The 214,956-nt window shown below is 37.2% G+C and overlaps 2 protein-coding genes across 5 annotated transcripts; both read left to right on the top strand.

Annotated features, from left to right (window-relative positions):
* The first annotated feature begins 12,430 nt into the window (after window positions 1–12,430).
* Window positions 12,431–35,445, top strand: PPP1R2 (protein phosphatase 1 regulatory inhibitor subunit 2). Its single transcript, XM_014860139.3, has 6 exons — window positions 12,431–13,040; window positions 23,131–23,238; window positions 25,422–25,499; window positions 26,013–26,107; window positions 30,864–31,031; window positions 33,017–35,445. The coding sequence occupies exons 1-6, from the start codon at window positions 12,919–12,921 to the stop codon at window positions 33,061–33,063; spliced, it is 618 nt and encodes a 205-aa protein (XP_014715625.1). The 5' UTR covers window positions 12,431–12,918; the 3' UTR covers window positions 33,064–35,445.
* A 32,919-nt stretch (window positions 35,446–68,364) lies between these two features.
* On the top strand, window positions 68,365–212,590 carry ACAP2 (ArfGAP with coiled-coil, ankyrin repeat and PH domains 2). 4 transcript variants are annotated; one of them, XM_070509147.1, is made up of 25 exons: window positions 68,365–68,746; window positions 119,944–120,001; window positions 140,026–140,145; window positions 140,939–140,992; window positions 158,259–158,317; window positions 159,995–160,178; window positions 162,379–162,423; window positions 166,332–166,427; window positions 172,286–172,360; window positions 177,183–177,295; window positions 182,256–182,276; window positions 185,346–185,397; window positions 186,309–186,409; window positions 186,980–187,085; window positions 191,551–191,759; window positions 192,105–192,174; window positions 194,181–194,272; window positions 195,642–195,826; window positions 196,429–196,533; window positions 196,918–197,010; window positions 198,062–198,249; window positions 198,669–198,778; window positions 200,097–200,207; window positions 202,404–202,465; window positions 208,101–212,590. In XM_070509147.1, exons 1-25 carry the CDS (start codon window positions 68,694–68,696, stop codon window positions 208,199–208,201), a joined length of 2,463 nt encoding a protein of 820 aa, XP_070365248.1. In that variant the 5' UTR covers window positions 68,365–68,693; the 3' UTR covers window positions 208,202–212,590. The 4 variants fall into 4 exon arrangements, with proteins under 4 accessions (XP_070365248.1, XP_070365250.1, XP_070365249.1 ...); XM_070509149.1 differs by lacking the exon at window positions 196,429–196,533; XM_070509148.1 differs by lacking the exon at window positions 182,256–182,276.
* The last annotated feature ends 2,366 nt before the right edge of the window (window positions 212,591–214,956 follow it).

Here is a 214,956-nt window from a genome sequence, read left to right on the forward strand (position 1 = left end):
AGAAATTCAGAGAATAATAAACACCAAATTCAAGGTCCTGGTTACCTCCAGAGGGTGGAGGGCGAGGGTTGGAAGTGGGTAGGAGAAAACAAGTGCCTTCCATTGATTGAGTAATTGCATTAGTTTCCTGTGGCTGCTGTAACAAATTACCACAAATTTGGTGGCTTAAAACAACAGAAATTGATTCTCTCACAGGTCTGGAGGCCAGAAGTCCACAATCAGTATCACTGGGTCAGAATGAAAGGGTGCGCAGGGCCACACTCCCTCTTCAGGCTCTAGGGGAGATTCTGTTCCTTACCTCTTCCAGCTTCTAGCGGCTGCCAGCATTCCTTGGTTTGTGGCCACATCATTCCAATCTTCAAATGTCTTTCTGCTCTGTCTTCACAGGACCTTTTCCTGTGTGTGTGTGTGTGTGTGTGTGTGTGTGTGTGTGTGTGTGTGTTTGAAATCTCCCTCTGCCTCCCTCATATAAGAATACTTGTGATGGCATTTAGGGCCCATCCAGATGATCAAGGATAATCTCCCTATTTCAAGTGCCTTAATTTAATACATCTGCAAAGACTCTTCTTCCAAATTTAGCCTTTACAAGTTTCAGAGATTAGGACCTGATATCTTTGGGAGAGGGCATTTTTCAGCCTGCCGCAGTAACGTGTTATTTCTTAAGCTGAATGGTGGGACGTAGCAGACAGAGACTCATGGCCATCCACCTTGAGTTACAGTTATGTCTTACATCAGACACAGAGCGTGAACTTCCCACAGAAAAGAGAAGGCTCCGGAGGCTGCAGAGCAGTGTGATGGGAGTAACTCAGTGAGAAGGTTGGAAGACTGGGAGTCATGCTCTAAGAGTGGGGTGTATGAATTTGTCATTTCAGAGGTGGGGCAATTCTGGTTAAGATGAGAACTCTTGTCCATTTTTAGAATTTTTTGTGAATACTTTTTAAGATGTTAAATTATAATATTTAAAGAGTGGCCCCTCCTCCAAAAATTAATGAGAGACCTGAAGACTAAAAGACAAACAAACAAAAAAATCTTTCAAAACTGAGTGGATTGGATGCTAATGTCTAGCAGTAGATTTTCAAGCATTGAGGACAGGTCAGGGAAGAAAAATTCCAGTTATATTACATAGGCAGCCACTAGTTCCACCTGCTTTTAATCTAAGCCTTCTGTTTCAACCTCTCCAAGGTCAAAAGAGCTGCCAGTGCTCTGTGAGTCATCTCAGTCCCCAGGAGGTGACAAATGGGCTCAGGAGCTCCCTGGCTCACATGGGCAGGGCTGGAGGAAGCAGGTGGCCACTCCTTTGTCAGCACAGTTCAGCTGTGACTAAGCACATGTTCATTCTTTGCCTGCAGCCTGGTCCAAGCAGGACTGGTATGGCCAAGACATGCACCACAGTGTCAGAGGACTCCCTGCATCCTCCCTTGCCAAATGAGGGTGTGGTTGGTAATAGCCAGGACCAACCCTACTGGAGGATGCTATGGAAATCTATAAAGTTCAGGCTGACATCTGTGGCATTCTGCCTAAGGGCATTTTGTCAACAAAGTGTCCTGTGCATGGGAAACAGTCTAGATGGGTCATTTTTGCACCTTTGGATCACTGATATGAATAACCTCTCTACCTTGGCAGACTTAGAAGCTAAGGTGGTTGGCATTTCATTGGTCAAGTCTCAGCTCAGATGGCATCTCTACAGGCATCTACCTAGAAGTGATTGCCCCAGTTACCTTCCATCCCATCCCCCTTTTGATTTCTTTCTTACCACTTTTCACAATCTGCAATTATCTTGCTTTCTTATTTGCTCATGTATTTATTGTCCATCTCTCCCACTAGAATGTAAGCTCTCTGAAGACAGGAAGCCTATTTTTTTTTGTATACTCATATCCTCAGAGCTTCGGATAGTACCTGACACATACCAGGTACTCAATAAGTTTTTACTGAATGAATGAATGAATGAGTGAATGAACGAACAAATGAATGAATGCAGAGGCTGAGTAAATGTCCCAGGACCAAGAAAGAATCAGTCATAGAAGTGAAGACAGAACCCAAATATCCTATATTCATGTGCTTCAACATATTCAGCTAAGACGGCTTCCCAATTTGCTATTTTCACAACGTTCCCACATTTACCACTAAAACATCATCCCCTTCATATGCACATTCATTTTCCAACTGGAGAAACTGGAGCCCAGCAAAGTGAAATGACTTGAACAAACCTACGTGGCTAGTTATAGTTATGACTTGAACTTGGACCCTAATTTCTATCAGAGAAATAATTTACTCATAAGATGATTTGGAGGTTTTACTTTATTTTGTTCCTTTCCCCCACAAAGAAAACAACAAAACACTTCCTATGAGAAAAGTGTTTTTGTCTCCATTAGACAAAAAACTATGGTACAAAGTCAGTGTTACATTTGGCAAGTCAATAACCACTACATAGGGGGTTATATTTGAGGAGTAATTATTAAGGACACGACTTTAGCTAGACTTGATGATATTCTGTGTTATCAGAGATGAGTGAGAGGAGAATATGCTGCTCCCCATGGCTTATCAGGTACACGAGATGATCAACATTGAAGCGTTGGACTTAGACTCTGGTTATTTTTAGCATTAGAGATATTGTTTCATATGGTTAAGGGCCAAGTCTACGAGGAAGCAGAGGACTGACTGACTTCCTGAGGCCTGCCCAGCATCTAGGACCATCTGGACAAGGACAGCGCAGGAAGCCTGAAGAACAGGAGCTTCTAATACTCCCTTCTCCTCCTCCCATGAGACTATGCTGCCTCCTTGTGATTTGAGGGGCAAATGCTGATGGCGTGTACTTAATACATTGATAGAGAAACTTTACTAGTTTCTTAATAAGTCTGAATGTTTTATCTGCGTCCAGTTCTCATTTTCCCTTTGTGTGTTGTTGAAACGATACCCCGGCTCATTCATTCGCCCTATCTTACTTCTTTCTCCTTGAAAATGTCACCTGTTCTGAAGCCTGTTTTGAATTATAATAGAAAAGTATCACCATCTGTCATGGGAAGGAGAAAGAATTTTTTTCAGCTCAAACAAATAAAAGCCCTGAGGTGCTATAGCTTTTCATAAGTAAGTTCACTGCCAACCAACAGCAAAAGAATTACCTACAGTAAGAGGAAATCATGAAGATAAGTGATTTACCAAAGAATAGCCAATCTTAGAGAACCTTAGCTCTCAAACAAACCTTGTGGCTTACTGATATTCTTCATTAATTATGTTTAGTATTGTAGTAGCCACTCCCACCACCATCCTAAAGAAAGGCATCACCTTTTAAAGTCACAATGAGCAACCCAGGAGCAGCTTCCTAAGAGACAATTTTCAGTACAGAATGATGGTACCCTAAATGTTAAACACAAAACTGGGGGAAAAAAATAACACAGCAAAGCAACTTAAAATGAAAAATATTATTTCAGACTAATAAAAGAAAAGGAAAAAGAAACTATTCAGGTAGTAGAGCAACTTTCTTAAAACAAAATCCACAGAACATCCCAGAAAACATTGCATTAAACCACCAAATTCAATACAGTCAAGAAACAGTATGGTAGTTTTCTGCCTAAGGAACAAAGATTGATAAGCTATGCCATGTTTTCAGTTATCTTCTCTGAGGACTGGTTTGACTCATTATTTGAATTATGCCTAAGAACGCTGACAGCTCGCGTATTAGCTATGGCAGGAAGGCAGCATTCCTGTTCTTAGAATTACTGCCTCTGAAAACAAATCCAATGTGTCAACTCTAAATTATCTCCTTGACTCTTAGCTATTGATTGGCTAGCCTGTCTCTCCTACTACGTGGTGAGGGCCTCACAGGCAGGAACCCTGACTTTTCATTTTTATAACCCTTTCTTCTAGTACAGAGAAGCGAAGTTATCACACGGTCAGGCGTGGAACCTGGCTCAAAAGTCAGTCTCCTTTTGAGCACTGTTTTTTTTCATCTGTTCTATTCTTTGTTCCTATCTTTTTGGCATTTTAAAGACTTTTAAAAATATTTTGACCAAAAGTACCTCGGATTTTTTATTTCAAATTAGCTCTTAACATATTTACAACATTTTGTGAATGATGGTATTGTTAGTTTCCATATGGCTGTTATTTTTCTTTTATTCACTATGGACCCAAATCTCAAAATCACTAAATAATATACTGGATTCTGAGGTGCTAATTATATATACTATAAATTGTAAATACTAATTTGTACCAAATACTATGGGTGACTAAAAGCAAGTTATTTCAAGCATTTACAGTTGGGATCCACCCACAACAACAGTCTTCGGAGTCTCATATAATCTCCACAACAATGCTTCCAGTTGCCTGCCAGGAGCTCCCTCCCCACCTCACCCAGGCTTTACTGCTCAGCCCCCATCACGGCTAACTGCAAACACCACCTCTTTGAAGGGAGGTACCTTAGAGTCCGCATCTAATGTCTGCGGAAATCCAGCAAGTCCATCAAGAAAAAACAAAATAAAAATGCCAAAAATTAGGCATAAAAAAAAAAGCACAGGCTATTCTCACGGATGCCAAAAGGGCCGTATTTTAGGTACATTGCTTTAGGAGAATTGACCTGGAGCCTGCTTGAGTTGCTCACGATCTAGAGGGAAAGGTAAGCTAGAAAATCAACCATTACAATATAGGACCCAGAGACCACATAGGATTGGGCTGCTGCTATCGAGGTTAGAATGGGGCATTATGGGAGCACAGAGGAGGGTCAGGGAAGATTTCACTCAGGTGCAAATTCTGAGCTGAGTTTGGAAGAACGAGCTAGTATTAGCCAGAAATAGAAGGGTAAGGAGGTGTCATCCTAGGCAGAAGAAAGACTGTCATCCAAGAGAACTCAAAGAATTCGTAGCATCTGGGGTCCAGGGTCTGTGGAGGAGCAGTGGACTATGAAGCTAGATAGGTGGCCAAGGGTCAGACCACCCATAGCCTTGTAAACCATGACCAGGAGTTCAGATTTCAATCTGAAGGTGAAGGGGAGTGATGGAAGGATCTAAAGCTAGCAAAGAACTTAACTTGCATTGTGAAAATAAAATCAGGAGCCAGCCCTGATGGCCTAGTGGTTAAAGTTCAGCGCTCTCACAGCTTGAGCAGCCCGGCTTCACATCCGGGTCATGGAACCATCTCACCTGTCTGTCAGTAGCCATGCTGTGGTAGCAGCTCACATAGAAGAACTAGAAGGACTTACAACTGGGATATACAACCATGCACTGAGGCTTTGGGGAGGAAAAAAAAGAAAGAGGAAGATTGGCAACAAATGTTAGCTCAGGGTGAATCTTTCTCAAAAAATAAATAAATAAAATAAAATCAGAATACCAACTTATTAATTCATGGTAAAAAGAACATCCCTAAAGAGCAGATCAGAAGCCAGAGTCCTCTGGGAAGCAAATCTTCTGCCTTCAGGTCGGTTCCAAGGGATAACACAGTCTGATGAGGAAGGAGTTGGTGAAGCTCAGGCAACAGGCTAAGGCAGCCTCATTCACTACCCAGGGGGATCCCCCTACCACCAGCCCAAACACCTTCCCCCTGGGGAGGGCGCTGTCCTGAGCAGATAATATGGAGCGAAGGCTCTGGCAGCAGAGGCAGATGGAGAGAGGCTGGGTGAGCTTGATACAGCAGAAGCCTCCATGAATTAATATGAACCCACCCTTGCATGATGGCCATTTTCCTATCTGCTTGGTTGGAGCCAGCCCACACCATTTTCTACCAAATATTCTGATTATCACCCAGAGGATAAGCAGTTTGCGAGGCACGGAGGCTGGAGTGCCCAGCAGACAGCGCTGAGGAGAAGAAGAAACACTGAGGTGTCTGGAGATGACAGTGAGGAAACAGGCTGCACAGCCAGGGAGGCGGAGGGTGACAGGGTAAGAGGCCTAGGGAGAGGAACTGGCCTTAGATGTAAAAAGACTTGTCCACCTGGCCGTTGGAACTCTCCCAAAGCTGGTTGAGCTGGGAGAGAAGTGCCGCCAGCCCAGTTGGCTCCTAAAAGCAGCCGTCCCAGGAGGGAAGAGCTTGCCGGGGCCCCAGAGCCTGGAAAGACTGAAAGTGGAGTTCAGTGCCTGGGGCCGGGGGAGGAGAGAGCAAAAGACATTTGTGTTAAATTCTGCTTGGAGTTCTTTTAACATTGACTTAATTTTATTATATTCTAATCAAGAAGTATAATCTCACATTTAAGAGGTATGCTAACTTGATCCACCAGAAGATTTTATTCCTGCCCACTCAGTATAAATTTTCTTTATTTCTATGTCCCTCTGTAGAAGGAGAGAAAGCATGAAACTAAAGCAGTTAATGTTTTTATGTGTTCTCTTTGACCCTGAAAAATCTGAGGGAGTTTCTCCTGCTGCCTTAATGCAGTGTTTCCTATTTGGAGGCATCTAGCAAGATCAAAGTGCGTTTCAGCCATGGTCATCCAGAAAGCACCACAGCCGTGCACCACCGTGTCCGTAGCACAGAATCACACACGCTTCTGGACTCTGTTCTAATGTGGCAAATGCAACTGCCTTTGACGGCACAGCTGAGCAGCGTGTTTAAGACTGTCGGAATATTAAGGGTATGGTAGGCCTTTATAAAATTAAGATAAAAATTAGTGTCGACTAAGGGCCTATCTTGGACAGAGTTGGGTTTCCAGATAGGTAAACCATTAACAACAGGCAATTAGAAAGAGCAATCTGGTTAGTTACCTACAATACAACAGTATTGGTGCCACAGTTGGAAAAAAAAAATGTCTAGGGAAAAAGCTCCTTTTCACTTTGGCTTCATTTTTAATTCAATTCAGTTCAAGATGCTGGCTAGAAAACCCTATAGATGAGAAAGAGTGAGAAGCAAATTCTTTTGTGCCCTAGAATGTTCTTAACAGGAGATATAAAAGAAAAGATTATTGGAAACCAGCATTTCCTTGCTTTATGTTTCACAGATGAGAATGTTTGCACAGAAACCACCAATCCATGTGGCCCCTGCCGCTGGCTTCCCAAGCGTGAGCTTTTCTCCACAGTCTCCCTGACCTCGCTCTCTCCTGACTTCCAGTCCCAGGGGGGAAACGACCCAGACCAGTTCTTGTGAGAGCTCTGTGGTTCCTACCACGGATTCCTACCCCGCCCTGCCTCATCCACAGATCACAGATGGTCTGGAACCTTATCCAGAGCACAGGCCCGCTTAATAACATCTGACTGACACAAAGAGGAATATACCTTCACGAAAACAGCAACATTGCCCTCACAGGGCACAGAACCAACGCTCAGAGAGACCTAATTAAAACCATATGTGTGTGTGTGTGTGTGTGTGTGTCTAAAAATGAAGATTTTTTTGTTTAAGAAAGGGTTCCGAACCTAAAATGGAAAGAAAGAAAATACCGGCTGTAGTTCAGTTTATGAAACCAAGCAATAGGTGATGCCTAGAAAAGGGCCTGGCGCATAACAAGCCTTTAGTAAAGATTTCTGACTGATTGTTGACAGCACAACTCTCCTTGAATGCCTTCTCTACCATATTCAGCAGACTTTCTTGTTTCTATTATTCCCTTTACCGCATTGTAGCTGTTAATACCTCACTCTGCCATGTAGAACAAGACATGTAATCAGGTCATTTCCCAAGAAACTGATATTTTTAAGGGTAGCATTATTTGAGGAGGAAATTTCAGAAGAGTTTATTCATTTATTTACTGATTCGACCAACATTTATCAAGAGCTTCCCATGGACAGGCACTGATTCCTTCAGTCATGCTGCCGGGGAGCTAAGAGGAGAAATGCACTTGCTCCCGAAGAGGCTGAAGAGGCTGCAGGAGAGACAGACGCTTAGAGAATTATGATACCGTCAGACAGAGGAATGCAAACAGTTCCTCAGGCTCTCGGCCGAGGCAAAGACTACCTCTGCCTGAGTGGATGGGGACAGAAGAGACCTTTGAACTGGGGTGATTACAGAGCAAGAACAGGGGACAGCGTTTCACACAGATGAGTAAAACACGGAAAAGTGAAGGAACATGGGGTGCTCTGGCACCTTGAGAAGCGTAGTGTGACTGGTGTGAAGAACACAGGGAGATGGGAAGTGAATGTGAAAAGATAGGGAGCCTAGAAAAACAGATGGGGCCAGATTGCGAAGGCCCAAGGAGGTCAGACTTCATCCTAGGCAATGAGCAGTCACTGAGGACTGAGCTCCCTGAGTGAGAGACGAAAGGGCAGAAGGGTCTACTTGTTTGCCCTGTGCCTAACACCGAGGCTGGGAAAGCAGAGTTGAATTTATAAATTGAAGTTCATCACATAACCCAACTTTTTTTTTAGTATGAGAGCAGTATAAAGAAGAATGGACAATAAGGAAAATGGAGATTGGTCCCTAAACCAATCTGGAGACTGTTACAACAGTCAAATAAAAATAATAAGATTATATATTTGAGAAACTTCAAAGTAGAAGAAATACAAGTAAGCACAAATATGGTTATTCAAGTAAAACTCTTCCTACTCTACACAATGACTATGTGGGCTTCAGTGTATACATAGAGTTTCCCAGGAGGTGTTGATACTAACATCACGTATATTCTGAATCAAAGTCTATACTCCGTATTCCATTATGAGCTCATAGAATAATAAAATGCAGTCGAATCTGGCAATATTAGCACAATGAGATTACAATAGATGGAATTGCTTGCTTACTCCTTGCAATAATTTACAAACTAGACCAGTGGACTCTTACGGAAAATTTACAGTTCCAAAACACTGAGTGATTTCTGGCAAGCACAGATTAATCTGTAGCTTAGCCAGGAAAGTAATTTACGTTTCCTACTCACCATTCCAAGGTTCTTCACACCGCTTATCCTGCCTTCTTTTTTCTTTCCATTTTTTTGTCTAATGGGTTTTTTAAAAAGTAAGTACTTCTCCAGATTCCCTCAATTTAACTAGTTTTTAAAGGGTTAGGAAACACCTAGGAACTAAGGAAACCTTTGTATACCCAACAGGTGTGCGTATGCTTTGTGAGTCTCCTCAGAAAAGAATTCTGGCAAGTTGTTGGCTTTTGTGGTGAGGCGAAGGAATCTTTCTGGTAGATATCTTCAGAGAAGAGAAATGGTGGGGAGTTCCACAGTAGCAAATCAAAGCCATTTTTTTAGCAGAAAATGATTAATCTTTGTCCTTGGCTTTCTTTCTCTCTTTTTAATACTTTCTGTATTTTGGCCTTAGTAGCCGATTCCAATAAGCAGAGAGCCAACTGGCTCGGCCGCATAAGGGGATGCATTAAACACGTCTCCTCGCCTCCTCCCTATACGTAGCACTGACTCAGGCAATCGTGATGAAGTCTTCAGAAAGAGAGCAGAAATAATTGTCAGATAGTTTTTAAACAGGTATATATATTTAAATATATGATTTGCCTTGAGCTCAAGAGCTACCTCTAGAAACTGAAACCAGAATGGAAGCTTCCATCACTCGGCAGCCAAAGCCTCGACACGCAGGAAATGTAACACAAATACAGCCAAATTAAGTGCCTGGGCTGTTTGGTCCAGATGACCTCCTGCAAGAGTGGATCTCAGCAGAGGCAAGAAGGAGAGCTCTGTGTAGAAGCACTTGGAAATCTTCTTTGGGCCACAGTGAGAAATAGTGGTTCAATTAATCTAAAACATAAGGAAAAGCTGCACTGGGCTTCACAATCTTGCAGTCAAACTCATATCTCATTAATTGTTAAACATTAAGAAAGTCCTCTCCCTCTGCGTTCACTTTTTGTGCATTTGGGAGTGGAAGAAACAAGGGGCAAAGTTTGACTTTTGATGAGGGACACATTTTTTTGGGTTCTTCAGAGAACTCATCATCATTTCCTGTTCCAGTGCTTTTTATTTTATTAACTGTAATAAAACACATTATGTCATACTGTGGTAACTCTTTTCATTAGAAGGTCTCAAAGCAAGGCCGTGCTTAATTAAGGGCCCAGTTACAGTCAGGTCTAGGGAGGTGACTGCCGGGCCCAAGCAGGAACAAAGCAAATCTGCCTAATAATTTAGAGCATGAAGGGAAGTTTTGTGTTTTCCCTTGAAAACACGATGACCATCGCTGACCTGGACTCCTGCAGACAGGGCAGGAGAGGCAATGCAGGTGTTGGAAGCTGCAGTAGAAAAGACTCAGGAAGGGAGGTAGCCATTCTGCTTCCTCCTCAATGACAGCCCTCTCTCTGCCCCAGAGGCTGGGCTGGGCAGGGCTGTCAGGGTGTGATCTCAGATCCACTGGGTAGTAGGAGACATGTGGCCAGGAACAGAGGCGGGGCCAGGAGAGGGAGGTGCCAAGGGTGGCTGAGGAGGCCTCTGCTGGGGTGGTGGGTGGTGGGAGGGGAATCCCTGGGGAACACGCACAGGCTCTGACTAGAAAAGTTGGTGCCCTCTGCCCTTCCTGCTCACTTCCCCCTCCGTTATCTCAGGCGGCATTGACACCTTTACTGAGGCCCTGTTTCATGCCAGAAACTCACCTACAGGCTGGGGGCCAGGCAATAAAAACAGAATAGTTTTCAGGAACCCTGAAGTTGTTCCTGAGGAACAGAAGTCCAAGAACAATAAACTGAGTGTTGCTCCTCAAGGAACAGAGCCTGTGCTAAGGGAGATGAGATTTAGATCACAGAGATAGGAGACTTGAGTCACATTGCTGCCATGGGGGAAGACAGAGTACAGCCCTTCCCCCATCCACATTCTCTCCTCCGACCCCCTACACCAGTGGCTGGACGTTGCTGGGAATCAGGTGTCAGCTCAATCTAAGGAAGAACTTTCTGAGTCAGAGTTGTCCAAAGATAAAATGAGCTGCACTGGCAGATGGCGAGCTCCTGGCCCCTGGGGTTGTTGGAGAAGAGGCTGTACAGCTACCTGGTGGGCATGACAAAGTCCCTTCCAGACCTAGTAGTCTGTGAATCCACAGGGGCTGGTCTGCTGGAGGCGGCAGTTCTGGGTAGACTAGTCTGCTCTGCTTTGGCCTGGCATGAGGATGATGAGGATAATCAGGGAAGAGTGGTGGGAAGGAGCCTGGTGATGAGGGAGTTGGGACTGGGGGTACGAGTGGGAGGGAAAGGGATCTCTAGGGCTGCCATAACAAAGTGCCAGGAACTAGGCGGCTTTAAACCACAGAAATTTAATGTCTCACAGTTCCGGAGGCTAGAAGTCCAAAATCAAGGTGTTAGCAGGATTGGGAGCTCTAAAGAAGAATCTGTTGTATGCCTCTCCCAGGTTTGGGTAACCCCAGGCATTCCTTGGCTTGTAAATGCATCGCTCTAATCCTCTGTCATCACACGGCGCCCTCCTCGTCTGTCTTCACATGGTCATCTTCTTATAGGGGCATCAGTCATATTGGAGTAGGGTGGGCCCTACTCCAATATGATCTCTTATTTAACTAATTAGATCTGCAATTACCCTATTTCCAAATAAGATTACTTCTGAGGTACTGGGGGTTAGGACTTCAACATATATTATTTTTAGGGGAACACAATTCAACCCATAACAGAAGGCAACTTGCTTAATCTCTGAGACCTCCTCTCTTTCCATCTGTATAACTCTGATGCTGGCACCGCATGGAGATGGGCTGGGGGGCTGGAGTGGATACCAATCCCTCTCCCGGCCCTATTTTGACTTCAGATACAGCATAGTTCTGAGCTTGTTCCTAGGGCTTTGAACTTCTGCCCTTTCCTTTACTCCACAGAATCCACTTCTCACAATATCCACAGCACCCCCAATCAGGGCATCCACATATCCCGATACTCTAGAGCCTCAAACTCTTGCTCTCACCAAAGTCCTCCCTGAGATCCTTCATTCACGCTCAGAGAGGATAACTGGGGGAGGGTGTGTGGCGGAGGGCTTTTGTTTTTCTCCTTTGGGACTCATCAAAGAAAGACCAAACAGTCCCCAAGGCTTCTGGACTATTTCACCCAGTGTAGGACAGCTGGTTACCTTCAGGGAATTCCCTAGATTTTTTGGAGGAACACATTATAAACCACAATTCTAGGAACTTCTGCCAGTAGTACCTTCCATAGGGTTACCAACAGAGAGGAGAATGTGGTAAAAATGGGAAACACTAGACTTGGACATAGTCCATCCACTTCGGGCTATGTGACGGTAGTGGTCAGGTCACTTCCCCTCTCTGTCTTTCAGCTTCCCCAACGGTAAAAATAAGTTAGACTATTTCGACACTGATATTCTATGATGTCATAAAAGTCAATATTCTATGATTTCATAATAGGTCTCCAAGGGCCATTACAATGCTGATATTCCATGATTTTATAGAGAATTAAACTTTTTATGCAGGTTAACTGAAAGGAAAGAGAAGATAGACATCATTTCTCTGAAAGTCAGCTAATGTCTTTGGGGAATGATGGCACCTTCGAGCCTCAGTTTTCCGATCTATAAAATACAGAAATAACAATATGGACCTCATAAAGCGGTGGGAGTGAGCGTGCTTGGAGAGATGTACAACTCTACACAGGCAAGCCAGGAACGTCCCCAAGTTCCTCCGCAGCGGCTCCTGGGCTCCCTGGAGCCGAGCCGGGATAGGCGCGAGTCCACCGAGAGGGCCGGGAGGGGGCGGGGCGAGGAGGTTGGCTTTGTTCTCGCCCCGCCCCCGCCCCTCCCTAGATATCGCGAGAGGGCGGGTCTGCTTGGCTTTGGCGTCGGCGTCGCTCCCGCGCTGGGGCGCTAGGCCGGCTTCTCTCGGGTGGCCGCGGATAAAGTGCCGGTGGCCAAGGGCGGGCGCAGGGCCGCCAGCCGCGCGGCGTCGGCCGGGCGCCAGAGCGTCGGGGTGATTGTGTCGTGACAGCGACGCCGGTAGCCGTCTCCGCGACAGCAGGTGCGGCTGCTTTAGCCCCTAGCGGGCTCGGCGGCTGCTTGGCGAGTGTCTGCTCGCGCCCAGCCCTTTCCTTCCTGGACCCGGCGGGCGCCAAACAGCGACGCTGAGCCGACCGCCGGAGCGGCGGGCAATGGCGGCCTCGACGGCCTCGCACCGGCCCATCAAGGGGATCCTGAAGAACAAGAGCTCCACGACTTCCTCGGTGGTGGCCTCGGCCGAGCAGCCCGGCAGGAGCGTCGACGAAGAGCTGAGGTGAGAGCGGAGGGGCGGCCCCTGGTCCCCGGGGCGGTCTGGGAAGCCGCTCCTTCGCGGCCCGCGGCCTCGCCCTCCCCTCGCCGCCGTTACCGCCCCGACCCCGAGCCGGCGCGGGCCCCGGGCGGGCGGGGCGGCTGTGGGTGCGGCTCCGGCGCCGCGGGTCTCCTCCTCCGGCCGGGCCCGGGGCTGGAGCGATCGTCAAGAAGGCAGGAGCTGTGACGTTGATCGTGTTTTCCTTTTTTTTTTTTTTTTAATATATACACATATATAGTATTTTTTAAACATTTAAACATGACCTTTGAACTTTCGGAAATTGGGAACGTTAAAGAATCAGATTGAAGTTTCAAAGCTTCACCTGTTAAGCTTTTCTTATTTCTTAACCTCGTATCTGAGCTATTTAAAAATTCTTCAGTAATTAAAGTGTATTTTCTTGGCTTGGGAATCCTTTAAGATCTAGTCTCACGTTAGGGCGACCCCTCCAAAGAAGAGAGACTTTCTCCGTTTTTCTAATTGCCCTTCTTTCGCAGTCATTCCTTTTTATGTGAACATTATCAAAAGCATCATGCCACGCTCTTCTTAGGTCCTCGATTGTCGTTCTCTCTGCACTGAGAGAAACCAAAATTCTCCGAGTCCTTGATCTATATTTAATGGAAAGCTGCTTATTGCTAATTATTTTTGCATCTGCAGCGACAGTTTGAGTGCTTTCTCGTCTTTGTTCCTCTTGAAAGACATATGAAAGCTCGGAACAAATCAGAGTAGCAACTTACAATGATCCAGTGATAATTTAGCTGCTCTTGCATGCTCACAGATACACATGTAAAAAGATGTTGACCCCTAGAATTGTGTGTAATAGTAAATAGTTGGAAACAACCCACGGTCCATTAATAAGGGCTGGTGAAATACTAATTATGGTACATTTGTGTAATAGAACAACATACCAGCCCTTGAAAAAGAATGAGATAGGTGTTTATGCACAAAGATATCCAAGGTGCAATGCCCAGTGAAAAAAAGTTGCAATACAGTATACGTATATAGTGTAAAATATACCATTGGGTTAGAAGTTCTAGGGAGCTTGGGTGTTATACTGAAAATATAAGGACCCTACATTCTGGAAATAAGGCTTAAGAAAAGTTATCATTGAATCTATAAAGTCATAAAGCTAAAAATGAGGATGTTTATGAAAACTTAGAATGTTGGAACTAGGGCACACCTGTTTAAAGGATCATTTTAGAACTATAAAAGGAACTACTACTTGGTGGTGGCAAATTTATGGGGATTTGTGTTACCCTGAAGAAAACGAGTTGGATCACAGCTTAGAGTCATGGCTTGTTGGAGTTGGAAAGGACCTTAGTTTGTCTAGCAGCTCCCCCACGCCCACTCTCTTTTGGATGCTTGACTCTTACCTTCTCTAAGATGCTGTTTTCCAACTTCTCTTTGGGGTCAGATGCTTCATATGGGGTTGAGAGGGTGGTGGGCAGTGGTTGTAGTTCATGGAACTAAGAAAACAGAATCTCACCAGAATATAGCTATAACAGGAAGACCAAGATAGTTCAAAAAGAAAACAAACCATAGAAGGCTCTTAGTCAACTTCAGGGTATTCAGCAGCAGGAGTATGGTTCTCACTGGCATTCATATTATTTAGCTATTCTCCAGTGTGTGCTTCTTTTCGTTTAGCTACCAAGTTCTTATTATTTTCTTATGTCTTTCTCCGCTTCCTTAACTTGTACTTATTCTCAACTTTGATCTGCTGCAATTTCCCAGGGCCCCACACTATGGGTTGGCCTCTCTCTATAATTGACAGGGGTTTCCCTACGGGTCTTTCTGCCTCGAAAGCCACCATACTAGACTGACTCACCTACAAAGGGCTCCACCTGTAGGAGCTGCTGGCAGGGAAGATTCACTTAAAAGGGGCCTTTTGCAAGGTGGGTGACTTTGATTGACTGGTCTATTAAAGGATTATAGTCCTGTCTTCAAAGAGAGCTACCAAGCCCTAATTCATTGAGGTTCATGGTGTTTGCTTCCCAGTAGTAAAAGAGGATGGGCTTTTTCATGATCAGTGTTAGATGATTGTACAGCAAAGAAACTAACTCTGTTGGTAATATAGTATAGATTATTATTTATGTAACAGCTCATGCAAACAACATTAGTGACTTTATGAGAGCCTCTTTGAACAGAAACTATAAAAGTATAGTTGAACACATTTAAAACAAACTTTTTGTAATGTTTAATTTAATTACAACTAATATTCCCCCTTTTGTATAAAAGGCTGAAAATAGCTCTTTCAATTACAATGCATTTAAAATTCAGAAACTAATAAGTGTAATGGTTTAACTTTAAATGTTGGAACAGAGCGTAAGGCAAAAGAACGTCATATTAATGTGAAAATGACCAGGGATCTAAGTCAGTTGTCACTGTTCTCTATGGTTATGTTCTGTAGTCACCACAAACACTGAATTAGTGAATACTGAACCATTGCTCCTAGGGGAAGTGCAGAGTTAGGTTCCTGCAAGCCTTTGGTAAAAACACTTTGATCAACCAATCAGTACATAGCCTTTTTAAATTTGTTTCTGTTTAAAGACACCTTATTTAATTTGTATTGTTGATTCATTAACATGGAACATGTGGCCAACAGCACTGTGACTCACGCCTGAATGAAACTGATCTAACACCTATTTTCTCCATAAGGCACATCACAGCCTGCTTTTGCTTAGGATCACTAGACAGCACTTCAGCACTGCCCTCAGTTAAACAGCGAATTCACCAACAAAAAGCACACAAACGCAAAAACCATGGTACTAAATAGATTGCAAAAAGGACACTTGTTTATGGTATGATTGCTGAAACAAGAAGGTAGAGTCTCCCCTTGTTTAACCTCGGCTGGGAATGTGTGCATCCAGCAACTCAAATTTTTTCCTGTTCTACACATGCCTGGGGAGACCGAGAGAGCTCAAGTGTTGATTTTGGATTTACAGGTAAATTTTAGCAGGAGGCAAATTTGCAAATACAGAATCCACAAATAACTATACCTTTTATTGGTGCCTTTTTTGTGTAAAATGCAGTGGTAGTTTCCTTTTTCTGCAAACCCCCCCCCATCAGTTGTGAGAGGATGTTATTTAACATAACATTTTATTTAACATAAAGAGATATTACCAAGGGATTTCTTTTTAAGGCCAGAAGTTGAGTTGTCATATTCCAGTGGTCTCTAAATTTTTTTTTTTTTTTTAAGATTGGCCCTGAGCTAACATCTGTTGCCAATCTTTTTTTTTTTTCTTTTCTCCCCAAAGCCCCCCAATACATAGTTGTATATTCTAGTTGTAGATCCTTCTAGTTCTGGTATGTGGGACACCGCCTCAGCATGGCTTGAGAAGTGGTGGTAGGTCCATGCCCAGGATCTGAACCGGTGAAACCCTGGGCCACCAAAGCAGAGCGGGCAAACCTGACCACTCAGCCATGGGGCTGGCACTAAGCTTTTTATAGGAAAAAATTCAAATATGTTTGTTTATAATTTATACATATACTACTATCATTAGATAACATCTCAAGGCTCAATATACACTTAAAATGAGGTTTATATAGGGCTGGCCCCGTGGCCGAGTGGTTAAGTTCGCGCACTCTGCTGCAGGTGGCCCAGTGTTTCATTGGTTCGAATCCTGGGCGCAGACATGGCACTGCTCATCAAACCACGCTGAGGCAGCGTCCCACATGCCACAACTAGAAGGACCCACAATGAAGAATATATACAACTATGTACTGGGGGGCTTGGGGAGAAAAAGGAAAAAAAAAAAAATCTTTAAAAAAAAAAAAATGAGGTTTATATAATGCCATATTTCAAATAGGCCTTAGAATTTTTTTCATACTGTTGTTAAAACTTTTTTGATGGGGAGGATGTCTCAGTGTTGTTATTTTCTTATTGTTCCCATTGTACTTTGCGTTGGTACTATTATCTTCAGTGAGTGGTTTCTTCTGGTCCATTTGTCAGGTACTCTTTTTTTGAGGGTTAGTTCAATTGAAACTGGATGGAATCTGTAAATCCACATAATTAGGCATAGAATAAATCTCAGTACATTGCAACACACAGTTCAACTAGTTAAAACGCTGTTATCTCCTATGATTGTGGAAGTCTCATTCTTTCAGGATATCTTGAATATAGTGCAAAGCTCGTGAACGTCTAACCTAACAGACCCAGTAAGTGTGTGCATTTCATCAAAAACAAGACATCATTGATTCTAAGAAGTACCATGATTTTATGTACCACCAAGAAAGAAAAAAATACTGTCAATTGTAAGATGCCATCCGTTTTAAGATATAGTCTGTCTTCAGAGATATTAAAATGAGAAAAATATGCATTTGGAGTCATTGAAAATAGGATATTAAGTGTCACTAAAGCTTACCTTATGAGAAGTGTTATAGGTTAGTGATTAATTGGGGGCCAAATTGCCTGGGTTCACATCTCTTCTGCTACTTATTAGCTTTGTGACTTCCAGTGAGTTATTCATTTATACCCGTGCCTTTAGTTAATAAATGTAAAGTGTTTCACCCAGTACCTCACCCTCAAATGTTAGTCTTATTCTCGTAGAAATAAATACAGAAATCTCATTTTTCCCACATTTCAGTGGGTGGTTTTACACAATGTGCTTTAGGGTCACTATGTTCAATTCAGATTCTATAGTAGTCTTATGTAATGTGGGCAAATTCTGCTTGAAAAAAATGTGCTTGAATTAATTTCCTTTAATATAATTTTTTATAAGCATGCTTCAACTTTGTCTTTTTCTACCTATAAAAGGATATGGAATATAGTCAAAGGCTCACTGAGTAAAGTTTTCAAAAATGACTTTTTATTTACTAATTGCTTTTATTGTTAAGTCTTACTAATCCTTCAGTAATGGTGTCAAGCTTCAAAGTCTTGTACTTTGTCACCCAATAAACTGAATCTTCATTTGAAGAAAGAACCATTTCTTGAAATGTGTAATTAAAGTTTAACACCTTGAAGCGAAATCCTGCTTCCCACTCCAAGCTCAGCTAAAACTATCAAAGAGCAAGTCACAAGCAACGAGAAGTACGAGTAGGTCTTCGACATGGTATCATATGAGCTATCCAAGTGAAAGTGAGAAGTGGTGACTTTTCTGGACTAGATTTAGGCTGCAGGAAAACCAGTCACCCAAGGGGGAGGGGAAACTGGAAACAGCAGGTGCTTTCACCCTCACAGCAGATCTGCAGGGTAAGTGGTGGTGCCCCTATTTTTTGTAAGTGGGGATAATGACCCAAAGAAGGTCGCAGGAACAGTTGGTGATCATGTTGGGATTAAAGTGAAGTTCACTCCTTGGGTTTTGTTACTCCACAACTAGTGTTCATTCTACCAAAACTTTAGAGATGCTAATTTCCATATTCACCGTCCTCTGCCACCTGTTTCTTCTACTTCACTACTTTCCACCTAAGAATTCCTACCATTCTTTGAAACCTGTTGTTTTATGCCCTTATTTAAATTCATGTCTTTGCAAGATATTGTTATCTTCTTTGGATCTGAATAATTATAAGGCATTCTTTTTTCTCTTAGTATTGTGTTGAAGTGGAGTGAAGCTTTGAATATGTAAAACTTTAATTCTGTTTAAAGTGGAAAGTAAACTAAATGGCAAACTAGGAAAAATTAGGGCTATAGGTAATGTGGTTTACATCTTATATATACCTTTGGATTATATATAATGTGGTTTAAACCTTCTCTTATAAATTTGTGTGAGTTCTTGACATTTATATAGATGTAAAGAATTCAAATTTATATGAAAAAAACTCAGATTTATAAGAAGCTTTCAATAGATAGGCAAAGATGTAAACATAATTCATACAAGGAAAGTAAAATAACAAGCACTTTTTTATATTACTCATTAGATTATGAACAAAGGAATAACACCAGACATCGTTTAAATACCGATTTGTACCTGCTCGGTGGAAAAAACACGCACGAATACCCAATCCTGGCAAAGTTTGTTAATTACCAGGGACATTACAAATAGTCGTCTCTTTTAAAAAAGGTATATGGCATCATGGAGTGAACTCTAAAGCTCTTGACAAATTTTAACCCGGATATGCCTGTCTAAAAACTCATTGACTGGAATATGCACAAATGTGTTCATTTCTGCCTTATTTTAAGTAGGAAAACCTCGGATTCAATCTAAATATCTAATATTAGGTGACTAGTTCATTATTAAATATGCTGTTGTTAAAAAGGTAAAGAGTAGAAAACACGAGTGGCTTATTATGATAAAATATATATACTGATAGCTTCCATATCAGTATGTGTTTTTTATATACTGTATATACTGTTTTTTTATATATACACAGTATATGTAGTTTCATATATACTAATAGCTTATGTATTTTTTCACATATATTATACAGAGTGGAAAGAATATGAAGAAATCAAAATTGTTAATGGGTTAGGGTGCTGGAATTATAATTATTCAGCTTTATCCTGGATTTTAAGAAAATATTTCTGCTTGAATCGTACAGTTCTTTTTCTTCTGTCATTATCTCACAAAACAGATTTAAAGGGTGTTTGGGTTCCACCATTAGAGATACCTCTTAAAGTCCAAAGGTCCGTCTTCAGTCTTGTATCCTAAGCAATAATGATGATAAATTGTCATTTTGATTCAATATTGTTGACATCATTTAGGAAATAACTTGTTTTATTTTGAGATTAGGAACCACCCAACAGGTCATTAATATGTGCTTTAAAATAAATATTTTAAATTAAATAATTAAATATTTTATTGTAATACACATACAGAAAAGTATATTAAATGTAATTTTAAAGCTTAAGAAATTATTATAAAGGAAACAGTCTTGTAACTACCATACTGGTGAAGAAAAAGAATGTATTCCATCACCTCAGAAATGTGTCCTGCCCTTCCAGTCTCCTCTTCCCCCAATGTAACCACTATCCTGACTTTCCTGGTAATCTCCTCAATATACATCCCTACACACTTTAGTTTTGCCTGCTTTTGAACTTTATATAAATAGAAATGTGCTGGTTTTATTTTACAGTATCTTTAATAGGAAATATTAATAGGACTGTGTATTAACATAGGTTTTATGAAACTTTTGCCTTTGCTTTTCTGTTTCTGACCTGGTCTTAACTCTGGCTGTCATGTCAGAGGCATGTCTCTCAAGAGGGAACACTTAGTTACTGTATTATGGATCTCCCTTCGTTTATTAATTGAATTGCTTTCTTCATAAAATTAATCTATGTCTCTTAAAACTTGTATATGTTTCTTTCATTAACCTTCTAATCGAAAGCTTCTTTATCATTTCTGCTATCTAACATCTTTAGAGGTGTATCTCTTTTTCACTGAGTTTCCTTATATAGAATATGATCGTGAACAGACTTAATCGCTTATCTACGAATTTCTGCAAATTTAGAAGGCAGACTATTTATAGCAAAATAAAATGTCTGAAACTTAGTTAAATAGACAACTGATTGCTTTTTAGAAAACTCATTCTATGGGAGATCCTAAATATTTCAAAATCATTTAAATTTTGAGTCTTGCAGGACAAAAGTAAAAGGCATTCAGTAGAAAAGCAATTTAAATATCTTTTCAGAATACCTTATCTCAAGCTGTTTTCTACAGTGCTGAGTGAGATCTGATTTCAGGGTTTTTAACCCCAAACTTTATATTTTAAAATCGTAAAAACTCCTTATATTTGTATGGTGCTTTTATGATTTGGTTTCATGGACATTATTTCAGTTGATTCTTTCAACAACCCAGTATCGTTAGAAAGACACTTATTAAAACTCCATTTTGGGCCAGCCCTGGCGGCCTAGTGGTTAAGTTCAGGGCACTCCACTTTGGTGGCCCAGGTACAGTTCCTGGGCGCAGACCTACACCACTAGTCTGTAAGTGACCCTGCTGTGGCAGCAGCTCACATAGAAAATGAGGAAGATTAGCAACAGATGTTAGCTCAGGGCGAATCTTCCTCAGCAAAAACCAAAAAAACACATAAAACTCCATTTTATTATAATTTCCACGTAGACTAAATATAACCTAAGAGAGGATGTTTGTTTGACTTGCCTGTAGTCACAGGACTAGTGGAGGATGCCTGGAACTTAAACCTTAAACATCTATCCCAGTTTTGTTGTGGTTTTTTCCCCCTGCCACAAGACCAAATATTGCTATGATAGACTGTCAGAAACTAAGCATCTAAAGAAATCAGTATTGTAAAGCAAGGTCTGTTTACCCGGTCTAGTTGATCATGTTGTTTTTTTTCATACTGGCAACATTTGAATTTGATTAGTTGAAAATTCAGGTGAGTTCCATGCCAAATGAATAAAAAAGCAGTTTAACAAGAAATCTTGTTTCTGTGCCTAAAATTAATGACCCATATGTCTTAATTTTTAGCTGCTTATAAGCTTTTAAGATTTTGACTATTTCATGGTGAAGAAACATTAGGCAGCTTCTGACTGTTTTGGGGGAAAAGTGGGAGTTGTAGTCTCAGTCACCTGTGGAGTATGTCTAGGCCAGTCTTTGCCTCTTGATAAAACAAAGGGTAAGTAGGCTTGAAAGGAAGTTGTAGTTAAAAGTACTTAGTCTGCCACGGAATATTGCTCAGCCTTAAAAAAGAAGGAAATTTTGACATATGCCATAACATAGATGAACCTTGATGACAGTAAGTGAAATAAGCCAGTCACAAAATGACAAATACTATATGGGTCCATTTACATGAGTACCTAGAGTGGTCAGATTCCTAAAGACAGAAAATGGCTTGATGGTTGCCAGGGCCTGGGATGAGGGGAGAATGGGAAGTTTAGTGTTCAAGGGGTACAGAGTTTCACTTGGGAACAATGAAAAAGTTCTAAAGATGGATGATAGTGATGGTTGCACAACAATGTGAATGTACTTAATGCCACAGAACTATACACTTAAAAAATGGTTAAAATGGTGAGTTTTATGTTACTTATATTTTACCACAATAAACATATGAAGAAAAATTGCTTAGTCTGAAATAGGAACACTGTGGGCCCTTTAGGGTAGAAAGCAAAAGAACGTAAGGTCAGTCTCACCTGCCAGAGTGGGCACATGCAATTTTTTAAGGTGACTCAGAGCGTGGAGAAGGGAATATGATGGTAAAATTTAAGTATGTCATTCTTCAGGAACATTTCAGGATCTGGGTAGATTTAGGAAAATTTAAAAATCTGTAGTAAAACCTCACCAATGTGGACCACATGGAGAAAGGATGATTTGAATCTGTAAAATCTGCATTCTTTCTAAAGTAGTTTTATTTTTGAGTATATAACCAACCCAAAAACTGTGTATATATATTGTTGGCTGGCAGAGAGGTCTTTGATGTCCTTTTTAATGCTAGATAAGGATTTGTAATTAAGGCATTTAATTATTGAGCACCTTAGTAGTTGTGGGAATATTTTTTGAATGGATATTAACAGATGTTCACAAAGCATTTCTATTTCTCTTAGTAGATTTATCCCAAATGATTTGTATTGATACATCATTTCTTAGCAAATTCTTATTTTTATAATTTAAAAAAACTGAACTATAATTTTATTTACAACCTGCATCTTTATTTAGTAGTATCTGAATTTAATGGAGTTTTTTCTGTAGTTTTATGTTCTGATTCTTTTAATTGTTATGGATATCTCCGAAAAAATTAGGTCAGAGAAATATTCCTCTTATGTTTTTTATCAAACTGTCACTAATATATAATAAATCAAAAATCCTTAACTACTGAGATCAGACAATGTGTAAATTTCAGTTTTTGCTGTTTTTAGTTCTATAGGTCAAATGAAAACTAAGCATGTCATAATGTAGTGTTTTTGAATGCCTGGTAAAGATTCTGAATAATGTGTTTTTAATATGTAGGCACTAAGTAATCTATAAAATATTTACTGACATTTTATTGTAATTATTTATGGCTTTTTCCCTAGTCAATTTCTATTTTAAGAAAGCAGATGTAAAAATAGAAGTTAGCAGTCAAATAGAAATTGATACGTGGGATTTGGCTATTTGTGATTTTTGTATGTGCACATTTTTTATCTTTTACTGCTCTGATGGAGGAAAATTCTTTTTCATTTTAATTTTAGTAAAAAATCCCAGAAGTGGGATGAGATGAACATCCTGGCAACATATCATCCAGCAGACAAAGACTATGGTTTAATGAAAATAGATGAACCCAGCACTCCTTACCATAGGTAATGTGTAGACATCATTCCTTTTCTGACTTGTTCCCTTTTGCCTTTAATATGCGTTTCTGGATAACAGCCAATTTGAATTTGTTTGTTTTTACATTTGTTACTGGAACACTAATTACTAACCCAACTGCATATTTTTATGTAATAGTATAAGTATTATGTAACTTTAAAATTATAGAATCCACTTCGTACATTATAATTGTAGTAGTAAATGTTTATTTGTTGTACCTCAGTGGTCCCTAACTGCTAATGATGCACACAGGTTAGTGACTTTTGCCTTCCTTAAAATAATCTATTTATAAAAAGGAAGATGAAGATGGGCTTGTTTGCTTCCTAAGTAGGAACCAGAAGCTTACTCGGTGTTTTGCAGAAAAGGATAACTTCACAAATGGTAACTCTTTTTTAACCCATTCAATGACAAGTGATCATTACTACTGTGTCTTTATTTTTTAACTTACACAATGTTGTAGTTCAGATAGTTGCATTGTGATTGGCAGTTTTGAGTCTTCTAGAATGTTTTTACTGAACTGTAAAGTGACAGCATGTGGCAGTAATTAGTATTACCCTATACCCTAACTTGTATGGAAAAAAATAAAGATTTCCAGGACTGAAATATTTTGTCATTGAAGTAAGACAACATAAATGCAGAAGTTACTATTAAAATAGAGTTATGAAATTCTTTGTTTTAAGTCAGTGGATGAAAACTTTGGAATATAAGTTGAGATAACTTGGTAGTAGTAAAAACAAGAATAAACACAAAGATTCTGACAAGGGTAGAAAGAAATAGTGAAATAGATACAGATACTGAAACTGAATATTAATAAAGCTTGAGAGAAGGAATAAACCTATCATTTATGAAAACTTTAAATCCTTATTTTTCTCCTAGTTATAAGCATATAGTTTAAAACATATCTTAAAACTTTTATTGTACCAGAAGCCAAAGTCAGGGCTTTCTTCTTTTTCTGTAAAGGTAGTAGACATCCCTTACTGATCTCTGTTGGTTGGAGATAACTATCCTAGAAGAATTAAAATCAGTCATGGTTTAAAGAAATAGCTGTAGCCGTTATTTTTAGATTGTTTAAAGTATTATAAATCTGAATGATAGATATTTGATACTGCTTTTTTTCTCTTTTTCACATTACCCATATCCTTCCTCTGAGAGTCGCTAAAGTTATTTGATCCCTAAGCAATCGAGGCTGTATGTATGTACAGATATAAATGTTCAGCTTTTATCAATTTAGTGCTCAGTTTTATCAATTCCTTTCATGGGATTTTCTGTTCTTTTTTTCTTCTTTGAAGACTTTTATTTAACAGAAGATGATACTTTTTATAGAAATACGTTATCCTACGTAAGAATCTCACTCTAATATAGACACACAAACCCATAAAAATAATTCATCTGTTAATTTTATAACATAACCTAGAATTTTCTATGGAACAATTCTACAAATTGACAGATTATTTTATCCTCCTCTGCTTAATCATATCCAGTAACGTACGTGAGTTTATTTCAACCCTTGGAAAAAAAGAGCATCATTTAAACTATAGCACTTATTTAACTTGTCTCCTTAACTAACTAGTAAAGGTATAAAAAAGCAATTTTTTTATATATAACTCAGTTCTGCTTTATACACCTTTCAGTGGCTTGAGAATTAAAGATGCCCAACTTTGCAATTAAGTGGGGAGCAAATTTTCATTAGGGGGTAGATTGGGTAAGCTAAATAGCTTTTAAACTTCTTAAATTAGGTTTTTAGGATCAAATTTATTGTTTTACCTAACCTTATGTCTGCGTAGATCATTTGTCTCTGTCTTCAGGTTGATGTACAAATACGTTATCTAAAACCAGACCGTGGCGGGGGGGGGATTTGCGTTGTTTTTCCCTCCCACTGGATGGAATAATTGAAGTATTTCAATTTTTTTCAGATGATTCAAGTTTTCAATATTTATTTTCATGGTTGCAGTAGTGGTTTTTTAAATCATTTGAAGCCTTTTCTTGATTTGTGCTATGCTTTTAAATATTTGCCTTAAGTAGAAACTATTTAAAATTAAACTTCAAAGATGACAACAGAGCTATAAATATGTTGATATTTTAACTAAGTCAGTAGAATTATGTTTCTCTACTTTGTTTTTCTGCTTGAAAAATTGTAGTTCAGGTATTAATTATAATGTGCATGTCATCTCAGTATGGTCGGTGATGATGAAGATGCATTGAGTGATTCAGAAACCACTGAAGCCCTGACCCCAGATATCTTAGCTAAGAAGTAAGTACTGATGACAATAAAGCATTTTCACTTATGCTGTTTTTAATTGTGCAAACTTAAAGATGTTTTACTTCACTCATACAAGTGTAAATAAAAAATACATGCTAAGTTTATCTGGATTTTTTATAGTCTTGTTTCTAGATGCAAGTGACAGAAAGGTTAGAGTGCCAGAGCCTGGTGCACCGGATTCCCTGTGTCAATTCCCTGTGTTTTCTCTTTTTTTTAAAAAAAATATCCTGCCACCTGGGTTTTAAAGATGAAATGAGAAAGGCAAAAATAAGTGAATTTGTAAAACTCTATTCCTTTACTCTTCATTGATTTGTCACCCTCCACTCTTCTTATTGTTTATTGGTTTCTACACCCATTCTCATTCTTTTGCTTTTTATTTTCCTCATCAGATTATAGCTAGCATATTTTGATCTTTAGATGTTTTTATGAGACTCAAAACTTGAAAAAGACACTCAACTAATATGACAGTATCACCATGTTGATTTGTAAATGATTCTTGTACAGATTAGCTGCTGCTGAAGGCTCGGAGCCAAAGTGTCGGCTTCATGAACAAGAAAGCAGTGGAGATGAGGATAGTGACCTCTCACCTGAAGAACAAGGTAGTTTCTTTCTTTTACTGCTTTCAGCATTATGCTAGTAATTTTTGCTAAAGTAAATCCAGTATTTGGGAGATTGTCAAATGATTTTCCTTTTTGGGAAGTGGATGGTGGGAGATTAGGGAGCTTGATATTTATAATTCAGATTCTACTTGTGTGGATTTGTTGTATAACAGCTTTTTTCCCCTTGATTTCAAGAATTTGGGAAAATATTACCTTTTTAAAGTAATTATAAGTGTTCCTTTCTTTGTACTTTTTCAGTGCCTGATAAAGCGTAAATGCTCAGGAAATACTTATTAAATTAATGGTTTTAGAGTCATTGAGTGTGTGGATGGTCTTCAAGTGGATAGCAGTAAGAACTAATTTCCCAATTGCTTGTGTCTTAAAACAGTGATGAAACTTACCACATGAACCAAGATGGTCACATGTAGAGTGAAAATTTTTATTAGGTCCCATCAAACAAAAAGAACAATAGTGTCCTAGAAAGGGGAGATAAAGACAACCCTCTCCACGGGGCTGGAAGAGGCTCCTGTAGCCCATACACAGTACAGGATTACTACCTGCCCATGGCTTCTGCTTGCACAAGTAACAGTGGCTATCTGTTGAGGGAAGGAGAGAAGGAAGATATTCTACCATGTTGCTATTTATACTTTTTGAACCATGTGAATGTGTAGTCTTCTCAAGAATTAAAAATTGTTTATATGGTTTATTTTCAACTATTTTTAAAAGGAAAAACCAAGCCAATATATAGAGAACAAGGCAAAACAAAAACAAACCATACCTTCATAAAAAAGAAGAGAGTAGCAGTATAGTTGAAACCTTGAAATGCATGACTACCTGTACTGTAAAGAAGTTGAGAAACTTTAGAGCTAAGATTCCAAACATTTGCTAGTTAACTGTCAGGATCTTTGTCATGTGTAGCTGCTGAGGTATAATTTGCTGTTCCTTCCTGTGATCTTCAGAATATAGCTTATTCAACAACTATGATAGTCTGAGCTTAATTGATGTAGAACAGAGCAGTTTTACATATAGCATAATCTCAAGTTGTATTATTATCTCTTCTACCCTCAGTGACTTCCTGACTTATTTCCCAAAAACATATCCCAAAAGGCCCTTGAAAAGACTTTCAAATAGAAATTGTTTCTGGAGCTAGTTTTCATTATTCTTTAAAAACAAGATCTATTGAGAACAAGGAATTTATTATTAACTTGTATTGTCAGTTTTTATTAGGGGGTTTTTCCTAAAGTTGTAGTTCCATGAATTAGCCAGCAGGGGGAACTATTTGACCAGTTACAATTGTACAAATTGGGTTCCCACTAGTAGAGGTATTGATGCATCTAGGTGTTTATTGCTTTTAAATAAATTGCATGTTTGAAAATCTTTGTTTATTGACAGAAATTCTTAGAAAAAATTATCTTGTAACTGATAGCATGATAATTAAGAATTTGGCTATGGAGTTGGTCAGATCTAAGTTTGTCTTAGGTGTCACTTGTCTTATTTGCTTAATTTCTCTGAGCCTCAGTTTCCTCATTTCTATAAATTGGTAGCTATAAAAATTGGTGAGTGTTAAATGAGATAAAGAATTTAAAGCAGTTAACACTGCTTCTGGCATATTGTAAGTGCTCAGTAAGAATTAACTTTTAGTAGCTTAAAATAATTGGTATGGGGGCCGGCCCCATGGCCGAGTGGTTAGGTTCGTGCATTCCACTTCGGTGGCCCAGGGTTTCAGCGATTCAGATCCTGGGCGAGGACATGGCACCACTCATCAGGTCATGCTGAGGCGGCATCCCACATGCCACAACTAGAAGGACCCACAAGTGAAAATATACAACTCTGTACCAGGGGGCTTTGGGGAGAAAAAGGAAAAATTAAAAAGAAAAATCTTTAAAAAAATATACTTGTAACTATTTAAAAGCTATAAAAGTCTGCTATGTACATCGCAGAATTTTACTATATTTTCATATACTTTATTGTCTAAACTTAAAGAGTCACTATTATAAATAGTCCCATCAGACAATAGGCATAAATTGAGACTTCCCTGGGCAAACTGGGACATGTGGTCATCCTAACTATATAGTAATTGAAAAAACAGCATATACAACAATATATGGTTCATTTTTAGAAAAAATCTAAAGTTATAAAATGTTAATGGTAATGTCTTGAGTGAGAAAATTGAGTCACTTTTTTTTTTTTAATTTCTGCCATGAATGTGTGTTACTTTGTAATGAAAAAAAGGCATTAGCCTTTTTAGTAAATTTATCTGGTATTAGAGCCAGTTAGAACCATTTTTTTGTTTGTTTTTTAGTATTGGCTTTTACATCATCTGAATACTTGAAAGGCATCACTAAAAATTTAGTCAAGAGGATTTGGTCTTTTTATTGGTCTCTTTTTTGATTTTACTTCCTCTACAATATGGTGCTCACAAATTGTGAAACAAAGCACCAAAGTAATTTATAGGTAGAGAAGCAGAAAGATGCCTGGCAAGATCTTGGTAGTTTGAAACAAATGTTTATGGGACGATGATATGGATGTTGGTCTCAGAACTTCCCTTCTCTCAACCCAAATAGAGGCTGAAAAGTGATCAGTAGTGACATGAACTGTAAATGCGTGTTTTTAAAACAAATAAGTATAGATGATGATAAAAACTTGGAATTAGAGGACGTTGAGAAAGTACTTTGATACCCTTATTTTGAGAGATTTCTTTATGCCTTTTTGGCATTAAAATATTTTTATGGGGGCCTGCCCAGTGGCGCAGTGGTGAAGTTTGCATGTTCTGCTTCGGCGGCCTGGGGTTCGCCTGTTTGGATCCCAGGTGTGGACATGGCACTGCTTGGCAAGACATGCTGTGGTAGGCGTCCCACGTATAGAGTAGAGGAAGATGGGCACGGATGTTAGCTCAGGACCAGTCTTGCTTAGCAAAAAAGAGGAGGATTGGCAGCAGATGTTAGCTCAGGGCTGATCTTCCTCAAAAAAAAAAAGAAAAGAAAGCTGGGGTAGCTATAATAATTTCAGACAATAGATTTCAGAGCAAATATGATACCATGGAAAAAGATCATTTCATAATGATAAGTCAATTCATCAAGAGGATATAATAATCCTAAACATTTATGCACCTAATAACAAAGCTTCAAAATATGTGAGGCAAAAACTAATAAACTTGTGGGACAGCTCTGGTGGCCAGGTAGTTAAGTTCAGTGTGCTCCACTTCGGTTACCAGGTGTAAACCTACACTGCTCTGTTAGTGGCCATGCTGTGGGGCAGCCCACATACTAAAAATAGAGGATGATTGGCATGGATGTTAGTTCAGGGCCAATTTTCCTCAGCAAAAAAGAGGAGGATTGGCAGCAGATGTTAGCTTAGGGCTAATCTTCCTCAAAAAATATATATATTTTTATGAGTATCATAATAAAACTATGGTGACTGAGTTTAAATGCTCTTGTTTGGCAAACAGTTGGCAATTTTACATCAGCCTGCTTTTTTGTTTTTTAATTTACTGGTCTAAGAAATTTTAAATGGTTGATCGTTAAAGAGCTATTAATAAAATATCAGTTATATTGATTTGCTACTCGTTTTATGTTTCTATGGTGAAGACTATAAATGAAAGAGTAGTCTAGAATCACTTCACTATTCCTTATAACAGGTTTTTCTTAAAATTATTCTGGGAATGAGGTTATGTTTTTAGCCAGCAATGTTTTAAATTGTGGCAATTTCTTAATGGATAATAAGAATTTTTAGTGGAATTTTTCTTTATTAGTAAAAATAGAAAACTTGAAACTATTAAAATTACCCCGTCCTTCCTTGACCCAGAATTCACCACTGTTAATTGTTGAGTCTTATTTTCTCTGTGTGTGTATATGCATGCAGGCTTTGTACATTATGTATGTTTGTACATTTTATATGTATATATATATATAATTTTCCTGTATCTTTAAATTTTCTTCCCAAGTATAACTACTAATGGCTTTTATTTCTAGTCTCCCTTTAAGATATACTTGAGGGGGGCCAGCCCAGTGGTGCAGTAGTGAAGTTCACACATTCTGCTTTGGCGGGCCAGGATTCACTGGTTCAGATCCCGGGTACAGACATACGCACCGCTTGTCAAGCCACGCTGTGGCAGGCGTCCCACATATAAAGTAGAGGAAGATGGGCACGGATGTTAGCTCAGGGCCATTCTCCCTCAGCAAAAAAAAATAATAATAATAAAAAAAAGAAGGATTGGCAGTGGATGTTAGCTCAGGGCTAATCTTCCTCAAAAAATAAAAAAATTTAAAAAATGGCTGGCCTCATGGCTGAGTGGTTAAGTTCACACGCGCTGCCTTGTGGCCCAGGGTTTCACCAGTTCGAATCCTGGGCGCAGACATAGCACCGCTCATCAAGCCATGCTGAGGCGACATCCCACATGCCACAACTAGAAGGACCCACAACTAAAAATACACAACTATGTACCGGGGGCTTTGGGGAGAAAAAGGAAAAATGAAATCTTAAAAATAAAAAAACGTAAAAAAATAAAAAAGATGAACTAGCAGAGGTTGGCAAACTTTCTGTAAAGGACCAGATAGTAAATATTTTAGGTTTTCTGGGCCTAGTGATCTCTATTGCTGCTACTCAGCTCTGCCATTGAGCACAAAAGTAGGCTTAAGCATTACAAACATGAATGAGCATGACTGTGTTCCAGTAATACTTTACTTACCAAACGTGGGCTGTAGTTTGCCAGTCCTTAAGCTAAAGATTTCCTAAGCCTATTTTTTGTATCTTGTAGAAAAAAAGCGACAGTTTGAAATGAAAAGGAAGCTTCACTACAATGAAGGACTGAATATTAAATTAGCCAGACAATTAATTTCAAAAGACCTCCATGAGGATGAGGAAGATGAAGAAATGTCAGAGACTGCAACTGGAGAAAGTGTGAATATGGAAGCATCAAATGAAGGTTAGATGTTTTGAAAATATCACTGAGACTCTTGTGATCCTTTGTGCCTACATAATATACTTTATTTTAAACTTATGAAGAACCTCAGAAAATTTTGCTGAGATTCACTTATTATGTCAAAGTTTCTAAAATTTCAACCCTTGTGGCCAGTTTCAAAATAATAAGGTTTTCACGCCCAGAGTGATTTAAAGACCATCTGTTATGTTATACAGCTGGTGTTTTTTTTTTTTGGTTTACTTGCCTCTAAGCAATGCTGTTTGTCTTCGTGTTGAGCTATATTTTGTTTTTAATGTTTCAGATCATATTTTATCTGTCATAATCTAAATTAAGGTTTAAACTGTTTTAAAGAAACACTTTTGTCATGGAAGATTTGTTTTAATATCCCTTCAGCTACAAAATATGTCTTATCTTTCCAATGTTGATTCTTTTGACTATTGGATTAAGTTATTGGCTGATTTTTGGTTTTGTTTTCTGTCTTGAACAACCAGCCCCTGCAGCCTACTAACTCTTCTTGATCAGTCCTAGGACACAGCTTTTATTTGTTTATTTTTAATAAACTGTTATTCTGGTATTCAGAAGGTGAATATTCTACACCATTAATGGAGATTTCATGCCTGTTTACCTACTCTTTGTATTTGCAAACTTAGGCTTTTCAGTTGAGATGTAACTTATTTGTTGTGCCTTGGATGGTTAAGTCTTAGGAAAGTAAATAATTATTATATTATTGTTTTGATGAGCATATATGAAATATGAGTAATTCTATGATAGAACCTGATGACTGTGTCTCAGGATTACAGCTTTTTTTGTTATTCCATATTTTGCTTTCAGCCTTTCAGTTTGTTCCTTACATCATTTCATTTCTGTTTAATACACCATAGTCATTTAGCTTATATTTAACTTGAACAAACTTGATTTTGAGTAATTGTTATATGTCTCTCTCTTCTTCTTCTTCAATTTATTATCTGTTTTTAGATGACCTGTCTCCTAATTGGTCTTTGGTTTCCCATTGACCTAGGTCTTGGTGATTTCTTTTGATGTATTCAAAGTGAATGTTTCTTTGGTTATAACTTTTCATCAATTTCTGCTCAGACTTTCAGTGTCATTTCTTAGTGACTCTGGCAAAGCACTGAGAATACCCCTCATTTGCCACTGAAATCTGCACCAGCACCACTGTGCCAGAGATTAAAGGGCGTTCTTTTATAAGCCACAGCTTTTGAAAAATAACTCTGGCCTTTTTTCTCTCTCTGCTTGTAAGACATTAGATTTCATACACTTAGTACATAAATATATTTTTTCATTTAAATGTAATAGCAAATGATTAAAATTTGTGTTAGCTTAGTGCCTGATTTTTCTTCAGTGGAAATGAAGTACTCCTTACATAGGAGTATATCCTACTTAGCTTCATAAAGTCCACAAAGATAGGAAAGACTACATAGTAACACATAAGGAAGAAAGTTTCTTATTTATCCTCTACCCTTTTTGGGCCCTTAAAAAATTCTTTACCAGCTTTTAAAATCTCCAGGTTCTATGGAACCCATTACTCTTTGAGCATTTTCATTCTCCCTCTCCCCCCGCAGCCTTGCCCGTCCCCACCAGTTTTATTTCAGTTTTTAAAAAAGTGTCATGTTTAGACTCTGAGAAAATATTTTACTGTTTTGAGATCATAAATGCAGATCTTTTTATAGCTCTGGATGTTTGAGTTGTAATAAACTCTTAGCTATTCACCTGTGATTTATTCACAGAAATGTTAAATCTGATTTGTCCTGTCACCAAGTAGACACTCCTGTTCCGCTCTTCAGAGTATTTAGGGAGTATACAGATTTTCTTTCTCTCAGACTCATTAGCCTGCATGTAATATACCTTATTTGTTCTCTATATTTGTTTATCATCCATGCTCCTGAAAGGGAACTTCAGCGCAGGTAGTCCCAAGGTTGGCAATACACAACAAACAAATTATGTTGACTTTTTTTGTTTTATCTTTGCAGGATCTACTATAAGTGACCAACTGCAAGACACATCACAGAGTTCATAGAAGAGATTTGTCCAACACTGTAACTGTCAAATACAAAACCCTGTTACTATACTATACTGCTTGTTCTCTACAATTCGACTCAAGTACCAAATGCATACCAGTTATTATATATTGCCAAGAATTAAATAACTTTAGAGACTAATTAGACTGAAAATTCCTAATTGATACATATATTCTCGTGCCTAGTACTTCACCACAGATACAGCATAATGCCATCAGTCCAAAACTGCATTACTTTTGTAAGAACACTGGTTAATTTGTATATTATATAGCTTTTTATGCTTTAGAGGTTAAACAGTACCTTTGGGGCGGGAGGGGTATCTAATTTATTTTCTTCACTTCTAGATATGATAGCTCTTATAAAAAGTTTTTTTTTAATCAAAATCCAATTGGAACAACATAATATAGACTGATAAATATTCAGTCTGAAAAGTATTTTAACACACGTCTTCAACTTGATTTGTCTGTTTAGTTGAAAAGGATTATAAGAGTTACTGTTGCATTTTGTGACCTCCTACCTTTAAAATTCCTGTTGAGTTTCTTTATGTTTACAAGGAAAGGATTGAACTTTTTCTCATCAAAACTAGCTTTTTTCACAAATTATCAGGTTAAACTTACACCAACGTCTGCTCTGACTTTTCTTTGTACACTCAATGGGCAGACTTCAGATCAGTTTTTAAAATATAATTCTAATATAGTTTCACCATTCCCTTTATTTACCTTTTTTAACCTCCTGCCTTTGTTTCTTACTCCTTTCCACACATACGCACACAATCCTTTTTAAGGATCATAAAGATCGTCCTGACATTGGGCACTCTTCCTTCTCTCACATATTCTGTCATTTGCTGCAACAATGAAAATCTTGTTTTGACTATCAATGCCTGTTAGCTCTTCTAATACAGGGAGAAAATGGATTGAATAGTAGCAGTACTATAGACAGGAAATATAATTCAACTGCAGAATTTCTACACCTCTCTGATTTACAGCTTGCTTATTAAATTGCTGTTATTAGTTTATTGTTTGACTTAATTAGACCCTAGAAAACAACTAACAGGTTTTTTTGCATGATGAGAGAACTGTGTGTAACCAGTGATATGATGATAGCTCCTGAATGTATAGACAGAAGTTAACCTGAACACTTTTTAATTTAAAAACTTTAAATAGTCCCTACTTTAAGGAATATGATAATGTATACTATGACAAATGTACTTTATTCTTCTAGTACAGTAAGATTTGAATTTTTTTTCTGAATTGAAGTGCAGGTCCTGTGTATCTTGGTTTAGTGATGGTTTCATTTCTAGTCAGTTATTTGAATCTTAATTTTTTGTTAGTATCAGAAGAATCCATTATTTGAACAGACTTTCTAAATAATTTCTGTATGTTGTATATATGAAATGGCTTTTAGTGAACAGCTTACCTTCCACTTGCAAGTTTCTGGAAATATCAGTATGTCAAAATAAAAAGTGGGAGAATTCTTTGGTGTTAGACAAATGTTTTTATTATTTTGAATGTCTTTTTTTTTTTTTAATGGGATCCAATCAAAGTACTTCTGAACTGCAGGTATGCTATTCCAACTAAAACATATTAGCTAGTAATACTGCTGATTTATAAATAAAACAGTGTTTATCTCTGCTTTCTGAATTTAGAATGTTGAGATATTCTTATCTGTTTAAACCTGTTTTGGGGGATTTAAGCTTATGCATATGCTGTGTACATATGTTCGTGCACACAGAACTCTTGGTTTTCTCATTTTGAGTTCTTAGAAAGTATCCACGTACTCTCTATTTGTAGCAATAGCTGCTGCACAGTGAAGAAAAGGTGAGACCTTTAACAACTGATTATTTTGGTGTTTTCATGAAACTTAAGTCACAGGCAAACTCATTTCTGGTTTCAGGAAGTTCTAGATAGTTATCTCAGAGGAGTAGGACAGGACAATAGCATGTTCAGCAGGATTTTAGGTGGTCAAATGTAACTGAGTATAACTGTTTTCATCAAGTCATGAGTTCCTAGTTGACATGGTATTGGATTATGCAAAAAATGAACTTTTAGGATTCAAGTTAGGTTTTCCTTTGGAGAAAGTTATCTGTCAATGTTCAGTTCTAGCCAAGGTAGATTTTACATTCAACTTTTTAATCAATATCACTTCCTCTGCTTAACAATTTTGGTGTCATCTTTTCTGTTTATTTATTTTTCAGTCTGAAATTCAGCAGTGATGCTCTTTAAAATCCAAGACATATAATGGTATAAATGGATTGTTAAGAATAACTTTAAATTGAAGATTAAAGCAAAGTGCCATTTTCCCTAGACTTTCATTTTGTTTACATTTTTTCCCTTTAAATTAGTACACTAAACATGTCATAATAAAATACAGTAATCTGACAATTGCCTGTGTGTGGATTTTATTTCCTTACTACCCAGCTGTGGCAGGGCTGTGTTCCATTGGCCAAGTGTTCTGGATGCCAGGAGAGGCTCTTAGTCTACGTTGTCGCAGAGTAGTTTGTTTCATTGTGATAGAAATGATAACAAGAGCTACAATTTATTGAGAACCTATTATTTGCTCTTGCCCAGCCTGATGCTAGGTCTCTAATGTATAATCTTCAAAACAACTGTGCAAGCAGGTGTTCTCAGCACTTCGTAAGTGGGGAAAATGCTCTTGGACAACTTATTCAGTCTCGATTTCTCATACAAGCTAAATGACAGGATTCAAATCCAGATCTAACTAGATTTCATGCTCTTTATCCATGCTTTTTTAGATGTAGAAAATTCTCTCATTTTAGAAGTTACACCTTACCAGTAAATTTTATTTGAATTATTGATAGACATCGTGTGCTTTAGGAATAACATCTTTCACATGTTTAGTGTTTTTGTTTTTTATTTTAGTCTGAAAAATTGGAAATTATTTTGTTTGAGGTTTATATGCCATTTAGGAAAAATCTCAAAAGCACAAATACTCAGTAGTTGGAGATGTCTAAATGCATGTGATTTGGTTGTATTCTGCAAGTTTGTTTCTAAGCAAGATGTTTCAAACTCAGACCATGATTTTTTCATAGAATCAGTGTTATAAAGTAAGTACCAACCTAGCCTATAAAAATTAGCATATACTGGGTGCCAGCCCCATGACCAAGTGGTTAAGTTCGTGCCCTCACCCTCCGCTTTGGCAGCCCAGGGTTTCTCTGGTTCACATCCTAGGCGCGGACATGGCATTGCTCGTCAGGCCACTCTGAGGTGGCATCCCACATACCACAACTAGAAGGACCCACAACTAAAAATATACAACTATGTACGGGGGGGGATTTGGGAAGAAAAAGAAAGAAAAAATTAGTATGTACTTAAACTAGCATTTCCCAGTGTGTACTGTGGAAAGGATTCCATGAGCAAATAAGTTTTGTGCATGCTATACACTTGTTCCCCTATCCCCTTGGAGATTTATTCTAATGCACATCATCATATTAAAGGGTCTGAGACATCCTGTGTAAAGAACCTGTTTAAAACTTGGTTTAACCTAGGATTTTTCAAACATTTCACCATAACCACCCTTACCCCCCTTTTGCCTCAAGTAGCATCCCAGATAGAGGTAGGAGAATAGGCTAGGGTCTGTAACATCATGAAAGTTGAACTTCCTCCTAAAAGAGGAAAAGATGGAAAGAGAGAAGACATGGTGGCAATAACTATAGTATTAATGGGTTGTATATAATTTGCCAAACATAAAGCCTTAATTTTGGGTAAGTTATGCAAGAAACTGTAAAATACGTATTCAGGACAGATAAATTAAAGGTGGTTGATTATAAGCTACCGTGGTTCAGTATTGATATGACTGTTGCTTAAAGACTTGCTGCTCGAAGCAGTTTTCCACAACGCCTTGTCTTCCCCAATAGCTCTTGCATAGCTGGTTGACAGGAGCACATCTGTTGCTCATTTGGAAAATAAAAGAGCAGACAGCAAGTGACTCTGGTTTGTGGCTCACACCCCCAAGGCTTGCTTAGCTGCCCCAACAGAGTGTTTGGGGAGAGCGGTGTTTGGCTCCTACACTTTAAATTTGGGTTTGACTCATCTAGTTTTTTATTTGAGGAATTATTTGGGGGAGGTAATGCTGAGAGTAGGTAAGTGAGGGTGGTTTTGGCAAGTATTTAGTCATGATTTTATCTCAACTGCCCAACCTGAAATTTTTTCCAGTAAGTCTGACGAGTGTGCAGCATTTCAGTTCTATTACCAATAGGAATTGGAAGAGAACGCCTATAAATTTTTGTTCTCTGTTTAATTCTTTTTGGATTGATGACAGAGTGTTAACTAGAAATAGAAGAGGGGGGCCAACCCAGTGGTGCAGTGGTTAAGTGCGCACGTTCCGCTTTAGCGGCCGGGGGTTTGCCTGTTCGGATCCCGGGTGTGGACATGGTACCGCTTGGCAAGCCATGCTGTGGCAGGCGTCCCACATATAAAGTAGAGGAAGATGGGCACGGATGTTAGCTCAGGCCCAGTCTTCCTCAGCAAAAAGAGGAGGACTGGCAGCAGATGTTAGCTCAGGGCTGATCTTCCTCAAAAAAAAAAAAGAAATAGAAGAGGACTGTGCAGGCTGATCTTTCGTATCTTGATATCATTTGATCTCACTTTTTAGGCAAAGGGGATTATTTATAAGCAGCTTTGCAGTATGCCTTGGTCTAATAAAATAGTTCAACCTGAAAAAGTGTTACCAGTAATAGATGTAACAAATATAGAAAAAGAAAGTTTAGTGCTACTCTTGTTTAGTTACATTCCCTGGTATCCAAAGTATCTCTTACATAAGCAATTACTTAAAAGACAGAATATGGTTCCTCTCCCGATGTAAAAGAGTTGCCCAAGTGATAAATAAGCACTTTGTTGTATGGCACCATGCCAACTCATTGAGTCATGTGGACACAAGACTTTCCCTGCCTTCAAAGACGTTCAAATTTACATGGGGCCGGCCCAGTGGCGCAGCGGTTAAGTTCGCATGTTCTGCTTCTCGGCTGCCTAGGGTTCGCAGGTTCGGATCCCGAGTGCGGACATGGCACCGATTGGCACACCATGCTGTGGTAGGCGTCCCACGTATAAAGTAGAGGAAGATGGGCACGATGTTAGCTCAGGGCCAGGCTTCCTCAGCAAAAAGAGGAGGATTGGCAGCAGATGTTAGCTCAGGGCTAATCTTCAAAAAAAAAAAAAACCAACAAATTTACATGTACATACAGAGCAGAGAGGCTGCTTTGGGGGAACAAGGAAGGAGTAAATACAGAGCAGAGAGACTGCTTTGGGGGAACAAGGAAGGAGTAAGCAATACATTTACCCTCTCTAGCCTTTCTGAGGAGGCCTTTCTGATGGGGAAGGCTGGGCTAATAATAATTAGCAAGACTTTGTTACTTAGCAGATTTTTATGCAGTTTCCCTGAAAATCAAAGTAAGATCTCTATAGTCACCTACCACAAAACTGTTACTTAGCAAGATAGAAAGATCCTACAAGAATCAGAAATGTCGAATGATTTTTCTCCTTAACAGAACTAAATCCAAAATGTTGGATAGAAGTTGAACTTGAAGCAGATTTGCGGATTGTTGCCACTTAAGCATCTGCTGCCATTTCAGTAATCCCTAAGTCAGTTTATTGGGAGAAGGGGAGTGGGGTGGGAAGGGTCTGGGTCAAGACCACAATTATGGGAGTCCCACTGTAGTTTGAAACTATCAGGAAGTATGTTCCAGTCCAGTGCTAACTTTGAAAAACAAATTGGTCTATGCTTCCCCCAAGTGGGACTGTCTTGAGTTTTTCATGTTAAATCACAAAGTATAGAATCCTATCTCTCATTCTAAGCTTCAAGCATTGTTCTGTAGACCTAGAGTCATCTGGAATTTTATGGTTTTGACGAGGACACAGTGATAAATGTAAAGTTGAAAGGAAAAGATGTTTATTTTTGAGAACTTTACTGAACATTTATTAAGCACCAACTATAGGCCCAGGATTTGCTGGGCAATGTGCATAAAAAGGTAAATAAAACATAGTTCTGAGAAAAAAGCTATGGAATTAGTGTGACCAAAATCAAAACATGACAAAAGAGAGGTAGAATTCTAGAGAGGGTTCAGAATGTCCGTTGCTTCCATAAGATGCCTTACAGGTACCAAACACCATGTCCAAAACTGAGCTGTTTATTTTTCCTCCAACTATTCTTAATTGCTCTATCCCCAAATGAATAACTTAGCACCGTGTTCTCTCTCAATGTTGGTTCGCTTCATGCTCTCAAACATGCAAGAACAGTCCATTGGTAAAGCTTTCTGACTCTGCCTCCATGATGTCTCTTAGATCTCTCTCCTCTCCAGTCCTTACTGCAGTATTCTAATCAAGCTGCCATCGTGCTTTACCTGAACTGTCAACCCTCCTAAGTAATTTCCCACTTCCATTATATCCATTCCCAATCCACTTTCTGTAACAGCCAGCATTGCTGCCCTACTTAAAGCCTTTCTGTGATTTCTCTACCAGCCTTAAGAGTGAGTCCAGGGGCCGCCCGTGGCCGAGTGGTTAAGTTCACGCGCTCCGCTTCAGCGGCCCAGGGTTCAGATCCTGGGAGTGGACACGGCACCGCTCGTCAGTCCATGTTGAGGCAGCGTCCCATGTGCCACCACTAGAAGGACCACAGCTAAAAAATATATACAACTAAATGCTGGGGGGATTGGGGAGGAGAAAGCAGAAAAAAAAAAAAAAGAAGAAGATTGGCAACAGTTGTTAGCTCAGGTGCCAATCTTTGAAAAAGAAAAAAAAAAAATGAGTCCAGATTTCTTAGAATGGCTTACAAAACCGTGTGCACTGGCCCCACCCGGCTCTTCAAGTCTTCTTGTGCTACTCTCCTGCTTACTTATTATAGTCATACTTTTTTTTATTCCAATTTCTCCAATTCACTTTTTTCCCTTTTTTAGGGCCTAGACACTAGCAAGTCCTTCTGCCTCAAATGCTCTTCATTAATTCTTCATATGGCTTTTCTTCTCATTATTGAGCTTCAGACATAACTTCTCCAGAGGTGCTATTCCCTGCCCACCCTATCTAAAAAAGATATCTTTCCTGTTCTTCTCAGACTCTTGTTTCCTTATCTGGTGGTTTTGCTTGGTATGTTGCCTGACTTCCTCACTAAATAGACAGCTCCATGAAGGCAGGAGCTCTTTTACTTACTCCAGTATTCTCAGAGCTTTGTATGGACCAGCTCAATAGAAGCCTGGATAAATGTTTGTTGAATGAATAAAAGGAAGACAATTATTTATAGTGTGATTTACCTTTTCCTTTCTTTTTTACCTTTTCCTTACTATTACCCTTTTGCCTCTTCATATACTTAATGTTTGAATATTAGAACTAGAAACGATTTTAGAAATCAACTAGTCTAATGTCCTTGTTTTTCCAGAAAAGTCAACTCAAGCAAAGAGAAGTGAGGATTACCCAACTGGTTTTTGGCAGAGAAGAGCTTAGAATCTAGTTTCTCAGCTCAAATAAACAAAATCAGAAATGAGCAAGGAGAAATAACAACAGACTCTGCAGAAATGCAACGGATCATAAGAGAATACTACAAAAAACTATATGCCAACAGAATGGATAACCTAGAGGAAATGGATAAATTCTTGGACTCCTACAATCTCCCAAAGCTCACTCAAGAAGAGGCAGACAATTTGAACAGACCAATCACAAGGAAAGAGATTGAAACAGCAATCAAAATCATCCCAAAGAATAAAACCCCAGGACCAGATGGCTTTCCTGGGGAATTCTACCAAACTTTCACAGAGGATTTAATACCTATCCTTTTCAAGCTATTCCAAAAAATTAGGGAAGATGGAACACTTCCTAACACATTCTATGAGGCCAACATCACGCTGATACCAAAACCTGACAAGGACACCACGAAAAAAGAGAACTACAGGCCAATATCACTGATGAACATAGATGCAAAAATTCTAAACAAAATTTTGGCAACCAGAATTCAGCAATTCATCAAAAGGATCATACATCATGATCAGGTGGGATTCACACCAGGGACACAGGGATGGTTCAACATCCGCAAATCAATCAACGTGATACACCACATCAACAAACTGAGGAATAAAAACCACATGATCATCTCAATAGATGCAGAGAAGGCATTTGACAAGATCCAACAGCCATTTATGATAAAAACTCTGAACAAAATGGGCATAGAAGGAAACTACCTCAACATAATAAAGGCCATATACGACAAACCCATAGCCAACGTCATACTCAATGGGCAAAAACTGAATGCCATCCCCCTGAAAACAGGAACGAGACAAGGATGCCCTCTATCACCACTCTTATTTAACATAGTACTGGAGGTCCTGGCCAGAGCAATCAGGCAAGAAAAAGGAATAAAAGGAATCCAAATAGGGAGGGAAGAAGTGAAACTCTCGCTGTTTGCAGACGACATGATCTTATATATAGAAAACCCCAAAGAATCCATTGGAAAACTCTTAGAAGTAATCAACTACAGCAAAGTTGCAGGGTACAAAATCAATTTGCATAAATCAGTAGCATTTCTATACTCTAATGGCGAACTAACAGAAAAAGAACTCAAAAACACAATACCATTCACAATGGCAACAAAAAGAATAAAATACCTTGGGGTAAATTTAACTAAGGAAGTGAAGGACCTATATAATGAAAATTACAAGGCCTTTCTGAGAGAATTGGACGACGACATAAGGAGATGGAAAGACATTCCATGTACATGGATTGGAAGAATAAACATAGTTAAAATGTCCATTCTACCTAAAGCAATCTACAGATTCAACGCCATCCCAATCAGAATCCCAATGACATTCTTTACAGAATTAGAACAAAGAATCCTAAAATTCATATGGGGCAACAAAAGACCCTGAATTGCTAGAGCAATCCTGAGAAAAAAGAACACAGCTGGGGGCATCACAATCCCTGACTTCAAAACATACTACAAAGCTACAGTAATCAAAACAGCATGGTACTGGTACAAAAACAGGTGCACAGATCAATGGAACAGAATTGAAAGCCCAGAAATAAAACCACACATCTATGGGCAGCTAATCTTTGACAAAGGAGTTGAGGGCATACAATGGAGAAAAGAAAGTCTTTTCAACAAATGGTGCTGGGAAAACTGGAAAGCCACATGTAAAAGAATGAAAATTGATCATTCTTTTTCACCATTCACCAAAATAAACTCAAAATGGATCAAAGACCTAAAGGTGAGACCTGAAACCACAAGGCTTCTGGAAGAAAACGTAGGCAGTACACTCTTTGACATCAGTATTGAAAGGATCTTTTCAGACACCATGCCTTCTCAGAGAAAGGAAACAATAGAAAGAATAAACAAATGGGACTTCATCAGACTAAAGAGCTTCTTCAAGGCAAATGAAAACAGGATTGAAACAAAAAAACAACCCACTAACTGGGAAAAAATATTTACCAGTCATATATCTGACAAAGTCTTAATATCCATAATATATAAAGAACTCTCACAACTCAACAACAAAAGATCAAACAACCCAATCAAAAAATGGGCTGGAGACATGAACAGACATTTCTCCAAAGAAGATATATGGATGGCCAATAGGCACATGAAAAGATGCTCATCATCGCTGATCATCAGGGAAATGCAAATCAAAACTACACTAAGATATCACCTTACACCTGTTAGAATGACAAAAATATCTAAAACTAATAGCAACAAATGTTGGAGAGGTTGTGGAGAAAAAGGAACCCTCATACACTGCTGGTGGGAATGCAAACTGGTGCCGCCACTATGGAAAACAGTATGGAGATTCCTCAAAAAATTAAAAATAGAACTACCATACGATCCAGCCATCCCACTACTGGGTATTTATCCAAAGAGCTTGAAGTCAGCAATCCCAAAAGTCCTATGCACCCCAATGTTCACTGCAGCATTATTTACAATAGCCAAGACATGGAAGCAACCTAAGTGCCCATCAACAGACGAATGGATAAAGAAGATGTGGTACATATATACAATGGAATACTACTCAGCTGCAAAACAGAACAAAATCATTCCACTTGCAATAACATGGATGGACCTTGAGGGAATTATGTTAAGTGAAATAAGCCAGCTAGAGAAGGATAATCTGTGTATGACTCCACTCATATGAGGAATTTAAAATTATGGACTAAGAACAGTTTAGTGGATACAAGGGGAAAGGTGGGGTGGGGGGTGGGCACAAAGGGTGAAGTGGTGCACCTACAACACGAATGACAAACATTAATGTACAACTGAAATTTCACAAGATTGTAACCTATCATTAACTAAATAAAAAAAATAATTAATTTTAAAGAAAAGAATCTAGTTTCTCTGACTCCTTATTTTCACAATAAATCTCTCCTTGGCTTGAACATCTGTGGCTCTGTCTTGGCTTGGTGGTTGTATTTTTTCAGAGTGGAGCGAGTTCAGAATTAACTCATTGTTCACGATCATCTGAAAATGAGTACTTCCACTCAAGTAAAATTTCTCAAAACTGAGCCGTAGTACCAAAACTGACATTAGGCATTTTGGAAGTAAATCTTGCTTAAAGAATGGTGCCTTTTCCAATATTCACAAACCAAGGATCCCAGACATAATCTTTACTTGTTGACTCCAGTTTGTTCTTATGAACATTGATTATTGTCGTGTCTGAAATACAGTCTTGCCCTCAAGAGCTATTGAAGCAATTTTTCCCAAACCTTAACATGCTCGTCTTTTTCGAAATTAAGACATCTGAGAGTAGTTACCAGCTTCTGGATGTGGGCTTTGTGACTGTTTTCCTTGATACCAAGAGGCTTGTTTTCATTTCCAGCTTCTTGTCTTTGTTTCTGGCTGTAATTGCCAAAAAGCTCACACCAGGATGAATGGGCCATTACTGTAACGTAGTCCTCCTTGAACTGCGCCCAGCCCTTCCTGTTGTAGGAAGCTTTTTAACACTTTCGAAAAGATATCAGCTGTCAGACTCTGTGGTCCAACTAGAACACGGGTCAAAAAAGTTCTATGAATTTTAAGAACCAGACTTTGAATACCTTGAGATTTCTCTTCTGCCCAAATTTCAGAAAATTATTCCATATGTTGATGAGATTCTCCTGAAGAATTCAAATGGAAGGCCATACTTTACCTTATTATTCTTTTAGATATTTTTCTGGATTAGTTATGTAAATGCAAGTGAGTAAAAATATGGTGACTTTTCAATTATTTTAAATGATGAAAAGATCCATTCGCTGGATTTACGTATAGTCAGAGGGTGTTGATAGACCAATAAAAGATATGTTTGGAACCTATCTTGAATATCTCAAACAGTCTACGCAGTATATTACATGAATTATTTAATCCCCAAAATGAGGGCTAATGTGACAAAGTCTTCATTAGATTTAGGGTCACTCGGTCATGGTGACCTTGATGAGAATTGACTTCGTTGGCCTTATGAAGCTGGAAGCCATATTGGAGGGGCTGAGGAATGAGTGGAAGATGTGGAAACAGATACTGCCTGTGTAGGAAGCTTGTTCAAGAAGTTTAGCTGTAAAAGGGAAGATGGAGATAGAACAACAGACCACATGGGGCAGAGATTTCTATGTTTATAATTATATTTAAAAAATTTTTTAGTATAGACTTAGAAGATAGGAAGGAAAGTTTCACCTTTTGTATATTGGTATGAATGCACACATTACTAGAAAAGTTTAAAAATTAATCACCAGCAATAACAGTTTGAAAAGAGATTTATGAATGCACCTAATCAATAATCATCCCTTACGGGCCAGCCCAGTAGCACAGTGGTTAAGTTCCCATGTTCCACTTCTGTGGCCTGGGGTTCACTGGTTCGGATCCTGGGTATGGACTTATGCACCTCTTGTCAAGCCATGCTTTGGCAGGTGTCCAGTGTATAAAGTAGAGGAAGATGGGCACGGATGTTAGCTCAGGGCCAATCTGTCTCAGCAAAAAAGAGGAGGATTGGCAACAGATGTTAGCTCAGAGCCAATCTTCCTCAAAAAAAAAAAAAAAAACCTGTGCCTTACTGTTCTGTGAAGTAGCTACCAGCTCATCTGTGCACTTTATAATGTACACATAATGTTTATAAAGCATCACATTGTGGCATCTTCTCAGCCTGTTTTTTTAATGCAATGCCCAAAGCACATCATTGTTTTCTGTAGTGTAGGTTTATGAGATCTATATTAATTTTTTCCATTTATTTTCATGTCATTTGCCTTCAAAAGATCATCTATTTTTAAACCATTAATTAGTCTCTAAACAGATGGCGCAACAAATAAGAAATCTTTTCTAAAGTCAGAGGCTTTGGTATATATTAAGTTAGGATCCCAAACTTTATGCTTCTTTGTTCACACATCTTATTAACAAAAGTCGTTGCATCCAAAATTTAGTTAAAAGAAAAATTAAAATGTCTACTGATGGCAAAAAAAAAACAGTCTACTGAGAAAAATATTCAAAATTACCACCCCCTATTTTCTGTTAAGTGAAATTTTGGACAGTAAAAGTGGCAAGTCTTAGAGAAAGAAGATATTCTAACGCCCCAAAACAAAACACTCGCGCACAGAGCTGACAGCTCGGAGCTAATTTTGGAACTCAGCAGTCAAAGCAAAATTTTCCAAAAAGATATCCGAGAAAAAGCAGACTTTTTAAGTTTACATTCTTTTGTTTAAACTCTATGTGTACAAAACTAAACTCATAAAATTTCCCTACCAAACAATGCCATAATTGTGGAGCAGCGTCTTCCTGTCACCCGTGTTATGCACAGGCGTCTTTAATGCCCTCCTTCCCTCATCCTTACATCTTATAAATTACCCAGCTCTGTCAATACTACCCTCAGAATAACGCTGGACTCTGTCCTTTTCTAGCTTCTCGGTAACTGTTCTCACTCTAACCCTTCCTATTCCCGGATGTTAATTTCCTTTTAAAACAAATGTAACCGTACAGTAAAATACTCCACGTTTAGAAGCCCCTGGCTCCCTACAGCCGGCAAGATAAAATCGAAACTCAGGCCCTCAGGTCCTTTATGCTCTGGCCCTGATCCAGCCGTATTCCTACCCTGTAAATGTCTCCTGAGTTTGGTTGAAGTTGGACTGCTCTTTTTTCACTAACATAGCTCTCACTTCCTTCCTTCTTTTCTCTATCAACCCTCTATCATTCTGATCTTCTCTGTCTTTTACGTCAAGTTCCACCTCCTTCATTAAGTGCTTTCATATGTGATGTTTTTTCCTTTGAATCCCTATTACGTTATGCTTGTTTCTCCCTTACTACGTTCTGCTCTGTGTTATAATTATTTGTGTACCTGTCTTCTCTTTCCTGGATTAACCACGTCTTTCTTATGTTTTTCTAACACATAGGAAGGTGCATGACAAATGTTTAATTATTCTTGAGTTTGGAGGTGTGTGGACTAGTGAAGTGTTAGGATGTGATCCAGTCTGTAATGACGGAGCCCTTGTATCAATTTATAGCTGGGTGTGGGTGGAGGGACCAAGAAGAAAGTTTGTGTAGATTCCAGCGCCTTGGACCTGTTTCTCTATTGGATGTAAGAAAACATTACAGCTGCATTGCTCTTCCTTCCTCTTTTCTCTAGATCTGGGCACCAAGCAAACTTGCTGGATTGCCAAAGTATTATCCATGTGTGGATTCCAAAGACGGGATTTGGGCTACCACAGACACCTCTATTCAGTTCAGTTAGAGTTGAGTTTATCCACCCTGAGCAAGGCCTTACACTAGTCAAAGGAGATAGATATTAGTGATAACAGGGTACCTCAGAGGACTGGAGTAGGTTTGGCTTGAACAGCTTCTGCTTCCAAATGCTGGTTAGCAGAAAAACACAATGATATTTTATATTTTTCAGTGACATGTGGGTCCATGAGGATAAAAATGTTAATTTCAGCAGATGTGTCGATTTTACTCAGGGAAAAGGTGTCAGAACACTGTACCATCACCAAAAATAGCTCCTTGAAGGCACTGGGTGCCTGCTTTAGAAAGGTTAAAAATAAAAAAAAAATTTTACATACTTTTCAAATGGTGGTAAAATATGCTATGCTTTACACAAGGACTTTTTCAGTGTGCTTATTTATTATTAGGATAGTTTCTTGCATAACCCAAGGGATAAACATCTCTGCCAAGTTTTCATAAATTCCCAGGGATTTTTCATCTGCCTCTTCCCTTCCAAGCTATTTATTGACATAGGAAGACTTGCTTAACAGCATTTTGTTATCCACATGCGTCGTAATCCAGTTTTGAAAAGATCCAGTTTTGGCTGCTATTCAATTCCAAGAGAACAAATTAAGTAAGGTAGGTGACGGAATAGCTGGTTGGCAGCTGGATTTCAGAATAGCTTTCTTCTTAATCTGGTTTACTTCAAAAATACATTACTCCAATTTCCTCCTTAGTTTCAAACAGCAAAAAAAAAAATTTGCTAAATATTCTGAAAGTAAGAGAGAAGTTACAAAAATATGAAATAGGATGAATTTGTGGATTTGGAATCACATCACACTATTGAAAACAGATGATGCTTTTTCCTCACTACGCAAAGTGGCAGAAATAGACCACCATGGTACTACATGTATGAGGTTTTACTGAGATTGAAATCACTTTCCCTGGAAAGCAACAAATACAATGAAAGCTTGAGATAATGTAAGTCATTCCTAAGGTGGCTCCAATGCTAGCACGAGGTCCTCTGTAGTTCTGAAAACTTGGGTTGCCAACACATTGGCAAAGTCTGTGCCTTGGTTTATCAGCAAACCTAACAGCTGATATCTAACTTTCATCTTCATTCATCTTGTAACATGAGTATTGATTTTTGTTTAATTTATCAGAATCTTGAAGCGTTGTATAAAGAATGTTGTATAGACACAGACTATTACAGATATCTTAGAAAATCAGAAAGCATCTTTCATAGAACGTATGTATACTGAGAGTCTTTTGGTGCAAGTGACAAAAACCAAATTTTTAAGCAAAATAGGAATGTATGGCTCACATAACGGTAAAGTCCAGGGGTCGGTCTGACTTTAGACATGGCTGGATTCTCGGCAGGCCTTGGTCTCCACCTTTGACTCCGCCTCTCTCTGTATTGGCCTCATTCTCTCCGCCTGGAGGTAGAATTGGCTGCTGGTACCTGGTGTACATCATCTTTAGAGGCTTGAGATGCCAGAAAGAGAGAGCATCCTTCCCCTACAGTCTGGCAAAAATCCCGAGAGGACTCTGATTTGGCTCAGTCTGGGTCTTGTGCTGCTCCTTCTTGGAACATCACTGTGGGTGTACGTTGGCGAGGGGGCAGAGATGGAGATGGCAGAGTGTGGATGTGGGACTCTGGGCAGACTTGGGTGGCATCTCCACTCCTCATCAGGACTACATGGACCAAGAAGAATCACTAGGGAAGAGGGCGGGCTGGTCCCCTAAAGGAAGGAGCAATGGGCAGATAAAGCCCTTCGGTATGCTTATTCAAGCTCTTTATATTTAAGCATTTTAATATCATTCAGAACTTTGGGGGAGGCCGAGGTTTCATTTATTGTCTGAATGCTACAACACTTTACAAGAAATACACGTTGAGTTTTTCTGTTTAAAAACGTTTTTTCTTTATATGTAAATTTTCTGTTTAAAAAATATATTACAGATTCTGAACTAGAGAAGTCCACATTAATGAACTCAATCTGTTGTACACCTCAATAACTAATAGTAATAATGGCTAACACTTATTTGTTCTAGAAATTACTATAAGGGTTATATATGCAATACCTCATTTAATCTTCAAAACAACGTTAATATGGGAGGTACTATTATTACCACTATTTACAAGAGGGGAGACTGTGGCACTGAGAAACTAAGGAACCTGTCCAAGGCCACACTGTAAGTGGTGCAGCCAAGATTCCAACCCAGGCAGTCTCTAGAACCTATGCTCTTCTTAACAGATGGGCCATATTGCTGCCTAAGTCCATGTTACACCCCCACTGTCTACTTTTGTGTTGCTCTTGCATATTTTTGCTTCCATTAACTTCTTACCACAGACATAAAATCCACTCTCTCTGCCATGACCTGCAAGGCTATGCACGACCTGGCCCCTTCCTACCTCTCCAGCATCATTCACCACTGTCTCCCCCCTTGTTCACTCCTCGCTATTCCTCAGATACAAACCCCAAGTTCATTCTGACCTCAGGAAATTAACAAATTCTGTTCCCTCTGCCTGGATGGCCTTTTCCCCAGATTACTGTCCAGCTTGCTCTCTTTTTATTCAAGCCTCTGTCCCATGTTACCTCCTCCTGGAACACCCTGGAACGCCTGTCCTGTTTTATCTTTCTTCCTAGCGTTTATCACTCTTGAAACGACCCGCCTGTCTGCTCTTGTTTTTGTCGGTCTCCCTTTCCACTAGAATGCCAACTCCATGAGGGCGAGGATTTTGTCTGTTTTGTTCAAGATGTGTCCCCTGTGTCCAGAGCAGTGCCAGTCACACATAGTAGGTGCTCTGTATTTATTGAGAGAATAAATTTAGTTTATCCCAAGAGTCTATGAGGTAGACAAGGCAGAAAAGATCATATCCTTTTTATGGTTGAGACAGCCTCAGAAAGATGAAATAAATACCTCAAAGGTATTGGCTAATAAGTGGTTGGGACTAAAATGAGATTAAAATTGCTCCCTCAGCGCTCTCGGGTCTGGGCATTTTTCACTGTACCACCATGGTCTGCCTGATGTCATCTGTTTTTCTCTTCTGTGCCTCCAGAGTGGTTACAAAACATTTCTGAAATTACTGTCTGCATCGCTCATCACAGCAACCAAACCACAGCTCAGATTGACAATAGTCTGAGAATTCTTAAGTTAGTGGCGTTCACGTTTGCTGTTTCTTGACCCGACTTTTCTGTGGCTAAAACTTTGAAATACGTATAAATCTGTGTCCTTTACTCCATCGCCTATTCCATATGCAGTCAGAATATTTAGTGAAACCCAAATCTGCGCTTAATTTGAAGGAATTTAATTCATTTATTCAATATGGGTTTGAATTTCACCCTTCTATTTACTGGCATAAGTCATTTAATCTCTCTGGGCCTCAGTTTCCTCATTTGGTAAATGAGGATATAATGGTACCTACCCCATAAGGCTGTTTTGATGATGAAATTAGATGACGTAAAGTGCCTGACACACAGCAATGGCTCAATAAACAGGAGTTGTGAACTGTGTTCTATGCACTCAGTGGTGTGAGAATACAACGAACAAGTCAGATTGGAGCCCTTCTTCCTCAGAAGTTAGGCTAATAGGGAGATAGTTAAATAAACACAACATATTTCAAGTACTCTAAAGGTGGAGGAGAGAGTGTCAACCTTGGAGTTATCCTTGACTCCTCTTCCTCTCTCTCACCCCACATCCAATCCATCGGCAAATCATGTCAGCTTTCCCCTCACAAAACATCCGGAATTTGACCACAACTCGCACCTTTCCTGCTGGCGCCCTGGCCTGGCCGTGACCTACTCTCACCTGGATTACTCTGACAGCCTCCTACCCGGCTTCCACCTTGTCCTCCACAGCTCATTCCCACCAAGCACCCAGGACGATCCTGGTAAAACTCAGGTCAGATCATGTCATTTGTTGTAGGCAGAATAATGCCCTCCCCAAAAGATGTCCACGTCCTAATCTCTGGAACCTCTGAAGGTGCTACTTTACGTGACCAAAAGACTTCACAGATGTGTTTAAGCACCTTGAGATGTGCAGATTATTCTTGAGTATTCTGGTGGGCCCGACCTAATCACGTGAATCCTTAAAAGTGGATCCCTACCCTGGCTGTGGTCAGGCGGAGATGTGGCTACAGAAGAATGATCCCAGGAATGTACGTTGCTGCCTCTAGAAGCTGGACAAGCCACAGAAACAGATCCCCCCAGAGCCTCCAGAAGGAACACAGCCCTGCTCACACCCTGATTTTAGCCCGGTGACACCTGTGTCTGGCTCCTGACCTCCAAAACGGCAAGATAATAAATTTGTGCTGTTCTAGCCACTAAATTTGTTACAGCAGGAATAGAGAACTAATATACCACTCTTCTGCTCAGAACCCTCCAGTGCCTCCCCATCTCACAGTGAGACAAAGTGACCATGCCATCTGGCCCCCTGTCCCTCTGTGACCTCACCTGCTGCTGATTTCCCCCGGCTCCCTCTGCTCCAGTCACACTGGCCTCCTTGCTGTTCCATGACCCTCCAAGCACGCTCTCCACTCAGGGTCTTTGCACTGGCTGTTTTCTCTTTACAGACTACTCCTCCTCCACAGACCCACACGGCAGTCTCTTACTTCCTTTGATCTCTGCTGAGATATCACATCCTCGATGAGCCCTTCCCTAACCTCCCGATATAAAACAGGCGCATGCCCCTTGTCCTGGGCACACCCTATCCATGTGACTCTGCTTTATTTTTCTCCTGAACATTTATTACCACCTGATATATTATTTATTACTTATCCCCCCCACCCATTCTGGAAAATATGAGCTCACGAGGGCAAAGACTTGGTCACTTTTGCTATCTACCTCCTCACATGGAGTAAGTGCTCAGTAAATGTTTATCAAATATCAAATGAATTGAATGAATGAATGAGGGGAAGCGAGGAGGAAGAAGGGGAAGAGGGAGCTATGGGAACACAGAGGGCATATCTAAGGTAGCGTGGAGGAATGAGGGAGACCTAAGTGAAGCTGAAGTAAGAGTGAACCCATGCACGAGGTGGCTTATTTTAGACGTAGGGAGCATCATGCGTGAGGTCACGTAACTGGTCAGGAGGCCAGCGCACACAGGACAGCATGATGAGGCTTGGAGGCTATTTTAAACAGCTGGATCCTCTGTTCATCACTGAGGGCAGCATGGCTAAGTGGCCAAGACTGCTGACTCTGGGACTAGCTGCTCCTTGGCCTAGCAAGTCCTAGCCCTGCCTGTTACCAGCTGTGGGTCTTTGAGTTCATTACTCATCATCTTTGTAAGATGAGTGTGATAACAACCCATACTTCTAGAGCTGTTTTGAGGAATACATGAGTGAAACATATGTAAAGTGTTTAGACAAGGGCCTGGCACATTATGAGCATGCTGTGAGTGTTAGCTATTATTATTACTGTCAACCAGGGGCCACTGAAGAGCTTTATGCAAAGGACTGGCATGATAGTACTCATGTTTTAAAAGCCTTGCTATGGCTGTGTATGCATGCTTGGAGAATGACAAGCATGGAAAATAACTGTCTTCTGAAAAGGGCTTTACATGAAATATGAGACCTTTTAAACTAAGAGTGCTGATTACTCCTATTTTCAGAAACTTTTACTACATAGTTAGAAGTGAGTTCGATGGCTCAGTATGAAATAACACGAGGAGTTTTTGCTTATGTGTATGGTACTTTTCAGAATGCAGGTTGTGCCTCATTAGTGGGCCATAGACCAATTTAGTGGGTCAAAAATAGCTTTTAAAAAACAATAATAGAAAAGAAAGCAGAAGGGGCTGGCCCTGTGGCCGAATGGTTAAGTTTGCGTGCTCTGCTTCAGTGGCCCAAGGTTTTGCTCATTTGGATCCTGGGCGAGGACATGGCACCACTCATCAGGCCATGTTGAGGTGGCGTCCCATATGTCACAACTAGAAGGACACACAACTAAAATATTCAACTATTTACCAGGGGGCTTGGGGAGAAAAAGGAATAAAATAAAATCTTTAAAACAAAAAGAAGAAAGAAAAGAAAAGAAATCAGAGCCTAGCATTTGGAAATGGTAATATTGTGTCATGCCATTCCTGTTTCAATTACATATATGTATATATTTATCCTCACATATGTATATATGACACACTCACTGGTCAACACGTAAAATGTATTTCTGACTGTGGATCCTGGTTTCACAAGTTTGAGAAACACGGCTCCAGGGGAGCGGTTCTAATTCTTGTTTAGCGAGCTAGCTGTGTCACCCTGGGTGAGTCCTTTCGAGGATCTTCAAGGTTCTTCTGGCTCTGTAAAATTATGACTCTAAATCCTCCCTGTTTGGCTATGTCGCCAAATGTCTTGCTGAGACCTATAGCGAGTTAAGAGGCAAAACTCAACCACTCCTTAAGAGACGGCCCCAAGGAAGCAGTTGGCAAAGCACGAGCCATAGCAGAGCAGCTGCGGGAGGCTGATTTCAGATCCCGAAGTACCTTGTGTTTCCAAGTTAGGGAGTGGGAGGAAGGATGGGGAGGTGTGAATTACTTATCTCCATAGTGCCACCCACCTCTGCTGCCTTCGAGAGTCACGTCGACAAGCTGCCAACAGCTCGGTGGCAGTGCCCCTGCCCACCCTGGCCCCTTTTGGCCACCAATTATGGAATCAGCTGAGGAGAACAGTGGGGGCTGGTATGTCCCTCAGAAGATTGGAGGTCCCCACATGCCCGATGGTCATCTCTGTGGAACTTCTTTGCCAGAAGTTGCCTGGCAGGTCAGCTGCTCCATGGGTGGAGGGGAGGGTTGACTGTGGCTAATTATATGTATGTAGCAATTTAACCAATGCCAGTGGGGCCACACCCCTTTGTCAGTGGCAGCATGCCACTGGCACTAGCCCACCTATGAGTTTTGCTGTAACAAATCTTCCAGCTGTCTGAGACAGGTAGAAAGCCGGGAGTCAGACTGTGAGGAACTGGGGTAGTGGTGACAGGGACCAGGGGAGTTGGACTGTTCTTTGACTTGAGCTATGTTGTGACCAATCACGTAGAAATCACCGTACATTGGATGGCATTGCGCTGCGAGGCACTGAGGCCCCGGGCTTGTGGGGGGTGTTTTGCCCTTGGACTCTGCCACTTCTCTGACAGTTTATTCCTTGTTCTGGCTATTTTCACTAACTTGAAACAGCCTCCTTCCCCTTACACTCCCAGAGCACACACATCTGCTGTTTTGAATGTGTAGTTTGGGATTTATAGCGTTTGGCAGGCATTTGTTTTGGTGCAAAAGGCTATCAGTAATGCCAACATTACAGTATTCTAAAAATGAACGCTTCCCTCTGGTGAAACAAAATCTCTTTGAAACAGACTTTTTTCGAAGTCCTAATTGTAACGTAGATCTGTACCATGATGTGTGTTCAAAGGAACTGATAATAGGGAAAATTCATCAGCTCCCTCTCCTGCCTTTTTTTAAACAACAAAAACAAGAAGCCACCTTGTCATTAGGAGAGATTAAGGAAAGAGGCTTCTAAAATCATGTTTGGCAGATACCGCAGTTCAGGGAAGGTAGCTTCTTAGCTTTTCTAGTAAGGGATATATTTGGCTCTATTCCTACTGTGGACAAAAATTGAAGAAATGTTTTTAATTTCAGCTACGGAAGTCAATAGCTTGGTTTTATCTATCAATGTCAATTTTACTACATAGAGGAGGAAGAAGAAAGATTTATTTCTATCCCCTTCTACTTCCCTAGCATCTCCGCCAAGAATCTAGAGGCAGTCAAAGGGAGAAGATACATATTCAGAAGAAAAGCAGTGAGTGTTCATGCTGAAGGGTGTGAGTGGCCTTTGGCAGTTAAGAAGAGAAGCAGCGAAGTTCAAGGCCTCAGCAGCCTTGGTCTCGAAGCAGTGGGAGGGAGACCTAGTCCTCACCGCCTGCCCCTTTGCATCATGTACAAATGTTGAAAGTATTTAAATCATAAAGAATAGCAACAAAACTAAAGTCCCCTACTATTTGGATTAAACCTTCATTTTCATATTTGGGAATATCAAATTTTCTTTAAAAAATAAAAGCAAAGAAAATAGGGCATGTGTTTAGAGGCCCACTAAAAGGAAGTACCAAAATGTCCTTGTGATAATTCCACATCCTCGTCTGTAAGCACTTTCAAGGCCAAGGCTTCAGCACCAAAGAGAGCTTTCAGCGGAAGTACATGTTCGTTGGCTACTAGGTAACAAGAATAGAAATTGTTTGTATAAATTCCTCTTGGAACTCAGGAAAATGCTTGTCTTTCCTGACATACTGGTATGAGTTCTTCCCACAGTTAATTAGAACATAACAGTGTATTTTATTTTTAACCTTGTCGGAAAAAAAAGCCTAAGTTCTTGGCATAACATTTCTTTCTTTTTTTTTTTTTTTTTTGCTGAGGAAGATTCACCATGAGCTAACATCTGTGCTAGTCTTCCTCAATTTTGTATGTGGGTCGCTCCCACAGCATGGCCACTGACAAGTGGTATATGTCTGTGCCCAGGAACTGAGCCCAGGCTGCCAAAGCAGAGTATGCCAAACTTAACCACTAGGCCATGGGCCAGCCCCTCGATAACTTTTTTTAAAGGTAGCTATCTTTCACCATTTACAAAAATTGAGTCCATGTGAGATTAAAGACTTACATGAGAGAAACAAAATTTTTAGAAGATTGTATGAAAAAATGTCTTCATAATCTCAGGGTATGGAAGAATTCCTTCAGACACAAGAAGCACAAATCACAAAGGAAAAGATATATTTGGCTACATTAAAATGAACTACTTCTGGGGCAAGCCCTGTGGCCAAGTGGGTAAGTTCCCGCGCTTCACTTCAGCAGCCCAGGGTTTCGCTGATTCAGATCCTGGGTGCAGACGTGGAATCACTCATCAGGCCACGCTGAGGTGGTGTCCCACATGCCACAGCTGGAAGGACCCACAACTAAAATATACAACTATGTACTGGGGGAATTTGGGGAGAAAAAATAAATAAATAAAATTAACTACTTCTGCTTATCAAAAGTAATTGTATAAAAAGAAGAGCATCCACAACTGGGAGAGGATATTAGCAACACATATAATTGACAAAAGATTGACATCTAGAACATATAAAGATGTCCTGCAAGTAACGAAGAAATAACTCTAATAAAAACTGCAAAAGACCTGAATAGACACTTTGCAGAAGAGACAACATGAATGACCAGTAAGTGTGTGAAAAGATGTTCAACCTCACTAATAATCAGGGAAATTTGTATATATTATTTTATATATTTTATATAAATCAGGGAAATTCAAATATATGTACATTATAAACTCAATGAGATGGCTTTTATACCATCAGATTGGCAAGAATTAAAACATCTGACAGCACCAGATATTAGAGAATATGGAGTAACGGAAGCTCACACAGGATGGAGGTGATACAGAATGATTTAACACTTGGCAAACAAGCTGCCCCTGTCTTATAAAGTTGAGGAAATGCACACCCCATGGCTCAGCAATTCCGCTCCTGGGTCTATGCCCTGGAGATACTCCTGTAAGTGTGTACTAGGAGACACAGACAAGAACGCTCACAGCATTCTTCCATTTCATTCTGAAAACAAAGAACTGTAGACAACTTAAATATTCACAGGAGAATGAATAAATGTTAAAGTATATCCATATAGCAGGGAATATGAATGATCTAGAACTATAGGCATCAATATGGGTGAATTTCATGAATATGATTTTAAGCTTAAAAAAAAAGGGAGGGGCTGGCCCTGTGGCCTAGTAGTTAAGTTCACACCCTCTGCTTTGGCGGCCCAGGGTTTCGCTTGTTCGGATCCTGGGCGCGGACATGCCACCGCTCATTAGGCTATGCTGAGGTGGCGTCCCACATGCCACAACTAGAAGGACCCACAACTAAAATATACAATTATGTACTGGGGGGATTTGGGGAGAAAAAGCAGGAAAAAAACAAGATTGACAACAGTTGTCAGCTCAGGTGCCAATCTTTAAATAAAAAAAAAAAAAACAGGAAAGAAAAAAGTTACAGGGGAATATGTATATAGTATTATACCATTTATATAAAGCTCAAAAATATACAGCTCTAAATAATATATTGTTTAGGGATGCAAATAAAAGTAGAAAGAAAAGTAAGAAGTAACGAATGCAAAATTCAGAGTAACAATTTCTGAGGGGGAGGTAAGGAAAAGCAATCAAGGAGGAATTCTTAGGGAGGGTGACAGGGTTGGTAATGTTCTATTTCATATACTGGGTGGTGGGTACAAGCCATTTATTATATTATTCCTTATACTATGTATTAATCCACACACACAAATATATACACATATACACACATATATATATTTTGGGGGGTGGTGAGGAGGAGGCAAGGTATTTCTTGCATGAAGAGAGCAGCATGAAATGAGCAGCATCTGCAGGGACCCAGAAACCTGAAACAGCACAGTACGCCTGGGAACTCTGGACAGTCTGTCATGACTTGAGCATAAAGTGTTAGAAGGGGAATGGAGAGAAACTCCTTCAGCACACATCTGTAGAGCATCTACTAAGAGCCGGGCACTGTGCTACAGACTAGGACACGTAAATAACAGAGTCAGTTCCTGCCCTTGAGCTCACAGTCTGTGGAAGGACAGTGTGGTAAGTGTTACAATAGGGGAGTATGCACAGGGTGCACTGGGAGTGCAAATAAGGGCCCCAAATCCAAAGGGAAGGTTTCCTGGAGAAGATGGCACCTGAAGTGGATTCTGAAAGATGAGTAGCAATAATGCTGCCGAAGATCTGAGAAGGCTGGTCTGAGTGCAGGGCATGCTGTGTGTTAGTAAGCAAACAGGGTAGGTCAGGGTAATGAGCGATGTCATCATTTTTGGGTCACTGTTGTGAACTGTGTTTTGGCCCCTCCCCCAAAATTCATATGTTGAAGCCCTAACTCCAAGGTGACTATATTTGGAGATAGGGCATTTAGGGAGGTAATTTAGGTTAAATGAGGTCATAAGGGTGGGGTCCTAATCTAATATGACTGGTGTCCTTATAACAAGAGGAAGGGCTACCACGGACACACGCACACAGAGAAAAGGCCATGTGAGGACACAGCAAGAAGGCAGCCTTCTACAAGGAGAGAGGCCTCAGGAGAAAGCAAATCTGCCAACACCTTGATCATTGGACTTCTAGACTCCAGAACCAGGAGAAAATAAACTTCTGTTGTTTAAGCCACTCAGACAGTGGTATTTTAGTGGTATTTTGTTATGGCAGGTCTAGGAAACTAATACACTGCCAGTCTCACTCTCTCCGATTTAGTCTCTGTTCTGCTACTAAACATTATCTTTCTAAAAAGCAAATCTGGTCACATTACTCCCTGGCTGAAAATGCTATAGTGTCTTCCCACTGCTTTCTTTGCACGGAACACAGGAGATCTGGCCTTTCTGGGCAGCCTCACTTTTTACCCTTGCACCACCACTTCCAAAACTTCAGTCACACAGGCCACTTCAGCCATGGTCTTCAAGTTGAACAAGCAACAGAAACTGCCTCTGGCTGATTTAAACAGGAAAGGAATTCCTTAAAATGCTGTTAGGTGTTTGCATTAGTCAGCTCGGGCTGCCACAACAAGGTACCACGGACGGGGTGCTTAAAGAACAGAAGTTTATTTTCTTACAGTTCTGGAGGCTGGAAGTCCAAGATCAAGGTGCCAGCAAGGTTGAAGTCTGGTGAGAGCTCCCCGCCTGGGTTGCAGATGGCTGCCATCTCCCCGTGTCCTCTCATGGCCTTTCCTCTGCTCATGTGGAAAGAGGGAGAAAGAGAGCAAGCTCTCTGGCCTTTCTTCTAAAGAGGACATTAATCCTATCTGATGAGGGTCCCACTCTTATGACCTCATTCAACCTTAATTACTTCCTTATAGGCCCTATCTCCAAATACAGCCACACTGGGGGTTAGGGCTTCAACATACAAATTTTAGGGGATACAAACATTCAATCCATATCAGTGTTGATAGAAGCTTTATTCATGATAGCCAAAAACTGGAAACAACTCAAATATCCATCAACAAATAAAAAGATAAATATGGGCCAGCCCAGTGGCACAGCAGTTAAGTTTTGATGTTCCACTTCAGTGGCCTGGGGTTCACCAGTTTCGATCCTGGGCATGGACCTACACATTGCTTGTCAAGCCATGCTGTAGCAGGGGTCCCACATATAAAGTAGAGGAAGATGGGCACAGATGTTAGCTCAGGGCCAGGCTTCCTCAGCAAAAAAGAGGAGGATTGGTGTTGGATGTTAGCCCAGGGCTAATCTTCCTCAAAAAATAAAAATAAAAATAATAAATAAAAAGATAAATAAATTGTGGTATATCCATACAGTGGAACACAACTCAGCAATAAAAAGGGACAAACTACTGACACATACAACATGGGTGATTTCCAAAAATGTTATGCTGAATGAAAGAAGCCAGACATAAGAGTATACACTGTATGATTACATTTATATGAAATTCTAGAAAATACAAAACTAATCTACAGTGACTGAGAATATACCAGTGACTGTGTAGAATGGGGAGTGTGGGAGGAGTGACTACAAAGGGTCCCAAGGGAACTTTTTTGGGTGATGGGAATGTCATATATCTTGATTGTGGTCAAGACATCAAACCACACACTTAAAATGGATACACTTTATCAAAACCATACCTCAGTAAAGTTGATTTTCTAAAAAATTATTAAAAAGCTGTCAGGTGGTTCCCAAGATCACGAGGAGGGTAGAGATCTAGGTTTGGGCTTCCCAGAGGACAGTGATGGGACCTATAATCACAGCCCAGAACAATCCAGTGAAGATGCTAGGCCTCTGCCACCTGCTACAGACATTACAGCCTGTGCCAGCCCCAACACTGACCCTGGACATTGCCACCCTAGGCCACTGCCACTGAGCCTTGGAAACCAAGATGCATCTCCCATTGCTGCCGCTCTGGTCCCCAGATTGGATCCCGAGCAACTGCTGCTGCGTCTATGACTTGAGACCAAGTCTTGGCAATTGCTTCTCATTGGCCAAGCCTAGGTCACAACCCCTCTCCCTGTGTGTGAGGAGGGCTAGGAAAGAGAATGACAACCATCTTCCAGCTTTGAGAGTGGCAGGTGGACTTCACTGTGTAAAGTGGAGGATTCCCCACACATTCAGGGCATTCAAAGACAAAGACTGTATTAGTTTGCTAAAGCTGCCATAAAATACGACAGTCTGGGTGGATTAAACAACAGAAATTTGTTTTCTCATGGTCCTGGAGCTTAGGAGTCCAAGATCAAGGAGTTGGCAGGTTTGGTTTCTCTTGAGGCCTCTCTCCTTGGCTTATAGACTGCTGTTTTCTCACTGCATCTTCACCCAGCCTTTTCTCTTTGGGTGTGCATCCTTGGCATCCCTTCCTCTTGTTATAGGACATCAGTCATACTGGATTAGGACCCCACCCTTATGACCTCATTAACCTTAGTTACCTCCCTAAAGGCCCGAACTAAGTACTGGAGTTCACAGCTTCAACAACATATAAACGTTGTGGGAACACAATTCAGCCCATAACAGGCAAGGAGTCCAGTGAGGATGTTACTTGAAATGATCTAGGCAAGAGATATTGACGGCCTGAACCAAGGCAGTGGCACTGAGGTTTGGAAGGGGGGCACAAATTCAAGAGCTATCACGTCGGAAACAGTTAACAGGATCTGACGATCAACTAAATGTGGTGGTTATGAAAGAGGAAGACTTCCAGGAAAGCACTCAGAGAGACCACAGCCAAATCAAGAAGTCAGGAAACAAATTGCTTAGAAACCTTGGTGTTTTCAGGCCCAGCCCCGTGGCCGAGTAGTTAGTTCGTGCACTCTTCTTCGGCGGCCCAGGGCTTCAAGGGTTTGGATCCTGGGCGCAGACATGGCACTGCTCATCGAGCCATGCTGAGGCGGCATCCCACATGCTGTAACTGGAAGGACCCACAACTAAAAATACACAACTATGTACCGGGGGGCTTTGGGGAGAAAAAGGAAAAATAAAATCTTTAAAAAAAAAAAAAGAAAGAAAGAAATCTTGGTGTTTTGGATCTATGAGGATTGTAGATGGGCAAAGAGTAAGTCGTCTTAATATGTAATAAACGCAGTGTGGTCCAGGCCCCTTTAGCCTAAATCTACCCTTTCATCTCAAACCCTTGGCTTCCTAGATATAAAAAATGTTATGTTCTGAATGTTGAAAACATCATATATTTAAATTTCAACTCAATCTATATTTGGTGAGAACCTACTACATTGCTGGTCTCAGTGCCAGCTCCTCGAGTTACAAAATGAACATCAGCTAGCATTGATTGAGTTTGAATTATGAAGGCTGTGCCTCAGAATCATCGGTGGGACTTATGCCCAGGCCCCACCTCCGGAAAATCTCATTTAGGAAATGGGGCTCATGAATCTATATCAAAACAAACAAACACAAAAAGACTTTACAAGGGATTCTGTTATACAGCTAGGATGAAAAGCTATCAATAAGTCAGGCATTATTAGGACTTTTCTGTATATCTTGTTTGATTCTAATTCTAATCACCCTAACACACAAGTCTCATTATTTGAGTTTATAATCTGGTGGAGAAATGCATACATGTATACAAGTAATCACAGGGATTTTAATAAGGAAAAAATCACTTTTGGGGAGAAATGCATCCATTTATTCAACATTTATCAGACACGTAGTAAGTGCCAAGCACTGGGCTTGAGTTAGAAAGATGAAAAGAACATAATGTCATCAGCCAGAAGCTCCAGGTCTGAAGAGATTATGAGTATAAAAATCTCAAAGTATAGGGGCCGGCCCGGCGGCACAGCAGTTAAGTGTGCACATTCTCCTTCGGCGACCTGGGGTTCACTGGTTCAGATCGTGGGTGCAGACATGGCACTGCTTGGCAAGCCATACTGTGTTGGGCATCCCACATATATAGCAGAGGAAGATGGGCACGGATGTTAGCTCAGGGCCAGTCTTCCTCAGCAAAAAGAGGAAGATTGACAGCAGATGTTAGCTCGGGGCTAACCTTCCTCAAAAAAAAAAAAAAAATCTCAAATTATAATACTGAACTGAATTCTATTCTAAGAATTATGTACAACAGGTGACAGAACAACCAAAGCACAAAGGAGAAGACAGGTCACTGTGATAGGGAAGTATTTGAGATTCCATTTAAGCCAAGTTTTAAATAATGAATTGGAACTCACCAGGCACACAAAGGGAGGAGGCCTATTCAGGCAGAGGAAACACCATGTACCAAGGTGGGGCTGAGAAAGAAGCACACTGAAGCAGATGAGAGAATTCCTTCATGGATGGATGAATCTGTTTGGAGTAGAGAGACTGGCATCAAAGAAGGTAGGAAAGATGGTAGGTGCTGCATATTGAAGAGACCTTATACATAAAATTAAGAAATCTGGAGTTTATCCTACAGATTCGTGGTTTTCAAATTATACTCAGTGGGGCTATGAGTATTCCTTGGAGTCCACTGAGAGTGAGGAGTGGGGTGTGGGGCCAGGTGGGCAGGGCTCTTGGTCTCCCACCCTTGTTTCAACCATACCAGCTCTGTTTTTATCCATTTAACTGTGGGCATCAGTGAAAGACTTCTTCTTTTAAACAAAGGATTCCATGATAAAGGAAAGTTTAAAAACCATAGCTTTAGGTGATGATAAACCATTGGAGAATTTTAAGTAGGAGAGTGCAGTGAGTGAAAAGAATTGCCAAAAGTGTCAGATGCTGAAGAGATGTCAGGAAAAACAAGTTCTAAAAAGTGTCCTTTAGTTTGGCAACTGGAAAGTGACCTTATTGAAAACAGTTGATGGGGGTGGGTAGGGAGTGGAGAACAGAATGCAGTGGATAGTGGAATGAAAAGGAGGAGAAAAGGTGGAGAATATGCTCTTAAGAGTCTTAGATAGTAAGCAATGGAAGGAGTTTGGCAATAGTCAAAGTGGAATTTATCCAATTCACAAGTCCCCCACCTTTGCTAAATGATACTCCATCCACATGGTCATAGGGTGGGCTTCTGGAAGCCATGTGTGTACATGGCTGCCCTCTTGGCTGTAGTTTACTGGCCCTTGATGGGGTACGTCATCCAAGCTGGGTCAACACTTCCAGCAAGAAATTTAGAATTTGGGCCAAGAGAGAAAGCCCTTTCTCTCCGGTTGGTTGGTTAATCTTGGGAGCAGGGCCTGGAGAGTGAGATGAAGTGAGCTTCAAGTGTGCAGAAGAACGAAGAAGATGTGTGGAAAGGACAGAGCGGAGGGAGCATCCAGGGTTTACATGCCCTGGTTCCAAATCCTTCTCATGGTCCATGGAAAGCCCGTCATCTGGGTTTGGGGTGAAACCATCATATCTTATCATTTTCGCCTTACTCAAATAGTGTCTCTTACTCACAAAAAAATGATTCTTTCTGATACAGAGGTGTATGCTTTTATTTCTTCCTCTCTTCTTCAAAGAGAAAAGAAAGGTCAGTTGAGAGGTAGGGAAAGGGGATAATTGATAGAGTCATTCTCAGAGAATGGAAGGAGTGAGGTCCGGTCACAAGGAAGAGGTGCACTTTCCTCTGAGATAGGTGGGTAAGAAGTAAGGAAGATGGGAATGTAGATGAATATATGGGTTGGGGTTAGGAAGAGTGTTCCCACCTAATGACTCCTATTTGCTTTGTGAAGAGTCAAAATTATCTACAGATCATGAGAGAGGTGGGCTACAGCTTGAGTGGCAAAGGTTGGGAAGAGCTATCATGCCAGTGGGCCAGGTATCTGGCCACAGATAAATAATACAGACAGTTGAAAGTCCTAAGTATGTAGTTTCTAGTTCTTGTATCACTAAATGCAGTGAAGCAGAGCCTCAGCCCTAAAAGCCTTCACCTCTTGCCCATTCAGTCCCCTTTAAAATACAACACTGGGGCCCAGTGGCGTAGTGGTTAAGTTTGCAGGCTCCACTTCAGTGGCCTGGGGTTAGCAGGTTGGGATCCTGGGCACAGATCTAACACCGCTTGTCAAGCCATGATGTGGTGGCATCCCACATAAAATAGAAGAAGACTGGCACAGATGTTAGCTCAGTGACAATCTTCCTCAAGCATAAAGAGGAAGATTGGCAATAGATGTTAGCTCAGTGACAACCTTTCTCACCACAAAAAAAAAAAAGAGTCTTGGGGTGAGAGTTTGGGGGTGTGAAGTGAACATGTGGGAGCCAGATAGCAGGAGACATTCAAGGTTGAGCTTGAGCATGGCATGTTCTGGATGAGACAAGTTTTAAGGTGGGAACATTTAAGAGCTGTCTGAAGTGACATATTTTGAGACAAAGAGATAAACTTTCTTCTTTCTCTGTGAATGGCACCACCTCCCACCAGTCACCCAAACCTGAAACCTGGAGTCACCCTAGGAGTTTAGTCCTTTTTTCTTCCCTCATATTCAGTTGGCCATCAGATTCTTTCAGTTGTATTTCCTAAACACCTCTTGATTGCAGTTGCCTTGGTTGAAAACCTTGATATTGCTTACAGCATTTGGTTTCAGTCCCAATGGTCCCACCTCTTGTTCCACTCTCCTTTAAAACTCAAATCAGATAACGTCACTCCTAGAATTAAACTCTTCCAATGGCTTCCCATTGCCTTGAAATACAAATGCCTTAGCATGGCTGACAAGGTCCTTTGTATCTGGTCACTGTTGACCTCTGTGCTTTGGTCACATAGTTCCCTGTGACTAAAGGTCCTTGCAAAGACCTTCCTCACCTCCCCTTGGATCTTACTTTTTCAAGACTCCTCATATCTGCAGAAATATGAGAACCCTTATTTCCTTCCCCAGGAGAAATGGCTGTCAGAGTATGAGTAGCCCCCTGTGCATACTCCTGGCCCAGAACTTACCACACGCTTCCCCCTCTGGTTTGAGAGCTCTAGAGGGGAAACATTGTTTACTTCACCTGTAAACTTCAGAGCCTACCATATGGGTCTGGCCAGAGTACATGCTCAATGGATGCTATAGAATGAATGAATGTTGACATCACCTTAGCTGACGGTAGGAGTTGGGGTGGAGGACTGTGAGTCATAGGCCAAAGTCCTGGATGAACATGAGGGTTCACCAGCTGTGCTTTATGGGGCCTGGCCATCAACAAACTCTTCTAGGGAAATCGCATTTTCTACTTGTCAGCTGTCCTGCAGCCCCCATCCTGACCCCATTCCTGTACAAATGATTAGTTGAGTGATCCCACCCTTCCATTGGCTTGCCAGGGACCTGTGTGACCTGTCATGAAAAGATGAGCTGCGTTAATCTGATTTTCTCCTGGAATCTGGGAATTGGGAAACAGATTAAAGTGATAAGCTCCAGAAGCAGAGGGTGATAGGCTATAGCAACAATTGTCAAGAAATACAGAGCAGAAATGGCAGTGTGGCCCTGAAACTTATTTTTACGACCTGTGAAATGTTTTCTAGTATTTTGAAAGAGTTGCCAAATTTGAAAATTGGGAGGTATCACGTTAAAATCCGGCTATTGCTTTTCTTGTAAAATCTGAAGGTCTCATACGGCAAAAACTTACTGGAACTGAGCAGTACACAGGGCATGTGCTTTCCCCTTCACCATGGCTGAGCCCCCTCCATACTGCTTACACTTGGCCAGCTTCATTCCTTTACATTATCTGCTTGGCACCTACAGCCATCTGACAACCAGCTTGTTGAAGGAACCAGTAGTGATGAGGGATTATATGCAAGCCAGGTTGACAGGGGAACAGAACCCATAAGAGAGCAGAGAGGAAACTTGCCATGAGTCGAGGAGTAGGTGAGAAAGAGAGAGATACAGCCACCAAGAGAGGGAAATCATTTCCCAGCAATGCCTGGGTTCCTGGGCTTCCCAGTTCCAGTACCTGCCCCTGGTTACTCTCATCATAACTCCCTTTTCTTGAGATAACTTGCAATGCAATTAGGCAAGTTAAGGCAGGGAGTTACTAGGAAATTGGTGGATAACAGCAGTGAGGAAAGTGAGTGTTATAGCTGGATGACATTAGCCTGAAAAAAGAAGAAATTCCTGCATTAAGGTGAAATGTGAACTGTAAGTTGCTGTCAAGAGTTTGACTCTTGCTGACTGTACCCTGGCCCAGGAGGATTAAGGAGGTGGGGACTGGACAACTTTGCTCAAGAGGATGTATAATCAAAAGTATCCTCAAAGGAAATCCGAAGCATTCTGGGAAGGGCTATGGGTATGCAGGGTTCCAGACGGTTTGGAGAAAGGGGCTGGGAAGTCTGAGGAGAAAAAATTTGGAAGAGATTTAAGGTTTGATCATTTATATCCTTTAAGACTGTAGACTGGGCCTGGTAATTAACCTTCACTGTGTGTTGAAAAGAGAGGTCTGTATTTCAGCAAACAGAGAAGGCTTCCTGAAAGAGGTGGCATTTGAGCTGCATTTTAAAGAGGAGAAGAAAAGGAAATGCGTCACAGGCAGACAGAGCCACAACTGCAAAGGTCAAATTCTAAAGGGGAGAGTTGGCAGTTTGCAGTTAGAGTCTGTCGTCATGGGACCTGTGTTTGGCCCAAGTCACCTAGCAGGTTATTTTTATATCTTGGGGCCTTGGTTTCCATTATTATAGCAGTTAAGTTCTCATGTTCCGCTTCAGCGGTCCGGGGTTCGGGGTTCACCGGTTCAGATCCCAGGCGCAGACCTACGCACCGCTTGTCAAGCCATGCTGTGGCGGCATCCCACATACAAAGTAGAGAAAGATGGGCATGGATGTTAGCTCAGGGCGGGTCTTCCTCAGCAAAAAAGAGGAGGATTGGCAGCAAACGTTAGCTCAGGGCTAATCTTCCTCAAAAAAAAAAATTATATTTCTTCTATTCTAAGACTCACTGTTCCCACCCCATCCCACTTCTAATATTTCTTAACTTAGGAGATATCTTACAATAGATACCCCAAAATTCTTGCTTTACCACAGGGCAGAAAAGAAAAATTGAGACAGTGTTATCACTAAATGGGTCTATTAGCCATCCACAGAAAGATGTTCATCTGCAAATTAGCTTAGTTGAGTTATTTGCAGTGATGGCGCCTTGCAGTTGAATTTTAATTTGACTCCCAAAGTGTGACTTTAGGTGTCTTCCAAAAGGTTACATTGTGTTGAAGCATTGAAACAATAAAGTTATTGTCTATACAGATTACATCAGGAACACAATTAAATGCAGAAATGGCCTCTCTTTCTAAATTTGACATAGAGTTTACAAGTCTGGAAGCGGCTGGCTTGATCAACTGAAGTGTCTGAAGACACTGAAAGTTTACCTGTCAATGGTTTCTAGCGATCAAGAGAAGCTGTGTAGATTCCAGGGATATGTAATGCAATTTAAAAAAGAAACAAAGTTTATAACCAAATAAGAAACATATAAGCTCGGCTACTCTTTGAACTGTCTCAAAATTGTATTGTTATTTTTTAAAGATGCTACAGAGATCAAGATATAACAATAGGTTATGAAAAAAAAGCAAGTCATCATGCTATAATTAGCCGATGGTCAAATGGGTTTTATAAGACTTTAGGCTGTGGAAGTGAGGCGGCTTAAACTTAACCTTTGATTACAGTACTGAAGAAGAAAGTGGTACAATTATGATAATAGCCAACATTTACGGAATGATTACTATGTGGTACTGTGTTAAGTGCCTTTAGAGTTGTTATCTATTTTAGCCTCAGGACAACTCTATCAGATCACTGGTGTTATCTTCTTTTTACAGAGAGAAAGCCAGGAGCTAAATCCAGGAAGTTTGCCTCTAGACTCATTCAGAGCCACCGTGCTGTCAGAACACCCTTACCTGTGCGTTTTTACGGATATGCCTATGCTTTTTAGGTTGTTTTAAAAAGTCTATATTTAAATATAACGTATCCATGGTACTTTTTAAAATCAGTGGCGTCTTAGAATCAAAAGGATGGTAAATACCTGCCTTGCAGGATTATTGTTAGGATCAGATGATGACCATCTTGCAGTGTTCCTAGAAAAATCGTGGATCAGAGGGCAAGTCTTGCAAGTCAGAGAGAGCCTGATTTTGGAAACTCTATCATCTTAGAACTGGCAAGGCTACTGAGAAAGGTGTCAGTAAGGAGGAATGTCTCCCGCGGTTTTGAGAGCGGTTCCTCCACCTGGAAGGCCCTACCTCTCATACCTGTCCAAATCCTTCCGATCTTTCCATGTTCACCCCAAATGCCAGCTCCTTCAGCAAGTCTCTGCTTATATGAAAAGATATACATGGGAGATATTTCCAAATTATTAAGAGATGAAGCCAATAACTGAAAGGCGGATTTTATCATTAAAGTTACCCTCGCGCCTCTCCTGGCCTCAGTTTCTCTAGTCTGAAAGGTCGCGGTGGTTTAGGCTATCTTTTTCTTTTACAATTTCTACTCCTACCTACCCTCTTCAGATTTCTGCCCAAGCTGCCTTAGGAAGCAACTCTCCTTAGACCTGCAGGCGGCGGCTCCTCAGCGTAGGCAACTCAGCAGGGCGGGGCTGAAGAAGCAGGAGAGGCGGGGGCTCCGCGGGAAGCGCGCCGCGCAGCCACGTGACTTCCTTCCCAAGGAGCCTCAGCGGCCGGCCTCCCAGCAACCGGTGCGTCCCGCCTAACGACGCTCGCGCATCCCGGTTGGCCCTCGGGGACGCCAGGGGCAAGGAGGCACCCACGGTCGCGCTGCTCATTGGCTCGGGCTGCCGTCGCTCAGGCGCGTTGCCGGAGCGCCCGCAGGCGGTGCTGCCGGAAGCCCCGCCCATTAGCCGCCGGGTTCGTGGCTGGCTGGCTGAGCCTGTCACTCCCGGGCCGTTTCCCTGAGGCCGGCGCTCTACTGGGGGCGGGAGGAAGAGGGGCCGGACTGGGGCCTGACGAGCCGTAGCTGTTGCCGCCGTCTTCGCGGCTGCTATGACCAGCGGGCGAGGCGCCTCCCGCAGCTCCGCGCGGCTCTAGTCGCGGCAGTGCGGCCGCCGTAGCCGTCTGGGTCCCCAGCGCGGCCGCTCCCGCGGCTCCCTCGGCCCTTCCAGCGCCGCCTGCGAGGCGAGGCAGAGGCACGATGAAGATGACGGTGGATTTCGAGGAGTGTCTGAAGGACTCGCCCCGCTTCAGGTAACCGGCGTGGCCGCCTGGCGCCGGGCCGGCATCCCCCAGAGCTGCCTCCCCCGGCGTTGGGGGCGTGAGAGCCGGCCCGCTGGACGCGCGCGGGGCCCCGCAGCCCGCGCCTTCGACGGGGCGAGCGGCCGATGCCGCCCTCCCGACCGCGAGGGCACTGCAGCCCCGGCCACCCCTCCTGAGGGGCGAGGCTGGGCCGGGAGGGGGACGTCGCCTCCTCATCCCCCCTCCTCGCCCTGTGCCCGGGGCGGAGCGCCGCGCTCCGAGGAACCGGGGTGCAGCCGCGTCCCCGAGGACTGGTGCCCTCTGCGGGCGCGCGCGCTCGGCCCTTCCTCTCGCAGCTCATCCTTTCCCCTTCCTTCCGCTCCTGCTGGGTTTCCACCCCCACCCCACCCCCTCCTCCAGGGAGCCCGCGGGCCCCCCTCGCGCAGTTCACTTAGTTCCTCTTTGCGCCTTTCCGCTCCCCTTACCCCGGGGAGGGGGAGTGGGGGCGAAGTGGGACGGCGCTTACTGCCGCTTGCGTGTCCCCCCTGCCGGAGGGGGCTCGGGTGGGCGCTGGCGGTGGATGTGCCCGGGGGCCGGGGGCGGGAGTGCAGTGACCCGCCACCTTCCGTCGACCCCGGTCCGGGAGATCTGCTTTTCTCTTGTTCCTGAGCTCTTTGAAAGGGGCCTCGCCGTCGAGAGGTGCTGGGTCGAGGGGCGAGGACGAGGAGCAACAGTGCATTTCTGTCTTGAGAACGGAAGTAGGAGGGCCCTGAAGATTGCATTTGTGTTCCTCTTCCAGCAGCGTCGGCCCGGGAGGGCCCTAGATCGCAGTCGGATGCTCCCAGTGGATCTGTCACATAAACTGACGTGCTGGCACTCAGATTCACATGGGCCCGCCCTCCCTCCCGAGTGGGAGGCGGCGGTCCTGAGGGTGCCCGGAGTGCATGCTCTTTCCGTTTCGCTCATCGTAGGAAACTCTTGAATTGTTTTGGAGAATGGAGCTGTGCTAGGTTGCGTTTTACAGTGCATTTACAAGGCTGTCCTTAGGCGTTAAGAAAATAAGGCCTTAAAACTTCCGTTAGTAGTGACATTTCTTGAACGCTTCCCTAGAGCATTGGTGTGTGTGTGCCCGCTGATCTCTGTGCCAAGCCTGGGTTGTAAATTCATGCATCCTCCGCCTGAGAACTCACTGTTCTCATCCTCATCACTGTTAATTTGATTTCCCATTCTCTTTCCAGTGAAAAGCAAAGAAATATTGTAAAGTTAAGGAACTCCTACTTTTAAGAGAAAATTTAAGATCGTTTTTTGGTTTTGACCTTTGGGTTTTTTGTGGGTTTGTTTTTGGTGTTAATTTTATTTGGAGCTTAGCGTCCTTGCTTGTGAAAAGCTGCACTTGGTTTGATTGCTATTGTTGGTATTAGTTTTTGAAACTTTTATGCTCTGAGTGTAATTGAATGACTGGCAGGAGACACAAATGGATTGTCTAGGATAGTTCGCAGGTTAAATTCCAGGACCATGTGCAATTGAAGTAATTTTTAAAACGTACCTTTGAAAGTTCTGCTTTTTGTGAAATTTTTATTAATATGACTCAGCTATTTATGTTTTAGTGAGTTAATCACGGCATTTTTCTCCTGGAGAATGTGGCTTTGTGCTCAGTTTGTTTCACATTTTAAGTTTGACTTTTTTAGAAAACAAGTTGAAAGAAGTGGTTTGGAAATGCTTCCAGCCACTGATGTTGGTCACAAACCATGTGATATCTTTGTTTTTGAAATAAAGGAATCATTGAATATAAAATAAGAAAAGGATACTGATTGAGTTATATGGAGTATGATACCGAACTTTTGTTAAACTTGAATATAATACCTATTCTATTTTAATTAAGATATTAGAGATTTTCAAGAGTTGTTTCCAATATTCCAACTATTATGGGCTGCAAATTGGGAAGAAAAACCAAGATTCAAAGAGCTCCAATATCTTGCATACATTTTTGGCACTAGATTAGATTTGTAGTAGAGCAAAGAATGCCAAGGAATAAAAGTCTCATCATTTACATTCCTAATTTTTTTTGTGTGTGTGTGTGTGAGGAATATTGTCCCTGAGCTAACATCTGTTGCCAATCTTCCTCTTTTTGCTTGAGGAAGATTGTTGCTGAGCTAACATCTGTGCCAGTCTTCCTCTATTTTATGTGGGTTGCCACCACAGCATGGCTTGACCAGCAGTGCTAGATCTGCTCAGGGATCCGAGCCTATGAACCCTGGGCCACTGAAGTGGAGCTCGAGAACTTCAGCACTACACCACTGGGCTGCCCCCTTACATTCCTAATTTTTACAGTTTTTCTGTAACCCTATTACTTTGTAGGTTTCTATAGCATTTGAAAAGAATATTTCAGAAGTCTTTTTCTTCACATGCTTTATATATAAGAGAAACTTGGCTTTTAAGAGTATTGTGCATGTTAACGAATGGTATATTGAAACTTTCCTATCAAAATAGATTTGTGAGAGCTGGGCTTCTTTTTTTTTTTTCTTTTGAGAGCAAGGCAGCTGCACTGTTTATGCCTTTTAGTGTCCTGATCTATTGTGCTGTTTTTAGACTAATTACTATTTTTCTTTTCTTTCACAAATGAATCTTGTGGTATTAAAGTCAGCCACGTGGATGTAACTGCCTTGAGTGCTGTAGAATTAATGCAAAAGGCAGGTCTTGGTGAAGAAAAATTTCACCAGTGCTGAACTTTAATCATTAATTTCCTGTTAAACTGATAAAACATGACTGGGGACTGGTTGAAGGCGGGGGAGAAGGATCTTGCAGTTGCAACATTGTCTTTAGTAATTTGAATAAAGCTGGTGGTTACTTTTACATTCCAATGAACTTTTTGTTTCTTTGTTTGTGTTTGTTTTTAGATTGGAAGGCACATTTCATTGTATAATTTTGGGTTCTCTTTTTAGTTTTTTAAAAACCAATCTAAAGGTCAAAATCTTGTTCATCCAAAAATCTGCTAGAAAGTAAATGTGTCTAAGTGTTCTTTTTTAAAGTGGGAATTTTGCCATTTTGACTAACATTTATTGGAGGAGTTTGAACTTGTTTGGGCCGTAAATTGTATATGTAGCTGCTGTTTAAAATTTTATACAATTTTAGTAAAAATTGTGTTGTGCTTCACTCAAGAAGTGGACATTTTGTTTGAAACAAAAAGTTGAATTAATCAGTGCTTTCTGAATTGTGAAAGATTTTTGCTCTGACCAATGCTCAAATATAAAAAATATTAGCATTAGTAAGCCTTCAGACACTTCAGGCTTTATCCAATACAATTATTTTTTATCCTTAACAATGTTTGTTATGCACCATTCTGAAGGTTTTTTGTTGGTAGATTTTATTTCAGATGTGATCCTTGTTCAGTAACTTAAAAATCCTTGAAAAGCGTTTTGGGGCAAAAAGTTTTAAAGGGTGAAAGCCATTGGAATAAAATGTAACTATATACATATATATGTTGGTTATGTTTTGCTGTTAAGGTGGTATCAATCCTGGCTGCTTTGTACTTTACCTTCCATCTTTAGAACAGGTACTAACAACTGGCACTTTTTTATTTTTAAAGATTTTATTTTTTTCCTTTTTCTCCCCAAAGCCCCCCCACCCCACCCCTGGTACATAGTTGTATATTCTTCATTGTGGGTCCGTCTAGTTATGGCATGTGGGATGCTGCCTCAGCGTGGTTTGATGAGCAGTGCCATGTCGGTGCCCAGGATTCGAACCAACGAAACACTGGGCCGCCTGCAGCGGAGCGCGAACTTAACCACTCGGCCACGGGGCCAGCCCCACAACTGGCATTTTATACATGTAAAACAGTGGGCAAGGGATGAGGGGAAATATGTTTTTATCTCAGAAGTGGTAGAATGGAATTATAATGTAGTTTTATCGTGAACCACAATATAGGAATCCTGCTATTCTTCATTGCAGCTTCTAATTCTTTTTTTTTAATTTAAAGATTTTATTTTTTTCCTTTTTCTCCCCAAAGCCCCCCCACCCCACCCCTGGTACATAGTTGTATATTCTTCATTGTGGGTCCGTCTAGTTATGGCATGTGGGATGCTGCCTCAGCGTGGTTTGATGAGCAGTGCCATGTCCGCGCCCAGGATTCGAACCAACGAAACACTGGGCCGCCTGCAGCGGAGCGCGTGACCTTAACCACTCGGCCACAGGGCCAGCCCCGCAGCTTCTAATTCTTCATTTAATGTAATATCAACTTAAGTTGACATAAGGAAGAACAAGCTTTTTATAATGCACCAGACTTCATGCTAGATGCTTTTATACCTACTCTCTCATTTAATGTTAAAATATGTTGTGAGGTAAGAATTATTATCCTCATTTTTAACACGTTAAAAAAAATCCCAAACTGGATATTTTGAGAAGTTAAATTGACTTTCTTAATGGTGAACTTTCAAATGGTGGAACTGGAAGTGAATTCCCTCTTTTACTCTTTCTGTCTCTCTCCAAGGCTTTAATTGCATTAATTAAACTTGCATTGTTTGTGTATGTTGTCTTTTATCGTACAGAAATTTAAAATGTGGCTTTGGTGTATTGCCTAGAACAGTCTCCTCTATCCCATTATTGTGGAATATTTTTCCAACATTTTGTAGTAATTTTTAGTTTCATATAATGCACCTGGATTTTAGTTTTGAGTGTGGGAGATAATCTAATTTTAATTTCTTCCTAATGGAAGCCACTTGTCCTAACACTTTTTTTGAATAATCCATCCTTTCCCCATTGATTTAAAATTACACACACATATACATACATACATGCATACATGTTTTTTTTTCCCTGGATTCTACTTTTCACTAGTGTATCTGTCTATTCTCCTCTAAATACCATTAATATTTAGTTACAATACTATATAGTCTGTTATGATTTCTGGTGGGATAAATTTTTCCTTTTTATTGTTTTTTTCAGAAGTTTAATTAGTATTGTTAAGATGACAATACTCCCCAAATTGATCTAAAGACTAAATAACAATCCCTATCAAAATTCCAGCTGGATCTGAATCAAGATGCAAAAGAATGAAGTTGGACCCATACACCACTTGCAAAAATTAACTCAGAATGGATCATAGACCTAAATGTAAAAGCGAAAGCTATAAAATTCTTAGAAGAAAACATAGGAGTAAATTTTTGTGACCTTGAATTAGGCAGTGATTTCTTAGATACGATGCCTAATGTACAAGCAATCAAAGAGAAAATTGATAAAGTGGATTTCATCAAAATTTAAAACTTGGACTTCAAAGGGTATGTCAAGAATGTGAAAAGACAACCCTCAGCATGGCAGAAAATCTTTGCAAGTCATATCTGGTAAGGAATGTCTATCCAGAGAATATAAAGAACTCTACAACTCAACAATAAAAGTGCGAATAAGCCAGTTAAAAAATTGGCAAAGGATTTGAATAAATATTTTTCCAAAGAAGACTTACAAATGGTCAGTAAGCACCTGAAAGATGCTCAGCATTATTACTCAGCAATCAGATAAATGAAAGTAAAAACCACCATGAGATACGCATCATACCCACTAGGATGGCTCTACTTGAAAAGACAGACAATAACAAGTGTTGAGATGTGGAGATGTTGGAACTCTCATACATTGCTCATGGGAATGTAAAATGTTGCAGCCATTAGGCAGTTCCTAAAAAGTTAAACATAGACTTACCACATGTCCTAGCCATTATCCACCTAGGTATGTACCCCAGAGAATTGATAATAATATGTCCACATGGAAACTTGTACATGAATGTTTATAGGAGCATTATTCATCACTAAAAAGTAGAAAAATCAAATGTCCATGAATGGATAAATGGATTAAAAAGTATTGAATGACCATGCCATGGAATTCCTCATTAAAGAGGGGTGAAGTACTGATACATGCTACAATGTGGATGAACCTTGAAAACACTATGCTGAATGAAATAAGCCAAACACAAAGGCCACATATTCTGTGCATTTCACAGAAATGGAATCATACAATAGGTAAATCCGTAGAGATAGGATATAGATTAGCAGTTTCCAGGGGTTAGAAGGAGGGGAAATGGGGAATGAGTACTAACGGATATGGAGTTTCTTTTTGGAGTGATGGGAATTTTCTGGAGTTATATAGTAGTGATGGTTGTACAACTCTGAATATACTAAAACCCACTCAATTGTATACTTTAAAATGTTGAATTTTATGTGAATTATATCTCAATAAAGCTGTTATTAAAAAAGATTTGAAGTATAAAATTTATAATCAAAGGCAAAAAATAGAATAGAAAATATTATTGAGCTCCTATGGGTATCCTTCACCTTGCATTAACATTTTCAATGCGTAGTGACCTTTACCACCACCTTCCCCATGTCCTTATGTGGTTTTGAAGCACATCTCAGTGTGTAATTCCATCAGTACTTACATATGTGTCTCTGAAAACAAAGCCTTAAAAAATACATAACCACATACCATTATCACATCAGGAAAAAGTGGTGATCATTTCTAAGTATCCATTAGTCTTCATAGTTTATTTGGGGTTTATTTTGTGTCCTTTGTCATTTCAGAGGACTGTCTGTCTTCCCTTGAGAGTGAATTTGTTTCCTGAGACTCTCACTGTAGATCAGAGATCCCTGTAGATCATCTAGGAAGGAAAAAATCATCAGAGAATTTTATTTGGCAGTCATGTATGGACTATTTTGGACCTGTTTTCATCTCATCTTCCTCTCCAACTTGGACTAGTTGTTCTCTGGGTCGGCTGCACTTAAAAAAACTCTTTTTGGAGGCCTGCCTTGTGGCTCATTGGTCAAGGTTGCCGCTCCGCTTTGGCTGCCCGGGCTTTGTGGGTTTGGATCCTGGACACGGACCTGCACACCGCACATCAGGCCATGCTGTGGCAGCATCCCACATGGAGGAACTAGAATGACCTGCAAGTGGGATATACAACTATGTACTGGGGCCTTGGGGAGGAGGGAGAAGGAAAAAACAAAAGGGAAGATTGGCAACAGATGTTAGCTCAGGGCCAGTCTTCAAAAAAAAGGGGACAGACTTGGTATAAAAAACCTTTTTTTTATTCCTGTGGAAAATTTCAAATATGCACAAATTAAACAACATATAAATGAAACTTCATTACCCAGCTTCAACAAATTTCACCGTTCTGCCATTCTTATTTCATCTATATTTCTCCTCACTTCTATCTCTCCCCATTATTATTATTATTTAGTTCTTTTTTTTGAGGTAAAATTTACATGCCTTGAAATGCACAGTTCTGTACTTGTGTGTTACCCACACTTCTCTCACCATTTCCCCAGGATGCTCCCCCTACCAGAATGAACAACCACTGTTCTGATTGTTTTAAAACCTCAGATTAGTTTTGCCTATTGGAGAATATTATAAATAGAATGATGCAGTTTTTTGTATACAAATTATTATTCTCAGCTTTTTGTTACTTTTGCTCAGCATTTTGTCTATGAGATTCACCCATGTTCTCTGTATCAGTAGTTCATTCTTTGTGCTGTGTAGTATGCCTTTGTATGAATTACCATAATTTGTTTGCCATTCTTCTATTGGTGGACATTTAGATGGTTTCCATTGTTTGGCTGTTGTTAATAAAGTTGTTATGAATATTCTTGCACAACTCCCTTTGCTATAGTCATAGGTTTTCATTTCCTTAAGATAAATATTGGGGCCGGTCCGGTGGTGCAGAGGTTAAGTGCACACGTTCTGCTTCTTGGAGGCCCGGGGTTCGCCGGTTCGGATCCTGGATGGCACTGCTTGGCAAAAAGCCATGCTGAGGTAGGCGTCCCACATATAAAGTAGAGGAAGATGGGCATGGATGTTAGCTCAGGGCCAGTCTTCCTCAGCAAAAAGAGGAAGGATTGGTAGTAGTTAGCTCAGGGCTGATCTTACTCAAAAAAAAAAAAAAAAAGATAAATACCTAGGATTTTGCTGTGTTGAGATTTTGATATATGTTTACTTTTATAAGAAACTGCCACATGTTATTCCAAAGTGATTGTACCACTTATTTGTACCAGTATTTGAGAGTTCCTGTTGTTCCTCATCCTCACTAACATTTGATGATTTAACTTTTTTTTTGAGGAAGATTAGCCCTGAGCTAACATCCACTGCCAATCCTCTTTTTGCTGAGGAAGACTGGCCCTGAGCTAACATCCCTGCCCATCTTCCTCTACTTTATATGTGGAACGCCTGCCACAGCATGGCTTGCCAAGCGATGCGAAGGTCCGCAGCTGGAATCTGAACCTGTGAACCCCAGGCTGCTGAAGCAGAATGTGGGAACTTAACCGCTGCACCACTGGGCTGGCCCCACTGATGTCACTTTTTAATTTTACTCATGTGTAGGTGTGTAGTGATCTCAGAGTGTGTGTGTGTGTGTGTGTGTTTTCATTAATAAACTTTATTTTTTAGAGCTGTTTTAGGTTCACAGCAAGATTGAGGGGAAAGTACAGAGAATTCACATCTAAACGCTGTCCCCACTCATGCACAACCTCTTTGACTATGGACATCCTGCACGACAGTGGTGTACTCTTAAAATTGATGAGTCTGCATTGCCACATCATTACCCAAAGTCCACAGTTTACATTAGGGTTCAGTCTTGGTGTTGTATGTTCTCTGGGTTTTGACAAATGTCTAATTCCTCCTTCCTGTCCTTTGTATCATTGCGGTCATTCATTTTATTTATACATAAGCATACATAAGTGTGTGTGTGTACAGTCAGTCCTCTGTATCCATGGACTCTGCATCCACAGAGTCAACCAACCACAAATGGAAAGATGTACTATGGTTGTGTCTTTACTGAACACATACAGACTTTTTTTTCTTGTCATTATTCCCCAAACAATACAGTGTAACAATTATTTACATAGCATTTACATTGCATTGGGTATTATAAGTAATCTAGAGATGACTTAAAATATATGGGAGGATGTTATATGGTTATATGCAAATACTATGCCATTTTATATGAGGGACTTGAGCATCCTGGGCTTTTGGTATCTGCAACATCCTGGAACCAATCCCCTGTGGATGCTGGAGGACAATTGTGTATGTATACATATATATTTATGTATATATACACACGTAAGTATGCATCGTCAAATCCATTGTTACTATTTTATTTTGAACAAACTGTTATCTTCTTAGATCAATTAAGAATAAGAAAAATTAAAGGTTTTATGTTACCTTAACTTATTCATTCCAATAATCTTCCTTTATGTAGATATGAGTTTCTGACATATAATTTTCCTTCTCTTTGAAGAAATTCTTTTTTTTTTTCTTTTTCTCCCCAATCCCCCCAGTACATGGTTGTATATTTTAGTTGTGGGTCCTTCTAGTTGTGGCATGTGGGATGCCGCCTGAGCATGGCCTGATGAGCGGTGCCATGTCCACACCCAGGATCTGAACCAGTGAAACCCTGGGCCGCCAAAGTGAAGCATGCGAACTTAACTGCTCAGCCACAGGCCAGTCTCGGAAGAAATTCTTTTAACATTTCTTGCAAGGCAGGTCTACTGGCAACATATTCCCTCAATTTTTGTTTGAGAAAGTCTTTATTTCTCCTTGACTTTTGAAAATGCCATTTTGCCTCTGAAGCATCATTTCACAGGGTACAGAATTCTAGGTTTGCAATTATTTTTTTTTCTCAATACTTTAGCTATGTCACTCTGTTCTCTTCTTGCTTGCATGGTTCCTGAGGAGAAGTGGATGTAATTCTTATCTTTGCTTCTCTATGGGTAAGGTGTTTTTTTCCCTGTGGCTTCTTTCAAGATTTTTCTTTATCTTCAGTGTTCTGAAGTTCGAATATCTTATACCTAGGTATAGTTTCATACCATATCTGACTCTGGTTCTGATGGTCATTTGGTCTCTTCAAATTGTGTCTTTTGTCTTTTAATATGCATTGTAATTTTTGTTGAAACGTGGACATGATACGTTGGCTAAAAGGAACTGTGTAAATAGGCCTTTTGTAATGTGACAGTAAGATGTAGAGGGAGGGGAAGTGTTCCGTAATCTTATGGTTTGCTCTCGGTCTTTTGATGAGCCTGTGTACCTGGACTGGACTTGATCAGTGCTTTTCACTGTTTCTTTTCCCCCATTAGGTGGGACAAGATGGCTAGAGGGGGCTGGAGTTAGGTGTTTTTCTTCCCCCATATGGAAAGCTAGAGCCCAGTAGAGTTGGGTATTTCCCTTACCCCAGGTAGTTCAGGCTCTGGTAAAACCCCAGGAGTTAGACTCTGCTAAAATAGTTTATCCTCATGGCAGCCCTTGTTAAAAAAACATAATGATCTGACGTATTTCCAAATGGTTACTTTTTTTCCTTCCCCTGCCAGAGCATGAGGGGATTTTTCTGCATAGTCACTATGAGGACCTGGGAGAGCTCCTAGAGATAAAACTCACAGAGTTTTGGGGTCACCCATTCTGAATCCCCTTGGAGTTTTTAAGTCTCAGACTTGTGCACACTGAGCTTCATGAAGTTTTTCAGCTGTAGTTTAGGTTTTCCTACCTTGGCACTGGTTCCAGTAGAGGTTTCTACTCAGTAAGTTGTGATTCTCTGTACCTGCCTGCCTGTCTCTCCACTTTTTGGGGCAGCAGTTTGCCCTGTGACCTGACTTCTCTGCTGGACTAAGAAGAGTTGTTGATTTTTCTGTTTGTTCAGCTTTTTACTTGTTAGGATGGAGTGGTGACTTGTAAACTCCTTACATGCCGATCCAGAAGTCTTCAGTGTGATTTTGTTTTTAATTTTCCTGTTAACTAATGATGTTGAGTACTTTTTGAAGACTTATTAGACATTTGAATATCTTCTTTGTGAAATGTCTGTTCAAATCTTTTGTCCATTAAAAAACATGGGTTGTCTTTTTATTTTTTATTTTTTTGAGGAAGATTAGCCTTGAGCTAACATCTGCCACCAATCCTCCTCTTTTTGCTGAAGAAGATTGGCCCTGAGCTACTATCCTGCCCATCTTCCTCTACTTTATATGTGGGATGCCTGCCACAGCATGGCTTGATAAGTGGCACGTAGGTCTGCAGCCGGGATCTGAACTGGCAAACCCTGGCCACCAGAGTGGAACGTGCGAGCTTAACTGCTGTGCCACCTGGCTGGCCCCCGTCTTTTTATTTTTTAATTGAAGTTCTTTATGTATTCTGGATACATGAATATGTATGTCAGACACATGTTTTGTGACTATTACTTTTTTTTAATAGACTTTATTTTTTAGAGGAGTTTTAGGTTCACAGCAAAACTGAGAGGAACATACAGAGATTTCTCACATACAGTCATTCGTTGCCTAACAATGGGGACATGTTCTGAGAAATGAGTCATTAGGCCCTTTCATCATTGATAGAGTATACTTACACAAACCTGTATTGTATAGCCTACTACACATTTAGGCTATCTGGTACTAATCTTAAGGGACCACTGTTTATGCAGCTCGTCCTTGACTGAAACATCATTATGTGGCACATGACTGTACCCCCTACCCCATTATCAACATCCCCCACCAGAGTGGTACATTTCTTAGAATCCGTAAACCTACATTGACACATCGTTATCACCCAGAGTCCATGGGTTGCATTAGGTTTCACTTTTGGTGTTTGTACATTTTATTGATCTATACAAATGTAGGATGACATGTACTCACCACTATAGTATCTTACATAGTAGTTTTACTGCTCTAAAAATCCTCTGTGCTCCACCTATTCTCCTCCCAAACCCCATGCCCCAGCCACCAATCTGTGTGCTGTCTTCATAGTTTTGCCTTTTTCAGAATGTCATATAATTGGAGTCATACAGTATGTAGTTTTTCAGATTGACTTCTTTGACTTAGTAATATACATTTAAGGTTCTTCACATCTTTTCATGACTTGATAGTTCATTTCTTTTTAGCACTGATTAATATTCCTTTGTCTGGATGGACCACAGTTTATCCATTCACCTACTCAAGGGCATCTTGGTTGCTTCCAAGTTTTGGCAATTATGAAGAAAATTGCTATATACATCTGTGTGCAGGTTTTTGTGTGGACATAAATTTTCAACTCATTTGGGTAAATACCAATCAGCAGAATTGCTGGATTGTATGATAAAAGTATGTTTAGTTTTGTAAGAAACTCCCAAACTGTCTTCCAAAGTGTACCAAGCTGTACCGTTCTGCATTCCCACCAGCAATGAGTGAGAGTTCCTGGAAAAAAAAAAGAGTGTTCCTGTTGCTTCACCTTTTCACCGGCGTTTTGTGTTGTTAGTATTCTGGATTTTGGTCATTCTACTAGGTGTGTAGTGATATCTCATTGTTTTAATTTGCATTTCTCTGTCATACGATGTGGAACATCTTTTCATATGCTTATTCACCATCTGTATATGTTCTTTGGCAAGGTGTCTGTTAAGATCTTTGGCCCATTGTTTAATTTAGTTGTTTTTCTCATTGTTGAGTTTTAAGAGTTTGTATATTATGAATAAGAGTCCTTTATCAGATAGGTGTTTTCCAAATATTTTCTCCCAGTCTGTGGGTTGTCCTTTCATTCTCTTGATTCTCTTTACTTTTGATATGGGAATTCCCTCTGTCTTTCCTATATTGGATTTACTTTTTCTTGATTTTCGTATTGTCTTTTCTCTTTGCTTGTTTTGGCAGACCACAGTTTCCATTACTCCCTTGAAAAGGTGCATTCTTTTTTAAACTTTTTGTGTTTTTTGTTCTATTTTCTGGGTGATATGTCCAATTTATTTTGTAACCCTAGTTTCTGCAAGTTCTTTCTTACTCTGTGGATATTCCTTTTTAATATCAACTCATTGTTTAAGGGCTTTTCTTAAACATCTGAAGAAATTAATCATAGTTTAAAATTTTTTTCTCTTTGAATTATCTCTCTTTCCTCTTAAATTGTGTTTTTGTTGTTGTTTTGGTCTCTGATTTTCTTTTAGAAGTTTTCCTTAAATGTTTCTGTTGATCCTTGGCTCTCTGTTCACATCGAAGAATGAGGAACTTAAAAGGTTATTGGAAAATTGGAAATATGGTCTGCTTTCTTATGACTTCTTGACTGATAGGTTTCACTACAGGGTAGTGGTTTCATTGGGGCCACTTCCAAATGTATCTTTTGGTTTCTTCTCGTTTACCTGACAGATGTCCTTAAAGAGCTCTCTTCTGCCTGGTAGATATAGCCTATGTGTTTGCTTTCAAGGAGCTGAACTAGGGAGGGGGGTTGGAGAAGGGCTGTGGGATAGGGAGCTCTCACTGGAGTTTCTCTCTCATTGGGAAGTTTACACTGACTTTTACTCAGTATTTTTGAAATTGAGGCTGATCCCCTAATCTCAAGTTCGTGTGCCAGATGCACAATAAGCCAATCACTAAGACACCAGTGCTTAGAGATGGAGAAAGGTTTATTTGAATTGGCCAAAACGAGAAGGCAAGGGGATAGGTTCTCTCAAATCTCCCTTAAAAAGAGAAGAAAGTGGGGGTCTTTATAGAGCTAAGGGGCTTGGGGGTGGAATTTTGGAGAAACAAAGGGGAAGTCTGCATTTCTTTTACTCCAGATAAGCCCTTGGACAACCAGACTTCTTGGCCCTAGTGACAGCTGGGGGCTGGTTGTCTGGTAGTTGTAACTTCCTTAAAGGCATTCTTTTTCTTCTGCAAAACAAGCTCATAAATCCTTGTGACCCTTGAGTCACCCCTCAGGTTAAAGACGAAAACGGCAAATTAAGAAGATTAACTTTTTTTCATCTTTGTGTTGGGAACAAGGTTAAATGAATGGTGATCATGTTCTTATTGAATATTTACAGTAACCCTCAGGTACTCAGCTTTAATATCATTAAAACCTTACAGAAAATAAAGCTGCCATCTTTTGTCAGGGTGGGGAGCTGTGGTTATGTTGAGATGGAGGAGTAGAGTAAGACCTGAGCAGTCTAATTGCTTTCTGTACATATAAGATTTCAACCAATCCTCCTGTTCCCCCCCATCCCTGCATTTTGATACATATGACGTCTTCATGCCTCTAACCATCTTGGGATTCTGTGTTATGAATCTTCTTGCTTCAAGTTGGCTTCACCAGTGCACTTCGAAGACTTAGGTTTTGGCTTTCTCTGGTCTAAGTGAATTACTGTTCTTTTATTTGCCTTTCAGTTTCCAGAATTGTGTTGGTACTGTTATTGCTTCTGTTTTTTGTCCTTGTGGATTAGCAATTTTTTTCCTTTTTTTTGTCATTTTAATTGGATTTTTGGAGAAAATGGAGATAAATGTGTGTATTCAATCTGTGATGTTAACTGGAAGTGTCTGTGCTGTTGATAGGCAAAGCACAATGTATACTGGAGAACACTCTTTAGGGTAGGGAATTTGACAAAGTATGTGGGCTCTGGTGACAGATTACCTGTTTGACTTCTGTCTTTTTCACTTGCCAGTTGAGACCTTGGGCAGATTTCTTACTTTTTCTCAGTCTCAATGAATGAGAATGATACTGCATTAGTGGGAATTCAAAATGCCTTTCACGGAAGTAGGTAGGGAGTACCCACTTAATAATGCTAATTCCCCTTTCTCTTGTATCCTTGAAGAGAAGCTTGGATGATTAATTAAAGTACTGGCTTTCCCTTGTGGGAATAAACCATTAGTTGGAAGCATTTAGAATGCAGGAAGGATTAGGCATGTTACTTGTAAATATGAAAATCATCTATGTTGTGGATGATGAAACAGTGAAAATAGACAGACAAACTTAACTTTGTAGAAGGAGAGTAGTAAAGGTTTTAAAAAAAGGGCCATATATAGATTTTATGTTTAGAGTATTTAAAAAGGTAGAGTGAGCAAGAGAAGAAGAGGAGAAACAACCCCCCAAATGAGGGCACGGTGCTTTAAAGCTTTACGTCTGAAATGACGTCAGTGCAAAGGATAAGTGAACCTAGAGGTCATAGAAGAAAACTTCTGTGAGGAAATATGTATGTGTATTAGAGATTACATGAAGTGTCTTTCCATTGAATTTTATTTAGAAAGATGTGGAGTAGACAGATGAGAAGCAATGTGAATTAAACCTCTATAAAGATTTGGGTGAATGAATACATCACTATTCCTATTTCAAAGATGAAGAAATTCTCATAGAAGGAATTGACTTGATTATAATCTTATAGTAATTTTTCCCTGAAATAAGTCAGGATTCTTTATTGAAATATGGTCAATTTTTCCCTTTAAAGTTTTTATTTTCTATGATGCCACAGACATACTCAAATTTGAATGTAAAAATTTTCACTGCTTAAAAAAATACAGTCTAGGGGCGGGCCCCATGGCTGAGTGGTTGGGTTCCTTCGCTCTGCTTCGGTGGCCCGGGGTTTTGTTGGTTCAGATCCTGGGCGCTGCCGTGGCGCCGCTCATCAGGCCATGATGAGGCGGTGTCCCACATAGCACAGCCAGAGGCACTCACAACTACAAATACAACCATGTACTGGGGGGCTTTAGGGAGGAAAAAAAAAAAAAAAGATTGGCAACAGTTGTTAGCTCAGGTGCCAATCTTTAAAAAAATATATAGTCCAGTATTGAAGTGTAAAACATGGTAAAATAGTTTGACAGGCAATGGAGAATGGGCATTAGGACTGTTAATATCAAGGATTGAACTTTATAGTATATTAGAGTCATTTTTAGACAAGATGTGAGTGGAGTATATGCTTTTTTTATTGACTCATGCAAAATTAAAGTTGATGGGACTAACCATGTTGATTTTTGTAGTTTTAGCCAGAAATGTGTTCATTTTTAAATGAACCAAACTTGTCCTTTTGATTTTTTTAAAAAATGGTTTTTAACCTGTTGATATGTTATTTTACTTTGATTTCCATTGCTCATTGAGTATTATAGCAAGTTAAAAAAATCTTTCTTTTTGGATTTTTGAATCAACGTATTTAAACTAATATAATAATAAAGAGACTAGGTTTTATTGGTCATTGTCAGGTAATAGTTTTATATGGATAAAACCAGTTAAGATACTTCCTAGCACATTTACCATTTAATTTAAAGACGTCCTTTGTTATTTCTTTTAGGGCTTATCTGCTGGCTAAGAACCATCCCAGCTTTTGTTTGAAAACGCCTTTGTTTTTCTTTGATGTTTGAAGGCTATTTTCCCAAAGCATAGAATAGTTGGTCGGCTGTTTTTTTTTCTTAAACACAATGTCATTTCATTGTGTTTTGTTTATGCTCTTTATGTGTTTATCATTTATGTTACTAGTTTATTAGTCTTATTGTTGCTCTTTTGAAGATAATGTATCTTTTTTCTTCAGGCTGCTTTTGAGATTTTTTTTTTCTTTGATTGCGATTTTCAGCAGTTTTACTGTGATATGTGTAGGTGTGGTTTCTGTTGTATCCATCCTGCCGGGGGTTTGTGGAGTTTCTTGAAGCTCTCTTTTTAGAGTATCTTTCATCAGTTTTTAAAATTCCTGGCTATTATCTCTTTTAAATATTGCCTCTGCTTTACTTTCTTCTCTCCTTCTGAGACTCAGTTACACATGTTAGAATTGTTTGCTGTGTCCTACTTGTCTCTTATGTTCTTTTCTGAAATATTATACTTCATAGAGAATTAAAATATTTTCTGTTGGGGGCTGGCCCCGTGGCCAAGTGGTTAAGTTCGCGCGCTCCGCTGCAGGCGGCCCAGTGTTTCGTTGGTTCGAATCCTGGGTGCGGACATGACACTGCTCGTCGAACCACGCTGAGGCAGCGTCCCACATGCCACAACTAGAAGAACCCACAACAAAGAATATACAACTATGTACCGGGGGGCTTTGGGGAGAAAAAGGAAAAAATAAAATCTTTAAAAAAAAAAAAAGTTAATTATTTAAAAAAAAAAATTTTCTGTTGACCTATATTCCTGCTAATTAAACTCATCTTCTGCTGTGTTTAATCTGCTATTAAACCTATCTGTAGAGTTCTTCAGTTTTTTTCACTTTTGGAAATTTCATTTGATTTTCTTTTTTATTCTTGTTCTTTGTTGTTTGGTGAAAATTGTCAGTTTTTCATCTGTTTTTTGCATGTTTTTCTCTAGTTTCATGAACATATTAAAAATTTTGCTGCTTTTAAGTCCCTTTCTGATAAAACCAATATCTAGATCATCTGTGGGTCTATTTGGTTTTTATTCTTTCTTTCCTTTTCTTAAAGTTCTTTCTTTTGGTGGGCCCAGTTTTTGATTTAATGCTGTACGTTGTGTATGAAAAATCATAGATGCTCTGGATGATATTATCTTTCTCTAGAGAGGGTTCACTTTTTTCTTTGTTAGGTAGGTAGAGTAGCAGATGGTCATCTTAGTCCAATCACAGAATAAGCTTTACTAGTTTCCTATTGCTGCTGTAACAAATTATCCCAAATTTAGTGGCCTAAAACAACACAAAATTATTATCTTACGGGTCTGGAGGTCTCACTAGGCTAAAATCAAGGTGTTGGCGGGACTACATTCTGTTCTAGAAGGGCTAGGGGAGAATCTTTATTTTTTGCCTTCAGTTTCAAGGGGCTGCCCACATTTCTCGGCTCTTGGTCACCTCCTATTTTCAAAGCTAGCAGTGACTGTGACACTCTGTTTGCCTGCCTCTTTCATTTATAAGGAACTTTGTGGTAACATTGGGCCTACCTGGATAGTTCCAGGATAATCTCCCAATCTCGGTGTCAGATGATTATCAACCTTAATTCTATGTGCTGCCTTAATTTGCCTTTACAGTGTAACCTAACATATTCACAGGTTCTGGGGATTAGGATTTTGACATCATTGGGAGCCCATTATTCTGTCTACCACATTCTACCCCTTGGCTTCCAAAGATTCACCTCTGTCCCACATACAAAATATGCTCACCCCATCCCAACATCCCCAAAAGTCTCAACTCACCTGGGTTGCAGTTTTGCCAAAGATCTAGTCTATGTTCATAAATTTATGCATTACCTTCTTATAATCATAGTGTAGATTTTGGGTAGCTTTGCTGTTTTTTGTTAGTATGTTATAAATTTTCAATATTGCTAGGAAGTTTTTATGATTTGAAAAAAATGGTTGTGTCATGTTCTGTCAAGATGTTATGGCATAAGACTTATTGCTGTTTCTTATTTTGGATGTATATAGCTCCTCTACTTTTCTGGATTATAGATAATGTGATAACTAACAATCTCATGTTACTTTTTTTGAATAGTGTAGGAAGATTATCTTGTAGAGTATCCCACATTCTGAATTTGTCTAATTGTTCCCTCTGAATGGATTTGGTTTAATTTAAACATTTTTGGCAAGAATACTCATAGATGGTGCTATATTGTGTCATTTTCGTTTAGAGGTCAATGAAGTTTGGTTGTCTTCTTGTTGACAATGCAAAGTTTGATTACTGGTGGCATGGGTAGGGGTCCAGGGGGAGGCAGAGACTTGTAGGTCAAAGGCCTTGAGTCTGGGAAGGAGCTTTTATCTTCAAGGAACAAAAAGAAGGCCAATGTGGGCTGGAGCAGAGTGAGCAAGAGGAAGAATGGTGGGAGATAAGTTTAAAGAGATAGGCAGGGACCAGATCATGTTAGGCCTTGTAAGTCATTCATGGTAGGAAGTTTGGATTTTATGATTAGTGCAATAAGAAGCCTAGAAAGGTTTTAGCAGTGCTAAGAAATGATAAGGCTTATATTTAAAAAATATTTTGACTACTGTTTGGAAAATGCGTTGTAGAGGGGGAGAGTGGATGTAGAGAGACCAGTTTGGGAAGCTGTTCCAGAAAACTAGTTATCAGGCTAGGCCAGCCAAGAGTTGACTTGGGAGGTAGTGGAGACAATTTTTGTGGTAGAATCAAGAAGAACTGCTGTTGAATTGTTTGTAGGGAATGAGAAGAATAAAAAAACACCACTTTTGGCTTTAGCAACTGAGTAGATGGAGGTATTGTTTACTGATAATCGGAAGGCAAGGGAAGAACAAGTTTTTGGTAAAAAATGAAGAGTTCTATTTTTATACTTGTTAAGTTTGAGATACCTAGTAGACACCTAAGTGGAGCTGTTAAGTAGAATGGCATTTCTGTGAAGCTTTTTGTAGTTTTGCCTTTCAAACTAATAGGATCCTATCCCGTACTCCCGTTTAGATTATAAACTCTAGTACAGAGACTCCTGGTGTCTTTGTATTCTTTCACTCTCAGCACAATTCCTTGCACTTAAAAGTTAGGCTGTATGCTTCTGTTGCCAAAAATTACTTTCATAAAATAATCATACATTCTCCATTTTCATATGACATTCTAAAATTTTTATTTTAGGAATTTTTGTTATTGTACTCTTGATGAATTGCAAAACTGTAAGTAATATATGACAGTGGCTAGGGCTTATTTAAATTTTCTTTCACAGTGTAGTAATTAAGTGAAACGGAAATCTTTAGGTCCACTTGGGTAGTTGTCATAATTCTTGAGAGACTCTATTTCTTTTGTTTCCCTTGCCTAAGTAGACATGGTATTCGAAAAGATGCTGCTAAGACGGATGTCCAACAGTATACTGCCTATATTTTCTTCTAGGAGTTTTATGGTTTCAGGTCTTACATTCATGTCTTTAATCCATTTTGAGTTAATTTTTGTGTAAGGTGTAAGATAATGGTCTACTTTCATTCTTTTGCACGTGGCTGTACAGTTTTCCCAACACTGTTTATTGAGAGACTTTTCTTTCTCTGTTGTATGTTTTTGGCTCCTTTGTTGAAAATTAGCAGTCCATAGATGTGTGGTTTTATTTCTGTGCTTTCAGTTCTGTTCCATTGATCTGTGTGTCTGTTTTTGTGCCACTACCATGCTGTTGTGATTACTATAGCTTTGTAGTATATTTTAAAGTCAGGGATTGTGATTCCTCCAGCTTTGTTCTTTTTTCTCAGGATTGCCTTGGCTATTTGGGGTCTTTTGTTGTTTCATATAAATATTTTTGTTCTATTTCCGTGAAGAATGTCATTAGGATTCTGATTGGGACTGCATTGAATCTGTAGAATGCTTTAGGTAATATGGACATTTTAACTATGTTTATTCTTCCAATCCATAAGCATGCAATATCTGTCCATTTCTTTGTCTTCTTCGATTTCTTTCAATAATGTCTTATTGTTTTCAGTGTATAAGTCTTGGTTAAACCTCCTTGGTTAAATTTATTCCTAAATATTTTATTCTTTTTGTTGTGATTGCAAATAGGATTGTATGGAATGGCAAAGTTTTGATAATTGTTGAAACTAGGTAATGGATATATAGGAGTGAATCGTACACTTCTCTCTATTTTTATGTGTGTTTGATTCATTTCATAATAGGTTAAAAAGACATAACCACTGACACTCCATTTTTTAACATGAAAAGTTAACTAGAAGGTTAACTTGTATGTGAAAGTTGTCTGGTATCCAAAACTTCTGTTACTTTCCAGAGGAGTTCTTTATATATAGATATATATACCAAAAGATATGTGTACCAAAGAAGCTTATTTCTAAACGTTTGATTAGAAAAAGAATTCTTAGCAAAAATAATTTATTATGTTTCTGAATCTCATGAAAAGAATCTAACATTTTAAAGTATTAAGAAATAATCTTGCTCTTACGGTATCTATTTAAAAACTGCAATCTTTCAATTATGGCAGATAGCTGGCTATGACAATAGAAAAATTCTGTACACATTACGAAACTAGTTATGACAATAGAAAAATTCTGTACACATTACGAAACTCTTTAATTCAAATCACTGCTCACAATTGTGGAACACTGTTGTGGAGATTTTTTGCTTATCAATCAGCTATTGTGTAAATTGTGTGTAGTCTTTCCTCTGACTACAGCACTAATGCGTTACTAGTACTGCTTTACTATGATTCCAAGAGATATAAACAATGGCATCTCTTTTGATTTGAATCTGGCAGCTGTATTCTGGTTACAGGTGCTGGTAGCAGTCATTGAAGTAAAAATATGACAATATGAAGGTAGAGTTTGATTCTTCTTTTTCTTTTTTTTGTGAGGAAGATTGGCCCTGAGCTAACATCTGTTGCCAGCCTTCCTCTTTTTTGCTTAAGGAAGATTGTCCCTGAGCTAACATCCATGCCAATCTTCCTCTGTCTTATGTGGGATGCCATGACAGTGTGGCTTGACAAGCACTGCTTGTCTGTGCCTGGGATCTGAACCTGTGAACCCCCGGCCACCGAAGTGGAGTGCCGAACTTAACCAGTATGCCACTGGGCTGGGCTGATGCTCGAGTTTGATTCTAAGAAAGAAAGTTAGCAGATGACTTAGTGTCAAGGCCTTTGCCGTCTACATTAAGAATGTTTTAGTTTTTATTTTTGTGTTTAATTATTTGAGAAGCCCTCCATGTGATCAAATAAGCATTTTATAATCAGAGGTCAGAATCACCTGGGAAGCTTTTTCCAAAATGCCTTTGTTTGCATTCTGCTCCAGACCTACTGAATCAGAACTTTTGGGGAGAAGAGGACTCAGGCACAGATACTTTGAAAAGGCCTTTAAGGTGATTCTGATGTGAACCTTTATGCAAGGACTACTGCTCTAAGAGTGTCAGAATTCTTCTTTAATATATGTAAACAGATGATCATGAAGCACAGTGATTTTCAGTCTTCTCCTTGTCTTTTTAACCCAATGGTTAGAGGCAAGGCACAGTTTCCCATTGGCTGTCTAACTCCTTTCCTTATTCTCTATCTCTGGAATAAGTAAATCATCCAAAATTGCAGTGGGTAGCCATTAAAGTCTTTTTATTTAGCAGGCGAGTGATGTGGTAACATTTGTATTCCTCTTATTAGTAGTGTAATTATTGTGTCACACCTCAGACTGGTCTCAATAACCACTCACTGTAGACAACATCATGGCGCTTCATTAGGTAACCCGTTCCCTGCCCAATTCAGTGCTACCTATTATTATTGTATTGCATTAATAGTTTTCTTGAGATACTAATATTATCATTTTTACTTTTGTACACAAAAATTCTCAGTGTCTTTATATGCCTTTGAGGTAAACTCTGCTAAGGCCTTCTGATTTACTCCCTCCTGTTTCTTCTACTCTAATTTTTTTCATGTCTCCTAAACATTGCCATAGTCACTACTTCAAACTTTCATATGCAATGCACTTTTCTTCTGTCTTTATAAAATTATGAAACTTTATTTTTTCTCGTACAAGTTTTAAAGACAATTTATATTAATTGGAAAAACAATACAATACAAACATTTAAAATAAATTGTAAGTGCTAACAACGTGGTGTTTGTGCTTTCAGATGTTTTGCTCTATGCTAACACAAGCATTTTTCTTGAATGAAATCACGTTATATCAAGTCTGCTGCACTTGACTTTTTTTTCTCTTCACGTATAATATTCATATTTCTTTGTTAGACAGGTCTACCGTACTCTTTAGATGGCTGCATACTCTTTAAATGGCTGTGTACTAATTATTGAATGGTAATTTGATTAGCTGGTCCCCTGATGAGGTTTCCATTTTTAGTTTTTCTTTCTATGCACTTCCTTCTATACTCCTGATGCATTTGTCTTGTTATATCTGTAGCCAAAGTACCTGAGCATCATAATAATTTGGGTCAAAGAGGTTGTATCTTAAGCTTTTAGAAGATATTGCTCAATTTTGCTCCATAAAAGAAGAAAAATGAAGGCGGACTAGTCCAACCAAATATAGGTGCTTTCTTTCTTTTCTCTGTGTGTGTGTATCATCGTAAAGAAGTAACTATTTTTAAATAAATAGGCTTTTAGGGGCTGGCCCCATGGCTGAGTGGTTAAGTTCACGCGCTCTGCTGCAGGTGGCCCAGTGTTTCATTGGTTCGAATCCTGGGCGCGGACATGGCACTGCTCATCAAACCACGCTGAGGCAGCATCCCACATGCCATAACTAGAAGGACCCACAACGAAGAGTATACAACTGTGTACCCGGGGGCTTTGGGGAGAAAAGGAGAAAATAGAATCTTTAAAAATAAATAAATAAATAGGGTTTAAAATCAGGAACGGATGTTTAATTTTGTCACCTTTTTTTTTTTATCATCGGAGACTATCTTAGTCAGTTTGGGCTGCTATGTCAGAATACCATGGGCTTAATTAAAAACAAACACTTATTTCTCACAGTTTTGGAGGCTTTAGAGGTCCAAGATCAGAGTGTCAGTATGGTTGGGTTCTTGATGAAGGCCTTTTTCTTGGTTTACAGAGGGAGTTTTGGTTCCTTCTTTTTGTAAGGGCACTAATCCCATCATGAGGGGTCCACCTTCATGACATATTCTAACCCTAATTACCTCCTAAAGGCCCCACTTCCAAATACCATCACATCTGAGATTAGGGTTTCAACATATGAATTTTGGGGGATACAAACATTCAGCCTGTAGCAGAGATAATCATATTGCTTTTCTTCTTTGACCCATTAACAAAGTGTAAATTAAATTAATAGATTTCCTAATTTATTTTTTTTTGAGGAAGATTAGCTCTGAGCTAACATCTGCTGCCAATCCTCCTCTTTGTGCTGAGGAAGACTGGCCCTGAGCTCACATCCGTGCCCATCTTCCTCTACTTGATATGTGGGATGCTTGCCACAGCATGGCTTGCCAAGCAGTGCCATGTCGGTACCCAGGATCTGAACCGTTGAACCCTGGGCTGCCAAAGTGAAACGTGTGCACTTAACCACTGAGCCACTGGGCCAGCCCCATAGATTTCCTAATTTTTAAATATTATTACAGCCCTATAAGTAATCTTCATTTGTTCATAATTTTTAAAAACACAGCTAGATCTTGTTTGTTAATATTTTATTGATGATTTTGCATTAAGATTCATAAATTACAATTGGCTATTGTTTTCTCTTAGATTTTGGTAATGTTAGATTGACTTTTTAAAATGAAAAACAACAACAAAAACACATTTCTTCATGTTCTAATATAATTTGCTGTTGAAATTATTTGTTCTTGAAGCCTTTATATAATTCACCTAGATTAGGACTATTGTGACTGCACTCTTTAGTAATTTATTTTACCAAAAAGTGTCTGTTACCGGTTGAATTGTGTCCCCTTCCAGAAGATATGTTGAGATCTTAACCCCTAGTACCTCAGAATGTGACCTTATTTGGAAATAGGGTCATAGCAGGTGTAATTAAGTTAAGAGGAGGTCATCCTGGAATAGGGTGGGCCCTTACCCCATTATAACTGATGTCCTTATGAGAAGACAGAAGGTGATGTGAAGACAGACACACAGAGAGAACACAGGCATGGAATAATGGAGGCAGAGATTGGAGTGATGCAGCTGCAAGCCTGGAATTGATGGCCACCACCAGAAACTAGAAAGAAGCAAGGAAGGATCCTATTGTACAGATTTCAGAGGGAGCGCAGCCCTGCCAGCACCTTGATTTCAGACTCTAGAATTGTGAGAGAGTAAATTTGTTGTTTTAAGCCACCTAGTTTGTTAATTTGTTACGGGAGCCCTGGTAAACTAATACAGTATTGTTGACACAAATAACCAATAAACCATTCTATAGATAAGAGAAAAAGGTGAGGTTTACTTGAGCCAGAGTGAGGATTATAACTTGGGAAGGCCTTAGAAAGGGTTCCGGAAAAGCATGGTTTTCAGTACAGTCTTACATCCTTTTAGAACAAAGAATGTACATTAAACACAGCCAGGATACATTTTCAAAGTTTCAAAAAGGTATTTAGTTGCAAATTAGCAGGTCAACATGATCCTGTTGTCAGGGAGAGGGGCTAATCCAGGCTTTGCCAATAGGGTGTTACCAGTAGGGTGTTAACCAATAGGTGTAGGAGAGGAAGTCTGCATTCTTATTTTAAGAGAGGGCATTCTTTGCTTTAATGGTTAAAGCAGCCATACAGCCTTGATAGGCCGTAAATCAGGCTTCAGTTCAAGCTGAATCAGTTTAGAATCAGTTTAAACCTGAATAGTTACCCCATATACCTGAATATGTGCACATCTCTTCACAGGATGTATTTCACTCAGGCTTTCAAGTTTTCACAACATAGGATCATGCAAAATACTGTGACTTCTTGTCTTTTTCATTCTTAATTTTTTAACTGATGCTTTTGCTTTTTTATTTTGTTAAAATGGTGTCACATAATATTTTTTATCTACCTCCCCAGATTCTTGAGTTTATCAATTCTCTTTTTTATTGTACTTGCCTTAGTCTTCATAATACTGTCATTAAATTCTACTTTTCTTAGAAAACAAAGTAAATCTAACTTTGAGTTCATTTACATTCTTTTATTTAATGTTCAGCATAAAGTCTTCAGAATTTTTCTTTGAGCTTAGTTTTTGTTGGAGTTCACCTATTTTGATGTAAAATGTTTAAATAGAAGGTGTATACTTCTATTTTAAGAGTATAAATCTTTGATAGCTGTATTTTTATTGGATCAACTGTATTAATGATCTTATTTTGTTCCTTTCTATTAGAGGTTACAAACTGGCTAATATGGTCGTGTTTGGCCCATAGACATATTTAGCTTGTCATACGTTGTGTTGACCTGCATAATGTTAAAAATTAACATTGATTAAAAAGTTGCCAATTTATAAAGATTTGGAGATTTTATTTACGTATGTGGCTTTCTAGTTTCCTTGAAAGGTCTTATTTCAGCTTCTCAAGCAGCTCCTGCTGTCTCCTGCCTGCAGGCTTTGAACAGGCTGTTTGTTCCCTCTGCCTGGAAGGCTTTCTCCACTCTCTTTTCCTTGCTTACTCCTATTCATCCTTTCTGTCTCAGTGTAAGTGTCACGCCTCCCAGAAGTCTGCCTTCATCTCTCAGGACCAGCTAAAGAAGATATAAGAATAGCAAATGAGCATATGAAAAGATGCTCAACTTCTTTAGTCATTAGGGAAATGCAAATTAAAACCACGGTGAGATGGCGCTACACCCCTAGTATAATGGATAAATGAAACTTAACTGACTATATGGGTATTGGCAAGTATATGGAGTAACTAGACTTCTCATACACCACTAGTGGATATGTAAAATGGCAAAACCACTTTGAAAAACAGTTTGGCAGTTTCTTAAAAAGTTAAACATATGCTTACTATATGATGCAGCCATTCTACTCCTAGGTATTTACCCACGAGAAAAGAAAGCATATATCCATAAAAAGACTTATACATGAGTGTTTATAGCAGCTTTTTTTGTAATAGCTGAAAACAGTAAACAACCCAAATGTCCATCAACAAGTGAGTGGATAAGCAAACTGGTGTATCTTTAAAACGAAATACTACTCAGTAACAAGGAATGAACAATTGAAAAATGCTATAGTATGAATGAATCTCAAAAATAAGTATGCTGAGTAAAAGAACCCAGATCAGAAAGAGTACATGTCATACCAATCTATTTATGTAAAATTCTTGGAAATTTAAATTGATGTATAGTGACAGAAAGTACCTGCGGAAGGGAGAGACAGGAGGCAGAGATTACAAGGGGGAATGAGAAAATTTTGGGGATGATGGATATGTTTATTCTCTTGATTGTGGTGATGGCTTCATGGGTGGCTATATATATATATATATGTCACAACTGATCAAATTGTACACTTTAAATATGTGAAGTTTATTGTATGTCATTTATGCCTCAGTAAAGCTGTTTTTAAAAAAAAAAACCAACCCAGGGAGTGTGTTAGATTCTCATGACTGTTACTCCCCAACCTCCATCAGTGGGGATCTCTAACTGCTTTTCTCTTATCATAGCTCAGTGCTTCTAGTTGGGTTGGTTGTTTACAATATTTCTGTCAGTCTCTTGGCATGCAATGGTACACTTCCACCCTCTTTCTGCAGAAGTCTCATCATTCCAGGATATAAAACAAGCCCAAGACAACTCTCAAGTGGCTCACGTCTTTACATGGGGAACACTCACCGTGGCCTGCTATCATGACAGTGCAGCTATTTTGCACTTGTGGCCTTCTGCTCTGCTGCCATGGATCGCTTCAGTCAACTGCTCTTAAGATTTCTCAGGGAGAAGCCAGATAACCAGTCTACAGAGTCCCTAATCTCCAAAAGACAGTTATCAAACTTTCAGAGTGGTCTCCTCTTACTAGCCTGGAGGTGAGAGTAAAGTACCAATCCATCCTTTTGATTTGAGAGTCATATTGACAGTTCTCTCTAAAGAAATCCCTTCTGCCCAATTCTCATCTCCTTTTTGGATGTCTCCAACTTCTTCCCACCTTCATCCTTTTAAAAAATAGTTGGAGGTGGGTGATTAGGGAAATAATGTAAAACTTCCTTTGCAGGCCTTGTCTGTGTGGTCTAGCACTTCATTTTGTGTTATGGAGTAGTTGGCATAGAGTGCCTTGGAACCTCAGCTAAGACTGAGACAGAGGTTTATTTGGGTATCGTGTTATATGCGTTAATAGGACTTTCCTGAACTCTGATTTAGTTAAGAAATCTGCACTTTGCTTGAGATTAGTGAAATTGTGGGAGCTCTACTTTTCATTTTGTCCTTATTTCATGGTATCGGATTTATATTTTTATCTGTGGTATGGGATTGTAACCATTCTCTAGTTTCACGTTGCGTGGAGTTTCCTATGATTACTGTTTTTTCCTTTTATTAATGTTTGTAAATTTCAAGTAAGAAAGTAAACATACCCCTACTGCCTCTCCTTTCTTTTTCTTTTTTCTAAAAACTGAAGTCTCCTTGTTAAAACAGCCATCTCATCATTCCAGCCCTCACTGACCTCTATCTTCTGTAAACTTCTGTAGGATTTATTTCTTAGAAGTAATTATTCTTAGTGTTTTATTATTTTATATTTATTTAGTTCCTTTCAAGTGTTTTAGTGGAATTGTTTTATTTTCTCTCTTTTTAAAAGAAAAGAGTTAAAATGGGTTATCTTTGCTATCCCCCCACTCATAGATTTTAGGATTCTCCAAAGTCTTTTGAGAGAAGTTGGGTAGGTGATGTTATTTGTTGCTTTTAAAAAAATCTTAAGCATTTAATTTAATTTTTTTCTTTTTTTAATTGAGGTCACATTGGTTTATAACATTATTTAACTTTTAGGTGTACATCATTATATTTCAGTTTCTGTGTAGACTACATTGTGTTCACCACCAAAAGCCTAATTGTCACCTGTCACCGTTCAAATGTGCCCCTTTACCCCTTCCCCTTTCCCCAACCCTGCTTTCCCCTCTGGTAGCCACCAGTCCATTCTCTGTATCTATGTGTTTCTTTATTGTTGGTGTTTTTTTATCTTCCACACATGAATGAGATCATATGGTATTTGGCTTTCTCCGTCTGACTTATTTCACTTAGCACAATACCCTTCAAGGTCCATCTGTGTTGTTGCAAATGGCAAGATTTCATCTTTTTTTATGGCTGAATAGTATTCCATTGTATATATGTACCACATCTTCTTTATCCATTCATCCATTGATGAGCACTTAGGTTGTTTCCAAGCGTTGGCTATTGTGAATAATGCTGCATTGAACATATAGATAATGAATAAGTCAAATTTAAAGTGGTTGGCCAAAATGACGTAGCAAATTAATGACAGTGAGGATTGGAACACAGGATATATCAACTCCATCCTGTTGTTTGGGTGCTAGAAATTTTAAGATTTGTTTTGTACGAAGGGATGTCACCTCTCCCCTATAATTGGTTTATTACTGCTGAATGGAGTAGTAGGTAATGTAGGAACAGGGATTAAAGGTCTCATGTATTAGATGTTTTATATTCTCTGTTTTATATCATGCAGTGGGGAGTTATCAAAGTAATAAGTTGATTGGAAATGGCCATAGTACCAATAAATTTACTTGAATCCCAGGCTAACTGCTGAATTTTGTGGATATTTCTTTCTATTCTTCTTTAACTGTACAGGCTGCAAAAGTATAATTTGAATAATAAAAAAGTAGTAGTTGAGTAAATCACCTGTGTTTGAAGATAATCTGTCCTCATGAACATTCGTGTGACATAGACCTGACTGGAAACTAAATAAAACATTGAAGACATACAAGAATGTTGTCAGCATGAAACAGGAGAAAGATAATAGGAAGCAATGCTTTCTTTTTGCCCTGCCTGCACTAGTACTGGGCACCTCTGACAGTCTTCATCCCAGGGAAGCCGTTAGTGTGGCAGGTTTCTAGGATGATCCGCATAATTAAGTCGTTTATTTTGATCATGAGTCTCAAAAAGAAAGTGTAACCAAATGCCTAAAAGAAGGAAAAGCAGCATTGTCACCCTCTTTGCCCCAAATTAATAGTGTAACATAAAAATCATTCCAGATGGTTCACCACTGAAAAGATTTTCGTGATTTTTCTATCATAATCTGTTCCAGATTTAGTGAGATTCCTCTTAAACAATGATACATTTTTGTGGCATGACTTTTTTTTTCCTGGGAAAACAAATATGTGTTATTTGTGACACAAATTTAGTATTTCAAAGTTAAGTAGTAAGTCACATTTTTAGTGGATTCTGAGTGGAATAAAGTTCTTTTCTTTCCATCCATGGTCCTCTTCTCCCAAGTTCATGGCTGTGTAATTCTTTTTGCTCCTTATTTGGAAATGTCTCTGGTCTTCCTTGAGAAATTTAGCTCCTTGAATGTGGTCAGAAGTGAATACATTTTCTAATTGTGTTCCTGTATGCCTTTTTCAGCTTATAATATTTAGGTCTGGTTAAGTATAAGGCAGATATAATGAAAATTAATAAAATAACTCAAAAAGGCCTGTGAACATGTTTATACATTAAACAAAGTTAGTAACTTTCCTGTATACCAAAAAACATAGAAATAAAAACGTTATGGGGGAAATCTCATTTAAATTAATAACAAAAGATGTAAAATAAATAGAAATGAAGTCAACATAAAATATCTGGGGCTTTATAAAACAACTATAAAACTTAACTTGATGGCAGAAAGGAAAAATATGACTAAGGAATCATATGTTGCTTGAAGATTCAACATTGTGAAAGTGTAAATTCTTCTTAAATTAATTCATAAATTTAAATGCAATATAAGTGTTCTAAAGGCTAGTAAACCTAAGAACAAATGTATGAGATTAGCCAGGAAAATTTTGAAAAATAAGAGCAATAAAGACGATGTCCTCTATCAGAATTTAAAATGTATTATTAGATTGCCAAGATTAAAATAGTGTGGGTGAGCTCAGAACTGACAGGAGAAAGGAACAGAATTTTAAAAAACCCAGAGACAGACTCAAATGTATGTAAGAGTTTAGAGTATGATAAAGGTGGTATTTCTAATCAGTGGGAAAAAACGATAGTTACCTGAGAAATAATGAGGGACAGCTGGCTCTTTGTTTGGCAGAACACAAAGTGGGATACATACACTTTTCCAGAATAAATTTTAAGTGGAGTAATGATTTGGATGTTAAAATTGAAACTATGAATGTACTAATGGAAAATACACATGAAATATATATTAACTTGTGATCAGGGCAGTCTTTCTAAAGATAAAAGCCTGAAAATAGATTTGACTATATAAAAATATTACCCTCCCCACCTTAAATGAAAGCTGGGAAAATACTTGGAATATGTGAAATAAGTTTCAAATCCTGTGTATTCAGAGAGCTCTTAGAAGTGTCTTGCAGTTCCGTTTATATGAATTGTCCAGAATAAGCCAATCTCCTGAGACTGAAAGTGGATTAGCGGTTGCCTAGGCCTGGGAGCAGGAGAAGGGGGAATGGGAAGTGACTGCTAATGCGTATGGTGTTTCTTTTTGAGGTGATGAAAATGTTCTAAAATTAGATTGTGATGATGGGTGTATAGCTCTATGAATATACTAAAAACTATTGAATTGTATACTTTAAATGAGTATGGTATTTGAAGTATGTCTTTATAAAGCTGTTAAAAATTTTCCAAAAAATTTCTGGGGCCAGCCCTGTGGCCAGGTTCACGTGCTCCCATTCAGTGGCCCAGGGTTTTGCTGGTTTGGATCCTGGGTGTGGACATGGCCGCGCTCCTCAAGCCATGCTGAGGTGGCATCCCTACATAGCACAACCAGAAGGACCTACAACTGGAATATACAACTATGTACTAGGGGAGCTTTGGGGCGAAGAAGAAGAAGGGAAAAAAAAAGGATTCGCAACATATGTTAGCTCAGGTGCCAATCTTTTAAAAAAAAATTTATTTCAAACCTATCTCAGTAGAAAATGGGGTAATAGCATAAACAGGCAATTGAAAAAAAGAAAAATGTAGATGGCTAGTAAACCTAAATGTTTTTCACCTTTTGTGTTAATTAAATAAATGGGAATTTAATCAAAATTAAGATGCCAATTGGGCCGGCCCAGTGGTTCGGCGGTTAAGTTCGCACGGACTGCTTTGGCAGCCCGGGGTTTGTTGGTTCGGATCCTGGGTCTGGACATGGCACTGCTTATCAAGCCATGCTGTGGCAGGCGTCCCACATATCAAGTAGAGGAGGATGGGCACAGTTGTTGGCTCAGGGCCCGTCTTCCTCAGCAAAAAGAGGAGGATTGGCAGCAGATGTTAGCTCAGGGCTAATCTTCCTCAAAAAAAATTAAGATGTCATTATTTTAAATCTTTCAATTCACAAAGATTAAAATGGTTAATACCCAGGTTATAGAGATATGGGTATACTCATATGTTGCTGGTGGGAGTGTAAATTAATTCAGCCTGTCTGAGGGGGCTGGGAGGGTAGATAATGTATCACTGTGTAGCAAAAAAACCTTAAAATATTCATGTTCTTTTTATTTTCTTTTTTGTGAGGAAGATTGGCCCTGAGCTAACATCTGTTGCCAATCTTCCTCCTTTTGCTTGAGGAAGGTTGTTGCTGAGCTAACATCCATGCCAGTCTTCCTCTCTTTTATGTGGGACGGTGCCACAGCGTGGCCTGACGAGTGATGCCAGGTCTGTGCCTGGGATACGAACCTGCAAACCGTAGGCCACTGAAGCGGAGCATGTGAACTTAACCACTATGCCATTGGGCAGGCCCAGAAAATATTTGTGTTCATAAAACATTTGTTTTCAGCAATTCCACGATTAGAAATTTAGCTGAGGCTTTTTTTCACTTAATGATCTATTGCAAGTATTCCCATGTTACATAAAGTCTCAATATTTTAAATAGCCCCAAACATGGACATATTTAGGGGGTGGTATTCCTTACAAAACACTTTTATAAGAATTAATGTTGTTATCTGGACTTGTTATTTATCCCTGTGATTGTCGAGAAATTATTAAAAACAACAGTCCTTAAGATGGGTTTCACGTAGGCTGAGCAACCACCCAAGAGCAAGTTAATTGCAAATTACAAGAAATTGCAGTTTCTTGGTTTTTGATGAAAGTTCAACCTGTGAATCCTTTGAGCTAGGTTTTGGAGCTTTGATGGTGGACAAGACTCAGTCTCTGCTCTCATGGAGCAAATGAACACTTAAATTATAGTGTGTTAAGTGATAGAATTGAAGTAAATCCTGGGGGCAGATAACAAAGATCTCTGTCTTGCATGGGCAGTTAAGGCTTCCCAACATATGGAATGTTTAAGCAGACAGGTGAAGGACAAATTGGGCATTACCAAGGTGAAAAGGATTTAAGAGGAGAAGGGCTTCTGGCTGAGAACTGCATATTCCAAGACCCAAATGTAGGTGAGCATGTAGAATGGTGAGGATAGAGGCATAAATAAGGGCCAGATCATGGGCCTTTGGGTCACATTAAGGATTTTAACCTGAGAATAGTAGAGAGCCATGAAAAATGTTAAGTTGGAGGGTGATGTTTCTTGATCATGTTTTGCTTATTAAAGAACATATTGATTGCAGTGTGTTGATATAATTAACTTAATTGGAGCAGGAGAGTCCTTTAGACGGTGGTTGCTGCAATTCAGGTGAGAGGAAATGATGATCTGCTCCAGGTAGTTGGTGGAGATAGAAATGGGGTAGCATCAAAGTATTTAGGAGGTAGAATGATAGGACGCTGTGTTTGCTTGGATATGAGGAGTGAGGGAGAAGGAGTCCAGAATGATGTCCAGATTTACGTCTGGATTAACTGTGCGAATAGTGTTGCTGCTCACTGAGATAGAGAACAGATTTGGTGAAAAAGATAATGACCAATGCATGGGCCATTTGGGCAGATATTATACTCAGTCTGAAGCTCTGAGAGAGATGGGATAGAGGTAAAGATTTGAAATTTTGATATTTATTTCAAATTGGTAAATTAGTTTTTTAAGTTGGATTAATTTTCTTTTATATTTTATGACACATACATGTTAAGCTTAGGCTGAAAGAGCTGCTTGCCAAGTAACAGGCTAGCTGAAAGTGTTTTGTTGGACATGTTTTTACTTCCTGTGTTAGAATTGTGAGATTCAACCTAATTAATGCATGTTTGTTTTGTTTATTTATTTTCAGTTTTCATGCATTTGGAAATCCATTGTAAGAAAATCCTTCATTGTATTTATCCATTCTTCTGTGGATAGAAGTTAAAGTTGTTTTTTAAACAGGAGTTTAAACAACTCTTAAAGTTGTTTCCTATTTTTCTCAGTGCTACCATGTTCTTAGTATTACCATGAAATTCCTATGCATGCCTACACATGTGAGAGCTAGGGATTGGAACTACCAGGTGGAAGGGTATGTACATCTTCAATTTTACCAAAAATTGCCAAATTGCTTTATAAAGGGGTTATGTCAACATACACTCCCACTAGCTGTGTATGAGACTGTATGTTTCATATCCTCCTACATTTGATATTGTCACACTTTAAAATTTTTCCCAATCTGATGTTATCTTGTGATTTTAAATTTGTTTCTTAATTGCTAGTTAAGTTGAGCATCTTTTCATGTTAATAGTCCGGTCACGTTTCTTCTTCTGTAAGTTGCCTGTTCATATTTTCGCCTTATTTTCTATTGGCTTGTTTGTCCTTTTCTCTGATTTGTAGAATATTTGTACAGATGAACTAATCCTTTGTCAATGAAAATCTCTCTTCCTTACCTGTGGTTTGTCTTCACTTTTTTATGTTTTCTTTTTTACCCTAAAACTTCATCTTCTATGATTTGAAGCTTTTAAAATTTACTCCTTCATGAAATATACTTATTTTGCTTATATACATATCTTATTTCTTTTAAAGAAAGTTACTTTTATCTTTCACACACAGAAAAATTTATCAAATCAGTCATATTGAATGGTCATCCATTTGAAAATATCTTAAAATTATAAATGATGATACAGACATCAGCAAGTTTTTTTTTTCATTTTTTTTTTTTTTTTTTTTTTTGCTGAGGAAGAGTAGCCCTAAGCTAACAGCTGTTGCCAATCTTCCTCTTTTTTTTTGCTTGAGGAAGATTAGCCCTGAGTTCACATCTGTGTCAGTCTTCCTCCTCTTCGTATGTGGGTTGCTGCCACAGCATGACTGATGAGTGGTGTATGTCCGTGCTGGGGATCTGAACCTGTGAATCTGGGATGCTGAAGCAGAGCGTGCTGAACTTAACCACTATGCCACAGGGCCAGCTCCAGCAAGTATTTTTTTAAACAGACTTTATTTTTTAGAGAAGTTTTAGGTTCGCAGAAAACTTGGTCAGAAAGTAAGAGAATTCCCATATTCTCCCTGCCCCTGTACACTTAGAACCTCCCCCGCTATTGACATCAGGCACCAGAGTGGTATGTCTATTAGAATTGATGAACTTACATTGGCCCATTATTATCACCCAAAGTCCATTGTTTACATTAGAGTTCACTCTTGGTTTTGTACTTTCTGGGGGTTTTGACAAATGTATAATGACATGCATCCACCGTTGTAGTAACATACAGAGTAGTTTCACTGCCCTAAAACATCCTCTGTGCTCTGCTGAGTCCATCCTTCCCTCCCCCTTAACCCCTGGCAACCACTGATCTTTTTTAATGTGTCCATAGTTTTGTCTTTTCCAGAATGTCATACAGTTGAAATCATATGGTATGTAGCCTTTTCGGATTGGCTTCTTTCACTTAGTAATATGTGTTTAAATTTCCTCCATGTCTTTTCATGGTTTGATAATTCATTTCTTTTTATTTTATTTTTTATTTTTTTTTTGAGGATGATTAGCCCTGAGCTAACTACTGCCAATCCTCCTCTTTTTGCTGAGGAAGACTGGTCCTGAGCTAACATCCGTGCCCATCTTCCTCTGCTTTATGCATGGGATGCCTGCCAGAGCATGGCTTGCCAAGAGGTGCCATGTCTGCATCCGGGATCCGAACCAGGGAACTCCGGGCTGCGGAGAATAGGAACGTGCGAACTTAACCACTGTGCCACCGCGCTGGCCCATAATTCATTTCTTTTTAGTGCTGAATAGTATTCCATCGTCTGGATGTACCACAGTTCATTAATACATTCACCTACTGAAGGACATCTTGGTTGCTTACAAGTTTTGGCAGTTATGAATAAAGCTGCTATATACATCTGTGCATAGGTTTTTGTGTGGACATAAGTTTTCAACTCCTTTGGGTAAATATAAAGGAGCACAGTTGCTGGATTGTATGGTGAGAGTATGATTAGTTTGTAAGAAACCCCTAAACTATCTTCCAAAGTGGCTGTACCATTTTGCATTCCCACCAGCAATGAATGAGAGTTCCTGTTGCTCCACATTCTCACCAGCAGTTAGTGTTGTCATGGTTTTGGATTTTGGCCATTCTAGGAGGTATATAGTGGTATCTAATTCCCTAATAATTTGGCAGTATTCCCTAGTGATATGATGTGGAGCATCTTCTCATATGCTTATTTACAATCCGTATATTTTCTTTAGTGAGGTGTTCAGATCTTAGGCCGTTTTTTAGTCGGGTTTTATTTTTTCATTGTTTAGTTTTAAGAATTTTTTGTATATTTTGAATAACAGTCCTTTATCAGATTTGTGTTTTGCAAATATTTTCTGCCAGTCTGTGGCTTGTCCTTTCATTCTCTTAAGCTATATTTATTTTAAAATCAATGTCGGGCACTTTTGTGTCTGTGGACTATAATTGTCTAATTAATTGATTAGTGTCCTAACGTAAGAAATCAAGACTGTGGAGTAGCCTACCAAATAAAATAAGGCAGAATCAGTAAAATTGAAGTCAACAACACTTTCTAACTAAAACTAATTACAAAAAGAACAAAGTTTTAGTGCTTTAAGGGGTAAATTTAAATATGTATACGAAACTCCTCTCTATGGAGTGTAATGAAAAGCACATTTATTCAACTATTTTCATATTTTCTTCAATTTATATTGTTGAAGCAATTTCTTTCTATTCCTTAGTATATTTCAGCCATGAATATTTTTTCTTAAATATTTGAAACTAACCCCCCTTCTATCACTCTATATCCACTTATCCTGCTTTTAAAAAAAGTACATATACACCTGATGTAAGATGTATACATCTTTTACATCTGTTCGTTAATTATCTTACCCCCACTTAGATTCCTTTTGTTTATTTTGTTTACCACTATATCCTAAGTCTCTTGTGCAGTGTCTTACATCCAATAAATGCTAAATAAATATTTGTTACATGATTAAAAAACATTACTGATGTTTTCATATACAAGCTGTTCTTAAAAATTACTGTTGATTTCAAAGGCAGTTGCTGTCTTATTTTGTTATTATCTGCAAGGTTGATTTTATAATTACTGCTGATTTCAAAGACAATTGTTACAGTTTTAATTTGTTATTATCTCCAAGATTGATTTTACAAGGACTTCTTACAGTTTGAAAGGGCTTAAATCTCTACTCAGAATTTCAAATTTCACATTCTGAGCAACAAGTTATGCTACCTTACTAGAGTATGCTAATTCTTATTTTTAAGCCAAGCATAGATTCTTAAGTGGTTGATCAGCAGGTCTACGGAGTATGTGATATAATCCTTTACCATTATCAAGACCCAGTTTCAAAAAAAATTTTTGGCATTCAATATGAGTTTTAATGCAACATTATTATGTTAATTATCTGTAAATCTCTCAGTGGTTTGGCTTATAAATTTGTCTGAAACTGGCCAATACTTGGAATATGCCAGTAACAGGAAAAAGACTAAAGATTACCAAGGAAATAACTAAATAAAATGTTTATCATGTCTTTTGATGTGAAGAAATCTTTTTAATTTACATATTTTCCATTTTTTTATGGTGGTAAAATATGTATAACATAAAATGTACTATCTTAACCATTTTTAAGTGTACAGTTCAATGGTATTAAGTATATTCATATTGTTGTACAGCTGTTAACATCATCCATCTCCAGAACTATTTACATCTTGCAAAAGTGAAACTCTGTACCCACCATTAAACAATAACTCCCTACTCCCCCCTCCCTTCAGCCCATGGCAACCAACATTCTGTTTTCTGTCTCTATGATTTTTTTTTTGGCTACTCTGAGTAGCTTGTCTAAGTGGAATCATACAGTGTTTGTCTTTCTGTGACTGGCTTATGTCACTTGGCATAATGTCTCCAAGGTTCATCTGTGTTGTAGCATTTGTCAGAATTTCCTTCGTTTTTAAGGCTGAATAATATTCCATTGTATGTACACACTACATTTGCTTATGCATTCGTTTGTTGATGGATAGTACAGTTTTTGCTCCTTGTCTTTATCCAGATGATGGATGCTACCTTAGCACTTGCCACTGGGAATGACTTTACCATTTAGGAAAGCCCCTGTCCCCTATAGGAATGCGATTTTATTCTCATAGGTTTAAATAATATAGCCTCATCAGAATATGTTACAGCCCTATGTTCCCACAATAAATACATCTATTTAGTGTTGGGCTGTTTCCTTAAGAAAGATGCTTTTTACTTTTCTTCAGCAATGTGGAAACAGTAATAGTTTAAGGTAGTCACTAGAATTTTAAAACTAAGTGTAGTTTCTGTTCCCAACACGTTAACATACATATGATTTCTTTCTATTTTAAAATATTATATGGTTTATAAGAAGTAGTTCATGTTTGTGTGTTGCAATGTATTTTTATTTTTGCCCTTGGAGGTAGCCACTTTTTCTGTGGCTGACTGCATCAGAGTCACCTGCGAGCTTAATAAAATGATACATTCCTCAACTGTGAAGATTATATCAGAATGAGTTGGGATAGGGATCCAGGAGTCTGTATTTTGATGTGCTTGTTATTTGGTCAGAGATAGGTTTGGTTACCATTATTCCAGGAGACTTTCTTACTGGCATCTTTATATGTTCTAGATTTTAGTGTATGTCATATACACATATATCTCCATTCCTTATGGCATTAAATGGAAGACGAATTTAAAATAGACTTGTCAGCAGTTATTTTGAGACTTCAGCAGAATCCTCTTATAATGTGGGTTGATAGACACAGATTTAGATGTGCTGTAGGTCATACCATAGGACAAATAAGATTTAAGCCAGTAAGTCTGTAAAAGTTTAAGTAGTAGTTTGTGTTTTTTTCCCTTTGAATTGTGTTAAACACAAAATATTTTGAACTTGTAGGGTATCTTAGTTTATACTTACTTCGAAGTGTCACGTTAACAGTTTTGTGAAGGTAAATACGTCATCATCATCGTCTCTCTCTCTCTCTCTTTCTCGCTTTATTTAGTTCTCTCAGTTAAGTCATCTGCTATCGTAGAATGAGTAGTTTTCTGTTATGTACTTGGTAATATTAAGAATCACCAGGAATGTGAAGCTAAGATACTATAGATCAACAGGTCTTTAATGAGAATCCATTGTATCTGTAGTCCTTTCTTAGCCATCGTAAATAGTGGATTAGATCTAGTGATGAAGTATGGAATATGAATAAATGCTCAACTTAAATACACATACTACCAAAAGTTGTACAATCTCTTACTTAAATTGCACAGTCTCCTTTAGAGTATAAGGATGGTTAAACAAGAGGATGAGGACTTGCTGTAGAAAATTAAATTTGAAGTATAAAGATTCTTGGCTCTTCAGCAATAAAGTTAATATGATTGCATTAAAGTTACTGTAGCTAGATTATTCAAACGAAGATAACCCAGTCTTCCAGTTTTGTTTACTTCTGAAAGACATGACTGTTAAGTTTGTGGTGCAGAATTATAATCCGTCCGTAAACAGTTAATGAAATTAATTTGAAGTGATTGGTCTTGTGTGTATATGTTGCTTTTAATTTTGAGAATTTATCAGCAAAGGATGACAGTAACTGTAGCTATACAGAATGAACCATAGAGTTGGAATGTAATCAATCCTGATTTTATAGAAAGACAAGAAAGCACAAATCTTGATCTGTACCTTGTCTCATGGAGAGTTAGAGCTAGATTAGCAGTCCTTGTATTTGTAGGAGTTAGGTTGTGTTTAATATTATGAGTGGCAATAGAACTTTTACGCCAGACTTCCTGAGAAAGAATATGAAAGTTTCTTTTTCATTTAATTAATTGCCTTTAGCTTCCAGGTAGGGTTTGAGAATGGAGAGGAGAGGGGGGAACCTAGCTACTTGTTTTTGTTGATTGCTTGTATGCATTTTCAGAGTTTCTATTTGGGAATTTTTTTTTACTCATTTTAGTTTCATGTTCCTTATATTCTTGTAAAATTTCCAAACTTTTGTTTTAAAATATTAATCTGTTTTGTAGGAGCACACTCTTGGTTCATCAAAGTATCAGACCAGAAATGTTTTCCAGTGTTAAAAATATTACTTTTCAACCACTTTGACTTGTAAAATTGGTGTTTATTCTTAGCCCTTATTTTATTTGATCTGTCAGTAGCTTTTGGCATAGTTGATCTCTCCTTCCTCCTTGATATGCTTTTTGCACTTCCTTTCTACACCACACACTCTTGGTTTTCTCACTAGTTGCTCTTTCTCGGTTTCTTTTGCTGTTTCCCCTTGTTCTTCCTGACCTTTAGTATCCAGTGCTCTAGACCCCGGTCCTTAATCCTCTTTTCTGTCTTCACTTTTTTTATAATGTCCAGTCTCATGGCTGTAAATAACTATTTTTATATGCCCATGATTCCTAAATTTATACCCCCAGCTCATTTCTTAACTCCAGGCTCTTATATTTATCCACATATTTGATGTAAATCACTTGTGTATCTAATGAATATTTTAGAGTCAAGTCCAAAACCGAACCCCAGATCTTTTCTCCCCAAACCTGTTCTGCCTGTAGTCTTTATCTCAGTTGGTTGCAACTCTATTCTTTTGGCTGCTCCACCCAAAAACTTTGAATCCATCCTTGACTAAACATCTACCTGCTCACCGGTGTAGCTGGTGATGCTCACACACCACATCCAATCCATGAGGAAATCCTCTTGGCTCTCTCTTCAGAATATATCCAGAATCTGAGCATTACTTACCACTAACTAGTGTTTAGTTTAAGCCACCTTCGTCTCTTACCTGGACGATTTCTAGCCTCCTGACTGCTCTCTTTCTTCCTCTTTTGTTTCCCTACAATCTTTTCCACACAGCAGCTAGGGTGATTCTTGAAAAAATAAGTCATATTTTGTCTCTTCTCTGTATCAGATCCCTTGGTGGTTCACCGTTTCAATACGTATTTGCTCCTGTTTGTTGTTAGACAAAAGGAAGGGAAATCTTAAGTTTCTTCATTTATCTGAACTTTTCTAGTAGTGTTTCTTTTCTATGTTGCTTTAAAAAAATTTTTTCCCCACTTTTGATTAGTATGGCTATTTTGATTCTTCTCTTTGAATGTTCAAGAATTCTATCTGAATATAAGTTGAATGCAGTGAGGGAGTCATGGTAGTGTAATTTTGTCCTGGTATTGGAGTGAATTCCTCTTCAGCTTTGAGGTGTTGGGGAGAGGGAAATTTTCCCCTTAACACCTCTTGAATTCTTGTGACTGGACTAATAATAAAATTAACACAAGACAGATTAACAGGAGAAAAGCCATTTTAATACATATGCATGGGAGATGATAAAAATAATACTCAGAGAGTGACCAAAAAGCAGGCAGCTTTTATATCTTTTTTCAGAAAGAAAGTAAATTCATGAGGATTTGTAGGACAAAGAAACCTAGGTTTGGGTGCTTAGTTAGTAAGGAATTTAAGCAGAGTTTGGGATGGGGTAATAAATTAGTAAAAAGTAACAAGGTTTGTTTATGTAGGCTTCTCAGCCCTGAGTTCCTTGGTTCTCGTGGTAAGGATGTCTCTCTATCTCCTGGTGCGGGGAAGGTATCTTTCACATGAGAGATTCATTTCCTGCTTTCAGGGGGAACAGAGAGGCTCAAAATGCCCTTTTTGTATTGGCTGCTTCTCAAGTAACTTTAATTCAAAATAATCGATATGCCATTGTGGGATATTTGGGGGCAGATTGCCTTGGGCCCCAACAGAGGCTGCATTTAAGGCCTGTTGTAGAAGGTCAAATCCTATATTACTGTACTTGCTAGAGTATTATAAAAATTTCCCATTTCTCTCAACTTTATGAGAAATTACAGGTATCGGAAGGGTTAGATAAAGGTATCTAGGCTCATCCTTAAATGTGGAAAGAACCGGCTTTTTCCTTGTAAATCTAGTTTTGAGGTTTATGCAATTATTTGTGTGTTCTTTTTTTTATTTTCTCTAAAGATTTTTATAGTAACATCTATGTGAGGCTGGAGAGGTCATGGCAGATTGGAATAACTAAAAGCCGAAGTAAGAGGAAATTCAAAGTTACACATAAATACATGTACATTGAGATGCAAGTATAACCATTGTGAGTGGCCCCGGGCCCCAGATTACATGATTGTTTTGAACGTTGCATCTCTCCATCCATCTGGTGAACAGATGTTTACTTGGTAATTAAGTGAACTAGGGCTGTATAGCTAAATGAACGATAGTCTCTGCTCAGGGCCTCTCAGTATAGGCATCCAGACCAGTAGTTGAATTATCATATTTAGTGCCAAGTGCTCTATTTGAAGTGAGCATAGGGTGCTTTGTGGAGGTGGTGGTGGTGAGGTGCTCATTCCACTGAGGGTTAGAAGGCCCTTCAGCATTACAAATTTACTGTCCTAAGAAGGTTTATCGTGTGAACATTGTCTTCAAAACCCTGAGCCTATTAGGCTCTTAAATTTGTCTTCTTCTGCATCCTGTTTACAGATCTTATAAAATTGCAGGGTTTTAATAGAGGTGGAATACTATGTGAAATGCTTTTCTAAACACAGCTGCTCTACTTTCATTAAACAGTTCTGACATTTAGCAATTTGCTAAGGTTTCTTCTAATTTAAGATTCTGTGATTCTGTGGTTGTCACTCATTTCCTCTTAATGTTTTTCTTTGTCACTTCACTTTACTATTCTATATTCTTCTCTTAATAGAACAAATGCTGTATCATGTATGAAGGTGCTATGCAAACTATAGAACATAGTGAAGACATGAGGCAAAATTATTTTTATCTATTAATATGGGTTTTTTGTTAATAGAGGAGCCTGGGAAAGTTACAGATATGATTTGTGTAGCAGCCTATGATACGTTATGGATAGAACCCTGAGAGGCCCGGTATGTTGATAACCTACCTGCTCTGATTTGCAGGATATCCTGTGCCTTAAGTACCATTTCCAGTTCCTGAAAATAGTAGTGGGGGAAACAGCCGCAAAAGGGGGAATATGGCAGGTCTCTGATTATAATTTTTGACAGTTTTGTCTGGACGCGGTCCTAGATGTCCCTACTGTTGTGAGTCTGCTGAGAGTCCCATCTTATTTGAAATCTTGGTCATCCTGACAGTGTTATCAGTGACAGTGTTCTTTCCTCATAGAAATCTCCTCTCCTTTATGAACCATGAAGTTTACAGTGCTGTCTTCTCCCTAAAGGTGTTGCCCATGATACTCCACTAATATGATAAGCATTGCAGTTTAACTGCTTTGGTTGAACATTTGGTTCTAAGCCTTTAAACAGTGATGGTAACTACTTTATTTTCCTATCATGTCAAAACCTACTACAGTGATAAGAATTCTTGGGATTGGACTGGCTTTGTGGAAAGTCAACTTAAAATGACTTTTTTAAGTAGACCTGCTTGAGTTTGTGGTGATTTCAAAACACAAATATCTTCCTCTTCAGCTTTTCCCTTTCTGGCCCAGTTGAAGGCAACATTATATAATCTTTGAGTTAGTAGTTTTTCTCCCCTTAATCCTCTTCTTTTCTTATTAAGGTGAGCTTACCCATCTTTAGATGACTAGTGCCTTCATTCTAGCCTTACACCTTCTACTGTGAAAACTAGAAGGACCTGATAGCCTGTCATATGTCACTATTGACTTATTGATCCCAGCATAATAGAGGGACCATCTCTTCTCCTAACACCTTCTTTCATGGCATGGCAGAATGATGTTAACACCCACTGTAAGTCTAGTGCCATTTCACCTGCTTAACTCTCTGGACAAGAAATTCAAACTGTTAGAAGAGAAGGATGAAATGGAAACATAGCTTTCTAACCTAGTACTGATTTTTTGTGAGGAAAAAATATAATTTCCTATCTGATCAAAATAAAACATTCCTAGTATTTCTTTAGACCAGTTTCCTGTAAATAGTGAATATTTGCCACTGCACGTGGTAAAAAAAATAACTTTGTATATAGCGCCTTTCTGCTATGCAGAGCAAATTCTGGAAGTGATTATTGAAATCATGCCCCTGTTAAGGAAAGAATCTGGAGCCCTAGGAACAGAAGATCTTGTACTTTCTCCCTTTCTCCCACCCCTACTTGTCTGTGCAGCATGATGATCTTAACATTTTGAGCGTTACCTTTTTTTATGATGAGCTGGAACTCATAGAGTTATTGACACCTGAGTAATGGCTTGGGAGTGTGGTATTCCTTCACGTGGACCATACTGCTTGCATCTTGGCTTTCGGCTTTGGTTTGGTTGCTTTTTCAATTACGCTCTTCTCTGGCCCTGATGGTTTTTCTTTGGATACTGTGTATGGACAGGGGAGAACATGAGGGGAGAAGAATTCCTTTAGCTACTCTAACATGGTTCTTTAACTACTTTTTTTTTGAGTTCTTTTCCCTCTGGGAAATGGCCAGAATAATGTTTACAGTCTTTTTTTTCCCTAAAGATTTTATTTTTCCTTTTTTTCCCCAAAGCCCCCCAGTACATAGTTGTGTAATTTTAGTTGCGGGTCCTTCTAGTTGTGGCATGTGGGATGCTGCCTGAGCATGGCTTGATGAGCCATGCCGTATCCGCACCCAGGATTCGAACTGGCAAAACCCTGGGCAGCCGAAGCAGAGCGCGCGAACCTAACCACTCGGCCAAGGGGCTGGCCCCTACAGTCTTTAAAAAATGTATATAATGGAGCTTGCTCAGAAAGGTACATGTTTGGATAAAAGATAAAATCATTTTTTTCCCTAAAATTTAAAGCTGAATAAAAAACTTGGAAAAAACCCCCACTATTTTCACGTTTATTCATTATCTTGCCTTTTTTTTTTTTTTTGAGGAAGATTAGCTCTGAGCTAACTCCTGCCAATCCTCCTCTTTTTGCTGAGGAAGACTGGCCCTGAGCTAACATCCATGCCCATCTTCCTCTACTTTATATGTGGGACACCTACCACAGTGTAGCTTTTGCCAAGTGGTGCATGTCTGCACCCGGGATCCGAACCTGTGAACCCCGGGCCGCTGAGAAGCGGAACGTGTGAACTTAACCACTGTGCCACCAGGCCGGCCCCTACCTTGCCTTTTAAGGAGTACATAGAGGAGGTTTTTGAAAGGGGTGAGTGAAACTTAATATAAATTTTGGTAAGGGTTTTCATGGCTTATAAGTTTTTTTTTTCTTTCTTTTGAAAGCATGAGGGAAGGCCTGGAGGAAATCTTGCTTGAGAGAAGGTAATCAAATGCAGGTTCTGCTTTCCTTTGAATGCTTATGCTAGAATAATAGAATTAAGATCTGGAAGTGATATTAAAGATGATCCAGTCTATTCGTCACTTTTTATGGATGAGAGAACTGAGGTCTGGAGAGATTAAACGACTTTCTGAGGGACTCGTATTAGTTGGTAGAAAGTTAGACTAAAATTTTGGTTTCCATTTCTGGTCCTATTTCTGCTATTCTCTTTTCCATTACAGAATTGAATTTCTCATGAATCTTGCCAGATTTTCTTAGTGTTCCAATCTGAGCAAATAGGAGCAGTTATAACATTTCTAATGTAATATTTGGAGAAGAAAGACCTTTTAATTTTACTGAGAGTTCTCAAAAATAAAGACTCAGACTTTTTAAAAAGGTGGGTTATTATTATTGTGTAATAAATATACATTCAGACCTTCACTCCCCTTCATACTGATTGCAGTGTTGGTTCTCCTCTGTAGGCTCTTAGAGGAGTCAGGACAGAACTGACCTTGATAATTCTGGAAAACCAAGTGGATTTTCACATAAAATTTCATCATGTTATATAGTCCTGTGGCCTAGATTGAAGTTAGGAAGAGGTTAGGAGAAGACTCCAATGTGTATTTGATGTGTGATATTTGGAAGAGGGCAAGAGAACTGAAGTGTTTCCTCTTCAAGGAATTCAGTCTTGCTGTTTTATTTGCTGTTAGACCTGTTGTAACATTTTTTGCTCATTTTTCAAACTATTTCAAATTCTTGTTGGAAGTATTTGATAGTTTGTTACTGCTTTCTTCCTTCTTGGCCTCACAAAATGAAAATGAAGACTTGTGTATTTTCTTTAGCACTATATAGATCATTGTAGCTGACATTCACTGATTATTTAGTGTCAGGCACTGTGCTGAAGTTTTTATATGTATTTTAAAATTTAGTTGTCATACATCTCTATGGGAGAGACTGTCATTATCTGTATTTTATAGATGAAATCGAAACACACGGAACTTGCTTGATGTTACATAGCTAGTAAGAAGTAAGGTATGGATTCAAACACAGGTTGTTTTTAAAACTCTACTGCACTGCCTCTAAACATAAATGTGTTACAGAGATGCAGTTATGAAGCCCAGAACCTACTGAACAAAATAAAGGGTGGCACATTCACATTACAAACTGATTTAATGAGAGATTTCTTTTAAAAAGCAGGTTTCCAGGGTGTGTTCTCTGTTCTCGGGTCAAAAACCTAAAGGGATCTGTGTCATTGGTATGTCAAGTTTTGGTCACCTGGTTTTGCTACCTGTTGAGTTACAAGACTGTCCTTGGGTCAGTGGGCTATCCCTGATCCAGCCATTGTCCTTTCTTTGAAAAGAATAGCCCAGCATTGCCCGTGACGGATAAGGCTGTTGAGCTGAAAGAGGAATTTGGTTGGGGATTGTAGGTACCAAGATAGATGTACAAGTAACCCCACTGAGTATCTAAATGGTTATTCAATTTATATGCAACTTTTAGGACTATATCTATTATATAAAATAAGGAATATAGGTTATATTTACAAAATCTACATTATACTTTGATTATTTTATGTCTTTGGTAATTCTTTAGGAGGTAGTTATGACATAGAGCCTCAAATCTATCTTTAATTGTTTGAGGATATTTAAGTGCTTATTAGTAATCTTGAATATCCTTTGTTACATTTAGATTGCATCATCATGTGACCTAGTATTAGATTATTCTGATTTAAGGATATTGCCAAGGTTAAAATGAAAGTAGTTTTTTTTTTAGGATCTCAAATGAATGGATAGAATAATTCCTTATCACACTTACTGTTTCTTTCAAAAAAATTTCTTTTATAAAGAAAATGTAACACTCATTACACATACTAGTTATTTTTATGGATAATCTGGTAAAAATAGTGATTTAAAAAGTTTATTGCTGCATCAAGGGTATGTAATTATCTGGGTGGGGAGAGTTCTATTTTGGTACTTCTCAGAGCGTCATCTACTTCACAGCCAAAAGCAATCACCATGTGATTAGAGCTATCTCACTGTTAATATTTGCTGTTAGATTTTTTCCTATTCTAGTTTTATGTTTTTAATTAACTGTTTTCTGAGTTGATCATAAAACACTGTGATGCATGAATAGATAAAAGAATGAAAGTGTTATTATTAAAAATAAAGTGACCTTTTTCTCTGAATTCTGGGCTTGTTCAGCTTCTTAGGGTACAGCCAACCAGAGCTAAGTCCTAAAAATTATTTTATGTATTTCATATATGAGGAAGGATTTTCGTTCATGTTCTTGTATTTGATATTCATAATAAGGAGTCAACAAACTTTTTCTGTAAAGGGCCAGATAGTAGTAAATATTTTAAGCTTTATGGGCCATATGTTCTCTTTTCCAACTACTCAACACTGCCATTATAGCATGAAAGCTGCCGTAGACAATATGTAAATGAATGAGCTTGCCTGTGTTTCCACAAAACTTTATTTATGGGCACTGAAATCTGAACTTAGTATAATTTCTATATGTCATTAAATATTATGGTTGTTTTGATTTTTTCAACTATTTAAAAATGTAAAAACCATTTTTAGCTCATGAGCTATACAAAAACAGGTTATGGACCAGACTTACCGGACAGGCTGTAGTTTGCTGATGTCTGCTTATAATAATCCTGTGAGACTTTGCTGACTGCCTTCTGTTATTTCCTGTTTCTTCTAACATCATTTTATGTTTTGCTTATTTTGCTACTTAGTCATATGTTTTATTTCATTGTTAATGTGTATGTAACTTTAATAATTTTAAACGTTTTAATAATGTTTTATTAAATCTTAAGCTGTGGAGTGTAGGGTCTATAATATTGGCCTGTTTAACACTTCGCACATTTTTTTTTTTTGAGGAAGATTAGCCCTGACTGACATTGCTGCCAGTCCTCATCTTTTTGCTGAGGAAGATGAGGAAGATTGACCCTGAGTCAATCTTAACCGCTACACCACCAGGCTAGCCTCCAACACCTTGCACATTTTTAAAAGTTATATGCTCAATACTACATATTTGGGAGAGTTTGAAAGGAATAATATCTGTCTTCCAATATTTGAAGGACTTTTGTGTAGATTGTTTTATTTCACTTATTCATTCATTTATTAAACATATGTTCCAGAATGGTTCTCTTGTATTAATGAATAGAAGTAATAGGGAGGCAAAACTCACCTTAGAGTGCAGGGCTAAGTAAAAGGAGAGGGGCCTACCTGGTGGTGTAAAGGTTAAGTTTGTGTGCTCTGCTTCAGCTGTCTGGGCTTCATCTTTTCAGAACCGAGGTGGGCACCTACACACTGCTCATCAAGCCACACTGTGGTGGTGTTCCATATACGAAATAGAGGAAGATTGGCACAAATGTTAGCTCAGGGCACATCTTCCTTAACCAAAAAGAGGAAGATTGGCAACAGATGTTAGCTCAGGGCCAGTTTTCCTCACAAAAAAAAGAGAGAGAGAGAAAGAAGCTCTTATTGATTGTATTCTTTGTGTCATAGTATGTACTATGGTCAGTGATATGGACAGTCCCCTATTTAACCTTTACAACTTTTTTAAATAGGTATTTCTTTACTCATTTTACAGATGAAAAAACTTAGATAAAATATCTTAGGCTTAGTGGTGGAGTAGAATTTGAACTGAGACCATGAACTTTCCATATACTTTTCTTTTTATACTAAAGAATATTCAGCAATTAACCAGGCTGCCTTAGACACTGTTTACCTAGTGCTACAAGTTTTCACACACATCTTAGATGACCAAGGACAGAGATATTTTTTAGAGAAGGTGAAAGTTAAATTGAAGAACCTCCAAGATAAACTTTCAGATTATTTGAATATATGACTACAAAGGGCTTTATTTTTAAATGACTGGTGAAATACATTTTACCACTGTTTTTGTACATAAACTCTTACCTCTCTTTAAAAGTGTTCCACAAAAGTGAATTAGTGGAATTGGGGAGTGAAATAAGATTGAGGAATTTACATGATGTTTCTATCAACCTGTCTGTTTAGTAGAAACTACTGATTAAATCAAACCTTAAAGCCGGCCATTTCAGCTAATTTGATTCAAAGAAATATAATTGAGTGAAGCTAAAATAAAGGTTAAAAATATAAATTAGAGTTTCTGACAAAGTAAATAACTGTGGAAATTCTTGATTCAACAAACATTTTGAGTGTCTATGGAGAGCAGACTAGTGACAGAAGTGAAGAGTGATAGAGATGTGAATAAGGTGATGTGGGGGCACCAAAGGGGTATGTAATCCAGCCTGAGTGGGTGGGGGAAGAGGTTTCAAGAGGACCCACCTCCTAGGAAGGGATGTCTGAACTTATTTCTCTTCCCTCTTTATTAGCTTTAAAAATTATTTAAAGATACATAGTTATTGCAAATATTAAAACAATCCAGAAGTATAAGTAATAAAAAGTGTAAATCCCTATTTATGCTTTCTGCTCTCCAATCCCTGTTGTTCAAACTTAGAGTTAATGGTAAATATGCTCCCAGATCTGTTCCTCTGCATATACCAACAAGTTTTTTCCCCCACAACATTGGACTCACACTGTGTATAATTTTATAAAGAATAGTCTATTATGTACATGTTTTCATGTCAGTAGATATGGACCAATCTCATTTAAAAACTTGCTGCCATACATAATGGGATGGATATATACCATTTGTTTCAATTGCTGGACATATAGGTTTCAACCTGTTATAGACAGTGGATATCCTTGTACTGATATATTTGTTTTCTTTTATGAATTGTTTTAAATGAAGATTAGCATATAGGAGGTGAAGGGAGTAAGGATTAATATGAAGGGGAAATATTTTCTAGGCTGAGGGGACAATGTGTAATTTGAAAAACACTACTGAAGAAAATGACAAGCTTTTAGTTAGGGGAGAAGCATTTCCACTTCTATGCTGTGGAAGTCTAGCACCTGTTGTTTTCTTGAACTGTATACTAAAGTATCTCATTTTATGGAATAGGTATCTTTTTACTGCATAATTTTTAGTTATATAATTTTCATATTTTGGAGATTAAAAACTATGTTTTCAAGGGGCTGGCCGCATGGCCGAGTGGTTGGGTTCCCGTGCTCCGCTGCAGGCGGCCCAGTGTTTCGTTGGTTCAGATCCTGGGCGCAGACATGGCAGTGCTCATCGGGCCGTGCTCAGGCAGCGTCCCACATGCCACAGCTAGAGGGACCCACAATGGAGAATATACAACTATGTACCGGGGGGCTTTGGAGAGAAAAAAGAAAAAAGTAAAATCTTTAAAAAAAACCCATTATGTTTTCAATAAAATACCAGACGGGGAAGTAGAATCACAAACTAATAAAAATGATTATTCTGCAATCACACGGGTTAAGTGGGTAGTTCTGGGAATAGAGTATATCTTAGCTATATTTCTCTTCTTAGTTCTGTTGAGAATTTCTTACCCAGAGTTCAAAATAACTTTTTGGGTGGCTAGTCCCCCAGTATTGTCCAGCTGAAACAAATTTTGGTTAATTCAAGAAGTAGCTTTGGGGAAGTTGCAAGTTTATCAAGGTATCTCAAAATGGCATAGAGGGCTTAAAAGTAGATGAATTGCATTTTGTTACATGGTACTCTTAAGTGTAAAATCTTATCTTTAATAAGTTTTAGTTGTTGCTGTTTTGTTCCAAATTTCCAGTTTTGGAATGTTGCCCCGTAGTGTAATATCAAGTGCTAACATTATATTAGTTTTATCATTCTCTTGACAAGTTAGAGTATCCGCTGACTCTTAAAAATACATTGAAAACAAAATGGTGCATTAAACAAGAGTAACATCATTCTGAACTATTTCTAAAAGTAAAAACCTTTCTTTTTGATTGCCAAGGGTGCTTTGCTGTTTGGTTACATGTGATTTGTTGAAAAGAAATCTGAGTCTTTGTATGGCTCAATTTTTTTTCCCCTGCTTTTTCTCCCTAAATTCCCCCAGTACCTAGTTGTATTTTTTAGTTGTGGGTCCTTCTAGTTGCGACATGTGGGACACCGCCTCAGCATGGCCTGATGAGTGGTGCCATGTTGGCGCCCAGGATCCAAAGTGGTGAAACCCTGAGCCGCTGAAGTGGACAGAGCATACGGACTTAACCACTCCGCCACGGGGTCAGCCTCTGTATGGCTCAACTTTTAAAATTTCTTTTTTTTTTTTTTAAAGATTTTATTTTTTTCCTTTTTCTCCCCAAAGCCCCCCGGTACATAGTTGTATATTCGTGTGGGTCCTTCTAGTTGTGGCATGTGGGATGCTGCCTCAGTGTGGTTTGATGAGCAGTGCCATGTCCGCGCCCAGGATTCGAACCAACGAAACACTGGGCCACCTGCAGCGGAGTGCGCAAACTTAACCTCTCGGCCACGGGGCCAGCCCCTAAAATTTCTTATTCATTAAAAAAAACTAAAACATGCTAAGTGGTTTTAATTAGTATTATTAATTTGAATAATATGAATGTTTGAGTAAATCAACCTAATGTATTCTCTCATTACCTTAAAGAATAGTTGTATTATCTGTTGTATTGCATAATTATAAAGTATTTATACTTCATCCTAAGGTGATTATTACTTTATGTGAAGTATAATTTTTAAGCATTCATACCTATTTTTTCACTTAGAGTTATTTTTCAAGAGTAAAGTATACATTTAAACATATAAAACAACTTATTTTTTATTTAATTTTTCTAGAGCTGCCTTGGAAGAAGTAGAAGGAGATGTGGCAGAATTGGAACTAAAACTTGATAAGGTAAGTTTTACATTTTTAACTTTTTAGAACATTAATTCTTGTTTTCCATAAATAATGATTTATGCCTATAATACTAGGTGGTTTATGTTACTTCTTTTATCTCTATAGGTTATTATCCCAATTTAACACATGAGGAAATTGAGGCTACATACATTAAGCAGCTTGTTGAAAATCTAATCTAAGTGCCAGAGCAAGAACTTGAACTGTGTTTGACTTCAAAGCTTACTAGACATCCTTTATATTGTTGGAAGTTTGTTTTCTTCTTCTCCATCAAAAAGACTGCATCTATCTTTCTTTGATGCTTACTGGGTTTCATACATAACTTGACCATTCTTGTGTATAAATTTAGGTGTGGCCTTATTCAAATATAGATAAAATTTAAAATATTCTGTTTTTTAAAGCTAATGCCGCAAATGCTTAATATATGTTTAATAATTGATATTAAATTGTCATATTCTATGTAAGGGTAAATGTAAATTGATTCATATCTTCTATATAAATTATTGATAATTTTTTTTTGCCTTTACCCAAGAAATTTTGTCTGTTATATAATAGGCAGAAATATGAAAATGAGTAAGACGTGGCTTCTGATCTTAAGTAGCCATGTTTCAATGAAAAATATCTCTCTTAAAGTTTTAGGAGATAAATCAGATGCATATATTTGAAATACCTTTTCTAAAAATAATTTCCTATTTGTACAATTATGACTGTAAATAATATTGCTATGTAAAGCAGTACTTTTTTAACCTTACTGTGCATAGGGATCACCTGGGCATCTTACCTTGTGAAAATACAGGTCTTGATTAAGTCTGGGGTATCTTAGATTCTGTGTTTCTAACTAGATTTCAAGTGATGCCAATGCTGTTGTTCCATGGACCACACTTCATGTAGCAAGGATAGAGAATAGATTAATTAGACTGGTTTTTCAAATGTTCTGAAATTTTGATGTATAAGTGTATAGTGTAAATAGTGTAGAAACTGTATAAAAGCAGTATTAGTTATATAAATAAAACAAATAAAAGTTTTAGAAAATGTTTAGTAATAAATTATTTTTGTGTAGTACTCTGTAGTTTTCAAAGCACTTTGATATACAGTGTGTTTTTTTATTTTCACAATAATCCTATGGGGTAGGTAGGCAACAGGAGATGTGGTTTTGTTTGTTCTATTTATGAGGTAGTATATAGAAGGGAAGCATTTTTAAAGAATAACAGAGAAGGAGAGTGACATCAGCAACATGGTGGTGTGAGTTCACCTGGGACTCTCTCCTCTCCAAGTCACAACCAAAAAGAGCAACTGTTTTCCAACCACAAAAAATATCCTAATAACAGAAATCGTCAGAGACCCACAGCAGCCAAATGATGGAGGGCGGAGAGGCTGGAGCCGCCCTTGGAGGAGCTGGAACAGGGTAGGAGAGAACTTGGCTCCCTCCCCTAGAGACCGGGATCACTGCCTTGGGTGAGGGAAGTAGCCGGGGAGGGTCTGCGCATCCAGGGATCATCCACGACTCCCACCGCCTGTGCAGTGGAAACCCTCTTATTGGGGAAAGCTTTCGCGTGTGGGGACCCCAGCAAGCCAGGGCTCTGGGAGACCAGAGAGTGAGAGCTGACCCGAATCCAGGTCAGGGCATAGGAGAAAGTGCCCCTCCTTCCCCAACCCATGCTGCACTCCGCCATAACGGCTGAAGGTGGACGGCTCAGAACGTGCGGGTCTAGACCCTCATCTAGTGGCGACAGGCTGTAACTGGAACCGAATAATAACATCATGCGCAACAACCGCTCCTCTACCATCCAGCAATTTATAAAAGCTCCAGTCCAAAAGGAAAACAGTAAAAATACAGAAGTATGTCCTGAGGATTTGGAAATAGGTAAACTAAGTGAAGATGAGTTCGAAATAGCTATCATCAAAATACTCGATGAGGTAAAGAGAAATATGGAGAAACAACTCAACGAATTCTGGAATCACTCCACAAAAGAGACTGAAAACATAAAGAAGAATCAATCAGAAATACTAGAGATGAAAAATACAATGGATCAGAGAAAAGAAAATACGGATTCCCTGAATGCCCATGTAGACACCATAGAGGAGCAAATTAACATAATCAAAGATAGACAGGCTGACTGGCTCCAGACAGAGGAAGAAAGAGAACTAATAATTAAAAAAACTGAAGAAAATCTCCGAGAAATAGCTGACTCAATTAGAAAATGCAACTTAAGAATAATCAGAATTCCTGAGGGCATGGAAAAGGAAAATGGAGCAGAAAGTGTGCTCAATGAAGTAATAGAAGAGAACTTCCCAAATCTAGGGCTTGAGAGGAATGTGTGGGGAGGAAGCTTTCAGATCTCCTAGCTTTGTCAATGTAAAAAGACCTACTACAAGTCATATAGTAGTAAAAATGGCAAAAATGAATAACAAAGAATATTCAGGGCAGCTAGGCAGAAGAAAATAACCTACACAGGAACCTGTATCAGACTTTCAGCGGATTTCTCTACAGAAACCTTACAATCTAGGAGAGATTGGAGTGACATATTCAAAATTTTAAAGGATAAAAATCTTCAGCCAAGAATATTCTATCCAGCAAAAATATCCTTCAGATATGAGGGATAAATTAAATCTTTTCCAGACAAACAAAAGCTAAGGGATTTCATAGTCACAAGACCTCCACTACAAGAAATCCTCAAGAAAGCTCTCATACCTGAAATAAGAAAAAAAGGGAGAAAGCTGTCATAAAATACAGAGTAGGGAGACAGATAGAATCGGAATAGGATAGCAAATATTCAATGATAGCATTAGGATAAAGGGAAGTAAATCACTAAAGCAAAGACAATCTTATCACTCTAACTACAAACTCACAACACAAGTTGGAATAAGAGATGAAAATAATAATTTAGGAGGGGAGGAGGAAGGGGACTGAAACAGTCTAGGCTAAGGAAGTGAGAGACCACCAGAAAATGGACTATGTTATACACAAGAGTCTAAATACAAACTTCAGGGTATCCACTAAACTAAAAAACAGAACAGGGACACAAAACATAAATAAGGAAAAATCTAAGAAACCCAGCATAAGAAATTGCAAAAGTCACTGGGTAGGCTAAAACACACAGGACGAGAAACAAAGGAAACACAGGAAAACCAGAAAACGAGCAACAGAGTGACAGCATTAAGCCCTCATGCATCAATACTCAACCTCAATGTAAACGGATTGAACTCTCCAATAAAAAGAGTGGCAAAATGGATTAAAGAACAAGACTCAACAATTTGTTGCCTCCAGGAAACACATCTCAGCTCCAAGGACAAACACAGGCTCAGAGTGAAGGGGTGGAAGACAATACTCCAAGCTAATAGCAAACAAAAGGAAGCAGGTATCTCAATACTTATATCAGACAAAACAGATTTCAAAATAAGGCAGGTAAAGAGAGACATAGAGGGCCAATATATAATGATCAAAGGGACACTTCATCAAGAAGAGATAACGCTTATAAATATCTATGCACCCAAGACAGGAGCACCAAAGTTCATAAAGCAACTATTAGCAAACCTAAAAGAAGATATGAAAAATAACACAATAATAGTAGGGAACCTGAACACCCCACTCACATCAATGGACAGATCATCCAGACAGAAACTCAACAAAGAAACAGTCGAGCTAAATGAAAAGCTAAAGCAGTTGGAGTTAATAGACATATATAGAACACTCCATCCAAAAACAGCAGAATACACGTTTTTCTCAAGTGAGCATGGAACATTCTCAAGGATAGACCGTATGTTGGGAAAGAAGGCAAGCCTCTACAAATTTAAAAAAATTGAAATAATAAGAAGCATCTTCTCTGATCATAATGCTATAAAGCTAGAAATTAATTACAAGAAAAAAAACTGAGAAAGGCACAAGGATGTGGAGACTAAACAATATGCTATTGAATAAGCATGGATCATTGAAGAAATTAAAGAAGAAATAAAAAAATACCTGGAGAAAATGAAAATGATAACATGCCATACCAGCTCATATGGGATACAGCAAAAGCTGTGTTAAGAGGAAAATTCATCACCATATAGGCACATCGTAACAAACAAGAAAAATCCCAAATAAGCAACCTTAAACTACACCCAGATGAATTAGAGAAAGAACAAACAAAGCCCAAAGTCAGCAGAAGGAGAGAAATAATAAAAATCACAGCAGAAATAAATGCTATTGAAACAAAAAAGGCAGTAGAAAGGATCAATGAAACAAAGAGCTGGTTCTTTGAGAAGATAAATAAAATTGACAAACCCCTAGCCAGACTTACAAAGAAAAAAAGAGAGAAAGCTCAAATAAACAAAATCAGAAAGGAAAGAGGAGAAATAACAACAGACTCCACAGACAAACAATGGATTATAAGAGAATACTGCGAAGGACTATATGCCAGCGAAATGGATAACCTAGAGGAAATGGATAAATTCTTGGACTCCTGCAATCTCCCAAAGCTTAGTCAAGAAGAAGCAGGCAACTTGAACAGACCAATCACAAGGAAAGAGATTGAAACAGCAATCAAAATCATCCCAAAGAATAAAACCCCAGGACCAGATGGCTTTCCTGGGGAAGGCTACCAAACTTTCACAGAGGATTTAATACCTATCCTTTTCAAGCTAGTCCAAAAAATTAGGGAGCATGCAGCACTTCCTAACACATTCTACAAGGGCAACATCATGCTGATAGCAAAGCCTGAAAAGGACAGCACGAAAAAGGAGAACTACAGACCAATATCGCTGATGAACATAGATGCAAAAAGTCTGAACAAAATTTTGGCAACCTGAATTCAGCAATTCATCAAAAGGATCATACATCATGATCAAGTGGGATTCATACCAGGGACACAGGGGTGGTTCAACATCCGCAGATCAATCAATGTGATACACCACATCAACAAACTGAGGAATAAAAACCACATGATCATCTCAATAGATGCAGAGAAGGCATTTGACATGATCCAACAGCCATTTATGATAAAAACTCTGAACAAAATGGGCATAGAAGGAAACTACCTCAACATAATAAAGGCCATATATGACAAACCCACAGCCAACATCATACTCAACAGGCAAAAACTGAGCACCATTCCCCTGAAAACAGGAACGAGACAAGGATGCCCTCTATCACCAATCTTATTTAACATAGTACTGGAGGTTTTGGCCAGAGCGATTAGGCAAGAAAAAGGAATAAAAGGAATCCAAATAGGGAGGGAAGAAGTGAAACTCTCGCTGTTTGCAGACGACATGATCTTATATATAGAAAACCCCAAATAATCCATTGGAAAAATTTTAGAAGTATCAACAACTACAGCAAAGTTGCAAGGTATAAAATCAATTTACATAAATCAGTAGCATTTCTATGCTCTAATAACGAACTAACAGTAAAAGAACTCAAGAACACAATACCATTCACAATCGCAACAAAAAGAATGAAATACCTCAGGGTGAATTTAACTAAGGAAGTGAAAGACTTAGACAAAGAAAATTACAAGGCTTTTCTGAAAGAAATGGATGATAACATAAGGAGATGGAAAGACATTCCATGTATATGGATTGGAAGAATAAACATAGTGAAAATGTCCGTTCTACCTAAAGCAATCTACAGATTCAACACCATCCCAATCAGAATCCCAATGACATTCTTTACAGAAATAGAACAAAGAATCCTAAAATTCATATGGGGCAACAAAAGACCCTGAATTGCTAGAGCAATCCTGAGAGAAAAGAACACAGCTGGAGGGTATCACAACTCCTGACTTCAAAACATACTACAAAGCTACAGTAATCAAAACAGCATGGTACTGGTACAAAAACAGGTGCACAGATCAATGGAACAGAATTGAAAGCCCAGAAATAAAACCACACATCTATGGACAGCTAATGTTTGACAAAGGAGTTGAGGGCATACAATGGAGAAAAGAAAGTCTTTTCAATAAATGGTGCTGGGAAAACTGGAAAGCCACATGTGAAAGAATGAAAATTGATCATTCTTTTTCACCATTCACCAGAATAAACTCAAAATGGATCAAAGACCTAAAGCTGAGACCTGAAACCAGAAGGCTTCTAGAAGAAAATGTAGGCAGTACACTCTTTGACATCAGTATTAAAAGGATCTTTTCCGACACCATGTCTTCTCAGAGAAGGGAAACAATAGAAAGAATAAGCAAATGGGACTTCATCAGACTAAAGAGCTTCTTCAAGGCAAAGGAAAACAGGAAGGAAACAGAAAAACCAACTAACTGGGAAAAAATATTTGCAAGTAATACATCTGACAAAGGCTCAATATCCATAATATATAAAGAACTCACACAGCTTAACAACTAAAAATCAAACCACCCCATCAAAAAATGGGCAGGAGACGTGAACAGACATTTCACCAAAGAAGATATACAGATGGCCAATAGGCACATGAAAAGATGTTCATCATTGCTGTGCATCAGGCAAATGCAAATCAAAACTACAGTAAGATATCACCTTACACCCATTAGAATGACAAAAATAACTAAAACAATTAGTAACAGATGTTGGAGAGGTTATGGAGAAAAAGGAATCCTCCTACACTGCTGGTTGGAATGCAAACTGGTGCCGCCACTATGGAAAACAGTATGCAGATTCCTCAAAAAATTAAAAGTAGAGCTACCATATGATCCAGCTATCCCACTACTGTGTATCTATCCAAAGAACCTGAAATCAGCAATTCCAAAAGTCCCATGCACCCCTATGTTTATCGCAGCATTATTTACAATAGCCAAGATGTGGAAGCAACCTAAGTGCCCATGAATAGATGATTGGATAAAGAACATGTGCTATGTATATACAATGGAATACTACTCAGCCATAAAAACGAACAAAATCATCCCATTTGCAGCAACATGGATGCACCTTGAGGGAATTACGTAAAGTGAAATAAGCCAGTTAGAGAAGGACAATCTCTGTAGGACTCCACTCATATGAGGAATTTAAACATGTGGGCCAAGAGAATTGATTAGTGGCTACCAGGGAAAGGTGGGGTGGCGGCTGGGCACAAAGGGTGAAGCGGTGCACCTACAACACAACTGACAGACAGTAATGTACAACTGAAATTTCACAGATTGTAACCTATCGTTAACTCAATAAAAAAAGGCTAAAATGACAGAAGAACACAAAAGAATAACAGAGAAGTATAATAAGGATATCTATGCTCTTTGGGTAGAACTGCGTCTAAATCATATGAAACATTTTGTGGTGGGGGAACCTCAAAATTGCAAGTATTTAAGCAGATAAAATCCACCTACAGCATTTTTGTTAATGATTTTTCTTTTATGAGCAGCTGTGTTTTTTTTTCTTTATATAATTTGGTTGGGGTTGGAAGACTGGTAGAACTTGCAAACCAAAAGATACAAATCCAAAACAAGTTATTAAAGTACTGACATTCAGTACTAAGAACTCTAAGCCCTTTCTAGAATCTGTATTACCCAGAGGGCTACTAAGGGCATCCTGGAAAGTTTGACATCTTTTAAATATCATCTTCCACCCAAATAGAAGTTCCATTGTTACTTTTATGCTTCTCTAGTTTTAGATTTTGATCCCTTATAAATTCTTAAGCTCTCATCTGTCATTTTTACTTTAGGAGTATGAGGAGTTAGCATAGAGAAGAGAATCTGAGAGGAACAAGAAATGGTTGTTATTGAAGGTTGTGGCATTGAAGGACTATGGAGGGGAGGGGTTGCCAAAGACTAGTTTATTGATTTCATAACTTTGTGCAGGACAAGTTCCACCTGTAATTTCATTGTAAATTATTCCAGCAACAGGTTAAACTAGCTCGATGACTTTGCCTATATTTATTTTGCTTATAGCTTATGCCACCAATAATTAGACTCTTCCTGATGAATAATGCTTCATGAATGGCGTTGTTCCACCGGGTCCAATTATTTGTCCATTCTGCCAAGTATTTTGGCATTGGCAGCATCACAGAGCATCATAGTTGCCATGTAGATATAATTTCTGTATCTGTTGCTGCTTCTTGCTGGAATTCTCGCTCCCTGTTTGTTAAGCAGATACCCTTTAAATCACAGCTCAAGTACCACCAAACTTAGGTTCTTTTCCTTGTATTGCATTGTTTCTTGCATGTACTTCCATTTAGGTTATTGTAATATTATTGTAAATTTTGGTTTGTAGCATACTCTACTAGTTAAGAGCACAAAGTCTAGAGCAAAAATCTGACTCTACCACTTTCTGAGCTGTATGGCCTTGGGCAAGTTCCTCAACCTTCCTATGCCTCAGTTTCTTCATCTCCAAAATGTGGAAAATGAGAGTATCTATCTGTCTCATAGGGTTTTTATGAGAATAAGATGTGTTAATACATGGTAAGTGCTTAGCATGGCTCTTGGCACATTGTTAGTTCTAAATAAATGTTAGTGATACTGGTGTCTTTTCAATATGCTGTTGGCTTCTTGAAGAGAGACTGTCTTTAAAGGGGAAAAAACCTCTCATTTGTTGTGCACTTCCTGTGTACCAAGTCCTATGTTTTGCTTGTATTATCTTCAGTCTTTATAACACTGTTGCAAAGTTGGTATTATACCCAATTTGCAAGTGAAAAAAATGAGACTTGTAGAGGATATTACTTATTCAAGGATGGTCAGCAAATAAGTTGTTTGTATTCCCATCGTCTAGCAAAGTGCAGATGACATAGTTATCACTTGAGTAAAAAACTGTTGAATGAATTGGGGCTACTAGCTTGACAATTTTGACTAATTTTACATTTACTCTTACTCTTAGGTAAAAATCTTCTCTCTTTGTAGGCTTATATTAGTCAGTTATATCTGTCATTACTGTGATCTAATAAGGATTTTGATAGTTGGCAAAGTATCTATCGTCAAGTCTCTTCTTCCTCTTGAATAGCTGCAGTGTATATGTAGTCCAGCTATATGAAACTTCATTTTCTCTCCAAATCCTGATATAGTGACCTCTGTTCTAATTCTCATACCTATTTTCATGGCCTTATTCTATGCCTCACCACTCAAAGTTCTAATTTCTGAAATCTGGAATGCTGATATCTTATTTCCTTTTTTTAAAAAAAATTTATTTTACTGAAGTCATATTGGTTTATAACGTGTAATTTCAGGTGTACATTATTATATATCAGTTTCTGTAAAGACTGCATTGTGCTCACCGCCAATACTCTAGTTTTTATCTGTCACTGTATATATGTGCCATTTTATCCCTTTTCCCCTCTCCTCCTTCCCCTCTGGTAACCACTAATCTGTTCTCTTTGTCCATGTATTTGTTTATCTTCCACATATGAATAAAATCATGCAGTGCTTGTCTTTCTCTGTCTGGCTTATTTCGTTTAACATAATACCCTCAAGGTCCATCCATGTGTTGCAAATGGGACAGTTCTGTCTTTTTTTTTGGGCTGAGTAGTATTCCATTGTATATAGATACCACATCTTCTTTATCCACTCATCAGTGGGTGGACACTTGGGTTGCTTCTAGGTCTTGGCTATTGTGAATAATGCTGCAATGAACATAGAGGTACATAAATCTCTTTGTAGTGTTGATTTCATGTTCTTTGGATAAATACCCAGTAGGGGGATAGCTGGATCATATGATATTTCTATTTTTAATTTTATGAGAAATCTCCATACTGTTTTCTGTAGTCGCTGCACCAGTTTGCATTCCCACCTGTAGTATATGTGGGTTCCCCTTTCTCCACATCGTCTCCGACATTTGTTATTTTTCGTCTTGTTAATTATGGCCATTCTGACAGGTGTAAGGTGATATCTCATTGTGGTTTTGATTTGCATTGCCATAATAATGATGTTGCATATCTTTTCATGTGTCTGTTGGCCATCTGTCTATCTTCTTTGGAAAATGTCTGTTCGTATCCTCTGCCTATTTTTTGATTGGGTTGTTTGTTTTTGTTGTTGTTGAGTTGTATGAATTCTTTATATATTTTGGAGATTAACCCCCTTTTGGATATATGATTTGCAAATATTTTCTCCTAGTTTGTGGGTTGTCTTTTCATTTTGTTCATGGTTTCCTTTGTCTCACAGAAGCATTGTGTGATGCAGTTGTATTTGTTTATTTCTTTTGTTCCCCTTCCTGAGTAGACATGATATTCGAAAAGATGCTGGTAAGACTGATATCAAAGAGTATACTGCTGGGGCTGGCCCAGTGGCGCAGCGGTTAAGTGCATATGTTCTGCTTTGGCCGGACCAGGGTTTGCTGGTTTGGATCCTGGGTGCGAACCTGGCACTGCTTGGCAAGCCATGCTGTGGCAGGCATCCCACATATAAAGTGGAGGAAGATGGGCACAGATGTTAGCTCAGGGCCAGTCTTACTCAGCAAAAAGAGGAGGATTGGCAGCAGATGTTAGCTTAGGGCTAATCTTCCTCCAAAAGAAAAAAAATAAATGAAAAAAAAGTATACTGCCTATATTATTGTCTTCTAGGAATTTTAAGGTTTAAGGTGTTACATTCAAGTCTTTAATCCGTTTTGAGTTAATTTTTATGTATGGTGTAAGATAATGATCTACTTTCATTCTTTTGCATATGGCTGTCCAGTTTTCCCAGCACCATTTCCCAGCACCTTTCTCCACTGTATGTTCTTGGCTCCTTTGTCAAAAATTAGCTGTCCATAGATGAGTGGTTATATTTTTGTGCTTTCAGTGGTATTCCATTGATCTGTTTGTTTTTGTGCCACTACCATGCTATTTGGATTACTATAGGTTTGTAGTATATTTTGAAGTCAGGAATTGTGACATCTCCAGCTTTGTTCTTTTTTCTCAAGATTGCTTTGGCTATTTGGGGTCTTTTGTTTTTCCGTATGAATTTTAGGATTCTTTGTTCTATTTCTCTGAAGCATGTCATTGGGATATTGATTGGGATTGCATTGAATCTGTAGATTACTTTAGGTAATTTGGACATTTTAGCTATGTTTATTCTTCCGATCCATGAGCATGGAATATTTTTCCATTTCTTTATGTCTTCTTTGATTTCTTTCAATAATGTCTTATAGTTTTCAATGTATAGATCATTCACCTCCTTGGCTAAATTTATTCCTAGATATTTTATTCTTTTTGTTATGATTGTAAATGAAATTGTATTCTTGACTTCTCTTTCTGCTAGTTTGTTTTTATTGTATAGAAATGCAAGTAATTTTTGTAAGTTGATTTTGTACCCTGCAACTTTGGTGTAGTTGTTGACTATTTTGAATCGTTTCCTGGTGGATTCTTTAGGGTTTTCTAAAATCATGTCTTCTGCAAACAGGGAGAGTTTCATTTCTTCCTTTCCAATTTGGATTCCTTTTATTTCTTTTCTTGCCTAATTGCTCTGGCCAAATCCTCTAGTACTGTGTTAATAGGAGTGGTGAGAGTGGGCACCCTTGTCTTGTTCTCGTTCTCAGAGGGGTGGCTTTTAGTTTTGCCCATTGAGTATGATGTTGGCTGCAGGTTTGTCATATATGGCCTTTATTATCTTGAGGTGCTTTCCTTTTATACCCATTTAATTGAGAGTTTGTATCATAAATGGCTGTTGGATCTTGTCAAAAGGTTTCTCTGCATCTACTGAGGTGATCATGTGAATTTTATTCCTCATTCTCTTAATGTGGTGTGTTGCATTGATTGATGTGTGGATGTTGAACTATCCCTGTGTCCCTGTTATAAATCCCACTTGATCATGGTGTATGATCCTTTTAATGAATTGCTGTCTTCGGTTTGTCAGTATTTTGTTGAGCATTTTTGCATCTATGTTCATCAGTGGTATTGACCTGTAATTTTCCTTCTTTCTGTTCTCCTTGTTTGGTTTTGATATCAGGGTAATGTTGGCCTCGTAGAATCAGTTGGGAAGCATACTGTCTTCTTCGATTTTTTGGCACGGTTTGAGAAGGATAGTTGTTAAATCTTCTTTGAATGTTTGCTAGAATTCTTCAGAAAAGCCATGTAGTCCTGGGCTTTTGTATTTTGGGAGGTTTTTTATTACTGTTTTGGTTTCTTTACTTGTGATTGGTCTGTTCAGATTCTCTATTCTTGATTCAGTTTTGGCAGGTTGTATGAGGTTAAGAATTTATCCGTTTCTTCTAGGTTATCCAATTTATGCTCATATAGTTTTTCACAGTATTGTTTTCTAATCCTTTGTATTTCTGTAGTATCTGTTGTAATTTCTCCTCTGTCATTTCTAATTTTATTTATTTGAGCCTTCTCTCTTTTCTTGGTGGGTCTGGCTAAGGGTTTGTCAATTTTGTTTATTTTCTCAGAGAACCAGCTCTTAGGTTCAGTATTCCTTTCTACTGTTTTTTTTTTTTTTCAGTCTCTATTTCATTTATTTTGGCTGTAATTTTTATTAATTCTCTCCTTATGCTGACTTTGGGCTTTGTTCTTTTTCTCATTTTGTTAGGAGCGGTTTAAGGTTACTTATTTGAAATTTTTGTTGTGTGGTGAGGTGGGCCTGTAGTGCTATGAATTTCCCTCTTTCAACTGCTTTTGCTGCATCCCATGCATTGGTATGTTGTGTTTTCATTTTCATTTGTATCCAGGTATTTTTTACTTCTTTGATTTCTTCATTGATCTAGTGGTTGTTCAGTAGCATGTTGTTTAGTCTCCACATATTTGTGACTTTCTCAGCTTTTTTCTTGTAGTTAATTTCTGTTTTCATAGAGATGTGGTTGGAAAGATGCTTGATATAATTTCAATCTTCTTAAATTTATTGAGGGTTGCTTTGTTTGCCATCACATGGTCTATCTTTGAGAATGTTCCGTGTGCACTTAGGAGAACGTGTATTCTGCTGTTTTTGGATGGAATGCTCTTTCTATATCTATTAAGTCCATTTGATCAAGTGTTTCATTTCAGTCTACTATTTCCTTGTTGATTTTCTGTCTGCATGATCTGTCCATTGATATAAGTGGGGTGTTGAGGTCCCCTACTATTGTGTTGTTGTCAATTTCTCCCTTTAGGTCTGTTAATGGTTGTTTTGTATACTTTGGTACTCTGGTGTTGGTGCATATATATTCATAAGTGTTACATCCTCTTGGTGGAAAGTCCCTTTTCCCATTATATACTGCCCTTCTTTGTCACTCATTGTCTATTTTATCTTGAAGTCTGTGTTGTCTAATATAAGTATAGCAAGACTTGCTTTCTTTTGTTTGCCATTGCTTGTAGTATCATCTTCCATCCTTTCACTCTGAGCTTTTGTTTGTGTTTAGAGCTGAGATGTTTTTCCTGGAGGCAGCATATTGTTTGGTCTTCTTTTTTAATCTTTCCACTACTCTGTATCTGTTTTTTGTTTTGTTTTTTGTGCTGAGGAAGATTCACCCTGAGCCAACATTCATTGCCAGTCTTCCTCTTGTTTTCTTTTTCATGTGGGCTGCTGCCACAGCATGGCTGCTAACAGAGAGGTAGTGTAGTTCTGTGCCTGGGATCCTAACCCAGGCCACTGAAGTGGAGTGTGCCAAAATTAACGACTAGGCCACCAGGGCTGGCCCCAGCTCTCTATTTTTTGATTGGAGAATTCAATCCGTTTATATTTATAGTGATTGTTAATATATGAGGGCTTAATACTGACTCTCATTTTGTGGTTGTTCTATGTTTCCATTGTTTCTTTTCCTTTGTATTTCTGACTGCCATTTCGTTTTGGAGGTTTTCTGTGAACGTTTTCTTAATTTTCTCTCGCTTTTTGAATTGTACCTCTGCTCTAAGCTTTGGTTTAGTGATTACCTTGAGGTTTGTATAAAAGATCTCATAGATGAGATAGTCTGTTGTCTGAAGGCTTCTTATCTCCATTAGGTGAAGCAGGTTCCATCCTTTTCCTCTTCCCCTTTTGAGTTATTGTTGTTACAGATTATTCTTTTTTGTGTTATGAGTTTCTGGCTAAGTTGAAGTCTCTATAGTTAGTTTTGATGCTCTCCTTCCCTTTATCTTTTGAGTTATATTTACTTATTTGCTTCCCTGTTCTGAAAGAGAACTGGAGTTTTCTGATTTTGTCTGTCTATTTATCTGCTTGCTCAAAGCTTTGTAGACCTTTGCCTTTTTGTGTCAGGTATGAGGGCATCCTTGACCAGTTCTTGTAGGGGAGGTCTAGTAGCGATGAACTCCTTCAACTTTTGTTTATCTGTGAAAGCTTGTATTTCCATCATATCTAAAGGATAGTTTCATTGGATAGAGTATCCTTGGGTGAAAGTTTTTGTCTTTCAGTATTTTTAATATATCATTCCATTGTATCCTAGCCTGTAAGGTTTCTGCTGAGAAATCCACTAAAAGCTTGATGGGGTTCCTTTGTAGGTTATTTTCTTCCATCTTGCTGCTCTTAATATTTTTTCTTTGTCATTGACTTTTGCCAGTTTTACTATTATATGCCTTGGAGAAGGTCTCTTAGCATTGATGTAATAAGGCATTCTATTGGCTTCATGTATTTCTAAGCTTGGTTCTTCCCCAGGTTTAGGAAATTCTCAGCTATTATTTCTTTATTAAGCTCTCTGCTTCTTTCTCCCCTTTTTCTTCCTCTGGAATACCTATAATGCTTATTTTGCTTTTCCTAGTTGAGTGAGATATTTCTCGAAGAATTCCTTCATTTTTTAGAAATCTTAGATCTCTCCTACACTTGAGGCATTTGTGTGTTTCTGTCCTCTAAATCACTAATTATTTCTTCCATAACATCAGTTCTATTTTTTAAAGGATTCTAGATTATTTTTTATTTCTTTGTTTTTCACATCCAGAATTTATGCTTGTTCTTTTTTTTTTTTATAGTTTCAATCTCTTTGGTGAAGCATTCCCTCTTCTCATTAATTTTATTCCTGAGTTCATTGAACTATCTTTTGAGTTTTTTTGTAACTCATTGATTTTCAATATGAGAGCTATTTTCAATTCTCTGTCATTTAGATTGTAAATTTCTGTGACTTCAGGGTTGGTTGATGAACTAATTTTTTGCCAGACCATTTGTGGTAGTATCAGGTCACAGATTTTATCTGCTACTACTTGGGAGAAGCAGGAGCTATGTTTCTGATCCCACTGCATCTCCTGAAAGTTGTGGGGTATTTATGGGTGGTTGTGCTAACCAGGAGAGTGTTCACCTGGGCATGAAGATCTGCTGCTGCCTCTTTTCATGGTTGTGCCAGATTCTGTGCCTGGTGGGTGGGTTCATAACGCCATCCGAGCCTGGGCGGTTCCTTGGGAACCACAGTGGCTGGTTGGTTTTCCAGAAATGATTTGTATATCCTTCTTTAGTAGAGAAATTAGTCCCTTATAATTTGTCGCTGATATTGTTTTCGCATGTTGTTGTTTGCCTTTTGACTAAGTTTATTTATTTATTCCTTGTAGAAATGTTTTGTTTGTATGTAGTTGAATTGATCAGTTTTTTCTATGACTTTTGAGTTTTGCATCCTTCTTGGAGAGACTTTTCCTGCTTTGAGGTTATAAAACATATTAACTCCTGTTTTCTCTTAGTTTTCATCATTTAACTTTTTTGTGTGTGTGGTCATAATAACTTACAATGTAGTGAAGTTTTTGTACATTATTATTTGTCACACACCACATAAGTATGCCCCTTCACCCTTGTGCCCACCCTCCACCCCCCTTCCCCTGGTAGCCACTAATTTGTTCTCTTTGTCTATAAATTTGTTTATATTGCACGTATGAGTGAAATCATATAGTGTTTGTCTTTCTCCATCTGACTTCTTTTGCTTAACATGATGCCCTCAAGGTTCATCCATGTGGTTGCGAATGGGATGATTTCATCCTTTTTTATTGCTGAGTAGTATTCCGTTATGTATATATACACCATGTCTTCTTTATCCAGTCATCACTTGATGGGCACTTGGGTTGCTTCCTTGTCTTGGCTACTGTGAATAATGCTGCAGTGGACATAGGGGTGCATTAGTCTCTTTGATTTGTTGATTTCAAGTTCTTTGGGTAAATACCCAGTAGTGGGATGGCTGGGTCATATGGTATTTCTATTTTTAATTTTTTGATAAATCTCCATACTGTTTTCCAAAGTGGCTGCACCAGTTTCCATTCTCACCATCGGTGGATGAGGGTGATTAGTCATGTTGAGCCTCTTTTCATGTGCCTATTGACCATCTGTGTATCTTCTTTGGAAAAATATGTGTTCATATCTTCTGCCCATTTTTTTGTAGTTCGTGTCAGTTCTTTATATATTATGGAGATTAACCCCTTATTGGATATATGATTTGCAAATATTTCCTCCCTGTTTGTGTGTTATTTTTTCATTTTGATCTTGGTTTCCTTTGCCTTCCAGAAGCCCTGTAGTCTGACGAAGTCTCATTTGTTTATTTTTTCTTTTTGTCTCCCTTGTCTGAGTAGACATGGTATTTGAAAAGTCTGATGTCAAAGAGTGTACTGCCTATATTTTCTTCCAGAAGTTTTATGTTTTCAGCTCTTACCTTCAAGTCTTTGGTCTGCTTTGAGTCTATTTTTGTGCATGGGGAAAGATAATGGCCTACTTTCATTCTTTTGCACATGGCTGTCCAGGTTTCCCAGCACCATTTATTGAAGAGGCTTTCCTTTCTCCATTGTATGTTCTTGGCTCCTTTGTTGAAGATTAGCTGTCCATAGATCTGTGGGTTTATTTCTGGGCTTTCAGTTCTGTTCCATTTATCTGTGTGTCTGTTCTTGTACCAGTACCATGCTGTTTGGATTGCTATAGCTTTGTAGTATATGTTGAAGTCAGGGATTGCGATTCCACCGGCTTTATTCTTATTTCTCAGGATTGCTACGTGGAGTCTTTTGCCTCATATGAATTTTAAGATTCTTTGTTGTATTTCTGTGAAGAATGTTATTGGGATCCTGATTGGGATTACATTGACTCTGTAGATTGCTTTAGGTAGTATGGATATTTTAACTATGTTTATTCTTCCAATCCATGTGCATGGAATATCTTTCCATTTCTTTGTGTCACTATCAATTTCTTTCAGTACTGTCTTCTAGTTTTCTTTGTATAGGTCTTTCATCTCCTTGGTTAAATTTATTCCTAGATATTTTATTCTTTTTGTTGCGATTGTAAATGGGCTTATGTTGTTGAGTTCTTGTTCTGTTAGTTCGTTGTTATAGAAATGCTGTTGATTTTTGTAAGTTGACTTTGTACCCTACAACTTTGCTGTAATTGTTGATTGTTTCGAATAGTGTTCCAGTGGATTCTTTAGGGTTTTCTATATATAAAATCATGTCATCTACAAACAGCGTGAGTTTTACTTCTTCACTCCCTATTTGGATTCCTTTTATTTCTTTTTCTTGCCTAATTGCTCTGGCCAAAACCTCTAGTACTGTGTTGAATAAGAGTGGTCAGAGTGGGCACTGATTTAATTTTTTATGTTTAAATCTTTATTCCATTCCTTCTAAAATTAATTTGAGGGTTTGGAATCCTGCTTAGTTTCCTTCTTTCTTTTTTCCCTTTAGATGGCTATCCAGTGTCCCTATGTCACTTATTGGATAATATCATCCCATACCATCTCCCCCTCTCCTGCCCCACTGAATGTTACTTGAATCAAGTATTGCATATTTTTATCTGTTTCTTGATTGACCAGTTTGTTTGTTAACATCCTTTATGAGACTTTTCATTACTTATTTGTATACTTTTATATCATAGAGGGCTAATGTCCTTACCTTGTTGTTATTTTTCAAGTTTCTTTTTGTTTTTGCATGTTGATTACTACCTATGAATTTTAGAATTAGTTTCTCTGTTTTTGTAAACATCTTATTGTTATTACTATTGTTTTTTTGGTAACTGGCAAACTATTTAAAAGACTTACCTCTGCCAGCATTTCTCCTAGTGGATCTTTAACATTGGTCTTATGAGAATGCTTCCTCTAAAGAGAATTTCATGTGAAATATTTTTGAGAAATGCTGCATGTTATAACTCCTCTATAGGATTCACAGTATACAGTAATATATCAAAAGTTCTCAAAAGTTTAGCAGTAAAGAAATCTGGCTTAACTTTTAAACTGAGTTTCCCAGACTTGTTGGATCCTGAATCTTTATTTTCATACAGAATGTTCCTGCAGGATATTCTGTAGAATATATATTGGAAAACATTGAGCTATCATTATGTCTTCTTCATCTACAGTTCATAACTCACTGTAATCTGGCTACAATCCCCCAGTCAGTTTCTCTTAAAACTATTCTTGACAGGGGTGATCGTGTATTTTTGTCACCAAACTCAATGGATATTTTTTAATTCATTTTGAAACTTGACCTTTATGGATTTTCAACTTTTTTATCATCCATCTTTTGATGCTTTCTTCTTTCTTGGCTTTGGTGAAAAATTATTCTCTTGCTTTTCCTCCTTCCTCTTTTGTCTCCTTTCTGTCTAGTCTACATGCTTTGCCCTCTGCTTTCTGTCTAGGATTTGGCACTGTGGCACTCTTGCTGTATATTTGCTGATGACTCCTGTATCTGTATTCACAGCACACTCCTCTTTTCTTAAGCTTCAAACATCTGTTTTCACTTGTGTTTGATAGACTTTCCATTTGGCTTATCTCATACGCCCAACACAAAAACAAGAATCTCTGCTGGCCAGAATAGTGTCTTTGTGTGAATCAGTGTCTTGTAGCCCATATAGCCTTTGGCACTCAGAGCTCAGGCTGGATTTCACCCTCTACTTTTCCCCTTGGTATGATGCAGTCTGCATAACTGTACACGTGTACTTGCCTGTAGTTCTTGAATTTGTCTCTCCTCTTCTCCCCCTGCTTGCTGCCTGAATTCAGGTTCTTAGGTTTTTGGTCTAACCTTGTCTTTATTCTTTCTATTTCCTTATCTTTATATTTTCTCCTTTTAGGTCATCATTCTGAATTGGAACTCTGGTTAACTCGCCCAGTTAATGTCCTTAATTATTTCCCATTACTTTTCATGTACAATTGAATGCCTTAGTATTGCACACAAGAATTTTCCTAATCTGGGCCTTGTCTACATTTCCACACTTCACGAAGTTGCTTACTGCCTCTAGTTTGCCCTGCTCTCTTAAGCTTCTGGGCCTTAGCACATGCTGTTCCTTGAGTAGTGTCTTCTCATTACCCTTGTCTGATTGGCTAATTCCTGTTGTTCTCCAGGGCTTTTGTCAAGTGTTGCCTTTTCTGGGAATCCTTCCCTGATCTCTGTAGTCCTGGTTAGATGTTCTTCCTTTGTTCGCTCATGCATGGTTTTGTCATGCATAGCAGTTGTGTTTGTACTGTGTAGAATTTATCTGCTTGTCTACTGGTTAAGTTAGAGCTCCTGAGAGCATAGATTATATTTTCAATTCCTGTTCCTCTAGGCTCTAGGGCCGCAGTTTTAAATTATACTCCTAAGATCCTTTAGGTGTTTTCTGAAGTTTTTCTGGGCTCTTTATCCTTTTCTTGGTTCCCCTACCTGTCCATCCCACCCCTCAGTATCTTTTTAATGTTTGTTATTCATCCAAGATTTTGTTTGTTCAAAGAAATGTTTTGTGTCTAAATGAAAGAAAGAAGGAAGGGAAAAAAAGAGAGGAAAGGAATGAAAGAGAGAAAGATGAAAGAAAGAAAGAAGAAAAGAAAAAGCTTGGTTTTGAGACTTAACATAATGCTTAGAACAGTAGGCAATGGAGAAATATGGTTGATTAATCGATTTAGACATCTGCTTTGATAGACTGATATTGAAATGACCAGCATTATCAACCGATCATATCAGTTTATGCCCCTTTCCTCTAACATACCACAGTTGTTTTAAATTTAAATTTTCTTTATCATACTACTTGCTCTGCCTGATGTTTCCTTTTCTTTGAAGAGGTGCTTAATACATTTTTACGGAGTTAATTAATGGGATTGAATTTGACTTGATAAAATGATTTTTTATTGTTGTTATCAGCTCACCTGAAAGATCAGCTTTTTTGGTACAACTTTCCTATGAGTTTACTTTATAAACCAAAGGAAAAAAGAACAATTTTCAATTAGTCTATTTTGGGTTTATTGATGAACCATAATTTATCTTACCTAGGCTAACTCATGTGGTTACTGCTAACATTTGTTCAACTAAGTAATTTGTAAAATTGTTGTCAAACTGATGTAATGTTGGTCTTTTTCAGCTTGTGAAGCTTTGTATTGCGATGATTGATACCGGAAAAGCCTTTTGTGTTGCAAATAAACAATTCATGAATGGGATTCGAGACCTGGCACAGTATTCTAGTAATGATGCTGTAGTTGAGGTTAGTATTATTAAAATTAATTAAAATGATAAATGCAACAAGACATTAAAGAATTATGCGTCATTTACCTTATTGATAGTTACAGTCGTTATTAAAATTAGAAGTAGAAAAGCTATCACCATAAGTGTTGTCTTGTAAAATTTTGTTTTCTTGGATAGTTAGAAGTTGATGTTGATTTGCATTGTCAGTGTAAGTTTACGTGCTGCTAGGTGAGCTGAAGCATGGGAAAGAGGGTGTGAGCAGAGAGAGCAGGATGTATTTACTGGCAGCTGCTTCTGGGGCAAGCAGAGAGCATTAACCTAAGAATAGTATCTAACTGTACGTAAAGGGGGCTGCATAGGAAAGTTCTGGTCAGCTAGCTATGCTGGCTTAACTTAGACCCCTTGCTGTACTATGTGGTATTTTGATATTTCTTTCATGAGGAATAATAACTGGTGAAGAAATGGGTGTAGTTTGATGATTATTTGATGCATAGATGCTTAGATAGTCACAGACTTGATACACTCAATTTTACCTTTATGCTCATGTATGCCATTCCTATTTGTTAGCAGAGTACCGTTGATATGGCAGTACTAATTTTTTTTTTTTTTTTACTATTCTAGTGTTTTATGTTACTACATAGACTTGACCTTTCTACAGAGCATGCCCATGAGGTAGTGAGATTGTCCTTGGAAATAAATGTATTTTACAATGGAACTTGATCTTGCTATTAGAAATGCTGTAGTAACATTTTTATGTCCTATTTTTGAGGCTTTTTAAATGACTTGGTTTTCTTTTGGTTTCTTTCTTATAGACCAGTTTGACCAAGTTTTCTGACAGTCTTCAAGAAATGATAAATTTTCACACAGTAAGTGTCAGTAAGTAGGTGTTATTATGACCATGTTAATATTTTAGTACTTTTCTTAAGTGGCAGTGTATTATAAAATTACTAAAGTTGGAATTCAGTGACTTTGATTTACCAACAACTTTTTAGTCGAGTCAACCTAAAATGTGTGTGTGTGTGTGTGAGAGAGAGAGAGAAAGAGAGAGAGAGAGTATATACATTTTATTTCCCATTCTAAAATAGTGAACTTAAGTATACACCCATAAAAGCTATTTTTCCCTTTAAGTAGTGCCTTTGTAAGTTTTTAAGCAATTATTTCAAGAATAAAGAAGTAAAAGTCATAATTCTACATTTAGCTATTTCTTTTAAGATACTTACAAATGTATCTTGTCTAATCAATTACCAATATTAAAGACTGCTGTAGTCTTTGAGCTATTTATATGTGTGTTTAAGATTTGAGGGCATTTATCCTTCAAGAACGAGGGATATATATTACTTCTGGAATGTGAGGAAATTCCTTTATAAATTTTGTAAAAGTTTACTGAAGATATGGTGACTTATAAACTATATACTTCTTATAATTTTTAAAGAAGCTTAACATATATTGCTGTCATATAATCATTCAGTGCTTCAAAATTTATTAGTAGCTGTCTGTAACAAAAATATCAACGTTTATATTCTTTATCAAATCTGCTAATTTTTGGTTCTTTGTCAATTTGATTTTCTTAATTTTTTCCTGTCAACATATTAAGGATGAAGTTATCTGATAATATTTATTTTAATTGTAGTAAAAATTTTAGTTGTACCAAAATTAGCATGTACAAGTATCTGCTTCAGTTCCTGCTTTCAAAAATCAGATTTGTTTGAAGCAAGGTTTGTAAGTATAGTTTGCTTCAAGAGGATAGAGATTGGTCATTTTAGTGCTAGTGCTGTTAATGTGCGCCTAGTTTCCTGAACTGATTCAATAATGTGTTTATTTCGTTTTCTAAAATTGGAAGCGATCAATGTTTTTTGACTTTAACATTGTAAAAAGAACACAGGATTTAGATAGAGACAACTTAGATTGAGTTTAGGCTCCACTGTTATTAGCCAAATAATTTTGGTCACTTAATCACTTTCACTTTTCAGTTTACTGTTCTATAAAAAGGTAATAGAATTTGCCATGCCTGTATGTAAGGGTGTTGTGAGGAACAAAATATGTGAAAGTAGACTCTGGGGAGTGATATTTCTTTCTTTACTGTATTAATTGGCATCTATTCAGGGAAATAGAAACCACTTAGAGTATTTCTGATAGAAAGGTTTTAATACAGTGAATCGGTTACAAAAGTATTAGAAGAGTTGGAGGAGTAAAAAAAGCTGGGGTGATGCCACGTAGAGGTTAGATATTGCCAATAAAGCTATTGGGAAGCAGCTATTGCCCCTAGGGCTGGAGAACAGAAGTGAAAGTCATGTTACCAGAGCCTGTAAGTACTGCACTGTTGAGAATACTGCTGTTGTTACCCATCCAGGAAGCCAGGAGCCCGCCCTCTTGTTGCTGCTGCAAGAGCCAAGGAGCCTGCAGTCCCATTGACACTGCCTGGATTGGTCACGACTGCTGCTGAAAGTTGGAGTAGCTCATAGTTGCTCACTGATGGCTGTGTCAGAACAGAAACAGAAAAAAAAATGGCTGCTTTTTATCTCCTTCCTCTTAACCTAACATCAGCTACCATTGGCAGAATCTAACCTCTTAGCTTGCACGGGGGTCCTGGAAAAATGCTTTGCAGATGTCTAGCCCCTGGTAGTCTAGAGGAGACTATGCAAAGGTGATGTAGTGGTGACAGCCAACAAACAACCAGCACATCAACTATAAAGGCTATAATTTTGAAAATATTTTTTGGTGGCAAATTATTGTGTGACTTTTTATCCTTAAAACTTTCCTATGAGGTGGCTGGCCCCATGGCCAAGTGGTTAAGTTCATACACCCTAGCTTCAGTGGCCCAGGGTTTCACTGGTTTGGATCCTGGGTGTGGACGTGGCACCGCTCATCAGGCCATGCTGAGGCGGCATCTCACATAGCACAACTAGAAGGACTGACAACTAAAAAAATATACAACTATATACTGGGGGCATTTGGGGAGAAAAAGCAGGAAAAACACTCCATAAAACTTTCCTATGACTTTTCTCTTTCGATGCATTCCATATCTAACACATTAGCAAGATATACCCCAAATCCACCTATCAAAAGTTTCTCTGCCACCTCCAAGTCTAAACTACTACCACCTCTTGTTTAGGATTGTACAACAGCCTCCCAACTTGCTTCTTTTCCTGCCCTTCTACAATGAGTTCTGTTTACAGCAATCATAATGAACTTTTAAAAATGTATTGGGCCAGCTCTGGTGGTCTAGTGGTTACATTCAGTGCATTCCACTTTGACAGCCTGGATGAAGATCTACACGGTTCTGTTAGTGGCCATGCTGTGCTGGTGGCCCACATACTAAAAAATAGAGGAAGATTGGCATGGATATTAGCTCAGGGTGAATCTTCCTCAGCAAAAAAATAGTAATAATAAAATAAAATAAATGAATTCACAGCGCTCTCCTGCTGTAGCTCCCATCACTCTCAGGATAAACTTACTATGGCCTACCACACGCAATATGATCAGGCTTCTGCTGATGACTGCCTGATCTCATCTTTACTCTCTACCTGGCTGTAGCCACTTGGATTCTTTGTTATTCTTTGAACATGCTGAACTAATTCTCATCTTAGGGCCTTTGCACTTGCAATCTGTTTCGTGTGGCATGCTCTTCCTTCACATCGATGTGTGACTAATTTCCTTACCATATTCCTTCTCTTTCTACAAGTCTCTCTCACTTCATTTAGGTCACTCTCTCTCAGAGAAGCCTTCCTTGACCACCCTACAGTCACTTTTCATCATTTTACACTGCCTTTTACACACACACTCACACATACACAGATCATGTGTATGCACATGGTCTAGATCTTCCATATATGTACTTATTTTATTGTCTGTTCTGAGTTTCATGACTGCGGGCACTTTGTTATATTTATCTCTCCTCCGACCACAACTGCTTCTCCTACTGCTACTGGAAGAGTTCCTGGTAGAAAAGAGTTACTCAAAGCAGGGTTAAGAGACTAAGGTTATGAGCTTAGGAAAACTCTTAAATGTTTTTTTATAGTCAATAAATGAATAAAAATTTGTTAAATCAGTGACAAAGCACAGCAAATAGACAATTTAAAGTATTAAACATTTTTTTGAAGTATTTAATTTTTCTTTTATTGTTCCTTGCACTTAAAAAACTTCAGGATCTCTGTTTTGACTGTAGAATTTGTTGCTTTAAAAAGATAATTTGCAAACTAAGAGGAGATCATTATTTGTCTGCCTAGAGGTGTGAAGGCTGTGGTTGGCGAGCTTGTGTGTGTTTACATATCTGCTTATATATATGTATAGAGAGAGAATTCTGTCTGATATGACACCCAGATGTCCAGTGCCTTTCTGATTTTATTCCCATATTCCTTTTTACTGCATCTCAGAAATTTTCCTACTAATAGATATAAGTATGAAATTGTGAGACCTTAGTTTACTTTCTTTTAATCTTCTTTCCTTTTATGGCTGCTATGCTGTCTGCTTTACCTGGCCTTTTTGCTGCTCACTAACGAATACTTTTTTCTTAATTTTTCCCAGTAGGAGTGACTGGTGTGTACTTGAATCAGAATTCTTATATTTGTGGCAAAGGTTCTTCCCCCATCGTAACACGATATACTTCACTTTAACTAGAATGTGGATAAGGATGACATATCTTGTTTACAGTTATATCTCCAGTACTTGCATAATTTTCATCCTGGGGATGTCATTTAATTTTTCTAAGCTTTACATTCCTCCTCTGTAAAATGAAGGGGGTTTACTAGATGACTTTTAATTATAAAAATTCTAAGATCATAAAGCATTATTTATTATAAGATTTAAGTATGACCTTTGTTAAAATGTGGAGAAAGCCTAGTTATATAAAATGCTTTATTGTAGTAGCATTCTCTACGATGAAATTTTAATTACACAGCGTTACAGGATAAAGGAGGAGTCTTTATAGGATAAGAAAGTGCTTTCTAAAAGGCGATAAGCAATGGAATCTGCTTTACATTCTATAGCAGAGTTCCTAAGACTTTGGTTTTGGTGTATCAGTTTGTGTCAGGATAAAAGGCTAGATATTCTAGAGATGTCATTTATGAATAACTTTGTGGGCTTAAGTAAATGTTTGAAATAATAGAATGATTTGTATTATTAGCCAAGTGAGATTAAGCATAGATTAGGATTAGATTATCCAGTCATTTAAAAAATATTTGAATTCTTTTGTGATTTATTTCTTCTGTAATAGATAGTACTGTTTCTTATTCCTTATAGAATGAGGATTTCCTAGGCTTGCTCTTTAACTCATGTCTTTATAAGGTGCCGACTCATGACTTTTCAGAGCAGGTCATGTGTGCTACATTCTGCTACGTACTAGACTTGATTTGAATGCTGACTTGTTTTCCTGGGATTTAGGGATTTCTGTAACCTCACTGATGACTTTTGGATTCTAATTTGCCGTTGGTATAAGGAACTTGGACTATTTATTTGATTGTCATCTTTGCTGACTTTAAAGTTGAGTTGCTGCATAAATTCTGTGAAAACGTGTGACCTTTTTTGTTTTTTCTGTTTGATTTTCCATATTATTTCCATATTTCCAGTTATTCCGTAACTACTTATTCACTCAACAAATGGTTTTAGCAAGTCAGAATACAGTAGTTTAGTGACTTTCCACTGTTCTTATGGCACAGAGAGAAACTGATGGTCGTATTATTGTGGGACACTGGAGAAAACTGCAGGGGGACATGAGGGTGTCATGTCCTATTTGGGTGTTGGTGAAAAATGCTTAAATTTCTTTTTTATGGAATTATGTTAAAATAATTTAATTAATATGTAATAAATAACTTCTTTTTATAGAATTATGTTAAAATAAAACACAGTATAGGGAAGATATTACATACAATTCCAAATATTTTAAAAATATTTTAGTGAGAAACTTGAGCTAGCTTCTGTGAACATAACTTTTTAAAAAAATAGATCTTATGCATGAAATGGTTTCAAGAAATTCCTCATCAAGATTTTAAAATTGACAGTCTCTTAAATTCTTGGTGGTTGTCATTGATGAGAACTTCTTCTGTGTAAGTAGGCCTGTTAGTGAAAGGCAGACGAGTGTTTATTGCCCTTTCCACCTGATTGACGGGAGCTCATTTATCCCATGTAATTAGAATTTAAATAATTCCATCTCTTTAAATTGTACTTTAAATGAGCAGTCATTCATTAAGTGGGACTGCTCTTCCTTTTGTTTCATTGACATATGTGATGCTTAAATTTTCTGGCATAAGTTGAATGGATTTTGAGTAAAATAATGATAAAGCTTTCCCGCAGGTATTCACAGAAGTTGCTCTCCCTACTTCCCCCCACCTTCTACCCACTTTAATAATTCTCTATGTGGATTCAGATTATAGCACTGACTCATTAGTGACTCATTCTCAGCCTCTCGTTTCCAACACTTTGAATCCATAAAGTTTGTCAGTATATGTTGTCAAAAATATTGAGGATTGCTTTGAAATAAATTCATCAGATTGAACTTCACACCATCTTTTAAAGTCAGTAACTAGCATTAAACAAATCTGCAAGTTGAGATTTGTTCCTTTTAAACTTTTTGAATTCTACTTTTAACTCATAAATTTAGGCAAAATTTTTTTGGGGACAGCCAGTACACTTTTGCATGAGACAGCAGAGTGATATTCTCGTGTCATTTCTTTACAAAAAGCTGAAAATGGATGAAACTAAATGTTTTGAATATTTTTAGATTCATGCATCATTTTGATAACATTTAGTTTGGAATTTGTATCTACATGCAGACTGTTACATATGAGAGATCCTTTGTGAAATAACATATTACTAAATCTTTAGAGTTTTCCAGATGAATTCTTAATGTAAATTTACATCCTGCTGTCATTGTGGCTGCACCATCAGTATGCACAATTACAATGTTTCCGTAATGTCTTTTGTTTAAAGTTTTCTTCTAGCATTTTGAATATTTCATCCATAGGAGTTTGTTTTGGTACTCTGCAAAACAATCACTGCACTTCCAAGATTTCTATACAGAGATTTTAACGATTGCTGTTAACTTGAGCATAGTTATTAATGTGTAGAATCATCACTCAGCGATGAAAATTTTTTGATACAGTTGTCTTCTGGGTTAGTGATTATTGCTGTGTTTATGTGGCATACCATCGAATGCATCTGTTAATTTTGTTATTCAAATATGGCACCTTTTCTATTTCTTTGCTTCTTTGAAAATTAAAAAGTTCTGACATTTTCCTTGCATGCTGGTATATTGTGCAAGTTTGCAGTTGTATGGGGCCTTCTGGCTCTACCTCTTAATTAGGTAACCTTGTAACTATCTTCTTAATATAGTATTGTAACTAATCTCATAAAAGAACTTTGTTTCTTACTTTGTGTTTGCAGAAGTTTAGAGTACAAATCTTTTTCTATATGAAATGGATATTTTGTGTTGATGTCCTGTATGATTTGCTTCTGCCATTGCTTTATTTGATAACTCTTTGATATAAAAGGATATTTAGGTCGAAGAGGAGAATTTTGGACCATTCTGTTTGTCTTCTGAATGTAATGACTTTCCTGCATTATTTAATGAAAAAGTTGGCCATTATGGTAGGAAAACAACAATTAGTAAAAAGCAAATCTATCTAAATATGAAGTGAAAATAGTATATGTATTAAGGTTCAGAAATTGATTATGTGTCAGTATAATTTTCTGCACCATTTAGTAAAATAGGAAATATTAATTCATTTTTGTCAATTCAATAAATATTACTCTCATGTATGATTAAAAAAAATCAAATTGTTAAAATCTTTTGAATCTGCAAAGACCTAGAATTCCATTTAAAATGATTTAATTATCTGCATTTAATTTCATCTTCAGAAACAAATGTTTTTTAATAATTAAAAATAAAACAGTGAAATTTCATCAAGAGTCAGACTTTGGCTTATTAACATCAAAAGCCAGTAATAAATAAACACTAAGAAGAAGAGCCAAAAAAATAATTACATTCTAATAGGAATATCTCAAAACAAATGATAATACTAAGGAAACAACCCTACATACCTTGTTAGTAGGAAAATGAAAAATAAGAGCAAAAGAAAGATGAAATATTTGACAATGGTTATAAAACAAAGAAGCGATGGCAAACAAATTGTGACTAAAATAGTTTTGGATGATTCAAATGGTAATGTCAGGGGAAAAGATATATTTGCCAAAGTGATAGTTATTGCATTTAAACACTTAGAGCAAGTCATACAAATAGTATTAAAATATAGTTTCAGCAGTTGTTAATTTCTGAATGGTTGTACTAAATAGTTTATAACTTTTTAAATCACTATAAAAACTTAAAACATCAGTATTTTGTGTATGACTGTTGACATCTTATCAGTTATCTCTGTTTAATAGCCACCCCCAAATTTAGTGATTTAAAACAACCATCATCATTTATTTGGGCAGGTGTGGAGGGACCTGCTTGTCACTGCTCCAGGTGATGTTGGCTGAGTGCCTTGTTGTGACTGGAGGATCCAACATGACTCTTGCCTCAGGTCGGGTAGCCAGAATGGCTGGAATTGGCCAGGCTTCTCTGGCCCTTTGGCTTCTCTCATTCTCTAGGACTTTTATAGTGTGGCCTCTCTCTAGCAGGGTAGCTCAACTTCTTAATGTGATAGTTAGCTTTCCAGAGGGTGAAATCAGAAGGTGTAAGACTGTCTGACTTCCAGTCACACAGGAACACTTCTGCCTCATTCTTTTGGTCAAAGCAAGACTCAGGGCCACCCCAGATTCAAGGGAAAGGGAAATAAACTCTACCTCTTGGTGGGAGAGTGGCATGCTTGTGGAGAGATGAGAGGAATTATTGGTGGCCGTCTATATAGACAGTCTACTATATCTTTCAACACAGTTGTAATGTATGCCATGATCCAAGCTTTGAGTTCCTTAACGGTAGTAAATTGGTCCCTATCCCCAGGGATTTTGATATATGTCATCTGGAGTGTAGCATTCGAATTTTAAAATCTCGCTTGGTGATTCTAAAATGCATTGAAGTTTGAGAACCATTACTTTAGATCAGTGATTCTAGAATGTGGTCCCTGGACCAGCAGCATCAGCGTCACCCAGGGACTTGTTAGAACTCCACCATCTCAGAGCCCACCCAAATCTACTGAGTCAGAAACTCTGAGGCTGGGAGTCAGGAATGTGTGTTTGAATATGCCTTCCAGGTGATTCTGATGTACGTGAAAGTTTGAGAACCACTGTTCTACAGCAGGGGGTTGGCAAACAATGACTCGCAGGCCAAATCTAGCCGTTGCCCTTTTTTGTTTTTGCATGTAAGTTTTTGTTTTTCCGAGAGAGATTAGCCCTGAGCTAACATCTGCCAATCCTCCTCTTTTTTTTTTTCCTGAAGAAGACTGACCCTGAGCCAACATCTGTGCCCATCCTCCTCCACTTTATATGTGGGACGCCCACCACAGCCTGGCTTGTTAAGCGGTGCCATGTCCGCACCCAGGATCCGAACTGGTGAACCCTGGGCTGCCGAAGTGGAATGTATGCACTTGACCGCTGCACCACTGGGCCGGCCCCTGCATATAAATTTTTATTGGAACAGAGCTATGCTCATTTGTTTCTGTATTGTCTATGGCTGCTTTCGCAGTACAACAGCGGAGTTGAATAGTTGTGACAGAGATCACATGGCTCACAAGCCTAAAATGCTATTTAGCTCTTTACAGAAAAAAATGTGCTGACCTCTGCTCTAAAGGGCTACTTTATTTTTGCCCCCCTCCAGGGACTGTATCTGTCATGACACTCACTGAAGAAAGGCCCCGTTCTGCTTTAGTGAAAGTGGTTTAGCTGCCTTGATGCATTCTTCTCAGTGGAGTGGTAGTGGATGAACCAAGGCTGCAACCCAGACTGGTTAAAATCAGAATCGCCAGGAATAAGAACCAGGCATCAGTCATTTTCCAAGCTCCCGAGGTCATTCCAGTGTGCAGCCCAGTTTGAGAAACAGTGCATTGCTTTCTCTAAACAAGCTACTTGGAAATCTTGGTAAATGCAGATTCTGATTCTGTAAGGGGGGGGCGGCTGGTTCTGGAGATTGTTCATTTCTAACAAGCATCTGGGTGAAGTGGATCATGCTGGCTCACACCTGGGGAACTTAAAAAATTCCTAAGTTTCACCAGTGTTTCTAATTATCTCAGCATCAGGGGATTTAAAACTTCCCCAGGTTATTCTAATGGGCAACCAATGCGAGAACCCCTGGGTTAGAGCATTTTCTCTCAGTCTTCCTGAAACAGAATCGTCTAGCAAACTTACTGAACATACAGAAGGATCCCATCCTTCTTCAGCAAGGTTGGACCTTTGTATTTTTTGTTAGCTTTGCAGGTGATTTTGATTCACATCCAAGCCAGTGAAGAAGCAGTGCCTCACGGGAATGAAGAAAGGGAGAAAGAAGTTTAGAGACACAGGTTAGGACAAGCTGAGGATGTAGAAAAAGAGGAACAAATAATAAACATTCATTTACGTATTAGGACCTGTTCCTGATGATAGCAAAGAAGAGTCCTCTTGATTTATTATACACCTATTTATTACAGGCCTAATGAGATTAACCAAAAGATTCAATGAATCCACAGTGCCAACGGCCACAGCCCTGTGCCTTTGTATAGATTCTGGAAAGGACAGGAATGATTATATCATGTAGAATCATCAGAACAGAGTGCTGTGGTAGCTAGTAATATTTAAATAGTTTTATAAAAAAGCCACAAAATTTATACCTCAAGCCAATGGGACCTAAATGATAAGAACTGGAAACAGGACTAATATTATTTATAAATGTGTAGCCTATTTTACCAAACTTCCTAGAGTGTCTGCCATCTGTGTGGTGCATCTCAGCTTTCCTCTTTTCCTGAATGCAGCAGAGGTAGTGTTGATTTAACTGGATCCAGACATGAATGGGGAATAACTGAGTGTAAGCCATTACTTTTTAACAGCCATATATTATCCATGCACTTTAGTAAGATCCTTTTATAATTAGCAGATAGGTCAAGTGACATATTGTTGATTATTTGTCATACGTATGTTGCTAGGAATACTACTATTAATTTCCAGAAATGGAACTGAACTGTAGCTTTTGTGTTGGTATCTTGTTTTTTTCCCCCAGAATCTGTCAGTGTGGTTTTATTATACCATCCCAGGTTTTGTAGTATGGAAACGAAAGAGAAGACCTGAGATGTACTCAGTTCTGAGAATAAAACAATTTTTTTGGTCTAAAAACCTAGATAAAGTTTTTGGGTGGTTGCTGAGCTCTTTGAGTAAGATCCAGATCAGAAGCCCCAACTAGTGAAGGTAGTAGAACTCAAGGAAAAGGGGGAAATGAGGTCAAGGGCAAAATCTTAGGGAAGAGTCTTGCAAACTTCATTTGGTACCTAGCTTCAGGGACATTGCCAAAGCTACTTTTATTTTAGTCTCTGATTCTTTAAAGTCTTTTATTGCTTTTTACTTTGAGCACATTAAAAGGAATGCTGTGAATTCTCTCAGCGGGGTATAGATTAGTGACTTAGGAAATGAGGCTGATTGAGGCAGCTCTGTGCAACAGTTCGCCACAGAAAAAAAAGGGTCAGCTGTGAGGTAGCTGTGTCGCTTAGGGTTAGCAAGTAGGAGATAGAGCTTTTACTCGGTTGCCTTTGCATTAACGACATACTTTCCGCTCTAATGGAGGTGTCAAAAATGTGTTAGCTAGATTATCACACTTTCCTGAAATACTTCTCATTCTATTCAAATATAAAATTTAGTTTAGGTGATGCTGTATTTTGGAGGATGTGGATAGTAATATTTTCATAGTTTTAAAACAATGACAGTACTATGCAGAAAAACATTTTTTTCTCTCTGGGATGTATTGATATTTTTTAAATAGCATTACTGAGGAATAATTGACATAAACTGCATATTAAAGTACAATTTGATAAAGGTAGACATATATATATACCTCCATGAAACTGTCACTTCAGTTAATTTAATGAATAAAACAGTCACACTCCAAAAGTTTCCTGTGCTACTTTATAATTTCTTTACCTCTTCCTTGTTCTTAGTCAATCACTGATCTGCTTTCTATCGTTATTGGTTAGTTTGCATTTTCTAGACTTATATGTAAATGGAATCCTTTTTCTTTTGTCTAATTGCTTTTTTTAACCCTCTTTTTTTTTTTTTTAAAGATTTTATTTTTCCTTTTCTCCCCAAAGCCCCCCAGTACATAGTTGTGCATTTTTAGTTGTGGATCCTTCCAGTTGTGGCAGGTGGGACACTGCCTCAGCATGGCTTGGCGTGCGGTGCCATGTCTGTGCCCAGGATTCGAACCGGCAGAAACCCTGGGCCACAGAAGCAGAGCACACGAACTCAACCACCTGGCCACAGGGCCAGCCATGTCTAATTTCTTTGTAATTGTTTCAAGATTTAGTCATGTTGTTGTGTGTATCAATAGTTCATTCTTTTTTTTTGTTATCGCTTAATAGTATTGCTCTGTATGGATATATCATGATTTGTTTATCCATTCACCTGTTGATGGATGTTTTAGTTATCGATTGCCGTGTAACAGATTACCCTAAAACATAGTGGCTTAAAACAACAAACATTTATTATCTCACAGTTTCTGGGCCAGGAATTTTTAGAGACTTGGCTGAGTGATTCTGGCTCAGAGTCTTTTATGAGGTTGCTATTAAGATGTTGGCTGGGGCTGCAGTCATTTGAAGGCTTCACTGGCGCTGGAGGATCCAATTCCAAGATAAGGCTCATGGCTCCAGGCCTTAGTTTCTCACCAAGGAGCCTCTTTCTAGGGCTGCTTAAGTGTCCTTACTTCATGGAATCTGGTTACTCCCAAAACAAGTGATCTAAGAAGAAGGAGAAACCTGCAATACTTTCCGTGACCTAGTCTCATAAGACACACATTGTCACTTCCTCCATATTACTATTTGTTAGAAGCAAGTTACCACAACCAGCCCACTCTCAAGGGAAGAAGGATCAGGCTCCACTTGTGAAGGGAAGAGTATCAACGAATTTGTAGATGTATTTTAAAGCCACCACAATGAACGTTTGAGTTGTTTCTGGGCTTGGCTGTTACAAATAAAGCTGCTTATAAAAATGTATGTAAAAGTCTGTATAGACGTATGCTTTTATTTCTTTTGTATAAATAGCTACGAGTAGAATGGCTAGTTTGTAAGATAGGGTTATGTGTAACTTTTTACAAAACTACTGGTATAGTGAAGACTGCAAAACATTGCTAAGAGAAACTAAGGAAAGAAGAGTTTCTTTTCTTTTTTACTTATTTATTAATGTTTACAATAATGATGTTAACATTATTTTATATAATAAATTTCTAAAAAATTCTAGTTTCTTCAAAGAAATTAAAGAAAACCTCCAAAAATTTGGACATTATTTTCCAAAGTTGATTGTATCATTGTACACCAGCAGTGTGTGAGAGTCCTAGTTGCTCTGCATGATCACTTGGTATGGTCATTCTTTCTAAATTTAGTATGGTTTAAATTTGCATTTTCTTAGTAACTAATGATGCAGGGCATCTTTTCATGTTTGTCATGCATGTATCTTCTTTGGTGAAATGTCAGGTCTTTTGCCTGTTTAAAAAAAAAATTGGGTTGTTTATTTTCTTTCATTTAGTTTTAGGAGTCCTCTCTATATCCCAGATATGTCTTTGTCAGATAAATGTTTTACAGATATTTTCTTCCAGACTTTGGCTTGTCTTTGTCATTTTTGTAGCAGTGTCTTTTGAAGAGCAATAGTATTTAATCTTGATGAAATCAATGTATTGATTTTTTAATTTATAATTTTCTTTTTGTGTTCTATTAAGAAATCTTTGCCTAACTTGAGTTCACTAAGATTTTATTCTGATCCATTCTGAGTTAATTTTTGTATATGTTGCCTGCCTGGTAAGGGTACGGGGTTGAGGTTCTTTTCTTTTGCATACGGCTCTTCAGTTGTTTGTTTCAGCCCCATTTGCTCCCCAGATTTTTTCCCTATTGGCACCTTTTGTTAAAAAAAATTGACCTTATGTGTGGGTCATTTCTGGACTCTATTCTGCTTCATTGATCTTTTTGGCCATCTTTCTTCCAGTACCTCAACTGCTTTGATTAGTGTAGCTTTTATTATGTCTCGAAATCAGGTGGTGTAGGTATTCCAACTTTGTTCTTTGTTTTCAAAATTAGTTTGGCTGTGCTAGGTCCTTTATGTTTCCATATAAATTTTAGAATCAGGTTTTCACTGGTATTTAGAGTGGGATTGCATCAAATCTATAGATCAATTTGTTGAGAATTGACATCTTACTAATATTGAGTCTTCTGATCCATGAATGCAGTATATCTCTTCATTTATCTAAGTTTTCTTTAATCTCTCTTGGCAATAATTTGTAATTTTCAATGTACAAATCTTGCATATCATTTGTCAGATTTATCCCTAAGCATTTCCTATTTGATGCTATTGTACATGATATTTTTTTAAAAGTTCAATTTCTAGTTAGTCATTGCTGGTGTATAGAAATACCACTAAAAAAAAGAGAGAGAAAGAAATACCACTGATTTTTGTATACTGACTTTGTCTCTGCAACCTTGCTGAATTAACTTCTTGGTTCTAGTAGATTTTCCTGCAGATTCCACAGTGTTATCTATATAGTCAATCATATTGTCTGTAGATAAAGGCAGTTTTATATTCTTCCTTTCTAATATGTATGCTTTTTATTCATTTTTCTTTCTTGATTGCATTGCTAGGATTTCGAGTTCAATGTTGAATAGAAGTGATGAGAGCAGACATCCTTTCCTTGTTTCTGATCATAGGGGGAAAATTGCCTTTCACCACTAAATATGATGTTAGCTGTAGGTTTTTTATATGTGCATTTTATTGGGTTGAGGAAGTTCCCTTCTGTTTCTAGATTCCTGAGAATTTTTATCGGGAATGGGTGTTGGATTTTGTCAAATGCTCTTTTGCATCTATCGAGATTGTTATATAGTTTTGTTGTAGTCAGTTAACATGGTGTATTATATTGATTGATATTTGAAAGTTAAATCAGTCTTGCATTCCTGGGATAAATCCTACTTGGTCATGATATATTGTCCCTTGTATATACTGTTGTTATATGTGATTGCTATATATAGTTAAGAATTTTTGCATCTGTGTTCTTTAGGAATATTGGGTGTGGCCTTCTTCTTTTACAATGTCTTTGTCTGGCTCTGTCCCTCATAAGAATTTTCTCATAGAACAAATTTTCTGATAGAAGAGAGTTTTTGGGTAAGAGTTTGAGTAGAAATAGTATTTTTTCTTCCTTAAATGTTTGGTAGAATTCACCATGAAGACATCTTTGTGGAGTTTTCTTTTAGGAGGGGTTTTTCTCTTTACTTACTTATTTTTGGGGGGAGTGGCTTTTTCTGATACTTTATTACCGGAAGTTGAAATAATTTTACAATAAACATTCAGGTACTCACCCACTAGCTATATTTGCTTTATCGCGTATCTATCCATTTATCTTCCCTTCTATCCATACATCAATCTACTTGTTTTTGATGCATTTCAAAGTAAGTTGTAGACAACAGTATATTTCACTCCTAAACAGGTTTCCACACATAATTATGAGTTTAATATTTTTACAGTTTTTAAAATTTTTTTGAGGTTAAATTTGAATACGGTTAAATGCATGTCTTAATGTGTACCGTTCCATGAATTTTGACACATGCATGCACTTATGTAACCCAAATCTCTTTTAAGATAAAATCATTACTGTTACCCAGAAAGTTCTCCCATACTCTTCTCAGACAGACTCAACCCACACGCCCTAAGGCAAGTACTGTTCTGATTTTTGTCCATAACTAGTTTGACTTGTTCTATAACTTCATAGAAATGGAAACCTGCGGTATTTGTGTGTGTGTGTGTATGCGTGTGTGTGTGTGACTTCTTTCATTTGGCATACCATTTTTGAGATTGATCTATATTGTTACATGTATCAGTAGTTCTCTCCTTTTAGTACTTTATAGTGTAACTTAATTTCATTGTGGTCAGAGAACATGTTCTGTATGATGCCATATTCTTGCTTTATGCTTATTACGTGGTCAGTTTGCATAAATGTTAGTAGTGTTCTTCAGAAGAATGAGTATTTTCTTTGTGTTGGTTTTTTGTTTCTTTATCTGTCCTTTGAATCAACCTCATTAGTCATGTTGTTTGTTTCTTCTTAATTCTTTAAAAAATCTGTTGGTTTATATCTGTATTGTTCTTCATATTTTAAAGTCATTTTAAAATTTAAATATAGCAAAACTGACTCCTTATGGTGTACAGCTTTATGAGTTTTGACAAATGCATGCTACATTTGGGTCTCCATACCACAATCAAGATGCACAACAGTTCCATTAACCCTAAAAATACCCTCATGTTACCCCGTTGTTAGTCAACCTTCACTCCCACCCCCTACCACTGGAAATCACTGGTTTGTTTTGCATCCCTATAGTCTTGCCTTTTCCTAAATGCCATATAAATGGAATCAGACAGCTTGTAGCCTTTTGAATATGACTTATTTTGCTTAGCAATATGCATTGAGATTCATCTATGTTGTTGCATGTACTAATAGTTGTTTTTTTTTTTTCTTATTGCTGAGTAGTATTCTATTGTATGAATGTACCATAGTTTGTTTCTCCAAGGACATTTGAGTTGTTTCCAGTTTTTGGCAATTAGGAGTGAAACTGCTCTAAACATTGGCTTACAGTTTTTGGTGTGAACTTAAATTTTCATTCTCTTGGGCAAATACCTAGGAGTGGGATTGCTAGGTTTTATGTAAGTGTATTTTTAACTTGATACAATATGGCAAATTTTTAACTATAGATTCGCGTTCTTTAATTCTGTTTAGGTTATTGATTTCTTCTTGAGTGAACTTTGGTAGTTTTTGTCTTCAAAGAATTTACCCATGTTATCTGTTTATTTTTATAGGCGTAAAATTGTTCGCCAACTTCTCTGATTATCCTTTTTAATATCGTAGAATCTAATGAAGTCACCTCTCTTCTTGATGTTTGAAATTTGATTCTTCTTTTTTCCTGATCACTTTGGCTGGAGGTTTATCAATTTTATAGATCTTCTAAAAGAACCACCTTTTGATTTCTTTGATTTTGGCTCTTGATTTTCTGTGTTCTGTTTAGTTCATTTCTACTCTGATCTTTATTATTTCTTTCTGCTCACTTTGGATTTAATACTTGGGTTTAACTTAATAGAGAAAAAATTTTTTTCTATCTGAAAGTAAATTGGCAGATTTTGAAACTCTGTACTCAATTCAGATTTTGTGTGTGTATGTTTGGTATTTAGGCGAGAACGTAAGACTTTTGTTAATAGCAAAAATTAAAAAATTCTCTCTTCAGAGAGAATGAAATTGGTACTGTTTTTAATTAGTAGAAGGACATAGGATTTTCTTTTTATTTTGAATATTGATTTTTCTGCCTGTTCATCTGGCATCTGTTTCAAACTCTGAATGAAGTTTATCTGTAAATTATGAAAGTACTTGAAATTCCCGTGACAAGCCTGTGAAATTTACCATACACAGAGCTATCTGAGTTAAATATGTGGCCTCATTTAAGTGGGGCAAATTATTGTCCTGAGGAGTAAAATTTTATTCTTGTCTCTAATCTCAGCAATCATTTAACCTAAAGAACTATATAATGTTTACTTGAACTCAGAATGTAAAACATTTAAATCCCCAGGTCTCCCAAATGAGTAACCTTTAACTAAGATATAAGGCAATTTTGGAGTTGTTTTCACTTGGTATGTTTTGATATATGAGAGTAAGAAGTTTCTGTGGTGGATAGAGTGGAATTTGTATTATTACTCTTTTTAGGTTTCTTCTAAAGCCTGAGTTAAAATCAAGGATATAAATTACACTACTGTTGGAGCATTCTATTTAAATATTAAATCAGATTTTATTTCCTCTGTAGATGAAAGTAATTTTATGTTTTAGACAGATGAAATTGGCTTGAAAATTAGTTTGTTTCTTTTAAAAATGTTTATTTCTTATGTAGCCTTCAGTAAGAAATATCGATGTTATTAGAAATTAGAGTATTGATGGAGGGATGTGATATTTATAGAACTCCATGAAATTATTTTATTTCCTTTTCTAATTGTTTAATGTTACCTTTTATCTTTTAGATCCTATTTGACCAAACTCAGAGATCAATTAAGGCACAGCTTCAGAACTTTGTTAAAGAGTAAGTCAATTGCAGTGGAAAGGAAAGAAAAGCAACCAGTTAATGATCACATCTGGGAATTGAGTTCTTTTGAGAGAAATTATGAACCATGAATTACAGAAAATATTGGAGTTTTTGTTGTGGTTTTGCTTTATGAAATCTTTAAGAAATCATGCATTTCTTCCTGAATTACTCTGTTAAGGGAATCAGATTTTATGCCTTTCTGTGGATCATTTATCCTCTGAAATGTGTGTTTAGCATACATAGCTGGAATTGTTACAGATTACAAAAAAGTTTTTAATGTAAATAAATAATGTAATGACCTTTCACAATAAAAGCAAATCCCAAAAGTGGTTGAAATACTGTCAGTTATTGTAGTTGAAACTAAATTTTTCGTTGTCTCAGTATGGTATTTTCTTTGAAGAGAGGATAATGTAATAGATGAGAATGAGTAATGAAAGTGGTTGCTTTTTGCTACCTATGAGCCTTTTGAGTCACATTCATCACATTTTTTATGTGAAGTAAAATGAAGCTAGAAATAAGAAATATCTGAACTTTCCAGGTAGGAAAGTTTTACTTTCCCACATTAGTAATTCAGCTTTTCTCTTTTAATTCCTAGCTGAGAATATATAAAATTACAGATAAAGTTGATGATAATACAGTATTCAGATAAATTATAGATGTTGTAAGCTGTAAGTAGTAGCAGATCTCATGAATATCATGCACAGCTGTTTTAGTAGGTTAGAATTTGTTGTCTTGGAGGTGATGTCTTGCAGATTCTTTATAAATTTCTTCATAATACACTAACCTACAGAATGTCCTTATAGAGTGTATACATGTAAATTTATGGCTTTTTAAAGGAGTTTAAAATCTTTCTTAGGTATACTTTATTATTATTTTTAAAAAATCACTTGTCTTCAAGTTATCTTGCTTAGTTCCCTGGTAGAAAAAGTAAAAGCAAAGGGATGGTCTGTACTTACCTAAGATCGTTAATGAATCATGGGTTTCAGATTTTCAGACTATTGAAATGGATACTGTTACCCTTTACTGGTACACAATTCTTTTTGAAAGCATTATGTGTGTGTATTTTAAGAATATATTGATACCCAATATCAATATATTGATACCACTACTATTGGCCCAGTAGTTCCCTTAAACAAGAAATGAATGTTGTTTGTTAAACTGTGGTGTGTAGACCACCCATAGCGGTAAAATCAAGGGTGTATCTTAAAAAATTCTCAGATTCTAAGACTTATTCTAAAGACTAATAAATTGTAATCTCTGAGAGAGAAGCCTTGGAATTTGCATTTTTAACAAGTTCCTTATGGTGATTCTTATGTATACTACTGTTTAAAAAATCTTTTGGTTAAATAAAGGTACATGTCCCTGAATTTGTCTTTAGAAAAAATAAACTTTGCTTTTTATGTTCTGTAATTTTAATTTTATAATTTATTTTCACCTCAAATTTTATGGATTTATGTACAGAATTGTTAGCTGACTATGTCAGGATAATATATAATTGAAAGACAATATATTTTAATTATATATTGTTTCAGTTATATATTGAAAAATGTACAAAAGCTATTGAGTTTCAATGCACAGTGAATCAAATAAATAGAGGGAACATAGGTCTTAAATTCTAAATGTTATTTTGCTAAAGTTTTTGATCAAGAAAGTTTCACTGCTTTTATTTTTTAGAGATCTCAGGAAATTCAAAGATGCCAAGAAGCAATTTGAAAAAGTCAGTGAAGAAAAAGAAAATGCATTAGTAAAAAATGCTCAAGTACAAAGAAACAAACAGCATGAAGTTGAAGAAGCCACAAACATTTTGACGGCAACAAGAAAATGTTTTCGACACATAGCCCTTGACTACGTACTTCAGGTATATTTATTATATATTTTCAAAAAATGCTTACTAAGCATGTCATTACTTTTGAGTGTGCACTGAAAAGAATAAATAATGGGTTTATTAATAAACTCAGTAAATAAAATAAAACTGACAATAAAAGTAAATTTTGAATTTAAACTTAAAATATGATCTTTTGAAAAAATTTTCACTTGTCTATATATCTGTCTGTATACGAATATATGCGTTTTTGGATGTGTATACCTTTGGTTCTCATTTCCTTTCAATTTCCGTATTGGGATTCTCTCCTTTGTCCACTTTTCAGTCTCTTTTTCAGGATTCCTTCTTTGGTCCTATTCTTTTCTGAGTATGGTTTCCCTCACTGTCTCATCATGCCCCTTGCTTGATGATTATCATCATACATAGATGACAAAATCTGTTTTTTTGCAGAGATACCTTGTTCATTTTGTGTGCAAAACTGAAATCTTTCTTCTTCCCAAATGGCTCCTTTTTGCCCTTACCTAGCTGAATGGCATCACCTTCTTACTCCTAGATATTCAAAATTGGAAAATTATGTTAGGTGTTCTCATTCTCAGCTACTATATTTAACAACCAAAACTGCCTTGAAAAGTTCTATGTACATCTTTAATCTATTCTTTCTCACCCTTGCTGTATCCCTAACACCAGTCCTTATTGTTTCTTGTCTAGAGTATTAACATGTTCTCATGGAATTGGCCTTCCTTGCATTGCTTTTACCTTCCCCATTACCAATTCATTCTCTAGTCTGTGGTCAGAGTTACTCACACTTCTCCAGGCAAAATGAATCATTCTTGCCTCTGCTTCCTCTGTGCTGTCATAATACTTAGAGCATTTGAAAGTTAGTATTTTAGTTCTCAAAACTGAATAGGCCTTGAAACAGACATGCAGAAGAAACTAGTGCTTAGTTAAGCAAAGTTATTTGGATTTTTCTGGGCTTGTTTTTGTTTTCTGATTAGTGCTTTAAAATTATCTTATAAAACAACAAGCAGAATATTCAGTGGAAAGAACATTTAAAAGGCAGATATTCTGTAATCGTTTGAAAGTATTAGCAAAGAGTGAATGATTCTTGTGTAACATTTAATTAGGTTGATAGATAAAAACAGACAAAAATAAAACATTTATTATGAATCTCTGGAGTTGGGAGAGGTACCATAGGAGGCAAATTTCATAATTTACTGATTTTTCAGTAAGTTTAATCTAAGTAAAATATTTATTTAAGATCTATTAATTTATTTAACAAGTATTTATTGAATGCTTACTGTGTACCACTTAGGGAATACAGGTGGGAATAAGGTAAGACCCTCATCTCATGGAGCTTACACTTTAGCTGGGGAAAAGATATAAATAAATAAGAAAATATAATGTAGTTATGAATGCTGTGAAGAAAATAAATAGGGTTGATGTACTAGAGTGCATAAGGGCCTACTTTAGACCTTTGTAATGAGATAGTATTTAAGCTGGGAACTGGTTGGGAAGAGATACCTCGTGACCACCTGGGCAGAAAATCATGACGTGAAGACAGAACAACTAGCATGAGGGCATTGAGGTGAGTGTAGTCTTGGCTTTTCATTGGAGCACAGAAGGGGGCAAGTAGGAGAAAACTAGGTTGGAGAGGCAGGCTGGAGCCACATCACAAGGTCCCTTAAAGGCTACCATAGGGATTTGGAATGTTTTAAGCTGGACGTAACATGATCTTATTTATATTTTGAAAAGAGCACTCAGGTTGTTATGTGGAGAGTGGTTTATAGGGAGTGAAGAATGGAAACAGAGAGACTAGTTCATAGACTCTTGCAACAGTCTGGAAGAGATATGATGGTGGTTGGTGGGAGTGGTAAATGTGATGAGAATTTGCCTTAGGATATATGTTGAAGGGTCTTGGTGAGCAATTAGATGAGGACGGTGGGGAAAAGATGGAATTCCAAGAAATTAAAATGTCTATCAGAGTGATAGTTTGGTCACTACAGTATTTAAACATGGCCAGTTTTTCTTTGAGCTCAAAAATGGATGAGAAATTCATTGGTATGTTTGTCTTAACTGTTTTCGCAAAAAGTGGGTTGAAGGATGAAAAACTTGAACTTTATTTTTAATTTTCTGGAAAAATGTTAAACCATTAGAATAAGTAACTTTTACAAGATTGCATTATAGATTAGTTTTTAAAATAATGCATGGATGATTAACAAAGTGTATTTTCCCTCAGATTAATGTCCTTCAATCAAAAAGGAGATCAGAAATCCTAAAATCAGTAAGATATTTATCAAAGTGATATTTTAATTATTTTAACATGAAACTACATGTACATATTTAAGTGTTTAAAGCAGCATGATGTATATAAATATATGTGAGTATATATATGTGTATGTGTATATATATTTTTTCCACGTTCATAATTAATCTTCTTATTGATCTTACTGTACTTCTTATATGTCTCTTAACCTCTTTTTTGTCTCCTTCATTTTATAGTTATTTATGTGTGTCTTATCTATTAATACTCTGTGAGCTCCTTAAAGTAGACATTTAAAATATTGGAGATTGAGGACATACATAAATAGTATCATTTAGAGAACTTTTCTCTTAGGGTTGTTGATGATGTATCAGCCTTTTGATTTATTTTTTGGTGTGCAGTTAGAAAACAAATAGGATGAAATTTGAGGATCACTTTTATTTCCTCAGCCTCGACACCCATGATGACAGTGATTCTTTTTTTTTTTTGCCCATTTTTTTTAATTAAGATTATGATAGTTAACGACCTTGTGAAATTACACTTGTACATCATTATTAGTCATGTTGTAGGTACATCACTTCGCCCCTACTGCCCTCCCCCCACCGCCCCTTTTCCCTGGTAACCACCGATCAGTTCTCTTTATCTATATGTTAGCTACCACCTATGAGTGGAGTCATACAGAGTTCGTCTTTCTCTGTCTGGCTTATTTCACTCAACATAATACCTTCAAGGTCTATCCGTGTGTTGTGAATGGGATGACTGTCCTTTTTTGTGGCTGAGTAGTATTCCATTGTATATGTATACCATATCTTCTTTATCCAGTCATCAGTTGCTGGGCACTTAGGTTGGTTCCATGACTTGGCTATTGTGAATAATGCTGCAATGAACATAGGGGTGCATGGGACTTTTGGAATTGCTGATTTCAGGTTCTTAGGATAGATACCCAGTAGTGGGATGGCTGGGTCATAAGGTATTTCTAGTTTTAACTTTTTGAGAAATCTCCATACTGTTTTCCATAGTGGCTGCACCAGTTTGCATTCCCACCAACAGTGTATGAGGGTTCCTTTTTCTCCACAACCTCTCCAACATTTGTCACTCTTGGTTTTGGATATTTTTGCCATTCTAACAGGTGTAAGGTAATATCTTAGTGTAGTTTTGATTTGCATTTCCCTGATGATTAGTGATGATGAGCATCTTTTCATGTGTCTATTGACCATCCGTATATCTTCTTTGGAGAAATGTCTCATCATGTCCCCTGTGCCCATTTTATTTTTTTTTTTTATTGAGTTATTGATAGGTTACAATCTTGTGAAATTTCAATTGTACATTAATGTTTGTCAGTCATGTTGTAGGTGCACCACTTCACCCTTTGTGCCCACCCCCCACCCCACCTTTCCCCTGGTATCCACTAAACTGTTCTTGGTCCATAGTTTTAAATTCCTCATATGAGTGGAGTCATACACAGATTATCTTTCTCTCGCTGCCCTGTGCCCATTTTTTTGTCTTACACCTAACAAGGAAATGGGCAGGGGATGGTAGTGGTATGGTATTACACTCTTTCATATTTTGAGAACCTTAGAAATAATTTCTCCTCTCTGACTTTGTTCACCAAAGTTATTATTATTTGTTTCTGAAAGGGTATACTTAAATTGGTTTTGATCCTTGTTTCCACCTAGCTTTTCCCTAAATTCTATCTTTGTTTCTTAATCAGATAAGTACATTGTATTTCATGTTTACTCCCCCACCTCCTTTTCCAGGTTGAGAGTAATATGTATTAATTGTGGAAAATTGGAAAAGAAAATGTATGAAGAGAAAAATAAAAATACTTATAAATCCTACTACCAAGGGAGAACCACTGTTAATATCTTGGTGTATATAATGCAATTTAATTTTTTTAAACAAAATAGGAATCATTTCTATATACTGTTTTATAATTTTCTTTTTTCACTAATTCACTCCAAAATCATCCTATGTCATTAAATATTTTTTATTTAATGATGACTTTTGTGGCCAGATAGAACTCTACCATATGAATATACTAGGAGTGGGCAAACTTTCTTTTCAAGGATTGAGTAGTAAATATCTTAGGCGATATGGTCTGTGTTGCAGCTACTTAACTGTGCTGTTGTAATGAGAAAGCCATAGACAACATGTAAATGAATGGGATGGCTGTGTTCCATTAAAACTTTTTTAGTAGACATGGAAATTTGAATTTCATGTAATTTTCATATGTCATGAATTTCATGGCTTCTTTTTATTTTCTTTCAACCATTTCAAAATGTAAAAACTGCTCATAGGCCATCCAGAAACAGATGGTGTGCTGGATATAGTTTGCTAGTCATAGGTTTCTGACCTTGAATATAGCATAGATTAACTTCACCCATGAGTGGACTTTTAATTTCCATGTTTTTGACAATAAAGCATAACATTATAGTGATCATTCTAATGAATAATATTATTTCCTTAGGATAGATTAAGATAAGAGATTACTTAGTCATAGGGCTTAAGCATTTATTAAGGTTTTAAAAAAATGTTGCCAAATTTTAAGGGTTTTACAACATTTCCACTAATAATGTGTGAGAGTGAACATTCCTCCATGTTTTGCTAACACTGGATATTAGTTTCCCCCACCCTACCCACAGTTCGGTAGATAGAGAATATGATCTCTATTTGTTCAGTTTTGCATTTTTTTAATACAAATGAATTTGAACATTTTTTTCCATATTTTTTTGTCTACTAGTATTCCTTGTTTGTGTTGTTTGTCTCTTTTTCTTTTGGATTGTTCGTCTTTTTCATACTGATTTGTAACATCTCTTGTGTATTAAGACTATTAACCCTTTGTCATGTATTTTTTTTACTAGTTTACCATTTATATTTTAGTATGGGTATTGTGTGTTTTGATGTACAGACATTTTACATTTTTATGTAGTCATAGCTATTAATCTCCCTTCTTATATTTCAGGGTTTTTTTTTTTTTTTTTTAATATTTGCAAAGATATACCAGCTCTGTTATCTAATTCCAGAATAATCTTTTAGTGAGCTTTGTCCTTTTGTCTTTGTGTTTTACTTAATTGGTTTTCCTCTTCAAAAAGAAGATTCCTTTAGAAGGATACTTGAGTGTTAAGGACTTTGTGACCTATTTTAGAGAGAATTAGAGGTGCCTCTTCTTGCTAAATTTGCTAAATATTTGCTAAAAATAACATGGACATTTGGAAAATTCTCTCAGTATTGTGATTGAATTATTTCATTCCTTTTCATGTAACAACTTAACTAATAAAAATAAGGGTAACTTTTCTCTCATGAACAGGTGAAATCTCAATCCATTAATGACATTTTTGGGCTTTTGGAATGAATATAAAGAATCCCCCATATTGGCAAAGTCTGTTGACTCATTTTATTTTGGTATCTTGAGAAAAAAAATGAGCATTCTCCTACTTTGGATTGTTCTTAATCATCTAATTGATTATAAAGTGTGATTGTTTTATTTTGAGAGCTTCGTATTTCCCCCTTCTAATCTTGTAATGTCTTATTTGCAGTTTGTTTTGTCAGTGAGTTTGGTTGAAAGGCACGTAGATATTTTATAAAAGTATGTAGGAAGATGGTGAAGCTATTGAAAACTTGATTCTTTGAATTATTACCATTTAAATTTTGATCATTTGTATATAATCTAAACAACTAAAATTTGGGTCATTGTTAAAATTTTAAACCACTTGGAAATTTCTTTTAAATAAAATTTATTTTCATATTTGCAAATATTTCTGAAATAATTCTTTTAAGAAAAATGACTCAGTTTAATTTTAAAGAGATTTGGTATTTTGTGCTCTGGTGGAATAACTTTTAAACATTAGCTAGGATCAGCATTTTAAACAATTTCAGAATATTTATCTAAGAACTGATTTTAAACTGTCAATCTTCTATTCTCCTATTAGATGTTATCCTTCATGTATGCCCATTTGGCCTTCTTTCATCAAGGATATGATCTGTTTAGTGAACTTGGACCCTACATGAAGGATCTTGGTGCACAGGTAATGTTGTACTGTGTTTCTTGATTCTGTATTATACACTGATATCTGTATTTTTTTTATTGAGACATAATTGACATATACTAGTTTCAGGTGTGGAAAACAGTGATTCAATGTATGTATATATTGGGAAATGATCACCACAGTAAGTCTAGTTAATATCCAGAACCCCACTTAGTTACATATTTTTTTTTTCTTGTAATGAGAACTTTTAAGATCTACTCTCTTAGCAACTTTCAAATATACAATGCAGTATTAATAACTATAGTCACCATGCTGTACATTACATCCCCAGGACTTAGTTATTTTTTAACTGAAAGTTTGTACCTTTTGACCCCTTTCACCCATTTTGACCACCCTCTACCCCCTGTCTCTGGCATGCTTCAGTCTGTTCTCTGTATCTATGAGTTTGATTTTTTTTTAGTTTCCACATATCGGTGAGATCCTACAGTGTTGGTCTTTTTCTGTCTCGTATATTTTCCTTAGCATAATACCTTCAAGATCCATCCATGTTATTGCAAGAGGCATGATTTCCTTCTTTTGTATGGCTATATAATATTCCATTGTGTATATATACCACATTTTCTTCATCCATTCATCTGTTGATGGACAATTAAATTGTTTTCATGTTTTGGCTATGGTGAATAATGCTGCAGTGGACATGGGAATGCAGGTATCTTTTCAAGTTAGTGTCTTTGTTTCCTTCAGATAAATTCCCAGAAGTGGAATTGCCGGACCATATGATAGTTGTATTTTTAATTTTTTGAGGAACCTTCATACTGTTTTCCATAGTGGCTGCGCCAATTTATGTTCCCACCAACAATGCACAAGGGTTTCCTTTTCTCCACACCCTTGGCAACATTTGTTATCTCTATCTTTTTGATGATAGCCATTTTAACAGGTATGAGGCAATATCTCATTGTAGTTTTAGTTTACATTTTCTTGATGATTTATGACAATGAGCACCTTTTCGTGTACCTGTGTATTGGCCATCTGTATGTCTTCTGTGTAAAAATGTCTTGTAAGATCCTCTGCCCATTTTTTAATCAGATTGTTTTTTCACTATGGAGTTGTTTGAGTTCTTTATGTATTTTGAATATTAACCCTTTATACATGATTTGCAAATATTTTCTGCCATTCAGTAGGTTACCTTTTTACTTTTTTGATGGTTTCCTTTGCTGTGCAGGAGCTTTTAGGTTTGATGTCATCTCACTTGTTTATTTTTGCTTTTGTTACCTTTGCTCTGAAATCTGTACTTTTAAATAAATTTAGCATATTGGGAAATTTAACATTTCATTTATTTAATGAAGAAGTTTGATGCTACAGCAGATTTGTATATGGGTTAAATATATGACCAAAAGTGCGATTAAATTAAAAAATATGTTATAGATAGTATGTGAATGTACTGAAAAGAAGAATTTAAAAACAAAGTGTCTGTTTTACAGTATACATAGCTGAATTTATTTTTTCATTTCTTACATTTGGATAATTGAGTTACTCTTCTAAGTGGTTTTTCATTTGATTTATAGCTCTTTTTTATTTTCAAAAAATCTGTATTTTGCTATTTTCAATAATAAAATTTTAGCAGCTTAAGATTATAGAACTCTTAGGAACTTCTTCATTTTATACACACACGCACAGGTGTGAATTATACATATATAAGAACATTATTTAGAAATTTCATTATTTTCAAATTAATTTTGATATCTGATCAGAGCTTTATATTAGATCTGTTCTGGAACATTCTTTTTTGTTGATTGGTGAGCTTTCTGGATTTAATAGTATCAATTTTTAGGTGATTTTCTTTCACAAAATGGTTCGGCTTACATTTTGAAGAGCGGGGATTAAGAATGAAAAATAGAATTTAGGGAAATGGGGAAAAGGTAAGAGCTGAATGAGAATTGCGTTCATTGACCAACAGTAAGTATGGTGCTTGCAGGGGTGTGTGTGTGTATGGTGTGGGAGAGGGATAGCAGGACTTAGGCCATGAATTTCAGAGATACTGTTCCCTGCCTCTGTAGAACTTAATCTCTAGAGAACTTAATCTCTTGGAAAAAACTGACAAGTCCCCAGACTATGCAGACTGTGCTAAGTGCCCTGTCTGGATATATAAATTGAGATTATGTTTATTTGCATATGATAGAAAGCTGAAAATAATAGTAGCTTCAATATAGAATTTTATTCCTCCTTTGTAAAATCAAAGGCCTGGTATGGTGGTTGCTTGATCTGCAGTGACCCAGGCTTATTATATTTTTGATTTTATCTCATGGTTCAAAGTGGCTGATCAATCTTGAGACATCATACCCAAATTCCAGCTAATAGGAAGGAGGAAAGGGGCAAGAAAGTTGCATTCCCTCTGTTTAAGGCTATTTCCTGGAAATTGTATAAGCCACCTCTACGTACATCCCAATGTCACACTAGCTGCAAAGAAAGCTGGGAAATAAGAGTTAATGCCAGTAACCATGTGACCTACTAGAATTTGGGGGTTCTCTTGTTAAGAAAGAAGGAGGGAATGGATATTGGGGGACGGTTAGCTGTTTCTGCCACATAGTGGAGGATCAGAGTGTTACAGCAGCACATAGATAGAACCTCTAACCCAGACTTGGGAGGACGACAAGACCTTCCTGGGCTCTAGGCACTCCTCACATCCTATCAAACGTTAGATTCCACCCTCGTCTTACATTAGGTATAATTTATTAAAAAGAATGAGTTGGATTTTAATTGACTAGTTTAAATAATTGTGTATTTTAGATATTTATTAATTTTAGTTTTGCAGTTTTCCCCTCCCAGATCTCAAATAATTTTGCACGTCCTTGAAAAGCATCTAAGCCCCGGTGCCTGTAGTGCCTCATGGATAATATGGCCTGGTTGGAGGTGGTCAGTTAGGGTATTCTTTCAGTAATTCAGTTATGAGATAATAGCATCTGGAACCAGGGTCATAGCAGTAGGGATGGAGACAAATAGATCGACTTAAGGGGTATTTAAGATATAGCCAATTTGAGAGTGGAGGGACATGATGAGTTCAAGTTTAAGTGTGTTGATTTTTGAGAATAGGACATCTCGGTGGATGTGTCTGGAGCTCAAGAGAAAGATGTAGAGTAAAGGAGTCAACAGCATATAATTGCTATTTGCAGCCACTAGAGTGGGTGGGTGAGTTGACCAAAGGAGAGTTAATAGGAATCTCAAAATGCTGGAGCTATTTTAAAAAAATTTAAGTGACAGAACATCTTGCCTAAAGATTTTGATTTTATAAGTTAAGGTCAAGGTCCACTAGTATAGAGTAAAAAGAGAATTTGGCTTGGGACAGGGCTCTAAGAATGACCAACTTTTAAGAGGTGGCTAGGTAAGAGGAACTCCATGAGAATATAGCTGAGAGAGGAGGTGGAAAACTGGAAGACTGTGGTAGCACAGGCCAAGGAAAGAGTGTCTCAAAAAGGAGGGAGTGGTTGTCAGTACAAATACCAGAAAGAAGGTCAATTAAACCTAGGACTGAGAAATACCTATTGGGTTTAGCATCAAGAAGGTTGTTACCTTTTTTAGAGTTGAGGGTCCAGGTGACAGAAGCTAAATTACAGTGGGTAGATGAATATGAAACAAGCAAGTGGAGAACAGGGAAAAATTTTCAAGAAGTTGTGTTTTGAAGGAAATAGAGCAGGTGGTAGCTAGAGAGGAATATGGGTTGGAGGAAGGTTTTACTTAAGGTGGTATGATTTGCACAAATTTAAAAGCATATGGGAATGGGAAAAGTTGAAAAGCAGAAAGAGAAGTGATGACATCTGAGATGGTAGGAGTGGAAGGTACTCAGAACACAGGTAGAGGATTGGAGGCGCTTGGCTAGTTACAGGAACCTGTTAAACTCATAACTGAGAAACTGGGGACACATCCTGCTGTGCTCCAAACTCTCTCTTCCTGATGCAGCCCCCTGGCCTCTAGGAGACAAGACTTCCAGTCTTCACACCTCTCCAACTCGTACCTCCCCCAATCCTCCACCATGTTGAAAGATATTTTTTCTTTATGCTTCTGCCCTGAGAGAGAGAGCAGAATTTTCTCTCCTTCTGCTGCAATAGCAGTGGGGTGGGATGCAGCAGAGGAATTTACTACCAGTTTGACAGGCAGAAAACCATTATTTGCATTGCAGTACTGGTGTGAAAGGTACATGCACGCAGGTTTATAAATATTAGTTTGAATCTTGGGTGTTGCCTTATACTGTACTTCCATCTGAATGAATGAATAATATTTATATGCCATTCAATTAAAGGCTGTAAAACCATAGTATAATGATTATTCCACTCATTCAATATGAGAAACTATTGAGGGCAAATATTTTTCTAGCGCAGCATATACCAGCATTACCCATTAAATCAATGTTACACGTCACCAAGGTATGTATGTGTTAGATCCTAAAGTGGAGTGGTGTAGTTGCCATCTAAATCACATATTTTATAATAGTGATACTGGTTCTGTTTCAGTGTGTTTTCTTTTTTCTTTTTAATTACTATTCAGTGATATTAAGATTCTGTAGCTAGAATTATACTTCTGTAGAAAAAACACATCATTTGTGCTAGTGAGTAAGAAAATAGTTTTTTAAGATGGCTTTTTCAATTTAGTTTTGAAAGGATATCAATTCAAACGTGGACATTTAATACCTTATCGTCCTCCATATTCCTGTTGACATTTACATTTTTGTTTATTCCCTTTTCACACGTTTATCAGTTAGAGGTGATGGAAGTTCAAAGACGAAACGATGTACATCACAGTCTAGAAGAGTAGACCCACATAATGGAGTATTTTATGACCCAACTGTTTGTTGTCTCAGCAAAGAGGAATTGAAGAAGCCAGTGCATTTGTCATAATATTGGAAATCAGATACTTCTCTTTTGATGGAAAATCATTTTTTCTGATGGAAAGGAACAAGAAAGAAATGAGATTTTATGATTTCTTAAATTTTTTTAGCTTTTAAAAAAGAACATTAAAAATTGGTGATTTTATTCCCTGGTCTTATAAATGATTATTCTCTTATTATTATTTTTAGCTTTCTCGTTTATCTGGTGAATTACTTTTTCTACGTTTTAGATTTGATTATAACATTAGGAAGCCAGCTTGAAGACATGAAGCGTCCTGAGTGATTGGAAGTGTCTGTTGCGTTGAACTTGTGAGAGCTGGCCTGTGCTAGCTTAGCTGCTACTTTTTGCCATTTGGGGAAAAACATCACTAGTGTATTATTCTTTCTATCTTTGATTTTGACTACCAGAATTGCTGAGTGGGCAGCAGGCAACTTAAGCTTGTCATTTTCCTTATTCAAGGAGTGAACATATTATCACTCTCTTTTTTATTATTATTATTTTTTTTTTTTGAGGAAGATTAGCCCTGAGCTAACTGCTGCCAATCCTCCTCTTTTTGCTGAGGAAGCCTGGCCCTGAGCTAACATCCGTGCCCATCTTCCTCTACTTTATACGTGGAACACCTACCACAGCATGGCTTGCCAAGCCGTGTCATGTCTGTACCTGTGATCCGAACTGGCGAACCCCAGGCCACCAAAGCAGAACGTGCGAACTTAACCACTGCGCCACTGGGCTGGCCCCAACATGTTATCACTCTTGAGCCCTTGATAAGGCCTCTTGTCACATTTGCTTGGCACCATGACTGTTCTTAGAAACATTTCCCCTAGAGGAGGTATAGACCTTCTAAAAGAAGATTTGATACCAGAGAAGAAAATAACTTCCTCTTTAAAGTTGTAGCCAAAATGCATTTTTAGGTAAACTTAAATTGACTCACTTATCAGGAATATGATTTTTAAAAAAATCATACCTTTTAAAAAAAATTTTTAAGTCTGTATAATTTCCTTTTTTTCCCTTTTATAGTTGGATCGACTGGTTGTGGATGCAGCAAAGGAGAAAAGAGAGATGGAGCAAAAACATTCAACCATTCAGCAAAAGGTACTGGAGGGGAAAAGTTAAGGGAGATTAATTCCCATTTTACACAAATTGTTTGATTATTGGTTTCAGCAAGATACCATTGTGTTGAAACAAATCCTTGAGTTGCTTTAGTAATTAAATTGTTTAGATAAATTCCTCCTTTTTTTGTGAAAAGTAAAATATTTTTCAGATGTTCAGACATGTATTATTCTTTTACATCAAAATATTTGAAAGCCATGCTCTCAAACCAGCTGAAAAATATACCAATCTCTTAGAGGCTTAAGTAGTTTAAAAGTGGCCCTTAGTTGGAATGTAAAACACTATTCATAGTTTCAATTAAGATATCACCAATCCCTGTAAAGTGTGGGGGGGGGGGAAGGAGGGAGGGAGGGAGAAAGAGGTGAGGCGGTGGAGAGTGGCGGGGTGGAGCATCAATGTGTGTGTTTGGTGTTATGCACTTTCCAGTTGCAGTCACTCTAAGTCAGCACCTCTGTCTCCTGTGATGCTGAAATTTCACTTGCATTTCTTGTTAATTTGCCTAAGTCTAGCTAAACTCATATTTCAAAAATATATTTTTAAAAATGAAAATTTAAATATGAAACCAGTCTTTATTTTTGCATGCTAAAAGCTTTGAAAATGACATACTTGGAACTCAACCTAATAATATTTTGTCTTATATAGTTAGTGATATCTTTTGTGTAGTAATCTGAAAATAAGAGGAGAGAATTGGAGGTTGAATGTAATAATACAAGTAGGTTCGGATCCTGGGCACCGACATGGCACAACCAGAGGCACACAACTAGAACATACAACTACATACCAGGAGGCTTTGGGGAGAAGAAGGAAAAAAAAAAAAAGAAGATTGGCAACAGATGTTAGCGCAGCTGCCAATCTTTAAAAAAAACCAGTAAACTAGATCTGACATAGAAGATATCAGTGGAAAAAAGTGAAAGTAAGGAATAAAAGTACTAAAAGTAAGGAAAACTTTATTGGTGATGGGTTATTAATATTCAAAGAGAAACATTATTGAAAAAGGGTAAGATTTGCTATCAGACCATCTTTAAATTAGTTACTTCTAGTTATAGTCAGGTAAGACTAACTTCATGTTTTGTTTTGTTTAAAATTAGAATCACTGTTGGTTGGGTAACTTGTTTTAATGACATTACTGTGGAAAGTGTTAAAAATTGGGACCAATGATTTCTAATTAAAACGAGACATCATGATATTTGTAGAAATGTGACTATTGGCTTAAACTCAATTATTTAATGAATATTATGTGTCTTTTAATATCTTTCCTTCATGTATACTCAGCTCAATGTTGTACTGAACATCCAAAGTAGTTTATTAAATCTGATTAATTTATTTGATTTTAAATAATAGTCAATTACTGTTTTCCTTTAAAGAAAGTAATGCTATTCTTGCTCATTTTGAATACTTACCTTTTTTTCTGCCCTTAAATGCTGACACAAGGCTGCATTACAGGTAACAAAAAAAAAAAAAGAAAGAAGGAAGGAAAAGATCCAGTCACTTAAAAATTGAGGGAAAATGTGTCTAGTATAATTATTTAGACTTTTCAAGAATTGAAGTTGATCAATTGAAGAAACATTGGTGCTGTGCACATTCGTGTACATGCCTTTTGGATATGTGCACACATTCCTGATAGATTTATGCCCAGGAGTAAAACTGCTGTATCAGAGGGTATATAATATGTTTAGCAGTAGATGATGCTAAATTATTTTTCAAAATGTTATGCCATTCCCACAGGGAGCACTGTGTGAGAATTCCCATTGCTCCTTGCTACTTCATTGTATTATGAGAGTTTTTGATTTTTGCCAAATTTGGTGGGTCGATAGTGACAGCTCATTGTGGTTTTAATTTATGCTTTAATCACTAATGAGCTCAATCCCCTTCCCCTTTGTCTGTTGGTCGTTCGGATAGCCTGTTTGTGAAATGTGTTAGTCTTTCTCCCATTTTTTCATCGGCTTGCCTGTTGACCAGATTCTTATACATTCTGGATATAAGTCCCTTTTGGGCGTTTATGTGTTTTTAATTTTCACATAGTTTTTTTTTTTTTTTTTATGACTTTTATGTTTGGTACCTTTTGTGGCTTGTTTAATAAATCCTTCCCAAACAAAGATCATGTACATTTCCTTTATAATCTTCTAAATGTTTACAGATTTGCCTTTTGTGTTTAGATCGTCAGTCCATTTGTAATTGGGTTTTTGTGTTTGCTGTGGGGTAGAGATCCAGTTTCCTTTTGTTCTCTCATTGGTAGCCCGCTGATCCAGATCAGTTATTGAAAAGTTTGTTCTTTCCCTGCTACTCTGTGTTACATCCTCTGTTATACATCACATTTCACTATTTTTGAAGTCTGTTTCAGTCTCTCTATTCCATTTCATTGGTGTTTTTGTCTTAATTGTGCCAATATTGTGCAAATATTATTTTAGCTTTACAGTATATCTAGATATCTGACAAAGCAAAGCCTCCTTCCTACCTTCTCTTCTTCAAAAGTGAATTGCCTAAATTTTGCATTTCCGTATAAATTTCAGGAGCACCTTTTCAGGTTGCATAAAAATAGCTTTTGGGATTTCGATTGGGATGGCATTGGATCTATGAATCATTTGGGGAAGAACCGATGTCTTTATTTTAAAATGTTTTCTAATCCATGAGCTTGAAATATTTCTCCATTTATTTGTTTTTTAAAATGTCCTTCAGAAAGTTTGATAATTTTCATGTACATCTTTTTTTAGATTTATTCCTAGACATTTGTGTTGCAAATGTTTTTGTAAATGTTATATTTTAAAATTTTCTTTTCTGTTTAATTTTGTTATATATTAGAGTAAAATTTATTTTTCTGTATTGATTTTGTAACCAGTAATCTTGTTAAGCTCTTTGTAATACTAATTTATCACTGGATTCTTTTGGATGTTCTGTCTACAAAGTCGTATTGTCTGCAAATGATAGTTCGTTCCTTCCTTTCCAATCCTTTCCTTTTTATTATCTTGCTGGCTATGCTCTCCAACATAATCTTGAATTGACGTGGTAATAATGGTCCTTCTTGTCTTGCTTGCAATTTCAAAAGGAACGGTTTCTATTAGATTTCATTTGTTGGCCAACTTTGGTCTTGCCTTGTATTCCCTGGGCCCCACACCAAAGCTTCAGGTTCTCCTGATGGGGCAAATGCCCTTAAAGATGAAAGATGGCTGCCTTGCTCTGCTTACCTCTTTGGCTTCCAGTTTTCACTTAATCTTTTGCCTTTAAATATTCCTTCCTAATTTGTCAGCTCATCAATGTATTTAAGTTCTAATATTATGTTTTTTATTCAACATTATTAGTTGCTTTCATTGTAAAATCATATAATCTGTTACATTTTAAGTACTATAAAATATTAATTGATGTTAATAGTAATTAAATTGAAGACAGTTTATCTCAAGAAATATAGTTGAAAATTAGAAAAATACTTATAATTCATTGCATTCTCAAGGAAGTTTTATTTTATGTTTTAAATAGCATCAGGGTTATTAAAAAAACTGCCGATGTTACAAATGAAACCTTTAGAATGTTGCTAAGCTCAGTTATTGCTGACTTAATCTTATCTGTGTAATTAAATAAATTATAGCCTCAAATTTTAAATGAGAAAATTAAAAGGTTCCCTGATTTTTTAAATGTAGCAATTCATTTACAGATTCTATTTCACTTGATTATTTTAGATTATCATGTCTTTTTATGGTTAGATTTTGAGACATGTCAGGAGAGTTTTTGTTTTTAATTCTGAGTTTAGTCTGTTTCCTTTTCCCATCCTTCAGACTCTTAGAATTGGAAAGCCCTTAGGTGATTCTTACTCTGCCTCCTCTCTGGTGCAGGACCCCCACATTCTTGGCAGGTGGTCATCCAGCCTCTGCCAAAATCTTTCTCAGGACAGAAAGTTTACTACTCCCTAATAGGATAGCATTCTAAATTTGATCATTGGTCCAGAAGTAATTTTGAAAGTTCTGAGACTGATTTTTAGAGTTTTAAGTTTGGGGATAGCAGCAGTCTTGAAGTTTTGTTCAAATTACTTCAGAAGTTCATCAGGAAATATTTTAAATATAGGATTTCTGATTTCTAAACTTCGTGAATCCTTGGAAAGTTTGAATTGCATTCAAGTGAAAACTAGAATGATTTGAATGATAGAAGACTATGAGTGACTCCATAGTCCTCATAAAAAAGTGAGTTCAGCATGCCCGCTTCAAACTGTGATTCTTTTCCTTTTCAAAGCTAAATTTTATTTTAGGAAAAAGATGCCTTTATCCTACTTCTGAACTCCCAAGTGGTGGAGTTATTACTCCTATCAGAATAAAAAACTATCATAATAGTAATATTCTTAGAAATTAGTAGTAGCTATAAATAATTCCAATTAAATATGTTTATATTCCCTTTTTTTGTTAGCATACACATTACCATGAAATATTTGGATAAAATGAAAACATTTTAAACATAACACTGTGTATAATATTTAGTTGTTCCCTTTGTCTATTTGTATACATATTATTTTGTGCTGTAATCACAGTGTATACACAATTTATACTCTGTTTTCTCTTTTAGAGTATATTCTATATAATCATCTGTATTTTTATATCATCATAATAATTGCATAATAGTCCACTGAATGGAAATACTTTAATATATTGAAGCATTCTTCTGTTATTGAACATTTAGTTCTCCCTCTTTCTTATGAATATTGTTGATGTAACCATCTTAATACAAAGCTTTTCTACCATTTGAGCTGTTTCTCTAGGGTAAACTTATTGTCTAGGGAACTTAGTCAAGTCACATGAACTTTTTTATGTGTTATTTTGTCTAGGATTTCTCCAGTGATGATTCTAAGTTAGAATATAATGTAGATGCTGCAAATGGCATTGTTATGGAAGGATATCTGTTCAAACGAGCCAGCAATGCCTTCAAAACTTGGAACAGGTAATATATTTCAAATCCTAGTCTTGATCTTTCCATATTCACAATTTTCTGACTTTTCCTGTGATTTGGCAACTCTTTCCTTCATAATTCTCTAAATTCACAGTCCATAGTAACTTTCTTGAATCCAGTCCTTTGAAGATAACATGTCCTTCTAGGAAAGGAGACCCTAAGAAGCAAGTGAAAAATGACAGCACTAATTCTAAATTCTAAAATTTAAGCAAAGTTTAAACCAAGAAGCAAGGAGAATCCTTATAATGCTTGGTCTATAGTGACTAGACTATTTACTTATTATAATAGGTAAATTTGAATGTGAGCTGTCTTCTGTATTTGTTATGAAATAGATCTGAGTACAAATTATATATTGAACATAACGGATGAATGGGACAAGTGAGCTTTTTTACCCCTTTGGGTTCCTCCCCTATATCATGTTTATGTACATTTTTACTTCGTGTTTGCTTATGAGTCTTTAAGCTAAGTGATCCTGATCTTTTTATCTTTGCAGTAACTTTAACCAGGAGTTTTAGAAAATGAGATTTTTATGTATGAAGTGTCTGTGGCAGTTGGTGCTCCTTTATTCTGAACTTGATGGTTACCAAAAACTTTGAATCTTTTGCTAAACTGATTTTTATAAAATATAATCCAGTAAATGTCTGTTAAATGAATGTATAAAATATTTTATTGTATTTTCCCATGTTTTAATATACTAAAGTCAAATAATTTCAGACATTAAGGCATAAAAAAAACGTTGGGTTGTCTCAGGGTCTTCCTTCTGAAAAGCAGTGATTAATCTTTTATTCAAAGATGCCTCTCTTTTTGCAAAAAAATTAATTTTGTAATAATTGAGAGTAGTATTGGGTTCTGGTTAATTGATTTACTATTATATTATTGGTTGAATGTGTATATTTTATTTGCTACTTGAACAGGATATGAATTCACTTAATGATAGAGAAGATTTTTTCTTTTTTAAAAAAGTGGACATTAGCAAATTAAATAGAATTTTCTCGGTAAGTTTAATTTAGTATACATTTTTGTTAATTTAAATGGAAATGGTTATGTTTGAATATTCAATGTATCAAATGGGTTCCTAGTCTACCTACTTTGATCTTTTGGTGATAAGGCTATATAGAAAAAATATTCACTGATATTTTCAAATGTCATTGATTTATTGAGGCTTTCTGTAGCATTTGATATTGCCAAATGTTTAAATGGTACATGGTGTGTTTTATTTGAAATAATTTTACTTTTCCTGAGAATGAATATAAACTGGAAAGAATAATGATTATATTTGCTATTAAGTCTCTCTGAGTTATGTACATCTTTTAGAACAACAAGTGAATATAAAAGGACTAACTAACATGGTCTGGTTAGAAATAATGTTTGCAGCTATTGTAAAGTGAAAACGAAAAATTAAAATTCCATTTTCTAAGCTGTAAAAATTAAGACAATAATCTTTTAAGCCTTTCCTGGCAAATTTCTATAGCCAGAGTAGGAAGTTAAAATAAAAAATAGTGTGATGGGGGCCGGCCCTGTGGCCGAGTGGTTAAGTTCACACACTCTGCTTCGCTGGCCCAGGGTTTCGCTGGTTCGGATCCTGGGCGCGGACATGGCACCACTTGTCAGGCCACGCTGAGGCTGCGTCCCACATGCTACAACTAGAAGGACCCACAACTAAAATATACAACTGTGTACTGGGGGGATTTGAGGAGAAAAAGCAGAAAAAAATAATAAGATTGGCAACAGTTGTTAGGTCAGGTGCCAATCTTTAAAAAAAAATTAAAAATAAAATAGTGTGATGGTCAAATTTTTATAAGGAATAAAGATTTCTCAACCAATATGGTTCATGAGATAATGTTAGAATTGAATTTTAACCTTCACATTTCAAACAATCTACTTAAAGTTTAACACAGTGAAGACACAATAAATCCATAGAAACTATGCCATTATGTTAAGAAGAAATGAAATGAACTTCCATGGACTACTCCCATAAGGAATAGTATCAGACTTCAAAATGAAGCACAGTAAGTGATAGTGGAAAACTACATTACGTTTAGGGCAATAGAAGAAAATTAATTCTGATTTCAGCATGGACTTTTTCAGTTTTTATTATTTGCTTATGAATTCTATTACTTGACATAGATACTAAAATGTAACTAAAATCAAGTAGGGGATAACTATTACATTCTCAATTGTAGACAGGTTACCTACCATTTGCAAAGTGAAAAAGACGATACCTTTGGAAATGGGCCGCTTTTTAAAGGAGATACCATCTGTATGTAGTGGGATAACAGTTACTAACTAGAATCATAGATTGTAGTTCTGTTTTAAAACACCCTAATTTTTAGTAAAGAAATGGAGGTGCAGGGAGATGGTTGTTCATTCAAGGTCACATAGCTGGTTTATGACGAGATTGAGGCCCAAAACCTGACATTTTTTTGACTTGCTATGGAAATTCCAAACAATCTGTATTTTGGTAAAACAAAATACAGCTTTATTTTAAAAAATAGTTTAAAAATTATTTTAAAAACCTACCTAGTTCATTTGCATTATTAGGAAAAAATTGTGGATAGCAAATTAATTTCATTTTCCTATGCCTTTAAAGAACATTGTGATGAGAACACTAGTAAAAAGTAGACTTACAGGAGTATGCCATGTAAACATTATCTAAAACTCTCCACAAACGAAAACAAAAGTCAAACCATTGTAAGAAAAGTCATAAATATTTTCTAGGTTATGTCAGTAACTATAAAAAGGAGAAGAAAGTAATCTATTAAATGTTGCTTAGAATTTTCTTCTGCTTTTCAATTTTTTTTTTTTTTAAAGATTTTATTTTTTCCTTTTTCTCCCCAAAGCCCCCCGGTACATAGTTGTGTATTCTTCGCTGTGGGTCCTTCTAGTTGTGGCATGTGGGACGCTGCCTCAGCGTGGTTTGATGAGCAGTGCCATGTCCGCGCCCAGGATTCGAACCAACGAAACACTGGGCCGCCCGCAGCGCAGCGCGCGAACTTAACCACTCGGCCACGGGGCCAGCCCCTCTGCTTTTCAATTTTAAAAATTTGGGCTAGGGGCCAGCCCCGTGGCCGAGTGGTTAAGTTCACGTGCTCCACTGTGGCGGCCCAGGGTTTCACTGGTTGGAATCTTGGGCACGGACATGGCACCACTCATCCATCAGGTCATGCTGAGGCGGCGTCCCACATGCCACAACTAGAAGGACCCACAACTAAAAATACACAACTATGTTCCAGGGGACTTTGGGGAGAAAAAGGAAAAACAAAATCTTAAAAAAAAAAAAAAAATTGGACTGTATCAATTTCTTATATGAAGCTTATCAAAAATCTAGTCTCCAGAAAATACTTGCAAATAATTTCCCTTTATCTGTATATGACTTTAAAGTCTGACCTATTTCTCTAGTTCTCTATCCAGTTTGATTTAATGAGTTCTACCAGCCTCTGAATATAATACTGTATGTTTGTTATATTTGTGCCTTAACTTTAAAAATCCAGGAATCCAGCTATTCAAACATAAAGATTTTTATGCCCACTAACTATTTTGTTTTAGATTGTTTGTGGGTTAGTTTTAGGGAAGTTTTTTTTTTGTAGTCACCATAAGATACCAATCATATGAAATGACTAATTTTCCATTATCTATAGTTTTATGGAATAGTAGTGTGTAATATTTTCAAAATCAACTTTTTGAAAAGACTTCCTTCCTGAGGGAAATGTGAATTTGACTAGGAATTCCCAATAGTTTTAAAACCTGACCCTGTGCTTCATAAAATCTAGGTATAACTTGAAAGCATCATTCTGTAATATGAAATTTAACTGAAGAGATCATATTTTGTGTGATGTGATTGAAGTAGCATAAAAAGTGAAACGTTTTGTATCTTATGTGAATTGTTGAGCTTGTTTCTGCTTGCTTTCAAATCTCTAAGTTTGTTGTGTCTATTAAGATTCTTACATGTCTATAATGTATATTTTTTGGAGACGTGAGATCTACCAAAGTAATCTTTCTGTGTCAGGCCATTTTCTCAGTGTGGCAGCTTCACGATAGGCTCAAAGCAGAGCTAGATAGATTACTATTAACCTGCATTTCTCTTCTGTTTTTTGTGATAAATTCATGAAAGATGAATGAAAAAGGAAAACAATTAAATATTAATATAATTTATGTAGTAATAAGCTGGTAAAACTGGTAAAGATGCTGAATAATTATATGCTATGCTCAGTCTTTGTTGAACTAGAAAATATAGCTCAAAGCATAAAATGTATTATACAGTTTCTTAAAGCATTTTGTATGCTGCTAGTACAGATATAAATTTTTATTTTTATTTGCTTTTTGTTTTCAACTCAGAAGTGTATACATAGATTAACGATAAACTCTACTTATGTGTGGCCTTAGAGTCTCTGCTATCATTTAGTGACAAGTGGGTGAGCAGGTGGGAGGAAGGTTTATTTGGCTGATGATATCTTACAATCTTTGAAATTCTTAGTGATCCCACCTTCCTTGTGAAAAGTTTTCTTTTTCTCAGGTTTATATAGATATATCCATAGTGATTATATCCCTTAATTTTTTAGGAGCAGCTTATTAAGTTAAGGCGGTATCTATATTTCATAGCTGTGACGATAGAGTCAGAAAATAATAGTAGAAGTATGCCCAAGTGTGCTAAGTCCTCCAGAACTTTCTGTACTATAACACTTGAAGACAATGTTTGAATGTGCTGAAATATTAGTGATGCAGATTCCTAGCAGTTGGAATTAATTGTACAAATGCATATATGTATAAAATGTGAACAAAATGCAAGATATTTTTGACTATTTTATTAGGTTATGAGCTTAAGCTTATTCCTTTAATTCTTGCTTTATTTTCGTATCATGCTAGTCCTTTGCTTATTTTGCACATTTGCGTTTTCATTCTTTTACCACCTTTCCCTTATGTTTTAATCCTGCCCCATTTTTTCACATGACAGGAAAAAGCCCGATCATATCAGGTACCAAATGGCTTCCTTCCCCTCACCCTTACCTTACTCCAGTTTCCTCTTTGGCACGAGAAAGCTCATAATTAACCTGCATTTCTGTTGGATTACTTGCAATGGATATAAAATCTCTTATGTTTTAAATTGGGAAGAAAACAGAAACATATTTGAGAAATGGAGTTATAGCTTTTCATTGCCCATCTCCTCAATTTGTTTTAATCTGGAAAAGAACGTTTGATGTGTTTATAGCTACCAGAAGAAGATATAGATTGAGTAATTTGAATACCTTTATATCTTTTTTTTTTAAGAGACATAAGCTAGTAAAGTTTCTTGAAAAATTTTAAACAGTAACTAGGAAATAATCCCTTTGAGAATAACCATATTACTTATGTTGTAAGGAAACATTGTCAGTTCCTAGATTTTTTTTGTTTGTTTACTATGTTGGTCTTTTTCCCTGTGAAAAAGTAAATTCAAATTGAGATAAAGGAGCATACATGTTCAAGCTTTTAGTTTTGTTAAATGTTTACCTATTTGGCACCTATATGAATGTGTGCACAAATCCATCATCTGTACAGTTTTATTGATAAAACTTCTACATATTTAGAAGTTTGACTTTTACCCATATTCTTGATATCAAGTCACAGTTCTGGGACTGGTGGTCAAATGTGGTAAAAGATACCTGCTTTATTTTTTATATATTTTTTCCCTCCCTCCCCCAAATTTTGCCATCTGGAAGCTCTTGTTAGACTTTTAAAATTAATAATATTTGTTTATGAATTAATATTTTGGTCTAAAATATTATTTTATTGAGTTATTTCAATGTGAGATAGATATACTGTGGTGTGGAGTGGGTGTTTTATTTTTCTTAGTGAACCAAGAAATTTCCTTTTTAAAAAACTGTCTTATTTTTTGGCTTCGTGGTCAGTTTCTGAATCTTGTAGAATATAGTGTAGTTGTCAGCACAATGCTTTCCAAAGTTTGTCTTTTTTGCTATTTAATTGTCCTTTTAAGTATCTTCAAATTGTACATGGCATGAACTTAAATTCTTAAGTACTTTTTCTGTTTTCCATGGTCTATGAACTATCTCATTTTTTCTTTTATTAGAAATGTTGCTGATAATCACTAGGGTTATCTACAGAAGCAATTAAAAATTATAATCCTTTTTACTTAGCTATTAAAGTCTTGATCAATGTAAATGAGTATAGTTTGTTTTTTTTTTAATGGCAGAGGAGGGGAAATAATGTCATAAGACATACAGATCTTAGTAATTGAAATTGAAAATTTTTTTCTACCTAGCATACATCATGATTTTTTTCCTTAGGAGGCATTGTCAAATTAAGATGAATTTATAGTATCTTTCCTGAGTGTTCAAAAACTGCTGATGTGAGAAAGTCAGCCAAAAGCTGTTCGATGGCAGGGAAAGTAGCTTTCAAAAATGTATATGATCTGTAAAGTTAATAATCAGAGGAAGTGGTCTCTGACAAAAGACATAAGTTTTTATCTAGTATTTTATTATTATTTTTAGAGGCTATTAGCCTAAGATGCTGCAGGTCAAAAGAAATTTATTTTTTGAAAACCTCAGAAGCATGAAAAGTTCACATGGTTTTATGGGTGTTTCTCATTTGTGCGATAAAACTCTTCGTAGTTTTTCATCAAATTATGTGATATGATTACTATAAAACATAGGGATTTTTATTAATATAGTTCACCTTACTTAAAGTGATTTTTTAAAAAAAAACCACTTTGTAATCAATACCAGAGATTGTTTCCATTGCGTGTCATCCCATGTGGCAGGGCTGCACCATTTTGTGTGTTTGTAGGCATTTCCTTTAACACTTCTAACCAACTATGTGTCCCAAAGCAAAGAAACCCGGAAGTTCTTCCTTTTCTAGCCCGCCTCTTGATGATTTGCGTTTAGAGGCAACTCACTTGGTTTTATCTAGATGCTTATTTAACAAATCTCTATTTTAATGGTAAAGATGATACTTTTTTAAGTAGCAAGAAAACCTAACAATCTGTCTAGCTTAAAAATAGGAAAGCATGTAATTATTTTCTCAGCTTTAGAGAATTAACTTAACTGTTTAAAATAGAAATTCTAAATATGTCTAAATACAATTTCTAGTGCTTTGTATTAGTATCAGTGAAAAGGTAGAATCTCTATCTGCTAATAGATTAATAACTAATGTTTACAATAGGAATCATCTCATGAAACTAATTTTAAAATAATGACTCAAATATTGTTTTACCTTTCATGCTTGATGAGAATTTTTGCTTCCTTTTATGAATGGCTTTTGGCTGTAAATTTTTTTTGTAAGTCTTTAGGTCCTTTTACTGTTTTAATAAATTAGAATTAGTAAATATGTCATACCTAGTGTAGCTTTTTCTTCCAAAGAAGATTGCAGTAAATTGTTTGCATGATAATTTACAATAAAGAGCAGAAAAATATAAATAGTTGGGTGAAGCATTTTTAGTTAACTTTGATTATTCTGCTTTGAAGTAGTTTATATGAAAGTAAGGCAAAGTAAATTGGCGATTATCTCCTGTTTGATATCAGTTCTAAAATGATGATTTAATTTCACGTTTTGCTTAACAAATCAAATGCTTGCTGAATTAGCTACAGAAAGGTTAAAAACAAAGCACCATTTATTTCAATGTCTTACTGTATGCAGATGGATAGTCTTATTTACAGTATAAATTTATTCGTACTTTATAATAAAAGCAATTATTTGAGGGGAAGGATTTTAATTATTTTTGAGGAACTTCAGAAAACTAAGTTTTTACTTTAAAACAGTTATTTGGTGATAGCATAAAGGATAACAGCTTTTGTTAGCATTTAAATTTCTGACATAAAATGAATCACAATATAGTAATTTTATTTTCCTAATCTGTGGTTTTAAAATTGTTGTTTACTTTCAGTAGTTATCTCATTGACATCAGTGTATATAAAGCAAAAGAAAACAATACACTTCTCAAAACATAATTGCCATAAACTGACTTTCTAGTGCTTTCCCAAATATTTCATTTCTAACAACAACTGAAATAAATTATGTTTGTGAAAACTTAATCTATTTTGTATTTATTTAGACGCTGGTTTTCAATACAGAACAATCAGTTGGTTTACCAGAAAAAGTTCAAGGTAGGTGTCTTATTAGGTAATGAAGTGAAAGCCCAGTGAGTGCCCAGTTTCAGTTCTTTATCTACTTGTCTTGATAAAGCGTTGAAGTTCATAAATGCTCGTGTGCAAAGTTATTATTTGCATATTAGTTTTATCTTTGGATGTGTTAAAGAAGACTCAAAAGTGGAAAGCATCAGCATACCATCCTTAAAAGCAGAGCGATTATGAGTCCTGAATTCATAATTCACAGCTTTGAAATAGACTTTTCTGTGTCCCAGAATTATTATTTTTATTTCTTCATATATTTCTTTGTTCAGCTGTGTGACAGGAATAACACTACCACTCCGTAGTACTATTTTGAGGCTGAAGGAAAAGATGTCTTTTAAGAAATATCACCTTAGGGCCAAAGGTGATAATATAGAAAGGTTAAAAATGCCGTTAAATTTAGTAAGCTTGAGGTAATTTAGATAGCAACCTCTAAATTTGTTAATATTGTTTTTATGTATTTGTTTTTCTGAACTAAGGGTGAGGAATTTTTATTTGTTTAAAAGTCATACTGAGATTACGTGTGACTTGAGAATATCAAAAATAGAAACAAAGAACCACTAGTTAATTGATGACTTGATTTTTACCTAGTTAGCCTTTGTAAATGATATATTCAACTGTAAATTAATTAAGCTCTTTTATATAAGCTATTTCATTTAATCCTTATACAGCAATTTTATGAGGCAGGTAAAATTATTAACAGGACAGAATTACTTTTATTAGTTCTATCTATGTTGATAACTTCTATCTCTAATTTAAAATAAGATAAAATATAAATCTTTAAAATCGGACCATTTATTCCAAGTAATATTTCTAAGTATGTCATTGTTGGTAGTAGGATTTAAAACCTAGGTTGAAAACATGGGAGTTTTGTTTCGTTAATGTAGGATAACCCCACTGTGGTAGTGGAAGATCTCCGGCTCTGCACAGTGAAGCATTGTGAAGACATAGAACGACGATTCTGCTTTGAGGTGGTCTCTCCAACAAAGTGAGTGGTTCTAGAGAATTTGGAAGTTGCTTTATGTTTCTATAGTTTGTCTTAAAGAACTTTCCAGAATAGAAAAAGATTTGTGTTTCACTAGTGAATATCTGTGCTAAAGAGGAAAAAAGTATTTTAAAAGGAAATTTCACTAATGATTATAGGTATTACAGTCAGATATTTATGTAATTTCTGCCCGGTATCATGTTCTTTATATTCCATAAAGATTATTGATGTGGCCATATGAAAACTTTTTAGCTTTCATGATGATGAACTGAAGTCATACATTAGATCAATTTCTCTGATAACTATCATTTCATATTTCTACCCAATAGAAAAAATTAGTAGTGGTAGTATGTTTCTATGGTAAATTTAAAGTTTGTTTTCAATAGGTAACTTATTTCATTGGTACCTTGATTGCTTTTTGAACATACTCTGTCGTGAAGATAGGTGAAATAAAACCTTTCAACAGAAATTATTGTTAGAAAATTATTAAATAGCAAAATGGGCAAAAAAAGTAAACCTTATTTTTTGGGGGGTTAATTTTGTATCTGAAAAAACGACGTCATTTCATTTTAGAAGCTGTATGCTTCAGGCGGATTCTGAAAAGCTGCGCCAGGCATGGATTAAAGCTGTTCAGACCAGTATCGCTACTGCTTATAGAGAGAAGGGTGATGAATCAGAGGTTAGTAAACAATACTGCAATACCAGATGATATATTGCCAAAGTTTTTAACTTTAGTTGCAACATTGTATGATTATAACATTCTTTTTTTATTGAGATATTGAGAATTGACATATAACCTTATATTAGTTTCAGGGGTACTACGTAATAATTTGATATTTGTATACACTATGCAATGATCACCACAATAAGTCTAGTTACCATCTATCACTGTACATAGTTACAAAAGCTTTTTTTCTTGTATTGAGACCTTTTAAGATTTACTCTCATAGCACCTTTCAAATATGCCATACAGTATTAATAACTATAGTCATCATGCTGTACTTTACATCCTCATGACCTATTTATTTTATGACTGGGAGTTCGTACCTTTTGACCACCTTAACCCATGACATTCTTTTTTATGGAGGATGATTTTTGTAATTGAAATGGGTTTTATATGTAAAATCTAGATTCAATTTCTCTTTTGTTTATTTCTCTTGACTTTACCTATCATTTTAATTCAATATTTGAATATATGTCCAAAATTGACAGGTATTCTGATGTATTTTTCCCCACAATATTTTATTATTTTAATTAATAAATAATATTTTAACAAATAATAAAACAATATTTTAATTAATAAAATAATGAACGTGAAGGGTATTTAAAATTAAAACTAGGTAAGAAGCAAAAGGGGAAAGTTCAAATTGTCTCTTAGTTGAAGTCTCCCTGGAGAAGGAAAGCTGGATATGGAGTCTTAGGGCATAGTCTGCCTTCAGCTTCTTCCCAATGAATTTACAAACTCTTTTGACCAAGGCCATGAGTAAGTCTTGAGAAATGGAACTCACCACTTGCTTCAGTGGCTTCCTGAAAATGAGGCTTTTGTGAGTCCCTGCATGTCTAAAAATGTCTTTATTTCATTCTCACATTTGTTTGATAGTTTGGTTGGGTGTGGAATTTTTAGTTTGGAAATAAGAATTCTTAAGAATTTTAACAGCAAAATAAAATCTTTGGGAAAAAAAAAAGGGGGCTGGCCCCGTGGCCGAGTGGTTAAGTTTGCGCGCTCCACTACAGGCGGCCCAGTGTTTCATTGGTTCGAATCCTGGGCGCGGACATGGCACTACTCATCAAACCACGCTGAGGCAGCGTCCCTCATGCCACAACTAGAAGGACCCACAACAAAGAATATACAACTATGTACTGGGGGGCTTTGGGGAGAAAAAGGAAAAAAAAATAAAATCTTTAAAAAGAAAAAAAAAGGTTCCGTACATGTCCCCAGCGCGAGTCGGCAACCTAGTCCGCAGCTCTCTGAGCCCACAGCCTTTTTCCGCCGCCGTGTTGCCAAGATGTCGCTTTCAAACAAGCTGACGCTGGACAAGCTGAACGTGAAGGGGAAGCGGTCGTCATGAGAGTGGACTTCAACGTTCCTATGAAGAACAACCAGATAACGAACAACCAGAGGATCAAGGCTGCTGTCACAAGCATCAAATTCTGCTTGGACAATGGAGCCAAGTCAGTTGTTCTTATGAGCCACCTGGGCTGGCCTGATGGTGTCCCCATGCCTGACAAATATTCCTTGCAGCCAGCTACTGTTGAACTCAAGTCTCTGCTGGGCAAGGATGTTTTGTTCTTGAAGGACTACGTGGGCCCAGAAGTGGAGAAAGCTTGTGCTGACCCAGCTGCAGGGTCTGTCATCCTGCTGGAGAACCTTCGCTTTCATGTGGAGGAAGAAGGGAAGGGCAAAGATGCTTCTGGGAACAAGGTTAAAGCTGAGCCAGCCAAAATAGAAACCTTCCGAGCTTCACTTTCCAAGCTAGGGGATGTCTATGTCAATGATGCTTTTGGCACTGCTACTTTAGTGAGTACTTCCTACAACCTAGAACATGCTCCTATATAATCATGCTGTAGCCATCAGAATCAAGAATGAGCACTGAAACATTGCTATCATTTAATTCCCAAAGATCAAGTTTTAACATTTGTCCCAGTAATTTTCTTTTTTTTTTAATATTTTTTTTAAAATTATTTTTCCTTTTTCCCCCCAAAACCCCCTGGTACATAGTTATGTACTTTTAGTTGTGGGTCACTTCCAGTTGTGGCATGTGGGATGCTGCCTCAGCATGGCTTGATGAGCGGTGCCATGTCCACACCCAGGATTTGAACTGGCGAAACTCCGGGCCGCCGAATTGGAGCGTGCGAACTTAACCACTCAGCCAGGGGCCGGCCACAGTAATGTTCTTTACAGCAAAAAATCCAGTCCAGAAGCACAGGTAGCGCTTAGCTGTCATGACTCTTCAGTTTCTTTCAGTCAGGAATACTTCCTTAGTCTTACCTTGACCTTCTTGACCTTGATAACTTTGAAGATTATAGACTAGTTATTTTGTAGAATGTCCCTCAATGTGGGTTTGTCTGATGTTTAGTCACAAAGTTATGCATCTTTGGCAGGAATATATATAAATGATGCTGTGTTCTTCTCACTGCATCCTCTCAGTGGCACTTGATGTTGATTTCTCCCATTATTGGTGATGTTAACATTGATCACTTGATTAAGGTAGTGTCTGCTAGACTTCTCTGCTGTAAAGTTACTTTGCTAGGTAATAAGTATTTTGTGGGAGAGATACTTTGAGACTATGTAAATAATCTGTTCCCCATCAAGCTTTACATTTTTTTAATGTAATTGTGTTAGGATAGGCCCCTATTTTGTTCAGTGTGTTATAATCCATTACTATTGTTATTTATTTTGTTGCTTAGATTGACCTAAGTGTGGCCAGTGGAGTTTTGGCTTCTATATCCTTTTGACATGCTCTCATTAATCTTTCAGTTCTTAATTTCTAGGCATGATGAGGTGTTCCGGGTTCATCTTCTTGTACTTTCTTTGTACTAGCTCTGAAATCAGCAGTTTCTCCGAAGAGCTCTAGTCCCTTTTGGTGGGGAATGTTTTTAGAAACCAAGATAAAGGAATATATGTATGCATATACACATATATACCTTTACGTCTATATTTCTTTATATATCTATTTATATTGAAAACCATTAGTATGTGTATTGGTATCTCCAGTTCTAATCTAATACAACAGAGTTTGTTCTAATTCTCTCCCTTTCCATATAAATAACTCCTTTCTTTGCAGAGAGAAATCTGGCTCCCATTTATTTTTAACATGTTTATTTATATGATCAGTATCCCCTGTATGTAAGCAGTATCCTTTCTCTGCTGCCACTTGCTCCCTCACCTGACTCAGACTCCGACACCTCCCAGTTGTGGCACTCCCACTCCGCATTCCTCTCCCTCCTCAGGTTCTCACTTTCCTTGCTGGGCTATCTCCCTGTGCAGATACCCTCCTTATCCTGCTTGGATCCAGCAACCTGTATGGGGTTGCTCTCATTTGGGGATATGCTCCTCACCTAGCTCAATGATCTCTGGAATGCCGTCTCCCCACACTTTCTTTGCTTGGCCCCACCTAATGGCTATTGAATTGAATTTTCAGGAAGGACAAGGCAAAGGCCAAATTATATTTCTAATGACTCTATACTAAAATACTGGCTTGTTAAGGTTGAAATGTTTTTAAACCAGAAGACTTTTTAGGTCATGTTTTGTTTGTTTGTTTGTTTTTGCTGAGGAAGATTTGCCCTGAGCTAACATCTGTTGCCAGTCTTCCTCCATTTTATATGGGAGCTCCCGTCACAGCATGGCCACTGATAGACAAGTGGTCTAGATCTGTGCCCAGGAACCAAACCTGGGCCGTTGAAGTGGAGCACGTCAAACTTAACCACAAGGCCACCAGGGCTGGCCCTAGATCATGTTTTTAATTGCTTAGGATCCCCAAACTGTATCTTTGTGTTTGGTCATTATTGGTATGGACTTTGCTGTGCACTTAAAAAATTAGCTTTTTACTTATCCACCACCTTTTGCTTTTCTCCTGGTTCCCTAATAGCCCATGAGATTTTTAGACATTGTGTATTCTATTGTTGATATGCTGCATAATTATAATTATGTAATCAATCTGTTCTTTAGTAAAAGGCCATACTGTTTCCAGGTTTTCACTGCACTAATTGAAACAGCTTGTTTGCAGTTCATTGAATACTTTGGAAAAACTTGGTATAAAATATTTATTTTATTCTTGAGTTTCAATAATCTAGTGTTTACTCCCTCCATCTCTCACCATGCATGTTTAATTAGTATTCCCCTTTCTTTTTGCCCTCCTATCTTGTACATATGTTCATTGTGTCAGTTATTTTTCCTGTATGTATACACACATGTAATTTTCAATGTTTGTATGTTTCTCCCCACGAGGCTAAAAGCCAATTGATGGAGGAACCTGTATCTTTTTATCCTTGAATCTCTAATGCCTAGTACAGTGCCCAGCTTAGGCCCATTATAGGCCTTCAATTTATTGATTGGAAAAGCTTTTGTTAGGAGCATGTAGTGTGCAGTATAGTATTACAATCTTTTTTTTTTTTTTTAAACAAGTAATTCTTAATTCTTTTAGAAGCTGGATAAGAAATCATCTCCATCCACAGGAAGCCTGGATTCTGCAAATGAGTCAAAAGACAAATTGCTGAAAGGAGAAAGTGCGCTGCAGCGAGTCCAGTGCATCCCTGGCAATGCCAGCTGTTGTGACTGTGGTCTGGCAGACCCGCGGTGGGCCAGCATCAACCTGGGCATCACCCTGTGTATTGAGTGTTCTGGGATTCACCGGTGGGTAGGCCATCCTAGTGTGAGAGACTTCTTTTGGATAAACACGCATTATAAATTATCATGTCCTGTTGGTTAGAGAGCCCTTTTCAATTGCCCAGTTTGACTGCCAGTTTGTATCTCTTTGTTATTTTTGTAAAGTGGTTAAAATTTTGGTTTGTGAAATCTTTTGAGGACTTTGGTTCACCATTCATTATAAACCAGAAGATCTATCCCTGCTTATACACGTGTTGAGGGCTATATTGGAGACTATGTCACATTAAAAGAGAAAAATAATTTGCATAATCTGCAAATAGAGTAGAGACTTGATAGTTTCATATATTAATAGTCTTTTTTTCCTCCACTTAGGAGTCTTGGAGTTCATTTTTCAAAAGTACGTTCTTTAACTTTAGACACCTGGGAACCTGAACTTTTAAAGGTAAAATAAATATTTGCTTAAGAACATGTCATATTTTCACATAAAAAGTCAGAATTTTAGAATCTTAGTTTACAAATATATGAGTTTCTCAATGTTAACAATGAACTAATTTGTGTTGGAACACATCTGAAGGTATTTTGGCAAATCTGGTGTTTTCATATTGGATTTTAAAAATTGCTAAGTTATATAAAACTCTTAGCTCCAAGTCAGTTCACTTTTTAGGAAACCAGTGTTCCTATATTTTTATGTTTTCTCAAAAAATATCTTAGATTCTGTGCCTTAATTTTAATCTTTCATAATTATATAAATTCTTGTTAAAAACATGAGATATAGTGCTATAGTAAGCTCCATAATGGATTGGTATAGCATGTTGTTATCATTGCGTTATTTTAGCATAGGACCATTTGCAAATTTATATTTGTCAGGGTAGTAGTCATCAAACCAAGACATCCCTTTTCCCTGTGTAAGGATTCATGTCTGTGAAAATGTCATAAATAATTTTAGATCACAACTGGATTTCTAATAAGATTTACAAAACTGGTATCAGTTAATAGTGTATTTCTTTTAATTCCCACCACTTAGTTTACCATATTGTAAAAAAAATACTTCAGTTTAAAGGTTGTAGTATACTCTCCATTTGTTTCTTTCTGAAAATTGTGTTCTTAATGTGCTTGTGTTTTTATTTCAAGCCATAGATAAGCTGGTAATCCTGTCTGTTGTGTAAACTGAAAAATTTGCTGTGTGGAATTATTGTGTAAACACCTAATGAAAGTGATAAATTGGCTCGTAAGGTAGAGCCCTATTTAGATAGATTCTATTAATTGTTATGAATTCAAAGGAGAAGAAAGTGGAGGATTAAGAGGTAGAAATCTAATATCTGCATCAACTTTATGTGTAGATGTGAATTCAGTGGATTCAATTTAGGAAATTTGGTTGAAACACAAGTGTCTGATACATTTAAAAAAATGACCAAGGGGCCAGCCCCAGTGGCCTAGTGGTTAAGTTCAGTGTGCTCCACTTTGGCAGCCTAGGTACAGTTCCTGGGCGTGGACTTATACTCCTCTCTGGCCATGCTGTGCTGGTCGCCCACATACTAAAAAAGATAGAGGAAAATTGGCACGGATGTTAGCTCAGGGCGAATCTTCCTCAGCAAAAAACAACAAAGACCAAAACTTTTGAACACTATGTTTTGAAATACTTTTGTATAAACTGTAAGGAGAAAATAGTTTACTTCAATTCTGAGTTGTTTAAAATTTCACCTGTCTTGCCGTAGGCTTCTTTTGTCAGTTAATTTCTCAGACATTGTGAATGATATGCAGTATTGTGCTAGTCATAGCGGAGGGATAGAAAACTAGCAAAAGATGGGTGAGGAGAAACCCTTTCTTGTAGGAGTGGTAAACTTCTAGAGGAGGTATTCTGGTGAAGAACGGCAGAATGGTGATACTGCTCTCAGTCCTTGTCTCATTTTGTTTTAACTTTAAACTTTGTAGAATGAGCAGTTACAGAATATACAAAGGAATTAATTAGCTGTACTTCCTTTAATGGCCAGCTCTGGTGGTCTAGTGGTGAAGAGCTGGCTCTCTCACTGCTATTGCCTAGGTTTGTTTCCCAGTCAGAGAACCACACCACCCATCCTACTATGACAGCTGCATGTTGCTGTGACACTGAAAGCTATCCCACTGGTATTTCAAATACCAGCAGGGCCACCCATGGTGGACAGGTTTCACTGGAGCTTCCAGACTAAGGCAGACTAAGAATAACGACCTGGCTGCACACTTCTGAAAAATTGGCCATGAAAACCCTATGAATAGCAGCAGAGCATTGTCTGATACAGCACCGGAAGATGAGAAGATGGTGCAAAAAAGACCAGCAGAGTTCTGCTCTGCGGTACACATGGTTGCTAGGAGTCAGAATTGACCGGACGCATTAACGAGAAACTTGCTTTAATGACTTTTTTAGTATTTTAAGGAATTTATCGCTTGTTTTTCTATTTTCCTGCCAAACAGCTTATGTGTGAGTTGGGGAATGATGTTATAAATCGAGTTTATGAAGCTAAAGTGGAAAAAATGGGAATAAAGAAACCACAACCAGGACAAAGGTACTATTTCACCTGTCTTCATGTGTTACCTTTTTTTTTCTCCTAATCAGGAATATAGCTATGATTTTATTTTACTGTAAGTAATATGTAATATTGAGATAGACTGTTTAGAAGAGATCATTACTGTTTAAGTGTGGCTGTCTCTTTCTTGGGTATGTTAATTAGATAATTATGTTTTATTGATCAGATAATCAATTATAGTCTCCAGATGAAAGAGAATCTTAAAAATTAAGGCTACATATGAATATGAAAGCGCTTAGCAGTTAAAGTAGACCAAAGTTATGTTAGTGGCAGGCCTTTTAAAAGGGAATCTGTTCATTAATGTGTCTAAGGATCAAGTTTCTACTACCTACAATGAATAATTTTACATTCTTTGACTTAGTTCAGCAAATATTTGTTAATCACATACTTCATACATGGCATTATGATGTTGAATTAAAGGTGAAAAGGGTAGCTTCTTTTTGCAGATAATACTTAATTGCTGTGTTTGAAATTATACTTCCATTTCTACATATGGAGGCTCATTGAACCAAGTGGCTAAGAGTGCTTTCAGGGTACATGAGCGCTTTTGTTGTTGATATTGTTTTTAGTCTTTATGATTCTTTGTTTTTAGCATTAAAATTTTATTTGCCGTAATCTTATGTTGAGATTTTATGTTTGACTAAATCTTTATGTATAATCAATACTATTTTAAAATTATTGCTCTCTAAACTGGTATCACTTAAATCCGATTATTTATTTGCTAAAGCATGGCTGTTTGAGGTATTTCAGACCTTGAAATATCCTGTTTTAGTCAAAGACCTAAGCATTTTAACAATATATAAGAAAGGAAAGGTATAAAACAGATGTAGCTTTTTATGATTGTATCATAAATCAAAAGTTTAAAATGTGACATCTTTTTCCCCCTTAAGTTAGGAATGCTATATTGTTTTAAAGTAGTTGTCTTATGAAAAATTATGACCATCAATAGTGATAGTTAATACGTGTCATTATTTATTGGAGTAAAGATTAAATTTAATTAATTTCTATAAATTTCTATAGTTTTTTGGTAATGTTTTTCATTCTCTAGAAAAGCACAAGGGAATATATAGATAGAAGTGAATGAACACAGAAATTAAGAGAATACGAGAGTGCCTTGTTAATACTTGTGATTTTTTTTCAGTTAATTATTTGTATTTTATTTGGACATGAAATCATAGTGCATTAAATATTTGGAAGGAAAACATGTTGCACACTGCCACAAATTCAGTTTTAACTAGAATTACATTTAGTGACTTTATTTGAAATAGTCAGTATACACTGGCTTCTTTTCAGTAGTAGCCATGCTAAGAGATTAAGCAGAACATCATGACATTTTTATGTATACCAGACAGGAGAAAGAGGCATATATCAGAGCAAAATATGTGGAGAGGAAATTTGTGGATAAATATTCTATGTCATCATCACCTCCTGAGCAGGAAAAAAAGATTATCTCCAAAAGTTGTGAAGAAAAGAGGCTGAGCATTTCTAAACTTGGGCCAGGTGACCAACTCAGAGCATCTCTCCAAAGTTCAGGTATTACAGCTTACCTGTTGTGCAGATAAATCTTAAGCTGAAGTCTCTTTCTTAATCTCTGAATTAGTAGCTATTGTAGATTTTTTAAATACTAAAAATCTGTTTACTTCTACATATTCTAAGAAAACGTTGTGTCTTAAAGCAATTAAATTTAAATACAGTCACGCGCTGCTTAACGACAGGGATATGTTCTGAGAAGTGCGTCCTGAGGTGATTCCGTTGTTGCACGAACATCACAGAGTGCACTTACACAACCCTGGAGAATAAGCCTACTACCCAGCTAGGCTATGTGGTACTCATCTTATGGGACCGCTGTCGTATACGCAGTCTGTCATTGACTGAAAGGTTGTTAGGCAGCCCATGACTGTAGTGTCTTGGTAATTCACATTTCTAGGTAATGTGTATGTTCTAAGGAGTAAAACTGCTTAAAATGCGAGGGGAGATGGGATTATAAATCTCATAGTAAAAAGCCCTAAATATCTGATTAACCACTTAATATCCTTCCTATTTTTTTCCTCCTAAATTTTTCCCAGTAACGTTTTTTCCTGCCCTTTTCCCTTCTTACGGCCTGCTTTGTGCTTTGCTAACTTGCATGTCCCCAGTGGTTGCTGTAAATAGCGACGAGGCCAGGCGGGAGTCTCTGTTCTGTCCTGATGAGCTAGATTCACTCTTCTCCTACTTTGATACTTCTTCAAAACTACGTAGTAGTAAGTACTACTCTTGTGGAGCATTCCAAGTCTGTGCCAGTGGTCATTGTGCGGTGTGGCCATTTCTCTAGATGTTACCCATTGTCTCAGAATTACACATTACTTACAGTCGTACAATAAACTAAGCTCTTACTGTCCCTGGCATACGGGGTAGTGAGATGTGTTATGACTCTGAAGATAAGTTTATTTTCAAGCTTTGTGATTGATTCATATTTTGATAAGCTAAGCATTCGAAAGGATTAAAGTTGTGTTAAATGTATTCTCCTGGTGGTGGTTGAGTTCACATTGGTGTATCAGAGCTCATTTTAAAACCTCGTTGTTTGTGGCAGATTGTTTTCTTAATGGCTCAAACTTTAATCACTAGCTGATTTTTCTTTAAAACAGTTAAAAGTAATGACAGTGGAATCCAGCAGAGCTCTGATGATGGAAGAGAATCTTTACCCTCTACAGTGTCAGCCAATAGTTTATATGAGCCTGGTGAGTTTTGGTGAAATACATTGTTAATTGGTATTGTTGGCTGAAAAATGCATGTGGTAAATGCTTAGTCTTGATTAGATGGTTTCTAAAGGAAGTGGTTAGTCTTTTAGAAGGTACTAAGGGAGGAGTAATATAGTCAAATGAGAAAGCAGCTATTTCTTTTCATATGTGGAAGCTTTCTCCAACCTGTACATTCTCCTAAACTTCATGATTTGTTTTAAAAGTGCCTTGTTAATAGCTAAGGATAATTTTTAATCCACATGAACTTTATGTCTTATTACTCTTTATCTTTTCTTGTGGCTGTCTTTTCTTATCAAGAGAAAGAAATCAGCAACTCCCTCCCCCTTAGGTTTTTCTTCTGACCTATGCTTTACTCCATTCTCTCTTTTATGATTTCAGTGATTTTGGTCTTCCAGAACACTCAGGGTAGTAAGCATTCTTCTAACTATTTGAATTGCTTGTACTGCAAGTTGTGATGGTATTGGACCATCCTAGGAATAAAGTGAAGTTTGGTCTATTAGTAAAATTCCTTAGGAATTCTTACTGCCTCTTCTGAGTCCTTAAGTTCAGGCTTATAGGAATATACCTAATTTTAATCTAGTACAGGGTAATTAACCTAGCCCTTGAATACTGGCAAAACCACAAAGTCCTGGCATACCAATCAGTGTCTTCATAAGAAAAGAAAGGTGACTGGGGAGTGATTAGTTTATTGGAAATAAAATGTCTTTGTGAAAATCTCCCATTAGCTCATTTTGTTAAATTAGTGCTTTCTTATGTTACAACTTTTACTTTGTGACACAATTAAGAGTTTGTTTTTTAAAAAATTGTAGTAAGATACACATAACATGAAATTTACCATCCTAACCATTTTTAAGTGTACAGTTTAGTGACAGTAAGTGTGTTCACATTGTGCTGCCACAGGACTATCCATCCATGGAACTCTTTTCATCTTACAAAACTCAAACTCTGTACCTATGAAACAGTAACTTCCCATTCTCCTCCTCCTTGCCAAGAGCTCATTTTTATTGATGTGTTTGTGTTTGCTTTTCAGAGGGAGAAAGGCAGGATTCATCTGTGTTTCTTGACTCCAAACATCTTAATCCAGGACTCCAGCTTTATAGGGCTTCGTATGAAAAAAATCTTCCTAAAATGGCTGAGGCTTTGGCTCATGGTGCAGATGTGAACTGGGCTAATTCAGAGGAAAACAAAGCAACACCACTTATTCAGGCTGTATTAGGGGTATGAATTTGTACATTGAGATTTTCAGTGGTAGTGAAACATAAGAAATCATAATTCATTTTAAACATAGCCTTAGCATTATTCTTTGCTTTAAGAGATGGGTTGAAAAATAGAGACAGCTAGTAGTGATTTCCAAGCTTTGCTTTGATTATGTAGGCTCCTTTTTCTTTTTATTAATGGAAGAGAATTCTGGTAATGAAAGTAGTGTGTTTTGCTAGATCACAAACTGCATATTAAATCCCTATTAGACGTAGTTCTTGGGAAGAAAATAATATATCATTTCTCTGCTGTTACTGGGTGATATTTTTTCTTTTCGGGAGAATGGAATAGAAAGGCTATTAGAATGAAGTAAATACTCTGTTTTTAATAGAAATATATCATTGATTGCTTTTTGTACGTTATCGCCTTTCTCCTTTAAGGGCTCATTGGTGACGTGCGAGTTTCTCCTGCAGAATGGTGCTAATGTGAACCAAAGAGATGTACAAGGGCGGGGACCACTGCACCATGCCACCGTCTTAGGGCACACGGGGTAAACTATAGTGCTTACACATTTAACTAGATTTCACTTGAAAACTTATTTTGAAATAAACTTTTGCTTCTGCTCAGATTAAGGCCGTTAGGGTAGAGTTTGTAAAGTGATACTTTCCTATGGCTTATATTGTCATGATGGAATTTGAAATTTTAAAAATCTCATTCAGAAAAAAGCTATGGTTACTTTTCAGATAAGAAAATTGCAAAGTTTACTTTGAATTTCACTTGTCATTTTTACAGATCAGCTTTAGTATTTCAAACAGTACTGAAATTACAGTGATTTTGTTTGACAGCTTAAGTCTGTGTTTGTATGTCTTTGTGCAAGTACACATACATTATGAACATGGCACACACATTTTGGGAGAATTTCGTAACTTTGGACATTTTAGTTTTCCCATAGGGTAGCTAAAGTCAAGGTTTTAAGTAAATTCTTAGTCTGTACTATTGATGTTGTGGCTTCTGGAGTAATATTTAGATTCACAGAATAAAGCCATGAAAATGGGCTATTTATTAGAGGGTGTTAATGAAGTCAAAATGTCAGCCTTATATGAAAAGTTTGTGTCATAGGTGATTGTTTTTTAATAAAACATCTCAGGATATCCAATTTTTATTACCTTGACAAGCAAGAAGCTGCCATTTTTGTTTATTTATGGCACCTTTTATTTGGATCATAGCTTGTTTTCTTTCCCTCTATCAGCAAAGAGATTCAGTTCAATAACTTCATCATAAAAACTTTTCTGTACTTCAAACAATAGTATTTAACTCATCCTCTTTGTTTCCTTCTTAAACAATCATAATTCTTTCCATTTTACTTCATAGTCTTCATTTACTCATCCTTCCAATTTTTTTTATTTTTGTCAATTTCTTCAAGTTATGCATATTTGTGGAATACAGCAGGAGGATTCCTTCCCACTCTTCGCTGTTGTATTATCATTAATATATTATGATGTTAGCATTGCTTTGGCTTCCTTCTTTCCCAAATAATCACTTTGAGTGATTTTTGTTTTGTTTAAGTTTATAGATATCTGTGAACATCTTTTTATGCTATTCTTTGAGGATAAGGACCATAATGTATAAATCCCATTATGCTATACAATACCAGGTTACATGTGAAAATATCTCGAGATTTGTAAAATGCTAATCATGGTAAATTTTTATTGTGAGAGCCAGTGTTCAATAAATACTTATAGAATGAATCAAGAATTTCCTAATGAAAATGTTATTTCTTTAAGTTGGTTAGTGCTCTTTATTTTTTAAGGTGACTGTTAATTTTTTTCTTATTGGCACTATCTCAAAAATGCTGTTTCTTTAAATAGGCAAGTATGTTTATTCCTAAAACGAGGTGCCAATCAACATGCCACTGATGAAGAAGGGAAAGACCCTTTGAGTATAGCTGTGGAAGCAGCCAATGCTGATATAGTGACCTTGTAAGTGTTTTCATTTTACTTGACTATTTCTCATACAATATATTACTTGTACAGGGTTTTAACAGGGTTTCATGCATAGGTGTGAACTTTAAACTTGGGTGGTTGTTTGCTATATGCCGTGTACTTCTCTAAGCACGTTAAATGTATTAAGCTCTTTATGTACGTGAACTTATTTGGTTCTCACAATAGCCCTATGAGGAAGGTATTATTATTATTAGCCTAATTTTATAAGGAAGCCAAACCACAGATAATTTGAGATACTAGTAAGTGCTGGAGCTGGAATTTGAAACCAAGAATTCTGCATCTAAAACCCGTGTTCTTAGCCACTTCTGTTATATTGCCTGACCAGTAGGGGCAGAAAACTAGTGACTTCTCTAAGATGGATTCTTTAACTGTTAGTACAGTCCTGGGGTGAGGGTTGGACTGGTCCTGGAAGAGGCAATTGTTCTTCTATGTCAAGAATCGGAGGATTATCAGTAGGGAGGAAGCTGCACTGATAATAGTAACTTTTGCAGTTGCATTGCCTTTGGGCGGTGATACTTAGGGATCTGTTTGTGCTTATTTTTTTAAAGAATTATTCACATGAATAGTCTATTTTAAGATAAAAATACTTGTTTTTGAATGTTTGACTACAACTTAATATGATCTGTTAAAGAATTTTGAAGTCCTTATTTGATTTTCATCTTAGATCAGAGTTGTTTGTTACACTTGGAATCTAGAAATGTGACTGTCACCTACACTTCATTGTTATGTAGGAGATCTCAAGCATGTGTTGTATGAAGTCACTTATTCATGCTATTCCGGGCTAGATGAAGCCCAGAATTGTTGATCCCCTATTATATTAGTAGAGAGAGTTCCATCCACACTACTGAATCTTAGTCACTTACAAAGAGAAAGTCCTGTGACTGCCTTGAACTCCTGAGCTCCCGCTGAGAATTCTTGACTTGCCGTGTATCACCCCTCCCTGACCCCTGCCAAATAAACAAACAACGAATGGCAAAACATACTTTGTACTCAACTTCCTTTCCCCACTAGAGGAGGAGTTGTTATTGTGGAGGCTATCGTAGGCAAATTTAGAACTATTAAATTATTATAGAGTTATAGTTGGAGAAAGATAAGTTATTAAAGAAAAGATATGAATAGTACAGAGAAGCGAACCCTGGTTTTGCAGGGTTCCAGGCAGTTCTTATAGTAGTGGCCCCCTCTTCCCCAAAAATATCTATTCCCAAATTGTCTAAGTTTTCTCATTATACTTTGTGTGAGGACTTCAGTTTCACTTAAACGTTGTTGAAAATAAATGTCTTCTTTGAAAAGTTCAAATATCAAAGGGAGACTTATGGTGCTATTATTAATTCACACAGTGGTTGAGAAAGGAGATGGGAGAGGATTGTGGTACTGAAGATAGGAAAGCCTATGTCAGACACTGCAATTGCCAGAGAGCATGTTAGAAGAGGGAGATAGAGGTCTGGGAAGGCAATGAGTATTTGGTGGCCTGAAGGACAGGCAAGTAGTGCAGAGTAGGAGAGTGGCACCAAAGGCAACATTTGCCTGTTTCAAAAGTAGTAAGTTAGTAAGAAAATGGGAGGAAATTCTTCTTAATCCAGTGCTACATGTCTTCCTGCTGCCAGGGTGAGTAAACCGAATAAGAATGTATAACCAATATGGTAACTTTGGGAAAATCTTAGTAACTTATGGTCATTTATTACAATGTTTGTATATCAAAATATTCCCACTATTTAGAGATAACACATGCTATTTATGTGTCTGGAACTACCTCATCTCTGGGTGAACCAGAATGTACTTACGACAGACTATTGCTTCCAAACTATAGAAGCAGTAATTTCAGCAGTTGGCAGTTAAAGTTTGACAGGTTGCTGTAGAAGCCAGGAGTTCTCTCGAGTCTGGAGGAAGCAAGGTGCTGGAGGTGCTGCAAGGATCCTGCTTAAACAGAGCTGTAGTGCACTTGTTAGAAATCTTTTACTGTCTTCTCTCATGAGAATTCTGTAAAGTAAAATAGTTATTTTTGTATCTCAGATTGCTGGGTCTGACAAACTGAAAGTCTGTTTATTTTAGTGGCAAATACTGGTAAAAGAAAAAATTACGTCTGTGCATGTTTTGCCTGCCTATATAATTCATTAGTTTGCAAATATTTATATTGTATAACTTCATCTAAAAACTTCTTTTCTGTAATTTTAGGTTACGTTTAGCAAGAATGAATGAAGAGATGCGGGAATCAGAAGGACTTTATGGACAGCCAGGTCAATATTCTACTAATAACCATACCGAAATGCAGTATAAGAAATGCATTCAGGAATTTATCAGTTTACAATTGGAAGATTCATAGTTCTTTAGCAAACTGACTTATTACTATAGAGGTTTTATAACTTGTAAATTGTGAGTTATTAAGTATGTACTGCTTACTGAATTCCTGGGGGTGGTAACTCCTGGGCCTTTAAAAATCCGTAACTATTCCTATTACAGTACACATTTACTTGCTGTATTTAAACTCTGGCTGCTGACTTCTTTATCTGCTGTACAGATGTCTTCCATATACATTCCAGTGAAGTGAATGGAATGATAACGTATCTTTATACACTTACAGCAGCACAATAGTTTTCTTTTTGGAATTCTCTTTAGCTGTCACGTGAATATAACAAAATTGTTTTCTTTTTGTTATTCAGGGAATTTCTATAAATTGTGTTCAGGGAAAAAACAAATTACCACATGTTGGCATATAAAAAGTCAGTATGGAAAATACCTAGAAAAAGTTTATTGCATTAAGAGTTTCATACTCTGACCTAAAAATGAGTTGAAAGTTTAAAAATAAAATTTACTAGTAGGTTAAGAAGAGCCTATAATGGAAGTAGAATTCCTTTAAAAGGCATAGGGAAAAGGTCTCATTTTCTCTTGTAGCTTTGCCCTAAGCAATTGGACAGTATCTGTTGGATAAATGGAAGTATTTAGAACAATATTTCATAAACCTGATGGCAAAGTAGACTTGTTCTTGTTAGAGAAATATCAGCTCAGGATCAGCTCACGTCTCATTTTGAATAATATTTACCTTTGAGTCAAAATATGAAGAAAGGTGGCTGATCAGCTTCCTTTGTTTGAACACATCCTAATTAGACATTCTTTACAAAGGAGAGAGTAATAATTGGATCTCTAGTTTCATTAATTTGAGTATATGAATTTCTAATTTATCTGTTTTAAATTCATATACATATTAGTAAAATTTTAGAAATTCATGACTAAAATGATTGAGAATGTTCAGTATATTTGATTTTTTTCCAATGAAAATAATATAGTATTTTAAAAATGGCTTGGTAATATCATCTATTTTTGTTTTAATATATTTTGAAATTTCTGTACTTTATACTAACTTCAGCCATTTACTTTTATTTTAACCAGATTAATATATAATTAATATAAATATAGGGCCATTCTTTTCTCAGAGGACCGCGTTTACTACTTTTTTTGGTCTAATTTAATAGGGAACAGTACGAACTTTGAGAATAGAAGCACTTCTGCTAGATAGTTCTAATCTAGGGTGTCCCATTTTAATCCTATGGATCAGACAGTACTACTGGCTCATGACAGACCAAGATGTGAGAGTGCTGAGTAAGGGTGATGTCTCAGAGTTAATTCTGAATGTCACCCGTATGTTTTAAACTTGAATGTTAAATTTTAAATAAGTTATAATTTTGTAACAGATACACTTAAGTGATAGTATTACTAGGCCATTTTTGAGGCCTTTGTGTTTAAGCACTTTAAAAATTACTCAAAGGATATCACCTGACATTTGTGAGATAAGTGTGAACTTCAAGATTTCAAGTTAAATAGTTTTCTTTCCCCTGAAATTTTATACTTAAATGTTTGGTCAGCTGCTCTTTCCTCAAGGTGTTTGCTGATGAAGTTACACCCAACTGATTAGTCAGAAGGTCAGTGGTCGACTTTTCTCTGGAGTTGGGAAGCTTGAAAGGAGAGGGCCTCTTATGTTCTTGCAGCTTCTAGTTCCACCCAAGTTGCTTGGGCTTCTGCTGCCACCTTTTAAGGGGCATTCAGATGTCTCTTTCACTGTCGTTTTATGTATAAGTTTATGAGTATTTACCTTCCACTCATCAGTAGAAAAATAGATTTTTATGATTTATTTGAATGAAAATTTGAAAAAAGCCTCCTTTTAAAAAACAAGCTTTCTTACCGCTCTCAGATTTTAATTTAGCAGTTAAAAACTAGATCGGAATTCTGGAAATGGTGTATCAGCAGAATAAAATGAGATTTTGATCTATTTGAGGACCATCTTGATAATAATTAGATTTTTAATTCATTTAGATGGTCTCATATTTAAAGTAGAACACTTTTGTACTTACACAGGTGATGTGGTGAAATGGCACTGTAATTGCTCTCTGGCTACTTTTCTGTTCCTCTGTGAGTCTTTGGAGGGCAGACGTGTTTGCTCAGGCAGTAGGTCTTTATTTTACCCCTCCACTTATCACTGTAAATTTTTCTCTCATAGATTTTGGTTGATTGTTTTATCTAGACCCTTTTTTTTTGCCTAGCAATAGAAAGAAAAACTTCAGAATTCTGGGTAAATTTTAAATGCAAGTATTTTCAATCTTTTGATAATGAAGAGCTCACCATATAAGACTTAGATGCTATCTTTGGGAATCATAGACCTATTTCTAGGAAACCCCACTTCTGAATTTTCTATCTACAGTCCTAAGGGCCTGAGACTCTATTTTTTGCAAGGTCATGTAAAAGCACACGTTTCCCGAAGGGAAGACGTCTCCCTCTTGAGCAGTTCTGCAGCTCTCAGGAGGCTGGGTGGGTGAGTGAACTATCATGCCCTGCTCTCAGTCATTGGAAACCATTTTGGTGGTTCCCACAGTCTCTGGCTCAATGACTCCTCTTGATTGTTGGCAGAGTTTCTCAGCCAGTTGAAAATCGTTGCTTTAGTCAACTACTGCTGGTTATGTGACTGTGTCGCTGGTAAAGGTTGGTCACTGATTAGTCAGTTATAAAGAGGAAGCTGTAATCAACCCACAAGGGGCAGGATCACACTTGATCACCTGGGGGTGGGGTCTCACATGCTGCCATCTCTTTGAGAGGAGTACATTTCAAGAGCAGAATCTTGGATCATCATAACTACTGTTGAAATGGATATTCTGAATACCAAAAATCAAAAACTATTTTAAACTATCAGTGGAAACACAGCAGTCCACATTTTTAAAACTCAGAACTGTCCAAGCACATAGAAGAGTTAGCTTTCTGAAGAGAAATAGAATGTGATTAAGTCATTTAAAGGATATAACTTAGCATTACAATATTGGGTGATTAGTTGTTTACCATTTATAATAAACTGTTAAATGTACTTCTGTGAACTTTTCATGGCAACATATTCTCGGTTCTTGTTTATGTATTCTAGTGTAGACAAGTTATATTTGCCTTGGGAAAAATTCTAAATGATCAAAATTATATTTAAATTTTAAAGAATCACATTGAAGTTCAATTTGTGTTAACTATATTGAATATCTTAGTCACTGTTGTTATTGTAATGTTTGCTTTTTGACAACACATTTTGGGGCCCAAGAAAGGTATTATATTGATAGTCCATTAATTAATGTTTTGTTAGAAACTGAATGTTAACAAAAAGTTTTGTGTGTGTGAGTGCAGGTGAGACTTCCTTTTGTATTGTATTAACACTTAAAACGTATTCAGTAAGTGAGACCAATGCTTAGTGTAGCACCAACACTTGCTTCAAGGAAGCATTTAATTCAGTGAATAGAAGATCTTATAATTTGTTTTGCATGGTACAATGGTTCTACTAAAATGTGCTTGTGTAGTATGTACTAGATGATTTAAAAACAAAAACTGGAAAACCACAAAAAGAAAAAAAAATCCCACGGCTTGTTATAAAAAATATGCATTGCTAATAGTAGAAGCCATATATTGCCATTGTACTGTTGTAATACTTAATGCTCATCTGGTGCTATATGTAAACTATTTGGCATTAGTGTCTGCTAGATCCTTTCTCCTATTTCTTGAATGTATAACGTGTGCCTTTTAAGTTACTTCTGGTGTTGAATGGTAAAATCAGTGTGGTATTTTTGTATTATAATCTGCACTTTACACTTTGTTGGAAGTAAAATTCCACACTCTCCAGTTTAAATAGTATTTTAAAAATATTTATAATGTTTACAATAAATATTTTAAATATTTTAATTCAACATCTAAGAATAAGAAAAATTTTAAAATATTTTGTATGATTTGTTAATTGATATTTAATGTTGGTCTCTTCTCAGTTTATTTTATATATTTTAGAGTGGCTAAAAATGGGAATAGATTGTAGTTTGTCTTTTAATGTGGGAGTAAACTTTTAAGAAATCATGGTGTATTGGATTGTCTTACCAGTTGTTCCAGCATATCAATCTTTATTTTTATTGTATTAGGAACAATAATATGAGTTAGATGTTACTCTTAGCCAGCCTGTTAAGATTCTCTTCTTACTGTATTTTTTCTTTTTAAAGTAGATTGATTGATTCAGGTCATGAGAAAATTTCCAGGGCTAAATGAAAACTATATAGAGATTTTAATAACTTGCTTTTTACATAGACTAATGTTAAAAGTGATTAAATAGTAGAAGTATTAAAATTTTTTATTGAAAATCTTGGGTTATGCTGTTAAACCTTTTTACTAGATCTTTTTCTCCCTCCCCCATCTTTTTTCTAATTCTCTAGCTTTTGGTATGAATCTCTTGCCTCAGAAATCTCGCTTTTTAAAAGCTGACACAACTTACTGCACTATTAACAACAACTGTAGTAATGAATTTGTAATAAGATGGATGCAAGGTATGTTAGGGGAAATAATTATAGAACCATGTTGCAACAATAATTATCCAAAATAGTATTTGATGGTCTAAATCTTGAAAACAGAACTATGCCAAGCTTCTATATAAAGCGAATGTTTAACAGGAAGCATTTATGATGAATGATTCATCTTGAAAATAAGATTTTGCTTTGTACAAATCCTTTGTATGAGGAATTAATCTGTATGTGTGTATATATTTAGTTTCTCATGGCAAGAAAAATATCATATTCAATCTGCTATAGTATCAATATCTATAATCTACTTCTCTGCAGGCATATTTGTACATATATACATATGTGTATTACTCTAATTTAGCAGATGTCTTTGGTATTTATTCCCCTTTTGTCATAGCATTCTTGCTCATATGACCAACAGTAAATAAAAAACTTCTGACTAAATGTGAAACTATGATTTTATAGTCATCTTCTAGGCTTTATTACTTTATAAGCTTAGTAAGCAGTGCATTAGGTGCATTAGTTTTAAAGTTTGAGTAAAGAATTACTTTTTTACATGCTATTTAAATTAAAATGCCTTTTAATTAAAAGATAATATTAAAATTGGTTTTTTTCCCCCGCCTGATTATCAGTTTACCTTTGTTAATAACTTGCATCCATCAGAAACATTAGTATTTATTTTTGGTCCTTTGTTTTGGCCTTGATCAAGGGAAATATTTATTTAAAGAATGCCTCATTTACTATACCTCATTTAGAATGACTTTTATTTCTCATGTGTTAATAAATGTATTTCTTTACATTGCTTTAAAACACTTGCATCTTTGCTCTTTTCTAACTCTGAGCTTTCCTCTGTGGCTGCACCTGAGGTGTTTTTCAGGTATAGTTTTTTTTTCTTTCACTATATACTTTCCAAATATTTATATTTAGTTGGTCTTTTTCCTTCCAAAAATGCTCATCTGAACAAAATTTTAATGTAAGGAATTATAAAATAGTTACCAGTTATAAAAATGAATGTTGTTTATGAATATTTTCACTGTATAAGTTTTTTAAATGTCCTTATTTTACTTTCATACAGGTGATGAAACTTACCAGGACATTTTTCGTGATTTTTCCCAAATGGCATCCAATAATCCAGAGAAACTAAATCGTTTCCAGCAAGATTCACAGAAATTCTGAATTTTTTTAATAAGGAGAAAATATTAAATCTTTTGACCCCCTAATGTGTACATCTGAAAATTGACAAATTTTTACTGCTTTAATTCTGCTTCTTAATTTTAGTAGATATTGAGTGGTTTAGAAAAAAGGTACCCATTTATTGATATTTTTATAAATTAAAACATTGATCTGTAGTAGTTGGGAGAAGAACCTACCTTAGGACCTCTTTTATTAAAAAAAGAAAGCCTGTTTAAAGGGCCATTTTTTTAGGTGACAAGATGTTAAGAGTTTAGACAAAACCTCTTTTATTGCCAGTGAAGTAGCATTGATGTTTTTCCATGCATCGTCCCAGGATCGTTCAGTCTAGCATGTCTGCATCAAGTGGAAGCTGACTGTTCTGCCTGCTCGAGAATATGTCTTTTCTTTAGCTTCCCTAATGATTTTGGTGGTTCAGAAATAGTTTTTTCGCTGTCTTGGTAGCCTAGCTATCATACCCACAGTATGTAATTTAATTATTAGAACTAGAGAATATGTTTCCCCCATTTGCTCATAAATGCAGTTGTACTTCTTACATGTCTGGTTATTGGCCAGTACTTTAACAGGCGTATAATGGCTCTATAGGTAGACATAACTCAGTCCTTTAGATTTATTCCAGTTTATAAAGCAAAAAGAAACCCTTAATCTTTTTTAATCACCAAAAGAATCTCAGTTATAGAAGTTGTAATTCTTCGTTGTTGGGCTGATTTCCTAAAACCTTGACAAATTTATTGATGTTATAAAACTCTGTTTCAGAGGTTACTTGAATGTTGCAAAATTATGCTTTCATCAGATTGTAACTTTTAAAGGAGAAGTTGATTTATAAAATAATGTAGAGCATTTTTATATTTGAAATTTGTTCTTTTCAAGATACATTTTTGCTATTGCTCCTAGTTGAGAGAAAAATCTCTCTAAAAGGAGGAAAAAACTCATGTTTTTCTTAATTTATACTAAAATATACAGCAGTAAATTACTTTTTAACTTTTCCAACATCTGTCCTGTGTACTTGTTATACACAGTGTACATTGTCTTAAATTATAGCATCTCTATAGCTTTAATATTTGGTTACATGAATCATAGAGCCTTGAATTCCAAAATATTATGGATATACTAATTTACATGTATATGCCACAAATTAGTCTGATTCTATCTTTGATTGACGTATCTTCTTAGAGTATAAAATAAGTAATTTGCCTTATGGTTTCTTTCTAATATAGTCAACAATTAAATTTAATCTTTTACAAGTTACATGTAAGTAAATATTATTGATACTCAGTTTCTAAATAAGAGAAATTTTTAAACTTCAGTTATGAAAGAAGTGGAGAAATTATATTTAATTGGGTAGATAATAAATTTTGTAACATTTACCCCCCAATAACTAGAATTTTATAAGTTGATTAAATGGCAAAACAGATCTATCTAAATAGGAATTATACTGAAATAAATTCACATCACAGAAAGTCTTCCATATTTGTTTGGCCAAATTGCATGCATATAATGCTTATTTAGTAATAATCACTGTATATTAGATAAGGATAAAAATATATTTATGAACTATTTCTAAGAAAATGCTAACTTCCAAAGCCTTGTATTTTAATTACAATAATAAGAGGAACATTAAATCTTTCATGTTTCACCTCAGAGTCACAGATCATCCAGCTTTGCAAAAATCTGATTCATAACATTTTTATTAGAGTGTACTTTGAAATTAATTATCCAAAAAGCTCAAGGATAAGTAAATATGTCGAAAATGAACAAATAAACAGAAAGAAAGAAAAAGAAAAGAAAAGAGAAGCCGCACTTTTCCTTTGTAGTGCCTATTCCTGTTTTAATTCTAGGCTTCTCTCCTAAAGCTCCTAACCTTTATCTGAGGAGGCCTAGGCAGTTTTTCTTTTGGATCCAACCGTTGGTGCTTCAGCTCACCTCTGAGATCTCTGGTTGTGAAGGCAATTCTTTATAGCACTCTTACCTCCTATGGCTTGAGTTAGGAGTTGTAATGTGGCGGTCATTAGTGTCCACTTAAATGTAATGGTTACAGTCTGTAATTGAAGTGCACTAAAGATGATCATGGTCCTGAATATCTTCAGAGAAAGCAAAATCTTTAACAGAAAGGGAGCCTGGCAATACAAAAATACATTTCTGTGGCTTAGTTTGTTGAATATATTGAGACCCAATTTGCATTAAATTTGGTGGAAATGATACAGTAAACAGCAAGGCTTTAAAGTAAATTAATAGGTACAAGTAGTTACAAAGTAGGTTGGCTCTTACCAAGAACAATTTAGCTGTGTCAACTAATAGCTTTTCTATAGTGTGTAACAAATCTGAGTGTTGTTATGCTGTGAATTATTCAATGCATTATGAGAAATTATATTGTAAGCAATGTTAATCATACTCTTGGGCTTCATAAGTCGATGTGATTGCTCTTTGTTTTCTTTCCTTAACTGATTCGCTGATTTTAGTTTCTGATTCCTTTTCATCATTCTTTTAGCTCAGTATCATTAGCTCATTGACTTAAAAGTTAGATTAATATCAAAGTAAGAATAGCAGTGCTATGAGAAGTTCATAAAATACAGTTTCACGTTAGAACTAGACTAAAAGTAATTGAGTAGTTATTTGTACTTTTTCGTTGTAACACTTATATGTTTAAGATTTCTGAGGTTTTAAAAATTACTTTTGGTACAATCCTTAGAAATTCAGAAATTTCCAGGGATTCACTACATTACAGTGTTTGCCTAATTTATACTAGTCTTCACTGTGGATTTTAATGAACTTTGGCGTTTACTTTCCAAAACATATAGATTTAATTTGGAATATGTACTTGGTTCTTCATGTGTGCATTTTGAAAAAAAACTTATACTTTCATAGTCTGGAAAACTTAAGTTTGTGATATGTTAAGCAGTATTTTACAAATATGATTTTACACATGTATGGTCACAATAAACCAAATTATATTTAGACTAATTATATTTAGAATAATAAGACATTCCCATATCACTCATATTGTGAAATTAACCTCTCTGATAGCAGTTTTGACTATGGACATGAGCTGGAAAAATGATATATTTTTATAGAATTGTATATCCAGAATGACTTTAGACCTGCATGATATCGTGGAAAACGCACTGACTAGTAGTTACTACTCCTTTTGGATTCACAGCTCCTCACAAATAAAATGAGTGGATGAGACAAGGAGAAACTATAGCAAGATCCCTTTGTGTACTCTTCTGCTGCTCACAGTGCCCTCCAGAAAAATAGCACTGTGACACATTACTTTATCACCCCTGATTCTCACAGTAGAACTTCTGAGATCTTAGTCTAAGAGCGCCAACACTGTCCTTTCTTTGATCCTGGGCTGGTCCTCTTGTTTTACAGAGGGGGTCACTGGTTTGCTAGTTGATAGCAGAGCTGAACGAGAACCACTGTCTGACTGACTGCTGGTCAGGGGCAGTTTACTTGTATCATGAAATGATTTGAAATCATTGTAAAGCAGCAAAACCTGATAATGACTGCCAGCTTTCCCTGTGTTTTGATAACAAAGACTCTAAATATTTTGGAGAACCTGGGTATAAAATTACCTTGAAGGAATAGATTAGGATTTGAAGACATTAAATTATACATTTTTGCAATAACAAACATTAATGAAAGCAAAACATTATAAAGGTAATTTTAATTCACCATATACTTATGAATCTCTTGATGCTTCCAAATGAAAGATAACTAAAACGGGCTTGGATTTAGTTTGGCTGAGTCCTGACATCTATAAATATGGTTTTGTGGACATCCTTTTCTGTTTACATAGATTTGTCTACTTAAGATAATGAGGGGAAGGAAGCAAGGTTTGATTAAGTAAACTTTTCTCTGCATTGATCTTTTCACTATCTTATGTTCTAAATTTTCTCGTTTTTCCTCCACACCCCTCCCCACCTTTTGGGTGTTCATTTTAAACAGGGAAAGCTTGCTACATTATAAAGATTGTTGGCACCATTTATTTTACACAAAGGCTTAAAAGGTTAACTTGGAAATGATGAGCTACTTTTCTTTATGTGTTTACCTGTGCTTTGTGGTATTTCTGGATCATTCCAGTCATAAAGACTTATTACATGTAATATTTCTTGCTACCTGTGAAAAGGTATATTTTAAAGAATGTATAACCAACTCTCCATTTACTTTTTATTAGTATGTAGAGAATTTGTATCTATTCGTGAACGTAGTTTTACCGTAGTTTGTCATTGTAAATGGAGCAAGTACATTATCTTTATAGTTATTCTAAAATGTACATTATGTAAGAATTGTAAATATTATACTTGATTAAATACTTTGTATGCTGAAAAATTATGATAATGAGTCAATAAAAATCTCACCTGGCATAATTCCTTTATGCCTCAGACTTCTACTTTATTGTGAACATAATTGCAGACATATCTGTTAACGACCGTCGTGTTTAACGTTCTGTATTCCTTTCCAGCCCTGTCAGATTGATCCACATTGCTCCTATTTGCTGATTGCTTCAGTCACGAAATCCATTTTGATCTTTTAAATATTTTATTCTGCCTGACCACAGAGCTGTATCGCTCCCAATTAATTCATTAGCTAAAAACCACAAAGGCGTTTTTTTGTCCTAGCTCTAATTTTTTTCCACTATGATTGATATATCTGTTGAAATTCCTCGTCTAGGCAACACATTCACATTCAGTCCTTTTAGTAAACAAACGAAAACATGTGTTTATGTGAATTGAGATCGAAGGAATGTAGGGTTGAAAGAACAGACCTGGAAGTGTGAATTTCCTGCTTTTGTCTTTCCTTTAAAAGTTAATTGAAAGTAGAAACATAAATTTTTTCTATGTAACTTGCTTTATTTCACTTCATTTTCAGAATAGTTCTGTGGAGAACCCTCATCAATAGTCAGTCAGTGTTTTAAATGAAAACAAACAGCCCACGTTTTCCTTATTGCAAAACAATAAGGAAAATGTTTAAATAATGATAAGTTAAAAAGAAGACAGTCATCCATAATTCCATCCTCTGGCTGTGCTGTGCAATGTGGTATCCACCAGGCACATGTGGCTACTGAAATTTAATTAAAATTAGGCAAAATTAAGAGTTCAGTTCATCTGTCACAGTGCCGCATTTTAAGAGAGCACTAGCCATGTGCCTAGTGACGACTGTTTTGAATAGGTCAGATTATAGGACATCTATCATCATAGGAAGTTCTACTGGATAGTATCAAGGAGGAAACTTACTTCCTCGGTATATACCCTTTTAGACCTTCGAGTGTATGTATTTTTATTTATATACAATGGGATTATACTGTTTTGTTACCTGCTTCTTGCACTTAATAAATAAGGAATACAATTTTAAGTCCTAACTTAAGTATTCTACATCATTTTAGGGGGAGTATAAAAAATATTTATATTATGGAAAATTTCAAACATGCAAAAGTAGAATAACTTCAGTAGCTATTAGCTCATGGCTAACATTGTTTTATTTGTATTCCCACTCATTTTTCCTCTTCCCTGGATTTTTTTTAAACCAAATCCTAGAAATTGCACCAACTTGTTCAGTATGTATCTCTAAAAGAAGGGCTCTTAAAAAAAAAAAAACCAATCATAATAGCACATTTCCTTAAACTATAAAACTATGTAGTCAGTATTCAGATTTTCCCAATTATTTCAAATGTGTTTTTTAAAAATAGATTCTTCAAATCAGAATTCATATAAGTTCCATTTATTGCAGTTGGCTAATATGTCTCGAGTCTCTAAATCTATGGTTCTTCCTCTACTTACTATTTTTGGAAATTTCCACTTGCAGTTTGTTGACTGCATCACTTTTAATGACAGCTTCCTTATTTAAGTTTAACCAATTTATTCATGAACATTTGATTCCAATTTCTTACCATCATAAACCGAGTTCTCCTTTATCCTTATGGCTAAACATTTGAGTACATTCTTAATTATTTCCTTAGAATGAATTCCTAGATGTGAAAATGCTGGTTCACAATGAGTGAGTGTATTTTTGAGGCTCATTCAGTGAGTCAGGCACTGTGTTAAGTACTGGGGATATTATGGTAAAAAGGTAGACACACTTCCTGTTCTCTTGCCTTCTTGGGATGGAGAAAGATGGGACTGGGTATTTTATAGGTGGTCCTCACGGGATGGTTAAAGATGGTGGCTCGCCTGGATACTGGATGGGTTGGTGTTTAGACACCACTTGTCCAGGCAGTGACATCTAAGCGAAAGTCGGAAGCAGAAGGAGAGGTTGGCTGGGTGAAGGTCTCGGGCAGTGCTTTTCAAACTTTGGTCTGTAAAAGACTCACCATCGAGGCCCAGGCTCAATGAAGATAAATAGGGCCTGAGCCTTTGTGTTTTTACCAAGCTCCCCAGGTGCTTCTAATGCCAACCAAAAATTGAGAACCACTGTCTCCGGGAGAGACATTCCTTTGAATAGGAGCGAGAACTAAAACTTTTCTTAGAGGCCAGAAAGATTTTGGTATTGCCAAAGTCCCTCCAGGAAAGTTGTACCAATATACAAACCCTCGTCTACTGTAGAGAAGAGCACTAGTTTCTGTGTATTCTTGGCAATGTTGGTGTATTGGGGTGGGGGGGGGAACCCGAGGACCGGGCCATGGGGCTCGGGGAATTGAAAAAAGATGCACGGATCTGATGGCTGTGTAGACCTGCTTTATTCTCTTGGGCCCACATGGGGAGGGAGCCCCCGGTGGCTTCTCCAGCCGCTTTTATAGGACT

Source organism: Equus asinus, chromosome 5, assembly GCF_041296235.1.
Source record: "Equus asinus isolate D_3611 breed Donkey chromosome 5, EquAss-T2T_v2, whole genome shotgun sequence".
NCBI classification, from domain to species: Eukaryota; Metazoa; Chordata; class Mammalia; order Perissodactyla; family Equidae; genus Equus; species Equus asinus.

Bases quoted from the DNA above. Each gene is read 5' to 3' on its own strand.
- PPP1R2 (XM_014860139.3), top strand. From the start codon at position 12,919: ATGGCGGCCTCGACGGCCTCGCACCGGCCCATCAAGGGGATCCTGAAG. The intron at 13,041-23,130 runs GTGAGAGCGGAG...TTTTAATTTTAG, and splicing joins AGCGTCGACGAAGAGCTGAG to TAAAAAATCCCAGAAGTGGG. The intron at 31,032-33,016 runs GTTAGATGTTTT...TTATCTTTGCAG, and splicing joins TATGGAAGCATCAAATGAAG to GATCTACTATAAGTGACCAA.
- ACAP2 (XM_070509147.1), top strand. From the start codon at position 68,694: ATGAAGATGACGGTGGATTTCGAGGAGTGTCTGAAGGACTCGCCCCGC. The intron at 140,146-140,938 runs GTTAGTATTATT...TCTTTCTTATAG, and splicing joins GTAATGATGCTGTAGTTGAG to ACCAGTTTGACCAAGTTTTC. The intron at 162,424-166,331 runs GTAAGATATTTA...TTCTCCTATTAG, and splicing joins GATCAGAAATCCTAAAATCA to ATGTTATCCTTCATGTATGC.